This window comes from Amblyomma mixtum, chromosome 10, assembly GCF_055824585.1.
Source record: "Amblyomma mixtum isolate Tamu chromosome 10, ASM5582458v1, whole genome shotgun sequence".
Taxonomy (NCBI): Eukaryota; Metazoa; Arthropoda; class Arachnida; order Ixodida; family Ixodidae; genus Amblyomma; species Amblyomma mixtum.
The window spans coordinates 144,712,372-145,000,729 of NC_143021.1; the positions used below are offsets into that span (position 1 = coordinate 144,712,372).

The window sequence follows — 288,358 nt, forward strand, 5'->3', positions numbered from 1 at the left end:
TTGATTTTGTCAGCAATATCTATGAATTGCCCACCTTCTTCCATTGCTTTGCAAGCTCGCTTCCAGCCTAGGTTGTTTCGCTTCTTTTCTGTTGCAGTCCACTTTGCTCTCATGACGCCAAAGTGTTTAGATTGGATTGATTTTATGAGGTTTAACGTCCCAGAGCTACTCAAGCTATGAGGCTTCGTAGTAGAAGGTTCGCTATAATTTTGACCACCTGGGATTCTTTAAAGACACTGACATTTCGCCTCCGTCGAAATGCGAACGCCGTGGCCGGGATCGAACCCACGTCTTTCGGTTCAGCAGCCGAGCACCATGATCCACCCCGCCGGACCTCCACGGTGTTTAGAGGGAACGGAACGGAGCCAGCCTGGTTGAAGGTGGGGGTAGGGTGTAGGGCGGTACATTAGTGCCTTTTCAGCGCCGAGCGCTAGTAGATAATAAATACCTCGCATATCGGTTGTATTTAAGCGGTGTTCTCTTTTATACCCGTTTGCGGTCTTTGCTCTTGCGCTAAGCTATTAGGAGGGCGATGGTATGGTGGCCGTTCCTCTCGTAACTGTCCGGATTAGAGTCTGCTTGTCTTCAATTCTATGAACTCTCAGAAGCCGGGTATAGTCTCGCCAAACCGACAGCAATAGTCCTGTGGTCAACTATGTCTTTACAACTTCGCGTTTCCACACCACCGGATCATAGTTAGTCACAATATCACTGGGACACTGCTGTCCTGATTTCATTTTCTCTGTTCGGTCAGAACACGTGCGCTCAGTCAGAACTGCCGGCGTCGTGCCTATTCAGCACGTGTTTTACTCTTCTTCTGAAGATCTGCGTTGCTAATTTCTGCTAACTAACGTTGTAGTCCTTGGCCAAGTCGAGCACCTGGCTGACATTTTGCAACCCGAGGATTTCGTTGAGGGGAGTGTAATAGGCAAATTCAACTAGGAGCTCAAGCATATCGCTGGTCAGGTCCGGGACGGCCACCCGGATAGGTGGGATCCATCCCTGCAGCTCCTGCTTCTGCTCGGGGGTCAGCATCTCGTTGGCAGCGCTGTAGAGAGCGCGGCAGCCAGTGTACCTGTGGTGTTGGAATCGGCGAAAGATAAGAAGTGGCAGGGATCATGCAAGTTATCTTTCTGATGAACCGCCTATATTTCAAGGAATAAAGGCGGTTTTGCTCCGGCGTAGGGCGCGCGGCGTCCGCCAGCTGCGGCACGTGCTAGGCAAAGGCTCAAGGTCGGTCTCGGAGCCTCCTCGGAGCACCGCCACAGCGAAATCGCAAGTTCGTGGCCAATGTAGCTTTCGCTACAATACCGTACATGTTTTTTATTAAGGCGAAAGCCTTTAATGCCTCATCGTTGTAAGCAGCAGTTGTCGACAGAAAATGTCACGCTTTTCAGTTGGTCGAAACGGTCGTGACGTCACAGTGCGCGAATTTCAAACGGGGCCAATTGTACTTTGGTTACTAACCATGCAACCAATTAAAGGGATCGTATAGTGATGCTCCAAGTAAGTTTGACTGCGTTTAGTTAATTGCTTACTTAACCAATTAATCTAATTAACCTTTCTAGTCAGACCAGATAAATAAATAAAACCGAGTAAGAAATTGGTCGAGCCTGGGAATCGAACCCCGGTCTCCGGAGTGCGAGTCGAGTACGCTACCACACCGCCATGCCAGCTCGATGGTTTGGAATGAACAAAGGTGCGTCTAGTGAATACGGTGTCTTCGTTCACTCCCATCTTCCTCCCTTCCCGTTATGGCGAGGTTTAGGCGTCTACCGAGATACGAGAGACAGATACATTTCCTTTCCTCAAAAACCAATTTACCGACGAGCAAGCCGTATTTGTCCGCGTTTCAGATTGGCCCAAATTGTCATGACGTCACCACGCGCGAATTTTGACGGGTGTCTACCGAAATATGTGAGACAGTTACTGCGCAACTTCCTTTCCTCAAATACAATTTTCGACTAGTGTCTACTGAGATATGTGAGACAGCTAATGCGTAATTTCCTTACCTCAAATACAATTATCATTTCCTTCACTACGGCCCCTCTTTCTTCTTTCACTCACACTTCCTCCCTTCCTGTACCGTGCGGCTCAGGTGTCCACCGAGACGACAGAGAATTACAGCCCCATTTCCTTTCCTTAAAAAGCGTTGCGTTCAAAGGGCAACGCATCGCGCCGAACGAGTGGTGGCGTTCGGTGGACTCCCTGGCAGCGCTACAACACGCTGTCGCGTTCCACTCCTAAAGGCGAAGCTTAAGCGTCATTAATTGGCAGTTAATTAATGCACCAACAAAATGTGAAGTGAACAATCGCGTAGCAGAATGCATCACTCAGGCTTTCGCCTTTCACCACTTTAGCCGCTAAAGTTCCTCGTAATTTTTTATGTACAGGGTGCTTTCATATCTTCTTATTAAGCTTCTGTAAGCGGAGTTCCCATGAGGGCTCTTATTTTTCTGAAGACTGAAGGTCATCTTTTACGCTTTCAAAACCAACAGTGCTTCCCTGGTGTCCAGGTACACATCTACTCCTACAAGCGTCCACAGAAGCCCATGTGTACAGGCGTTTACAGCCCATATCTACAGCGCCCTAAGTTGCACGTCGGCGTGGATGCGGGAAGAAGCGAATTTACCGTTAGCTTCCCCTGCGCACGTGATTCAAAGTGTGGAGTTGAGTTACGTCTCTCCAGGAGTGGCGGCGTCCCACTAAACCCCAGGTATTGCAGCGAAGTCTATTTGTTTTTTTTTTTCTTTTTTATTGCGAAAGCAATACTGCTCACAGTTTGAGCCCTCCAGCGTAGCGCGGCGGTGGACATGTTTGACCTTTAGCGTGACCTTAGACATGACATCATAATAGCTGCGAAAAACCAGGGCCACAGCTCGGCTCGCCAGTGTAGAGCGGCGGTAGACACGGCGGGCGGTGAGCCTCTCGCTTCTCCCACTAGAGGCGCTGTGGTAGGAGTGACGTCACACCATCTGTGGTAGAGAAGGGCCCCAACTCGTGCCGTCGGCGGAGAGCGGCGGTATACACGGCGGGCGGTGAGCCTCTCGCTTCTCCCGCTAGGAGCGCTGCGGTCGGAGTGACGTCATACCAGTTGTATAAACAGAGCTCCAGCTCGTGCCGTCGGCGCGGAACTGGAGGTGGAGGAGCGATCGCGGCTTCGGCCGCGTATCTTTTATGCGAAGCATATTACTAGAGCTACACTACAGCCCGTCGAGCGCGGCGGTGGAGCTACCATTTACCTTTAGCGTGACCACGTGACACCACGTGACAACATGACGTCACAGCAGAGGAGAGATGCGCTGCCGGCTCGCGCGGTCGGCCGCGGCGGTGGAGGCTCCACATCAGAGGCGCTGCAGCTGACCACGTGACGCTACAGCAGCGGTATAAAGCTGAGCTTGCCTCGCTCTCCAGGCACTTACGAGGCGGCCAGGTGTTGGGATGCCGCCTAGAAGCCGGGCTGATTTGAACGAGAAGCGAAAGCTTCAGCGTTCCACAGAGACCGATGAAGAGCGGGATGAACGTCAACCAAGGAAAGCCACGTATTACCAAGCCTAGCCATCAATATGCTTCGCATCTGACTAGGCTTAACCTTAGCTAAGCCTTAGCCTTTTTTTTTAAGCAGCGTCTTTTGTTTTCTTTTTCTCTTCTATCTTTCCTCTTATCTTTAATTCTCTTCTGTCTGCACGCGGCAGCGGTGGTGGCTCGGCTCGAGCCAGTAGGCAGGCCCGTGCAATTTCCTTTTGATCCTTCTCCCAGTCACAACAACAACGTCGGCGCAGAGCGGCGGTAGACACGGCGGATGCGAGCTGAAGAAGCGGATGAAGTTGCTTTCGCAATTTCCGGGCTTTACCAAGCTGAGCCTCTGCCACTTTTTTGGGGGGGTAGGGAGAGAGGGTCTTAGTTTGTTTCAGGGCGTTTTCGTCCGCGCAAACACGTCTGCGGCTAAAATAAACATATATGCAGTGCAGAGACTTGCAGTTTTTGCATAGGCGCACTTCGGCACGTCAGTGGACTGGCGGACAAAAGAAAACAGCTGGGGCTGGTTTAAAGGAACCGAAGCGAGAGAATGATAGCTCTTAGAAACTAAATTCAGCACGTCACAAAAGCTTCTCAAATTGTACTCGAAAAAGGCGAATTACAACGTTACGCTGGGTTAATAAACAAGCTGAAAATTTTTATAGCCTGGCGGTACACGATGACATCACCCCGTTCTAGTGTAGGGACCGCTCTAATAAGCCATCCATCCCCTGCCTTCATAAAACGAGACGGCAGGCGGTGGCATATGCTCAGCGTGCGTGCTGAGGCATGGGTCAGTCTTTACAAAAATGGTCTCTAGACAGTCTATACACTCCTTCTAAACTCTATTGCCTTCCTATAGCTATTTTTGTGTGTTCATAGTCTGTAGACTGTCTATAGACCAAAGTCCGCTAGAAGTGTAAGGCCATAAATATATAAATTGTCTATTGATTGTCTAGAGCATTTGTATTGCCTATAGACTGTTCTCTGGGATTTCTCTATAGACAATCTGTAGACTTTATAGACACAAGTCTATGGACGCTCTGTAGACTGTATAAAAAAATTTTGTAAGGGAGACTTGCTTCAACGGAAATACTCAGACCAAAAAATGGCTGTGAATCAACCATTCTTATCTTTTAACTTTATAATTATTACAACCGAGACAAACGAGACTTGCCGAGCTGAATAGGAACTCATTCTCCTGCCAGGGTAACTAAATACACGAAATAAAAGGGAGTCTGGAGAAATTAAAGCTGGCGCGCGCATCGATAGGTTGGAGAGTTTTAATGGCAAGGAGGCCAGTGCCTTTGGTAAAGAATTTTTTAAAGCAAGAAAACACCGAAATTCGAAGTAAAGTTATCGCCCACCGACCGTTTTCTTAAGCAAACTGTAGCAACGTCAGTAACGCTTTGAACCCGGATCTCTGAATCTAGGCCACATCACCTTGATTTGCCCGCGGCGATCACGGAGTCTTGTTCACGCTTTATGTCAAGAGTTTCAACAGTAAAGCTGAAAAGCAAGATTCCACACTTAAAATTGATTTTCGCAGAAACTATTCCGCCTTTTTCTGCTCCCGGACATCCACATGATCGGTACGAATCGTACATTCGATTTTTACTTAGAAAGGAAATTGAGCAGAACTATCTCTGTTGATTTTCAACACTCATGGTAGCGTGTGCGACAGTTTCTGTTGTTGGCACTAAATGTTCCAGTTAACGAATTTGTAAGGCCCACATTGAACGGTTTCGCTTTGAATGCGATTTCACCCTACAGAAGACCCTGGAATAAACGGCGAGACTCACTTCAATGGTGTCGTTTTGAATGCGACTTCACCCTACAGAAGACCCTGGAATAAACGGCGAGACTCACTTCAATGGTGTCGTTTTGAATGCGACTTCACCCTACAGAAGCCCCGAAATCAACAGCGAGACTCACTTCGCCGAAAGAACGAATCGGTGGGCCCAGATCTCCGTGCCGTCTGCAGCCTCGAAGACGACGTCGCAGTCCTCCCGAGCTGCCTCTGTTCTCTGAGGCCAGCCGTGGCACCGGCCATGACCTCCAGAGAGAACTCCAGCTGCCCGCCTTCGTCGTTGAAAAGCAGCTTCCCCTCCGACGATATGGCGGCCATGGTTTCCATCGGATCAGCGTCCAGGGCAGAAACAGCGGCGCACATCTCGAGTGGCAGTGCCTCAGAGCTCCGGGGCGGGCCACGTCGAGCGAGAGTCCGCTAGCGGCGCCCAGCACAGCGGAGAAACCGTGGAGGCGGTTTCGAAAATCCGCCCGCTGCCCTACAGAAGCGCACTACCTGTGACTGACACGCACTGCCATGATGATGATGATGATGTCCTCAGGATTAATGGCACATACCCACGGCGGGGCATTGGCCAAGGTGCACAGCGGATACAAAGGCACTCATTTAGAAGGAATCGAGTATTAATGCGAAAGCGTTTCTTGGCTCATCAGTGGCGTTTGACCGACGAGACAGATCCGTAGCCAATCGAACACTAGCCATATAACAATCCATCCAATGGCCAAACTGGCTGACCAGTCCTTTCGTGGCAAAAAAAAAACTCGAATAGAAACAAAAATTTAATAAGATAGAGAAAAAAACAAAAACAGAATTAAAAAATTACACAAAACACAAAAATAACCGCAAATAACGAAAGAAAAACACAAATGAGCAAAAAAAGAAGAAAAAATCACAGGGAGAAAGAGAGGACAGGTAAAGCCTTTCGCATTTCCGCTCTTAAAAAGACTTAAGTGCACTCCTGTAATTTTTTGGATAATTTTGTGTCTTAGAATTGCATTTGTGCAAAAATATAAAAAAAACGAAATAGAAAAAGCAGTGAATTCTCATTCTACCACATGAATCTACCTGATGTAATTATATAGTCGTGAATAGAATCGTGCACTGGTTTCAGCGCATATCCTTTGGCCCTTGCCACGAAGGAGAGGAGAATCGGAACAGATAGAAGAAGCTCTAGTCGAACGAGGTGGATCTAGAGATGTGAAGGCCTGAAAAAAACACTGCAATTTTGGAAAAAAACTGTTTTTTTTTCGTTTTTTTTTCAGACGAGAAAAAATGGAAAGAAACATCGAAAATTTCACAACGCAATTTCAAGGTTTTATGATTGCTTGCTTTTAGTTTAGGTTTTTGTTTTTGCTTTGAAAACCATTACAGCGTGCATCGTTGAACGATTGGAGAGCAGTCGTCATCGCCGGTGCCAGGTAGTGCTCTTAAAACGTTCGTGCTGCGAGTACGCGGGTTGAAGGCCAGGTCACATATAAGATCCAGGCTTGACTTAAAAACACACTAAAACTTGAACTCACGGCTCAAGTTGAACAAAATGGCTGCAAATTCTACAGCGCTACACACATGTCATAAGTAACATAGGCTGCTGTGCACATAAGCTGTTTTAGCCAAATACAAGCCTAGCTTCTTGATTTCCAACGTAGCAGAGTACAGAACTTACGCAGGAATTTTGTTCAGGACAGTGGTCTTCCGCGAAGCACGTGGCCCCCTCCACCTGGTGTCAAGGCCTTTGCACCAATCAGCCGCTAACTCGTCTGGCTTGCCGATATGGAGTGACTTATAGATGAGTTTTCATGTTCCCTTTCTCGGTGCAATAGAACAAGAAGTTCGTTCCACAAGTATGATATCTATATCTCCATATTCGCCTGAAGTTCAAATCATTATTTATCTTCTCGGTGCAATAGAACAAGAAGCTCGTTTCACAATATGACATCTATAACTGCATATTCGACTGAACTTCGGAGCATTATTATTGATCGTTGTGCTGTTGCAAATAAATCTGTTTTTGTCACATTTTGCACATTTTGCAAATTTTCCAATTTTTCATGAAGAAAACCCTAAAAAACGGTTTTTTACATGCCATTCAAAATTTCTTGAAATTTTACATCTCTAGGTGTGTAAGGGATCGGTAGTGCGTGCGGGCTCATTACTACCACTAATTCTTTCTCAGTACCCCGCCGCTGCCGTCTTCAATGCCCCCCCCCCCCCCCCCCCTCGACGGGACGGGACGGGACGGTGGGGTGCGCTCGAAGGGAAGAATGACATTTCTTGGAAAGATGCGCGCGCGCGCGCGCAGGCGCCGGGCCGCTCGGGCGTCCATCGCCCTTTGGGGCTGCTTCGCGTCGGCTGGGCAGGGGAGCGGTGAAAGCTATGTGGCTGAAGGGCCGCCACACGTCGACCCCCCCTTGTCTTAATCCCCTCGTCTTAGCAGACACCAGATATGCGACACAAGCTCGCGACGAACGTCTCGTTCGAAAAGTCTGCAGGATTCCTGAGGGGATTAAGCACTGCCGGACGGAACGGCGTCAGGGCGCCGTGAAGAGGGGGCAAAAGAGATGAGGAATAGCCGGCGACAGCGCGTCTAGCCGCGAGCAGCGAAGGCCCGAGTTGGGTGAAGCTACGGGTACCGGAGAGGCGCCGACTAAACAGCCTTGGGAAGGCTAAATCGCCTTGGAATGCAGGTCCGAGCTCGCAGTGGCAGTTACAGCGGTAACTACCCGTTTAAGCCCGATAATCCCTTAATCCGGGACGACGCCAAAGTCGAGGGTCCTTGGGGAACGGACGGCACGTGCTCGCACGAGTGTGTTTTGTGTTTGTTTTTATTTTTTTTTTGCAATGGAGAGGGTGTTTTGCCCTACGGAGGCTAGAGGGCTGGCCATGCTCTCGATGAGCCAATCGTATGAAGAGGGTAGCATGATTGGAAGCTACCAAATGTGGGCCGGGCCTTTAGGGTTTTAAAACCGGGCCCCGGAGCTGGAAAAAGGGTTCTTAGCTAAGGTCAGGTGCTATGCATCTTCGGCTACGCCGAGTAGGGGCCTCCCCTAGTGTTAGCCAGTTCCACCTTTCTGTTGTTTTGTCGTTTTGCTGCTTAATATGTCTCCAGTGCCTTAACTTGTATGTGATGTAAATATCTGTACATAAACTTCAAGTATTCCCTTTATCCCTGCATCGTAACTCATCGCAAGACCGTCTCTGACGGGGCACCCCTGGTGCGAAGGAACGCTTCAGTCTTCCAGTTGGAACAAACCGTCTCTGGCGGGGCACCTCTGGTGCGAGGAAGGAAGATAAAGAACTTGTGAAACTTTACTAGGTGGATCCCCAAGTAAATTCTACGGAGAGCAGCGAACCGCCGGCAGGGGAGGAAAAAGTAATCTAGGGACTCAATTTCGCCACAAGACTCACAAAGGTTGGTCGTAGACGCGCTGTGTTGCAGGCTGTCCATGCCTGCTATCCTCGTTGTCGTCGCTCGTGTTTAATCTTGTAAGGAGAATTAGCCTGTTCGCCATAACCATGCAATGTGATCGCGACAGCAATGTGGCCTGATCGCCTGCGGCCGGCGCGCACTAGATCGCAGTCCTCTTTGAAAAGAATACCTTCTCGACTGTACTTTTTTTTTCGACCCTGCCATGAGGCATAAGTGTAGAAAGCGGGAGTGGATTGTAAGATATAGAAGGCAAAAGAAGGGGCGGAGACCCGTTTCGGCGAGGTAGTTGCATAGGCTGCTGATGAACTGATTGTCCACTGTCCACTTCACATAGTCTCCTTCGCGGTTCCAGCGCAAGCCCACCTCCCTGAGTAGCCGTTTTCTAATAGGGGCTGTCGCTGGGCAAGTCCTCAACAGGTGCCGCACATCTCAAATGTCCGCTGCAGCGCCGAAGTGAGGGCGCCTGTCAGTTGCTGGCAGACCTTTATCACGCCACCCATGACGGACAGATGGGGTCAGAGCCACCCCTACCCTTGAGATTGTACATCCTCGCTGTAAATGCTTTTGAAAAGAAAGAAGACGAAAGGCTTTGTTCCCCTGTCCTGGCGGAGATGAACTGTAGCCAACGGCTTCAGCACTAAAACTACCTGTGGAACGCACTGTATTGTAGTGCACTGAATTCCATTCAAAGCAAATCGAATGCAGAATGCAAAAGAATGCACGAACGCGAGGGCTATATATATATATATATTGGCTTCGAGTAAGATTTGTCGCTTCGGTTGGAAAATAATTCATAATGCAAGACTGAATTCTAGGGCTTGCAGGTCACATTTTCATTGCATCTACACAAGAGATCCGAAAGAAAACCACACTAGAGAACAATAAACGGCGCACTGCAATTTTTGCGAAAATAATCCCAGTGAGTGTACAGAGTTTACCCACTAGCGCACCGCTATGGGGGGGGGGGGGGGGGGGGTTAGCAAGAACAGTGATCCCATATCTGAGGGTGCTGCAGACTAGAGCATGCGAAATAGTTTTTTTTTATATGAAACGGAACGATAGATTTAATGTGGGAACATAACCAAGCGGCGCTCGCAAGCTTATCGCAAATATGTGATAGGTGGTTGTGCCATGACATATCATTATCGAAGAATATTCCAAGGTATTTCACCGAGTTCGTGTAGGCGACCAGCGTGCATCGACAGGGATAACAATTGTGGCTCTGTAGAAGAACTGGTGCGTTTATCAATGTTAATTTTAAATTTATAATACTAACAATAATAATAAAAATAATAATAATATAAAAATTTATTTTGGTTTATGAAACACAGGAACCGAGGGCGTACAGGCTAAAGATTTTACAAACCCCTGACGAGGACCTGTCGTCCTGGACAAAGGCGTTCAACAACAGCAACACACAGCATTCATTCCAGAATTCTGCGCAGAAGTCCTGTGCAGTGAACAAGCACACTGCCTTGAAGGCAACTCAAAACAAACATACACTCTTATGAAGCAAAGAAGATGTAGGGCACTGTAGGACAACATAGATGTAAAAAAATCACACACCTGTGCAGTTCACCTAGAAGAAGCCAGCACTGCATGAACTGCCTTTTCAAAGTTGTTTAGTGTATGGTTTTCAAGGGCTAAATCTACAATTCTGCGGTGTATGATCAATAAGTTTGGTACCTTATCGTTTAGCTTCTGAAAACCGTAACTCGTACGAGGCTAACAGGCTTGGTAACTGTGGCATCGGAAATCATAGGCTGAACTGGAAATGAGATATTGTTGGTCAATGTCATGTTTATCTGCTGTAACTAGATTTTTAATGTACATTGCCAGTTTCTTCTTGTAGCATTGCTGTACGAATTGCTGTATGGTAAGTGTCAGATGTTACCATCGAATGATCGCTTCGTAGTTTGCCGGACAAAGTGCCTTCCACTGTGAATTCTCTTCCTTTACTGGCACTGGAACAGTACCGAATGGTTATGCATTGTCTTGACTGGTCTGGGTGAAGTAATGCACGAGAATTATTCCTACTCGTGACGAAGCGGCTCTAATGTCTGAAATTTGATGCGACTTTCTTGCATGTCGCGGCATTTAGTTGGATTGAAACGTAGGCATGCTTTATCTTGCTACAAATGTTGGGAAACGCTTTGGAGAAATCCATCACGCTATATATCTCCAGAAACTGCGAAGTGAACGCTGTCTTCAGCGTTCATGCTACTTAGCTCGGAAAACTGTGACTGCCAAAATTTTTGTAGACGCCCAGTTTTCTACCTATATTTCAGACGTCATAAAGCCCCTTTCACTGCTTTATTAGCCTAGATCAGAGAAGTGTGTGTTGTACGTCACGTGTTATGGTCTTCTCCCATTGCACAATTTCGATGATGAGGCGCGATTTTTCTGCGTTAGGCACAGAGCAGTAATTGATGACATCAGGTTTCGATCAGTTCTTCCTAGGTGTTTTCTTGGAGCAAGCGTTTATTTGAAAGTACGCATTTTCTGATATCATTCATGCTATCGGCATTTCGAAATTTTATTTCAATTCAATTCAATTTATTTATTTCTATGGAAAGAGCAGCTGAGGCAAAAGGCTGACTTGCCTGACGAAGGCCTCAGCTCCCATACACCGTTGGTAATGCAGTGGCAAAAAATAAAACATTCTAAAAAATCTTACTTGCTTATCTTGCTTCTTATCTTGCTTCCTCATTATATGAACGCTTGATAATGTTCCATCTGGTCTGCCTAGCGTTTGATCACATCACTGAAAATATACGTCCTCTGCATGCTCTAAAAGGTAGGCGAAATTTCTAACAGCTCATTTGTACCATTTATTTACAGCAAGAAATCAGCTTTTCACAATGTACACGTCTGCGTCATAAAACCTGTTTTGAAGGCTAGTTCAGCAACCCTTTGTAGCGCTATTCAGAGTAAATTGTGCGTTGTGGTTTTTAGTTATCAAAATATCTCCTGCCATCTGCAGTACTGCTTTGAGCTAAATTGGAAGAACCCAATTCTGTCGTATTCATTCTTCCCGGGTGTTCGAAACAAGCGCTCAAACAAGAGTTAGTCTCATGAGTCTGTAGCTGTCGGTAATTAAGAGGAAATGGGTGCGCCTCTTTATTTGTAAGCGCACTGAAATTCATCGCTATCTAAAAATTGCTTTGGTAGTCAGCACAACCGTCGTCCTTCTTCGTATCTGTGCCGTATGTCCCGCTGAAAGTCGATGCATTCCATCATTTTATTTCGCTTACAGTTCGGTGGCATGCTCTTTCTTTTAGTTCTGACGACATTGTTTGGTTGACAACTCAAGTCGAAGATTACGCTCGCTCTGTTCCACAAACTGCCATGTTTTGAACGTATGGGCTTCGAAGCAATTCTACCATAGCAGTTTACCTTTTCTACCACTGGCGACGAGAGTGCCTCATTTTATTCGTCTGAATCGACATCAACTGCAAGGCGGATGGTGCTGCAGAAATTCCTCTCAAAGCTTTTGCTGGAGAACAAAATGATGTTTATTGTACAAAACATTTTCTCATTTGTCAGTCACTAAAGCAGCATTTAAAATTGCAGTGCCTACTCGTATACTGAAAGGACTCGAAATACATTTTCCTCAGTGCAGGAAAAGAAAAGAAAATGTACTGTTCATAAAAAAGCAAGCAGGATATAAAAAATTTGCGGGACATGATAAAAAGCAGTAAACACTGTCGCTGAGTACGCATGCAGAACATGGGAGGACGACTATCGCCGCCGAGATCAAATCATGGAAGCAGTTCAAACCTTAGCCGAAGCTGGTTACGCTTTACATATCCATCATTGACCAATTTTTTTAGGTTGAACGAAAGGCTGAGGTAGTAGCAAGGAACGTTTGACTGTGAAGGCTTCTGCATAACCGATGAATTGCTGAATTCTTTCACCACTATTGCAACTTCATTGTATCCGTTTGGATGTAAGGCAGTCATCTTAATCGTTTGCCGAAAAGGCCACTGAACAGAGTCGTCCTTTTCACCCTTGTGTAACTGAATCCCAATGTGGAGTGCTGTTACGTCATTGGTTGTTTGAATGATACAGAAACGAGGGGTGACGCAGTAGCCGCGTAGGTAGATTCGCTGATTGCCGTAGGATTCAAAGCCGGCCTTGCGCGAATTCCTTGCAAGGGATCTGATACCTTTTACAATAAACTCGTGAAACGACACATCTAAATTAGGCAGTCTCCGAGGTTGGTGTGATCCTTTCATCATTTTCTGAGCACTTTCGTTCTTAGATTCTTCATTACACGGAAACATTTGTGCGAGAACGTTGCTGTGCTGACTAGTGATATTTCTCCAGCGAGATGCAATATCTTCAAATGACCTGCTTGCACTCTCCGAGAGCTTAGATAGTTGATCAAGGTTCGAAAATAAACATTCTCTAGCTTTTTCAGTAGCCACTGCAATCTCCAGCATGCCTTTCCTCAAGCTATCATGGCTTTCTTCAAACGGCTCGGCCAACTGCTTTTTGACTTCCTTCATCATCCCCGGGATTTCCTGAGAAGGAGTTTCAGTAACGTTTACCTGATTTATAGTATTGGATGCTGCTTGAAGTGTTTCGCCCAAAACGCCTTCATTCTGGCTAAGTTTTTCTTCTACTGATTCTGCTAAGACATTTATGCTACGAGAGAGTTCGCCGAGTCGCTCACATTGAACCTTTGCATCGCTACTTAAACGTCCAGCAAACGTCCTTATTTCTTCCACAACACTCTCCAACACCCCTTGCAACGACGTCAAAGTAACTGCATCGTCCATGCAGCGCGACTGCGTATCCAGTTTCGATGCAGGAGGTATCGCCATGGCGCCACAGCCGGACTTCAGGTGCGCGCAGACGTCCTTGCAAAGTACCCTGGCCGAGCACGCGGGGCAGCAAGTTGAGTGGTGTTTGCATTCACGCTGTAAGTGCGTGTACATATGTGCAGCCATCTTCACGTCAGGGCAACCGTTTTCTTCATTCGAGCACTTCACCTGAAAGAACATACGCAAACTTATAGTTCATGAAAGCGTCATAATTTCATCTCTTAATCGCGGCTGAAATCAGTGATACGAGCTTTGGACGCAGGTGAGCTTCTTCGACTACAGCCTTTAGCAAGACGTCAGCATGGTCAAGACTGCTTCTCTCTACACAGTACAGATTACAGCAAGGAAATCTTGAGTAAAACGAAAGATTTCCTACTGGGAGCTGTGCGATATCAGTGCACGTTTAAGGGTCCCATGCAGTGTTGTAGGCGTTGCCGAAAAAAAGTAACTAAATACGTTACTCGTTACGCTAAGAAAAAAAGAACGCGATACCGCCCTGCGTTACCTAAAAAAAAGGTAACGCGTTACCGTTACCGAAAAAAAGTATCGCACGTTACTGTGCCGTTACTCCATGGCCATAAATTTTAATCAGTGCGTCTTCGCTGTAACTGTAACCTATAACTCGTCTTCTCTGCAAGGCTAGTTTTCCAACCAAAAGATCTGAAACCCTGACGACACGCTCATATTCTTCAAGCGAATGGAAACTCCGGATGGTCACACACTGCTTGCAACAGAGTCTAAGCAGGAAAAGGAGGGAGGCCGTCCTTAGTCACAGTGCTGTGGGGTGTGGGTTGTTCCTTGTTCTGGCTAGGGGAGAAAGGAAGGGGGGGGGGGGTATGATTATTACGGGAAAAAGTTGGAGCGACAGTGTTGTTCAGCAGAAAATTTTTATAAAGTTTAGTGTGAGGTAGCTCACTACTGCGGGCACATGAATTAACAAAGGCCCATTTCCTTTCTTTCCTCTACTTCGGTGCTGCAGCGGGTTGACTGCGATCCCCTTTTCTGTGCTGTACCATTGTACTCTTTCGACGGCTCTCTAGCATAGGTCGGCACACTCACTCATGAGTGCACTCATATCGCCTCACTCACACTCACGTCTGTGAGTGTGAGTGAGTGGTTGTGAGTGCGAGTGAGTGGATATGAGTGTCGGTAATCATGAGTGTGAGTGCGAGTGAGTGAATGTGAGTGTGGGTGGTCTGAGTGTGAGTGCGAGTGAGTGGTCGTGAGTGCGAGTGGACGTGAGTGTGAGTGCGAGTGAGTGGATATGAGTGTGGGTTGTCATGAGTGTGAGTGAATGGTCGTGAGTGTGAGTGGACGTGAGTGTGAGTGCGAGTGAGTGGATGTGAGTGGGGGTGGTCATAAGTGTGAGTGTGAGTGGACGTGAGTGTGAGTGTGAGTGGACATGAGTGCGAATGCGATTGAGTGGATGTGAGCGTTAGTAGAGGTGAGTGGATATGATTGATGAGTGGATGTGAGTGGGCGTGAGTGGCAATGAGTGGTTGTGAGTGGATATGAGTGGATATGAGTGACAATGAGTGGTTGTGAGTGGCAATGAGAGGATGTGAGTGGCAATGAGTGGATGTGAGTGGTGGGTGGAAGCGACAGTAAAGTCGGTCGCCCATGTTTCGTGACGCTGATACCCGCTTAGCTATTTTCATGTTGTTGACAGCTGCGAGAAGCAAATGTTCACTACTGAAGGCGCTCGAGGCAGCATAAGGCATCATGCCGGTGTCTTTGGACAACCGAAGGAAAGGATTCCGCTGGCACGGGAACGGCAATCTTTCGTTGCTTTTGTAGTTCACCGTTGGCACGGGCGCAGGCCCTTCGCGGATGCAGTGAGCCGCTACAAGTTTTTTGAGACTCTTTATCGAATTTCGCATTGCCAGTCCTGAAAATATAGATATATGTCTCTTGCCACGCTCCCCGCATGGCTCGATCTCGTATAGGCACCCTGCGCAACTAACTCCAGCGCGACGCGCGCGCCGCCGCCAGTGGCGCGCGCGTCCCTGTCAGGAAGGCGGGGGCAGCCCGACAGCTCCCGCTGTGTTGCGCGCGCTGTCGCGAAGTGGTTGTGAGCCTCCTTCCAGAGCACAAAATGACACATAACAGCAGCAGGACACATTGCTGTGTTGCAGGATGCAGTAATACATCTATAAATTCGCCTCGGACAAGGTTTTATGGATTTCCAACGCGACATTGGGAGACGGCCCACCCTTCGCGACGGGCAACACGCGCGCGCGGTTTCTGGTCAAACAATGGTCAAACCCGAGCGGAAGACGCCTACTTGACTCATGCATTACCTCCTAGACAGGTTTTTAACTCATGGCAAATTCAGCAGACTCGGAGGAATGCTAGTGGCTCCCTGGGAACCCTTCCCTCTTATTGCACCCACGATTTGCGGTCATTGACGTGGCTCTCAACAATATGTGGGCTTAAAAATCCACGCCGAAACTCGCCCGCAGTCACACCTTAGGAAGGAGCCCAAATTTTGCGCTGCACAGAATTGTTTACCTTAGTTCCAGCTATGCGCAGAATCCTTTCTCGCTTCCACTGCGCCTTGTCGTCCAGCGTCTTTTTCGACAGTAAAGGCACGTTTTCAGGGGCAACGGCAACATGCTCTTGATAAATCTTTGCCTCCACGTCTGAAGGACTGGGTGATAATTTAGTACAATAATCATATATCCTAATGTCGAAAAGTCAGGACACTTGTACTAAATGCGTAGAAATTAAGCAAACCTTGCAATGAAATTCCGCTTTCTGAGTACAAGCTTTCAGCAAAAATCCTGCATGAAATAGCCGGGATACTCCTTTTTTGCAGAACCCCAGTTTAAAAGTTTTATGTTTTCGGCAGGAGTTTCAGTGCGCACCGGCGCTTCGCCGCAGTTTGCATTCTCTTCTGCTTGCAAAAGCTCGTTCATTGGACATCTCATACCACCAAAATACTGACGCACGTGTTGTAGCGATAATGGCCTGGCAGTTGCTGAAAAAAGAGAAAATATGAGTGGTACATTACGCAACGGGCGCATCATTTCAAGGCGTAGTTTGAACAGGGTATTCCACGTCGAACACCGAAGGTGTGGCAAACGAGAATGTTATGAAGTCAGGTTTGCGCCGTTCGCTCGGAAACCGGAGTTTTATAGTTACCTTCAATGTTATGCCGCCTGGCCGTCTTTGAAAGTTCAGGGTAAGCTTTTCTAAATGCAGGAACACCCCAGGCTTGCGGGTGGCTCGTTTTGGAGAGCGTTTAACACCGCTCCAAAAACACGGCAACGGCAGCAGCGTGTTTACATTTGCCTGTCTTGCAACTGCAGCTCGCGGCTACAAGCTGTATACTGGAAGATAGCTACATAAAAAAAAATGAGCGAGATTGCAGCGATGACAGGCATTAGATAGAAATATTTTTAATTTGATCATTTTCGGTGGCGCAGTGATGCTTGTCTGCGCAATGCACCGGGCTGCTACTTCGCTCCCGTCGCACGACCCCACCTCTTTCACAATGTGTGCATGGCCTGCTTCAAAAAGCTTCGTTCCTTTCCTGACGTTCGCTCCTCGAAAGAATTTTTCAGCCTCATGAATGAATAGGTCGAAATCCCGTCTCTAAGATCAGCGGCAGCCGCTAGCAGACGCCATTCCTTCGCAGTCGCGGGGCGAGCCTTCCTGACAGGGACGAGGAACTGGCCGCGCGGGGGAGCTGAACGCAGCCTCGACGGTGGCGGTGCCTGGCGGGTGCAGGGTGCCTATACATATGAGTTACAAAGCTTACTGCTGAAACAACGACTGTCCGCTGCTCGGCAATAACTACCGTAAGTTGGGACCTTGGGTGCTGCAGTGGACTCAGGTTTTTTTTTCTTTGCCCAGGTGTGCGCATTGCAGAGCTCTCATCTGGCCGTAATTTGTTCATAGGCTCTGACCCATGCGGTAACCCGACCCCCTTTATCCCAGGTCTTGAACTGCACAAACCCGGCTCAAGCCCAGAAACGACGCGAAAACCAAGTGCGCTTTTCGGTAACGCCAGAGGATTCTTGTTTCTATCATGTACTTTAAAGAGCCCAGCGTCGGAAATCAAGCATGTGGCTTTTATAATTTATTTTTTTTTTGTATGCATAGCATCAGGCATGGTAATGTCTTTGACGCCCAAGGAGATATCCAAAACGGCAATATTTTATGTTTTAATTTGCGCCAGAAATTATTGTTTCATGCTGATGGTGGTAGTGAAGTTCGCGGTCCCATGCATTGTTTGTCGCGTCCGGGTTCGCGATAAAGGAATGTCCATTGAGTTTTTTTTTCTGCCCTCCGCACAACTGCAGGGAAGGGGATGAGTCGCGCCGTGTGTTGTCGTCCTTTCTGTGTCCTCGTCTCTTTGCGCTACGGTTTTTACGTTTCACACTGGCTGCCCAGCGGTATAAGGGGAGCGGGATGGCGACGGATTCCGAGAATAAGGGAAAGGTCAAACACCCTCCGGGAACATATACGTCAGGTCGCATACCACTGTGCACGTTCTTGCGGAAAGGCGGATCCTCGTCGTGTAGCTTTTGTCCCATGTCTATGGCAGCACGCGTTGACAACTTGAGGCGCGGTCAACAGGACATTGCCACGCTAGCTACAGGCGTGAAGACAGTCGGTACTGAACAGATGGGCCTTGAGGTGACTTTCCCCGAACCTGAGTTTACCAGAGGTTGAAACAACCTGCACCGTGGGAAATCGAGAATGTTTGCGAAGCTCGCGGGACGAAGGGAGAAACCTCCGAAATCTTGATAGTGGAAAATGTACATATTTGTGCAGTGTTTGTGGAGGTGAGTTATCTTCTTTACAAAATCTCTGATTGGCTGTGTTGTCCTTTTACAGTTGTTGATTGGCGACGTTTTCCTTTCCCCAATGATTTATTGGGTTGATGTTTGTGGAGTTACCTGATTGGTTACTGTCTCCACCGACGGCAAGGTCATAGGGTTTAAAATCAAGTGTTTGGGCGGGACCGAGGGCTGGTTTCGTCACGTAAAGCTACTAGGCAGTCAAATGTAAACAAGTTTTCTCCTTGCTTGTATCTTTCTTTGTTTTATTAATTGGTAATAAAAAGTTAACCTCTCCAGAAGTATCCTCCGGCAACGCGATCGAGCAATATCGAATCTGCAAGACGTAAAGCACCCTTCAATAATCATCATCAACGTAACTTACCTCCACAAGATTTAGAGGGAAACTCAACTGTGATGAAACGTTGCAGAGATTTTCGGCAGTGGATATGAGGTGGCAACCAAATAGCCGGACCTTTTTTGATTGGTTGGACGTCCAGTTCGAACTTAATTTTTATGTACTCAGGAAAGGGATATAAAATAGAATGTCTCTGAGTATTGTCACCGTTTCACTCGAGAAAAAAAAACTACAGAAGAAAAGCAGTACACGCGACTGAAGGTAATAAGAATCAAGCTAGGGCGACAGTTTTCGTTTCGCTTAAAAGTATCGTGCAAGCGAAGAAAAAAACATACGACGCCACAGCCAAAAATGTGACCAGAAGAGAACAGAAAACTGACGGCGGCGGGCGGAAGGGGGGCCAGGAGCTTTTCACAAACAATTCGAAGGGTGCCGACATATTCGACTCTGGACTGTGCTCGCAGCACAGGAAAGAGTTGAATATTAAGCTCCCCCACGCTCTCCCCGGAGTCCAGAAAAAAATGTTTTTTCTTTGGTCATGAATAGGCTCTCGTCAGCGTCATGTAAGCAGAACTACACCGTTGGCAATATGAGCAGGTGGGGGCTGCCTTGGCAAGTCAACAACTCAAAAGAAAACATTCGACAGAAGTCTGTCTGGTTGGGGTGCTGGCAGAAGGGGTGCTGGCAACGCACAAACCGACCAGCTCTATCGGTCGCCTTCTCCCCCGCCCAAAAAACCGGCAGCCCAGAGAAAAGGCCCAGGGCGTCGTGTACAAAATTCCGTGTTCCGTCTGCCCGGCGTCGTACATAGGGGAAACGAAGAACTTCGCGGAAAGGATGAGCCAACACAAAGCGGACGTCCGTCACATGAATCGTCAAAGCAGCGGCGTGGCCGAACACTGCGAAGGGTGTGACCATCCAATTGACTTCGACAGCACCATTGCATTGGAAACGGAAGCTAACCCACGCAGGAGGCTTCTACTCGAGTCGTGGCACATTCAGCAAACACGAGAGAATGTTAATCGTTCCCTGGGGACTCTCCCCTCATCCTACGTCCATGGGCTGCGACCATTGACCCGGAGGTCCTCCACGCAGGGGCTTAAAAAGCCAAGCTGCGCTCGCCCGTAGTCACACCCGTGAAGAAGGGGCCGAGCCGGTCCCGAAACGTCGTGTTTTTTCTGTTCTTTCTGTATTTTACTTGGTTGGCGTCACTTACCTTCTCCTAACAAGTCAACAACTGCATACAAGCTTCCGCTGCATGTATGCGAGGCTTGGTTCTCATTTGTGCTGCCTAATCTTCGGCATTTGGCGAGTGAAACCGAAATGAGCTCGTGAAATGCGATTTTGTTCATTTTTCGTGTACAGCAAGGGAATTAACTTCTGTTGGAACGCACCGATTTTAGCAATCTTACCCTAACTGATATCTGGACAGCATGAGGCATCATTTGAAGCAGATACTATGATTTCCACCAAGAACTTCTGGATAGCGCTTTTTCCCAGTAAAGTCGTATCATTTCAGATTGGCTCAAATTGGCTAACAAGTGAGCTGCATATGCATTCTTCCGAGAACGACGTTGGAGAATAATCGGGTGCAAAGTAAGCACCCCCTATTACCACGCGGATGCGCATGTGGTCTCCGCATGCACTGGCCTCAAAAACACCGCGTTGGTTTGTAAAACTTCCTTCATACAGGGATTATGGGCAATACAGAAAACGTACTGCCTGCAGACGTGTACAGTACACAGATCGGTCACACATAGTAAGCTTAGTAGGTTTTGTAAATGAATTGATAATGGCAACCTCCCCTAGCATCGTTATTACGCGGGGAAATCCTCTACTTGCGACCCATTCCAGCCATTTTCCTTTGCGTGAGGAAATCACTCGATCTTTTGAAAAACACGCTCCATTTTCCATGCCGCGAAAAGTATTCATAATCGTCACTTGACTCCAATGAGTTGATGCAGAGTCACGGACACGTCATTGTCAAGGAAGACCATATCTTGGTAATTAGACACCATCCAAGAATATTGTCAAGGCAAACTCATTATTATTACTTGCACACCGTCATAGGCACACGCACAAGGGAAGGAGGTGCGCCCCCCCCCTCCCCTTCCCCCCTAATCGCCCAGTCTGCCCCATACATTTAATCTGTCGGACCTATTCGGTCATTGTTTACAGTGCAGTGCTACCGCCAAGCAGGTTTTTTAACGGCCAAAGACCTCTGATGTTGCGTTCCAAGAACTGTTTACTTGCCAGGTCATTTTGGAGGCAATCTTTCCAGTTTCTTTTTTGCTGTGACAGTAACCAAAAAACAAATCTGTCATAGTTTCTGTGGTCAAGAGAGAACGGAAATTACTCCGGAAGCGCGATGCTACATCAATGCTTCAGCGACGCAATGACTGCCTTCCTCTGCCGGTACTCACGTGGTGAACAAGGGAGGGAAAGCCTCAGGGTGTTTGCGAACGTTTCAAAAAGAGGACTGTCTTCGTCTGGGTGGAGACAAGACCTCTTGTGGAGACGCTGGCAATACTGTGAATATTTCCCCTCACTTGTTCACATTTTGAACGTCAAAAAAACCAGCCGCTTATCTTCTCTATACCCTATATTCCTCTGCCGATGTTACAGATTAAAATAAAAAACTACACCTCTATAATATCCTGTATATTTAGCAATTCCATCACATGGAAATAAATGTTTTATAATCATTCCAAATATTTGCTCTCCGTTTTGGCGGCAGGGGCCTAGGTGAGAGGTGGTTGGGGTGGGGGGCGGGGAGGAAGGGGGGGCACTGCGCTAAAACTTGGCTCATTCTCATGGAGAACCCTGCGCACGCCTATGGACACTGTTCAAAAACTTGTCTAAGCATCTCAGCTGCTGACGCTATACAGGCAATCGTCGTCTCAGCAGCAAGCGCAGGAGCACAGGTGCGTAGCATTTGGGGCATGGAATATGCGTGATGAGTGACTACTTTCTTCGAGCATCGAAACTGCAAATTGGCCAAATAGCCCGACAAAGCCTGGGCAGCTCACCACCACATCTTTGCGACTCAGGATAATGTTAGGGGAGCTACGAGGACAGTCGCCGCGACAGTAAATCTCTCATCCCCTCCGTTGTCAGCAAACAAGGAAACAGTACACTGAACGTAAATGCGAGTGAGCACCATGAGTATGAGTGTGAGTGGAAATGAGTGTGAGTGATTGGTTGTGAGTGCGAGTGGTCATCAGTGCGAGTGAGTGGTTGTGAGTGTGAGTGAATGGTTGTGAGTTGTCATGAGTGCGAGTGTGAGTGAGTGGCTGTGAGTGTGAGTGGACATGAGTGTGAGTGCGTGTGAGTGGTTGTGAGTGCGAGTGGTCATGAGTGTGAGTGATGATGAGTGTGAGAGCGAGTGAGTGGTTGTGAGTGCGAGTGGTCATGAGTGCGAGTGTGAGTGAGTGGCTGTGAGTGTGAATGGACATGAGTGTGAGTGTGTGAGTAGTAGTGAGTGCGAGTGGTCATGAGTGTGAGTGAGCCACCGCTCATGGTGCCGAGGTATGCTCTCTAGGGGCCATCTTGAAGTAAAGTGACGACATTCCTGAGTACTCAGAAGAGGGTACTGCTTCCACAAAGAATGTGAGAGTGTCGCCTGGGAACGAGACATTTTGCTGGAAAACAAGCTTACGGAGAAACTGACTTACAGATTTCTGCAAATGGTCCATTGGTGGCTCGGCATGCGTCCACTCTTTAGAGAGTTGTGTGTGTGTGAGTGGTTTAGGGGTCAATACAAGTGTGTGAATGCGTGTTTGCGCTTTTTTTTTAGGTGAGTGCGTCCTCAAGGGCAGGTGTTTTCTGGCATGCATGCGAGCCGCAAGAAGGGTCGTCGAAAGCACCCGTAGATTTTGTTTATTTGCAACATCAGTGTCGGCGTTTTTTTTCTGAAATAGAGGTGGAGGGGGACAATTGAAATAAAAAGTAACTAGTAACATGACACCTCACGTTACCGGAAAATGTTAACGCAAGTACGTTACTCGTTACAGTTCCGAAATGGTAGAGTACGTTACTAAGTTACCGAAAAAAGTAACGCGTTACCGATAACACTGGTCCCATGTGGTCGAAATTTTCAGGAGTCCTCCACTGCAGAGTCCCTCATAACCTGAGTTCCTCTGGGACGTTAATGATGATGATAGATTGGCCCAAGGGCACCCGTGGCCAAAGAGCGCATGGCACAAGGTATTTGCTTCTACTCGAGGTGGAGGCAAAAACCCATCTCCCAAGCATTTGACCCTGGATAAGCCGAGCACCAGACCAGGGGAAAGCTTGTACCCATTGTATAACCGGTGGGTACCCGGCGACACTGGGGATCGAACCTCGCACCTCTCGCATGCGATGCTGATGCTCAAACGACTAGGCCACCGCTGCGGTCTTTGGGACGTTAAAGCCCATGAAGTAAAGTAACTTAACTATTGGGAGATTTTGCAGACATGGCAATCCGCCTTCTTATATGACCCATGTGCACATGCGCATAGATATGACTGGAAGCAATCTAGTAGATATGACGGTAAATACAAGGGGGGGTACTGCGCACAAAAAGACAAGGACAAGAAGATAACACAACAAGCGCAGAATATCAACACAACAAGCAACACAACAAGCGCAGATAACATAACAAGCGCACAACATGCGCTTGTTGTGTTATCTTCTTGTCCTTGTCTTTTTGTGCGCAGTACCCCCCCTTGTATTTACCATGATTGACGGACTAGCCCAACAACGTACGCTCTTAAGATATGACGGGAAGCAATCTGCACACAGTTAATCAGTGCCGTGCCATGCGTAGCGCACTAAAAACAACGAAAACGATCGCTGCAACGAAGTATTCGCAACCCATTGAACTGGTTCTTCAAAAGAAAAAACGAAATTCACGGTAAATGTTATCCGTCCTGCTTATCAACGTAAGTAGCTAATTATCATGAAGCTTGTCGAGACCGTCAGCAAGAAAGGACGCCACCGATCGGGCCAGTAGGACTGCTGAAGAAGACGGTTCCGGCGTCAAGGTTCTTCTAGCTGGTCGAGGTGGATCTTCCTGGCTTTTTCCCGCAATCGACCTCCGGAAACAACTGCAACATCGTGGCGATGGACTACCTGACCTTCTAGGCCGAAGCGTAAGATCTGCCGAATGGCAGAGTGGCGGAAGTCGGGAGACATTACAGCTATAGCTATACCCAGTTGAAAACTAGAGTTTCAGTCCGGTGTGCGTATGTTTAACACTGAAGTGACCTTTGGGCTTAGTGGTCTCACAGCAACAGCCTTCTGTGAGATGCGATGCATACTTTGGCCATGGCCAGTGCGATGTTGACTTCAAATTAAACCCCGGTCGTTTCCAAAATATTGCCCATCCCAACCCCCAAATTTAGCTGACCCCATCCCTGATATTTGACCTTTATCAATTTGGACCAAAATCGATGCCCAGGGTAATTTGAATGCTCTCGATACGATGCTATTCTCCAAATTTGACCCTCGCTACTCCTAAGTTTGGCCCACCCCAAAATTTAAACCTTCCTCGATTTGGACAAAAATCGATGCCCAGACAATTTGACTATGGGCTATGATGGTAATATCCAAATTTGACCAAGGTCACTTCCAAAATCTGGCCCAGCAAGCCCCCGAAATCTGACTTCCTTCAATTTCGATCAAACCGTGTCAAGCCTAATTTGACCTCAATCGTTCCGTTGGTTTGACCTTTGAGAGGACCTGACATTTGAACCGAATCCAGAGCATTTCGTATTTTTAAACGACATGCTCTGGATTCGTGATAGCGATATTCACGTGATAGACTAGCAAGAATAGCTATCGCTCGATCATTCGATGCAACATAGTTATATAGCTGTTAGCACGTTTATTACAGGGGACGGGTAGAACAAGCCTGGAAACGCATTATCGTCGGTAACAGAAACTTTTCAGATGCAGTTTTTGAAGAAAATTTAACCTTGGTTCCTGCATCAAATCCACAGTTAGCGCACACTTCGTCGCTCCATAGTCTATATTTCTTGTTTTACAACGAGAACATTACACGTCAAGTCAGGAGCAAAACCCGCCATCCGATCTCACAGAATTCTTCCCAAGTGACGCGCAATTAAGATATGAAGCAAAACGTGGTGAGGCATCAAAAGCAGGTTTGTTACCTTTCTGTTCGAAAAGCGAAAACTTAAGTCAAACCAGACGTGTAGATGCTTGGACTGGTTGGATCATAATTCGGGGAAAAAACATAGCGCAAAAAAGACGAGGACACACAGCTTTAACTTCTGTTAGCACACCGCCGCGTCTGTCATTGCATACCCCTTCTCAAAAAATGTGCGGTTTCAACATTGCGCGAAAATTGCTTTACAGGTGAAATAATTGAGGCTAAATGGATTACACTTTTGACAACTGACAGTGTAAGTAGCCCTTCTGTGACGGTGTTGATAAAGGAGCTTGCGTATGCGGGTGATATACTTTGCGAGCGCAGTGTACTGATGGTAGAACTGTGATACAATGGTACAAAAACCACCCGTCCTTTATGCAATAAATCATTGTTGGAAGTTGGCGCTGTGTGTGTGAGGCCGTCTTTTACACGCTTCATTTTTTCCCCTCAAGTTAAACGCGGTAGACATCTGCTTTTCTCCATGCATTGCTCACCATTCTTCTCAGCAGCTCTTCAGGTGGGAAGTCCTCCCAGCCAACGTCCTGGTCTTCAAAGCGGCGTCCGTCACGTGGGCAGGTGTGGACGCCGTCCTTAGCACTCCGCTCGTAGCAAGCGTCGCACAGCGCGTGCGTGCAGGGCAGCAAAGCTGTCCTGTTGCGTACCAGTCCGCACGCGCTGCATACCCTGTATTCTGGAAGAGGCTCAACGAAGGCCAGTGGCTTCCAGTCGAGTATTGGCGAGAACCCGTCAAGCGTATACCGCCTTCCACTCGGAGCCATCGTTGACCGCGTTCCGTTGCCTCAACAAGGGCTGCTCGGAAAGCTACGCAGCTGCGGAAGAATGTACATGGCCAGTGGCCGAATCCACGAAAGAGTTCGCTTCGGAACGCGTTCGCTTTCTCTCTTGCCACCTCGCTCCATTGGTCGTGTGTCGTCACCGCTGGCGGTGACGTCACTTCAGGGAGGCGGGAACACGGATTTTGTTTACGTCACGAGACATGTCAATCAAGTGAAAGAGAACGCGTTCGGTCGCTGTGTGCGGAACTCTGAAAGTGGCGTTCGCTTCAGCGCGAGGAGAGACATGCCGGTACCTCCCGCCGCCCCGCTGTTGTTCGCGGTGCTCAGCGAATGTGATCGGCGGCCTCGGCGGTCGCGCGTACATGATAATCCTTTCGACACGCCTGACGATGCTTTCCGAAGGCACTTCAGGCTGTCGAAGCTACTTGTACGCCAGCTATGCGAAGAGCTCAAACCCCACCTTGGACCAAAGAGGGAAAGTGCGCTCACAACAGAGCGCGAAGTACTCTGCGCCCTACGGTTCTTCGCTACCGGGGGCTTCCAAGCGGCAATCGGCAGCGGGGCAACTATACGGCTCCCGCAGTCGTCTGTGAGCCGGACGATTTTGGCCGTCGCTCAGGCAATCGTGCGTGTCGGCACGGAGAAAAACTGAGTGTCGTTTCCTTCGACTCCCGAGAAGAAGTCCCGCGCCAAGGCAGAGTTTTTGGAGCGTGGTCTCATCCCCGGCGTCGTCGGGTGCGTCGAACTCACACATCGGCGGTGGTATGTACCTCCATGAACTCAACGAGCACTTCACGCTGGCGCATCGAGACGTGTGGGCCCAGGCAGCCCAGGTGACAACCTTTGTGCGTTGACATGACGACTAGTGAAAATGTCAAGCTGACAAGTGCTGACACGTGAAAAGTCTCCCGCGCAAGTTCAAAATGCCTATCGCCCTCTCGGGAACGCAAAAGAAAACAAACCAATCAAGAAGCATTGAAACCGTCTCAAAATAAATTCTATGCTTATTTTATAGGCTCTGAGTAATAAATTTGCAGTATTGTGGCCAAACGCATTCATTTAGAGGTTAAAAAAGCAAATAAGTTAGCATATGGCCCCTTAAAAATACAAGCAACCGAGATGGGACCGCCCAACAGAGCCGATTGGCTGTTGCCTGCCCCGTTGTCCTCCCGCAGTGTTCCTCCCACCGTTCTCCCGCCGATGTCAACGTCAAACTGACGTCACGGCAAAGCGAACGCGTTCCAAAGCGAACTCTCGTGGATTCGGCCCCTGGTTCATGCGCCCCTAGTTCACAAATCCGCCACCACGCGCCGCATGAAGTTGAGCTCCTCCTCCTCTTACATTCCTCCTTCCTGGTTTGGGAGAGAGATGCCTTCGCCTTCCCCCATTGTCCACTTTGTGTGTATACTCCCCTCACGTGAACCCAGCTTTTCGGGGCCCCGGCTGATATTCTCTTTATTCTTTTGTCACCCAGCGTGTAGGGTGTTGGTTCAAAGCGCGCTGATTGTGTGGCTCCCCTACTCGCTCCCTTCTTTGCTGGGTTAAAGAAAAAAATGCGGACCGTGGCTAGTGCCTTTTACGCACGCCGTCTTCGTCGAAAAATTGCGGGCGGTTTAGCGCTGCCAAGTACGAAATATTTTTCGAAAGCAAGTTTTTGCATGTGTCGACACCAACGCCGCATACCTGTTTCTTGGGCACAGATGGAAGTTGTTGAAGACGAGGTGGCGCAAAGCACAGCGTGAGAGTGTGTTGCAGTTTAGCACGAGGCGGTGATCGGCTGCGGCGAGAGTCGTGTACAGGCCAGCGAGACTGATCTGTTTGCACCGCCGCGGGTTGCAAACTCAGTAGCGGCAATATTTCTTTTGTTTGTTTGTTCATTTGTTTACATAACTACGTTACAGCGCTGCTATGACGCTGCGGAAGCTATGTTGCAGTTGCTACGTTCTTGGCACAAACTTACATTTATAGCAAGATCTTGCTCGGGATTTACACACCGGAACAGTGCTTTCGTACTAATAATGCAAGTCTGTATACGAGACCAGAAATACCCAAAAGTTCCAAAAGCCGTTCAGAACTTCGAGACAAGGAGAATGCCAAAGCGGCTGATAAAGACAAGCTTGTTGCTGCGATAAACAGGCAGTGACGCCCTAAAAGCCCGGCAGTTGCTCTCATTAACACCATCGACAACTTCTATAAAGTATGAAGAACAAGGTAAATGTGCATACACATTCTGAGAGAAAGTGCATCACTAAAAATTAAGAGCCTGGACAGCCGTGAGGTGAACAGTGAATCAAACAAAAAATGGAACCTAAGAAACTGAAGAGCCATGCAAACATATTGCTGTCAGTCTGGGGAAATTGAGATAGTCTAAACGCCCAGTTTTGTCCCTAATTGCGTTCAGCACATGTTCTAGGTAGTACGAATGATTTTTGTATTTCCGAAATTATTTCCGTATCAGTTATTTGGATTTTTTTGTGAGGAAATAATTTCTGCAGACCACTGTCATATCGACTAATCAGAAACACATGTCATAAGCTTAAAGCCCAGTTACAGCGTGAACACCTCAATGTACATGCAGTAGTGCGGTTAGCAGGCACGTAGGCAGGAATTTTTTTCGAGAGTGGCCCGGGGTAAATTTCGAGCTAATGGGGGGGGGGGGGGGGGGGGGGGGGCTTCGATAGGTGTCTTGCGGGCAGTTAAAATATAATACTGCCCTGCCGCACCGCCTAAAGTACAACGAGCTTGCCTCAAGACGCAGAGGAAGGACTGATTACCTATAGGGGACCGCCGCAGGTTCGCAGGGGGGCGCTGCGGACGCCAGTGAAAAGCGCCCTCTCCGGCCGACTCCGTATTTTTTTCCGGGCAAACCGGTCACCCCTCCCATTGAGTAGCTGCGCGAGCAGCGCGCTTTCCCCTGAAAAAAAGCCAGTTCTGCACGTACTTTGCACGTGTTGGCCAGCCTGCAAATCTCTTAATGCAGTCCCGAGCTTTTTTCCCTCGTGCTTGAACGCTGACGAGCTTCAGAGGATTAGCAAAATGTACAGGGGCGCTAGAAAAAAATGCGAACAGCACGGCGCCCACGCGCTGCGAAGTCGGAATTGATCTTCAATGCGTTTTTATCTCGGTAGTAACAAAAAGACGCTAGAGTGGTACATTATTGTATCATGGATATCTCTGGCGTATTTGTGTTGCGAGCCAAGTACAAGCGTGACGAAAATAAATTCCAACAGCGGAGCGCCTAGGCACTCCGCTGTTCGCATTTCTTTCGGTCGCAGCGAATTTTTTCTTTCGCTGCGAACTTGAAAAAAGAACTGCTAGTGGATCAGGCCCACTACGTGAAGCAGATTGTTGACGAAAAAGCCGGTACCGTAACGGCGAAATGTGTATCGCAAGTAAATGACGAGATCATTTAAGACGTGGAATTCGAGGTAAATGTCATTTTTTTGTGCCGCGGCCATCTTCGCAAGATGCTTAATTTCGTTGGGTGACTGAGCACTTCAGTGCATGCAGGTTTGTTGGCCGAATAATAAGGATTTTGTTACGTGTTTCGATGAATAATGATGGAAATAATTTTTATTTTAACTTAAAATAAAGTGGCCTTAAGGCTACACGCGAGGCTGAGGAGAAAAACGAAAACACGCACGAAATGCGCCTACCAGCTGCTTGCTATATACGGCTAAGAGAAAAAATTCTCTAGTTTGTCAATCGCTACAACGGAGATAAGCGGTTGGTATATTTATTTTAATTCCGATTACAGCGCACGCGTATCCCCAAAACAATTTATTTGCAGAGCCATCGCTCATATGCAAACGCTCATTCATGTGCAAGCAAACATTTTGATTATTTTTATTTTCTGAAATTTTTTGCATGTAAAGCAACTTCGAAAATTGAGCCCGGCGTCACAAGTCGGAACATTGCCTCACACGCGTCTGCACAATGCCGCTAGCTGTGGTCAGTCTCCAAAATAAAAAACGGCAAAAAAAAATGAGTTTCGTTAGCGCGAGTTTTACTAAACACTGCATGCTTAGTGAATTACAGCAAAAACTGCCCAGAAATAATATTACGCGTGCAATATACCAAACGTGTTTAGTAACAGGAAAAAGCTTACTTCACCCTGCCCATAGCAGTTATCGAGGCCTGCCGTTTTTCGTTCTCATCCATTTCATACCCAACAATTCCGGACAAAAACATTTTTGAATAGTACAAAATGTATGACCGCATTTTTTTTTAGTATACTGGAAGATTTCACTATAGCAATCTTCCATCGATAGGCTTGCATTTTTTTTCGTATTAACGTTTTTCCTATCGTCAACTGCTCGACACGAGCGATGAAAAATATTTAAGATTTTGCTGCATAGAGAAAGGGTGGACCATTACCTTCAATATTTCCGTAACTGTACGTTACAATTTTCCAATATTAATTTTTTTCCCAAGAATGTAGGACATCACCAGGAAATCTGTAGAATTACACGGGCCGTCCTTGGCCGTCGATGTTCAGAGAACTATTGTGACAGCCCCACACACAACCAGTTTCTCCACTCTTAGAACGTCGCGGAATTCACAGCGAGCGGCAACACAACTTTTGTGCGCCCGCGAGCAGGACGGCACGTGCTCACAATGAAAGAGAGAGTGCCAGCTGCGCGAGCAACACGCGCGTACCAGTCGACAGGCTGCTGGGCTCAATGCGCTCCGCCGGCGACGTGCCCGTACAGAAACGCCAAAATGACCGGCAGGGGAGAAGTGGCGCTGGTGCAGTGGGAGAAAACTTCGTCGTCCGCAAGGGGCGCTAGCGGCCGGCGCGGCATTCGCCATGTTGGTGGTCGCGCGCGCGTCCGCCGCAGCCAGCCATAGCGTTAAATAGCCGGTGATGTGAGAAATGTGAGTGTATTTCGCGTCTCGCCATAGATAATTACTGTCCGGCCCCTAACACCGCGTTACTGAGAGGGTTTTCCGGGAACTGCGCGAAGCAGAAAAGAGCGGCCACGCTCAAAAAGTTTGTGAAAAAGTCGGCCCGTAAGAAAGCGGAGGCGCCGGCGCAGTGTGAGACGTACAGGGCTGCTGCCGCGCGTTGAATTCACCGGTATCGAGGCCCACCTTGTGCACGGCTTAAGTTTGCTGGCAGGTCAAGGAATTAAAGGATATAAACCTATGAGAGGGTGCAATTACTTGACCAGCGGGTGAGTCCAAGAGCCGTGCTGAGGGTGCCGACGTCCGCGGTGCCGACGGCCGAAGTGCCGTTTTTGAAGAGGTGAGTAATTCGAAGGGTCTGTTCACCTAGCTGTAGCTTAACTTGTCATCTCTATCTACTGAAAGTGACGTGTTACTACTGAATCTAGCGGAATGGCTGCACACTGCGTTGCTGCGAAAGCGCTAGACGTCTTGTGCATACGAAGCAGCGCTACGTAGCTACAATCAAAACTGCAAAACATTCTCGCTGTGTCTGCCGTTCGTGCTGCGAGCGCATGACAGTATTTTTGTTTGACCGTTCTGTCGTGTAAATAAGGCAGCTATGACGCTTTGCCTTTCTGCTGAAAGACCGTCTGAGAAGCGTCAGCAGTTCGCGGACTACAGGTGCTTGAATTATCAATTTCTGCGGCGGCAGTTTTGGAATTTCGGTAATTAATCGCGCTGTTTATCCACGATGTGCCCTGCATGACTAGCTGACAGTTATCAACTGATATTAAAAGCTGCAACACGTGTACATTCTTGCGCGCATGGAGTGCAGCAAGCCAGTTTTGCTTCCGAGTTGAGATATCACGGCACAGAAGAATTCTGCAAACTTCACGCACAATAAGCGTTCCACAAATATAAGTGGTTGCTGACGCATTTAACAACGTGCAGATATGTTACGGACCACTAACAGTTCAGGCCGGGTACCTCACGGCGCACCGTGACACTGCGCGAGCTGGCCTCAAAACGACCGCAAACATGGCGCGCTTGCCGCGACGACGCTCGCGCCGTCTGGTATAGCGCGGCCCCAGTGAATACCTCCTATACATGCTATACCCGCCACGCAAAGCTGTTATTGAACAAACTAGCGGCCGCATAAGCATTAGTGAAAACACGGCATTGCGGATTTGTTTTCACTTCTTTTTTTTTGCTCGAAGAGGCTGCAGTCATATGGGTCCGTAAGTGTAGGCTGATCTCGTATGGTGACCTGATACATGCAACAGGACATGCGGCTAATTTACGGTATTTCACACCTACGCATAACCTCAGTCACCATGTTCTTTTCATTTTTCCGAAACGGAGGAACACAATATCCATCGCGCCCGTTTCCTGCATCCGTGTAGTATTATGAAGATAGCTCTACTGAAACGTATATCCATTTTCATGAGATTTGCCGTCGCATATATGATATAGTTTGATGCGCTTACATAGGAATAGCGCTTGCATTCACGCAACTTTTTGTTGACACTCTCCGCGCGCGCACACACACACACGCACACACACAAACACACACACACACCTAGCATCTGATATAGGCCTAAGAGCTCGACCACCGATAGGCCTCCACCAGCGCTGGTGGAGCCTTACCAGCGGTTAGAAGGGGTTGGATCGGCACAGGACGTGATGATTTGCAGGTGCAGGCGCCTGTCTTGTGAGAGTGCAAATAAGAAATTCGAGAACGCAACACACAACCAGATCCTCCGGCTGTGTCGCTTTCGTCATGTACAAATGATCTCTAGAGAAATGGATACCTTGCTCCACACGACTGGTTTCTTCGACTGGTTCTGGTCTCGCCTGTTCACAATTGTTGTGTAATGGATTGTTTACGAAGTAAGGACTCTAAGGTAGAGCCTTTTCTTGTACCGTCTTCTTCATTAAGTCAACAGACGAGAACCACGGCCGCACGATGATGCGTTTCCATCGGGTGGCCGGAGAACACCTTGCCGTTGCCTCAGCATGGCGGTGGAACAACAGCGACCTGATGCGATCGAGTTTTTTTTTATCCGGCGTTGAGGCTTTCAATCTTAGTGTTCGCCGAGGTCCGTCTGTACGTCTGGAGTTTTCTTTACCTTAAATAAAATTAACTAAAAGAAAATACCTTACGGCCGCGAGTGGATATCCAACCCGGATGGCGCGATTAGATTAGTTTTGCTGGCCACTGCATCAGACCACTACATCATCGCCTTTTGTTCTATGTACATGAACCATGTACAAACCATGAGGAAAACAGTGGCAGATCGACATGACACGTAATACGACACACCACAGCAGCGCAGCACTCGCTCTTACATCGCCGCAGCCGAACGTCCCGTGTCCTAAACTAGCCGTCTCTCGCGCTGTCCTTTGGGTATCTTCTGCATCAACTTCCAGCCGTGCGCAGTGGATCCCAGTATCGAAACCGCAGTGCTAACGCGCCAAATTCGCATTTCCCGTAGCCTCACCAAATCGACCAAAATTTTTTTCGTGCCACTCTTTGTGCCTTGCACTGCGCTCTTCACAAAGCTGGTGGCAGTCCTGAGTAACCAGGACGTCAAAGAATGCAACTGATTCTCTCCAAAAACTCTGATGTGACTTTTCAGAAATGTTTGACCGCTTCAGGACTGACCCTTCGCCAGGAGTGACACATTAGCCGCTGTAAGTTTTTTTTTTTTTTTTACGTGAGCCGGCAAGCATGCATTCATGCATGAGACCTTTCAGGGCCGGTTTGGCAGACTCGCCAGCTTTGTCGCTCTTCAGCGTCGGAAGTAAAAAAAACAGCGCACTTTAGAAGAATTCTCGGCCTGCAGCCCACGGCTCGAGGAAAAGTAAAAGGTGAAAAAGAGAAAGGCGCACGCAAAGGTACAGCAGGAGACAGCACCCTCTCCCTACTGCCCTTTGCTCTCTCCTCCCCCTTACCCCCGCTACTGGTCACCCACGTACCTCTTGAAAATACCCTGTGCCCCCGTTCACATCCTTCTTCGCGCTTAACACCATCGCCCCTGCCTATTCGTCATCCATTTAATTCTGCGAATCTTGTGTCGCGTTGTCATAGCCTTTTTAAGAGGAACTTTGTCAAAGAATTGTGTCGGAAGGGTACGGTGAACTTCAAGCAAGTTTAGGTTGAAAGCGATTCCCAATTCTTCCTTATTTCTTTTTTAAAATCAGCGACAGCAGTGCTTTGCGCATGCGGTTCGCGGGCGGTTTGGTTGCTCGGTTCTCAGTGCCACCGGGTAGCTATCGGTTTCCAATGCATACAATTTTTCTCGTGGTTTCTCTTAGGTGAATTGATTCGATGAAAGTATTTCACCTAACCTTATGTAGAAGAAAACACTGTTCCATGGCCATCAAAACTCGTCAACAAAAGAAAACATCCTTATAGAAAAACACGGAACGAAAACAATTCTACGCGTAGGCTAGGTACACGCCAGGAAAACGCGTATGCAATCCGTACGTAAAAGGCGTCAGCAAAACCTTGGCCAGCATTCTCGGAAAGGAAGCGGTGGAAACTGGGTACCAGCCGGACACCATTATCAGGCGCCTCCTCCACTGTCCCAAGGACTCATCGTCCTACAGGAAAGATGCAAGGCGTGGTACGGAAAAACCCTGCTCGAGTGCTTGGCGTCTAGAGCGGCGTTTACTTGACGGGATTTTTAGTTGAGGAGTTGGGTTGAAAACCGGTCATGGTTTCATGTAAACATCGCACAGTCGGTTCCGGGAGTCGAGGAAGTGAGTCCAGTCGACTCCGCTTCCGAAGGGAGGGGGGGGGGGGGAGGGGTTGACTCGCTCAACCCCAACGGAAGATAGCACGTAAACCGGATCATCGAGACGACGAGTCGGGTTAGCAGGAGTGGAGAGGATAAATTGCGATCCTGTTTTTACGCTTGCGCCATCGCGCCCGCGGGACAGTGGTGCCATGCTGCAATCTTGGAGTCTGCCACTGCCCTCACCGCTGCGCTGCTCGACGCTTGGTGTCGCTGCGGTTGAACCGGTCTCGACTCGCTAAAATCTAGTTCATGCAAACACGCAATCGTCGAGTCGGGCTCACCTTACACAACTCGACTCCCCGATTCAATCTACCGCAGTCCGGTTCATGTAAACGAGGCTTAGGCTGGGGACACCAACAATATGACGGAAAGGGTGAAGCAGCACAAAGCTTATGTCAAGCAAATGAACAGCAGCGCAGTGGTCGTACTTCCCAGCCATGCCACCACAGAGGTGACTTTGACGCAGTTTTGTAGGCGTTACAGAAAAAAAGTAACTAAATACGTTACTCGTTACACTAAAAAAAAAGAACGCGTTACCGCCCTACGTTACGTACAAAAAATGTAATGCGTTACCGTTACCGAAAAAAAGTAGCGCACGTTACTTTGCCGTTACTCCATGGCCATAAATTTTAATCGGTGCGTCTTCGCTGTAAGAACTCAAGATAGCAATTTTATAAACCTCATACTTCATATAATTCCAACTTCACAAAGAAAACATAGCTGAACTCAACAAATTAACAGTAATTCTGGTGCGCTTCTGCTTACGAAATTACGCGGAAATTGTGTAGCAATAAAGAATGCTTAAATGTCATAGTTACGGAAAAAATATATTTGCGCACATAATCAATTTTTTTTTTACTTGAACCTGCATAATTATCTCAAAAATGCGAGTGTTTACGTCAAGGTGTTCAAGGTCAGCTTCGCTCGCTTAGGAACTCAATAACCAGAAACGTAGCCGCAGTTGCAGATAGGAACAGCCTGTCGACTGCAATCCCCTTTTCTGTGCTGTACCATTGTACTCTTTCGACGGCTCTCTTCGGGCCATCTTGAAGTAAAGTTGCGACATTCCTGAGTTTGCACAGAAGAGGGAACTGCTTCCACCAAGAATGCGAGAGTGTCGCCTGGGAACGAGACCTTTTGGTTGGAGAACAAGCTTACGCAGAAATTGACTTCCATACTTCTGCAAATGGTCCATTGGTGGCTCGGCATGCGTCCACTCTTTAGAGAGTTGTGTGTGTGTGAGTGGTTTGGGGGTGAAGACAAGTGTGTGACTGCTTGTTCGTGCTTTCCTTTTAAATTGAGTGCGTCGTCAAGGGCACGTGTTTTCTGGCATGCCTGCGAGCCGCAGCAAGGGTCGTCGAGAACACCGGTAGATTTTGTTTATTTGCAACATCATTTTGAGGTGTTTTTTTTTAAAGAGAGGCGGAGGGGGACAATTGAAATAAAAGTAACTAGTAACGTGACACCTCACGTTACCGTAAAATGTTAACGTAAGTACGTTACCCGTAACAGTTCCGAAATGGTAACGAGTACGTTACTAAGTTACCGAAAAAAGTAACGCGTTACCGGTAACGCCGTTACTTGTAACGCGTTACCGACAATACTGCTTTGACGGCACTATTGTGGTGGAAACAGAACCAAACTGCGCAGAAGCCTTGAGTCATGACGGAAGAGAATGTTGAATGTTCTCTGGGAACCACTCCCTTTTCCTACATCCACGGTTTAAGCTCCGTGACCCTGCGGTCGATCTTATGTGGGCGTAAAAAAGCCTCCGCAACGCGCCCGCAGTCGCACCTTCAAGAAGTAGTAGTAATGGTTTACTGGTCCGCGTTTTTAACCTGTCGTTTAATGCTCTTTCTTTCTCCGTCCTCATGACCTGCATACTTACTGGTTAGTTTTCTAGTTCTTTTCCGCCACTGTGAGTCAACGCTCTTTCTGTATAAATATTTAAATACCTTAGCTGCCCACCTGCTGTCGTCCAATTTCCTCAGGCGTTCTTCATATAGTATTTTACTCATAGCTTCCCGTGCTTCGAAAGATGCCCAGCCCATATCTCCTTGCACTGCCTCGTTTGTGGTTTTGCCGTGGACACCTAGTGCTAATCTTCCAACAGCTCTCTGATTTACATCGAATCTCGACTGAACTTCTGCCCTTAAGCACAGAACCGCATTGCCGAAAGTAAGTCCCGGCACCATTATTCCTTTCCAAATACCTCTTAGTACTTCATATTTGTTGTACCCCCATAATACCCTATGTTTCATTATCCCGGCGTCTCTTCGTCCTTTTGCCCTAAGAGCGCTTTTCCGTGTATATCTGCCCTTCGTTTAGCCATATCCCGAGGTATTTGTATTCGGCTACTTTGGGTATTTCGTGGCCTTGTATTGTAAGCACCTGGTCAGTTGTATCGTTAAAAATCATCAGACCTGATTTAGTTGCGCTAAAACTGAATCCTAGAGCGTGTCCTTCGTCTCCACAGCAATTAACCAATGTTTGTAAATCTTCCTGGCTATCTGCTAACAGTACAATATCGTCCGCATACATTAAACCCGGGAGTCGCTGCTCAACTACATTTCCGCCTAATCTGTGCGACAGATTATAACCTAGATTACTTTCTTCTAGCCTTCTTTCCATATTCATCACGTAAAGCATGAACAGCAGCGGTGATAGAGGACAACCTTGCCTTAATCCTTTGTGCACCGCCACAGTTGTGGTATTTTTTTCCCTTCCCATGTAATTTCAACTTCATTATCTCGGTAGATTTCCTGTAGAAAATCAATTACCTCATGACCGATTCCTAAATCTTTCAATATGCTCCACAGGAGTTCCCTGTTCACGTTATCGTATGCACCGCTTATGTCCAGAAAGGCTAAAAACAGAGGTCTGTTTTCCGCCTTAGCTATTTCTTTGCATTGGGTAAGCACGAACAGGCTATCATCTAAACGCCTACCCCTTCTGAACCCATTCTGGAGTTCTCCGAGTATCCGATTACCTTCTACCCATGCCTGCATTTTTAATTTCACCGCCTGCATTGCCAGCCTGTACATAACAGACGTTATCGTAATCGGACGGTAAGATTTGATGTTCATCTTATCTCCTTTCCCTTTATAAATCAAATTCATTTTACTCTGTCTCCAGCTGTGCGGAATTTGCTGATTTGTTATGACTGTCTCCATTGCTTTTATCAGCGCTTCCTTGCTTCTTGGGCCAAGTTCATTAATCAGCTTAATTGGAATTTCGTTATCCCTGCGGATGTGGTTTTAGGAATATTCGCTTCCGCCTTTTCCCAGTTAAGACTAGTCAGTTGTAAGCTGTTCTCTATTGTGCTGTCCTGTGTTGCCGCCTCACTTGAGCAGATTACCCCATTGTCGTTGCTAAAAGATGCAGCTATAAATGACGTAATGTAGTTCACAGCATCGTCTCCCTCTAAACCTTTTCCCTCAGCATCTATAATCTGTTCCTGCGTTCTTTTATTTGTTTTTCCCAACCAGCTTATATGGTTCCAGAATTTTCTTGGCCCCCCTTTATTTGCCTCGCGAACTTCAGCCAGCCATTTATCAGAGGACTGCTTCATTTTAGCCTGGACTGGGACCTGAACTTGCTGTTTCTTTTGTCGATAAGATTCCCATTTTTCGCCTATTTTCTCTTCAGATAACTGCGCCTTCTTTGCTTCTCTGTGTTCCCTTGAATCCACCCCTCGTTGTTCGATGGCCTCCTTAATTTCCACATTCTACCAGCTTTGTGGCTTCCTCTTTCCTCTCCAGCGGTTTACTCCTTTCACTTGTTTCATTTTTGTAGCCATGAGCAGTTCTAACTGATTATAATCCCACATTTCCATGGGGCGTTTCTCGATTACTTCTTCTATTTCGGCTGATATTAGCGCTATTTGTCCATCGTTTAATTTTGCGTTGTCTTTTTGACTTCGCTGCATTTCTCTTTTGACTAGGGCTCCCAACTGTAGACTGATACGTTTATGATCACTTCCTAGGCTGTACTTCCCCTCTTCGTCTATTTCCATTATTGCGAGCTTGCTATAGATGCCCTGCGACATTAGACAGTAGTCAATGGTTGTTTGCCTGTTACGGGATTCCCACGTGATTTGTCCCTCACATTTAGTTTCTCTGTTGACAATAACTAGGTTGTGCCGCTCACACAAGTCTAGCATTAACTTCCCGTTACAATCTGTGTATCCATCCAGATCCTCGATGTGGCCGTCCATATCTCCAAGCAAAATAATATTGACACTGTCTCCAATCTGCTTTATATCGTCATTGAGGCACTTAACTAGATCCTTGTTTTCTTGCCTGCATTTGTCCCCGGTCCCTAAATAAACTACCCCTAGCCATGTCCTTTTGCCAGCAATTGTACCTGATACCCAGACATGTTCTTTGCAAGTTGATTTTATTCTTTGCCAATTTGTTCCTTGATGTATCAGCATACCTACTTCTCCACACTTCTTCTCCGTTGTTGTTCTGTTGCACCCTTCCCATATATAGCCATCGATTAAAGGTGGACCTTCTAGATCCCTCAGATGTGTCTCGCATAGAGCGCCCACACCTACTGATTCGTCCTTTAACTGCTGTTCTATTTCTAGCCATTTCGCTCTCTTTCTACCCCCTTGCATGTTTATCTAACTGATCCTGGCGTTAAATTTCTTTTTCGTAGTTTTCTTTCTGGGCTTCCTAGTGGCCATTTTGTTGGGCTCAGCCGCCATTGTTACATTTACTACATCGCTTCTACCGACCCCTACGCCCTGAGCCACCGTGGACCCCCTAAAAAAGCTACCGCTCGGCCTCCCAGGCGCCAGCCTATCTCTTCTCCTACCCTTCCACTGAAATGGATGCCATCTCGTCCAAAGTCTCTGCCCGAACCTGCTCTGTGCACTTCCTTGTTTATGTCTACCACCTCAAAGCCTTTCTAGAGGCCTAACTGCCTTATCTCTCGATTAAGATTCACAATGTCTTTAGCAACCTCTACATTCCTTCCTTGTACCTCTGGCACTGTACAAACCACGATCTGCGCTTGCTGTGCTGTCGCCCTTATACCGTCAACTCCCTCAGCTAATCTTTTCCCCACTTGTGCGGCGTTACCATTCAGGACATCATTTAGCCCCGCCGCTACCACTACCAAGTTACGCCTTGGAGCCTTCTCGGAAAGTTCACTTTTAGTCGCTCTCAGAACATCGTCCATTGTCTTTCCTGGAAACACCCCGACTGCTACCCGCCTATCACCCTTCACCCGGTCAATGGTCAATGTAGTAAGTAGCGCCATCTACACATATGCACGTGTACTAAATAATCACAGTTAAAAAAAATAACGAGTGTGGCGCTGCTAAACATTTACAATCAGGAGGTGTTCACGAGAGGGAACGATATCCCTACGATGTTTGCACGTTTCCCTCGATTTCGCCCTATGTAGTGTGTGTCGAACTTCCAAGCAGATTTCCGTAATATTGCTTTGCTGGATTGTTTTGTAGCGTAAAGCTAGTAAAGCCACACTGCACGGGTCAGAGCCGAGTTTTGAGCGAGTGTGCGCCGCCTGTTATGCGCATGCGCGAGAACCGCGTGACATCACGAGAGGCGCAGGTCCGGAGATGCGTCGCCACCTCGCTGCCGGCGCCGCCGGCGTGCGCTCCTCTCCGACGCGTGACCTCGTGTTTACGACAGTTGCGCCGCGCGCTACTGCGCATGCGCGAGGAGGGTGCGCGGAGAAATGACGGTCGCGCTCAACATGTAAGCTCTGGTAAGCTAAGGAGAGTCGAGCCGCTGCCAAACGGCGCAGAAGACTGGAAAATGTAAATTCTTCCGATCCCGAGGTTGTCGCCTGGCAGTTCGCCGTCGAGCAGCCAAGGCGAAACGTGCGGCCGAAACACCGGAGCGCTTTACGCTACGTATATGCGTACGCTACGTATACTTACGCTACGTATACTTACGCTACGCTACGTATACTTGGCAGCAGCGGCAGCAAGCCGTGAACACCATTTGAAAAACTGCTCTTTTGCAGTGCCGTCTACTTCGAGGCCCCACCGAACGTGCATACGAAGCGCTGCGTCGACTTCTGGCTCTACATTTCACGGATCCGCCCCAGTGACGAGGGATTTCCTGGCAAGAAGTCATCTGCACATGCGCGCCCAGCCAGCTCGACCCAACAAAAAGCGGAGCATCTTCGGCTGCCCGTCACTTGGCAGCAGCGGCAGCAAGCCGTGAACACCATTTGAAAAACTGCTCTTTTGCAGGTTAGTAGCCCTATGTTTCCATAATATCCATTTTAATAGTATTTCTGCTGCTGCTGCTGCTGCCATTTGCTGACATTTGTTGACATTTGCTATGCTTTTTGCATTACTGAGATTCGTTTTGCGAGTACTTCTGTACACTTCAAGCAATGTCTGATTCCTGTAGCACGTGTGATGTGATCATCTCTGAGGATGAGCCATTTGTGGAATGTTCCAAATGCGAGAGCAACTATCACTTTGGAAAATGTGCTGGTCTTACTGAAAAGACCTTCAAATCGAAGTATGAGGCCACAAAGAAAGCGTGGCAGTGCCCATCATGCAGAAGTGCAGGAAGTAGCAATACATGTAGTAAAGAGAGTAGTGGCTCTGAAACAGATATCAAACTCGCGCTCTTCTCAATTAACCAAAAGTTAGAGCGGCTGATGCCCCTGGCAGAAAAAATTGAAAGCATGGAGGAGTCTCTTAGCTTCATATCTTCGAAGTTTGATGAATTTGAGCAAAAGGTCGGCCGCCAAGAGGCTGATATCATGGACCTAAAAAAGAGGATATCGGAGCTTGAGAAAAAGGATGACTTAAATCAGGCAGCACAAGCTCAGTTTGAAAAAGAGATACACGATCTTGAATTCCGAAGCAGGCAGCTGAACTTGGAACTGCATGGCATACAAGAAGTGCAGGATGAGGATCTAACAGTCATATTAAATAACGTGGCTGATAAACTTCGAGTGCCTCGCTTGATGGAATCGGAGATAGCAACTGTTCATCGACTTCCCGCTAAACGTGATAAGACGCCAGGCATCCTTGTGCGTTTTGCGAAGCAAGCTACAAGAGAAAACTGGTTGAAGAACAAGAAGAACCTAAAAGATAGCGACCCGCCCATTTTCATGCAAGAAAATTTAACACGCCGAAATAGAGAACTGCTTCAGGCAACTAAAGTCTATGCCAAAGAAAAAGGCTATAAGTTCACTTGGTATGTCAATGGAAAGGTTTTCGTTAGGCGAAGTGAGGGAATGAGTGCCATTCATGTGAAGGGAAAGAGCGATTTGGATCGGCTATAGCACTCAGCATGGTATCTTTAGAGTTTCTTCTTGAAACATAATCGACATGCAGCAGATGTATTATCTGCCGAGTGACTTGAACCGCACTGCTTCGTGTGTTGCGCCGACAACGCTTAACGCTATTCACCTGAACGCACGCTCTGTAAAAAACAAGCTATTGTGTTTAGAGGAGTTCTTTGGCGAATTTTCATTTGCTTTTTCTTTGATCATGCTCAGTGAGACTTGGAGCACAGATGATTCCGACGTTTTCAGGATGACCAATTACAAAACTTATTACTTGAACCGCTCCGGCCTCCGGGGGGGTGGAGTGGCTTTACTGGTGTCAGATGACATTGAATGCGACAAGTTGGACTCGTACAGTCTTATTACTGAAGATTTTGAAGTGCTATCAGCCTGTACTGGAAGGTTCGTGTTTTCTGTTTGCTATCGTCCACCGAAGGGAAATATGGTTAGGTTTTTGGAATTTTACGACTGTTTTCTTTCATTTATAACAGATAACAAATACACTCTAATAGCTGGAGGTGATTTTAATATCGATATGTTGAAGGATAATTCCTCTACTAGAGACTTTAACGCAGTCTTGGCCTCGAACGGATTTATTAATCTTATTAACGATCCAACAAGGGTAACACAAGAAAGTGAGTCACTTCTTGATCTGCTGATTACGAACACTTCCCAACCGATAGTTGAGTCGGGCGTAATATCATGTGCGATCAGTGACCACCTTCCAGTGTTTGCATGCATAAATAAGACTAGACTGGTAAAGTACCGACAGGAGAAAGCGAAGTACCAAAGTATAACCAATGACGTTACCAGTGACGCAAATGAGGCTTACGATGAGTTCCTCCGAGTATTTAAACAGCTCTACCATTACTCTTTCCCGCTAAAAGTACGTGCAATAAAGCGTAAAACTCGCAAACCTTGGATATCTTCTGAGTTGCGCCAAGAAATTAAAACGAAAGACAAACTGTACAAAATCTTTTTAAACACACCTTCAACAGATGACCTAAGCATTTTTAAGAAATACAGAAATAGATTAACAAAAAAGCTACGTCTCGCTCGTGCGGAATACTTCGCGACATTTCTTGAAATTAAAAATGGTCGCCACGATCTGTTGTGGTCAAGGTTGAATTTCTTACTGAGGCGTGAGCAACCACAGGGTGCCCCGCGGGCTTTAAAGCTTGATAATAAAGATGTATCCGGCAGAGAGTTGGCAGATGCCTTCAACAACTTTTTTACCACCCTTGCCCATAACACCCCGTCAAGTGATTTCAACACCTATTTTAGCTCTTACAATAGGGACACAATATTTCTGAACCCAGTTACGACAGAGGAGGTTATATCAGTCGTACAAAGCCTAAATAACAGCCATAGCTATGACATTGACGGCATTCAAGTGAGGCCTGTCAAGCATGTTATAAGAGTTATTGCCCCTGTTCTTGCAGATATATTTAACTTATGCTTTACTACGGGCACATTTCCTAAAAAAATGCAAATAGCCAAAGTAACGGTTTTGTATAAGAAAGGAGACCGCAATGATTTAGGAAATTATAGACCAGTATCGATACTCCCAATCTTCTCGAAAGCCTTTGAAAAAGTTCTGTATACACGGTTGTCTGATTTTATTGATAAACATGACCTTTTGTCACCTAATCAATTTGGGTTTTGTAAAAATAAATCTGCCGAGTTAGCCCTACTCGAACAAAAGGAATATATACTAACACAGTTTGAAAATAAGGCCTTTGTTATTGGTGTCTTCGTGGACTTCTCGAAGGCATTCGATTTAGTAAACCACAGTGTACTCCTGAAAAACTTGGAGCGTTGTGGTATTCGTGGACTGGCTCAAATGATCCTGAAATCATATCTTTCGCATAGAAAACAGGCTGTAAGCATAGACAATGTGACATCTGAACTAAAACTTGTTACTTCTGGCGTTCCCCAGGGTAGTATATTGGGACCATTACTTTTTAATATGTACCTAAATGATATCTCCAACATTAACTCCGCCGCTAAATTTATTATCTACGCTGACGACACTAGCATCTTTTTTACTGGAAATGATCTTGATCTCCTTGTTCGGGAATGCAATGACACCTTGAGTGAATTACAAAAGTGGTCCGAATCCAGATACATGCGTATAAATGAGAAGAAAACAAAAGCTGTCATATTTCGTCCTAAAAACAAAGTACTTCCTTCCCCCATCGAGATTAAACTAAACTCGCGACGTATAGACATAGTTGAACAATTTAAATGCCTTGGAGTAGTTTTTTCTTCCAGCATGTCTTGGGAACACCACACGGACCATATTGTCACGAAACTGGCTCAAATAACCGGAGTCATAAGTCGGCTCAGATACGTCATTCCAAAAACAGTAAAGTTACTCCTCTATAATTCACTTTTCTACTCCTATTTAAACTACTGCCATCTAGTGTGGCGCACAGCTACGGTTAGCTGTCTTCAGCGTATCTACATTTTTCAGAAAAAGTTTCTTCGTCATGTTTACAATGTCCCCTGGGACTCGCCAAGCAAAGATCTCTTTCTACAAAGTGGTGTGCTAAAAATACACAACTTGTATAAATATCGCTTGAGTGTCCGGTTTAAACTCGAAACACGTAGAAATGTAAACCACATACGTAAACTTGCTGAACTACATACCCGAGATGCAAGCTACACAACAAGGTATGCGGAGACATGGATAGTCCCGACCCCACGGTTAAACTCGGGTAGAGAACGCCTGCAGTTCACTCTTCCGTCCCTGCTGAACGCGTATATATATAATAATTTTGACCTTTTCAGTTCGTCAAACAGGTCTTTGCGTGCTTTGTATGCTAGCATGTAGGATTTTTTGTCTTCTGCTTTTTTTTTCTTCTTTCTCTTTTTTTTTCTTTGCTGCCATTACCTGTGTCTACCCTATGTGAATATTGTGTTAATATTGTATAATGTTCTTTCGTTTTCTCTTGTACCTGCTCATTATTGTATACTTGTTATCACGCTTTGCAACTGCCTTTTGTATTAAAAGCCTTGCTGTCAAGCTGCTGCCAAGCGAAAGGGGGCTGCGGCTTAGTCAAGCTGTCTCTCAGCTTTTTCTGCGCCTCCGCTGTCTGTATCTTTACAAGGCAGAAATAAAGAATTTGAATTTGAATTTATATCTAGGCATAGCAGAGCCACGGCCGCTCTCCATTGAGCGGCCGTGGCAGAGCTAAGCCAATGCCAATTTTTTTTCACCTGACGCTACGAAACGCATTCTTGGCGTCGTATTATTTTTCGAGGACAGCTTTGGCATTGCTAAAGCGACAGGAAAGGGAAGAGACAGGCTTTCGCTTCGTGCTGCCGGTTGTTCGTTGTTCCGGCTAGCGCTGTGGAGGGGAAGTTGGCGGTGCGGCTAGTGTGTACCGCTAGTTCCGGCACTTTGAGCGCAGTTTGGCACTGTGTACTTCCAAAACGGATGGTCGAGTGCAGGCCTGGTCGTCGCTAGCCTTTGCGATGCCAATGTATTGCAGCCAGCTGTTTACAGCCTACAACAGCGACAGCGAACATCTCGTATCTCATGAAGAAATGTGCAAACAGCACATCACAATAACATGTTGCCATGAGCCAGCCTCGATCCGTTTCTTTGGAGAACTCGAGCAGCGGTCTAGCTTGTCGACGAGTGAAAGTTACTTGAGTCTCCGCCGTTTATCACAACCCGCAAACCATCATCTGCTTCCATGGCGGCTGCAGCTGCACTATTTCAGCACTAACCATGGAGCAGGTGCAGTTTTCCTGAACTAGACTCGAACTTCTTTCAAACGAATGCCGTGGTTCAGAGGGCGCTGTTAAGATCGGCGTTAGCAAGAAGTCAGCACCCACGTTTATCCTGGATGGTTCCGAGAAACCCCTGTCTACCCAACAACGTGTTTGCCTCAAGGCGTGCCGAATGGACCTTAGAGGCAAGGGCAATGTACGTTGCTGGGTCTCAGTGCGGGACCCCACAGGAACAAGAGGACACAAGCGACAATAGCCTCGTATACACGGGGCCCGACGTTGCGGGTCGGGTCGGGGCACGCCAGATGTCGGGCTAACCAGACCGACCCCACCGCGTTTACATGAACCGGTTTTCTGTCGGGCAGAGACCGTCGCTACCCCTAGCGTCGAGCGAGCAAACCACACGGATGCTAGAGGAGGAGGAGGAACGCCCGGACGAAAAGTTCCCTTTCCCGACTGCTGCTCTTCCCGGTCGGTTGGTTCGCCCGTTCGCGTGCGCGCTCTCTTCGAAGTCGTCAACGGCTCGCTTTGATTTACAATGGCTGTCTCCGCTGCTGTGTTGAGGTTCATGTTATGTTTGAATCAGCTCTATTTCATGGCGATTTTAGTGTCATGGATGAATGTGCACAACATGGTGCTTGGCGTGCAGACGTACCGTCAAAACGTTCGCTTTCGCCGCTTCCGAAGTCTCACGTCAGAATGGTCTCGTTCAAGACTGAGCGACGACTGGTCCGATCAAGAAGTCGCCGTCATGTTCGGTTAGTATTGCATTTCCTTGTCCCTACATAGTATAAATGCCTGATACAAATCAAGGGTTAGGACACGGTGTCATGTGTCGCTCTGGAAAGCGCCATGGAACACTGCTAAAGAGTGAACTGCAGCACGAATTCATAGTTTGTACGTTGATGGTCTCGTTCTTTCCGCATCCTGATAAATATGCCACTGAAGAAACTGAAATCTCTCGCATTATTAGTGAGGAAAAATGTCTGCTCTCTTCATTCTTTTTTTCCCCATTATATGTCCGGATACGGATGTGGCAGATCGGAATTTTTACTGAACATCTTCTCGCAGTGCTTGACTGCATGGCACCGCAGGAGAAGAAGCGAAGGTTGTGGACAAAAAACCGGTCCACAGATTGGTGGGACAGCACGGTAAGCGAAAACTTTGACAAGGACTGGCTGGAGAACTTCCGAATGTCGCGGTGGAGCTTTTGTGAGCTTGTCGCATTGCTGCGGCCGTACATGTCACCTGCGGAGTGTTTTGTGAGGACTCCAATTCCAGTGGACAAAAGGATTGCAATGGCCCTCTACAAGCTTGCAAGCTGCTGCGAGTACCGGGTGGTTGGAAACCAATTTGGCGTCCACAAAAGCACCGTGAAAAAGTTTGTGTACTTTTTCTGCCTCACGGTCGCAACACACCTCAAAGAGAAGTACATAAAGCTACCATCACCACAAGAAGCTACGGAAATAGCCAGACGATTTGACGAGAAATGCCACCTGCCACAATTGTTCGGAGCTATTGATGGTACCCACATTCCTATAACTGCGCCGAAGGATGGTTACCGCGATTTCATCAACCGCAAGCAGTGGGCCTCGTACAACATGCAAGCGGTGGTGGACGACCATGGACTGTAAGTGCACTTACTTCTTTCAGCTTCCTCAATTAATTTGTCGCATTAAACATGTGTTCCGGAGTGTATGATTAAAAGGCAAAGATGTCAGCAATAGTTCTGAACAACAGGGTTGTGTCATGAGTCATGACTACCACAAATTCCTGTATGCAATCTTTTACGTGCAAGGGGCATATTTCATCTGTCCGCAATGCATTTTCTTTCTAATTATTGTATGTTTTCCAGAAAAGGTGTGCAGCATAAAACGATAAATAAGCTTAGCATATCTCTAATGTATGAAGTATCCAGCCTATTATTACTGCCTAAAATATGCAGAACCACTCTTGGGCTTCATACAAAAGAGTCTAGGTTTCTGAATTGGACCACTGTTTTCTGCTTCAGGCAAAATAACGGCGAAATCTTAACTGTTAATGAAGTTGTAACAGTTTTAAGGAAAACTGCGCAAAACAGACAGGACAAGAAAACTCGGTCAAGTGCTGGTCTGTTTTCTCTCCTACCTCCTATCTCTTTTGCGCTTTTGCGCAGTGTTCCTTAAAATGATCGCACACCAATTAGCCGAACAGTTTGCGCTTATTAAGAGTCCTTACCAGGGAAGTGTTTGACTCCGTTGCTAATACGTGCATGCATTTGCGTATGCAGGTTTCTCAACGCATCATGCCGAGCTCCTGGTTCTGCCCATGACTCGACGGCACTGAAAATGATGGAGATTTATAAGAGGAGCGAATACCTCTTGCCCCAGGTCCACCGGGAATTTGAAGGGAAAACATTCCGCTTCATGTTATTGGCAGACCCAGCGTATCCGCACTTGCCGTGGATTCTTAAAACCTACACAGGCAAACTCACAAGTGAACAAGAGTCATTCAACGCCTACCACAGCAGTGCACGAAACTGTGTCGAACAAGCATTTGGAAGGCTGAAAGGACGCTGGCGCATCTTGCTCAAGCGCACAGATATATTCTACAAGTTCGTGCCTACAGTTGCTCTTACAGCATGTGTCCTCCATAACTTCTGCGAAATGCGGTCGGAGGAGTACAGCGAACTGTGGTCCCGTATAGCCTCAGATGCGAACATTGACTTGCAGCAGCCTACAAGCAGACCATGCACAGCATTGCAGTGTGAACTGAGAGAGTGCCTGAAGGACTATTTAGCGAAAAATTTTCCACTGCGTACAAGCTCATTTCGATGAAACATGAGGCTCATTCAAATGTCAATTCCAGAAGCAGAACTTTATTAAATTGTAACAAAAATGCGTATATATCACTGATTGCACTGAGAAGGAACATCAAAGAGTGCCACAGTTTGTATGGTGTATGACTGTTGTATGCTCGCTGCTCATTGTCTTTCCTGCGGTGTCGACGCGCGCATCGTGTCTGGCCACTGTGTTTCGTGCCCATTTTCAGACACCTGACTTTGTCGCACATTTGAAAGAGCAGTGCAGCGTTGCTGTGGTGTAGTGCTCTTGGGGAGTTCTGTTCTGTTGCCCTGTGTCAAGTTATGTGGCATAGCTATGTTGCCCACCTGTGTTGCCCGCATGTGCATTTGCTCTTGGTATGTTGGCATGTGGCGTTCCTGCTGCTGAGCTCTGGGCATGTACTGTTGTTGCTAGTAGGGAGGGGGGGTATGGGGATAATGTGTAGCAGTGTGTCTATGTGACAGTGTGAACGGAACCGTTGGTGTCTGTGGCTGCAGGGCGCTAAGCAAGGCTTGTTGCTGAGAAAAAAACTGTGTCATGAGAGCTTGAGTTCCTTGCAAAAAAGAATTACTAATTCCTTCTAGGAACCCCTTCATTGTCTCTTGCTCCTGTTTCAAGAAGTATTGTTCTCTCTGGAATTGAAGTTCCTCTCGCTGCTCCCGTGAAGTCATGTTTTTTTGCATTGCTGTGAGGAGATCTTCAAATTGATTTTCTCTTGTTCGACGGCGTTTGGCTGGTGGTGCTGACGTGGATGAGCTCCCAGCTGAAAAGGCAAAGCGTCCTTTGTATGACACCACGGGTAAAGAAGGGCTGTTCTGAAAGTGTAGCTCTTCTCCTTTAATGTTTTCGCGCAAAGTTTTGAAGCAAGGCAATTCGTATTTTGTAGCTCCTTTACCACAATAAAACTTCAATGCAAATGCGTGCACTGAACAATGTGACGTTCCGTGCGTGAGCTACCAGGGCCCATATCTTCGGCGGAATCTCCTCTGTGCTCAACCGTCCTACTCCCTTGTCTCCCCTTAAACGGTCCGCGTTCGGCGGCGCCGCGTTGACGGAGCCCCCAGCGGCGGCAAGCCACTCAATGGGTACAATGGTACAAAGGCGCCGGCGGGAGGGAAAGCCAGCCCAATTAGGCTGCCTGGCCGTACAAGGACACAGGAGAGGCTGACAACCCGACAAGAGAAGAAAGCTGCCGGCGGGAGACAAACGACATTCCAACGAGGGAGGTCGGGGGTGCCGCGGCGCCGCCGTGGAAAGGAGGAAGAAAGAAACAATCCAGCCGGGGAGACAGGAGATCGGGCGTGGCCGGCGGAGCAGATATAGCTGGAAGTGCGGACGAAAGGCACGCTGAGGACGAGATCGTTCACGAAAAGGGTCCTTCAGCGCCGAAGCCGGACGGCGCGCAGCTTCTGCCAGCAACCGACGGATCGCAACTCCGGAGCCCCTCCATCGCCCCCATGACGGCGTCGCCACGTAAGCTCGGACACCCCAGCCTCTGATGAACAATGTATAATTATTGATTACATCATTTTGTTTAAACTGAGCCATACGGTGTCTTCTTGCCTCTCCGTCCCGTGTGGACCTGCGCATTATGTGGGGTCGTCACAACAAGAATGCGCACTTTTAGCAAAGTCACTCTTGGGGTTTCACCCAACATGCTTCGTGCTACATGAATTGCGCTCTGTATTTGTATAGTAGGTTATGTGCGAAAAAAAATTTCTATCGGCCTCCATGATAGTTAAACTATGCGGAATCAGTGGATTGCAGCTGGCTTGATAATCCCTGTTCTAAAAATTGGAAAACTAGTTTTTGAGGAAAGGAAATGGCGCAGTAATTGTCTCACATATCTATGTGGACACCTAAGGGAAGGGATACAGGAGGGAGTGAAAGAAGAAGGAGAGAAAGAGGTGCCGCAATGTAGTGCTCCGGAATAATTTTGACCACCTGGGGATATTTAACGTGCACTGACATCGCACAGCACACGGGCGCCTTTGCGTTTCGACTCCATGTACAGAAAATTCTGTAAACTTGCATTCAAGTTACCATGCATACAGATCCAAAAAGGCACTTTAGTTAAAGTTTCACCATGAAGCTCAATTTTAAGGCGGAAGCCTTTAATGTCTCATCGTTGTAAGCAGGAGTCGTCCACAGAAATGTCACGCTTTTAAATTGGTCGAAATGGGCGTGGCGTCAAAGTGCCCCTCTGATTTTTTTTCTTTTAATCGAAATCCACAAGTTGAAGTTCAATAAACTTACATGCATTTAGATCTGCAAAGCTTTCAGTGTCCTCTTCATCTCTCTGTGAGCCTGGTGTGTCATTGTTACAGACACCTGAAACGACACCATCCCTTTTGATCAACATCACCATCATCAGTCTGGCTACGCCCATTGCTGGGAAAAGGTCCCTGCCTCACATTCCTACATTAAACCGGTAATGTGCTTGCCGCGGCCACGTTGTCTCCGCAAAATTCTTAATCTCATCCTCCCACCTAAACTTTCTGTCAACCCCTGCTACACTTGCCTCCTCTAGTTGTCCACTCCGCGGTTATCTTGCATTCGCATTACATGCCCTGCCCAACCCCATTTCTTCCTCTTGATTGCGACTAGGATGTCATTAACCAGCGTTTGTTCCCTCACCCATTCTGCCCGCTTCCGGTCTCTTTACGTTACACCTTTCACTTTTCTTTCCGTAGCTCGCTGCATTGTTAGCCTCATTGTTAGTCTCCACGTTTCTGCCCCATAGGTGAGTACCGGTAAGATACAGCTGTTGTGTACTTTTCTCTTGAGGGATATTGGTAAACTGCCATTCATGATCTGACAGAACCTGCCATATGTGCTCTACCTCATTCTTAATCTGCCAGATATTTTTCTCTCGTTATTTGGATCAGCGGTCACTACCTGCCTTAGGTAGACATATTACTTTACCACTTCCAGCACCTCGCTACCAGTTGTGAGATGCTGTAGTAAAGTTTCGATGCTTCTTTTCTCTGCACCAGAGGTGCGCCGTCAGAGGCGGTTTGCTGACTTGAAGGCTCCTTGCACCTAAGGTGCCCCGTCGGTGATGGTGCAATGACGACTTGCAACAGCGGGAGGTAACGAGAAAAATAAGTTTTAGATTATATACAAGCGATTTACAAAATGCACACCATATTAAACAGAGTGGCAGGTAAGATGGAACTGGCTAAAAGAGAAATCTTTCCTCCTGGGCTTAGCCGAAAACGCAGAGCATCTAAAACAATAGCCCAGAACGAAGTATTGGGCAGTGGGCTCCCGGGTTCGGTTTTAAACTCTCAGGAGTCCATAGGAAGCATGCAATAGCAGCAAGCCTGAACACGAGAGGCTTCTTTCTGCGTACTACCCCCTTCAATTTCAACAGTAATAACTTCTCAAAACACAAAATCCAAAAAAGACATCAAATGATTCACAAAATGCGATGCACAGAGCGATCTCCACAAAAGCGTTTGGCTCTCGGAATCGCGCGTTCCGCCCTACAGCTTTGACAGTGCATGGAAAAACCCTTTCTCAAGGTAAAAAAAAGACTAGACGGACCCCGGAGGCTCTTTCTGCAGGGGTCAATCGGGTGCCTTCCCAGAACACCTCTGCGGTTCAGACGCTTAGAACTTAGCGGTAAGCCGGAATATCCCCAATGGGAGGGGGGTATTCGTTGCGCCCCTCTGCTGCCAGCGGCTTCCTGAAGGGACGGTGACGGGTCGAAGTTTTACAAGAGTAATGGCCCTGACGAACCGCTGACCCCTGGCCATGGCGCCTGTCTCCTCAACGGCTTCCGGCGTTGTCCGACAATCCGGCGCCCCCGTGTAGCTGCCTGTAACCAGTCACCCTTCCTACCCCCCCCCCCCCCCCTCCCCCTCAGACCGTCTAACACGCCTCATGCTGACTCATCGGCCCCTACAGGTGTTCACAAGGCTGTTGAACATTAGTTTTCTTCATATTAATTTTAAGACCCATTGGTCTCGTCCGGTGAGTTGCTTAGCAAGGCAATGTCGTCAGTGAATTGCACATTACTAGGGTATTTTGCATTAACTCTTATTCCTAACTGTTCCCATTCCAGATCTCTGTATACCTCCTGCAAACACGCGGGTATTTAGGCACCCATTTTATCCAGTAATATATCCGGACAGCTTTATTTTTGAAAGGCTGCTTTATTGGTGTATGTAAAACAGTTTTCTAAATCATGCACTGGTAATGTCAGTCGGAAGCCGCATTGAAATGAATTCAATATATTTTTTATTGTCTACCAGCACACATAAAAATGTATATTACCCATGGAGATGGCCACACTCTTCCACAGATTTTGGCCTGATTTTGTGGTTGTCTGATTTCTGCGCAGGAGCAGGACAGTGAAATAAAATACATGAACACCTTTTTATTGCAATTGATTCCCTTCGCGCACTCGCAAAAGTTTCCAAAACCTTTACAAACAGCTTTACAGTAGCTGAATTCAAACGTCCTCTGTATTTCTTTATTGTTCTTATTACATAATGCACGCGGTACTGTAATGAGCATTCCCATACGCTAACACTATCCTCTGAGGGGTCGTTTTCCCTGTTACGCACAGTGATATACATTTTCAGCAAGTATTGCTTTCCCTCTTTCAGGTACGATTTAGCGCAAGCTGTACGTAATTCAACGCGGTTGCCTCGACAAAAACATTTGTTAGTTCGTTGTAGAAAAACGTCTTTGGTTTCAGGTCTTTAAGGTGGACATGGGACTAAACTTCAACAACTTATTTTAATTACCTAATCTTACAAACTCGGAAAATAAAGTGACCACGACTTTTCGTATGTGGGTCTAGCAAGCGACCTGTCTCCGGGAGGGCGCGTGGTCAGCGGGCCTGTCCCATGTTTTTTTTTTTAGTTTCCGACAGCATTCTCCTCCTTAGCTCGCTGTGATACAACACCACAAAAAAGTATGCCACCGTCGTTTACAAAACCAGCTAACAACAAATTGATCTCAGGGGGCCGCATGACACGAGTGCTGACATGCACTGAATCTACTTACCATCTTGGACGCTGTCAACGTCGATGTCGGCCACTGCAGCGGAGTCGACACCGTACACACGTGCCTGAACGAGTGGCCTGTGACTCAACAAGTCACTCATGCAGGCGAACCACCTCCATGCTGATGGGGACGCTCCGCTCTTGTTCTGTTCCAACAGCTCCTAAAATCCACGAATAAATTTACCTGGGAGGTCACACATGGACGACTTTTTCAATACTTACAAGCGTAAACCTTTTCTTCATGTTCTTCCAGCAGGTGCGCAGCTGTTCCCATGTAAAATTATTACCCATACCGCGCATCTCCCGCTCCAATTCTTTATACACTTCTTGGTTTCGCTGGCGCTTGCTGTCGAGAGCTTCGCTCACGTTTTTGGCTTCTATAAGCGCCAAGAAACATCGAAGAGAATCTTCGCTCCATGCCGCGCGCGCGCTCGTACTCGTCATGGCACTCTGCCATTTTTGCCTCAATACGGGACCGGAAAAAATATCTCCGAGTTCTTGCGCAGCGCGAGCCAGACCAGAGAGGAGGAAAGAGAGGAGGCACGAGAGGAGGCGCTAAGCCGATGCGGCAGCGTATACATGCTCTTTCCAACCGGGTCGGGCAGAGCCAACCCACCCCCTGCAGTCGGGCTGGCCCAGCTCGACTCGACGGTCACTTTGCTCGACCCCCTAGCGTATACATGAGCCCGACAACCGGTTCTCGGCCCGACAGCCTGCTTAACCCGACTTTTGTCGGGCTCATGTAAACGCCCAGTATGGCGGATGTCAAGGGCCGTCGTCGGCTCTTCTGCGTATCGAGTATCGCGGCGGGCTGGCGGGGGACTTCCGCAAACTTCAAGAACGTCCCCAAAGGACAAAGGCCCACTTCCGCCCTTTTGACGGTCTCGCATTCCGACCCTTCGTGAATAATGTCTTCTGACGGACAGGTGTCGGCGGCCCAGGGGAACCTTCGGCGCGTCCGAGAACCTTGCTTCCCGGAATCAACCCAGCAAACCACAAACCTCCCATAGATGTCCAGATTAAGTCTGAACGTCTATGTACCAAACCAAAATCTCTCAGACGTCTTATCTACCAACCTTTTTTCATGGAAAAGCTGCAGACGTACCCATGACATCATATCTGCCTTAACCTAGACTTCTCGTAGATATTACTTGTCACGTCCTGGGTATGTAAGTGAGATGTATAATTTAAGAATTCCATATTTTTCAATCGTTCGATATTTCGTGTTGCCTTACTGCATTTAAAGTTTGAAATCGCTGTTGACTACAAATTGGAGGCATGACCAGCGCTGCCTGTGTTTTTGTGTTTTTTCGTGCTCGCTTCACGGCAACATTATCCTGCCTAGAAAGAAGAAAAATACGGGAAGTAGTAAAGACAAATCTGAATGCACACGCATCAGGTTTCTGACTCAACTGTACGCAGTTGGTTTGAAATGCCAGTCACTTTGGTCAGGATTCGCATTGTTATTTCATTACTATTCTTACATTCAATTTATACCTTGTGCTGCAGCCTGCAAGCTTACTCAACCACACTGAAAAGTGAGGACACACTAAAAAACTTGTTTGTTATTTAGCAGCCAGGACTATATAGTAACCATTTTTTCTGATTAAGCATGTTTTATTCAACTTATCCAACTATTTAAAATACAAGAATTGGTTCAGTTCAATTTTTGGGAGTTATTTTTTTTTTCAAAAATGTCTTAAATCTGCTAATCGCTCTAGCAATGATAACTATTGAAATGTTGAGCTGAGGAAAGCTTAGGCATTTGTGTTGCTGAATGTGTGACCTCATATTTCTTGAGAATAAACTTCTTGAGTCCCGCTTTTTATCATCATGTCAACACTGTAATCATGTCCAGTGCAGGCCAAAAATTTCTCCAGTTAACCCTGTGCCAGCGGCGGCCCCCTTATCCCAGCAAACTTCCGAACCTCATCTGCCCACCTGCCCTGATCCTCTCTGCTGTGCTTGCATTCTCTCTGAATCCAGCCCGTTACCCTAATGATAATTGGTCATCTTGCCTTCATGCTACATGCGCTGCCCATATGCCTGTTCTATGCTGCGGACAGGCGGCGGCGGGGAAAGTGCGGTGCATTGTCAAAGCCGCCATCGCGTTGTAGTTCGTATCGTATTTTATCAATAATAGCGCAAACTGCGCATGGCGATTGCAGCTGTGAAAAAAGTAATATGCTACAATTTAAAAATAATTAACTTATTTTTCATGCCACACCAAGCCTGCTACTAAGTACAAAAAAGAGACGATACAAAATATGTGACAGTTCGCACATCCGCACGAGGCTAGGTTCAGCCATGGCGGCAGTGGTAGAGCGCAGGGCGTGTGCGATTTCAATCGTGTTCCGTGGGAACATTGTGTTTGAAGAACCTCGTTTGTTTGTTTGTTTGTTTGTTTGTTTGTTTGTTTGTTTGTTTGTTTGTTTGTTTGTTTGTTTGTTTGTTTATGGGGTTTAACGTCCCAAAGCGACTAAGGCTATGAGAGACGCCGTAGTGGAGGGCTCCGGAAATTTCGACCACCTGGGGTTCTTTAACGTGCACTGACATCGCACAGTACACGGGCCTCTAGAATTTCTCGTGTACTGTGCGATGTCAGTGCACGTTAAAGAACCCCGACACAGAATTAATTATTCCCTTATTATTGCTGGCGAGGTTGTTCAACCGTTCTTTCCTTGATGGAGCTGAAGGAAGACAGTTTGCTTGCTTTTACTACTCGGTGAAGTGGACCCGTCAGTACGAATTAGGACTACAAGTCGTTTTCACCGGCTGGGATCGTGACCTTTCTTGGTGCGTACTCAGTCTCAGTTTACTAATTGAAGTGTATTTTATGCTATTTTTGCGTTCGTAATGAAAAAATTCTAACGCATTTATCGGCACGTTATATTTTTACGCTCACTCGTTTGGCTGTTTTGCCAAACTCGCTGTGTATTGAAACAAAGGCTGGTGATGTATGCAACTGGCCTCTACTACCGAAATGTGGGCATGCGTTCAGATGGTGTGCCGAAGTGCGTGTGCAAGCACACTCCGCTCAGCACGACTGCCTTTTAGTGCTGCAAGGGCAACCTTTCTCGCTTCATAGACTTGCGTCGGTAAAAGTGGCGTAAATTACTGGGTTTGTTTGTTGTGGTTGCTGTGCCATTCTCTTGTCACCTGTTAAAGTGAACAATTATGCTTTCTTTTGCAGCAACCCTGGCCTATTGGGCTCGGCAGAAGAGTATTGATGCCACCTCAGCTGTTAACCTGACGATTATGCTCAACGAGAAGATTCAGTGAAAGCGCCGAGCGCAATAAAATACTGACGCACTAGGAAGTCATCTGCAGTGTTTTGGGCTCCCATGATGGCCATGTACTCGCTTACTCAACTGTATTTGAGCTAGCTGGAGTGCTTGGACGTCCCGACGACTCCATAGGGAAGTCTGTGGCTGGGATGCAGTAGGTCTCCGTTCCATCTGGAATTGTAACAGGTGTCAGCTGCATCTCGTATTGCAGCTGGTTCCAGTCTGGAAATGTCTCTTAAAACAGTAGGACTGGAACCAGTTAGAAATTTTCACCTGGATATTGATCTATGTATAGTCATATTCTCTTTTATAGACGTCTAGGCTACGTAGACTGGGCGTACTTACATGTTCACAAATATCTGATAAATGTAGAGCGTGATGTCTGCAGTACGTACCTACAACGTGAACTGGACCACAATTTTCATGTTGTAGGTACGTAGATTTTTCGTAAACGGTACTAATATGGATGTCTAATGGAGGTGTCTAATGTCCAGCGTAAATATCTTGCTGATGTCTATGGTACGTTTTATGGTTTACTGGGAACTTTACCTCGAAGCATGGGCGTCCGGAGGGGGGGGCATGAATCCATGTGGTATATAAGTCGGGTACAACTCAAGAACGGAGCAGCACATGCCCATCAAAGGAGACCGCCCAGCAAAGCGCGTCGACCGAACAGTTTACTGTTCGGTCTCCACATGTGCGCCGCGACAGCACCGGTGGAGACTGAAGCCGCCACGGTCGTCTGTTGCCGAATATGACCCCACCTGTAACATTCAGCGCTTTTGCGCAAAAGACGCTCTCGTGCGGACATATGCGAAAGGTGAGCACCTCAGCCCTCCCCCCCCCCCCCCCCTCCTCCACCTTTAGTGGCCGGTGCAGCTGAGACAATAAACGGGGGCACCACACCTACTAGTACCTTCGCCTTTCTCCCTGTCTTTTCCCCTGCTCCAGCTCAGGTGCTCCTAGAGACGATGGCGGAAGCCGGGGCAGCAAAATCTTTTCCTTTCTTTTTGCGTTATTCTTTTAGCCTTATCCCGAACAAAGGACATCCACCCTCGGCGACACGGGAACAATGCGCCGACTGCTTCGCTCTCTTTCGCAGGCTTGGCTGCATGCACAGCCACACAAATCGACGTGATTGGCTGGAGAGCTCCCTCTGAGTTGCGTGTGCCGCTTCGTTCTTTAGTTGTAACCGACTATAGTGCTGAGAAGTCCCCTTTTCGGGAACTGGCACAAAGGACCGCCCCCTCCCCTTGCTGCGCGCCCCTCCTGCAGGCGGGGTAGACTAGCGCCGCAGGAAAAGGAATTCTCGGAAAATGATTACAAGCACGTTATAAGCGGTGTTTACATGACGGGTTGAGTTGAGGATTTCAGCTGAAAACCGGTTACTGGATTCATGTAAACACCTAAGAGTCGGATCCGGGAGTCCAGGGAGCGAGTCCAGTCAACTCCGCTGCAGGGGGTGGGTTGACTCACTCGACCCCAACAACAGATAGCACGTAAACCGGTCGGAGTCGGGTTAGTGGAAGGGGAGGTGATAAATGCGAACCTGTTATTCGCTTGCGCCGTAGCTCCTCCGAGGCAGCTGTGCATGCCGCAATCTTCCAGGCTGTCACTGCCCTTAACTTTCCCGCTGCGCCGCTCGACGCTTGGTGCCGCTGCTGTTGAACCGGTCGCGACTCGCTAAAATCGAGTTCATGTAAACATGCAGTCAAGTTGGGCTGACCTTCCTCAACTCGATCTCCTGGCTCGACCCGGTGAAGTCGGGTTCATGTAAACGAGGCTATAGTTGCCTGACAATAGACGGTGTGAAAATAGCAGCTGTTCCTTCAGTTTCCAGGTACGCGCGCGTGGACACGCACGCATACACACACACATACGCGGGCGCACTTTTTCAATCTTTGATCCAACCAAATCGACGCAAGGCAAGAAAGATATACATTTCAGCACGCGAAGGAAAATTCTGGAGGGAATAAGCAACCTATGATGCAAACTGGATGCAAGAAAGACGTACGTCTAAAATGAATAAGAGCACGCAGTTGAGGGTCCAAGCGAGAGAGGGGAGGGGGTCGCCCTAAGTGCCTACAGAACTATCGCTTTGTAGCCGACCCCCTTTTTTTTGGCAGCGTTCCTGCACACCTCGCCCCCCCCCCCCCCCCCCGTTCTTCGTACAAAGTCTATAAAAAAGTCTCGAGTCCGCCTCGTGAATGGTATGCATTTTTGTGAACCTTGGCGAAATTCCGTCTAAGTTGATCGGAATTGGTTGCAAGGTGCCGCCGCATGTACGACGAATATTTGCTTCTGAGGTGAACACATTCTGACACCCTGCGGTGCTAACCCTCTCAATAGCAATTTCACGTCTCTTGCGCAATGTCGATTCATCTCAAGGGTAAACAGAAATTGACAATTGCCCACTCCTCTCTGCCTTTTTATTTACCAACCATAGTTTATAAGGTTGGACAGGCATCCGCTGAGCTGCCTCTAGCTGTTATAGTTTTCGTATGATAGATGCAGTACCATTTGATAAAATATATATTTTTTTCAGCGCTAGAGTTTGAAGGTTACACTCTAGACCAGGAGTGTTCCGACTACTACTAATATTACTAGGCATCAAGAGTGACGAAGTGATTGCACGCGCAAAAGGCGAGGGCAGAAGGAAGGACACAACCATTCAAAAAAAAAACGCTAGAAATATATACATGGGACATAAACATAAATAATTGCTTTATATCACACCTTCCTTATTTTTGGCGTCCGCTTTCTCTTTTCGCTTACTTAGTAATTTGCGCTGTGCAATAGACGATATGCGAAATGCGCAGCGCCATCTCTCGGCGCTCCGAGAACTAAGTCCTCCATGTTGGCTCGGTACAGAAAACGAAACTGCTGCCCAGCGTTGGGTTAAAACGGCTGCGCTTCGTTTGAAAAGTAAAATGCCGATGCAGTGTTGCGCTGCCCTCTCCACTGTGAAAAGACACTACGATGCGTGCCAGAACTAGGTGCGTTGAAGCTTTTCGCTTTTCTATTTTTTTTACTCCGTCCCAACGTTTTAGTAACACAAAACGCCATGCGAGGTATCATGTGTCAGCACGCGGATCAGTGCGCAGCTTTCGCTTTCTGCGCTGATTTTTGACAAAGCTTTCGAAGTGATTTGCGTTTAAATTAAGATAGGGACCACAGCCTTTGTTGTCTCTGATCAAAATTAGAAGCAGATTTCGTGCATTTATCAACTCTCCGGTCGGGCGTGAATATATATAGACGCATACTTGAACAACGTAATAGAGAAGGTAATTTTTTTGAGCGGGCCAATCGCTCGTGCCGTGGCGAAATAAGTTCACTCGAAGAACCATATGCCGATTACTGCTTAGTTTGCTACGTGTTCAGTTAAGTTTTTCCCGTGTTCAATTAGTTTTAGAAGGGCGAGCAAACTCTCTGGACCATACGCATATGTTACGCGCGTTAAGGAGTCTTTGTGAAGCAATACACCGTATAAAAACTGAGATGCGAATGCTTTATTTCTTGAGGATTCCTATACCTTCGATATCTGCGGCGACGAAAATCTTTAAAAAAAAGAAGCGATTAATATAGCTACTTTATTATGAAGGAGGGACGAATTTCGAAGCTAGAAAGTACGTGCAACAATGTCCTGAAAACGCTTCAGGCCATCAGATTATATATTATCGTTGTGGCAAGCTGCAACAGCTTAATTGCTTCGCAACAAAGAAATTTGTGTAGGTTTGGAAAGAAGCGAATTAAGTGTCGGAGGCAACCGAACATGCGAATTTCACCCCCGCATACACAGCTTGACCAGCGTATCGAGTCCGTGCAGGCACCTACAGCTGTACGCTCTTTCTCTAATCAAGCCGCCGCGGTAGCTCAGTACTTATCTGAAAAAAAAAAAAAAACTGCGTCTTTGCTTCCAATATTTTGAATTATATGTGCCCACTTTCCTTTTGTTAATATCGACTGACAACATCGCAATACTCGCTTCAACTGCGTCTTAAGCAAGACACGGTTTCAACGAATTGCGGCGAAAACCAGCCGGCGCCGGGCTCTGAAACGGTGACGTTGAAAACCGCGGATGTGCATTGTACATTGCACTAAAGGAATCACATTACGCAGCTGCTTGAGGATCCTGTGTGAATATACTGCAATGCACGAAGCTCCTGGCGTCGGCGCGAACGAAAGTTCACACTGTCACAGAAGTTTGTCAAGACATCTGTGCACTCAGCGCAAAATAACCGTTCGCTACTCCACCAGATGAAGTCGCGTCCACCTGGGAATAAAGTAGCCATGATAATGCGTGATGCTTGAACCGGTGCTTTAATGCGCGAATTAAAATGAGAGTGGCGCAGAGTTCGACTTGCCAACACACTTCCCAGTGCTGATCATCAGCGCCAGACTTCAAGCGAAGCTCAGGACGCGGTAGGAGGAAGTTGACGCTTGCTGAAAGCACCTACATCTGGTAAAAGATCAGCAGTGAAAACAACGCAACAGCTGAAGCTTGCCTGTTGAAATTTCACACGCAAGATTCATGACAGCTATACCGATATCAAGAATGTACGCATAGCAAACGATGCACCAGCTCGACGAGCTCGCCCGAGCCAAGATGGAAACCGGAAGTTGTGGGCGCGGTGTTGCCAGACCACCAAGCAATTTCGCATATCGTCTATTATGTCGACAGTTATCACTAACTCTCCCAAGTTTCCACAGTATCGACGTTGTGCCTTTTGCGATGCGGGCTGGGCAGCATTATTTTTTTCTTTTTCTTTGCTCCCACTAATATATGTCACGACATTGAAAACAGTAAAGTCTGTAGTCGGGTAACACTCAAGAACGAAACGGCACATTCCCTCAAAGGAGGCCCTCCAGATACTAACATCGACGGTACAGCTTTTTGTGGCTACTCAGCCAAGGCTAAACAAGAGAGGGAAGGAAACGGTCCTCTGTTCCCGTGCTGGGCATCCTTATCCGGAACAAGGATCACCCCACCTCTGACACCGTTTGGTCAAAGACGGTACCCTCTTTGCCCCGGCTCTCCAACTTTTTTCCCTTCACCCTTCCGGAACCATAGACCGAATAAAGGAAGCCCCACTCACTTTGGCAAGGGGCAGGCAGAGAAAGAAGCATGCGGAACCACCCCAGCCAACACCTCCCCCCACGCACGACGGGGACTAGCAGCCGGGTTTGCCATGGTTCGTTTGTAATCCTCTGAAGGCAGGCGCAGCAGCAAAAGAAAAGCCTTCACGCAGCACGGGTCAAGAAAGGACCGGACCGTATCTCAACATCTCAACCAAAACCAGTCTCGGGTCGCTGGGGGCAAGACGGGTAGACACTTTTTCAGTGATGGATCAGTGTGGTAGCCTGGTGGCAGAATATGAACTACTTGCAAGATGGCGGCAGTGGAACCGCCACCTTAAAAGAACAGCAGTTGCTAACACTGGGCCGCGGTCCACGGCGTCTTGTATTACTCCGCTGGCCAACCGCAACTGTAAACGAAATCAACTTTTTAATGCTTGACTATATGAAACAATCCACGAGTCAAAATCCTCGTGTCGAAATTTTTTTATTGTGATAAGTTTCTTGTTTACATAACAAGAAAAGTTTAAGCAGTGGAACAAGAAAAGCTTAAGCAGTGGACTACTTTTTTGACGCGTAGGAATTCTGTGCGCGGAGGCTGAATGTGGGTGGAGCTTCACTGCAGACTTAAGCGCTCACCGGCCGGAGTGTCACAACTCTCAGGGTGCATCGCGGCGGCGGTGGCGTAGCGCAACTGCTTGTGAAATCGGTCTTTTGGTTTGTTCATAGAAGGTTGTGGCCAAGTACGACACGTACCAGGTGTGGAGAATTGCGCGCCACCAGGATTCAAACCCCGGCCCTCTACCACGCGAGGCGGATGCTCTACGCCATCGCTGCCCTCTGGGGGCAGTGACTTCATTCAATATGGAGCATGCCACGAGCCAGCTGCAGGCCACTGGACGCTGGTGCATAGCAAGTGACTGCTGAATAGTCTCAAAGAAGCTTTCGAGAATACAAGAGTAACAAAGGAGAGGGACCAAAGACAAAAAGCTGCTTTAATATTGCTTGCCATTGTTTATCGGGGCAATGATCGCGGATGGTCGGACAGAGGTCTTGAAGTGATCGGTTCTTACATGGGGTGCCCTTGGCATATAATATCGGGCCACTTCATCATCATCATCAGCCTGACCACGCTGAGTGCAGGGCAAAGGCCTCTCCCATGCCTCTGTAACTCTGTCCTTAGACAGCTGCGGCCACCGTATCCCCGGAAACTTCTTAATCTCATCAGTCCACCTAACTTTCTTCCACCCCCTGCTATGCTTGCCTGCTCTTGGAATCCACTCCGTTACCCCTAAGGACCATGGTTATCTTGCCTTCGCATTACATATGCCTGCTTATGCCCATTTCTTCCTCCCGATTTCGAGAATGTCATTAACCCCGTTTGTTCCCTTATCCACTGCCTGCTTCTGGTCTCTTAACGTTACACCTATCATATTTCTTTCCACAGCTACCTGCGTAGTCCTTAACTTAAGCTGAACCCTCTTTGTTAGCCACCACGTTTCTGCCCCACAGGTGAGTATCATTAAGATTCAGCTGTTGCATACTTTTCTCGTGAGGGATATTGGTAAACTGCCATTCATGAAGAGAACCTGCCAGATGTGCTCCACCCAATTCTTATTCATGCAGTTATTGCACTCTCGTGATCCTGCTCTACCTCTACCTGCACTAAGTACATATTCCTTTACCACTTCCAGCACCTCGCTAGCAAATGTGAACTGCTGTTCCCTTGCAAGACTGAACATTTGGATTTTTGCACGTCAGTTTTTTGACCCACTGTTCTGCTCTGGATCCTGCCTAGCTCAGTGACTTAGCAAGGCAATGTGATGAGCAAATCGCGGATATCTTAGGGATTCTCCATTAACTCTTGCCCCACACTGTTTCCATCCAGCCGTCTGAACACCTCCTGTAAACAGGCAGTGAATAGCATTGGCTAGATCGTGCCTTCCTGCCAGACACCCTTCCTAAAAGGAATTTTATTGCAGACTATATGGAGGACTATGGTAATTGTGCAGTTGTTACAGGTATGTCCGATTACTCCGCAGCCCTCCCCCACGGCACTTCTTTCACTGCCACCTTCGTCCCTTTCATTAGAGCATGGCTCGATGTCCCCTGAAATATTTGGTTTATGGGGGTTTAACATCCCGGAGCAACTCAGGCTATGAGGGACGTCGCAGTGAAGGGCTCTGGAAATGTCGACCACCTGGGGTTCTTTGACGTGCACCGCCATCGCACAGCACACGGGCCTCTAGAATTTCGCCTTCATCGAAATTTGGCCCCCGTGGCCGGGATCGAATATGCGTTTTTTAGGACAGTAGCCAAGCACCGTAACCACTGAGCCACCGCAGCGGGGCTCCAGTGAAATGTGAGACAATTACTGCGCCCATTTCCCATCGTCAAAAACCAATTTTCGCTTTGTTATAGCTCTGCCAGTTATGACGATGTGCAAGCCAGGAAAGTACAGTAGCCTAAAAGCTACACTCTATAACATGAAGGAAACTGACATCAGCTGTGGCACTGTGAACAACCCAAGGTAACCAACAATAATTTGATACCCCACAGTTGTAGTGCGGAAAAAGTTGTGAACTCCTAAATAAAAGCACCCCCATAAGCATAAAAATCACGGTGATCAAGCACCAAAGAAGCAACACACGATGCAGTACTTTTTACACCATTTATTCTCATCTCCAAACTTTGTGTATCCACTGTCAAATAGTATGCAGGCTGCACTCAAGCTACAAAGCTGCGCACGTATGCAGCTGTACAATTAAATTACTAACATATGCATATGTATAGCTGCATACAGCTTTCATACTACATGTGTCAAAGGGTGTCTTCACTAGCACAGTTCACATTGCACAGTCATGAATACAGTTACTCAAAATGACCTTATTTGCAGCTTCATACATTACACACTAGCAGAACCCAAAGCTCATTTCAAATTGCTAAAAAGTAATTTGTTGCATTTTTCAAATAGCTTTATATACAGCCACTACAGCAGTATTTATACATGCACTTGGCAAAAAGCAAATACTCTAAACATAAAAGTATAGGTCACTATTAACGTCAGGAATTAAGGAGGGAATGTTGACTTGCACATGCGACAACCTGTACAACTTTTCTTGCATGGTCAGAAAAGTGGGGGAAAGGACATGATGCTACATCTACGCTGACTATAGTGACAATTGCAGCAATATCATCCTAGATAGCATATTGGACCCCTCTAGAAGTTCTCATCAAAAATATGCAAGTTCCATCGAAAATGACACACAGTTTCAAAGTCAGGAGGTCGTACAGCTCTGATCCTCCCTGCACTTTTGAGTGTGTCTGTGAGTACTAAATGATAAAACAGCCATTCAATTATGTCACACAAATGCTAGAAGAGCACCATTAGGCTCAGGCTCTCACTAACTTCCACAGATGACCAGGCTATACTAACTAGATTACAACTTCTCACACATGATCGGCATTTATGATGGTTAGAGCACACCAAGGTGTCGCAAATGACTTCAAATTGAACAGAATGTACTGAGAAGCAAACTACTGCTGCACCAAATGTGAATGTCAACCAAGCAATGAAGACGCGAGATTAGTGATGTCTGGGATACACACCCACATTTACCAAAGCGAAGTTCATATCGGGTGCTGTGGTTTGTCATAACTAGTTATATCACCTGTAGGCGGTAAAACCTTGTGTGAGCACTACACTATGCCATTGTGACTGCAGCCATAAAACATTTACGCTACCTTCACGAAGTACCAGCCCTCTCCTTAACCAGTAAATTGATGCAAAGTGCTATTAATCAGTACAGTAGCTTACTCTTGCCTCTTTGAAATGAGCTGCTTGATGTTTTCATAAAATGCCTACCAAAGAAACCAGCAACCACATGCATCACTGACAAGTTAGGCACCTGAAAAAACATCATTCCTTCAAAAAGCTATAGTTAGCAAATGAGTGCATTTCACGCCAAAGTTAGGTAGGGTAGGCTCAGATTACGGCCAACAAACTTTCACCTCTGCCGAGATTTCTGAAGGCATGACAAGTGCAACATGCAAGCATGGTATCTTTAACAACAAAGGACAGCGGCAATGAAAATCGCACTACTTGCCATTCCTGAATGCAGTCTCGGTTTTCACCACCTATCCAACCAAAGCATCTGTGAATCTGATAACTGCTAGGCGCTGGTGTTAAGACGACAGCATTATTCAAGCAACGACTACAAGATAGCAGCAATGGTGAATAATAGGCAAACTTTCTGCTATGCAACGGTGATCAAAATATCATTTTTTTTTTGTGTGCAGAGTTAAAAAAGCAGTGGGCACCCATGTATAGAAGGTAAAGAAAAAGACTGGTAATCCGCAATAGCAAAAACTGGAATGATTGGATTTGGCCTTAAAGCATCCAAGTGAACAAGATGATGAGCAAAGCATGCAAGGTGAAATGCAGACGGTATGCACTTGACACTAAATAGGGGCACTCGTTACAAAGCTGTAAAGAAAAAAAAAATTTGTTCCCAACATTGATTTTTTTTAAATTGCTTTTTCATGAAAATGTGTAAAGGATAAAAAGTGCCAACTTGCTGTGCACATAAAGATAATGTCAGATTATATATTCAAAGGAATTCTTTAATATGCCTCCTTAATCACAGATTGCCCAAATCACAATATATAAGCAAGGCTCAGAAAAAAGAATGCATTGTAGTCAAGCCAACGTGTTGAAACCGTGATTTGTGAAGAATCAGTGGAAGGTTCCATAAGCTACCCATGTGCAATGCTCTTCAGCAATGCGCACAACAAAGGTCCACAATTCAAATAAAAGGATAGGGAATAAATTGTTAAAACATTCTTTAAATATTACAAAATGTACACCGGAGAAAACAATGCAAGAAAACAACAATGAATACAGGTGGAAAAAATACACCATTCAGACATTTTCACAGATAAAAGTAAAATCAGAAAGAGAATACTTCAACTAAATGGCTAAGAAAGCCTTGAGTCGCAAGCAGAGAACGCTTTATTCTTTTAAAGAAACATTATTGAACAGCAGAAATTTTAATATTTTTTTGCCTTTAATACGAAATGCCTAAATGAAATCATCAGCTCTCTATATAGATACCATCAAAAATCACCAGTATGAGCTCTATCACTAATTGATAATGGTGTACAGAGTTGAGCAACAACAATCACTACATGAGTCACGCATATGCTACATAAACACGACACTTACATTTTATATATAGGAATGAAGTCTCCAATACAGCCACCGGGTTAATTTTCAAATTGAATAAAAACGCAAGAACATAAAACGCAAGACACTCACTAGGTGCAGTGTATCAATTTCACACTAATTATTATTATTTTTCATAATACACGGGCCGCTAACTCGTGGTAAGACAGTACTCTTGTGACGCTGGTGCACAAAGTTGCTTGACATGACCGTGAATAAGTATGCTTCATAAAGTACGCGCATAAACACACAATTCTATATATATATGCGTCCGTTAAGCCTATACGTGGTGTACACGTAAACATACGCGAACAGTACACACGCGCGTGCATGCACAGATATACACAAATGTATGTACACACAAGACGAATACCCGTGCAGGCACGGGCGAATGAAGGCGGGGAGACCATGTTTCTCCGCAACTTCTTCAGGCGTCCTAAACAGCAGCGCTGCCTGCTGGTCGACACACGCACACAACTGTGGGGAGTCTGGGTGGAGGAGTCTCTAAAAACAGGTCCTATGTACACAGCGTTAAACAGAAACTGCAGCAGTGCCTTAGCAGGATGGCAGACCCAGGCGTGCCAGGGCGATGGAGCGACGCCTTCGCATCACCTCCCAGTACATCTCCTGCACTGAGGTGGGGAAAAGAGGGATCAACCTCGTGCACTGAAGTAAAATTTATAAAATTTTTCCTTTAAATTTGTTCGTTTGCACCATTAAAAAATTTTATGAACAAACCAGCTAGCCCTACAGCAACAACTTCTGCTCCACTGAAGTACTAGAGAAGAAAGGGGCATAATCCTGCTCTGGACATCATCATCATCAGCCTGACTAAGCCCACTGCAGGGCAAAGGCCTCTCCCATGTCTCTCCAGTTAACCCTGTCCTTCGCCAGCTGCGGCCACTGTATCCCCGCAAACTTCTTAATCTCATCCACCCATCTAACTTTCTGCCGTCCCCTGCTACGCTCGCCTTCTCTTGGCATCCACTCCGTTACCCTTAATGACCAGCGGTTGTCTTGCCTTCACATTGCATGCCCTGCCCAAGCCCACTTCTTCCTCGATTTCAACTACGATGTCATTAACCCGTGTTTGTTCCCTCGCCCACTCCACCCGCTTCCGATCTCTTAACGTTACACCTATCATTTTTCTTTCCATAGCTCGCTGCGCTGTCCTTAACTTACACATTACATAAGCTGTGTAATACATTTCTGATGCTACTGAATTCATATCTCTCACAAGGCATGAACATCTGTAATCTCTCACTAACCAACTTTGAGAAACTTAACTCTTGTGCTCAACATACACAATTTCATTGAATTATTATTTTTTCTTTCCTTCTTGACCAATTTCTGTGAAATGTTTCTGTATGTATGCGTTGTTTGCTATACATATTTGTGGAACGCCCTTGAAATCATATACCAATATCTTCCAATGTGTGTGCGATCAATTGCTTAATTTATCAAGTTTTTGTTAAATTTATCAGGTTGTTTAACTTGTTATTAAGCCGACTAATTTTATCTGTTAACAGGGTTATAAGAAACTGTGCATGTGTTTCCTCTGCTGCTGCCATTGTACTGGGACTGAGGGCTTCTCAAGCTGCTTTGTGCAGCTTTTTGCCTCAGTTTCCACCATTTTCTTCAAATGAAAATCAATGAAATCAATCAATCAGAGTGCGAAAGGAAAGGAAGGGGATCATGCTGCACAGAATTTCTAAACAGACAAAGGGAGATCAACGTGCACTGAAGTATTAAAGGAAAAAAAGATGGGTTATCCTGCACTGAAGTACTGTATTTACTCGCGTAATGTGCACACCTTTTTCTTTTAAACTGAGGCTACAAAAAGAGGGCGTGCAAATAACGCGGAGGTTTCATGAACACGTCCTAAAAAAACTCTGCAAAGGTCATAACACGTAATTTATTCTGCACATTGCCGCCTATAATATGTACACTCCTTGCCAAAAGGCTGCAGGGTTTGCTTCTCAGTCATATATTAAAGTTATTATGCCACCCCTCAAGCTCTAAATCTGTGTATGGTAAGGAGAACCCCTGTCCTTACTTTCAAAGAACTTTTTGATGTTTAGGAAAGCCGTAAGGGTTCTACTGTACGAATGAGGAGCAAACCATGCAGCCTGGTTACTTTCGGCAAAGACTGTACATACTCAACTTTCCCCTCTCGCCAATCAGAGAAAAACTGATATAATCACACAGCCAGCACACAAGGGCAAATAGAGATAAAAGGCAATAAAATGGCGCTCTTGTACCAATCCAGCTGACTAGCGGCAAACAGAACAGCAAATAGTTCAGTGGTTTCGGACATGTGCCAAAGGTTGCTGGCAGTTCTCTCTCGCAACCATTTGTACGGAACAGTGACTGGCAGTGCGAGCGAACGGGGTAAGCGGCGCGCAATTCAATTTTTTGGTGGGCTGGCATGGTGGCGTCCCCTCTCCACTCACACATTTCACAGCTGCATTTCCGTGCCAATCTTCCCAAACCTGCCTTGTGTGCTCCTGCATGCATGCTGGTGGTCCAGAGCAGCAGGGAGCGTAAAATGCGAGTAAAAGTTTTTTTCTACAAAAACCCGTGTAATATATTAGGGACACACAAATTATGCGAGTAAAACAGCATTAAATGAAAAAGAAGAATTACTAGAGTGGAAGCTTGGGCGAGTAGGTGACGGTTCACTTGCCACATAGCGCTAAACAGACAGGGACAAAGGGAGACGCCCATCCTGTCCTGTAGTGCCTGTCCTGTGTCTCCCTGTGTACGTGTCTGTTTAGCACTGTGTGGCAAGAGAGAATTACTAACCCTAAAGTAATAATGGGTAAAGGGGTTACCACTGTTTTATGAAAGCCTAAGTCTCGAGCAATTTGAAGCTGAACAAATTAGCTGCACCGGCCCGATTAATACAGCTGCTCGTGCGCTAGTCTCTCTCTCGCGCGCGCTAGTCTCTCTCGCGCGCGCGCTAGTCTCTCTCGCGCGCGCGCTAGTCTCTCTCGCGCGCGCGCTAGTCTCTCTCGCGCGCGCGCTAGTCTCTCTCTTGCGCGCGCTAGTCTCTCTCTCGCGCGCGCTAGTCTCTCTCTCGCGCTCGCTAGTCTCTCTCTCGCGCTCGCTAGTCTCTCTCGCGCTCGCTAGTCTCTCTCGCGCGCGCTAGTCTCTTTCATGGTTCGTTAAGCTACTGACATTGACATCAGATGATGCCATGCTGCCACGATTGAATTCAAATTAATAGACACCACCTGAAAGTCAATTACACTCATCTTAATTTCCACTTGAACCATCTGTTGCCGAGGGCATGAATGCCATCCATCGACTGTGCCTACGTCCCAAGAGAGAGATAGAGAAGCACAAAAATAAAGACTCACGGCTGCTCCGCACCAGGCCCTGTTGAATGTAGCGCAGGTAGCAGAAGAGGTCACACACCGACGTTATCTGCGAGCAAGCAAACGCTTTTGCTTTAAAGAACTGTCTACATAAAACCCACTTCCGAAAATGAGCACTTCCGGTAGTGCGAGAGGCCAGTAAGTGGAACCTCAATTATGCGTACCCCGTTCACGTGACGAACCACTTTTTACGACGAACAGAACAGACGTGGGCCCGGAAAGTCTCCCACAGAGATAATGCATAAAAGCCTCAATTATACGACGGAAAAATATGCATGCACTGGTGGAGCACTTTATCGGCAGAACCAAGTTGGCTCCAGATTGGAATGAGATTGAGACGGACGCATAACAATGCGATCAAGCACATGACTGCCTGTAAGGACAGTTCTATTGTTTATTCACTTTTTACCAGCGTGATAAAGACGACATTAACACACGCAACAACACGAGCGCTGACTTTCAACTGAAAATTTATTATCACAAACGACATTTATACATAATCCCGCCAAAAGACACATTGATAGTAAATTTTATTTGTGACAATAAATTTTCAGTTGAAAGCCAGCGCTCATGTTGCGTGTGTTAACGTCGTCGTCTTTTCCGCGCTGTTAAAAAATGAATAACAACCAACTCACCCAGCTTTCTGTTCTTTTTAAGGACAGTTCTGCCCAGTGCTTGAAGTCTGGCTCCATCAAAGGGGGGTCTCTAGGAACCATATGCAACCAGTGGCAGCCGAACCCATGACCTCTGAATTACGCGCCTTATTATCTTGAAGCGATAAAATATTTACTAATAATTTTCATTGATCAACACCACAAATTTAAATAAAATCCCCTATGCTCCTTGGTTTTTGTAGCTGTTGGCTCCTCTCATATGTATAAAGAGTCCTTCATTTCCCTTTGCTTTTCTGCTTACATATATTGTGAAGGCAAGCTATACCGAGACGGCAAGACGCTTGAGGAAGACGGCCGTGTCCGGCGTTTATTCTACCGATGAACCCGAGGCACGAGCCACCAGCGGAGCCTCGGGATGATGATGATGATCCATCCAAGTGAAAGAAGATGATGCATAGAAGATGACGATGGTATGTACATGTGAAAGAAGATGATGCATGGAGGTCAAGACGATAAAGAAGGCTCAGAATGAATATATATATATATATATATATATATATATATATATATATAGAGAGAGAGAGAGTTTCACGTGACTTTCCACAATAATTAAAAACAGGCTTTTTGAGTTAGAAGAGCATTTTTTTCGGCATAGCATTGTCAGCAGTGTAGTACATCAGAATACTGCTAAGACGTTTTTAACTATTACTGCTAGACTCCTCAATTATTGAGAGGCGACTCTTAAAGGGGGCTCCTGATTCACTGTAACGGAGTGGCGCGAACACAGTTGTTCTCTCTACCGAGACGAGTCACCATTGCCTTAATGCATATTTTGACGGTAGAACTGCACTCGTTCGCAATAAGCAAGCGTTCGTTATATCTTCGGCTGTTATACGTCTGCTCGCCTGTATATATGCGTGCAAGGCGGCGACTACTGGCGGAAAACTCCTGCTGGCGTGACGCTGGTGTTGTGCGTTGCATTTATACTGCCAACGGCACGAATCAACTGCTGTAGTTGATCACAGTTCACCTTTCACTTACGAAGATATGGAAGAAACGCCTTCCGCAACATCCACACGCGTCACACACGAAGGAAGCTTTGCGGTTAGTAATGAGTCGAATACCTCGAAACGCCAACGCGGTCTCCAAACACGAAGTGGATGAAGAGGGAGTAAGCTGTCCTCTGGCTAAGTTTTTCAGTTACTGGGGCGCGTTTACCGAGCCAGCTCGTCCGCGGCCATAGTTGTTCGGTGTGTATGAGACGAGTTGCCATTACCTTATGCATATTGTGACGGTAACACAGCACCTGTTCGTGATGTACAAAAGACCTCAAGGCAATTTAAATAGCTCTTAGCCCCGCCGCGGTGGCTCAGTGGTTACGGAGCTTGGCTGCTGACCTGAAAGACGCGGGTTCGATCCCGGCCGCGGCGGCCGAATTTCAATGAAAGCGAAATTCTAGAGGCCCGTGTACTGTGCGATGTCAGTGCACGTTAAAGAACCCCAGGTGGTCGAAGTTTCCGGAGCCCTTCTCTACGGCGTCCCTCATAGCCTGAGTTGCTTCGGGACGTTAAACCCCAATAAACCAAACCAATTATTGAGAGGCATGTAGCACACTGCAAGTAATCTCAGTATCAGTTTTTAGAATTTCGAAACCGTGGTTACCCCCGGCGCTGTGGCCCAACAAATTTTGGCTATTTCGACGAGTTACGTGCACTGGGGAGGTTGCTTTGCCTGCAAGCTTCTTGAAAGCGCATGTATTTTGGCGCGATGACGCCCGAATTTGTTGGGCTACAGTGCTGAGGGTAACAGTGCTTTTGAAATTATAAAAATTTATATGGATAATACTTAGTGGCCTACACACCACTCAGTAATCAAGGAGCCTAGCAGTAATAGTTTTAAAAGCTAACTACTCAATATTAGCTAAAGGGACTATGCAGAAAATTAACTGAGGCAGAGAAGAGATAGGCAATCCATCACTCGTCACCCCAGCGCAAGAATTTTCGAGCTAGCATCAATAACAACGAGTTATAGGCGATTAAAAATCACGCTCCTCCTCTCCCCCCTCAACTCATACGCGCGGGGCACCATAAAAAAATAAAGAAAACAGCCCCGGGACTGGGCTCCGCCCATGAATACGTCATTCCCTGACGTACGGTTTACGACTTCCGGTTGTCGCACTCCCGAGGAACAGCGTGCGTCGGCAGCCTCTCCGGTCTCTGCGCTTTCATGGGTTGCGGCGCGCGTCGGGTTTCTTTGCTAGTTAGCAGAATGGAACCGGACCTCGAGGCACGATTGCTCGCTGTTACAACCGTGATGGGCATCGAGCCCTATGCATGCACGTCGAACGAGCGCTGGGTTATAGTAGTAAGCGTCAGGTGCGAAGTGTCGACCGCAAACGCTGTCTTTGGCGGGCGTGTGACGCTGGCAGTCTGATGCGCTCCATCCAGGCTGCTCGCTCACGCACGTCGCTAGGAATAACATGCCCGAGTTCAACACCTCGCCAGTCACTGGGTTTGCAGCCGACGACACAGCAAGGCGTATTCATCTTGGGCAGTCGAAAAAGGCACTGCGAGTGGCTCCCAAACTCGCGACAGAAAGATTTGTGTTGTGTTGAATTTATTGGCGCATAAGCAGCTAAGGCTATCATGCGCCAAGAGCAAGGTATGGAAAAATTGGCCTGGGCAGAGTCTGAAAACAAAGTGGATAAAAACGGTGGTGTAAAGGGCCTAAAAGTTATTTTTACTAACTAGCTGATGAAAGACAAGAATTTTAAAAATGTCTGAGAGCAGAAACTTTTAAAGGTTGGGTCGCCTCTGCAGACATCCTTGGCTCGGCAAGGATTTCGAGGCTCCCAACAGCTCAGATAAAGACCTCAGCCTCCCTCTCATGATTGAGAAAGTGGCTGAGGTGTATAACTGTATGTAGTGAAGCACAGGGTGAGTAAATTAGAGTTTGTGAAGAATACTGGCTTCCCTTAAAAAGCTAAAAACACAGGGTATACTGACAAGTGCATCTTTGCCTAAAATCAATGCTGGATGAAAAGGAATCTGTTCTTTGTAAAAGGTAGTAAAATGTTTTTTCCTTATAGATTCAAGTTCCGTACATGAGAATAATATGTGGGTTACTGTTAGTTCATCTCCGCACTTTTCACAAACAGGTTTGTCTTCTTTTGTAAGTAGGAAGTTGTGTGTGAGATGTGTGTGTCCAATACGGAGACGGCATAAAATAACTTCGATGAATCGTTTTTGGTGTGAGCATGATTTCCATTCGCCTAGGATGGGTTTTACTAAATGTAGCTTATTATTTCTTTCAATATTCCATTGCGACTGCCATTTATTTCTTAGCTTGCACTGTACCAACTTCATACAATCATTGTAGGGGATGTTCACTTTCTTTATTTCTTTGTTCCGAGCTTTTCCAGCACATTCATCTGCTTTCTCATTGCCAGCGATTCCAATGTGGCTGGGAACCCAGCAAAATTTTATGTCTTGTCCCTGTATTATCGCGCTTGTTATGTTATGTATGATATCCCCGATTAGTGGTGTCACTGCATCGCTATGGTGAAGTGAGGTTAGTATGCTCAGAGAATCAGTGTAAATGATACTGTTCTGAATGTTCTCATTTATTATTTTTTCTACAGCCACCAAGAATGCGTAACACTCGGCGGTGAAAATGGATGTACACTCAGGTAGCCGTACTATTTTTTCCCAATTATTCTGAACTACAGCACTTCCCACGTAGTGCGCCGATTTTGATCCATCGGTATAAAATGCTTCGTATTCTCCGTATTTTTCGTTGAGTGCTAAATATTCTTGTAATATCTGTTCATGTGGAGTATGTTTTTTCTGAAATTGTGTTAATGTGAAGTCGCACACAGATGGTAGGCAGTACCAAGGCGGGAGTGGATCAGGTTTGCGGGCAATATTAGGTAATACGTTTATTATGTCTAGTTCTTGGCATTTCTCTTCAAAGCGGAGAAGAAGTGGTCTGATTGCTAGAGGTTTGTTGGTAAATAGTGTTCGGGATGGGCACTTTGTAACGAGTGGGTAACAGATGTGTTTAGGCTGGGAACGGATCTTTAAAATGTATGAGCATGTGAGCATTGTTCGTCTGTCTGCAAGTGGTGGTTCATTGGTTTCGACGTACAGGCTATTTATGGGTGACGTCCTGTATGCACCAGTTGAAAGGCGCAATCCAGAATTGTGCACAGGATCCAGTCGCTTCAAGTACGATGGCCTTGCTGATCCATACACTATGCAACCATAATCTAAAACGGAACGTACTACAGAGCAATAAATGTGTAGAAGACATACCCGATCAGAACCCCAGTGTTTGCGTGATAGGACTTTCAGTATGTTCAGTGCTAGCGACGCCTTCTTTTTCAGTGCGTTTATGTGAGGCAGGAAAGTAAGTTTTTTGTCGAAGGTGATGCCTAGAAATTTGTGTTCGTTTTTGAAAGGCAGCTCGGTTTGGTTTAGGTGTAATGTTGGATTTGTGTGCAAGCCTCGTTTGAGTGAAAAAAGTAAGGCCACTGTTTTCTGTGTTGAGAACTGGAAACCATTCTTGTCTGCCCATGTTGCCATTTTGTTGATTGTAAGCTGTACTTGTCGTTCGCATGTGGATATATTGGAAGATGTACATGCTATCTGAAGATCATCAACATACATTGAATACATAATGGACCTTGGGATTATTTTTCTAATAGAATTCATTTTTACAACGAAGAGAGTTGTGCTTAAAATGCACCCTTGAAGAACTCCATTTTCCTGAATGAAGTCCCTCGAAAGGGTCGAGCCTAGGCGGACATTAAATGAGCGGTTAGACAAAAAGTCTTTAATGCAGTTGAGCATTCTGCCACGGATGCCGAGCTCAGCTAAGTCCTGGAGAATCCCGAACCTCCAGGTTGTATCATATGCTTTTTCTAAATCAAAAAAGACGCTAAGACAGTGTTGTTTGTGTATAAAAGCTTCTCTGACAGTATTTTCAAGGCGGACTAAGTGATCTGTAGTGGAGCATCCTTTTTTAAATCCACACTGATGGATATCAAGCAGTTCACAGGATTGAAGAACAAAGGTTAGTCTTATATTTAGGACACTTTCGAAGGATTTGGCGAGGCAACTGGTTAAGGCTATGGGTCTATAACTGCTAGGAGAGGTTGGGGGTTTACTAGGTTTAAGAAACGGTACAATAATAGCTTTCTTCCAGGCTACAGGTATTTTCCCTGACATCCAAACTGTGTTGAAGAATCTCAAAAGTGCTTCTATGGCAGGCTCAGAAAGATGTGCAAGCATTTCATAATGTATATGGCCGGGTCCTGGAGCAGTTTTTTTTCCGGCAGACAGTACTCTGTTGATTTCTTGGCGGGTAATTAGACTATTGTATTTTTCATTTGCACCTCCAGTTGTTGGCAGCCGCTGTTTTTCAGCTGTATTTTTGTATTTTAAAAAGGACTGCGTGTAGTGTGATGAACTTGAAACTGCAGTGAAATGTTCCCCCAGTATGTCTGCCTGTTCCTCTATGCTTGTTTGTGTGCCAGGTGTTGTTAAAAAAGGAATTGTGAATGGTGAAAAGCTACCGTTTAATTTTCGAACCTGCTCCCACATTTTTTTAGATGGGATCTGACTGTTGATAGATGAAACATAACTCTGCCATGAAGCTTTCTCGGCACTGCGACGGACGTACCAAGCTTTAGCTTTTGCCTTTTTAAAAATTAAGAGATTTTCATGTGTCGGATACCTACGGAATTTACCCCAAGCTCTGTTTTGTTGTTTTTTAGCTTCTTTACATTCTTTTGTCCACCATACTTTATGGTTTTGTCGCGTCACTCCTGACGAGTGAGGAATAGCTGTGAGTGCGGCAGTTATGATACAATTAGTAAACTTTTCGTTTATCTGGTCGATAGTAAGATTTTCTAAAACTATATTTTCTAAAGTTGCCTTTGCTCTAAAAAGTGACCAGTCGGCGAGGTGGAGCTTCCAGCGACGTGGCCTTGTGGGGATTATTTCCGGTGGGGATGTTAAAGTGATTAGTACAGGGAGGTGATCGCTGCCATATGGATTGTTAATGACGTCCCAGTTAAAATCATTAAAAACAGAAGGTGAACTAAACGACAAATCTAAAAAGGTCATTTTCCCTGAGGTACGGGAGCAGTATGTGGCTTTTTCTGTATTTAAAAGACATACATTATTTGTGAGGATAAAATATTCAATTATTTGACCCCTAGAGTCACGGTGCTCACTTCCCCAAAAAGGGGAGTGAGCGTTAAAGTCCCCAACTACTAGATACGGTTCTGGAAGTTCATTGACAAGTTCTTGTAAATCGTGGACTGTTAATGTAAAATGTGGAGGAATATATACAGAACAGATAGAAATTGTTTTATGGCTGACAACACTGACCGCAACAGCTTCAAGCTTTGTTTTGAGTGTGATTTCTCGAGCAGGGACGCCGCTTTGCACGACAATCGCGGCGCCTCCAGAGAGTCTATTTGCCTGCTCACGATCGCGTCTAAAAGTTTTATAGTGTTTCAGGATATTTGCATGTTGTGGACCAAGATTGGTCTCCTGAACACATAAAGCTACAGGCGAGATTGACCCTAGAATATCTTTTATGTCACTGTAGTTCCTCAAAATTCCCCTACAGTTCCACTGAACCAGAAAAGCCATATTTATGTTTGGGATAGGAGTGATTGAGAGTTTACTTATTTTCTGGGGCCGTTATGACGGTCCTGTCTTTTTTTCGCTCAAGGGAGCTGTTCCGCCGCTGTAAAGCAGGCGGGCTGGGAGTTTGGTCCATTACCTCGCAAGAGGTGCTGGATGACCGCGGGGAAGCCGCGGGTGGGTGAGTGTCAGGCCTCCCCCGACGGGGGGAAGTCCTGCGGGATGTCGACCCATGGGCCGGCACTCCCTGGCTTGGAGTTGGCAGAGCAGCCTTCGCTGTCCCTGCCTGGGGCGTGGGTGGCCCTGCCACAGGCGCAGTAGAACTGGCCTCGGCAGGTGCCGGAGTGCTGTGTGGTGCTACGCCCCCGCGCACCACATCAGCGAAGTTAGGTTTCGCTGTGAAGGAAAATGTGTTGGTAAGCGCAAAACGCCTCCTTGCTCCTTTGAATGAAATGTTTTCTTTGGTCTTAATGGTGATGATTTCTTTTTCCTTTTTCCAGGACGGACACGCCCTGGAGTACGCAGCGTGGTCACCTTCGCAGTTTGCGCAGCGTAGTGCTGCGTCGCATTCCTGAGACTGGTGGTCCTTTGATGCGCATTTCGCGCAGGTTTTGCGGCCGCGGCAGCTCTGTGAGCCATGGCCAAACTTCTGGCAATTGAAACAGCGACGGGGATTGGGTATGTAATGCCTTACGGTGATTTTCAGGTATCCAACATCGATCGTTTCGGGCAAACTGCTGGTGTTAAATGTGAGGACCATGTGTTTGGTGTCTATTTCTTTGTTGTCTTTATGGATTTTGATTCTGTGCACTTCAATTACATTTTGATCGGAAAGTCCTTCAAGCATTTCGGTTTCGGTTAGATGGATGAAGTCAGCCTCTGAGATTACGCCTTTGACTGTGTTGAGGGATCGGTGGGGAGTTACGGAGACAGAGATGTCCCCTATGGAATCGATGTTTGAGAGTTTTGAGCACTGGATGCTCTCGCGTAGTTCAAGAAGTAGGTCGCCGCTGGCCATTTTTGATACCTTATAGCCAGGCCCTAAGGTATCTGTTAAACATTTGGTTACAAGGAATGGGGATATTATTCGAGCTTGCTTTTCGTCACTGTTGCTATGTATCACATGAAACTTTGTGAATGTAGGTTTCTTTTTCGAAAAAAAGTCTGCTGCCTCGTTCCGCACTCTTTTAAGAGAGCGATCAGGTTTTGAAAGGGGGGGAGCCATAAAAATTGAGGTTTTTCGGTCATGGTGCCAGCCACCCACCATGGAGTCCAACAGGGGGACGCGACAGGAACTTGAAAGCAAGTCCTGCCCACGCCAGCTGTACACCTTAACTATAACCAAATATGACTCAACTCAGGGTAGTTGGTCACACACGGTTAACCCTCGCCGCCAGGAAAAAGAGGAAAAAACGAAGAAAAGAGGAGGAGACAGGAGAGTTGTAAGAAAGATATAGGAAAGTGAAAGATAGAGGGGAGGACAGGAAAAGGCGACTGCCGATTTCCCCCGGTCGGGTCAGGCCGGAGGTGCCGTCTACAGGAAGCTGGGGCCAAAGTGGTGTGTTGCCTCCGCCGAGGGGCCTTAAGGGTCCAAACGCTCGGCATCGGCTCAACCACTAGGATCCCCTTTTCCCCGGACACGGCAATGCCACGCACGGCTAAGCGCGGATGCTCGGGTCCGTGGTGACGCATTGTTCACCATCATCCCCCTGCGGGGATGTCCCTGCGGATGCTCGGGTTAACCCCGTGGTGTCGCCACTCACCAACGTCTGCATGCTGCAGACGCCTCCCTGCGGGGAGCGACAGAAAGAGGCAGCAGAGGTAAATTAAAACCATATGCGCGAAGGCAATGCCCTGGTTTGCGCTTGCCCAAGGGGGTCGCGCGGCGGCTCGAGCAGACGATTTTCATCGCTACTGGAAATGTGCCCGTGACGTCGTAGCTGCCGCAGCTCGAACGAATGACAGTGGGTGGTGGCCTGCCGACGTCATGGGACTAGTGACGCCCCCGATTTTGGTTTCAAAATGGGTCCCTACGAAGACACCAAATGTCCCGCGAATTTTAAAAAGCACGATTTTTAAAAATTCACAATAAATTGCCGGCTCAGTTCCGAAGACTCATACTTGGTGTGAATGCTTCTAAGCATCACTTCTAACATTTACAAGCGGTATTAAATTCTTTACAAGCGGTTTTAAATTCTTTGAAACTTCACGGAAAGTACAATATTTCTTCACCACATCGGCTTTCTTTCAAGTGTATGCTTATGTATATGTATATAAAGACAAATGGCTTTTTCTGTGAATGAGTGCTATTGCACTTAAAGAACCCCGAAAGAAACATACAGATCATCCAAACTGCTGCATTGTTAAATTTTATCACCTCCATTTTCATTTCCGACAAACTGTTCTCTTTAGTCTTCTCCCCCATTCCCTTACTCAATCCTTCGCTCTACTTGAACATAAGACAACTGCATTAAGTGATGTTGCATTACCCACATGCATCACTGCAAAATGTGGTCATAATATTTTTGTATGTGTAAATAACCACAGTGCAATTTCACAGTTACAAGCGCACCTTCACCTCAGCCATACTAGACTGGCACTTTTACTCTTGTTGCGAACACTACCGCAGTCTCGCAATACCGCGCAGCACTGCAGACAGCAGAGCTTCTGTTAGCTGCAAATGAGATGCCAAGCTTAAAACGCTTTTCACACATCACGACAGCTTGCAGGCAACCCATGAACTTGAGCTATCATGCCCAGCGATGACAATGACAGGGGAAGAAGCAGGCAACGGGAGGCAGTTCTAATAGTTTCAAAAATCTCGCTGCAGATTAGCTGACGCTGTGCAATGTTCCCTAATAATAGAAGGGCGAAGCATAAATGTGCCACTTGTGCCTCAATGTGCAATGCTTCCTAATCATAGAAGGGCGAAGCAAACGTGCCACTTCTGCCTCAGTGTGCAATGCTCCCTAATCATGTGCAACTCTCCCTAATTCTGGAGGGGCAAAGCATACATGTGCCACTTCTGCATCAGTGTGCAATGCTCCCTAATCCTGTGCAACTCTCCCTAATCCTGGAGGGGCAAAGCATACATGTGCCACTTCTGCCTCAGTGTGCAATGCTCCCTAATCCTAGAAGGGTGAAGCATACATGTGCCACTCCTGCCTCAGTGTGCAATGCTCCCTAATCCTAGAGGGACAAAGCATACATGCACCACTTCTGCCTCAGTGTGCAATGCTCCCTAATCCTGTGCAACTCTCCCTAATCCTGGAGGGGCAAAGCATACATGTGCCACTCCTGCCTCAGTGTGCAATGCTCCCTAATCCTAGAGGGGCAAAGCATACATGTGCCACTCCTGCCTCAGTGTGCAATGCTCCCTAATCCTAGAAGGGTGAAGCATACATGTGCCACTTCTGCCTCAGTGTACAATGCTCCCTAATCCTGTGCAACTCTCCCTAATCCTGGAGGGGCAAAGCATACATGTGCCACTTCTGCCTCAGTGTGCAATGCTCCCTAATCCTAGAAGGGTGAAGCATACATGCGCCACTCCTGCCTCAGTGAGCAATGCTCCCTAATCCTAGAGGGGCAAAGCATACATGCACCACTTCTGCCTCAGTGTGCAATGCTCCCTAATCCTGTGCAACTCTCCCTAATCCTGGAGGGGCAAAGCATACATGTGCCACTCCTGCCTCAGTGTGCAATGCTCCCTAATCCTAGAGGGGCAAAGCATACATGTACCACTCCTGCCTCAGTGTGCAATGCTCCCTAATCCTAGAGGGGCAAAGCATACATGCACCACTTCTGCCTCAGTGCAATGCTCCCTAATCCTAGAGGGGCAAAGCATACATGAACCACTTCTGCCTCAGTGCAATGCTCCCTAATCCTAGAAGGGTGAAGCATACATGTGCCACTTCTGCCTCAGTGTGCAATGCTCCCTAATCCTAGAGGGGCAAAGCATACATGTGCCACTTCTGCCTCACTGTGCAATGCTCCCTAATCCTAGAGGGGCAAAGCATACATGCACCACTTCTGCCTCAGTGCAATGCTCCCTAATCCTAGAAGGGTGAAGCATACATGTGCCACTTCTGCCTCAGTGTGCAATGCTCCCTAATCCTGTGCAATGCTCCCTAATCCTGGAGGGGCAAAGCATACATGTGCCACTTCTGCCTCAGTGTGCAATGCTCCCCAATCCTGTGCAATGATGCTCCCTAATCCTAGAGGGGTGCAGCATACATGTGCCACTTCTACCTCAGTGTAGTGGCAGTATGCAGAGTATGCAAATGCACCCAAGTCGAAATCAATGGTCCTATCGACATGCAAATGAAAAGCCACTCACCCGGTTGCGGCAGAGCTGCGAGATGTGGTGCCAGGGGGCGCCAGAGTCGCCCAGCCGCATGCGGTACTGGCAGACACGTGATGCCTCCAACAGGGAGCAGCGCCTGGATGCACGGAAGACGGTGCGACATTGTTATTCGCAGCCTGCAAAACTGTTCAGGGAGGCGGGCTTTGAAAGAGTTTGAAACACACATCAGAAGCTCACAGTATGCAGCTCAGTGCTAAGAAAGAATGAGTCTTTGGAGCTAAACTCTTGAGAATGTTACACAGGTGGATACTATTCAAGTATCGATAGCAACCCTAATTTGGAACACTTATAAATTCAAATGCAAAAAAATATATTACCATATCAGCGCATGTAAGGGCGGCATCCATGTATGGCCGCACTCTGTTTTCCCGAAGGAAATAGTAAAAAAAAAAGTAAAAGCCGCACCCAAACTTTCCACGACCCATGTGGGAATACACTTCGAAATGCATGCACTGTAGTCTCTGTGATCAACTCCAGCTGCGAGAAATGGTGCGCTTGATCGCGGTGGCCAAGAATCTGCACAGGAGCTTCTGGGTGCAGCCCACAGAAGGGGTCCGAGGCAACGGGTCATCATCACCATCAACTTTCTCTTCCACTGCAAGCTCTCGCTATCTATATCGGCATGAGTATTGCCAGCTCCAGCTTTTTGTGGTTGTCAAAGGCACGGCAGTTGTGACTGCGTGTTCATCGCAGTTGTGGCTTTTGTGTGCGGCTGCTGAGCGTTGCAATTTTAGCACAATCGGCAAGCACCTTAGTAGCTACACGGCTGGGAGTTTGCTCTAGAGCATGGCGAGCGTGCGGTGGGCAGGAAATTTGACGTGACTAAGAAGTGCGTCCTAAGAAGGTGCAACCAAAAGGATGCTCAGTGATGATTGAGCCTAGAGTAAATGCCATTCATGCCCTAAGTGGAGTATTTCTACTTAACATTTTTTTTTTTTGCACATCACATATATGGGCCGCACCCCAATGATTGGCCCTCAAATCTGGAGTGAACAGTAAATGCGCCAGATGGGTGGTTGAAATTGCTGAAGAGAAGCAATGGCGTGTGGCAGTGCATGCCAAAGAAAATGCACTGCCACAGTGGGCAATTTGCTCACTATCCGGAGGACAGTTTGTGATGATGCCACAAGGTCATGTGACCTAGGTGGCCAACCTGCCTCCTGGGTTGATTGATTGATTTGATTGATTCAATTTTATTTCTCAACATTCATACAAGGCATGCTTGTGAAAACATCTGGATCCCTAGCTAAAAGCTAGTTGGGATCCATGCAATTCAGTTTCAAAGAAAAATTGCAGGCAGAACAAAAATTACATACATATAAAAGCTCATGAAATTAGAAAGACATAAATGAGTACATAGAGCAACAATATTCAGAGCACCAAGCCTCTTTTACAAACACATAAGAACACACAAAAATACATGAAAAGAAAAAAACGCTGGCTTCACTCATTGTTTATAATATTTCTTCAGTTGTTCTCTTGGCGTCACCTGCCAGTCATGCTTGTATTTTTTGTTCACAACGCCAACACCATATTTTCTGGACAACGAGGCCTTTAAAGCTGTCCTGTTAAAACCGCACTCCCTAGCGAGGCAGTGCCACCACCCCTCTTCCACCCACCCACCTGGGGAAGGGGTTGGCAGCGGTGACCGCCTCGATGGTGATGCTGTTCTCCTCGATGGCGCGCAGCACCTGGGCGGCCAGCTGGCTGTTGGGGAAGTGCAGGCAGGGCAGCACGTCCTCCCGGTACAGCCGCGCCACGAAAAGGTCCTCCCGGTCGTCCACTCGGGGCTTCTCCTGCCACCGCACAAACTCCCGGTGGCACACCGGGTCCACCTGCACCATTTGCCCACCAGGGGGCACACTTGCAGCTTCCCCTCCATGCCAGGACCAATATCATCATCATCAGCCTGACCACGCCCATTGCAGGGCAAAGGCCTCTCCCACGTTCTCTCTCCAATTAACCCTGTCCTTCGCCAGTTGCGGAAACCGTATTCCCGCAAATTTCTTCTGACTCTCATCCGCCCACCTAACTTCCTGCCACCCTCTGCTACGCCTGCCTTCTCTGGGAATCCACTCCATTACCTTTATTAAGGAGCAGTGGTTATCTTGCCTTCGCATTACATGCCCTGCCCAAGCCCACTTCTTCCTCTTGATTTCAACTAGGATGTCATTAACCCGCGTTTCTTTCAATAAAGGCCCAATAAAGGATACGTTTTCAATTGCACCCTGAAAGGAAGTCCGATTTGAAATGCCTTCTAAAGCACAACTCCAACACCATGGCAGCCCTGTTGGCAGCAGCTGTTTGCAAGCCTGCTTAACTGACTGGCAGGACATGCTGTGGGGGTTCAGATGTTATGAGCATGAATGGCCGGGCTGTAGTTGGTGACTACATGTGAAGACCGTCATGCCCACGAAGGAAGATACGATGCGCCGAGCCAAGAACCCAAAGACAAACTGTTTCTCATGTCAAATCAGCAGGTTGCTACACATAGAAAGAACTTTGTGCTCAGGAAACAAAAATTCAAGGACCAATCTTGTAATAAAGCATGAGCTGCACGGTCAGCTATTCAGCGGGTCATGTTACAAAAGGTGCCATGGCAGTCATGTATATGTAATGGGACCATGCTCACATGTAAGAGGTTTGTTAGGTTACATCACCTATTGACAAACTACAAGCCACACGACAACAAATGAGCTGCATGACAATAAATGGGCCTTATGATTCATTCATTTTCACCAGTGGGTTATGTGACCCCTGACCCATTTAAATGTGTATGCGACCTTACTATATCATGTCATTGCATGTGGACAATGGCCATGAAATCTTGGGGAAGGGCCAAGCCATAGAAGCTGATGCTATGCAATAAAATCTCGCTTATTCGGACATAGCGTCCTCTAGTGAGAAGGACTCTGAGCGTTCATGAGCATTCACTTACTCCCCTTTTCGCTAAAGCTAAGTTTTAAATACAGTTTTTTGTCCAGAACAGTGCAAGATTGGAATTCGTTACCGACATCTGTTTTTTCCTCGCAAAATTTTTCTGATGGGTTAAATTGTCTACTTACCTGCTAATATTGTTTATGTGTATGTTTTGTATCTGTGTGGTGCTAATATTGTATAAGTTTATTTTTTTCGTTTTATTCTTTTGGTATCCGTGTGCTGCTAATATTGTATAATTTTATTTTTTTGGTTATGTAACAATGTAAATTCACTCCTGCTTGGGCCAAGCAGTGGCCTGCAGTATTCTGAAATAAATAAATAAATAAAGAAAGAAGTCTGAATTACACGCATGTTGAATAATCGAATGGTCTCCCAAAACTATCAGAAAGCATTCATGTGAAAGCGAGATGTCTTTGGTCAAAACCTGGGCAATTTTGCTCGATAATGGCGATTTTTCCCAGTTCCATCAAATTCTTTTGTGCACACTACTGGTGAGTGTCGGAAGCGGAGCTCCATATGGTAAGGGTCACCACGGATTCTTTCAGTGTATGCCCCACTGTAGCCATTTTGCACGCGACATCGCAAGTGAGAGGCTTCACCCTAGAAATCGCGACCAGCACATGACAAGTGCGGAGTTTCGGCCCGCTGAATAATGGTAATAGCGCGTGGACTGAAGCGAGAGAAACATGCACTGTCGCCGGAGTGACAAGACGGTTTCAAAAAACAAAGATCAGCAACAAGGAATTCATCGTTCCAAATGGTGCGTAGCTAGAAACTATGCAGGCTCACTGATATGTGCGGCCAATAGCCCTATCACTGCAGGCTAGTGGTGAAGCTCTGAAAATGAAACTATGTGGCCGCACTTTCGACCTAACTGGTCAGCACGCCTGTGTTGCGCGTACTTCAGACGAGCGCAAGAAACAATGTAAGATGGAGTTCAGGCCTGAGAACGAATATCTGGACGATCCCTCGTCGAGCAGGTCATGCCTTTACACTGTGAAACTTTAGGGAGCCCGTCCGAATCCAGGGGTGTCCAAATAAACCAGCTTCCGAAACCATACACTTATATGGGCATTTGGTGGAACCCCGACAGCAGTCAGAGTTACCTAAATTGACGGGGGTCTAATTAGCATGGTTTTGCAGCAAGAAATTAGGCGTAGCTTAGCTCCGGCTAAGCTGCGATGCTTTTCGAGTCGTGCAGCGTGTTCTTCTGCTGTCTCTCGAGCGCGTTGTTTCCTTCTAGCTTGGTCCTGTCGGCGTTGCTTCTCTTTAGCGCTCTCCATAACGACAAGATTCCACCGAGGCGAAGTGCGCATATACCCCCGCCAAGAGCCGCCTCCTCACTCTCTACCTCGGCAGAGAGCACACATGCGGCGGGAGCAATCGACTACGCACACAGCAGCGGCACGGTGCCACCGACGGCGACGCCACCTGGTGGAGCTCGGCTGAAACGGTTGCTAGGCAACGGCTGTTCAAGGCCATTCATGCCTACCAGCCACCGGCTACGTGACGAGGCAAAAACCTGGCGTAGTGTTGCTAACGCAACCAAACCGGCAGCCCCAAGTAACATGAGCCAGTCTTCACCTCTGAGAGGTCAGGTCCTGCTCCGTCAGTGCCTGCCTGACCCGGCTGAGGCTGTCCTGGTTGTGGCTGCTGCTGTTGAGGTGCCTGCGGAGGAGAGGGCGGTCGGCACGTGGCGAGCTCGTAGTTGGAAGGCGAGCGCCTGTGGCGGTGTCGGCTCAGCTGTGGGTGCAGATGTGCATTGGGCCGGCTGGGTGTCGAGGTGAGCACCAGGGCCTTGAGGGCGCTGACCTCTGCCTGCAGCACCTCCACCTGCGGTTAATAGGGGGCGCACTCATTGCTGTCAGGAAGCGCACTGAAAACAGCGAAGCAGCTGGGCGACCTGAACTCATGTACAATGAGACAAAGAGCAAAAGAAAAAAACATGATAACTGGTAAGATTGGATTGGTTTGGGTTAAGGGTGTTTAACGTCTCAAAGCAACTCAGGCTATGAGAGACGCCATAGTGAAGGACTAACAAAGACGGTTCAGTTTAAGTTAAGGACAACGCAGCGAGCTATGGAAATAAAAATGATAGGTGTCACATTAAGAGATCGGAAGGGGGCGGAGTGGGTGAGGGAACAAACGCGGGTTAATGACATCCTAGTTGAAATCAAGAGGAAGAAGTGGGCTTCGGCAGGGCATGTACTGCGAAGTCAAGATAACCACTGGTCATTAAGGGTAACGGAGTGGATTCCAAGAGAAGGCAAGCGTGGCAGGGTCGGCAGAAAGTTAGGTGGGCGGATGAGATTAAGAAATTTGCGGGAATATGGTGGCCGCGGCTGGCGAAGGACAGGGTTAATTGGAGAGAGACATGGGAGAGGCCTTTGCCCTGCAGTGGGCGTAGTCAGGCTGAGGATGATGATAGTGAAGGGCTCCAGGAGTTTCGACCACTGCAGTTCTTTAACATGCATTGCCATTGCCCAGTACACGGGCCTCTAGCATTTCTCCTCCATTGCAATTCGACCACTGCAGCTGGGATTGAACCCACATCTTTTGAGTCAGCAGCTGAACACCATAACCACTGAGCCGCAGCGGCGGGCATCTGACTAGTAAGAGGAGAGTTTCTCAGCAGCTGTGAAAGAAAGATTAATACACATATTTCTGGGCATGCGAAAACAACTGAACAGTAGAACCCACATCATGAGATCTGAAGTTGAACACAGAGAAATGACATACCTTGCGGATAATCGACCGAGCCTTTTGTTTGAAACTTCAATTTTGTTTACCTGCAGGCTATAAATAATTACTTCAAGGTCTACTCCCGAGCCAAAACGCTCCACTCCTTCATTAAGTATGAATAGCTTGACGGCGTTTCTGTCCTCCACACATCACCAACATAAAATGACTTCTGGTACACATTTTTCTGTGCTGGTGCACAACCAAAACCACACTGGGCCCGTACTGAGCAGATTTATTTGTGCCTGCTGTTTTAAGCAACAGCTGTACGGTGAACTTCCTCTGGCATGGAAAGTGATGGGACTGCAGTATATGGGACTGCTCATGTGTTCACTCGCTACCAAAACACAGTGAACTCCTGTTAATTCGAACTTACCTAGTTTAAAACTCTTGTTCATCTGACGTGACACTGTGGCCCGTTGATCATCAGGCGCATTAAAAAGACTCCTGTTAATTCGCACCAATATTAGGTCCCCTCACAGTTTGAACTGTCGACAGTCGACTGCACAGAATTGCCCACGAGAGGATGTATGTCATAATGAATGCACATGCTGAGTAGCGGGCGCTCTGAAGAATGTGCTATCTGTGATCAAAAGGTCCTACTGGCCTGGGAAGTGAGCATGCTCAGTCGGTGGCAAGGCTGTCGAGGGGGCAACACAGCTATCACTATGACATCTTTGCCCCGAGGGAAAGCAAAAGTCCAGAATTTTTGCTTTTTTTTTTTTGTTTTTCTATAGACAATGTAGTCGAATCTTGATGATATGGTCCGGTTGATGCGAATTCATAAAATGCCTTGGCAAAAGTGCCTTGTGTGCAATGGGCAGGAATTCGGATGTTACGAACAACCCACCGGCCCACTGTGGATGATACAAACGTGCAAGCTGCAACCACACCTATGAGCACTAAGTACTTGCTGCCCAACATCCCTGACATCAGGATCGGCAGTTGCACGGTGCGTGACCAGCACATCACCAGTGTTGCAATTCAGTGGGCGTGCAGCCATAAGTAAACCTCGCCAGTGTAAAACAGATGTGCACAAATTCCAGGTGCGAATTTCGTTTGTTTTACATACCAATTTCGGATGATGCAAACACTTTTTGTGACCCCATGGAGATTAGTATGATAGATATCGTACTGTACATGGTTGACAGCAACTGAATAAAATGGTTGTGCAACATGACCAACTTTGTGGCACGTGTGTTAATGCAATGTTTAACGAAAAGAGATCATGCTGCTTTTTTCCGAAATGCATACAAAATGAAATCTCGAGTGATGCGACATCAGCGTGTAACAAGACAGGGCCAGGGGAAAGCCTCGCTGTCGGAGGCTCCAGACCGGGTGACAGCACATTAAAAAAAAGAAAAGAAAAAGGCCACAATGTAAGCTGCACATGATGAATTGCCCTTACCTTGAGTGTGGCCTCCTGCTGCCTTTTCTCAGCTGCCGCTTGCTTCATGTTGGCTTCCCGCACCATGTTGTTCGCTTCCTGGAAAGACGGGGATCAGAACAGTGACAGGTCATGCATTTGTGGGATGTCTCGCATGGGGAGCAAAGAACTACACTCAGTTCGTTTCAAACTTACTAAGGAACATGTGCAAGCAAAGAAATGGTCTCAGGTTATATGGCTTACACAAGCAATGGAAAGCTCCTTCTACAAAGTTGATGTAGAACATTACGAGTGCCAGCTTAAGCATTCTAAGACTGCGTTCAGTAAAAACGCATAGTTTGTTCAGTTCCCATGCCCATAAGGGCTTGGTTCAAAAATATCACCAAATTTTACTTTCCGCATTACTGGAAAAACTAAATTTCAAGACAGTTGCCAATGTGTGTTCATTTTTCCTGCACTGGCAATGCTTATGATGCATAGCCTGTAATGCAGATTTAGCCTCAAGATGTGTGACACGATCTGGTAGCTATTTCAAGACCTACACCAAACCAGCAACACTAGAGCTCGCAGCCAAAATTCAATAATGAAGACTAAACAGCTCATTTTCCATTCCTACAGACTTGTGTTTTCAAGACACCAATGCAAACAAGCGTTCCGTGAAAGAGAAGCACCACACTGAACAAAAAACAAAAGTCTCATGACACAACTGATATGTGGAACTTGAGCTTCACTTTTCTTCTAGTACAAGCATACGTGGATCCCAATATAGCAGCTAATAATTTTCTAACACTTTCTAAGTTTCTATATTTAGCACTACCTTTGAGAGCAAGCAATGCGGATACTTATGTCGCATGTCTTTGTAAGGATGTGTAGTGCAAATAATGGGAAAGTTTTGCAGTTCCCACGTGGACATGCCCTGCAGTTCTAGATGATGTGTATAGCTTTTAGAAGAAAAATAGTACCACACAGGTCTCAGGAGCACATTAAGTACCCTCTTTTACTGAAAAGACTTTACTGAAAAGACAGGGCCTGAAACACTGATTTGCGTAAGAGAGTCTCCCAAATCGCTTCCACAATAGAATGCACCAAGCTATTCCATGTTCTCGTTCAATGACATATGTTGCAACAAAAGTCATCATCAACATCAGCCAGACTACGCCCACTGCAGGGCAAAGGCCTCTTCCATGTCTCTCCAATTAATCCTATCCTGTGCCAGTTGCGGCCACCGCATCCCCGCAAAATTCTTAATCACATCCGCCCACATAACTTTCTGCCTTCTCCTGGAATCCACTCCGTTACCCTTGATGGCCAGTGGCTATCTTGCCTTCGCATTACATGCCCTGCCCAAGCCCACTTCTTCCTCTTGATTTCAACTAGGATATCGCTAACATGCGAGAACAGTATGCCAGAACCACTGCCTGAAACTAGACAAGACACCAGGTGTCAGTGTAAAATACACTTCAATAAAACATGGTGCTGGGCTAGTTGGTAATTCATACTTGGTGGGAAGACAGCGCACAAAATGACAACCACAGGGGTCTTGTCCTCCCCTGTGGTTGTCGTTTTTTGCGCTGTTTTCCCACCAAGTGTAAAACAAGCGCACGCAGCAGCAGAGTCACCCACCTCAAAGAGGCTGGCAGTGAGCTCCTCCAGCTCGGCCCCCACCTGGTCTCGGATCTGGCTGAGCCGAGCGACCTCCTCGTCACGCAGCCGCAACTCCTGCAGCGTGCAACAGGCACATGAACGCGGCCTCTCTGCAGGCCCTCACCACACTCACTGTCATCACCAGCATTTATTTTTCCCTTAAAGGGACCATCAACTCCATGACAGTTTTGCTTGTGGTAGAAATTGATTATCGGGCTCTTTTTGGTTACGCTAAAACAACATAACCTTGCCGCTATATTCTTCGAGAGACAATGGGAATAAAAATGCAGTAGCCAGGAACTGCGCGTGAAAAAAGTATACACTATTGTCTACAGTTTTTTTTTTTTCTTACTGCTACTAAGAGCACCATTGATTCTCTAGGATTTGCAAGGATTTGAGGCTCTAGCTGTCATTCACATGCACTGAATGCCTGAAACACCCTGTGATGGCTCTCTATATGCCTCAGCAACTGTTGGTGGAAGGGAGGCAGCAGTGAAAAAAGAGAGGGCGCTCGGAATGGGCGAAGTGTGGGCATGTGTGTCTGCTTCTGCACTGTCTTTAATCCACTTTAAGCCACTTTAACCCTACACAATCCTCGTTGTCCTGAAAATGAGGTCACAGTGTTGAGAGTCAAAAGTCGCGAGCATGGCCCTAGCAGGTGGTCCCCAGAGAGCAACCTAGGAGTCAGGTGGGCCACCCAGGTCATGTGACCGTGCAGTCATCCTAACCTGGCCACCAGATAGTGAGCAAACTGCCCACCATGACAGATTGCACTTAAATTAATGACTGGTCACTCAAGAAGAGCAGTCGGACACACATGCTTGCGATGGCCTCTACCTGCCATCGCAAGGTAGAGGCGCATGTATGAAGACTCCCAGGGATCTATGGATGTGAAGCAGAGCATGACCTTTTATTTATTTATTTATTTATTTATTTATTTACAAATACTGCTAATCCCAATTGGGATTGTGGCAGGAGGGCTTAGTAAGGTTAACAGAACGCGGTCAAGCATAATTGGAACATTCAACTGGTCAGCATGTTAAGAAAAACAACAAACGGTAAAACGAAAATACAACCGAGCTGTGACGAAAACAATCAAATAACGCATAAAATAAGGCTAATGTCGGTAGTATTATACAAAGAATAACAAAATGTTGAAACATTGCTAGTTGTTATAATACGCAGACAATAAGTAAACAGTAAATATTATAATCGTACACTGCAAAGGCATTAACACAGTATAGGTGTTTAGTTTAAGTAACACTGCATAGTTTGACAAAAAAAAACTTACACATAAAAAAACAAATAACCATGGGTATAATAGTAAACAGAACGCAAGCAACCAGGAATGAATAACTAATAACATGACATACTCTCAACTGCAATATTAAATTTTGTCAATGATGAACAGTTAGTAATAGATGGATCAAGGCTGTTCCATTCTCGAATTGCTAGTGGGAAAAAGGAATTTTTAAAGCAGTTAGTATGGAAATGATACTCACTTAATGTATGCGAATGTTTATGACGCGTTGATCTTGCTTCGGAAAGGGAAATATATTTAGTAGTGTCGAGTTTTAGATGTCGATTTATTAGTTGAAACATGAGTTTTAGTCGTGCGACTTTTGCACGGGTCTGCAATGATTTTATTCCTTCAATTTTCATTAATTCAGTAGGCGAATCGGTTATTTTGTATTTGTTAAATATAAATCTGACTGCTTTTCTTTGAACGGCTTCAAGTTTGGTTATATCTTGATTAGTATAAGGAAACCAAACAACGTTAGCATATTCGAGAACAGATCTAACCAAAACATTGTAGGCTAAAAGCTTAGTTTGAAAAGGGGCTAATGTGAGGCGTCGTCTAAGAAAAAAGAGTCGTTTCAAAGCTGTTGAGGTGATTTTGTCCACGTGAGCGTTCCACCTGAGGTCATGGGTTATTAGTACGCCAAGATACTTATGATTAGTCACTACAGTAAGTGGTGTGCCATTTATAGTATACCGAAAGTCGGATTTATGTTTCTTTCTAGAAACTGTCATAACAACAGATTTAGTAGCGTTGAGTGTCATCTGCCAGTCAGTGCACCATTTTGCTATAGAATGTAATGCGTTGTTAAGAGCTTCATGATCCTCTAATGTATTAATTTCGCGATAAATTACACAGTCATCGGCGAACAGTCGTATATTAACGTTGAGATTAGTCGTCAGATCATTTATAAAAATCAAGAAAAGAACAGGTGCCAAGACACAACCCTGAGGTACACCAGACACAACATTTACTACGTGGGAGGCTTGATGATTAATTTCTACAAATTGTGTTCTGCCTGATAAATAGTTGCTAATCCAATTAACTATAGAGCCATGACCTAGAGTTGATTCTAGTTTATTCATTAGTTTAATGTGTGTAACCCGATCAAATGCCTTTGAAAAATCTAATAGTATTAGATCGGTTTGATTTTGTCTGTCTATGCTGTGGGATAAGTTGTGGACTAATTCTAATAACTGTGTTACTGTCGAAAGGCCTTGGCGGAAGCCATGCTGAAATGGGGAGAGTATGGTTTCATTTTCAAGGAAGACGGTTATGTGTTTTAGTATGATGTGTTCCAGTACTTTAGACACTGAGCAGGTGATAGAGATGGGTCTGTAATTCTGCCTGATAAATAGTTGCTAATCCAATTAACTATAGAGCCATGACCTAGAGTTGATTCTAGTTTATTCATTAGTTTAATGTGTGTAACCCGATCAAATGCCTTTGAAAAATCTAATAGTATTAGATCGGTTTGATTTTGTCTGTCTATGCTGTGGGATAAGTTGTGGACTAATTCTAATAACTGTGTTACTGTCGAAAGGCCTTGGCGGAAGCCATGCTGAAATGGGGAGAGTATGGTTTCATTTTCAAGGAAGACGGTTATGTGTTTTAGTATGATGTGTTCCAGTACTTTAGACACTGAGCAGGTGATAGAGATGGGTCTGTAATTAGAAACATCTGTCCTGTTTCCTGATTTGTGTATCAGAATAATTTTGGCTATTTTCCATTCCTTTGGAAGGGTACATGTTGCGAGGGATTTATTGAAGAGTAAGCACAAATACTTAGCCATCCATTCGGCGTATCTTTTTAGAAAGGAATTTGGGATGTTGTCTGGTCCTGGTCCCTTTTTTGTGTCTAGATTTAACAACAGGTTAAGTACCCCAGTCTCAGTTACAGTTAGTGATTCAATGTGTTTCGTTGTTCGTGAGGTCTGATGAGGGACTATACCATTATCGTTAGAAAAAACTGACGCGAAGTAATCATTCAGTTCATTGGCTATCTCAAGGCTTGCATAATATATGGGAATTAACCCAATATGCGATCAACTGGGAAATTGTTCCTTAAACCAGTTTGACCAGTTACAATTACCAGTTACAGTTTGACCACTTACAGTTACATTAGCCATTGTGCATTTTGGCCAAGCTGTCCTTGCATTAAAATGAGATAATCATCATCCTCATACCTGTTAGTGCTCATGCACCTGTATACTCTTGTGCAGCTCAGCTACCTAACACAGTGAGTTGATACACCATGCTTCATTCGACCAGTGAGAACTTTCTTTAGCATAGCTCTGATGGCCTTGCCAGCTTGATAAATTTTAGCTTTGTTCCCAAGTTAACTGCAGTTGCATTAAAATCACCTTAAACCCTGCGGAATGGCACCTACAAGCCCCCTCATGATAGATATAGAAGCCCTACTCAGCAAAAAATAAATTAAGTGCCAAAAACATAACTGCGGCCAAATGAAAACCAAGCGGAACCAATCGGATCTCGAACGAAACCAATAGGATTCCAAACGGAACCAATAGGATTTCAAGCGGAACGAATCGGGGACCCTAACTGGTACCAAATGCATTTTCCACAGTTCCAAATGGTCATTTCTGAGAGGGCGATATGGCAGCAAAAAGAAAACAAGCCCCCGTGGACTCACCTGCTGAGCACGGGAGAGCTCTGCCTGCAGACGGGCGTAGGCCAGCTCCTTGACCTCGGAGACACTACGGCCCCCTCCTGTCCACCGCACCCCAGAGCTGCAGGGAGGGAGAACACACAGCACCAAGACTCGCACCTACTTGAAACACCTTTCTGTGAAATCAATTTCACAAAACCCCTTTTAAGGAGGAAGCCTTTAATGCCTTATCGTTGTAAGCAGGAGATGTGGACAGAAATGTCACGCTTTTCAATTGGTTGAAACGGTCGCGACGTCACAGTGCGCGAATTTCAAATGGGGCCAATTGTACTTTGGCTAGTAAGTAACCATGCAACCAATTAAAGGGATGATATAGTGATGCTCCAAGTAAAATAAATAAATAAAATCAAGTAGGAAATTGATGAGTTCACTTCCACCTTCCTCCCTTCACTTACAGCGAGGTTCAAATATCCACCGAGATATGCGAGACAGACACATTTCCTTTCCTCAAAAACCAATTTACCGAGGCATAAATGTGCAATGGCGTTCTGTCGACTTCCTGGCAGTGTTGCAAGACACTGTCGCGTTCCACTCTTAGAGGCGAAGCTCAACGTCTTAACCACACATCGGTGACACAAGCAGCAACACCGCGCTAAAGGCTTTCGCCTCACAGCACTTTAGGTCAACAAGGTGCCCCCCTGAATTTTTTGCTACTCTGGTTTCAGCCACCAGCATGCAATGAACAGCTTACTGACAAGAGTAAACTCACGTCATACGTTTTGCTCAGCAAGCGTCAGAAACCCATTTTTTGTATGACCGTGTAATGCCTTTATACAGCTATAAAGAAGGCCCTTTCACGTTGGTCTTTGATCGCCTGTCTCCTTTAGAAAAATATAAACCTTCTTTTCAGCAGTCCAAGGGGGAATGACTACATTTCTGACATAAAACTCAAACCTGAGATAGCTCAATGCAGACAGTAGCACATAATTATGAAGAAGTAGGAAATATTGACAAGCTAAAGACAATGCACTCATTCAGTCAACACCTAAATCATGCTAGTTCATTTCTTGTGTGCATGTACAGGAATATTTGAATCCAATACATTTTGCCCCGAGAACTGCACATTGATGTTCAGCACACACTGCATTAACCACAGGTAAACTTCCGAAATGACCAATTTGCTGGCAACCACAAAGAAGCAGAATCGTCAAGATCCAGGGCCCAAAAAGCAGAAGCTCACTCACATGAAGGCAATGAGCCATGACATTTCCAAGCACATGAGCGCACGGGGCAACAGTGAAAAGGCGAACAGGCTGCAGGGTCTGCAAGAGAGCTCCTTGCAAGCCGTGCTTTCTTTTAAGTGTCGTCTTTATCTTCCTCTTGTGATTCCAAAGGAGAAGAAGGGCTGACAACGCGTGCCGTCTTCTCTTTTGTTCTCTCCGGGTTTTTTTTGTTTCCCGGTCCTCGAAAACTGCACAGTGTGTGCATATTCCAGACTGCTGGATATCGGCTACACTGTCAGCAATAATCTGCCAAGTTATCCCTTTCCAGCCAGGTGCTTTCTAGCAAGTTTACAGATGGGCAGACAGTGGAGACTGCAAAGTATTTGGCAGCCTATCTTGCGAGTTCTCAGCAAGGAGGTAAACTTTGAGAGAGGGGGTATTCCTTCGCCTTTCTCGACAAAACTGCAAAACACTGCTCAATGCACACAGAAGCATGGATTGCAGAAAGTATTGTGCAGCAGTACTGCAGCAAAAGTAGCAACTACTCTGAGTTTAGTAGAATAAAGTACAGTTCTGCTCCTTCATCTGCAGCAGGTTGCACCTGATTTGGTGTATCATATGGCTTTGCACGGCAACAGGGAAAGGTCTACAATTTCATACTAGAAAAAAAACAACAGTATTTGCAGTTTGCTTCCTTCAAAACCGAGAGCCAAGAAAACCCTTGTCCCATACTTCAATAATAAAGAGCTGCAAAGCTCTAATCAATCTAATATACAGCTGTGCCTAATAGGAGGACAAAACAAATTTCTCCCAAGAACACAAGTGCAACACACAGCTAAACCTCATTAGTCCAACCACATGTTAATTCGGAGATTAGGATAACTCAGGTTTCCGCCCGAGTTCCACCAGACGTGCACTTAAATAAATGGTGCTGGAAGCTGGTTAATTCAGACGCCCCGGGATCTTCATTCCAAAGGGTTCCCGAGATGGTGCAGTGTCGAGGCATGACCTGCTCGAGAAGCGCTTATCCAAATATTTGCCTTCAGGCTTGAACTGCATGTTGCATTGTTCCTCGTGCTCATCTGACGTGCGCACAACAATGGAGTGTTGACAGACTGCTAGCGTGAGAGTACGGCTGCATAGTTTCGTTTTCGGAGCTTTGCTTCCAGATTGCAGCGATGGAGGTTATTGGCCGTGCGTATCAGCCAGCCAGCCAGCCAGCCAGCCAGCCAGCCAGCCAGCCAGCAGAGACTGTAGCTTACACACTGTTTTGAACAATGACTACCTTGTCACCGACTTTTTTTTTTTTTTTCAAAATCATCTTGTTGCTCCGGCGCCAACGCGTGCTTTCCCATGCTTCAATCCTCGTGCTATTACTGTTATTCAGTGGGCCAAAAATGCGCGCTTTGCCAAGTGCTGTTTGCCGTTTGTGCGGTGAAGCCTCCTCACGTGCGATGTGACATGCAAAGAGGCTACAGTGCTAGCCCGTCATATACACTGAATGATGACAGAGAGACCCTTACTATTACGAAGCAGTTCTGCTTTTTGAAACTGCAAAATAACCGCTGCCGCACAGTTTTCGTCTTAAAAGGTGATGGCTATTGTGTGGGTTTTCACCAAATCGATTCTGCCTTCAAGTGAATGGGTTCTGACAGTTTTGTGGGGTCATTCAGTAAATCAACATAACAGAAATTTCTACATTTTTTTTCCACTCCCTCGAAATACGAATTAACAAGGTTTTACTGCAAATGGCCCTTCGTTTGAGCCATTCACTTGCTGTTTGTCGTCAGCACTGTGTTCCTGCTTCTTTGTGACAAAAATTTAATGTGTTTTCGTTTCTTATTGTGCTACTTATATGTACGCGTGACTTCGTCCACTCCTGTATGAGCCTGAAGAAGGCTCACAGTATTACTAAATAAATAAATAAGTTCCCAGCTTTGTTCAGGGCTGTCTAGTGATAGTGTTTTCATAAAGATTCCAAAGTTGCAGCCATTTACCTAAGACTACATAGCCTCACAGAGTTTATAAAATGTTTCTAGTGTCAGCAAAACCAAATGGAAATAAAACAAAGTCCAACACCCGCACCACATTCATGAATGTAATTGCCTGCCGTCAACAATCAAGCGTTCACCAAGAAGCATTACAGCCAGCATTGTCGTTTCTAAACCACAGAAACATCAACTGCAGAAATCAGGGAAGTCGCGGTCACAGCCCTGTCACATTTGTCATTGGATTTAGATGCAGAAACCGCAATAGAAAAAAGCAGTATGTCGAAGTGCATGCATCAGGCAATAAGCAAGGGTTGGCAAAATGCTCTGAGTGATGGCAGCTGATATGAGTGAAGTGGGATTGCTCATCTCCTGGGAAGAACAAATGCCAGGGCTCACCCGAGCTCCTCTCCTGGTAGGGGACTGTCGGGCCCTTCAGTGGACCCACTGCTGCTGCCACTGCTGCTGAGGACAATGACCCGCCGGTCGAGGCCGTTGCACTCCGAGTGACTCGATCGACCTCTGCGCGTACAAGAGTTATACAGACACTCTCTTGATTGGCTGCGACACACTTGAACTAAAAACCTAGTAAAATGCTACAACATTACACAAGACTGGAATCCGAACGGGCATTGGAACACCCTTGGACGTCCTATGGATGTTCAAGATGTCTGCAGGATGTCCAAATGAGGTTCAGTGCCCATTGAGATGTGTGTGACGTCATTACGAGGGCCAGAAATAGACCCTGAGATCTGCCTCCATGTGTACAGTATGTTTGTCTTGTAGGATATTCAATGCCACACAGGTGGTTCCTTGCGTGTATGGCAGCGACTCTAGAAAAAATCTTCAAGAGAAAGGGTCTGACTTCTGAATGCAATACTCAACTTTGTTGGCTGCTGCCGGCTGTTAAAGTAACCCCTGAACAAGAGGCCACAGCGGTCTCAAAATATCAGGACTCTGTTTTATGGACAGTTTGGCTGGAGTCACTCTTGTCAACACAGTTTTTATGGCCAGATCTGCCAAACATGTCTAAGTTGAAAGTGATTCACTCGCTATCAGGAAGGACAGGTCAGGTGAATTTATTCCCTTTTCTCAAGCAAGAATACACGCGAGGCACTACACGGGCGGTGAGGTTTCAAAAACAAGTTTCCACCTCTACTCATCCACACAATGTTAAGTTAAACAATGCAGAAATGAGCATAGGCAGGCAGCAACTCTCATGCTCCTGGCTCCAGTGGTTCATGTTTATTTTGCTGCTGACCTAAAGGTATTATCGGGGACAAAAGTGGTATACACCACTCAGCGAGAGCCAGAGCAATGGAAAACTGTGTTGCAACGCCATCTACAGGTGGCATCTGGGATCGAGGCAGTCAGTGAATGACCTTTATTATCAGCAGGCATCCTATTTGGCTCATTTCAATGTTTCATGCTTTAGCTCACCAAACTGCTGCAGTTTTCCGTTGCTCCTGCTCCCTCCGCGTGGAGTATACCACTTTTGTCCCCGACAGTACAATAACGACAATTTGAAGTTGGCCTTATTCAATAGATTGCGGCATTATTAACGACAAAGATGCCAGTTTCATATAGAACTCAGCTTTTTATAAACTAGAAAAGGAAAAAAAAACGAAAAATAGGTACCATCACCACTGCTTGTTATCGTGAGCAAACAGCTGTGTAACAAAAAGAATTTTTTTTCTGAGGCTACGCCACACTGCTCTTCACTTTCACACGTTGATTCCAGAGTACTTTTCAGTCCTAGAAACCAGTGGCAGGAAGACTTTCAAATTAAGTTTTACTGGCCATAAATGTGTCTTTTGCTGCCCGACAAACATCGACATAGTTGGAAAGGGGCACAGAAAAGATTTCTATTAAGTGCAAAAGTTGGATAGGCACTGTCCTCTGAGCATATTTAAGTTGATTTAGAGCAGCTGGTCAGGCTCACTACATTATGTGGATGTATGCATGAAGTGCTTCGGAGTGGACAGGTACTGCCACCCAGTGGCAAGCAAAAGAACCCGGCTCCTTATCCAACATGTGGTATATACTACTATTACTGCACCTGTAATTGCATTCCTTCGTGGCAAAGTCATTTACTGCATACAATTTCAACTCCACTACTCAGAATCACGTGTAAGTCAATTTTTACAGTCGGCTACCTAATCTAAATTGGTAGATAGCAAGCTTAACAATAAATGCTGCTTCAGTTTTCATTCCATTAAATGGTTGAAACCTGCACCGCGCTGCCTCCAAGTGACTACTGCTTCACACCTTCTGTGCTAAGGCAGGTATTAGGCATCCAGCACGATAAAAATGTTCGTGTGCTGAAAATGTTTAACACTACGCACACATGCCAGTATGTGATATTCTAACTGGCTCCATTCGAAGACCAGCGCCTTCTTCGATCAAAATATCTAAAATTCAAGTAACTACAGATACTGTCGACAGAAAATAATCTTGCCCACTGATGCAATAGCGTTCTCATAAGAAGGTGCAAGAATGCCCCAAAGTGCATTTGGCAGCAAAACTGCATCTTCTATGAGTCCCAGACCTTCAACACTCTTCCATGGCTCAACTAAAGCCCCCTATGGTCGCTGATGCTTTCTTTAAGCACCAGCAAGCTTTGAAAAGTGCCGTTGCCTTTCTTCTACTTCTGCGGATGGCTTTTCCAGTTCCAATTTCGCTTCCACTGGTAGTCGTAGTCCATTTTGCACCTGCTCGTATCTATGTCTCTGTTTGCCTCGGTAAACCTCAGTTGTCTCAGGGCACCATACTTCACGTTCGACCAGACGTATCATTGAGCTTCTACGCTGTTTCTTGGCCTCTAGCAGTCTAGCCAACTTTTTTCATGCTAGGTAGGAGACAGATGAAAACCTTAGCTAAGCAATATGGCCGCAGACTCACTTGCCTCGAGAATACAAAATGGCAGTGCTTCCACTCAAGACCGGAAGCTGGAAGGCTGTATGAGGAGGAAGCACAAGAGGGGAGGTGGAACTACTTGACCTGGTTAATAGAAAATGCTATGGAGGGGCTTTAGGCTTAACTGCTCAAGGTCGTGCGGTCACAAGAGATGCTTTTACTTTGCGTAAGAGCTAGGATGCTGTATATTATCTAAAGTGCACAAAAGTACTGCCTATATAGCTCAGTGCACTACCCAACAATCAATCATTACCGAACTTTCCTTGCCCCTGTGGCAGTAATTTAAACCTCCAGTACTGCATCAATGTATGGCTGCATGAGCACCATATTGGTGCACGTTCTCTCACTTTTCAATTCATTGATAAGTCATACAGAGGACAAATGACAACTATGACATGGAATACCCAAATATGAAAAACAAAGTTAAGCAATGACGACTCAGTTTAAACTTCATGACACAATATGCAGGCAATCATGGTTGCGTAACAATACGGCAGTCAAATGTTGCACTGCATCACGTCCCAGTCATAGCAGTGGGATAAGGTTTTACGGTTTTACGGATGTTTATGAGAGATGCTGTAGTGAAGGGCTCCAAAAATTTCGACCATTTGGGGTTCTTTAACGTGTACTGACATCGCACAGTACATGGGCCTCTAGTATTTTGCCTCAATAGAAACAAAGCAGGGGAATAATCCTGTTTTCCAGAGCAATCCAATTAGCCGGTATGGTGCTCCTGTCGGCAGTGAGCTTTGGACAATGAATCAATTAATGCGGCATAAATGCGTTTATCTGAGGAATATGGCTGCAATTCTGTGAGCGCGGAAGTGTGCGATGCGCAAGTGCTTTTGAGCTACTCAAGTTATTTTTGTGAAATAGGGAGTTCCAAATATAGAAACACCAATTTTCAAATTTTTCTTGATAGTAGAACACAATGCGTGTCTGAAATGGATAATAATAATAATAATAATAATAATAATAATAATGATCCTTCTGTTGCGATTTTCTGTATAGTCAGGGCGGAGCTTGTCAAAGTTGCACAGGGACTTGCGGGCAACGTTCTGCTGTGAACACATATTAATGCTTCTAACCCTTTGAAGGTTTTTGCCGTATATGTACGGCGGCGGTTTTCTGTCCCGCAAGGTCTTTGCCGTACGGGTACGGTTTCGATCTTCCGTTTGAAATTTTGCGCCAAAAGAACAATGCGTGCTCACTGGGGAGTGCTGCCACCTCTTAGGACTTACAAGAAGTGTCTGAATTTTGTGCTGCCTTCTTACGGAGATAAGCAGAACTTATGTCTAGCTTTAGCGCGGCGGCACAGACTGCGGCAACACCCCTTTTGTAGTTTTGGTTTCGCCGCATGATCGCAACGGAGTCGCGCGAAATTTCAGTTTTCTTTTTGTCAGCACTATCTTGCAGGGGCGGCGAAAGTTGATTTCTATCTTTATTGGCGCTGCTCTTAGCTTGCTTATCACCGTTGCTCGCGAGGTATTCTCGCTCTCTGCGGCAAAGCGCCTACGCGGTTTTGATTCCGCCGCGGGATCGCAACGGAGTTGCGCGAAACGTGTTTTCTCTTTTTGGGCACCCTCTTGCAGAGGCGGCGGAAGTTGATTTCTATCTTTATTGGTGCTGCTCTTAGCTTGTTTATCACCGTCGCTCGTGAGTAATTCGTGAGTAATTCACCGAAGTACTGTTCCTAATTTTTTTTTACTATTTATTCTCGATTATATACATTTTGTAGATTCAAGATCTGCAATAAAATAATTTGACCACCTGGGAAAGTTTTCTTCAAAATAATTCGACCCTCAAAGGGTTAACGGCCAAAGGAAAAAATTTAATAATACCACATAATACATAATTTAATAAAATTGCCAGTTTTTTTGGGGTGATTACTAGCGATAATGATTTGTCAAGCTTAAAACACACGTTTCTCATAGATGACTACCGCCCTCTATAGTTGAAAATTTCAACCAAAGCAGTTGCTGATCTCCCATGACAAGTACAGTTCAGGGTTGATCGTTAAAGGGTTAAGCTTTTGAGTGACCTCTTGAGACCTGTAAAATATTCCAATATTAATAATAATATTAACTGGTTATAAGGAAAGAAAGGAGCTGCAACTATCTCACTGAGGGTGGACAAGTGAATTACAGCATGAGTGAAGGGGTGAAAGGAAGCGAAACACGGCTCCAGAATAATTTCTAACACCTGGGGTTCTTTAATGTGCATATACAATAGACTATGCACAGGCATTTATACACATAATCCCTACACATAAATTGGAAACACCACTACAGCATCCTGACCTCCGGCAGAGAGCTCCCACAAAGGTCAAGGCAGCACCCCATAGAAAAGATTTCTCTCTCATGTTATATCATGACATCCTATGATTGCTGCTCGATTCATTTTAGTTCCACTTCTGTATTTCTTGTACGTGTACTGGAGTTGTTTTATCACAGCCTTCTGACTTTGGCCTATCCTTGTGTGCCTGAAGAGCAAATAGTGTATTGGTTGATTACTGCTTTACTTTCATTAATTTGCAATTCAACCGTCTTGGCTTCGAAGAACACAACACATCGCAACTTTCCGACAAGGACAAAAAGACCAACATCACAGTGCTGCATGCTTAAAGCCAAGCTTAAAGTATGTTGCCAGCAATTTCATATACAACGACACGAAAAATTACTGCAGCACTCGGTGACATTGACAGCATAGGAATTACAAGTTTTTGCAGCACTATACATTTCACTGCCAGTGCATGAATAGAAATATACCCTATCAGGCAGAAAACCAGCTTTTAATTATGGCCAGGCTCAGCCCCAAGCTCAGTTTCTGTCGTCTTGCCAATACTCGAGCCTCGAGAGAGCCGCCGTTAATGCTGCGACGACATTCCACTTGGAAACAATGTTATCACACTCGGTGCCGAGGAATGGCGGGGCATCCCTATCTTCCATTGTCTCGCTCATGCGCATGTGCACATGTCGAGCGTCAACACTATCGGACTGGCAGGCTGCGCACACAATGTCCACAGAATGCCCAAGCATACTCTTCGTCCTTTCACGGTCGCTCATTTGCCTTGACCGAGTGAAATCAACACATGAAAATGCACTGAAATGCTACGATACCAGCATGCTCTCGAAAAGGAATATTCATCCTCTACGCTCAGCTTGTGTACGTGCATTCCATTCATTATCATTATTACTATCCCTTTCCTCGACACTCTGCTGCTGAGCTCAAGGCTGAATGGGATTGTATCTCAGCAGTGGCAGCAGCTTTTCGGTGGAGGCAAAATTCAGAAGATGCTCACATGTTGTGCAATATCAGTGCACGTTAAAGAACACAACGTGATTGAAATTAATCTGTAGCCCTACAGTATGGCATCTCTCACTGCCGATTCGAGGCTTTGAGATGTTAAACCCACTATGCATGCCATGTCATGCCATGTCATGCCATGCCATTATCACTCAAGCTGATTTCCTGTGGTGAGGGAGATGTTGCCCAAGCCAATGCCAAGCCTTATAGTACGGCATCTCTCGCTGCCGATTCAAGGCTTTGAGATGTTAAACCCACTATGCCATGCCTTGCCATGTCATGCCATGTCATGCCATGCCATGCCATCATCACTCAAGCTGATTTCCTGTGGTGAGGGAGATGTTGCCCAAGCCAATGCCAAGCCTTACAGTACGGCATCTCTCACTGCCGATTCAAGGCTTTGAGATGTTAAACCCACTATGTCATGCCATGCCATGCCATGTCATGCCATCATCACTCAAGCTGATTTCCTGTGGTGAGTGGGATGTTTCCCAAGCCAATGCCAAGCCCTACAGTATGACATCTCTCATTGCCAATTCAAGGCTTTGAGATGTTAAACCTACAATGCCACGCCATGCCATGCCATGTCATGCCCTGTCATCACCACTCAAGCTGATTTCTTGTGAGCGAGATATTGCCCAATCGCTTGTCTGCGTCGTTTCCTATCCGTCCCTTGTGTTCCTTGTGCGCTATTTTTACATCATGGATATTGCCCAATCCAATGCCTCCTGAAGAACATGCTTGCAGCGTCAGGCGCTGAGCTGCCCACTGTAGAGCACGTGCCTGCTATGTGGTGGCACTGTAAGACGACCCTCTAGCAGGCAACAAAGTTTTTGTGACTGGAGTAGCAAAAAGTAGCCCTCACTGAGTGCTTTTTCAGTTTATTTCCGTGGCTTGAGTAGTGAAAGTCGTTATCAGTGATGCATTGAGAATCGCAGCTGTTGTAACGATTAGAGGGCAAAACTACATTGCTGCTGCATTCTAATTCTTCCCTCAAATTAGCGCTAAAAGAAGCCGGGTGTTCCATTCCACGAAATTCCTTCAGACAATTACAGCTCCAGGAAAGGAGGTTAAAGGTTTTGACCGATGCCACAGCATTGAAGAGTCTTGTGTGCCCCCGAGAAGTTCGTGGATATCATGCTCCACGACTGAAAGCATCCTCAAAAGCCTCCATATGGACGACACGCTTGCTACACATGTCTGAATACCATTCTGTAAGAGCAAGGATGTAGTGACCAATAGAAATCACTCCTGCAGAATATTTGCAAAATTTCTGCACCGGCAGAAATGATGGCTGTTATGAATTCAAGATATAAAAGAAACCAGGTTCTTCATGAAAATTCTTGAAGATGCAGTGAAAAAATTTCCGCCAGCTTCATACCCAACCTGCACATGCCTTTCTTTTTGCAAATGTACACATGTCTGTGCCCTCGAGTCCGCATCCATATTCACATTTCTCGCGTGCATTTCCTTCTATGATTGGTTCCACGTCACTTCAATAAACGTGGTTCATCAATTTATTCGCTTGTTTGCTGAGCCTGTGAGGCTTTCAATCTTGTTCAGTGCGTGCATGTGTTTGTTTTTTCTCAAAGAAAGATTGGAAAACAGAGGCAAGGCTTTGTATTTTAGGTATGTGAACGTTATTCAAGGAGTCCTAGCTCGGCAAAAGCGCATCAGATAAATAATCCAATGCACCACTGCCTCCAAAGATCTGTCCTGGCAGAGTGTGTCGCCCGATTGGAACATCTCATCTACTCCTTGGCTCACAAAAGAGCAGGAAAAAAAAAAAGCAAATACACCCAATGCAAAGCACAAAGTAGATTACCAGACCAAGCATGTTTTATGTACTACGGGTGTGTATCTTAACATGCTGCCTTGTGGTAAGGGTGATTGCAGGAGCATTTCTGGACTCTTCTACTCGCCCACTTAACATCACGCATTGGGCCTTAGAAGTTGTCCCCCAGTTGTTAGTACAGCTCTGTGTTGTCCATTTCCTCCTTTCCTCTGCTCTCTTCTTGGGCTTTTCACTGTTTCAATTATATCATGCATAACCAACTCACCCATCAGTTTGTGCTTTCAAGTTTATGGTTGTGACGGATCTCAGCTGACGTGCACTACTATATCTTGCATCAAACCCTACAGTTACTACTTCAGCCTTGTGCTTCCCTACCTTAATTAGTGGTTGTCATGTTTGTTGATGCCATTTTAAATTTATAATTCCTTGTCACACTCAACACAGCTTCCTTCCCCTTGATAGCAGCTTCTCCACTGTAACAAACCAACACCATTTACCTATTCTGCAAAGTGCAGTGTGCAGAAAAAAAAAAAAAAAACTGCTGCAAGCAATGAACAGCTGGAGCAAGAAAATCATGATTTGAGGCACTATAATATCACAAAAACGCAGAAAGCAAGGCTGGCCAGGCCGTTCCCACTTTCTTGCTTGGGGGGGGGGAGGGGGGGGGCAGTGGCGAATAGCTATCTCATGCAAATATACTTCACAAGGTGTGGCCCAGTTCTCATGGCCACGGGTCACATGTCAGATGGCGCTTTACTGGCACAGGAATGCGCACGCACTCGCAGTGATACAAATACAATGACATTCTACTGCTGCCGTAGACCGACACTGTTTCGTATCGGTCTTGGCAGTTCAGCTTGTTGTAAAGCGTCACTGATAGTCAAACAGTGATTGAGAAAGCAAACACCGCTGCTCCCAACAAGCAGGCAAGGTGTTAACTTGTGTGCACAGTCACACATGGCGAACAAACAACCAGAGCAGAGCAGGGGCATTGTATGCTAGCGAGCAGCTGTTTTGTAGTGACCTCTGCTGTGCTATGGTACTAGAGGGTACGGCTCGCCAAACTTGCCACCGATTCGACTGAGTGTAAGGAGCGCTTCACGTCGTGTCGCTCTGTTCCTGTACCACCGGAACCTCGCTTGTGGCAGTTTCCTTTTGTGCGCACCGTACGTGTCCTGTCCAGGTCCCTTAACTCTTTCCTAACCAAGAAAAACGGGCAGTTCCGTAATTTTTTTCGGCCATTAATTTAAATATTTTTCTTTTATGCAACACATCGTAGTGTAGGTAACTGAATACCCCATTCGATGATACAAACAAAAACAGCAGAATACATGATGCTTACGAAATAAAAAATCTTCAGTTCGCAAAATTTCACACTCTCACAAACCACAAAAAAAATATTAATCATCATCATCATCATCAGCCTGACTACGCCCACTGCACGGCAAAGGCCTCTCCCATGTCTCTCCAATTAACCCTGTCCTTCGCCAGTTGTGGCCACTGTATTCCTGCAAATTTGTTTTATCTCATTCGCCCACCTAACTTTCTGCTGCCCCCTAATAAATAAATAAATAATCTAATCAAATAAATAAATAAATAAATAACCTAGAACACACATTTCATGCATTACTGTGCCAAAATAGAGTATCCAAGGCACGATTTCATGCCAGGAATGAAATCGTTCTATATATTCTATTTTCCAGCAGAATATGTTTAACATTATTTTGTGAATTGTGCAATTCCATGCTGCACCCGGAATCATTCAGAACATGTCCGGAATCTTCAGAGAGGCCCAGAAAGCACTGAATCTGCTCGGCAATGGAGAAAACAAAGGTTAGAGATTAGCGCCTGCTGACAGTCAGGGCTGTATAGAACAGTCATCTCCATACGAACCTAAGTAAAATGAATAGACGTCATCTTTTCGCACACAACTGTCACTCGCACCTCCAGGGTCAAGTGTCGATGCTGCGAAATCACGAGAGCACCGTCACTGCAGAGCAGCGTTAGTGAGATATGGGGACACCACATTGCGTGCCATGCTTCTTGCATGGAATTCTAAAAAATTATCCTCCTTGAGGACTCATAATATATAGGCGCAGAAGTGTTTTACCGAGGGAAACAAAAAATGGCGCCTGAAAGGGTTAAAAGACAGGAGATGCCACTCAGTTCTCTCACTCTCCCCAACACATCTGCTGTCATCACGTGAAAACCACGTTTGCATCCCAAACCTGCACAAACTAAGTTTATTCCCAGTTAGCATAGGCCAGTGTTCATTGCTCACTAATTATGGCAACACACAATAGGCACCACCTCACATCCTGAGAGAAAAAGCGACCCAGTAAGCCAAAAACAAACTAACAAACCAAAAGAAAGCAGTAAGGTTTATATATAACACTTACGGGCGAGCATCAGTCAAGGATCTCAAAAAAAAGTGGCTTACCCTCTATTCCTAACATAAATCGCATATGTCACTTAATGTTTTTCTTTCAATCAATTAATAATAATTTCAAAGTTGACACCTCTAATATCCTTACTTATTCCTCGGGGTACCAAACTAGAAATCGCCATTCTCCTTCCATAACGCCATTAAATTCGCAAGTTAATTGTTTTAAATATTCTTTTTTTTCCAAAGACCATCACTGACTGGAATAACCTCACGAATGATGTCGTCAGGTAGACATCATTGCATTTGTTTGAAGAGCACTTGAAATGATTGTTGTTGATGGCCTTGCCACAGTATTTTCTTGCTGATTTTCTATGTGCAATTCTGTTTTGTTCGTATGTGTCTGTATTTTTGTATTAACACACTGTTTCCCACCTGCTATGATCTTGTGTACAAGATCACAGTATCCATAAATAAATAAAAATAAAATAAATAAAAGCTTGCGAGAGAATTTAAAGTGGCCCATACTTATAGAAGCTTTAGCCCATAAGATACAATTAACAAAGAGTACCAACAATGCACGCACTCGAATAAAGAGCAACGTGATGACAGCCAGGAAAACATCACAGGAGCTTCTCCACATTCTGTAAGCATCTCTCAAAACTCTGCCACCAAGTGCTCTTATCTTGCTCTTTAGGGCAGCGGCTTTATGACAACCTTCAGTGAACAACACCTATGGTGAAGCCACGCCAGGGCTTATTGCTATAGCGGTGGGCTGGAAATATACCGGACAGCCTGCCGTGCACAATGTCTTCTTACAGTTATGACAAGCCGTGTACACAAAGGAAGCACATGCACCTGCAAGCACACAATCTCACAGCCGAGTAATATGCACGGGGCTAAAAAGCATTCGCTCCATTGTTGTTATTATCATACTCTTTTTTTTCACAACGGAGACCTGAGTGCTGCAGGGAACGGTTTTTATGGGCCCCTATCATCGCTGCTGTTGTGTACGCTCGGACATTATGGCGGCTCTCTTGAAACAGCGCTACCAGGCGATGGTCTGGAACCGTCAGCCATGTGCCAGCCAGGCTGCTGTTGAAGGTGAAACAGCGTGCCAAAAGATAAACGACACAGAGAGCGCAAACCGAGTTTTCTACTTAGTGTCCACCTTTCACGGTGCTATTTGCGTCATCCTCACCAACACCACCCAATAACAACCTCCGCCCGCAAGGAAAAACAAATCCCAGCTAATTTTAACCAGTGGCCCTACAACAGGGGCTTTCAAATCTGGGTTTAGCGAAGCCCTTGTGTTCGTTGGTGTGACTTGGGTTCTCAGAGCCCTTAACTCTTTCAGGCGCTATTTTTCGTTTTGACTGAAATCAATTCTTTTTTCACCTAAGTAGTATATTCAGGCCTCAAGAAAGAGAATTTGTTAGTTTTCGAGCTTGAAAGACCAGCAGGTAAGTTTTTACAATGATGTGGAGAATTGCGTACAAAGTGTCAGATTTGTTAGATTTGTCAGAAATAACAAACCTAACAAATGTCAGATTTGTTAGAAATAGTAACATCGAAATGTTCTCGTGTGTCAGGTAAACACACAAGCGATTGCGGAATCACTCTGTTTCAAAGATTCACATTACGCTCGAAATTGAGCAAAAACAATCAATGTTTTTACTCGTGGCAAAGTCTGTCTGCATAAAAACGCCGGACAAAGTGCTACCTAGCTCACTGTTATGTGTAATATTACTTACTGCATTCGCTACATGGTACAAAAAAGCATCTGATTTGCAACAAGAAGGGTGCTCAATCTGACTGAAATAATGAAATCTCTGTTAAGTGCTCAAATTTCTTAGAAAAAGCTGCAAGTTTGCTGCTTACACAATTGTGTACAAAGCGCCTGAAAGGGTTAAACCCATGTATGCCTTGATCCTCACCTTTGTTTATACCTTCTTTATTTTGGGACTAAACATGTGTCTAATTGTTTATACAGCAGACTGACTATGTAGCCAGTTTTTAACTGAATGCAGGCATCTTACGAAAGGGGCTGTGTATCTGCTTGTTCTCTTCTGTATGCATGTCATTCAGGAAGGGGGGGGGGGGGGGGGGGGGGGGGCAGAAGAAGCCAAGACACGTGGAGCTCCCTGGCACCTCTTCAAGGCCACAACGGGTTCACCAAGACAAAACAGATTTAGAACTCATGCCTTAAACAACGCACTGGTTTCGTTGAAATCGGGTGAAAGTGGTCTAGCGGGGCTCACTGCCCAGAACGAGTGAAGATGTGCAGAACTAGTTCCAACCGTTAACGATCTCCGCCAAAAACAAAAAAAAAGCAGACTGCATCAAGAAGACCATTACAGCCTGCCATCTTTTAGGCACGTCAACACTGTGCTACATTAAAGGTGCACTAAAAAGGAATCTGAAATAGTCTTTTTACCACAGGAACCCAATTTACATTCTCCGAGCATTCTTAGAAACTTCCATTTTCCTGTGCGGCCGATTTCCCCCTATCAAATCGAATTAAACGTCCCGGCTCCCGCCATTTTTTTTAACTCGCCTTTGAAACGAGGAGTCAGCCAATACACGGAGTTCCTTTCAGCCAGTCGCATGGCGGCTTCACTTTTGGTTTTATTTTGTTTTTTAGGTTTCCATGAACAAATAGTTTCAGTCAGAGGCTAGGTAGCCGCAAATTAGGCCTGCAGAAATAAAAATGCGCGTAGAATGTTTCTTTTCGCCGATCGCTGCGTATCACTCCATACCACGCAACTGGCTGAAAGGCACTCCATGCATTGGCAGACTCCTCTTTTCGAAGGTGAGTTCAAAAAAAAAAAAAATGGCGGGAGCTGCGACGTTTAATTCGATTTATAGTATGGAAATCGACCGCACAGGACAATAATTGGAAGTTTCTAAGAATGCTCAGAGCGTGCAGGTCGAGTTCCCGCGGTAAAATGACGAGCTCAGAGTTCTCTTTAGTGCAACTTTAAGGGGGGCACGGCTTTCAGCAAAATTTTTTTATTTCTTAATGTATCCACATGAAATTTTTTGAGCATAATAGACATAATTTCATGTCTCCTCTCACAAAATTTCTGTTAAATCTCTAGAAAATCGTCTTTTAATATATATCTGCTGGCGCGCTAAAAGGTCAAGACATTCTTAGAATTTTTTTGTTTTCTCATAAAGCAAAAATTTGGTTCTGAATTTTCGTGACGCAGTGTCCATTGATATATCCAGAGTAAGAAGAATATTCATACCAAGAAATGTGAAACTTCTAAATTTAAAAAACAGAGAACATCTTGAACTGCGCAATAGTCCTAGTAGTGCAACAAACCAAACTGGGCCAGAATAAATAAAACAGTCCTGAAGAAATCTGCTGTGCAAGGTTCGTATTTGGGAAGAAAACCTTAACAGAGGAAAAACACTCACTGTTTGAGAGTTTTCTTGCAATTCACATCCGCCACGTTTCATGAAAGTTTTTTTACACTGCTTCCCAGTTGATTTCAGCAACGAAATTTCCGGACACCATAAGAAAATGAGGCATACAAGCGGATATAGCAATTTTCAGCAAATCAATTTTTAGCCATTTTTAGGGGGATTTACCAGCTGCTTCCCCCCTTAATGTGAAAGTTGGGGGCGAGATGGTATTGCTCGACTATCTCTCTACCAAAAAAAAATCAACACACCGCCAGAAATAAGCTCAGTCCGCAGACAGCAACCAAAAGTTGTCTTGCATCCAAACATGCTTTTGTATAAGTGGTATGCACTGGCATGCAGCCGTGGCGCTGCGGTGCGCCGCCGCCGGCTGCCATGATTGAGGTGCATGTAGCAGACGATACTCCTGCTCGGCAAGCACGTTTTCTTCGCAGTGTCACATTCACACTGCCGTTTGGAACCCGCGTGCATCGGAAACTCGGCCGGTAATTCACCGAGCACAACAGCCGCACTAAACTACGTCGTAAACGGATGCCAATTTGATTGGGAAACTGTGCTTGTTTTGTTAGTGCTGCTCGAGCCGGCCGAGAAAACAGGCGCAGCGATGAAAGTTGGTCGCATGTTTAGCTCCCCTCGATTCTGGGATAGAAGCTCGGATAGGAGTGGATGACAGCAGCACTTCCCTGCAACCGGAAAGCCGCATGTAGCACACTCGCGGGGAAGTGATCGGTGACTCAGCGTCACTCGACAGCTGCGGCGTGTCTGCGGTGCTCCTTGCATAACTGTGGACTGTGTATCTGCACAGAGCCGTTGATTTCCGAGCTGTACTACATGTCTGACCGTGATATAACATTTAATACTTTAATCTTAGGTTGACCTGCAAAACTCTTGGACGAAGTGCATCCTGAAAAAACGCAGGACGGCCCCCAAAGTTTGCTTAGATATGTTGAATGAAAGGATGTGACCTCGTGCTTTTTTTTGGTCTTGAATTACTGGGACATGCTCCGTCATTTTAAGATCTTCAGAAACGTAGAGATATCAACTTTCGTTTGCCCTAAAATAATAGCTTTATAAAAAATTCAGAAAGTGATACAAGGTTTTCCAATTATTTGCACGCGTAACTGCACTCCGTTAAGCTGCAGCACGTGGTCATACATCAATCACTGACCTGGGACCAGTTTCGGTTTCAGTTCTGCTTCTCCATCCTTCTTGGCTTCAGTATCAGCGGCTCGATATAGCCTTGCTTACGTGAACCTATCTAGGTGGTGTTCCTTGACAGCGGTGGTTTGAGTCAGAGAATCGAGGTGAGCAAGGTCAGCCCATTTCAACGACTCTCTATTTACATGAACTCGATACGAACGAGTCAGCTATCGCGGCGCGCATCGGCTCCGCGCTTCTGTTCTTTGCTGCAGAAAAATATATTCCAGAAGCGTGACGAGGGTTAGGCATAATTTGGAGATGGGGCTTGCGAGTTGAACCACCCCTTGCGATAGAGATGACTTGAGTCCACGACCGGGTTCGGAGGTTCACGGTCGGGGCTCCCGCAGGCAGAGGTGTCGCGGTCTCTCGGCATGACTGCTACTTGCCGGGCGCGCGACGTCCCGTTGCGAACGTCGTAACAACGACCGACAGCACCTTGCCGCCTGCGCCCAACCGATGCCAATGACAGGCCGCATGCGGCGCGTCGCACTGACAAGGGGCAGTGCGACGCGCTAGCGGACGCCTGGCGTCCGCTAGCTCCGCTGCCGAGCGCACCGCAAAAATGACCATATTTTTTGTTGTAAGACGATGCTGTTGACAGTATGCCAAAAGCAGGCATTTTATTATAACCCAGGCTACTTCCGAAGCGCTTTCCACCGCGGCTTCGATGCGAAACAGGCCTAGAGACGACCAGGGCAGCCAGAGAGCAGTGCAGTTCATCGCCCGGCGCGCCCGCGCCCGCGTCCAGCACAGTTGCCGAAAGCGCGCTACATGGGCAGGCATGCTTTGTCGCCACCTGAGTACAGCCGGCAGTCTTCCTGATAACATCGCTATTTTGTCTTTTCTGGTGCGAACTTCAGTAGCCAAGCAGCGCGAAGGCGCTGGTGTGTGGTGGCAAAGTGTTACACCGGATGTGGGCCGGGCATGAGTCCAGCGGTGCAAAGATGCTTGCCGCTCCGTGTGTCCCTGCTTGCAGTAGGCGGCAGTTCGCAAGCGGCGACTGGTGCAGTGTGCCAGCCAAGTTTTCGCACATGTGTCAGCTTGACAGCTAGCAGACTCCATTCTGAGCAGACGACGGTGCCACATTCGAGTCAATATGCGTGCTGTGACCTCGGTCAACTATGGCTCAACAGGCCTCACTAAGCCGCCATGTTGTGTTGACGACAGAAGCATCTGATTGGCTTCTTAAAATGACGTTTGCTGCGAGTTGAGGGGGACGCGCGCTGGGAAACCAAAATTTAGTTTTTTTCGCTATTCAATCAACCCACGCGATGAAACGAACCAAGGTATACATAGAATGAAGGGTCAAAATTCAACATACACACATCGTTCAAAATTTTCGGAAAACATTGCACGACCCCTTTAATGACAACCTAGTTGAAATCAAGAGGAAGAAATGTCCATGGGGAGGGCATGTAATGCGAAGGCAAGATGACTGCTGGTCCTTAAAGGAGTATAGACACAACTTTTGGGTGCGTGTTTTCTTCATTGTGATGATGCGGAAGGCATTATTACTATACATGGACTACCATGTGATATTCTCCTATGTTCACTAAATAACTTATCGAATTTCTTTCTCGTGCTCTTTCAGTTTTGGTTTCAACAGCCGAATGATGATTGTGGTGTCAATGTGTGCTTACAGGTCACATGAGGCATCAAAAACTGCAATATAATCGCTGCTTCTACAATCGTCATTCTGGCTCTTGAGAAAGGCTGGCTTCAGCACTGCAGTGTATTAAAACGATGAAGCAGCGATTATACTGCAGTTTTTCCATGCCTACCGTGATATACAACCACTTTGAAGTCACAGCCATCATTTGAAACCAAAACCGAAAGAGCACGGCAGAAAAATTCAACTATAAATTATTTAGCAGCTGCAGGCGAATACCACATGGTGATTCATGCATAGTAGTCTCTCCCGCATCAATGTAGAGGAGAAAACATGCCACCAAAATTAGGCATCTATACTCTTTTAAAGGTATCAAACTGGATTCCAAGAAAAGGGAAACATAACAGGAGTCGGCAGAAAGTTAGGTGGGAAGATGAAGTTTGCGGGGATTCGGTGGCTACAGCTGACACAGGACAGGGTTATTTGGAGATACATGGTAGAGGCCTTTTTTTTCTGCAGTGGGCATAGCCAAGCATCTGATGATACTGACTTGAAATGAGTCTGAAAGAGGTTTTTTTTCTTTATTCACTTAAAATCATTTTAGTTGCACCCAGTCATGACACCAAAAAAAAAAATCACTCCACTGTTCGTCGAATTTCCGGTTATTTTTTGCTTTCGCCACAATCTGAGCTCTTTTTAGAAAGATCATTTCTGCAAAGTGTGAAACGATATACTACGCCCAGCGTTCCTAATGAGTAAATGGCAGCATCTATCAGATAAGCCACAACGTAGTTACAGCACTGATTGAGCAATTTTCCCCCAAGTACATTCTAGTCTTCTCCAGCAAGCTAAGAAGTGCTCTCTGCTGAGGGTGTTTAAGCCCATAAAGGCTACCATTTAATCTTCACTGCTCAGTACTATCTTCAACTCTGTACTCAAACACAGATTATGGTATCTTCCAACCAAACCTGCTGAGTAAATGGCAATATCTACCAGCTCAGATCATGAATGGCAGTTTACCAATATCCCTCAGAGAAAGTATACAACAGCTGTATCCTACCGGTACTCACCTATGGGGCAGAAACTTGTAGGCTAACAAAGGGGGTTCGGCTTAAGTTAAGGACAATGCAGCGAGCTATGGAAAGAAAAATGATAGGTGTGTAATGTTAAGAGATCGGAAACGGGTGGAGTGGGTGAGGGAACAAACGCAGGTTAATGACCTCCTAGTTGAAATCAAGAGGAAGAAGTGGGCTTGGGCAGGGCATGTAATGCGCAGGCAGGATGACCGCTGGTCCTTAAGGGTAACTGAGTGGATTCTAAGAGAAGGAAAACATAGCAGGGACAACTAAACGTTAGGTGGGCGGATGAGATTAAGAAGTTTGCGGGAATACGGTGGTCACAACTGGCGAAGGACAGGTTTAATTGGAGACATGGGAGGCATGGGAGAGGCCTTTGCCCTGCAGTGGGTGTAGTCAGGCTGATGATGATGATGGTTACCGGCTTAAACACACTTTAGACGATAGCACCCAGTGAACCAAGGCTTTTCTTTTTTTTTTTACTGTAGCTTTGATTTGGTGCACAGGCATTTGGAAGCAAATGACTTTCACATTACAATCAAAATTTTTTCAACATTTCCAAGGTCATTTTGGACATCCTCACACAGCCATTGAGCCATTGTGCAGTCACCCTTCTCTTCAGCACTGAGCAGAAAACCGTTAGGAGCGCGTTCGTAATGCAAATCCATCGGAGCTCTTACCTCCGCGTCCAGCCGTTCTCCTGGACTGCCCCGTCCGATGCGCTCCGCCGCCTGCCTTCCGGAAGGACCGATGGCGCCGGAACCACAGTTCTCCCACCAGAGCCAGCACTGCCGCCCCTGCTGCTGTCACGGACACATCTCACGCCGACATCCCCATTGGGCACGGCCCCGTGCTTGGCGCTTGTCGCTACCACACTGGAAGAATGGTCCGACGGCTTTGCGCCATAACTACCACCATTAGCTTCACCATTCAAGAGCATGTGCGCATCTTTTTCACCACTCGACGGTAGCACCTTGCCTCCCTCACACACCAACACCGGAGAAGTCACTGGCTGCACGTGTGTTGCGTCCCCAAGGTCTGAGTTACTGGTTGGAAGTGGTGAGGGGTCAGCTGCACCGGAACTTGGCACCACAGTTGCACCAGGACTTGTTCTGGAAATGACAGCTTCGCTCGCCTGGGGCAGCTCGCCGTTGCTATGCGAGGATGCTGACCCTTGACAACTGTCTTCCGCGAGTCTCAACGTGTGACCTGGGACACTAGTGGCGCCCTCTGCCTCAGGAGGCTCTGTCGTTCTGCACCCATCCGCAGCTTGTAGTCGGGGCTCTTCGCGAGTTGGAGACGAAGCAGGTGGGCATTGCTGGACAGGGCTGTGATCGTCCGGCTTGTGCACACTGTTCGCAGCTTTTGGGCTGGGCAGGTCACCGCCACTCAACACCAGCACAGAGTCATCGCGCGTGTCTTCCGGGCCGTGCGAGTGCCCGTTGGGGCTGGAGCCTTGAGAGGCCGGCGGAGTGCCCGGACATGCAGAGGCAGATCTGCAATACATGTGAAAAGGCAAAGACTGTCTCCTTGGCATGAAAGCAGAGCAAACAGAAAATGCTGTGACTGACAAGTGTCCCCATTGTGGTTCTGCGCCAGACCAGTGTGACGAAAAACACTTGCTGTGGACTTGCCTGGCTAGAGCCTCCGTGAGACAACGCTTCCTAAGGAAGGTTGGCCTGCAATGGGAGTTTGCAGGCAACTATCGCCAATGGATTCATGATGATCGCTTTATCGAGAACTTTTGCCACTTTTTAAGCAAGGCTTGTTTACACTCCTTCTTCTAACTTTCTCTCCCTTCCTCATTACCCTATGGCAAACGTCTCAAATAAACAAAAAATAGAAAATGCTCAAACATTTCCCAAGTAGTGAGAGGCATTTCCAACTCTGGCTTCTAAAGACATCGCTTCTAAAGACAAGTGCTTGCACAGCACACTTGTGCTCCACTAATGATGACAATAAGCTTGGGCTACAGAAATCTGTACTGTTTTCCCTTCCCATGTCCTTGAAGCCTGCACAATTGCGCAAAAAAAAGGTTTTGTTTTATCTCTGATGGAATGCATCACTAGCCTATTCCTGTGGAGCCCATTGTGTGCAAACATGTATACTATTAAGATTAGAACCGAACCAGATAGAATGCAGATTCTTATGCCACAAAGCAGTGTTCTCGGAGACATAGTTTCTCGAACTTTCCTTGAAGAAAAAGGGGCACCACCATCTATGTCAGTTTCTTGAAGAGCACTTCATCCACTGCAGGAATTCTGGGAAATGACTAGCGTTAGGCTGAAAACGTGGATTCCACCGCGAAATCATAGCTGTGCCACAATGCTCTCCAATAGGAAAGAGTTTAAATCCTTTTAGCAGAACGTTTTAGATAGTTACCTCTTATTGGCTCGTTCCTCACCTTCGCACAGTCGCCCGCAAGGCAAGAGTGAGGGCTAGTTGGTGTTCCATACTGAGGAAATCGAGCTAAATGGTACAGAAAGACACAGACGGGCGAAGCACAGGCAGCTAAATTAATGATTGGCGACTCAGGAAGAGCAACCTAGGTGGCAGCACCTGCCATCACAGGACAGTGGCACAGCAATCTGGGCAGCACAAGGCCCACCACTGGGAGCACGTGCCATCACACGGCAGTGGTACATCGCTTAGCCACTAAACCACTGCGCATGGAGGGGTGTGAGGACTCGCAGGAATATATGAATATAAAGTAGAGAATGACCTTTCTGCATACATGAAAATTAACCCTTTACGCTACAGCATTATGGAGCTTAAATGTCCCCTTCAATTTTTTTCCCTTCCTCAATAAATTTAATGCAAGTGAATGTTTTGTATTAGGCTCGCATGGAAATCAGCAAAGCCTTTCTTGAAGCTTTGCCACAACGAAAGTTTTACTATCGCAGACAAAAGTGCTTTACTTCACGCGGCGGGAGCTGGAGCAACGGAAAACTGCGTTGCAACGCCATCTACGGATGGCATCTGGGATCAGGACAGTCAATGCATGACCTTTATTATCAGCAGGTATGTCGCGTGACTCGTTTCAATGTTTCACCCTTTAGCTCGCCAAAATGCCCCATTTTTCTGTTGCCCCGGCTCCCGCCGTGTGGAGTATACCCCTTTTGTCCCTGATAGTACATTATTACAACTTTTCCAATTTCAATTTTACTCATCCCGTTCGACAGAAAACATAGATTCAATTACTATACAATTCATGCAAACACTAGCCGAGCCAAATCTGCAGTGTCCACTTCCCAGAATTCCTGCGTCTCCCCTGGTGGGTCAACGAATGCAATGCCTCTCTTCCTTTGCGGTAGTTTTGATTCACTCCACACACACAGAGTCCCACGTGCAAGGACTCACTCTGCAGGAGGAGCCATGGCGTCTTCTGCGCTGCCTTTCCTGCCCACTACTGGCAGGCCATGGAGCGGCTCTGCCCCGAGTCCGTTGGAGGTGATCACGACACTGCTGTCATCAGTCGCCATGGCGACCGGACACTGCAGCTGCTGGGGATGCACGACCAGCCAAGGTGAGGTCTCCACAAAGCGCTGCCGTTCACGTGGCACCTAGCAGCCTGCACACAAGACATACACACAGGCATCTTGATCATCAGTTCCTCAAACAGGTAACTGTCACACTGCCTCAAATCCACCAGACACATCAAGAGTTCTTCTCAGCCTAGTTACCACCATGGCTTCAACCTGCTGGGTGGTGAACTTCCTTTAGCTTTTTTTCCCCCTTCCTCTTTTTCTTAACACAAAACTAACACAAACCTTTCTTAACACAATTCCTATTCATTTGCACTTAATTTGCATTATGTTCTTGTATCATGAACTAGCCCAACTGCAGATCACCGTCGAGTACATTTTTACTGGTTTCACCAACTAAGCAACCAGTTTTCACACTCAGTTTAACAAGAGCCTTCCTCATTCACTGAGATAGATAAGTGTAAACACAACAGGCTCGTGGAGTCACTATTTCATCTGCCAAAAGATTCACCAAAAGTAAGTTTAAATATATATGTGCTCAACTGAACCATTTGTATATGCACCTGCCATACTAGGTGCACATGACATAAGCAGAGTGTGTCAGCCTAGCATCTCATCCATCAAACAGCTTGCAGAGTCAGCTTATTTCATCAACCAAGGCTTGGTGTAGGAGTGAAATGCTTGCTCTTTTATCTCATCCATTAAGACTAGGTGTTAACATGAAATGTATGCAAACATTAGCTGAGCCAGCCTCAATGACACATAAAATAACTTGGTTAACACTTTATAAGGTGCTAAATGTATGCATGTCTCGCATGCATATAGCACTCAAAATGACTTCAGAAATTGGATGACATCACTTTCAAGCTGTTTTGACCACTGGTTTTGAAGAAAAAAAAAGGGTGCATAGTTGTACCAATGACTTCGAAAAAACTTGGCTGAGCCAGGTTATACTGAGTGAAAGGCAACCGAACCAGTGGCAGATGTTGATGCGGAGACGTTGGCAGCATCCGCTGCCCTTTTCCACTTGAGGTACTCTTGTTGCCTGTGGCGCTGCTTCTTCAGACGTACCTTCTGTTCTTTATCAATTTCATCAACTCAAAGAGCCTGTTTCTGCGACTTATCTCTAGCCAAGACGGCTTTGTGATGCTCTCTGTCATAGGGATCGCTAGAGGCAGCCCGGCGCCTCCAACACTCAGTCGAAGAACTCGTCCCGGTGACCTGTTTAGGCTCCATGTCTCAGCGGCATCTAGGCAGCGAGCGCTGGCCTTTATGAAGGCCTTTAATGCCTCATTGTTGTCAACAGAAGGTTGTCAGCAGAGGTGTCACGCTTTTCTAGTCAGACCAGAAAAAAAATCTTTGTGCACGATGGGATTCAAACCACCATCCTTCCGTTCCGCAGCCGAGCGTACTCTAATGGCTACGCTACTTCCTGCCAATGCATATGTAGTTCTCCTTGTCTAGGACGCTGGAGAGTGTTTGCAGAAAGGCGTCGACTCAGACGGATGCCTCCCAAACGGCCTCCAGTGTCTCCAGCATTTAAGATGCACAAACAATTGTGTACTTAATTAACATCTTAACCACACATCAGTGACACAAGCAGCAACACCGCACTAAAGGCTCTCGCCTCACACCACTTTAGGTCAACAAAGTGCCCTCCTGACTTTTTTTCAGCAAGAGCGAATCATGTGGCTAGTCATATGACACAAATGGCAAGAGTGAGCGGTTGGAGGTGTAGTCGACGCAGCAGTGGAACGAGCGCTAACAGCTCACATGGTATGACGCTACAGCCACACCTGTGGCGAGCCTCCCAGTTAGAGGTCAAATCCAAGTGTCATTTGACCTTCAGCTTTGCATGCAAGAAGGGGAGCTCTTCGCTCCAAAAGATGTAAAATGTGGTACATATCCATACCTCAGTCTTTCTGACAAACAAGACAACTGGCATTACAGCTGACAACTGCTTCAAGAAGTCGTATGAGGCAGCTGACTGATAGAAAAGACTGGAGAGCTCAACAATATTTAAAATTTTCCTTCACCAAACTGCAGCTTGTCATACTGTACCCTCACACATGTAAAAATACACAAAACAATAAGAAGACCTATAAGCAAGACATAAACACACTCTGAATGGTTTGTTTGATAGTTCAGTAGTATTCAGCATGCAAAAGTATGTTATGTAGGTGCACTGCTTTCTATTTGCTGGCTGCTGGCACTTGAAAAAAGTGGGACACATGTGTCCCGCTGCTCTACAAAGGAATAATGATAATAGATATTGTTAGTACATGAGTGATAAAAACTACCATCCTGTTTTCGCTGAAACCTCACAGATAAATGACAGCTCCCGAATTGCATTCTATAAAAAACTGAAGGTTCCTCAGACAGTTTCAGGGATTATACAAGTATGCTAGTCACAGCATGTGGTCATCACAGATTTTTCCATGCTAATTTTTTTTTTTTTTGCCGCTACAAAACTACACGTCCCGCATGCACTCTTTTGTAGAGGCTGACAACTGTCACTTGGCTCGCTGAGGCTGACTGGTTGTTGGTGAGGTTCAGTGAGGCAGACCAGCAGTCACCCTCAATGAGCCACGCACTGGCCTTCCACTCAAAGGATGTGCATCTCACCTAACAAAGGGCAAATTGTATAGCCTTTTATTGTGAGACAGACCATGCACTATCATGCGAATGAGTGTAATGACTGCAGGAGACCACGTATCAGCATGCTTAAGCTATGTGCATTAAGAAAGCAAGGCGACAAATTTCTCGTCACTTCTTGATAGCCACGAAGTTTTAAGAGACCAAGAAGCTTGGAAACCCATCATCTAACACAAACCAGGTTCATGATTTGCCAGTTACTGGTTTGAAGCCAATCAGCCATCTCTTAATGGGGCTGCAAAGGTTCTGCATGTGGACTGGCTTTAAATTTTGTTGTAGAGCTCAATTTTCTTAAATCTGCATGGCAAATAACAAGCATTTTGATCATTCTCATGCCTAAGTGTGCATCAGGTGAAACTTTAAGCTCACACCAAAAATGAACAGGCCTGATACACAGCTACACCCAGGGAAATGAAAAGAACAACTGGCACAGAGTGAGAATAAGACACGTTTCATGGCCTCTTGACCATACTCCCTCTCCTAGTGTTAATGTTATCAGGCTAACGGCACTGACAAGTATGGCAGATTATTTTAAACTAACTGCCAGATGTAACAGCCAGTAGGAAATAATTGGCATCAACCTCAAAAGTCAATCTAAATCCCGAAGAAAACGATATATACACACTGTTCTGAAAATGTCATGCATGTCTGCCTTTGCCCAGGATTCAGTGAAAGCATTCCTAATCCTAGCATGACTGACTCATTTCCTGAGCCAAAACAAAAATTTGCAATTCTATAGTACAAGTGAAACATCACAAGCTGGCAAAGCAACTGCATCTGCATGGCTCTGCATAGTGAGTCAGATGATTCCTGACGGATAAAAACGAAGCAGATGTCCCCGGGGGGAACACTCATTAAACGGGAAGCGCATGCCAGCGGTCATGCAAGCGGAAATTAATGTTGTGCAAACCTCTAAAAAACATCGCCATTAAAAAAAAAAGGAAACAAAATGAAAAGGGGAAGGCCGCAGCCTCATCCTGGAATCCTGCTTTCATGTCATGTTACCCGCTCAGTACGAGCTAAATGGCAAAAACAAATTATGAAGGAATGCTCTTGGCATTGGCAAAATGTTGCTGAAAAACAAAGCGTACACTCATATCATAATTAGGTCACGACAAACTCCCATCACAGCAATGCCAGCCAGTTGTGGCAAAGCTGTCTAAGCCACATTCCAGTGCAACAATTTCTATATATATATAAGCCGTCGCCGTAGCTCAGAGGTAGAGCACCGGACGCGTAATTCGGAGGTCGTGGGTTCGGATCCCACCGGCGGCATGTGGTTGTTTTTTCTTCTGCTTTTCTAATCAATTAGCATTAAGCGATAACATATTCAGTAATATTCTAAATTGATCAACACCACAAATTAAATAAATAAATTTAAAAAAAAATCCCCTTTGCCCCTTGGCAAAGGGGATTCTGTGGCTTGGTTTCTGTGGCTGTTGGCTTCTGTCATATTTATAACGAGCCCCTCATTCCCCTTCCCTTCTTTGCTTAATTGCTTAGCGAGGGCCTCGGTTCTGGCAGCCTTGACGCCATAGGAAGCATAAGAGGGTTCTCACGCAGCTTCCACCCTCTTCGTTCGATGACGTTCTACGTCACACCTGCGGTAACTCAGGACGTTCCATGTCCGCCGCTTATGAACGTGGGTGGCGCTGATGAACACTCTCAAGGTTAGGTTACTTGTAAACATAAATACCCCTGAAAGCAGAAGATTTGACAGCCGTCGCCGTAGCTCAGAGGTAGAGCACCAGACGCGTAATTCGGAGGTCGTGGGTTCGGATCCCACCGGCGGCATGTGGTTGTTTTTTCTTCTGCTTTTCTAATCAATTAGCATTAAGCGATAACATATTCAGTAATATTCTAAATTGATCAACACCACAAATTAAATAAATAAATTAAAAAAAAATCCCCTTTGCCCCTTGGTTTCTGTGGCAGTTGGCTTCTGTCATATTTTTAACGAGCCCCTCATTCCCCTTCCCTTCTTTGCTTAATTGCATAGTGAGGGCCTCGGTTCTGGCAGCCTTGATGCCATAGGAAGCATAAGAGGGTTCTCACGCAGCTTCCACCCTCTTCGTTCGATGACGTTCTACGTCACACCTGCGGTAACTCAGGACGTTCCACGTCCGCCGCTTATGAACGTGGGTGGCGCTGATGAACACTCTCAAGGTTAGGTTACTTGTAAACATAAATACCCCCGAAAGCAGAAGATTTGACAGCCGTCGCCGTAGCTCAGAGGTAGAGTACCGGACACGTAATTCGGAGGTCGTGGGTTCGGATCCCACCGGCGGCATGTGGTTGTTTTTTCTTCTGCTTTTCTAATCAATTAGCATTAAGCGATAACATATTCAGTAATATTCTAAATTGATCAACACCACAAATTAAATAAATACATTTAAAAAAAATCCCCTTTGCCCCTTGGTTTCTGTGGCTGTTGGCTTCTGTCATACTTATAACGAGCCCCTCATTCCCCTTCCCTTCTTTGCTTAATTGCTTAGCGAGGGCCTCGTTTCTGGCAGCCTTGACGCCATAGGAAGCATAAGAGGGTTCTCACGCAGCTTCCACCCTCTTCGTTCGATGACGTTCTACGTCACACCTGCGGTAACTCGGGACGTTCCACGTCCGCCGCTTATGAACACTCTCAAGGTTAGGTTACTTGTAAACATAAATACCCCCGAAAGCAGAAGATTTGACAGCCGTCGCCGTAGCTCAGAGGTAGAGCACCGGACGCGTAATTCGGAGGTCGTGGGTTCGGATCCCACCGGCGGCATGTGGTTGTTTTTTCTTCTGCTTTTCTAATCAATTAGCATTAAGCGATAACATATTCAGTAATATTCTAAATTGATCAACACCACAAATTAAATAAATAAATTTAAAAAAAATCCCCTTTGCCCCTTGGTTTCTGTGGCTGTTGGCTTCTGTCATATACATATATATATATATATATATAGAAGGTCGGAGGTCGTGGGTTCGGTTCCCACTGGAGGAATGTGGTTGTTTTTTCTTCTGCTTTTCTAATCAATTATATTTAAGCGATAACATATTCAGTAATATTCTCCATTGATCAACACTACAAAATAAATATAAAAATAAAATCCCCTATGTTCCTTGGTTTCTATGGCTGTTGGCTTCTCTTAAAATATATAACGAGCCCCTCATTCCCCTTCACTTATCTGTTTAATCGCTTAAGGAGGGGGCCTCAGTTCTGGCAGCCTTGACGCCATAGGAAGCATAAGAGGGTTCTCACACAGTTTCCACCCTCATCGTTCGATGACGTTCCACGTCACACCAGCGGTAACTCAGGACGTACTACGTTTGCCGCTTATGAACGTGGGTGGCACTGATGAACACTGTCAAGGTTAGGTTACTTATAAAAATAAATACCCCCGAAAGCAGAAGATTTGACAACCATCGCTGTAGCTCAGAAATAGAGCACTGGATGCGTAATTCGAAGGTCGTGGGTTTGGTTCCCACCGGCGGCATGTGGTTGTCTTTTCATGTGCTTTTCTAAGCAATTAGCTTTAAGCGGTAACATATTCAGTAATATTCTTCATTGATCAACACCACAAAATAAATATAAAAATAAAATCCCCTGTGTTCCTTTGTGGCTGTTGGCTTCTCTTAATATTATATGTATATATATATATATATATATATATATATATATATATATACATATATGAGAGAAGCCAACAGCCACAGAAACCAAGGAGCACAGGGGATTTTTTAATGGGTTCGGATCCCACCGGCGGCATGTGGTTGTTTTTTCTTCTGCTTTTCTAATCAATTAGCTTTAAGCGACAACATATTCAGTAATATTCTTACTTGATCAACACAACAAAAGAAATAAATTAATTGGTTTGGTTTGGTTTATGGGGTTTAACGTCCCAAAGCGACTAAGGCTATGAGAGACGCCGTAGTGAAGGGCTCCGGAAATTTCGACCACCTGGGGTTCTTTAACGTGCACTGACATCGCACAGCACACGGGCCTCTAGAATTTCTCCTCCAAAGAAATTCTAGCCGCCGCGGCCGGGATCGAACCCGCGTCTTTTGGGTCAGCAGCCGAGCACCATAGCCGCTGAGCCACCGCGGCGGCGAAATAAATTAATTAAAAAATCCCCTGTGCTCCTTGGTTTCTGTGGCTGTTGGCGTCTCTCATATTTATAACGAGCCCCTCATTCGCCTTTCCTTATATGTGTGTATATATATATATATGCATACCAGACCCAAAACAGTGTCACGCTGTCCAGGGTATGCCACACCCAAGGTTTTACGCATGTCGTAACTCTCACTGTAGGCAGCAAACTGTCTCTGCTTTGAGTGTGCCACTGAAAATGAGCTAACAGGATTCGCAAAAGAATCTTGACTGACCACCACCTGTACGCAATACCTAGGCATGCCTAAGTGCCAGCGGATGGTGTGACGCTAGTGACAGGGCGGGGGTTGAAATGCAAAGATAAAAACGCAGGAGTGATCGCTGTCAGCCAGGATCCAACTGAGGTGCACTCAGGCATGCCAGGATGACAGTGAAGAGCCAGACACAAGCTGGAGCCCTGCCAGCCCTTGACAGATTGCGGAAGACGAAACGCGAGGAGTTACGCAACGACCGGTATGCAGCCAGACAGGTAGCTTGACTGAGTGCCATGGACTTCCCCCTTGCGTGCGTACTGCTCACATTGTGCCTGGTGTGAATCTACAGCTCTGTTCACAGCCAGCTTTGGCGTCTACATTCCACTATTTAAGGGGGGACACTGGTCTTAGACCTATTTTCTTATTGTTAGTCCAATCCTAATTGAACTGTACCACCCTGTTCAGTTTTTGGTACCGATTTCAACAATGAAACTACCTTTCTCATAAATTAGTCGGTTTCAAAGATTAATTTTAATTAGTCATTCATTAGTACCTCAGTGCAAAATAAACTGCTCAATAAAAAATCATTTTTAATCCATGGCTGCATGGCATGGTGAGTAAAGAGTGAAATATAATCAAAACCATTTTTCTATTTTACCATCATTAGTAATTTTACAGCACCTGGAATGTGAATGTTCAAGGCATGAACGGAATGCACCGATAAACTTTGCGAAATTATAAATTTTTAAAGTGCTATTGAACAGATCTGCCTCGATTATTGCACACACTGTGCCTTCAGCTTCCCTTAGCAAACATTATGACATCTCTATCTGTCCTCGATGTTGAGACATCGACATACTAAGACAGCCAGATGTCCAAAATTTTCATGCCATTGAATTGCCTGCTCCTGCATAAATTCAGCCCACACGATGATCTGAGTTTGATATTATGGTCAAAATGTTGATTTCTTGAAGGAAAAAACTGGCACAGTTGGAAAATAGCTGTAGATTCCACAAATCTCATTTTCTGAAAATCGATTTTTCGGCCATTTTTTGGTCTCAAAGACCAATGTCCCCCTTTAAAATGCCCTCGACAGAATTCTTCCAGCGGTTGAAGAACCTGCGTCTTACTTCAACAGCATAACAGTCACTCTTGCTTCAGCTGGAAACCCTCCAACCCCCTTTAGAGTGTACATAGTGTTCCTTTTTTTGCCTCAAAAAATCTTATGAACAAATATCTGCATGTAGCAAGGTTCTTGTTGGCAGCTCACAGCTGGCAACCTTAAAATCAAAAGGGTGGATGTAACCAAAATTTTTATACAGCTTATGCAAAAGTTTTTTGGGCAGGAGGTGCAAAAAGGATGAATCACTATGCCCTGAAAACTGGCCTTCACCACACTGCAGCTGGATGCTGCCGTGGAACAAAGGCAGGCTGTAATCAGGCTAGTAACAGCATACCACTTTCTCAAAATAAACAGAGAAATAAATCAATGCAGCAGTTCTCTTTACATTCCCAAGAATTTGTACATTTTCACCGTTATTTTCAGAAAAAACGCGCAAGGCTTTTCGTGGCTCAAGCTTAGTCTTCAGCATCTGATGGCTTCTTATACACCATGAGCCATTACCCGGGGAAAAAAAAGAAATTGGTGGAATTGGAATGTGTTCCACATTTTTGCCATGCAAATGGACAAGATGAAGAAGTGGTAACAACAAAGTTGCATTTTTTCAACTGAACGTCTACTCCAAGTGCGGAACTATAAGAAAAATGCAAAACCAAGCCCATGAACAAATGCGTCCAACCTAACCTAACCTAAACTGACCTAACCTTAACTAACCCAAAAATGCTCTGAATTTCCTTCAAGACTTGCAATCTGTTGTACTAGTGCATGTCTAGCCTGCAGTAATTATCAGTTCTGTTCTTGCCTATTCACTCGATTTTGCTCTACTTTTCTATAAAAAAATCTTTTGCACTTTGAAAAAAGCTCCAGCTCAAAGATGTCTCTGTTGTCACCCCCAAACAATTCTCATTTGTGCTGAAAAAAAAAATAAAGCTGATTTTATTCTCCAAGCAGATGATAAAGCTATCATTTATATTCCCCTATTTAAATAGCTATCACTGTTTTTGTGCACACTGTATTATACACTATGCTGAGGCAAATACATGAGTGCAAAGCTCTGTAGTTGTTACTATACACAACTCATGAAAACGCTATCTAGGGGTGTCAAAGAAACCTATACATCTTGAAATAAAAAATTTTAAACAGTATTACAGTTGGTCAGAATCAACGAGGTGGAGTATTTTCTGCTTATTATTATCACAATTCACCAGTTCTATTGCAGCGGCTTTCAAGCCCGTGGAGCTGTGTGAAAAGCTTGCATAAGAAATATGCCCACCACTGCAAGAAAAACCTAAAGAACACAATTCATAGCGAGGTACCTGCATTTCTTTTTTTTGAGCCCCGAAGAAAGTGTGCCACAGTACAGAAAAGAACTGTCACTGTGCCAAAATGGTTCCGCCATGTTGAACAATCAGTGCATAATAGCTTCCAAATGCAGAACAATCGGAGACCACAAACTCATTGTCATTATCACTATCAGAACAACCTCAGCATGTTCTCTCGCTGCAAAAATTTCCCACTTCATGTACTTTGTTCACGAAACATGAAGTAATTATATAAACAGCTGTACCACAATGAAAACTATGCCTTTGGGAGTCTCTCTGAAAAAGCACTACAGGTTTGTTAAACTTTTCATGGTCCTCTACATTTTGTTGCAAAAGACCCTTTTAAAATTTATTCAAGTCAGCTTTGCCACACTGCACATCTATTTAACAAACAGGCATCACTGGGTAACAGTCAGGTAAGGACAAAACGCTGAACACGCCAGTGCTTCACAGCGAAGCGGGTGGTATCTCCATGAAAACTACACCAAGATCTTCCGGATCATGGACTACATGAATTATGTTCATATTTCCTGCATTAATTGGCTCTTTCACCATTAGCTGGGCATGTAGCACTGATATGAAGTGAACGTAACATTTCTTGAAAAGGTGTACTAGTTAATTGCCAATTACTGGGCTGTACAAGTACAGTGCAACCATATACCGCTCCCGTAATATGAACAAGTTTTCAAACTTTTGTCTAAATCTATATGTCAAACACTTTGGATATTACTGGCAAACTACACAAAAAGTGATGTGATGTCAATCATTTTGAACTGCTACGCTTGCCTTCTCTTGGAATCCACTCCATTACCCTTAAGGAACAGCGGTTATCTTACCTTCGCATTACATGTCCTGCCCAGGCCCATTTCTTCCTTTTGATTTCGACTAGGATGTCATTAACGTGCATTTGTTTCCTCACCCACTCCGCCCGCTTCCGATCTCTTAAGGTTAGACTTATCATTTTTCTTTCCTAGCTAGCTGCAAAGTCCCTAACTTAAGCTGAACCCTCTCTGTTGGCCTCCACGTTTCTGCCCCATAGGTGAGTACCGTTAAGATACAGCTGTTGTAAACTTTTCTCTTGAGGGATATTGGTAAACTGCCATTCATGATTGTGAAAACCTGCCATATGCGCTCCACCCCATTCTTATTCTTCTGGTTGTTTCCCTCTCATGATCTGGATCAGCTGTCACTACCAGCCCTAAATAGACATTCTCTTACTACTTCCAGTACCTCGCTACCCATTGTGAACTATTGTTCCCTTGCTCTCTAAACTCTCTCTAAACTGTGCATTTCCTTTTATGCATTCTTGGACACTGAAGTGGAGAGGCAAGAACTCGTGGTACAAAACTTCACCAACGGAACTTCCATTGAGCATCCAGCAGGCGGGTCAGATATGCATGAATACACATACAGCACCAGCCGTTGAGTCATCAGGTGTGCTCTATGTTTGTTGAATTTCTGCTGGAATTCAGAACAGCTGCTCTCTCGCCGCAGTTAAGTGACAAAAGGGACAGGTGTGCTGTTGCTAGGCGCACTTGCGAACCTACCAAGCATGCATGCATGGCTGCATTTAGGAAAATAATTTCTACACACTCTCTTCTCACTAAACAAAGAGCAGTGCAGAGTCTCCCAAGTGTTCTCTTTGCAGTAATGAAGCCTTAAAGAAATGATTGCTACATGATCAAGCCCACAAAGTGTCCCTTGAAATGCAGTGAAACTTTAAAAGTAATTGAAAAAGAATGTGGTCATTAAAACACTAAAAAGCCATTTACTTTTATTATCGCAATTGATAATAAAAGACTGAGGCACTACTAAGAGGCATGTGTTAAATAAAAAATAGTGAAAAATGTACCAAAGAGCATCATAAGCAAGAGAAAAAGGAAACAAGAGTGGCCATGTTCAGCAGCTAAGCAGATATGCTTTGAGTCCTTGGGTATTTGTGTACATGTGTGACTGGAACACACAGCTACGCTGAACTTGGTACAAATAGCGTATCCCCAAAGGCATTTTTAAGTCTACCGAAGTTCTCACGTGCCTGCTAGATGATTCCCTGTTGTCTTCCTCTTATTTTTGTCTTGGGTATACCAAGACCTTATAAGTTATGTTAAAGTATAAAAGTACACCTCCTCACCCTAACTGCAAACGTCAACTTGAAAGTCACGTTTAGCCCCTGGCAAAAAGCCTGAAACTCCGACTACTTCCTTGTATTGACACCACACAAAGTTTTCTGTTCACTAAGCAATCCACTTTATTTTTTCGCAATTCCGAATAATCGACGCACGCACACGTCTATGTAGCCGAGAAATGAAACGGGAAAACCCGCCCCGACTCCCTGCTGGCTTCCCCGAAGACGTCGTCGACGCTGCTGTGTTTACAACGAAGGCCCAGCTGATAGCGCGAAAAAGAAGCACCAGCAAGTGAGAACCCATACGAATTGCGCCGGGGCGATCACTACATACACGGAGGGTCACGTGCGTCTCGCGCGGCCGCAATATATAAATATATATCGCGACAAATGATCGCGGCAGATATCGTCGTCACGGCGGCCGCGCGCTAGCTCCCGCCTCCGAGCGCATCGTACCTGGCGCGCACGGAAGCCCCCGAGGGGCGGTTTTTCAGGCGCGCGCACTATCCGGCGTTCCCGGAATCCTGTTTACGCGTTGCGCTCGCTTCGATCCTGCACGTCCGAGACTTCTCCGCATCGCTCGACGCTGCTTAGCTAAGAAGAAGAAGCCCATTCCTTTCCTCAGCGACCGAGGGATCGCGTCTCGGCAACAGCTAGCGAGAGGTTGCGAAACGGAGTACGGGCCGCATCACATCAACGCTCTGGCGAGCGGGCCGGTCTGGCTAGCATTTGCGGCGCTTGGCTCACCGCCAAATGCGACCACGGATGTATGTAGCATATATATATACTATCGGCAGGCCTGCTCGCGCGTATTTCGCTATTCTTTTTCATTTATTTTCAGCCAAACTCGATAGTAGCTTAGGGAGCACGCGTGTTGGTTTCGCTTTGTGGAAGCGCGCGACACCTCAAGGGCATACGCGGCTGTGCTTTTTTTCTCAAGCAGTGCTCATCTCAGCGAGGAATCCTTCACGCGCGCACCCCTGAGACAGCTGACGCACGCGTGCAAGGCATTCCTGAGAGGGATATAAACATATATAAACAGGCCGAGAAGGAGCGCGCTGCGATTTCTTAAATGTTGCGCAAAACTGGAAAGACCCCGCAGCTTTCGAACAATTAATGAGCTTCGCGCGTCACTATGTCGTACAATTCTGCACATATAGCAAATATATATATAATCACATATATCAACATATGTGTCTATATGGGGTCACAGATACGACAATCTGTCACAGACAAGACGCGCCCTTGTATTCCATCGAAGTTTACTGTATGTGGAGAATGCGCGAGGATACACTTCGACAGTTGAAAAGCGCGTTGCGCATATATACAACACCATTCAATCACCCGAATATGTATAAATATATATCTTGATCAATTAATAGCCAATCATGCATATATTGGAAGAGGATCTCGCGGATGTTTAATCGAAAGCAAAGAACAATCACTGCATATATTCAGTATATGTGCTGCTGTTGCTGATGCTGTTCTTCTCAATCGTTTAGTTTAATTTACATACCGCGGCAGCAGCGCTAGCCCGTACAAATAATATGCGCAGCAGCCAAAGCGAGTCATAGGAATGGTGTTCGCGCACATTCCAGCGACAGAGAGAAAAAATAAAAAAATGCAAAAAAAGAATGACGAAGAACTGGCGAACAATAGCTGAGCTAGCCTACGCACCAAAAACCCCCGTAGGAATTCGTGAACGCATGATCTAGCTTTGATCTTATTACGCCGATGACCGGGACACGGCCAAACCATTGTGGCGTGTCGGCGGCGGCCGCAGCACGGATACTGCCTGCATGGTATGCGGCGGCCTTCAAGGTCCGGCGAAGTTCAAATCAATTAAAGGGCGCGTCAAGTACTGCGCGCAGCCACACTCCGGGCGCTAACTGGTTTCGCGCTCCAACTCGAGCTTTCACCAACACGGCGCAACAATTCTGCCGCTGCTCACACGGCCGCGGGGGGAAACAGAGATGTGGGTCCAAAAGAGTCTACTTGGCACATCACCAGGCGCGCACATTATTATAGAACAAGTGCGATTCGGCTTGCGAGAAAGGAGATCGAGATCATACACAGCGAAACGTATATGTGTGCTGCTTTGCGAGGCGGTCGCCGGCGCGGTAACCGCAGTGCCAGCGACCGTTCAACCCGGCCGCAGCCGCAATCGTCCGTGTCCTGTCACTGAGTGAGGGCATTGCTCGGCCGCGGCCCCTTTTCCCGCACAGCTGATGAGGCCTGTGTGTCGCGGAGACTGTCGAGCTACGACGGCTCTGTCTCCGGCGTGTTCCATGCACTCACCGATGACGGCCTGGGCGTGCGGCGGGCTGCTCTGCAGGCGCGGGGCGAACGGTGGCAGCTGCTCGCCGAAGAATCGCAGCACCACGCTGGCTCGCCGCTCTGCACGGCGCTCTCCGTCGCGTTGCATGGCCGTCGTCCGACGGGCTACACCCCCCGGGGACGCGAAGCTGGCGGTGGCAGCAGCGGCGCGAACGTTGTGAAGCGGCAGTAGCGGTGGCGGTAGCGCGCAACCTGTACTGCGCATGCGTCAGCGGTGTGGACAATGAGGTCCTTTTGTGCGTGGAACTATTCGACTGCAACAAAACTTCAAAACCTAACGCCTCGCGAGCCAAAATTTAATAACACAACTCTTGTCGCGTCATCTATGGGGAATAAAAGCAAACGGTTTGCGTCATGTTTATTGTTTTGTGAAGGAGAAAGAAAGGCTTAAAAGCGCAGTTTTGATCCATTAGCGGTACTTCTGTCTGTTCGTATTTCAAATTTATTTGATCTATAGACCAGATTTTTGAGCCTCTCCTGGGCGCGGCCATTTTGCACCGACTGGCGCGCCGCGGTGCGGGCGTTTCTTTGGGGACTGCGGGGCTGTGGCAGTTCCGCGGCCGCGCCTGCATATAGCCGCGCTTCGGGCGCTAAAAAAACATTGTCGAGCATACTTCCGCTGCGTGGCTGTGTTGCAAGAAGTATTTACGTTATCAAAGCGATAACATTGACGCGTTTTAATGACATTTAGTTTGACATTCAGGTTAATTGTGCCGGCGCTTAGAACGCGCTCGTGCTTATATCGAATTCCGTCTTGGTGCTCCACCGCAAAGAAACTTTTTATTCAATATCAAGAATTAGGTGTGCGGCTAGTATGCAGTTCCAATTCCCATGCACTCTTATTCCTTCCTGCCGGCCATAAAGCCCCCCCCCCCCCCCCCCACTTCCACAAACGGTTTTCTTGTCGCCGCGCCAGTTTATCAACAAATTACCGCTGTGAGCTCAACTGAGTCGCAGCGCCAACAGAAAACAAATTTTGTCATGGTTTATGCAACCTTGTGCATAAAAACGTACTTTCGCTTAATTTATAAAAGCTTGAATAGATATGAGCAGCTAATCCAGCTTTCACTAATTCTGAGGTCCGAAGTTGCGTTATGTTATTCAGGAGCTCTCGCCGCGTGTGAGAGCGTTGCGTAGGCGTTTGGCTAAGTGTGGAAAATGTAATGAAATCGCGCATATTTTCCTATGAATAATGTAGATACCACACCGCTGCGGTGGCTCAGTGGTTACGGCTCTCTGCTCTGGCCCAAAAGACGCGGGTTCGATCCCGGCCGCGGCGGCCGAATTTCGAAGGAGGCGAAATTCTAGAGGCCCGTGTACTGTGCGATGTCAGTGCACGTTAAAGAACCCCAGGTGGTCGAAATTTCCGGAGCCCTTCACTACGGCGTCCCTCATAGCCTGAGTCGCTTTGGAACGTAAAACCTTAATAAACCAAACCAAGCTAAGGTAGATACCAACAGCAGAAAGATACTATAGATAAACCTTTACCCCCCAGATACCTCTGACATGTGTGCGGAAAAAGCAGCTGGATTCGGTAGCGGTCGTGCTTACAATCCTGTGCATGAAATGTGTTTAATGGGAACAAGAGCAAGCTCAGCGCAAGGATGCCGAACACGTACTAGTGATCGAAAACACGCGCTCCGTCGGGACAACCTTCAGTCTGCAGCTCGCCTATCTGCAGTTACTATTCCACTGAGTCAAATCAATAGATCTATATTCTGATGCATAAAATTATCATAGATGATATCGCACATAAAAGGCGACAACAAACGACACGACAGCGCAGAAATCTGCTTCGAAGTGCCGGTTTCCAGTCGGTACACTACCTGGTCGACTACCCTCGGATGTCACGTTAACGAGTAACTGCGCACAAGATAACCGCAGCACTGTCTGGAAGAGGGCAAATGTGAGTAGTGACGCACAGCACACACCCTCATACGTTAGCTGATGGAGCACAAAACGGCAGAAGCGAACACGTAAACATGCGTTCTATGCGCGGCGCCGGCGCGACCCGCAGTCCCTCGGGCCGCGCGCGCCGACAGATGGCGACTGGCGTAGAGAGTAGGCGCGCGTCCGCAGCCTGCGTGCGAGGGTAAAAAAATCTGGTCTATATATACTAGGAATGACAATTTAATGAGAAAACCACTGGCAGATTTTTTGACCTTTTGAGGGCGCTATGTACCCCCTTCTGCAGTACTTAGGACATCCTATTTTCTATGCGTAACTATTTTTCACGGCGCCGTTAAAAGTTCCCTTGAAACGCATGCGTGCTTCTGGGGCTAAGGTGAGCCCAAGTGATCATTAAAAATAGGCAGGCTCTGAAACTAAAAAAAAAACCATAGTTGTTCTTGTAGCTATACTCTAATCCACAGGCTATCTTTGAAAGCATAGCACACTCCATGGCGTCATTCTGCTGTAAATCACAGGTAGAGTGGCTGGAATACCGATCGTTGGAATACCTATTCCAGCCACTGTATCACAGGATTAAATTCTCTGGTATGACACTGCTTGAATCAAAGTGTTTCTAAACAAGAAACTGAACCAAGGAAATACGGCAACAGAAGAGTTTATGCTATTTACCTGTCTGAAGTCGAAATAAAATTTCCGCTATTTCGACGGTTAACAGCAACAACAACATAAGCGTGATTCCGACGGCGGTTTCGATGTCAGAGCAACTAAAGCGATGTGCGGCTAAGCCTAACTGTGTGTCCGATGCCAGTGATGAACGTTGTTGCGGTGTGTGACCTTCCAGCTCTTTGTCGTTGCTTTCACTCGGAGCCCATGGGCAGCCTTGAACGGCTACGGTAAGCGCTCTCACGCACCGATCGTTGGACTACCACTGCAGCACCTCCCGTTAGCGCGTGCGATAAGTGAACAGTACCCGATTTTCCCACGCGCATCTGCGCTGATGCGATCGCGAGCTAGCCGCACGTTGTCTATATACTGAAAGCTGGCGTGTGTTTTTGCCATTTCGGACGAAAAACTAGCGCTTGCCGGAGTCGTTGCTGCAATGAGCAAAACTGATGGTTCCACCTGTACTTTGTACCATGTCGCGTCAAATGCATCGGGCCTCCGTACAGTGCATGCGCATTGTTTAGTTCACTCTGTTTTGAAAACCGTCGAAATTAGTGATCACAATACAGCACTTATCCGGATGAACGAGGCACAACTTCGTAGTACTCTGCTAGGTGTATTACTAACGATGCGCGCGCGCAGCGAAATTGATCTTCCGACTGCCTTTCTCTGGCATGAAAGATGGAGGGGGAGTAAGGTCCGTTATATCGTACTTTTTTTTTTCTTTGTCGTTGATCGGTTCATCAAAGCATCGTCGGCGTCAGGTTAGTAGAAGCTGTCATCCGCGCTTATTCACGTGCAGTTTGATGTGTTTCGCGCATTTTTTTGTATTGATTTCCTTTCCGGCGTTTTATTTTTCGCCGTCATATGAGGCTTTTTAATCGAGCATGCGATGATTCGATGGATTCGGCGCCGATGCTGATGCGAACAATGCGCCTGTTTGGGAAAAACCCAACGTGAGTGAAGACGGTGTGCATTGTTCGCTGCCCTGTCGATCTATTCTGTGCTCGACGAAAAAAAGTCGCCGAACCACGAGACGAGGTAAGGAGCGTGGGTTGTCCGACCCAAGGGGACGATTATCTCGGTCACGGTCACCGAAGGCTGCTTCTCTGCAAGACAAGGGTGCCTTGAGGCAGAAACAACGTTAAAATTTGCAGTGCGTGAGTACCAATGTGCGCAGCGCGAGGATGGAAGGCTTGATTGTGGAAACCGTTTGCTTATATAATAGTTTTTGTGCTATTAAATAACTGTACGGTAATTTTTTAAAGTCGAATGTTTGGTAAATGTCACACATTCTTTGAATTCATTAGCTTTGGAAAATATATCACCTACGCGCTGACCTTAATTCCATGGAAAACATGCTCGTATTTTCAATGAAACGATTATATTGGAGGGACGTTTTACTCTTAAACTTTCTTTTCGTGAATATTTTAGCTAGCGGTTATACTTGTTTCGCTGGTGACTTCTTTTTTTTTACACTAAAGTTTTCTGTGAGCGACAGAAAAGTAACACTGGTGCATGATGTTAATTAAAATCTTCACTGATCTGCTTTCACGCGTTAGATTTGCGAGCTAGCTTCCATTTCACGAACGCGAAGCTTAAGCAGGTTCTTATACAATGCTAGGGAGTGTAGCAAGTCTTGGCTTATTTATTTAAACCTCTGCAGCAAAAGGGCTACTACTGGGGCTAGTTGAAACACATCCTTGAGGATACCGACTGTTGCGTAAATCAGAGAAAATCGAAAAAAAATTCTCTCGGCCTAACCGCACGTTTGTTCGGGCTCAAATTTCGCACAGAGGTTGCATTTGGCGGTCAGTTTTGTTTTATACCACATTTAGGTGGGGTACTTGCCTCATTCGGTAAGAATTATTTGGAAATCCCTATTGTCTGCGGCTACGAAAAACCAAAACCGAAAGACTTCGCAGCACTGGTACCCGTGGCGCCATCTCGTACGAACCGGAGAAACGAGCTGTTTACCGGGGAGGGCGGCGTAGGAGGACTTGGACTCGCATCCAAACCACGGCCATGGCTTTCTCTTGATTGCTGTACGACTGCATTTTAGGTGATGTCTTGCACTGCTTCTCAGCAGACAGCACCGAGAAAAGATGATTTGCTCACCAATTTAGTGCAGCTGGGTTTCTCCAGTTGGTACGAGATGGCGCTACGGGTACCACTGCTGAGAAGCCTTTCCGTTTTGGTTCTCCGTCGCCGCAGACGATGGGGATTTCCAAATAATTCTGACCGAATCAGGCAAGTACCCCACCTAAATGTGGTATAAAACAAAACTGACCGCCAAATGCAACCTCTGTGCGAAATTTGAGCCCGAACAAACGTGCGGTTAGGCCGAGAGAATTTTTTTTCGATTTTCTCTGATTTACGCAACACGCGATATTGGTGAGTGCTAGCAAAATACGGAGAGGGATGAACAGACAGGACGAAGTGCTACTCTGCAGCAAGCAGCTGGGGAAAAACTTAATCTTTAGTGCCAAGCATGCGAGATTTTCCTCTGAACTGAAGAAACTCCGGCACTTTAATTATATGATTATGCTGCCCACACACCTGATGACCCTTTGGCTGCCTGCTTGTACTGTCGATCAGCAACTATACTGAGTATCATAATGTGGCCACAGCCCACTTTTGATAGTAGTCTGTGCACCTTTTTGACAGTTTGGTCATGTATGAAGAGCGAAGCATAGTAGTGAGAAAAATGTTTAATTTTTCTGCCTTTTGTTTCGGTGACAAGCTCGAGTTATGGTTAGTGTGACCATGTCAGTAAAAGAGTACAGAAACAGTATGGATTCAGGATGTTGCATTCTGTCAACATTTGGAAGGCAGCAGGATTCTTTAGTATTAAAACAACGAGATGAACACATTGTGTTATGCACAATTAATGTTTACCAACTTGCTCAGTTATCTGCCTTGATGAACACAGAGAAAACAGGATGGATGCTTTTCCTTTTTTTTTTCTTTGTGCATTCATTCTATTGCTTGTACTGCTGAAAAAATCATGCTTTAAAATGCTTGAAACCAATCAGCCCCATTACATGCTGTTTGTAGCTGTGTCCTGTTTCTGTACTGTTTTCGCAGTATTAGAGTAGCTGTAATCTTGTTAATGCTGTGGTTTATTCATTTGTGATGAAAGTTTTTATTTCATGTGGGTTCTTTGTTTTTCTAGTGATGCCAGCCAATGAAACTTATTGGTTTGCTTTTTGATGCACGCAACAAAATGCTGTGCTCATGCTCAAATATTGTCAACAGCATTGTGTTCAGAATAACGGCCTGTGGGCCAGTTGGTGGATGATTAAAAAAACGGCGAGTTTGTTGTCCTCGTGTTGTGCTGTCGTCGTTGTGCCGGTGTTTATTACATAAGTGTGTTCTGTGACAGTCCGTTATTTCCCTGAATGATTGCATGGGTGTGGCTTATAGGTTTACTGTTTTAAAGAACTGAACGGCACCAACTACTGCATCATTTTCAAGCCCGTACAAAAATTTTCCTCGCAACTAAACTACTGGATAGTTTGGGAATGAATTTTATACAGAGGTACTGTTTTGTGATTTGTTATGCTTAATACTTTATTTTCTCATATTACTTGCCTATTTCATTCAAAATAATATTGGAGTGGGTCATTGTATGTGGAACTGGACAAGCACAAAAAGTCAGCAGTGCGACTATCACTCATTGCAAAGGGAAAACATAAACCTTGAAGACCTCTGTGGGTTTTCCTTTGCCTCCTGTTCCATATTCTGCCTTTCTAGCAAAAGGGAACAGTACTTTCCTTTTATGCTGTGAATTTCTTTGGTGCAACAAATATCTTGCAAGTTATTTTAAGCATAACAAGGTAATACAACAGAATACGGCACTAAACCACCAAATACCAAGCATGGTGAATCGAGCAGCGTGAAAGGGAAAAAGAAAAAAAAAATTCGGTGTGGCTTAGCTTGGTTAAGCCCGGTAATTGCGAAAGCAATATCCGTACCTACGTCATGGTTCAGCTGGTAGTGCAGCTGGTGGTGGTGCTTGTGGTTAGACTTGTGGTGATGCATCGGTTGTACAATCCAATCCAATGTAATCTAATCTAATATAATCTAATCTCATCTCATCTAATGTAATCTAATATAATCTAATCTAATGTAATCTAATCTAGTGTAATGTAATCTAATGTAATCTAATCCAATCTAATCTAATCCAATCGAATCTAAGGCCGCCGGTGGTGGCACTGCCACTACTCGCAGACGGCGCGAGATGGTCGCCCAGCTCTTCGGCGTGACCTCACACAGAGGTCATGCGAAAGGTCATTTCATGTGCACCGCCATCGCACGGCAAAGGCTTGAAATTGCAAGTAGTAAAGCTTTCACTTTAAAAGAAAAGAAAGAGAGACTGAAAGGAGACAAAACAGGTACTGACTCAGCTGATGTTTATTAAAGTGAACAGGGAATATGTAGACAAGCCAGGCAACACCACAAACCACACAATCACCGAAAAGCATACAGCATAACATGAGTCATTACTTGCCCCGAACACTTCCCTGATCGAGATAGCCCAACTCGCTGCATGTTAACGCAATGGATGGCACACATATTTGTCACCTAGGCGTAATCTTGATAATTTCCTGGTGGTCTATCGAATACCGCTATGTTGTGGTCGGATTTATGCGAATCAAACTGGAGGGTGTATCAATGTGTGATTGCAGGAGCATGAGAGATTTTTAGATATTGGTAGGGGTTCCAACTTGGTTGTGCATTGTAAAGGTGAAGATTGCTACCCGTTCCTTTCAGCTATGCACATTTTGGTGGTTTGTTCATTGCAGATTAATGGGGAAATTGTGTACTGTGCGATGTCAGTGCACGTTAAAGAACCCCAGGTGGTCAAAATTTCCGGAGCCCTTCACTACGGTGCCCCCCTTAGCCTGAGTTGCTTTGGGATGTTAAACACCAATAAACCAAACCATTGTAGCTAGACACATCTTACGACTAGGTGATGATTGTGTGAGTGAGCCATCCGTCATATTAACATGCAGCGATTTGGGCTATCTCGATCAGGGAAGTGTTCGGGGCAAGTGATGACTCATGTTATGCTGTATGCTTTTCGGTGATTGTGTGGTTTGTGGTGTTGCCTGGCTTGTCTACATATTCCCTGTTGACTTCAATAAACATCAGTTGAGTCAGTACCTGTTCTGTCTCCTTTCGTGTCCCTGTCTTTCGCACTGGTGGAATCACCACGACACCGTACCAACTTGCCCAAATGTCTGCCCTTCTGAAATTCCACTCGTGAGTGAAATTTTGTCTGTGACAGATTGACTGTTATAAGCAGTTATAGAAATGCCGTGTCAGTGCATGTGTCCAGAATCCCAGTTAAGAGCACATAATGCTTGCCACCATGACAAAAATGATTAATAACAGCAGAGACCTGCTCAGAGCGTTTCCTTGTAACTTCATAGCATAAAGGAGCCTTCCTTCATTTTCGAATTTTATTTTTTACATACTTTAGGGGTAAAAATCAGGCAACAGTGCTGAGCTCAACTGCGTTTATGAAATTCTAAAAACTGATATGAATATTACTTACACTGGGCTACATGCCTCTGAATAATTAAAGGGACACTGAGGAGAAATTGAAGTTGGCTTGTATCGACAGAATACCAGCTCCTGATTACAAAAACGCCACTCATACTGACAACAAAGCTCTTGTAACGTAGAAAAGAGCAAGAACCAAAATACAGGTATCGCCGCCACAGGCCAAACTCGCAAGTACAAGCGTGATGAGATCATAGAACAAAACAGTGTTGCTAGAACGAATGGTTCTAGCAACACCAGGAACCGAGAAACCATGCATCACTGAGGCGCAGCCAATGCATGCGCAAATCTCCTTGACGTCGCCAGATGGTGCCACGTGCCCGGCTGCTAGGCGCGCTCCTGAAGCATCGGGACAAATCAGCGCCTGTTTTCCGGCGGTAGGCGGGCTCCCGTTATTCCGCTAGCGGTAACAAGGTACACGGCATGCTAAAGGAGTCTATTTGCGAGAACTTCGTTGACGACTTCGAGAACGAGATCCATCGTAACGCTGGCAAAACGCCAGTGCAAACGTAATCGAAGCGACTGTAGCGACGGCCGCAATAGCCGATAGATGCCTTCAACGTGCGGCCGGCGGTAGCTTTCTTTTCGGCTGCTGCTAGGCCGCACTGCTGACAGCCAGAAATCATGGAGTCTGCGTTACGTCATGTGCACGTCATGTTTCACGTCTCTTAGTCCTCTGTCGTCATAGACGAATCCCAAGTTTGAATCAGAGCGGCGGGAAAAACTTTTTCAACTTCGAATCCAAATTTCTTAGAGATAAATGCATCTTTCGCTGCCGGCCAAGTGGCAACAAAGCCATGACATGCCGAACTATCGGATTTTACTATAAAAAAAATATTAATAGTGCTCTCCTCAGTGTCCCTTTAAGGAGCTTAACTGTAAGAGTTGAAAAGTTATCTATTCAATACTAGTTAGCCAGCCTGCTAAGTCATAGCTGCCTTCTGATGTACTACACCGATTGATACCAATGCTATGCTGAAAAGAGCGCCCTTCTAACTTAAAAAGCTTATTTGTAAAAAGTGTGTGAAGTCTTGAGTGAAACGCCCTGTACAACAACATGTACAGGGTGCCCCCAGATAACCTCTGCCAGAGGTTTAAAGCACAGTGGCTATTGCTAGAATGGAAACTGAGAGAGCCGCTGGTTGCCTAATTAGCTAAGAAAAATCAACATGTAAGGTACCCGAGTAAGTTTGGATAGAAAGTTATAGCATGTGAAAATAACGCCCAGATAATTAATTTTTCGGTAGTACATTTACTATAACTCATCTCATGCCTGCTCGTGCTGCCATACTGACTGTTGATAGGTAGCTCAAGGTCATGTCACCGCAGTAGTCATTGTGGATATGAGCGACCACAGTCTTGTGTTTCTCTAGGTTTGTGCTTATATCATAGTGCGATTGGAATTTCTGGAAACCGTTATTCATAGAAATTGGGACATTGTAGCATATTTTGCTGCTCAAACGATAAATTTTCTGCAGGCTTCTAGCAGTTTATAAGACAGGTGTCTGTGCTGTGTGTCTTTTCTTGCGCGTCGTCTCTGCACGCTGCCTTGTAGCAATGAATGTATACCAACTAGCTCAAGTAGCAGCTCTAACACTATAATACAGGTGTTAACAATGACTGGTCAGCTTTATTACTGTGGCCTAAAATAATTCCGACTTAGTCTTGGCACTAACTATACTGTTTTGGTTTCATGAGACGTTCTATAGAAGTAAAACAGGTTTTCGAGGAAAGGAAATGGTGCAGTAATTGTTTCAGATCTCGATGGACATCCAAAACCGCACTGTAAGGGAAGGGAGGAAGGTGGGAGTGAAAAAGGTGCCGTAGTGGAGTGCTGTGGAATAATCTCGACCACCTGGGATCTTTTAACGTGCACTGATATTGTGCAACACATGGGTGCCTTTGCGTTTGCCGCCATTGAAACATGGCCGCTGCGGCTGGGTTCAAACCCGGGAACTCCGAATTAGTAACCGAGCGCCGTAAGCACTGAGCCACTGCGGCAGGTCTACATTATAAACAATCACTGACATGCATTTATCTCCTGGCAGATAAAAAGGAATTCTTCATTTGCTTTCAGTTTGTGCCCAGCCTCCTGCATGGACACTTTGTCTAAGCTGAAAAATAGTTTTTGACTAGTTTCTTGTTTTTTTTCTGGGAGGCACAGACAGTTGACTCTGTATATTGTAAGCTCAAGCATAAAAATAGCCAACAAGAGCATTCTGTGTACTAGGAGTGATAGACAAAAGCTGCTTTCTGTGGTGCTTTTTCACTTATTTCTCAGCAGATGACAGCACCCTTCCCTTAAAGGGATACTGAAGCAAAATCTGAAAATTGAACAAAAAGGCTGAATATAGATTCTCGGAATGTGATTACACCGAAATCTAGTCGTCACTGCGCATATTTTTCAGCGGATGGTTTTATTTTCGATGTTTCATGAGCGCGTGCCAAGCCCTCCCGGCCGGCGCGAGGTGGAAAGCGTGACGTCACGACACCCTCCCGTGGCGACAAATATGGCGGCGCCCTTCGATGCATGAAACCTCGCTTCGGACTGGTTGCGTCGTTGTTACTGGCTTCTTCAGCGCGTTCACTGGCCATAAATGGGCCACCAGTCTTTCGCTTCATCTCCTGTTGCACATAAGAAAACTTACGAGTAATAAATTTGCTTTATTTTTTATTTAGAGTGACGATTCTGCGCCCTTTAGGCTAAGAGGGGTGTCGGTTTGTTGACAACAATGCTTCCCCTTCTAACCATCAGATGGCGCCACTAGTCTGAACATCGTCGCGCTTCTGTTTTAAAAGCGAGAATGCTAGAAATGGCACAAGGTCCGGAAAAAGTGCCAGCATTTAGCGGATGTAAGCGTGCATACGGTTAATGGTTATGTAGACAGCATCGATTAACAACTTGACATATCTGTGTACGCCGTGAGCAGACGACAGACATGGAAAAGCCGCGAGTAGCGATGGTAATCGTGCTTCTGCGGGAACGGTGGGTGCGCGGGTGTTATGACGTCTAGTCGCAGCTTCCACAGGCGGCCACCAGGTGCAACGATACAGCAATAAATCGCGAAAAAAAGCGTGTTATCCGCCTTTTTCGCTAAAATGCTTGTCATATTTATCAATTTTAGCAGTCAAGCTCTTGTTTACATGCAAAAGAGCAGCTCCAAAAGTTTGGTTCAGTATCCCTTTAAGGCGTGGTTCAGGTGTCCACGGAGATATGGGAGACAGCCTTTTCCTTTCCTCAAAAACCAGTTTTCCAAATTTTTGCCCTTTCTGTGGGGCACAGCGACAAAAACTTACACCCTTTAGGGTGTAACTCAAATGAGGGCACTATTTCCACACCCTTAATTTTTCTTTGTTTTTCAGAAAAGGGTGCAATGAGCACACTAACAAAAAGGTGCGCAGGCGCAAGGGTGTTGCAGCTGCACAGGCTGCAAGGGTGTACGGGTGTTCGACTTTACGACTTTGCAGTTATTCAGCAAGCATGCCTTTAATATGATGTGAGCTAGTCGAGATTTCCCTTAAAGAGCAGCTGCACGTTTGATGCCTGTAGATAAGACAATAATTTTCACTGCAATAATATAATGTGTAACTGAATTATTTTTGCTAAACTACTATGTGCCGCTGATTCCAAAAGGGAATTCGTTCAACTGGGGTATTGTGGAGAAAGTATGTGCGTAATAACAGCTATGGGGAGTCTCCCATAGCCCATGGAGTCTTCTGTGGTGAGCTTTGTCACCTTACTCTCTCTGTATGACTCATCTAATGAAGCTTTAACCTGTTTGTATTCCTCTGTATTATTTATGTGGCACATGCTGTCATCATGCTATTGTGTGAGCAAGTTTGCAGAAGGTCGGCCTCCTAGGAGTAGATTATTTTTTTTGTCCATTTCTGAATTCGTTCCAAAAACTTGCATGTTAAACATTATGCAGACACCAGAAATGCAACTCCACTGCAAACAGGTGCAGACAAGCCGTGAAAGACATATCAGGGTATTGTAAATATAGTTGGAGATTCCGTACTTACAGTGCGTATTGAGGCAAGTTGTTGGCAGCTTTCCACAGGCTTCCCTCTGAAAGTGCATGCACCAAAGAAATTATCAGCATATTTTAAAGCAGTTCGTACTTGTGCAGCTGTAACGGAGTCAAAATTTGTGAAGCTGCGAAGCAGTAGGGAAAAGGGTGAACTGTAACTATCACACTACACAAAATGGGTATTGCACCCATTTTGGGGCTGCAATGGTGCAAATATAAACACGCAAATGCGCCCTTAAAGGTGCAGATTTCTTTACAATGTGGTTTGCACAGCAAGTAATGAGGCAACTTTACTCATCCTAGGGGAATTTTAGCAGCAGTGCTAGTAAGATCCAGGATGGTGCCATGCAGAACCATATGTCACATAGTTGTCAAAGTGAAAATGCTTTTAGGAATATCATTGGTGTGTCACCACTACAGACCAGAAAAACTGCCACTTAGATGTGCTTTGACCATGTTCAGTTTTTAACTTGTCTGTGGAACAGGAGTGTAAGCGAAAGCAGGCTCATATGAGCAAGCTCAGGGAACTGCATGGAATGCTTGCACCAATCTCCCAGGAAAGGGCTACAATATCTCTACAAGGAATGCTGCAAGTGACGAGAAAAATTAACTGTATCGCGGCAGTATCTCTGTAATGCAGCACAGTGGTCACTGTTGCCTGTCTTGCAGGAGGGCGGCGGGTGACGAGGCGGAGGATGATGCGGAGGTGGGCGTTGCCCGCGGTTGTAGGAGCGGGTGAGAGGGGTGGATGGGTGAGCAAGTGCTGCGCCTAGCGGAGGAGGTGCTGCGGCTCGAGCGGGAGCTGGCCCAGCAGCGGCAGCTGCGTGCACACCAGGCCCAGCGCGCCCACGCCCAGGCCCAGGCCGTGCGTCTCTGGGTCGCCCAGCGCCTGCGACAGCTCGAGGAGCACAACACCCGCCTGCAGGTTTGGTCTCATCGGTGCACAGTGGGGGGAACTCGGTCTCTTTCAGCAATAGACGTTAGTGGCGTGAACCCCTCGACGTATGATGTTGGCGTGCACAGTGGGGGAGCATGGTCTTTTTCAGCGATAGCCGTTAGTGGCATGAACCCCTGGACATAGGACTTTGGCGTAGAAGTCCATCAGTGGAGGTGGGTGGGAGAGGAATAGGAGAGAAAGAGACAGTAGGGGTGCTGCATGTGAGGTGTTTCTTTCTTTTACTGATGTTATTGCTCGGTGCACACTGGGGGTGCTCGGACTTTTTCAGTGATAGCCGTTAGTAGCACGAACCCCTGGGCGTTTGACGGCGTAGAAGTCCATCAGTGGAGGTGGGTGGGAGAGGGATAGGAGAGGAGACAGTAGGGGTACTACATGTGAGGTGTTTCTTTCTTTTACTGATGTTATTGCTCGGTGCACACTGGGGGTGCTCGGGCTTTTTCAGCGATAGCTGTTAGTGGCGTGAACCCTTGGACGTATGGCGTTGGCGTAGAAGTCCATTCGATGAAGGTGGGGGGGAGAGGGATAGGAGGGAAGGAGACAGTAGGGATACTGCATGTGAGGTGTTTCTTTTACTGATGTTATTGCATGTGCGGCTTTCTTTTACTGATGTTATTGCTCGTTGGTGCACACTGGGGGTGCCCGGTCTTTTTCAGTGGTAGCCATTAGTGCATGAACCCCTGGACGCATGAGTTGGCGTAGAAGTCCATCAGTGAAGGTGGGTGGGAGAGGGATAGGAGAGAAGGAGACAGTAGGCATACTACTTGTGGGGTGTTTCTTTCTTTTACTGATGTTATTGCTCGTTGGTGCACACTGGGGGTGCCCGGTCTTTTTCAGTGATAGCCATTAGTGCATGAACCCCTGGACGCATGAGTTGGCGTAGAAGTCCATCAGTGAAGGTGGGTGGTAGAGGGATAGGAGGGAAGGAGACAGTAGGCATACTACTTGTGGGGTGTTTCTTTCTTTTACTGATGTTATTGCTCGTTGGTGCACACTGGGGGTGCCCGGTCTTTTTCAGTGATAGCCATTAGTGCATGAACCCCTGGACGCATGAGTTGGCGTAGAAGTCCATCAGTGAAGGTGGGTGGGAGAGGGATAGGAGAGAAGGAGACAGTAGGCGTACTACTTGTGGGGTGTTTCTTTCTTTTACTGATGTTATTGCTCGTTGGTGCACACTGGGGGTGCCCGGTCTTTTTCAGTGATAGCCATTAGTGCATGAACCCCTGGACGCATGAGTTGGCGTAGAAGTCCATCAGTGAAGGTGGGTGGTAGAGGGATAGGAGAGAAGGAGACAGTAGGCATACTACTTGTGGGGTGTTTCTTTCTTTTACTGATGTTATTGCTCGTTGGTGCACACTGGGGGTGCCCGGTCTTTTTCAGTGATAGCCATTAGTGCATGAACCCCTGGACGCATGAGTTGGCGTAGAAGTCCATCAGTGAAGGTGGGTGGTAGAGGGATAGGAGAGAAGGAGACAGTAGGCATACTACTTGTGGGGTGTTTCTTTCTTTTACTGATGTTATTGCTCGTTGGTGCACACTGGGGGTGCCCGGTCTTTTTCAGCGATAGCCATTAGTGGTATGAACTCCTGGATGGTCCTTGAGTGGAGGTGAGTGTGAGAGGTATAGGTTTGGTTTGGTCTATTGGGGTTTAACATACCAGAGCAACTCAGGCTATGAGAGACGCCGTAGTGAAGGGCTCCGGAAATTTGGACCACCTGTGGTTCTTTAATGTGCACTGACATCGCCCAGTACATCGGCCTCTAGAATTTCGCCTTCATCGAAATTCATCCGCCGCGGCCGGGATCGACCCCGCGTCTTTCGGGTCAGCAGCCGAGCGCCATAACCACTGAGCCACCATGGCGAGGCGGAGAGATATAGGAGAGAAGGTGTGGGTAGGGGTGCTACATGTGAGATGTTTCTTTCTTTTACTGATGTTACTGCACATGCAGCAAAGGATAGCAGCTATCGCTGGATTTTCACGTTATGCATCATGGTGCAAATATTCGTCTGGTCTTTCTAGCCTCTGGTAAACCTAACGGCCTGCTAAAGGTTCCAAGCATTCCCGATTGTTTTCAGCTCCATTTGTTGCTGCTTGACATGCATGCAGAAAAGAGCGTACAGCCCATCAAAAAAGGTCTAAATTCAATTAATAATGACTGGCAACATGGTGAAAAAGTCTCTTATAAGCAGTTACTGTACGATTAGGCCCAAAATATAGTGGGTAAAAGAAAGGTGGGAGGGTTGAGGCATGAATGGATTTGAGTGCTTGGGCAGCCCAAAAAACACTTCAAGGAGGCCAGGGTTCCTGCAGAATCCAGTTTGAGAATCACTAGGGTACTTGGTTAGAAGGAAGCACAGATTGCATTTAGTGACCTAGTCTGAGACGAAGACATTGCTTTCATTTCAGCAATGAAATGAAAGTTCAGTGGTGTATCTTGTTCCGTGACATTATTTCAACTGTCTGTCCATTCAGAAATGAGGCTGTAAATACAGGTTCATTCAATTTAAGCACGAAAGCTGCTTCTCTGCTGTCCAATGCTGGCACACATTGAAGAACCTCAGGTGGTCGAAATTAATTCTGAGTTCTCTACTACAGTGTCTATGGTAGCCCAGCCCATGCGTCGCTTTGGACATTGAACTCCACAGTATACAGTTTGTAAATATGGAAAAAAACAAATGATGGGAAAAGATGAGGGTAGTAGCTCGTGTGATATTCTCTTCTCTTATTGCCTCCGTGGTGTGACACCAACTTTGCTACTGGTGGAAATGAGACATGAGTACAGAAGATTACTGGAGATGTATCACTTCTCTGTTTGGGGCTATTATTCTCCAGGTCGCATGTCGCTCACCAACTCAAACTGAGGTTTTATCTTAGCAGGACATCTCCTCCTACTGCCATTCCTTGCATTTAAATTTACTGCTTTGTCAAGTTTTCAGAGCCTTACATTGATTTTTTTTATCTCCAATGAATGTGCACAGGTTTACAGCTTGTAGCATATATTTTAGAAGTACATCAACCGCTCCTGGCTTTGAGCACTCCTTGAACTGGACATTTAACCCTTTCAGGCGCCATTATTTATTTTATTGAAATCAATTATTTTTTCACATAAGTAGTATATTCAGGCCTCAAGAAAGGGAATTTGTTAGTTTTTGAGCGTGAAAGACCAGCAGGTAAGTTTGTACAACGATGTGCAGAATTCCGTACAAAGTGTCAGATTTATTAGAAGTAGTAACATCGAAATGTTCTCGTATGCCAGTTAAGCACCCCAGAAATCGTGGAATCACTTTGCGTTTCAAGGATGCACATTACACCTGAAACTGAACAAAAACAATCAATGTTTTCACCTGCGACAAAATCCATCTGCACAAAAACGGTGGACAAAGTGCTGCGTAGCTCACTGTTGAGTGAAATATTATTTACTGCATTTGCTACATGGTACAAAAAACCAACTTATTTGCAACAAGAAGGCTGCTCAATTCAACTGAAACAGTGCAATTACTGCAGGGTGCACCAGTCTCGCAGGAAAAGCTGTGAATTTGCTGTATATACAATTATGTACAAAGTGCCTGAAAGGGTTAAGGTCATCGGTTGTGTGCGCATTTGTCTCTGGATATTTGCCTTGTCAGACTGTGACGTGTTCAGTTGGTTGCAGGCGCCTTTGCACTGGGTGTGCTCCAAGTGTGCTCTGGGCTGTGCAGGAACAGAATGAGCGCTGCAATGAGCAGCTGGAGGAGCTCAGGCGGCGACTGGCGCAGCTGAGCGAGCAGCTGGCAGCCAGCGCAGGTCCGCCCGAGGACGACGAAGCGCCACCCGCATACACAGCTGCGGTACTGCACCCCACGGTAGGATGCCTCCCAGTGTTGCTCACTTTCTCACTACTCCACTCCTTCAAGGTGTCTTGTAAACATGTGGAGAGGTCCAGGACAAAACAGATCGAATAGCATACTTGAGTACTGTCACAAAATTCAGCGCATTTTTGGGAAAAGAAACTAAAAAATTCAGGGGGGGGGCACTTAGTTGACCTAAAGGGCGGTGAGGTGAAAGCCATAAGCGCTGCTTGCTTATAAGTGCTGCTTGCTTATAAGTGCTGCTTGCTTATGCTGCTTGCTTATGCTTAAGCAGCGTTGCTGCTTGTGTCACTGATGTGTGGTTAAGATGTTAATTAAGTACACAGCTGTTTGTGAATCTTAAATGCTGGAGACACTGGAGGCCGTTTGGGAGGCATCCATCTGATCCGACGCCTTTCTGCAAACACTCTCCAGTGTCCTAGACAAGGAGAACTGCATATGCATTGGCAGGAAGTAGCGTAGCCATTAGAGTACGCTCGGCTGCAAAATGGAAGGATGGGTGATTCGAATCCCATCGTGCACAAAGGCTTTTTTTCTGGTATGACTAGAAAAGCGTGACACCTCTGCTGACAACCTTCTGTCGACAACGATGAGGCATCAAAGGTTTTCGCCTTAAAAATTGGCAGTGGCTTAGCTCAGCTGTGCCAGGATACACGTAGCGAGGTACGGTATATCCCTGGTTACGTCTAGTTTGGCGATGCGCTCTTCTTTCTGCTCTGGTGTCTGCGCATCTCTCTTGTCCCTGCGCCGCTTGTTCTTCCTTGCCTGGACGGCTAACTGCCAGGCTACAACCTCGGGGTCCGACGACTCGAGCTTCTACCGTCTCCTACATTGCACAGCGTCGGCCTCGCTCTCCTTGGCCGCCATGGCAGTGTGCTCTCTCTTGGTTGGAGGCGAGCGGCATCGGCAGCTGTGATGTCACTCGGCAGCTCCTCTCAGTCGGAGGCGAGCGGTGCGCAGCACACCAGCTGCGCGGCTCTGACATCACTCGGCTCCTCGCGCATACGCACAAGTGGCGCCGAAGGCCCACAGCGAAACAGCGAGACTGCAGGTAATGTAGCTCTTGCTACAAAAACAGTGCCGCGCAGACATGGTCTTGCCAGCGTGTGTCGTTACAAAGAGGGGAGATGGTAACCCCGGAGAGCGACTAGCCTTGTGTGTTGCGGCCCTTTCCACCATAGCTCGCCGGCGTGATGCCAAGGAATTGCGTCAGCCCATGACGTCGAACCTTCTGAAATGTTGGAGTCGTTTCTACTCTATGTTGATGGAGAGGGCGTAGCCTTGCGTGTGGTAAGAAATGCCGTGTCCCTCTTCTGTCACGCGGCGGCGGCGGCAGCGCCAGGCCAGAAAGATCTCGAAGCAATTCGAAGCCAGTCTCAGCGCCTGACCAATGGGGACATGCGCCCAGCACAAGAAGGAGAAGGAGACTGCACAACCAATACTGTGTGTATATGTGCGCCTGCCTTGATGAGAAGAACAAACAGACGTGGAGCACTCCTATATAAGGAGGGCGTCGACCGCTGTCGACTAGTCCGAGCTGCCATTCAAGCTTCAGAGAAGCACGCCCGCTCGACTCCCGGGACCACACCACTCGCCCAGCCGCGGTTCAATGAGGCAGCGTGCGTCAATCTGTGGGACGGCATTGTCGCGGACCTCTGGTCGGACTGTCGCAGTGCCCGGTGAACAAATTGTGTTTCGTTTGTTTGCCTCTCCCTTGTGTTAGTGCACTTTAGGTGCAATAATTCATTTGTATTGTAATCTCTCTCGAGTGTAACTTTGCACGAGTTGCATTGTTTTGTTAATCACTTTGTATGTGCTTGATTGCGAAATCCCCTGTATCGTCTCTTTGCTGTATAAAGTTTGTTTTGTTTGTGAACCTTTGGCTCCGACCCATTCTCTGGCTTGCGACCAGCGAAAGCTGGGCACCGAACGCCCAAAAACCTCTTGTCACTTGGTGGCTGGTCTCCGCTGAGTTTGCCACGCTGAGCCGAGGGCACCTCCTTTGAGTCCGAGACCGCTACACCCACACGCTCTAAGGGTGTCTGGGAATGCACGCAATAAGTGCGCGAAATGGTGACAAGTACACGGGTAGGCAAAGATGATACAGGAGCTAGTACTGGTGATTAAATTTTTGTTTAGAGAAATGCATTACAGTCAATCCCACTTATATTGAATTTGACAGTTGAGTCGATTTCATTTGTTGTATTCAAAGTTCATAGCAAATCTACACTCCACATTGAAGGCTTAAAGTGAACAAAACAAACAAACAGAAAAGTGGTGTTTATTAAAAGAAATCTGCTAAGCACGTCTACTACATCAAAACACCACTTCGCAAACTCTCCAGCATGGTCATGTGCTCCTCACCTAGATTCTTGCGGCCAGCTAGCTACTCTTAACGAACTGTGGTTGAAGCATTAATGGCAACTGGGAATTGACGTCAGATTCCTTATAGTTGGGGAGGGCTCGTACACTAGCGCACTCCCGTGACACTGTCTGCAACTAGGTCTGTTGTAGTAGAAAGCTTTGCTGTAGTGACCCCCCCCCTGTGCGTTGCCTGTGCAGAGTTGCCCCGGAGTGCGGCTGGAGCGCAAGCGTTTCCGGGACGTGGCCACTCTGTCCTCGTGCAGCTCCATGGCTTCGCCCGAGGAGGACAGCTCAGCCCACAAGGGGTGAGAGCATTTCTGCACAGGGCTCGGTGATAGCTCAAAACTGGCGTCCAAAACTGAAGGTGTACAGGGTGGGATGGGATCTGTCATGTACAGTCGTGTGCACAAGTGGAGAGACCACGAGAATGGCGGTGAATGCGATTTTTCTGTGTACAAAGGCATGCTTGGCAGAAGTGTGTGGGCAGACAGGCTAACATATTTGGTCAGACACCTTATGCATATCTTGGAAACAGGCGGTGGACCGGGAGAAAGCGCTGGCGCGCAGTTCTTTCAGTTCGCATGGTCTCTGCACTTTTGCGCAGGGGTGTACATGTACAGTATTGTGCATCTTTATCGCGAAGACTTCAAAAAATTTTCTCGCCTCAACAGCTGGCTTGTTTGCGGTAAAACTGACCTCACAGCTTGGGTATTGTGGTAACTTTTGTCTCATAGCAAGTTTTGCCACGGTACTCGCTTGATTCAACCGCGAATGATGTAACTCCGTAATCATCTGCGCCGAGATCGATGAACCGAAAGCCGCCAGCACCGGATTGCTGCGAAGGGCGACAGTGGCGCCATCAAGGGACCTGTGCATCTTGTAATGCTACCTCAGTGCCCTTCTCATCGTGGCACTTTTGCTATGCAAATAACCGATGGCACCACTTACATGCCCTTCCGCAGAAAAAACTTCACGGCTTTCGGGGCAGATGATTATGGTTTTGCATCAGGCGGCTGAACTATGTTAGTAGTTTTGACAAACTTACTACGAGACAAAAGTTACAGCAATACCCAAGTTCTGGGCTCAGTTTCAGCATAAACAAGCCAGCGGTTGAGGCGAGAAAAGTTTTAAAATTCTTCACGATAAGGATGCACAAACCGTACACGTGTAGCCCTTCGGCTGAAATTTGTTTATGTGTCATAGTTTTTCTCAGGCCCACTTTGTGGCGATGTGGAGTATATATTTTTAATTTATTTTTTGCCTGTTTTGAGTTGATCGGTTTTGGGAATTGCATATTGCGCTCGGTTGCTCAGGGGCGACCGTTAATATCTGCTGAGCTTCTGGATGTACCGTGTGCATTGTAATGTGTTGAGTACTTGTAATTTGCATTAAATAAGTGCTGGATGCTTGCTGCTACCTATTTTATGCTTCAAAGCTGCTCTGGCTTGCGCATCTTTCATAGACATTATGTTGAGGTCTCGCAGCCTCTTAAAACGACGCTGGATACAAACTGATGGAAGCCTCTATTGACAGGTTACCACATTTTAACGACAGAGGTGATACTTTCTATGGAAAAGCTAGAGAAGGTCAAGAAATTAAATATACAGGTGTTGTCACCCCAGGCTCATTTCATAAGTGAATTGCCGACACTGTTCTTTTGGCATGGATCTCGGAGGCTAGGCTAAACACCACTCACTTAACCCTCTGAGGGTCAGGTTTTTTAAAAAAAAAAACTTTCCCGCATGGTCAAATTACTTTACTGCAAATTTTGAATGCCCAAAATGTACAAAATCAGAGTTGGAAGAGTCATCGCTGTCATTGTCATGAGAAGGGGCAGTGCGTTCGGCCATATCGCCGCTTTTCCGTGCATCTGAAGAACTCGAAGGAAACTCATTAAACAAGAAGAGCGAGAATACCTGCTGAGCGTTGGGGATAAACAAGCTAAGAGCAGCACCAATAAAGATGGAAGTCAACTTCCGCGGCTCATGCGATAAAGGTAAAAATCAAATTTCGCACGTCTCCGTTGCGATTGCGCGGCAAAACGGAAACCACTAAAGGGCGTTGCCAGAGACCGCGTGACACACTGAAGCTAGAAATCAGTTCTGCTTATCTCTGCAGAAGGTAGCACAATCAAATTTCAAACGTTTCTTGTAAGTCCCAGGAGGTGGCAGCACCTACCAGTGAGCATGCATCGTCATTATGGCAGGAAACTTCAAACGGAGGGTTGAAACTGTTCCCGTACAGCAAAGACTTTGCGGGGCAGAAAACCACCACCGTACACATATTGCAAAAACCCTCAAAGGGCTAAAAACAAGGATCACAGAGTCCTTTACAGTGTAGTCACAACGTAATTTTCTTAGCCATGAATGCATCTTTTGTCGTCAAGCAAACATCAACACATGCGGGAAGAGTCGCACATTCAATATTTACTACGAGCAGGTATTGGACGGAGACATCGTCACTGTCACTGGGAGGCTAATTCAAGACCAAGGCAAGGTTTGCTAGGTTGCTGATGACACACGTGTGGCTATTACTGATGTGAAGAGGCCAAGGAACACTTTGCCACATTGCATGTTTGGTGTCAACTGCAGTTGCGCAAGCGGTCTTGCTTAAAAGCATGCACGCAATGAACTCGTTTGTTTCCCTCGCCAAACTGAAGGCTTGAGCCCGTTCTTGCTAGTTCATGCCCGTTCATGCCGGATCTTGAGAGGGAAATAACCAGAAGAATAAAAATGGGGTGGAGCGCATATGGCAGGTTCTCTTGGATCATGAATGGCAGTTTACCAATATCCCTCCAGAGAAAAGTTTACAACAGCTGTATCTTACCGGTACTCACCTATGGGGCAGAAACGTGGAGGCTAACAAAGAGGCTAACAATAAGTTAAGGGCAACGCAGCGAGCTACGGAAAGAAAAATGATAGGTGTAATGTTAAGAGATCGGAAGCGGGCGGATTGGGTGAGGGAACAAACGCGGGTTAATGACAACCTAGTCGAAATCAGGAGGAAGAAATAAGTCTTGGGCAGGGCATGTATTGCGAAGGTAAGATAACCGCTGGTCCTTAAGGGTAACAGAGTGGATTCCAAGAGAAGGCAGGCGTAGCAGGGGGCAGAAGAAAGATACGGGGGGGGGGGGATGAGATTAAGAAGTTTGCGGGAATACAGTGGCTGCAACTGGCAAAGGACAGGGTTTATTGGAGATGCATGGGAGAGGCCTTTGCCCTGCAGTGGGTGTAGTCAGGCTGATGATGATGAGTGATGGTGACGATGCAGCTGGCCAAGCCCGTCCCTGTCCACCACCGAAGGGTGTCGCCGGGGTGTAGTGGCCCCTGAAGAAGAGCTGCACGACTACGCTGAGATCTACACCCCCAGTCGAGAGGAGGGACCCCCCGTGCCCGGAGGCGAGGGTGTTGACCCCAGTGGCAGACCCCCAACTCCGCCCAGGCATCGCTTTCCCTCTTGGGTGAGCCTGCATTCACCCCTCGTGTCTGTGGTGGGGCCATGGGTGCGAACTTTATACCTCAAATTTTTAGAAAGGGATGAATCACAGGAGACGGTTGAAGGTGTAACCGGGCTCACTACAGCAGTAAGCTTAACCCTTTCAGGTGCCATTTTTTGTTTTGACTGAAATGAATTGTTTTTTTCACCTAAGTAGTATATTCAGGCCTCAAGAAAGGGAATTTGTTAGTTTTAGAACGTGAAAGACCAGCAGGTTAGTTTTTACAACGATGTAGAGAATTCCGTACAAAGTGGCAGATTTGTTCAAGATAGTAACACCGAAATGTTCTCGTCTGTCAGGTAAACACACAAGCGATCATGGAATCGCTTTGGTGCTTCGAAGATCCACATTACACTCAAAATTGAGCAAAAACTACCGATGTTTTCACTCGCGGCAAAATCTGTCTGCACAAAAATTGCGGACAAAGTGCTGCCTAGCTCAGTCTTATGTGAAATAATATTTACTACATTCGCTACAGGGCACAAAAAAGCCGCTTATTTGCAACGAGAAGGGTGCTAAATTTGACTGAAATAATGAAATCACTGGTAAGTGCTCAAATTTCAAAGAAAAAGCTGCAAGTTTCCCGCTTACACAATTGTTGTACAAAGCACCTGAAAGGGTTAAAAATGTTTGCATGAAAGACCAGGAAGGAAATGCACTTGCTGACCAATTTTTCCAGATCTGTGAGACCCAAGAAATGGTCCATATACAGTCGATGACCGAAAATTCGGACACCTGATTTTTCGGACATGCTTGATTATTCGGATTTTTTCGCGGCACCGCGACATGGCCCACAGAGCCAATGTGTAAGAGCGCTTGAAATTTCGGACGCACCGCAACTGACCACTCGATTTTTCGGACCTCGTTCGTACTCGCCGCCAGCACCCAAGCCGCCATATAATGTGTACAGTGGAACCTCATTAACTCAAACTGCAGGGGAGATCGAAAACTTGATCAAACAAAATGAAATTCAAGCTTAAAGGGAGCCTCCTAACTTGTGACGCTGAAATTCTGCGCGAGTTGGCACATTGCGCTCGCGTGTTTTCGAATTCGTACTGTTCTTGAATGTCTTCCACCGCACGAACTTGAACCGCAGTCTGAGTTCACGGAACTCATCTGTGCTGAGTGTTTCGTACCGAATACGGAACGTGAATAAAATCGCGGAGCGCTTGATCGCAGAGGCTACGCACGTGCCGTGGCCTCCGCGATCGAAGTGCGCTTCTGGCGCGCCGCCAGAGATCGCGGCGGCCACGGCGCGCGCCATGGACGCTGAGATCTGCTTTGGCGCCGCGTCGTTCGCTTAGGCCGCGCGCGCGCACAGGAGCTTCTAAGTGCCGTCCTTGGATGGCGCCCGAGGCCGTCATCATCATCATCATCAACTTTTTTTTCCGCCGCGATTTTTCGCTATTCACATCGGCAGTAGTATCGCTAGCTCCAGCCTTTTGTGGCGTGTTAGTGCGTTCGCCGTAATAGTTGTGATTGTGGCTTTCGCGTGTTGCCGCCAAGCTTCGCAGGTTTAGCACGATAGGCAAGCACCTTAAGCTACACGGCTGGGAGTTAGCTCTCGAACACGGTAAGCGTGCAGGGGCGGAAACGACGTGGCCAAGAAAGTGCGTCCGATGATGGTGCAACCAAAAGAGAACACAAGCTGCAAAAAGCGCACTTTCCGAGGCAAGCCGTGCGAGTTTCCCGAACTGGAAAAAGAGCTGCTATGTGATGGAAGCGCGGAACAATGGCTACGCGTTCACAGCAGACATGCTGCGCGGCTTCTTTTGGGATGAGCGTGCGCGAGTGACGATTGAGCGTAGTATAAATGTCGCTCATTCCCTGGTTGGTGTGTTTTTACTTACAAAATTTTTTTTTCGCACATCGCGTGTATGGGCCGCACCCTGAAAATTGGCCCTCGGATCTGGGAAAAAAATTGCGGCCCTTATACGCGTTCATATGGTATGTCGCGCGGCGAAATATACTCATGACAAGCTTTAGAATGTGTGCAATACAACTGGCCGCTTTCTCCGGCATATTGGTGATAAGTTAGTGATTTTTTCGGTGAAATTTGATTTTCCGGACTGCCCGATTTTTCGGTCATTTTCGCGGTCCCTAGAGAGTCCGAAAAATCGGTCGTCGACTGTAATTGGAACAGCCTCAAAAATACTTGATAACATTCACTCTGCTAAAAAAAATTGCTTGAAAAAACGTGAATTTTGCCAGTTCCCATATTAATTTGCACTTCCAAGCAATATATATTAGCTTGTATTTGGTCCAGGTCCGTGCTTCTTGGCATCTGTTGTTTTCTGTAAAACTAAACTAAAGTCTTAAATATTGCACGGGTTTGAATTCCGGCGGTCTGAAAAATATCAGTCAGCTACTATAACACTTTGTGATAAGTAGTGTCGTATTGGAAGCGGCAATGAGTGCATTTATCTAGTGAAGCTATAGATTGTCAGGACCATGGAGGGGGTAGAAAAAATCAGGACGGAGTGGGACATCATGTGGCCAGTCTTGCAAGCAAAGCTTTTTTAAAGCAATTTCCTTCTCTCTCTTTCAGGGGTCACCTAAGGGGAGAAGCTGGTCTCAGAAAAAAATTTTTGTTAATGAAGTCAGTGATGGAATCTTCAAGAAACATGTGTTTTTGCATGTCGATTCCAGATATATAATTTAATTTTATGTAAGACAAGTCCTTGTGCACTTATATGATATGTTATTTCAGTTTTTGCCGAGAGCTTTCGATAAATTTTGCTGCACGAAACTTGCTAGGATGCATGCCATTGGCTTGTGTTGACATCAAACTATGCAATAGGGGCAAAACTATCATCCTGCCCATCGTAGAAGTTGAGTTACACAGTTTTGAATTTGCCACTTCACAGACGGCAAGAAACTGATGATTTCAATATCCTATAACTTGCCTTCCATAACAGGCAGAATGATAATTTTACCCTTTTGTCATAGCTTGATGCCAAGAGAAACCAATGGCATGCAATCTGACATGTCCCCTGCAGTAGAATTTCTTTCAAACTCTGACAGAAATCGCTGCTCGTTTCCTGAGTATCTTTCACGAATGGAATGAGCTGTTCAAGGATGAAAAGCTAGCATGACACCGTCAAGCCTTATCGAGGTCCTTGGCCGTCGGTGAGATCATTCCCTAGTGATGTAAACAAACAGTCTTACCATGCTTCCCCATGATGTTTAGTCCTCATGGGGTGACTGAGAAAGAAGCAGTGAAATTTTGCTCATTACTGGCAGCTTCTAAGCAGCTAGACAGCACAACATTCTTAAGCAGGAACTGTATGAAATACTTTAGGCTATTGTTGTGCACATCGTTCTTGAAACTTTATGTCTAGGTAAACTTTTTGCCTCAAGCATTGCATCTACACTTGCTCTAAAACCTCCTTAAAAGTGTGCCTTTTCTAGCTTGACTCAGTGTCTGTGCAATTTCACAGCAGTTGTGTTATGCTTGCAAAAACACTTGTGGGAGAGGCTGGAAGAAGCAAAATTTTTACCTGTAATGGGACAGAGGCACAACCTGTTAAATTAGAATTTTCGGAGCCTCAAATTCAATTTTGCATGGCAGTATCTTTCAGTTTAAGTTTTCTCTATAAGTTTGCATCAGATTTTTGCGTCCGCTTTTCTTGCTACCTGTTTTTCATTTTTGTTAAACATTTCTCAGAAAATTTATGGGCAGATAAGTTAAATAGACATTGAAGCAACGTGCTACAAATACCGCATAGCTAGAATTCCAGTGTTTAGTATGGAAACTGTTGCTGCCGGTGAAACTGCAGCAAAAATAATGCTCGTCTCCAATTTTTACATAACATTATAAATGGAAAAATCGCACTTCAGCGGCCTCATTGCGTAAGGCCTCCAAGTTCATGCGAGACAAGACACACACATAGCCTTTCACTTGCGCCAATATTTTCTAAAACAAAATCCCATGTGAATAGTTTTTTTTCCGTGTACTATATACACAAATGGAATTCCATACCTGTCGAGGTATCGCAGTCATAAAACTTTGCAGAAGAGCTGGAAAAACATTTTTCTTCTATAAACTAACTGAAAGAAAAGCAGTGTTCGCAATCTACTATGTTTTCCTAATTTCTTCACTCTGTGATGCCTTTTTTTCTCTCTGAAAAACAGTTCTGTTGTTTTGAGTAGAAATTGCCCGCCTGTTTGTTATTTCACATGTGCGCGGCTCCTCATGTTTTGTTAGTTATTGTGCTGGTGCCAGAATGTGCTTGACTGAGTAACACTGCTGCACCCAGCATTATTTTTCGTTAGTGTTTATTGTTGTTTTGCATTGCCACACCTTTTACTGTATTGCCCCTCCTGCTAGGGCCAGTTTATTGGCCTGCAGTATCAGTAAATAAAATAAATAAATAAATAAAGACTTGCTGCATAGGGATCGTCTTATTGGTTGGTTGGGGTGATTGAGTCACCTGTTAAAACAAATCACCCCTGCAGGAGTCCCGCATCTACGAGGTGGCAGCCAACGGCATCATCCAGTCCCTCCACTCGGGCACATCAGGTGAGCACGTTTGGTGAATAGTATATCTGGTAAATAGTGGTTTGGTGAATAGTGAAACCGGCAAAAGTGATACATAGTGAAATGGGTAAGTTTTGGTTTGGTCAGTAGTGAAAATTGAGGCTTGAAAGAATAGCAACTGGATACGAGGCTCACAGCATGCAAAAAAGTAGGGACTGCTGAGGTGAGATGAAGCAAAAGACCCGGTGCTCCATTTATGGCCAGTGAACGCACTGAAAAAGGCAGCAACAATGAGAATTCAGTCCGAAGCGAGAGGTCCGGCTTCGACGGGCGCCGCCATGCTTGGGGCCGCATAATTTTTCCGGTAGCGGAAATTGGTCCTGACCAATCAGCCTAGTCGCTTTCTGCCCTGGTTGGCGTCAAAAGCGGCCGAATCTGCTTTGCTTGCCAGATTTTTGAACAAGTATGAAGGGACCCTCAGGCTGAAATTGGTGCAGACAGCCTTGATTAGGGGATACACTTCACAGGCCTTTGGATTAGTGAGCAGTTATGATTAGCTCTGTGGAAAAGCTGTTTTAGCTGTGTCAGTTCCTTGTCGCTGAAGAAGCATGTCCTAATCTGGAGATCAAACATGAGTAGAGTGACTGCCACAGACGAGGACTGTTTCTGTAGCTATGCGTAGGTGCTTTGTGTACCTTTGTAGTTGGTGGCTGTATCTGTGAACTTATGAGGCACACTGTACTTGTGCGCTTTAACAAACAAGAGGATGAAACAAAGGTGAAATGGGTAATGTTTGGTGCCTCTTCTTGTTTCGTCCCCTTGTTTGGCCTGGCGCGCAAGTACGGTGTCCCTCATGTCTTCATGATGTAAAGTGAACTGGCCACCATTGTAGCTTGGCCATATTTGGGCTCTTGTCACATGGTTGCTACATGGGGCTGTTTCTGACTGGTAACTGCACTGGGCTGACGTGTGCTGGCAACAGCCTGTTCGTCTGCTGTTCTGATTTGAATAAATCTTATTGCACTGCTCTCTGGAGCACATAGGGAATTGATTTCACCAGATTGATCGGCACTGAAGAAAACATTGCAGTGCCTCTTTCAATGTGCTGATGGTGCTTACGGTTCTGTTTCTTCTACTTACCCTCTCCAGGTGCCTCCAGCCTAGAGGGCACCCTGCCTGGTAGCCGACTGCACAGCGCATTCTCCGAGCTCAGTGTGCCCGTGTACGCTGCCGTCAAGGGGGTGCGTCCTGTGAATGCTCTAATAATCTTTTCTTTCTGTTTTGTTTAGGACAAGTAAAATTATGCGTGTCTTTATTAATTTGCTGTTAATAAACCTGGCTATGTTTTTCAAACTGCGCGATAACAATTGTCAACATAGAACACAACATCTGCCTCAATACCTTGTCTTATGAGCCGTTTGATTTCTCCATGCCTGTTATCATGCAGTCTTCCATCTCTAGCTTGATTAGACTGAACAGAGTAAAGTAAGGTACAAAGCAGTAGGTACTTTGTTTGAAGTGAACTCCACTTAGGTCTCCCCTGTTCATGTGATGGTGTGCATTTTACAACAAATAACTGCAGGCCCAGCAAACCTTCTGTAGTGATGATGCATTAAAAGCCTCAATTATACAACACAAACTTGTACATTAGAATGTCGATGATACGACTCTCACGGGGTCACGAAAAATATTTGTGTCATCTGAAATTCGTATCAACCAAAAAGAACAAAATCTGTATGCAGAAGCATTCAGAATGTACCGTATAAACGCGTGTAAGAGCCGCACCAGTGTATGGGCCGCACCCCGTTTTTCTGAAGGAAATGTTTAAAAAAAAAAAATCCGTGTAAGGGCCGCACCCGAACTTTCCACGACCCAGGTGAGAATAGCCTTCTAAATGCACGCGCTGTGGCCTCCGCGATCAGCTTTGGCTGCGAGCAGAAGTGTGCTTGATCGCGGAGGTCACGCACACACACAGGAGCTTCAAAGTGCCGTGGTTATCATCATTATCATTGTAAACTTTTTTCTCAGCCGTGGCCTCCCGCCATCCACATCGACATCAGCATCGCCAGCTTCAGCCTTTTGTTGTTTTTGTGGCGTGTTTAGCGTGCTTGCCGTAGTTGTGGTGGTTGTGGCTTTCGCGTGCTGCCACCGAGCGTTGCAGTTTTAGCACAAGGGGCAAGCGCCTTAATAGCTACATGGCTGGGAGTTAGCTCTCGAACACGCAAGCATGCGGCGGGCAGGAAATTCCACGCGGCCCAGGAGTGCGTCCGATGATCGTGCAACCAGAAGGATGCACTGAGAAACACAAGCTGCAAAAAGCCCGCTTTCCGAGGCAAGGCATGCGAGTTTCCTCGAAATGGAAGAAGAGCTGCTGATGGGATGGAAGCGCGGAACAACAGCTACGCATTGACAGCGGACGTGCTGCGCGGCTTCTTTTGGGATGAGCGTGCACCAGAGCACAGCATCAGCTCAGAGTCGAAATACTCGGCGAGTGACGACTGGATGCAGAATAAATGCCATTCATTCCCTGATTGGCGTGTTTTTAGTTAAAAAAAAAATTTTTTTCCCAAATCGTGTGCATGGGCTGTACCCCGAAAATTGGCCTCCGAATCTGGAAAAAAAGTGTGGCCCTTACACGCATTTACAGTTGAACCTCGATATAACGAAGTCCTACTTGCAGCCGAAAATTTCGTTACATCGCGAATTTCGTTACGTCGAGGTTCCCATGTTTCAGCTGTCAAAATAAAGTATAACTGGTTCAGGAACACTGCTTGTTGATGGGAACTTGTAAATCACTTATTGAGGAAATACGCAAGAAAATCGAGTAATAGTATCGCTAACAAGGGCACCGGATGTTTTTTTCTACATCAGGAGCATAATGAGTGATAGCAAACACCGCGACGGCATCATTTTTCTCCGTGTGCGCATAGCAAAAGAACGAGCGCAGCGGCTAGTACTGAAAGCCGCCACAAGATGTCGCTACTGGTATCATCATCATCAGCATTGAACATTTGCAGCCGGGGACGCATCAGAGAAAAATAAAGAAAAATGTTCGCATCGCTCACGCCGGCGCGGTTCTACTCCAACGTAGCGCGAGCGCGCGTGCGCGCGCGGCACGGCGACGTCACGTCCGCGAAACAGCGGCGCCCGATCGCCAGTGTGTTCGGCGGCTACCGGCGCGCTCTGATGGCACCCGGCGCGGAATGCAGCCGGCTGCATTTCGCGCGAGCCGCGCCGAGAGCGCGCCGAAGCCGCCCACCCAGAATGCACCGCGCGCGCCTCCCACGCCACGCCTCCCCTCTACCCCCTTCGCCACTCGCCTCCTCTGCCAGGGCACGTTTTTTTTTTTTTTTCGCCGCTCACCCGTTTTAAAGGTACGACCACACTAGCTCCACGAGTTTGTCAACACTGAAGACTTTTTTTTGTTGTTCTCTACGAGGACATCGCACGCAAAAAAAAAAAAAAAAACGAACGGACGCTGCAAGAAAATTCCGGTTTGCGCTTTCACGTTCAGAGTCTACAGCTCGCCAGTGGCGTCATGGCGCGGCGCGTCTTGAAACTTCCATGCCGCGGGCTTTGTATGCGCACGACAGATGGCGCGGCGGTACGTTCTCGCAGATTCCCACACTGCCGGCAAAATTGGCGCGTAAAAGGGCAAATACAAACTGCGTTTCGTCTCGGCTAAACTTTTAGCTCTCATTCGATTGTCAAGGTAGCTCCTGGCACATGCATGCGATGCGCACGGACTTCGTTAAATCGAAAGTGCGGAGCAAAATTACTTCGTTAAATCGCGAAAAAAAATACATGGTTTTCAATGGGGAAGTGATTGGGAAATGAAAAAAATGCGTTACATCGCGAATTTCGTTACATTGAGGTTCGTTACATCGAGGTTCGACTGTATACGGTATTTACGCAGATCAGCGCTATAGTGCTGGAAGGTGTGGTCGTGGTCCGCTCATTCATATCATTCATGGTGGCACAGAAGAGTGTTTGGAACATGTGGAATTTTGCTCATAATACACAGTTCATGTCATCTCAAAATTCATGTCAACCATGATCATATCATTGAGATTCCAATATTACACCTATTGGCGTTCCCTGTCTGTAATGAAAGGTGCTGGTGGAGCACCGTATTGGCAGGCGTCAAGGTATCCCAAATCAGAATTAAGGGGGAGACATGTGCAGATAATGATGCGCTTTTGATGCACGACTTTCTCTAGTGATAGTTTTGCGGACATCTTGAACTGTGTGCTTGTGAGCCACAGCCACCTGACCAGCTTTTTCGCTCGCTCGGCTGATGAAAGTGATACGAATATGAACTGCCCGTTCATTTCAAAGTGCAGTTATAGTGCTGGTGGTAACCAATAACAAGATGAGGCCTTTTCTGGCAAGCAGTGGCTAGTTCCAGCACATTTTCCACTGAGGATTCTGTGCAGGGTACGTCAGGCTTAGCAACACCGAACAAGCTGCATCCTACACACTTGCTGTTTCCCAGTGTGCTGACAGGCAGCACATTCGCTGCAGGAACCATGCCACCTGCGCGGATGCACTGTAATTGCAGATTATTAAGGCGAAAGCCTTTAATGCCTCATCATTGTCGACAGAAGGTTGTCAGCAGAGGTGCCACGCTTTTCAGTTGGTCGAAATGGTTATGTCGTCAGAGTGCGCGAATTCGCTGTAATGAGGTCATGCATGGATGCCTGACGCCCCCTTTTTTAGTTGTCGTCCGCTCCGACAGGGGTCGTAAGGCGTCCGTGGGAGACCTCATTACACACCTCACTACTGCGAACAGAGCCATGGATACAGCCGTACTCATCGAAGCAGAGAGAGAGTCGTGCTAAGGAAGCAGTCAAAGTCGGCAGTCAGAGTGTGTGTAGTTGTAATGTGTAGTGAAAGTGCGTAGTGAAATAAAGCACTAGTACAGCACAGACAGTCTCGCAGTCAAAGCCAAAACAGTGTGCTAGGACACTTTAGAGAGCCTAAGTGCCCCCTGAATTTTGTCGGAGTAGCCGTACTTCTGGCATATACTCTAAAGCATCGATTAGCGACACGTCACCTCTGCTTAGAGCGCAGTGACTGGAGTACACATGCACTTTGTCAACGCCAAAATGGCTCCCTCCTGGCAGCATGGCTTCAGCAGGATTTCTCACAGAACAAAAGTAGGGACGCTTTCATGATGTGCAGAGGAAAAAAGTATTGCGCATTTTAACAGCCACAATAGCAAGTGCATTTATCATGCAAATGTGTCCATCATGCTAGATTTCTAATTATAAATTATAACAGTGTATGGATTATAACAATGGTTTCATGCAGTCTTTTGAAAGTCATGCTATGTATTAGGGTTCTACTGAACTTGCTGTCACACGAAAACAGCGCAAACTTCACAAAGGACACAGAAAGGGGAGACGAGACACAGGCGCTTACTAACAACTGAAATTTTATTGCTCTGGCACATCGGTAAATATATACACAAGGCATCAAAAGGTTCATGTGTGCTCATGGGCTCATGTGTTCTTCATGAACTTGCTGCTTTACATCAGTTTCCAGTTAGTACACTAAACTTGCATTGCTTTTGTTCTTATACGTTTTATTTTTTAATAAATTTTTGAATGGGGCTTTTCTTACCATGTCAGTCAGGTTTAACTCCCATGGTACAGTCCATCCTCTTGTCTGAAATTCAGCACATACATTATTCAAGTGACCAGCCAGTGTACGACACTTTCCCCATACTGTTCCACTGTGGGAGTAATAACAGATAGGCGACTGGGTGCGCTTTAGCATGCTTGCACGTTCATAGCTGCTCATGTTAATTACACGCTTCAATGTGAAAAATACTGCACTGAAGCCATGGCACATTACGGCAACAGGTGTCTTGCCAGTCACCAGATTTTTGTGACATGGGAGTGTGTTGACTTCGGAACAGAGAGCACAAAGAATACACTGCAAGACACAGCTACAGGCAAGCACAGAACGACCAACTGGGTGCTTATAAAACATTTGTGACTGTATTTTATTTGTGTCCCATTGGCTCAATTTGCTCCTCTCACAGCGTCTGTGATAGGAATGGAGCTCATTAAAAAGCAATGTGTGGCTATGAGTGTATCGTCACTCCACTATGACTTTCTTGAACACTTTCACTTGCTTTTACGTGCATACTTGGTGTCATGACGGAACCAAAATCATCATTGCACTGTCCTCTCCGTCTTCTCTTGGCACCCTCGCAGCGTGCCTCCCAGATCCGCTCCATGCCTTTCACGGGGGAGTCGTCGGACTCGTCGGACAATGAGGATACCAGCCGCACACCCCTGAGCGGGTCCAGCGACCGGTCCCCCAAGGCCGTCGGAGTGCGCAGGGGTACGTCGGGGTCTCATTGGAGGGGTCAATGTACACTGCTTAAGGGGGGAAGCTGGTCTTAGAAAAAAAAATTTTGTTGATGAAGTAACACTAATAGCATCTTTAAGAAACATCTGTTTCTGCGTGCTGATTGCCAATATGTAATTTAATTTTATGTAAAACAAGTCCTTGTGCACTTATATAATATGCTATGCAACTTTTCATCGAGAGCTTTCAATAAATTTTGCTGCAGGAAACTTGCTAGGACACATGCCATTGGCTTGTCTTTGATTATGCAATCAGGGCAAAATTATTACCCTGCCTATCACAGAGGTTGAGTTAGAGGGTTTTGAATTTTCCACTTCAGAGATGGGAAGAAACTGATGATTTCAAAATCCTATAACTCACTTTCTATAACAGGCAGGATGATAATTCTACCCTTATTGCATAGCTTTATGTTAAAGGTGCACTGAAGAGGAATCTGAACTTGTCTTTTTGCCGCGGGAACTCGATCTACACGTTCCTAGCATTCTTAGAAACTGCGACTTATTGCCCTGTATGGCCGATTTCCCAAATTAAATCGAATTAACGTCCGGCTCCCGCCCTTTTTTTTTAATTCTGCTTCGTACGGTGGGCGGAGTCGACCAACGCGTGGAGTGCCTTTCACCCAGTCCCGTGGCAGCTTGTCGCTCTGCCACCGGTGGAGTAATACGTAGTAGTCCGTAGTAGCAAATAGTCCGCGCGTATTTTTATTTCTGCGGGCTTATTTTGCGGCTCCATTATCTGCGAATGAAACTATTTATTCATGGAAACCTAAAAAACAAAATAAAGCGAAAGCAAAGCCTCCACGGAGCTGGCTGAAAGGAACTTCACGCGTTGGTCGACTCCGCCCATCGTACGAGGCAGAATTAAAAAAAAAAGGGCGGGAGCCGGACGTTAATTCAATTTAATTAGGGAAATCGGCCATACAGGGCAATAAATCGAAGTTTCTAAGAATGCTCGGAACGTGTAGACTGAGTTCCCGCGGCAAAAAGAAAAGTTCAGAATCCTCTTCAGTGCACCTTTAAGGGAAGCCAATAGCATGCAATCTAACAAGTTCCCTGCAGTAGGATTTATTTCAAATTCTTGGCAAAAGTTACCTAACATATTGCATAAGTGCACAAGGACTTGTACATAAAATTAATTCACATACTTGAAATGAGCACGGGAAACTGCATGTTCCCTGAAGATTTCGTACTTGTGGCTTCATTAGTAAAAAATTTATTTCTAAGACCCTCTTCCCCCCTTAAGATGGATTCACAAAAGGCTTTGTCTTGCGGACCAGGCAACACATGACGTCTCAGTTCTGCTCCGTGAGGCCTGCACATGGCTGACATACGAAGAAAGTCCGCGCACATGTCTAATCCATTTGTCGCTGCTTGCTCCAACATTCACCTTTGTGGGTGGCAATAAGCGAATTAGGCAGGCATGCTGTCTTTTACTGTGCTACGTTCACCAACGTCGCAGGCAAGGCACAAACCCGGCGGAGTGGGAAGTGGGATGTCACGTGATGTCCAGTCTGCGGGCAAGTGGTCCATCATGTGAATCCACCTTCAACGGTTTTTCTTTGAGTACCTTCTTTTTTCGTGACAGTGAAGGCTCGCTTATGATAGTGAATGCAGGTCAGATTCAGCCAGTCTAGCTGATTTCTTCTTTGATGATGATGTGTGATGTGCAGTTCTTACGTCACCCTGCGTTTATGATGTGTGATGTGTCTAGTGTCGTTTGTGCTTCGGCTCATAGAGGATTTCTGCTCTGTGGCTCAGTGAACAGCGCATTCAGCGCCACGTATACCGTTTTTCTCAAGTAATAGACCCACCCCCCCACCTTTTCGAGTTTTTTTTATAAGCATTAGCTCTTCTTGGCATATTGCTCAGTTTTGTGCCATTCATAGCTCATACCTTGGCAGCACACTAAGATGCTGTGCGCCAATAACACCACGGTGTGTTATCTTGCTGGCGACTGCTTGAGCATTGGAGAGGCGCATAGCAGTTTAAACCAGAACGCTATAAAACATCCACCGCACTGAAATGCCATGGAGAACGCAGTACAGTAAAAGCTCGTTAATTCGACACTGACGGGACCACGAAAAATTGTCTAATTATCCAAATGTCGAAATATTGAATGAACAACAAGAAACAATGTTTGCCGCAACAGCATGTACCTTTATTTGGCAAAGAAATCTGTTATCACCGTCTGCTTTTTCGAGCGAATTTGAGCAACTACGATAGCTCTAACAGCTGCCAGGTGCTCCGCGGCACACGCACAGTCAGGGATTTGTTCACAGAAGTCCTCCCACACGGACAAGGCTTCTGCGGCTTCTTTCACCGTGCACTTCGGCATTTGGGACAACTGCTCACAATCGTCACCTTCCGACAAATCGTCATTGTCAGCGCCTGTCACTTCAATTATTTCATCCTCGGTCAGCTGACAAGACACAAAGGTGAGGCACGCAGGCACTGCACGCTACCCACTCGAAATCAGCGCAGTAAACACGCTGACAAAGCATGCAATTACCAAAAAAGGCACTGCCTTATGGTTAAATAACCGTGATCGTAGCAGCAAGAACATGTGGAAACGACGACACACGCCAAAACGAGTCTTGATGTCGACAGGGTTCAGCGGACGACACCAACACGAGAGCTGCGACACAACAAAGCACAATGAAGGACACCAGCTGCTTCGGCCGCAGCTAACCTCGCTTCCCTTGCCCTTTCTCTCACGCTGCTGATGATGATGACCATACGGATGGCCTATCAGCCGTACAGTAGCGCCGCTCGTAGAGTGTTTTTTTTTCTTTTTGCTCTCGGCGCACCAGCTTGGCAGGCTGCGGAGTGAAGTCGAATTAACCAACGCACGGCAAAATTTGTACGAATTAACGAGAGTTTCGCCCCATAGACTCATGGACCTCGCGTGCGCGTCGAATTATCCAATTTTCCGAATTAACAGGGGTCGAATTAACGAGCTTTCACTGTACCTTCAGACCCCCAAGCAATTTGGTGAACTGGAGATCGGGAGCAAAAATGTGTAACCCCTCTCACACAACAGCTAATGCTTAAACATTCGTATTACACACGTACACACTCATAACCGTCCTGCGAGTTTTTTTTTAGGTTGCATAAAAAATGCACTCGACTTTCAGGGCCATTGTTGAGCATGCTTGATTAATCTCGCCTCGGTCACCGCTCTTGGCTATTACAAAGTCGTTTCATTGCACTCTGATACAGCGAAACACTTTTCGATGTGAACAATGCTGAACACCAGTGATGTGGACGTGGCTGACCACGTGCTTTTCTTGAGTGATGGACGGACAGACAGATAAGCAGGCCAGTGGGCATGTGATGTGAGATTTCTACTTTCACAAAAAAAATCTGTCAAAACTTTTTTTCTCTCGTGTAATGAACCCTGCCCGCAAATTGATGTCAGCTTTTCTGGAAAAAAATCTGCTCATTATGCATGTAGTAAATGTGGTAGCTGGCAGCGAATCTTGCATTACACAAGCGTAGTAACAGGTGTGTTCAGTTTTCCGGGTATTCCAGCACACACGATCCACTTCTTTGATCACTGGCGAAAGATGCCCCGAACACATGCCAATGTTGATCACCCCGTGGCTAAATCATTGCACGCAATCTGCTAAAATACAGAGTTCGACAGTTCACTTACTGTACTGCTCAGCGGTGTTTGTAGCGGCCTTCGTTTTTTTTTATCTGATAAAAAGGTTCAGCAGTGCCGAGAAGAACTTGTGACATTCTGAGGGGGCTGGATTGGAACCTGATTGATTTGCACTGACTGTTGGCAATTCATGCTTGTTATGGTGTGGCACCCTTGTTAAGAGTAGCAGAAAGACTCACTCCAAACAGGGAGGTGTTGAAAAGGGACAAAGCTGTCCACTAGCGCACTCTCTTTTATAAAAGTGAGTGCACTAGAGGACAGCTTTATCCCTTTTCACTCCCAAATAGGCGACATATTTGTGTTCAGAGTGCTGACGGGAAGCGGGCCCATAGCAAGGATCGCAAACTGGTTGTTCCTGTTCTTATTTTATTTCCTTGTGCATCTGGCAAAAATCATGGAACAGTGGACAAGGGCACAGAAAGGTACAGTCTTGGTCAAAACTCTTAAGGCCACAGCGTTCATCATCATCATCAGCCTGACTACGCCCACTGCAGGGCCAAGACCTCTCCCATGTCCCTCCAACTAACTCTGTCTTTCGCCAGCTGCTTACTTCCTACTCTCACCCACCCACCTGACTTTCTGTCGCCCCCTGCTACGCTTGCCTTCTCTCGGAATCCACTCCGTTACCCTTAAGGACCAGCGGATATCTTGCCTTTGCACTACATGCCCTGCCCAAGCCCACTTCTTCCTCTTGATTTCGACTAGGATGTTCCTTGAATGAACCACGTAGCGGATCATTCAAAGCACAAGTCAAGCAGGCAGCTTCTCTACCGCAAAAAGAAACCTTCCGCGAGCATTTCAAGGTCATTCGATCTTTAATAGTGCCGTAATGGCGCTGTTATGTTGCCGAAGCTAAAAGCCTTTGACCATAAGACTTTCGACTGGGACTGTACATAAAATCACAGGGCCCTGCTGCACCCTCTTTTCTTCAAGTATGTGTGTTTTCTTCAAATCGTGCGCTCTCTGTGCAGAGACCTCGGCTGAGTCGCTGCTGTCGGACGACTATGCCGTTCCTCCGGATGCCGTGTCCACCTCTGCGGACACCCTGAGCTTGGACTCCTTGGAGCCCCATCCACCTCCCATCAGCAGGGGCACACAGGTGGGCTCCTCCGGCTTCACTTCAGCACTGGATGGATTAGTAGTGGTGGCCTTGTTTCTTTTTTCTTTTGTCTCCAAGCTATGTTAGGTATGCACATGTAAAGACGTAAGGAGAAGAAGCATGCTTTCCCATTTGTATTCTTTATTCTTGAGAGTATCATATCTAATTTTTTTTGCTGACCAGACGTAAAGTGATAAATGGAAAAATAATAGTCGATGATGCACTACATGTGCACTGAGTTTTGGTTTTGTTGAGAGACAGGAAGAGAGCTGTGTGCGTCAGGAAGCAGCACAAGTTAATGATATCCTAGCTGAAATAAAGGACTGGACATAAATGGGTCACGTAATGGTGGAGAGCTGGTAACCAGTGGTCGCACAGGGTAGTTGACAAAAAGATCCAGTGGATATCTGCGGAGAGTCCGGCGGGGAGGTGAGATCGGAAAATCTGTTCGAATAAAGTAGCTGGTGCAAGATGGGGGTTACTGGAGATCAGGGACATTGCTCTACACCAGATGTAACCCGGCTTGTGGTGGTGGTGATGATGATGTCTGATGGATGGTGTATAAGAAGGAGAATTGTGCATATGTGCATGAGGTACCTGACTCTGCAGCTGTCAGTATGTGCAGCTGCTGTTTTGTAGGGGAGATTGAGGACTGTTATGTCTGTCGCTGTCTTCCCAGGAGCCCCTGTACCCGGTCATTCCTGAGCCAGCCGAGAAGAGCGGCTACCTCACCAAGCTGGGAGGCAAGCTGAAGACATGGAAACGCCGCTGGTTTGTGCTGGCCAATGGCACGCTCCGTTACTACAAGGCACAGGTTGGTCTCCACCCAGGGTGCAGCCTTTGCCGAAAGTTTGCTGAATGCGGGGCCAGAATTGACCCTAATTGCACACGTGGCCTTTGCCCTGCAATTCACACAAATATAACACTTTTGAATACTCATTTTTTTTTTCAAGAACTGTTAGGGATTGGAATGCATGGTCCCTATAACTCGCAATTAAGGGGGGACACCCCTCTTAGAACTATTTTTTTTATTTATGGACAGATTTACACCAAATTTTCACTGTTTGTACATTTTAATGTGCTGACTCTAAAACTGCAAACAGTTTCCCCCTGCAGCAGTAAGTTTTGTATTTATCATGAAAAATATGTCTTTTGTTTGGAGGAAGTTTGGTTTATTAACATAAGACCTTGTGGAGAAGATTACTATTTATAAATGATCTAGAATCACCAAGGAGTGCAATAAGGCATAAATGAGCATTCTAGGACGACTTGGACGAAAGTTACAGCTGGTCAAACATTACAGAGAAAAAGCTCATTTTGACTACTGAGACAAACGATTTATTTCCAAAATTTTCCTGAGGAAGCAGTAGTTTAAATTTAGCCTTATTGCACAACCTGTGCATTTATCTTTCTAGCACAAAAAGAATTGTAGTAATAGCTAATATAGAATTGGAGATATCGCTCCTCCAATATTCTGTGCATGCCAAAATTTCAGTTTTGAGAAATCGAAAAAAACGTTTTTGGCATATTTTTGTGGCACTAAGGGTAACTAGAAATCACTGAAGTGAGTTCTGGCTGGTTTCTGATATAAAAGCACCATTTCCCGTCGACATAACTGCGGTTGCAACAAGCAAATTGCCGGCGAAAGATGGCATTGTTTGGAGGAGTGCCTTTGCACTGTGACCTCCCCCAAGCTGCAGCGCGCGATTCTACCTCACAACGGCGCTGTGATTGCAGTCAGCCCCTAACAAACGATACGTGCTCTTTGCTCATCTTGCCCCCCAAAACATTGAGAAACAAATTTATTTCGTCAAGGTTTTCCATTCCGCGCTTTGAGGGACGCCGTTTCGCGGTCACCGCTGGCGCCGCGTCATCAGGTTTATCGGACATCTCGATCTATCGCGCGCGCCGTTGCTGGCTGTCAACAGAAGCTGCTTAGGTATCGCTTTTTCATCTGCACAGTCACGATTACGCTGTCTGTACGCGGCAGGAATCGCCCTGATCACTTCTCGCAGTCGGGCTATAAGCAGCGTCATCACGAAGCGTCGGCGCTTCGCTGATTGTAGATAACGGGTCGGCGCCGCATGGCTGATTATAGATAACGGGATGCGACGATGCAGGGTTGTGATGCAGGGTACACAACGCGCTTCATATCTATACCTTTCGCTCCCTCAGGATGAGTGTTCAATCCTCGCTGTCAGGCTAAGCATCGCCGGTTACGGCGTTATCGGACCGTGACCGTCCTGGAGCGTGGCTGCTGAATGTAGACACAAGGATGCAACGATACAGCGTTCCCAGCGCGCTTCGGATCAATATCTTTTAGTGCTTTTAGACTAAGACTTGCGTAAATTGAAATATTTCGCACTTAGCGCCCCACAAACCTCACTTCGCCGTGACAGTGGGACTGCCCGACCCACACAAAATGGCGCCGGGCTGCAAACGGTCGACGCCGTCAACCAACCAAAAGTCGCCATTTTGGTCACGTGATTTTGAGAACCAATAGCAGAGCGCGTTTTGCTCAATTTTGTTTCTTTGTATGCCGCTGCTTGGGCTTGCTCATAGTTGCCAACCGGAGTATGGAAATAGCCTGAATCGAGACCTTTCAAACGAAACCAAAATGGCGCCGGCGGAGCGCGTATTTTTCGAACTGCGGGCAGTCAAAGTTCGGTGCGATTAGACCTCAATTTAAAGGGCCGCGCGCGCGGTTTCACGTCTTTGGAACGCTATAACTCATGAATTAGGCGGTATTTTTCAACGAAAATTTGTAGATAGCTGCGCAATCACCTCAGGATCGCGAAAATGAAAAGATTGAAAATGCGATTTTTTGACCAATTTTCGGCCGCAAAGAGCCGTGTCCCCCCTTAATTTTCAAAAATTGCTGCTCGGAGTTGCTCGCAACTGATTAGGGAGACACCTCGCCATGCATTCTCAGCCACCCGTTCGCTGATGACATCAGTGGGCAGTCTGGGCAAGGCTTCTAATTGGGTGTGCCTGGGTAGCGTGGATAGGATGGAGCTAGATGGGGCACAAAGGAGTGCTGTCCTGACCTGTTGTCTTTGTTCTTCTGGCACATTGTCTTGTATGAGTTGAAGGGGGGCAAGCATCATTTTTAATCGCCGATATCTTGGATTTTATTGAAGCTAGCTCAAAACTTTTTGCGGTTACAAGTGATATGGAATACGGATAGCTCAGTAAATATAATTTCATGGTCCTTTTGAGTTCAAAGGCTTGAGACAGGAAAGATTTTGTTCTGTTTTGAGCACAACAGTGCTGTACCTTGAGGTTACGCTGAGGTTACCTTGAGGTTACCTTGGTTACACTGAGGTTACCTTGGTTACGCTGAGGTTACCTTGAGGTTAAGCTGAGGTTACCTTGAGGTTATGCTGAGGTTACCTTGAGGTTAAGCTGATGTTACCTTGAGGTTACGCTGAGGTTACCTTGAGGTTAAGCTGAGGTTACCTTCAGGTTAAGCTGATGTTACCTAGAGGTTAGGCTGAGGTTTTCTTGAGGTTAAGCTGAGGTTACCTTGAGATTATGCTGAGGTTACCTTGAGGTTCAGCTGAGGTTACCTTGAGGTTAGGCTGAGGTTACCTTGGTTACCTTGAGGTTAGGCTGAGGTTTTCTTGAGGTTAAGCTGAGGTTACCTTGAGGTTACGCTGAGTTTACATTGAGGTTACGCTGAGTTTACCTTGAGGTTATGCTGAGGTTACCTTGAGGTTAAGCTGATGTTACCTAGAGGTTAAGCTGAGGTTACCTTGAGGTTAGGCTGAGGTTACCTTGGTTACCTTGAGGTTACGCTGAATTTACCTTGAGGTTATGCTGAGTTTATCTTGAGGTTATGCCGAGGTTACCTTGAGGTTAAGTTGATGTTACCTTGAGGTTGCACTGATGGTTACCTTGAGGTTGAGGTTATGTTGTTGCGTTGCAGAGTGACGTCGGCCGCAAGCCACGTGGCCAGATTGCCCTGGACGAAGTGTGCCGAGTGACTCGCGCTCACGGGGCGACCACTTTCGAGGTGAGAGCCACTCGTCAGCTGCTGCCTCAAGCGAAGCAACGTGCAAGGGAATTTGGAACGCGGGAATAGTGAACATTAAAGGTGCACTGAAGAGGAATCTGAACTCGCCTTTTTGCCACGGGAACTCAATCTACATACGAGCATTCTTAGAAATCTCGATTTATTGCCCTGTGTGGCCTATTTCCCTAATTAAATTGAATTAACGTCCGGCTCCCTCCTTTTTTTCTTTAATTCTCCCCGTACGGTGGCCGGAGTCGACCAACGCGTGGAGTGCCTTTCAGCCAGCTCCGTGGAGGCTTTTCTTTCCCTTTATTTTGTTCTTAGGTTTCCGTGAATAAATACTTTCATTCACAGATAATATAGCCACAAAATAAGCCAGCAGAAATAAAAATATGCGCGGACTATTTGCTACTACGGATTGCTACGTATTACTCCGCCGATGGCAGAGCGGCAAGCCACCACGGGACTGGGTGAAAGGCACTCCACGCGTTGGTTGACTCCGCCCACCGTACGGGGGAGAATTAAAAAAAAAAGGCGGGAGCCCGACGTTAATTCGATTTAATTAGAGAAATCGGCCACACAGGGCAATAAATCGAGATTTCTAAGAATGCTCGGAACGTGTAGATCGAGTTCCCGCGGTAAAAAGGCGAGTTCAGATCCCTCTTCAGTGCACCTTTAAGGGATTTGCTATTGAGTCAAAGTTGCAAAGGTTTGGGGAATCATAGATTCTAATCCCATGCTATGCCTTCGTGCATTCTTATGAAGTTCTGCACAATTTCAAGACTCAAGGAAATCTCCTGTGTTGATGAAAGTTTTTTTTGTTTGAGAAATATCGGAGGATACTGTTGATTGGGCCAAGTGCAGAGCAGAGTTTGATGCCTTTTCTGTACTGTAGATAGCAACGGAGAAGCGATCCTTCTACCTGACTGCCGACTGCACATCCACCATGGAGGAGTGGGTTCGAGGTAAGCACCTGTTGTACCGACTTGCAACACTAGAGGTCACCAGACAGCGGTGGGCTTACAAACAGGTTTCAGCTTAAGTTAAGGACAACACAGCGAGGTATAGAAAGGAAAATGATAGGTGTAACCTTAAGAGATCGGAAGCGGGCGCAGTGGGTGAGAGAACAAACGCGGGTTAATGACATCCTAGTCAGAATCAAGAGGAAGAATAGGGCCTGGGCAGGGCATGTAATGCAAAGGCAAGATAACCGCTGGTCGCTAAGGATAACGGAGTGGATTCCAAGAGAAGGCAAACGTAGCAGGGGACGGCAGAAAGTTAGGTGGGCGGATGAGATTAAGAAGTTTTGTGGGGATACGGTGGCTGCAACTGGCAAAGGACAGGGTTAATTGGGGAGACATGGGAGAGGCCTTTTCTCAGCAGTGGGTGTAGTCAGGCTGATGATGATGATGATATCTGGTGGCGCAAAGCTCCACATCCAGACTTCTTTATTGTCATTCTCGCGAGAGCAGACATTTGCTGCATTTGATCCGGAACGTCAGTGTCCTGGCCGCTTTGTGACCCTGTTCCAAGGACCTTACAATTGTAGCAACATGTTTCTGCTGGAATTCTAAAGACTGCAAATTCCATCTTCGATGGGAATGTGAAATCTTTGATGGCATATTTTTGCTGCAAATCAAATAGAATATGTTCATTTACAAATGGGATTAACTTACATTAACAAAATACGGGGTGTTTTTTTATTTTTTCACACAATGACTGAGCAGAGACGGGCTGACTGCACAATTGATGTCATTTCACGTCATAACTAATGCTCACTTAAAAAGTCTGATAAGTGGTACCCTGACTGTGGAGGGCAGTTTGATGCAACTTGCACTGAAAGGGGCTCTTAGGAAAAAAAAATTTTGTTAATGAAGTCATAATAACGAAATCTTCAAGATACTGTATTTTCGCCTGCTGATTCCAATTATGTAATTTAGTTTTATGTAAAGCAAGCCCTTGTACACCTATATAATATGTTATGCAACTTTTTGCCAAGAGCTTTCAATAAACTGTGCTGCAGAAAACTTGCTAGAATGCATGCCATTGGTTTGTCTTACATCAAGCTATTCAGTACGGGTAGAATTATCCTGCCTGTTATAAAAGGTGAGTTATAGGATTTTACATCGTTACTTCAGAAACAGGAATAAAAGTTTTTCTTCCTATTTGTGGAGTGGCGGATTCAAAACCTTTTAACTCAACTTCTAGGATAGGCAGGATGACAGTTTTACCCTTATTGCATAGCTTAATGTCAAGAGAAACCAATGGCATGCGTTCTAGCAAATTTTCTGAAGCAGAATTTCTTTCAAACTCTCGGCAAAACGTAACCCAACATATTGCATACGTGCACAAGGACTTGTTGTACATGAAATTAAATTACATATTTGGAATCGGCTCGCAGAAATACATGCTGCCTGAAGATTTCGTGGTTGTGATTTCGTTAATAGAAATTTATTTCCAAGACCCTCTTCCCCCGTGAAAGCAGCGAATGCGGTTCTGCTTGCCTCAGTTGTGGCAGGATCCGCAGAATCGCTGTGAAGTGAACAATAATGTTTTGAACCTGGTCTTGGGATCAGTGCTGCAGCACGTGCTGCGCACGAGGCAGCAGCTGGGTGCCTGCAGCAGCCATGGTGGCCTGGGCGAAGGCCGGCCCACGGTGGACGGCTGGGTGACCAAGGTGAAGCACGGGCATGCCCGGCGCTGCTGGGGGGCCCTGGTGGGACGCATCTTCTTCTACTACCGGGCACCCGACGACACGGTGGGTGTCCCACGGCTTCCTTACGCTCGTATTAAGGCGAAAGCCTTCGTGGCCATCACTCTTGTTACATCTGAAGTGAAAGTCGTAGCCAGTCATTACTAGCCACAAGTCATGGCTAACTAGTCATTAACCATTCATCAACTCATGGCTAGTTAGCCAATAATAAATCATGGCTTTTTGTCAATAACCAATCATGACTAGTTAGTCATGACTGACTAGTCATTAACATTCATCAACTCATGAGTAGTTAGCCAATAATAAATCATGGCTAGTTTGTCATTAACCAATCATGACTAGTTTGGCATGACTGACTAGTCATTAAGCATTCAACTCATGAGTGGTTAGCCAATAATAAATCATGGCTAGTTGGTCACAACTAGTCATGATGGGTAATGACTAACTAGCCATGACTAGTTATTCATGACTGACTAATCATTAACTATTCATCGACTCATGAATAGTCATGACTAGTTAGCCAATAATAAATCATGGCTAGTTTATCATTAACCAATCACGACTAGTCAATCACGACTGACTAGTCATTAACTATTCATCAACTCATGAGTAGTTAGCCAATAACAAATCAGGGCTAGTTAGTCATTAACCAATCATGACTAGTTAGTCGTGAGTAATTAACATTCATCGACTCATGATGACTAGTTAGCCAATAACAAATCATGGCTAGTTAGTCATTGACCAATCATGACTAGTTAGTCACGACTAACTAGTAATTAACATTCATCGACTCATGATGACTAGTTAGCCAATAACAAATCAGGGCTAGTTATTAACCAATCATGACTAGTTAGTCACGACTAACTAGTAATTAACATTCATCAACTCATGATGACTAGTTAGCCAATAACAAATCATGGCTAGTTAGTCATTGACCAATCATGACTAGCTAGTCATAAACTAATTAGTCATGGTTTGCGACTAATTAGTCGTGACTAGCCAATCCAAGTCACAGTAGCAGCCCTAGTTGCGTGGAAAGGCTTTCGCCTCTTGCACTTTAGATTTTCAAAGTGCCCCGTGAATTTTTCTCTTTCTACAATGAGCAGGAGGACAGCGTTGCTCAGTTTCGATTTCGTTATGATCTTCTGATGGCTTTGCATTGGCAAGAGCAAAGTTGATTTCGATGGGAGTTGAGTAAAAAAAAATAAATAAAGCAGCTAACTGCACCCATGACACTGCTATTGAATACTTGAAGAGAAACGATAGCCATCCGCCACATCGCTGCACTGAGTGAGTTTGAGCATTGCTGTTGGAACAGAAAGGCAATTTGTGCTGTATTGGAGTAGTTGAGCTGAGAAAAGCGGGTAAGAATGTGTCTGGAGGAACACAAAAACATCCGAAAACAAATAAAACTTGGGGCAAATCCTGCGCACAGGGTAACCACTCCACGCAACGCTGGCCACGACACATAGCCTGAAGGGTGACCTTAAGGACTCATCGGTAGCCAAGGGTATTGAGACAAAAAACAGCTAAGGAGGGAGCAGAGCAAGCTAGGCAGTCATTGAGTAGGGCAAAGTTGACAACCAGTGCAATTAGAAGCAAAGAGAAGTGGACGGTGAGAAAAGGGAGGAGCGGGGGTGGGAATGAAGTTAGCTGGAATGAAACGGTTTGGGGGGGGGGGGGGTGCGGTTGCAAAACCACTGGTGACGTGTACGGAAGTGGCAGTGGAGCTGATGAGGAAGGGTCTGGAAGAAGAGGAAAAGAACGAATAGAGAAGGGAAGAAGGAGTAGTGAAAGGAAGGGCGAAAAAAACATTTCAGCGAAAGCAAGTGGCCATTTTGAGCAAGGAAGCCAATGAAGAAAACAAATGAAATTACAGGAAGCGACAGAAAGCTTGAAGACTTCAGTGTGGTCAGGCATCAGATGCCTGTCCACATTGACACAAGTCTCTGGCAGGAGTAATCTGAAACGCTTCAGTTATTTCTCTGGTAAGGTGGTTGTCGCTTCTCGTGATAATCGATGAGTTTTCGCACACACTACTACTTTTTCTGCATCGCTCTTTTCTCGAACAGCTTCAGACTGGAACGGCCTTCCCTATGACATCGTCGTCATCGCTTCGCCATCTGTTTTTCGAGCGCGTGTAACAGGTCATCTTCAGTGTTAATCATTGCTGTCTTTCACATTTTCAAGTGTATTCCCACCCCTTATGTAACACCCCCTGAAAAAGGGGCCTTTAAGGAATAAAACTGAACTGAACTGAAAGGACGGTACATGGCAGTAGTCCCTGCTGTGAACACCAAGATGCCTATTGATCACTGTCTCCTCATTAAGCACCAGTACAATGTGGAGGCTGGGGGTATGTGAACGTATGAGCTGTTACTTTATTACTGGTTAGGTTTGGTTTCACGATGTTTAACGTCCCAAAGCAACTCAGGCTATGAGGGATGCTGTAGTGGAAGGCTCCGGGTAATATAGGCCACCTGGGGTTCAACTTGCACCAGACAATGCTCATCTATGTGTACCTCCTGACCCCTTTGTGCAGAACCCCCTGGGCCAGATTCCTCTGCGGGACGCCCGGGTGGAAGAGGTGCTCCACCTGTCCGACAGCGACGAGGATGAGACAACGGGGGCGGACAAGAGCGAGCGCTCGACCACCGGTCAGCAACAGCAGCAGTTCACGGTGGCTCTGCTGCCCCGAAACCAGAGCCCCACCTACCTGCTCTTCCCCACCCGACAGGAGATGGTGAGTCGCCACACACTGCCGCCACTGTAAACCATAGAAGATTACATGGATGTCAGCGAGATATTTACGCTGGACATTAGACACCTCTACCAGACATCCCTTTTAGTACTGTTTACCAAAAATCTACGTACCTATAACACGAAAATAAGCGTCCAGTCCGAGGTATAGTACGTAGTGCAGACATCCAGCTCGACATTTACCAGATGTTTGTGGATGGATCTAAGTATGCCCAGTCTACTTAGTCTAGACATCTATTTAGAAAGAATATGACTTTACATACCAAAATAATTTGTCTTAAATACTGCAGTTGTAATAACTGAAAAATGCTGACCCGAAAGACGCGGATTCGAACCCAGCCGCAGGGGTCAAATTTCGATGGAGGCGAAATTCTGGAGGCCCGTGTACTGTGCGATGTCAGTGCACGTTGAAGAACCCCAGGTGGTCAAAATTTCCGGAGCCCTCCACTATGGCGTCCCTCGTAGCCTGAGTCGCTTTGGGATGTTAAACCCCCATAAGCCAAATTAAACCAACCAAACCAAAAATTCTGCATTACAAAAATTATTGACGTCCACAACCTACTGTTCCTTGGGTCATCTCTCGAAGGAGCGCGCCCTACGTCATTATGACGCTGCCGCTCTCCGCGCTCGCATTGGCTCCCACTTCCCGTCGTTGCGTTTGCCGCGAGCGGCCCGCCGTTGACATCTAGCAGCCTGCCTGTTGGATGCAGGCGGCGAGCTGCGATCGGACGCTGCGGCGCCGTTCGCAACTTCGCGCCGCGGTGAATCGCGCTCACTTTTCTTTCCATGCATTTAGACCATTTGTCTAGTCGAATGGCGCGAATCGAGCATGACCGGCCACTTTTCCGCATCCAAGACACTGCGGTTTTCTGGCATCGCAAAGCGCGAGGAAAACTCTATTTTAGTGTGGATTCTGTCGCGGGGAACACCAGGAATGCGCTTCCGACCGATATTAACGGTTCGGGCGCGGTGCATCATGGAATTTGGTCCCGCTGAGCAGGGGCCACTCGGCACTCCCTTGGTGCCCATTACTAGGCAGGTCATTGATCGTGGGTTTGGTACTTTTGTGGCCTGTTCTATGCCTGCATGAGTCTAATTCGTCGGCGGTATTAATTTGGCACTGCATGCGCAAAGGGTCGCCGCCACGGCGGCAATGCCTACGCTCGGCGGCGGCGATGCCTCCGCTCGCCACTTCGCTCTAAGCGGGTCAAGCTCTTCGTGCGCTTCGAGTAATGCGGCTTAAAATGCATGCGTTTGGGTCGGGACCGGAAGAAATTTCAAATAAAGCGATATTTCGAGTAAAGTGATTTCGTTATAACGAGGGATTACTATACATACATACATACATACATGCATGCATGCATGCATGCATACATACATACATACATACATACATACATACATACATACATACACGCATACATACTTACATACATGCATGCATGCATACATACACACATACATGCATGCATACATACTTACATACATACATGCATGCATGCATATATACTTACATACATACATACATACATATTTGCCGCCGCGGTGGCTCAGTGGCTATGGTGCTCGGCTGCTGACTAGAAAGACGCGGGTTCGATCCCGGCCGCGGCGGCTGAATTTCTTTGGAGGAGAAATTCGAGGCCCGTGTCCTGTGCGATGTCAGTGCACGCTTAAGAACCCCGGGTGGTCGAAATTTCCGGAGCCCTCCACTACGGCGTCTCTCATAGCCTTTGTCGCTTTGGGACGTTAAACCCCATAAACCAACCAACCCTACATACATATTTTGTCATATTTACACATGGAAGTATGTGTGCCCGTGGAAGCGCAAGACAGGGCGCTTGTGGGCGGGCCACGGCAATCATACGAAGTGCAGACTCAGTACTGACAGAATAACATGGTTTGCAATATAAAAGAGTGAAAAAACATATTTTCATAGGAACAACAATCACACTTGCACACACTGCAAAAGTAAGTAAATTACACAGATTCAGAGGGCACAACTAATAACAACTGTGCTTCATAACACACGTCAACAAGACCTTCAGAGTGTTTCGAGCAATTATGTCAGTGTACCATTTGCAAGGTTATAGACGTAGTTAGCCAGGACTTTTCTTGTGATTTGACCTCTTTGAGATTCTGTAATGATAGTATTTTAGTTGGAAGCTGGTTAAAAAGGAAGGGGATGTAGAACATTCGGCACCTTTTTCCGTAGTGTGTACGAGGGGGTACCCAAAAGAAACCGGACTTAATTTTGTTTGAACTTATTTGTTCACATTTTAAGCACAGACCTTCAATCTCCTTCAAAGTATTCCCTACTTGCAATGACACGCTTGTCGAATCTTTCATTCCATTTTTCAAAACATTGTTTAAATTCATCTTTTGTGATGCTTGACAGTGCCTCCGTCGTTTTTTACTTCACCTCAGCAACATCAGCGAAACGCTTTCCATTCACCTATTTTTTCATTCTAGGCAACAAAGAAAGTAGCACGGAGCAAGGTCGGGAGAGTATGAGGGTTGAGGAATAGGGGTCATGCCATTTTTGGTCCAAAATTGTCGTAGAGACAGGGCTGTGTGAGCAGGGGCATTGCCATGATGGAAAAACCAGTCACCCGACCGCCACAAATCTGGCCGCTTCAACCTCACACTGTTGCCAAATCTTTTCAAAACATCCAAGTAGAAAGCCTGGCTAACTGTCTGACCCTGCGGAACAAATTCTCAGTGGACGACTCCTCTCACATCGAAAAAACAAATCAGCATTGTTTTGAGGTTTGGTTTCACCTGACGAGCTTTCTTGAGGCGAGGTGAATTTGAAGTTTTCCATTGGCATGATTGTTGCTTTGATTCAGATTCGATTCAGGAACACTTGAGTTGTCCTCGTAGCATCGTCCTCGTACGTCTTTCTTAATATTTCAAGAGTTTCCATTCAACTTTTTCCGAGCAAAAATCTGAATTTCACCGGCGCACGCTGTTCACGAAAATCAGCCATTGCAAAAACGACATTCACACAAAACAGCCGTCACGCTAAAACTCTGCCTAAACTAGTCTGACCTCCTTCAACGACGGCACTCGGCTTACTGACTCTGGAATGTTCGTTCTATGCGCTCCTAGTGGCAAAAAGCGGTACCACAGAAGCTTTGCCGACCAAAAAATTTAGTCCGATTTCTTTTGGGTACCCCCTCGTATATATGGTATATCTTGGGAAGTTTAAATGGCTCTACTTTTCTTAGTATTTTAGGTTTGTTTACAGAAAGCTTAAAGTTATTAGAAAAGTAGTTTCTACTAATCACTACATACGTAATTAAATCTTGAATGAAGTACTGTATTTACTCGCATATAGGTCGACCTTTTTTTTTTCTGAAATGTTGGCCATAATTAGTTATCCACCTATATTCATGACCAAAGAACCTCGGACCTATATTCGTGACGCAGATCTTCATCATCATGCGGGTGCACACAGTGAATTGCTGTGTGTATCTGCATTGCTCTTTTGCTCATTTCTGTGGTCTTATCATGGTAGACAGCTTAGGAAGCAGTATACTTTGGCGTTCTGGGCAGGAGCGGTGATAGTAAAGCACAGGAGGTTTTGGAGGCGTACCACATAAGAAAAAGAGGAAAAAGTTGAGTCAGCGATACATCTGTGAATCTTTTCAAAAATGAGATTTCATATCTTGAATGGTTCTGTTGATTGCACATCAGGTTTCTATCTGCGCATGCTTACGTTTCTGTATATTTGCTCGCTTTTCAGAGATTGAAGTCAGATGAAGTGTACGCTTGTCCTACCTCATATGTGCATGTTTTTCAAAAGATATAGATCGACTTATATTCGAATAATTTTTTTAAATTTCTCGGCGAGCCCAATGTACGTATAGGGGTTGACCTATATTCGTGGTCGACCTATATGCGAGTAACTACAGTACATATCAGCTGCGAGCGTTCTTTCAGCACTATCTAAGGCCTCCTTAGACATGCCATGCAGAATGTTTGCGGCAATTCTGTGTAGTAATCTGTCGACTGTTCTGACGGAATCTGCACCCCTGCAGGATGCGTGGCTCTACCACCTGACGGTGGTGTCCTCGGGGGAGAGTGCATCGGGCAGCCAGTACGAGCAGCTGGTCAGCCGGCTGCTGGAGGTGGACGGGGACCCAGGTGAGGCTTCCTCCATTTCATTTCATTTCATTTATTGAAGCCTCAAGGGCCCGGGGGCATTACATGAGGCGGGGGCAAGAGCAGTGTGTAACGACATATTGATACCAGTTCAACAAAAACAAAAAAAAAGCAAAGGAACGAAACAAAGCAAGAAAAAATCATGAAAAGAGACAGTAGCACAGGATCAAGTTATTTGGTAAAACCGAATACATCACGCAAGACACAGATGACTCGCTAGTTTAGTACGAAAAATTGCTTGATCTGTGCAAGAAGCAATACTATCAGGCAGGGCATTCCATCGGGCTATTGCATCTGGAAAGAATGAATCATTCATAGCTGACGTGCGGTCTTTCATGGGAGCTATCCCTGTGGTTTAGGCGAGGGGATATTCGTGATGGCGGCTGTAGCAAAGGATGCCTGTTAATAGGGTGGCAGAAAAAGGAATGAAGCAGGGATAGGCGTGATACGATGCAACGTGACTGGAGACTTGGGAGGGAAAGGGCTCGTTTTAGTGCAGTGACACTACTATGACGCGAGTAGTGTGGCATGATAAACCGCGCAGCTCGATTCTGAACGGCTTCTAATTGATTTGCAAGGTATGCTTGCGAAGGGTGCCTGATGGATGAGGCCTCTTCGAGCTCTGGGCGTATGTATGTCTGATAAGCTAGTTGTCTGATCCTGGCAGTTGTTGTTGTCGAGCATCAGAGGGCCCTTGAGTGTGGCAGGTTCATGCATTCAGTGGAGAGAGTGTACTGCTAAGAGCATTCAAACCAAGGCATGTGTGGTCTCACATGGTGTGAAGCACTGTCAAACAGAGACTTAAGTGACTGCTTTCCACCATTGTGCCATCGTAAACCAGCCCCTTGGGGCTATCTATTTATTTATTTATTTATACATACTGCAGCACAATTATATGCACTATGGCAGGAGTCGGAAGAACACAAAATGCAAAATACGCAACAAAAGTAGCAAAATACAACAAAATGTACAAAGTGAGCACTAAAATGGAGTTCAAATCACACACAAAAAAAAGTATCAGACAAAAAAGGAACTGTTAATGACACAGTAGGAATATTCAGCTATTATGCGTCTCCGATGGCAGTTATAAAACTGAAATGGACAAGAACGAATGGACCCAGGTAGAGAATTCCAGGCTTCTATTGAACGGGGAAAAAAAAACTGAATTTGATCAAATTAGTACGTGTAAAATACGGTACGGTATCAAATTTAGCTCGTAATGACTTCTTGTAGATGATAATGATGCAGAGTTAATGTAGTGTAGTAATATATGCTTCTTCTGTGGGCCACTTGTCAAGATAATTGTGGCAACGAGATTTCCGTGGACAATGGCAGCCATACATGGTCCTGGTAAAGGAGGCAATGCTCCTGCAGTCACAGGTCAGCAGAAAACTACAAAGATAGAGTATGAGCACACTATTGCCTCTTTGATTTTTTTCATTCCATTGTGCTTCTGGGAAAGGTTTTTTTCACGACACCATTCATAAGGTGGCCTAAGGACTCCGTGGGTTTCTTGTCACTGGAAGAGAGGCATTTTTGGGGCCCCTTTTCAAGCACTGAAGGGCAGTCCTTGTTTTTTGTGTAGGAAGCTTGGGTGATAGGTTAAATTTTTTTTTTCACACACCTTTGGTTCATTGATAGACATGTCTCCCTATGTAGCAGCCTTTTGTGATCTGTCATGTTTGATGACACATTTGGCGCCACCTTTTGCCTGGTTTGTTCAGAACTAACGGAACTGCAAAGACTGCCGCAAAAACCGGACTACAAAAACTGAGCTTATCCAGACAATTGGCCGCCTCTAACTTTAAAGTAGGGAAAAAAAGGATTAAGTGCCAAAATTAGCTAGCAGCAAGGTTGTTTGTTTCTCCATGACTGATGTCATAATCATCATATGTAGCTTAATACACTAACTTGTTAGATCGAAAAGAGCTCTACTCCTCCCAAGCTGACCCTGAAGGTCATCTGGCTCTTAGATTTGACCTCTAACAGGAGGCGCGCCACATGTGGCTATGACGTCATGACATTTGACTCGCCAATGTCCACCGCTCCGCTGGCTGCTGCTCAGCCGCTCGTTGTCACCACACATAAATATAATTATATTCCGAGAAATTCGTATCCTCAAAAAACAAACGAAATCCGTATGCTGAAGCACGAGAAATGCATTCATGAAAATGGGCTCATGTCTGACGGCATTTATTAATGGCGGTGTGTTACCACTTAATGCTCACGGTCCATATTGCGTGACTGGCAATTGCGGCATCAGCAGTGTTGCGCACTGCACGGAACTGGCAAGGGCAGCGCTTAGTGCAGGTCGGTGTGGGCACGTTTCTGTCCCATGCAGTGGTGCTATAGAGCGTATGGAATGCCCATGTTTCCAAACATTACGCGCAGTGCACTTCAGTCGGGGGATTTTATGAATTTATATCGAACCGAAATTCATATCATCCACTATCAAAGAGGGTTCAGCTTAAGTTAATGACAACGTGGTGAGGTATGGAAAGGAAAATGATAGGTGTAACATTAAGAGATCGGAAGCGGGCGGAGTGGGTGAGGGAACGAACGCGGGCTAATGACATCCTATACAGTAGAACCTCGTTAATTTGAAGTCCACTGGACTGCAAAAAATCATCGAATTAACCGGGCTTTTAAATTATCAAAAATCGACGAAAAATGAGAAATAAACGTACGAAACATGGCTGCATCGACACTGCACCTTTATTTTGCCTGAAAAACGGTCACTTGAAGTAGTCATCGATGCACAACTGCTTGGCGCGGTAGTTAGAGGCGCGTATATACTCCGACGTTCTCGGCGCGTGGGCGAGAGCCGGTTGTGGTCGGATACATCAGATCGGCGACGCTACGCCAGGCGCTCGGACGCGACTACTACTTGTGGCCACGGGAGGGGGGGGGCGGAGGGGTGGAGGGGGAGGGAGGGGGGTATGCTCACTCTTCTGCCACCCTTTGATTGGAGGCACTGCTTAGAGCGGAGCTCCGACGCAAGCGCAGAACGTTCTTCGTTCGACACGCCGCCTGGATGAGGAGGCGAGTGGCGAAAGGGGTAGAGGGGAGGAGCGGCGCAGGAGGCATGCGTAGTGCATTCTGGGTGGGCGGCTGCGGTCAGAGTGCACCGAAGCTGCCGGACACGTCCGCGGTCATCGCCGTGCCGCGTGCACACTACGTCCGAGTATAAACACGCCTGAACACAGAACACGTTTCATCACGGCACCGAACAATCAAAACACTACGAGCAGCGCTTGCCACGAGCTAGACAAACAACGGAAACGGAGCCAGAAAAATTGTGACCTAGTGGCACCTGGTTGTTGCTTTGTCAACTAAAGCTACCCTCCGAGACTAGTAGTCGACTGCGCAGATTGCTGAGGCACAACAAACCACCGGAAACCGAAAATTGATTTACAGTGCCGCCTGGCTGCCACTCCGGCAACTCAACTATACTGGCCCCAGAGACTGGCAACGCATTTTTCTTACCGTTAATTACGGAGGCCACGGTTTAAACCTACGTATTATCCGGATAGGGGCGCGCTGGCTGTTCAAATTATCCGGCAAATTGTCCATGGGAACTATTGGGACCGCCGAAAAGCTTCGAATTACGCGGGATTTCGAATAAACCGAGTTCGAATTTACGAGGTTTTACTGTAGCTGAAATAAAGAGGAAGAAATGGGCTTGGGCAGGGCATGTAATGCGAAGACAAGATAACCGCTGGTCCTGAAGGGTAACGGAGTGGATTTCAAGAAAGTTAGGTGGGCGGATGAGTTTAAGCAGTTTGCTTCGATACGGGGGCCGCAACTGGTGAAGGACAGGGTTAATTGGAGAGACGTGGGAGAAGCCTTTGCCCTGCTGTGGGCGTAGTCAGGCTGATGATGATGATGACTGTACATAATAGCTAGGTGCTACAAAGTGCTCTGAACTGGAAATCTTTGTGCTCCAAGAATTGCTCCAAACTGCAGTTTACCATTTTCACCGCCGACTGTAGTATACCCTGTTTCCCCCTGGTTGTGTGCAGGGAGCGTGGTGTGGCGTCACCCTCTGCTGCTGCACAGCAAAGAGCCCCTGAGTCAGCCCCTGACCAGCCTCGCCTCCGAGGAGCTCCAGTCACAGGCCCTGAGGCTGTTCAAGGTGGGGGATGGGAGCACTTCATCTGTGCACGTGGCACTTAGTGACTCTGCCCACTTTTGCTGTTTGAAAGTCAAGGACTGTCTTTTAGTTATGCACTGAAACCTCGCTATAACAGGCACAGATATTATGAATTATTGGCTACATCAAACTCTTGGTAAATATGTTTGACAAACGCATGTAACTTCTACCTTGTATATCGAACACGGTTGGCCATGAAACAGATATATCATACCCCCCAATGCTAGACAGTGCCCATTTGGATGGCAAGCGGCAGGCTTCACCGCACTTCACATGTGACTGGTGATGATGCAGCATGCGTTCGAGCTGAGGTTTGCACTTTTATCTCTTACTCACCAGCAGTGGCGCGTAGGGTTTTCCACGCGCGTTCATGCCTCTGGCATCTGTCTACAGCACCCTGGAAGCAGCAGCCCTGGTGGTCGTATGTTTGCAGTAACAATCCTGCACTCATGTCAGCTATCGCAGAGGTGGTGAAAACGGCAATAGCTTTCGCTCTGGCATACCGCTTTCCCTGCGACATGGCTGTGATGCGGGAAAGCCACCGCAGCCGGCACTTGTTGTGCGGAGAAGAGAACTTAACTGGTGCTCAGTTTTTCAAGGTCTCCTGATCAACCGCGAGTGCCTTCGAAACGCCGCTAAAACCTGGGAAAACGTCTCTCCGCTTCTGTATTAAGGATCACCTGAATTGCCGTCCCTCCACTCAATAAACTGCACGGCTATTGCGTGCGCTTCTGACGAAATTTTATATTACAAATTTCGGCTATATTGAACTAATTTATGATTTTTTACCAGTTCGGCACAACAAGGTTTCACTGTGTCTGGTCAGTGTCAGCCTGGAGCACTTTCTTTGCCCTACTGATGGCCTTGCTATCAATGTGGCCACATTGATGGATTATTTCTTGCTTTGATGTTTGTTATTAATTTGTCCATCCACTTTCTGGGAGATTCCTGACACACCACAGTTGAAATGTCTGATTAGAAGTAAGGTGTGGAAAGAACAGTTGTAAATAAATGTATTGCTGTCGAGTTCATTGTTGCACTAAACAGGCTACCAAGGCATGTTTATTTATGGCAGAGTAGCCTGTTCACTTTAGTGCAACAACAGACGTGTTCAAACACACTCACACTTATTAGACAGCCAGTGTGTCAGACTGAATCAAGCAAACATTCAGATTGAGAGGGCTTCAGTAGTTAAATGTCAGTGGTTCAATACCGGTTCATCCCTTGCCACCAAAGACTGTGATGACTCAACGTCATTTCTTAAATCCTTGTTCTCCCCCCCCCCTCCCAGTCTGTGCAGCTCTTCATGGGTGTCCCCCTGGAAGCCTCGGGCATTGACTACCATGTGGCCCTGGCCCAGAATGCCCTGGCCCAGTGTCTGTCCTGTCCCGCACTGCAGAACGAGCTCTTCTGCCAGCTCATCAAGCAGACCTCCCCCCACCCGTGCGGACACCGGCTGGCTGGCGTCCAGGTCTACTACTTATTCAGTCTCATCACCCACTGATCACTCCTGTAGCTGTGCGCTGTGTACTCTGGATTACTCCCTTTTCATTCCCAGAAGAGCGTCATGCCAACACCTGATGAACCTGGCTTATGTGCTGTATGCTCAGGGCCCAAATGCGGGCTGCATTGTCATTTTTACTGCCAAAAAATAGAAAGGGTAAAGTGTTCACATAACGAATGCCATTATGGCCACATAGTGAATTACTGTGAAGTAAAACTATGACTACCGGGTAAACACATGTAAGGGCCGCACCCGTGTATGGGCCGCAGCCTGTTGTCCTGAAGGAAATATTAAAAAATAAAAATCCTTGTAAGAGCTGCACCCGAACTTTCCACTTCGTGGCCTAGACGTGGCCTTCCTTTGGGAGCCCATCAAATTTGAATTAACTGGTGTGAGACCTGCAGCATCCGAATTAACAAGCTTATGATGCCACTGACTTACATGGGCATTGGCCAGCACCGAGCTGCCAGTTCGAATAATGCGAATTTCCGAATTAGCGGGGGTTGAATTAATAAGCTTTTAGTGTTGTTGAAAGCAGTATGTGTTAGGTGGGGTACGAAAATAGTGCCAAAGGCAGGACCTATGTTTTGATTGGTTTTAGTGTGAAAGTAGAAAAACCATTATTGGCCTCCTAACCTGGAAAATGCCGGCATATGGTGAAGCCTCTGAAGTCGGAAATGGCGAGAAATAAACGAGACTTTGAATGATGGTGACCTTGGTAAACCTGGGTTTCGAACCCGGTTCCCCCCTTAATGCAGGCTTAAGAGCAGGCTCCCCCCTTAATGTGACAGTAAAACACTGCCAGAAAGTGCGGTGCGGTCATTAACATACAACATACTCATGAACTAAACTTGGCATGTAATGCGAAGCCATAATAACCGCTGGTCCACAAGGGTAACGGAGTGGATTCCAAGAGAAGGCAAGCGTAGCAGGGGACAGCAGAAAGTTGGTTGGGCGGATGAGATTAAGAAGTTTGCGGGGATACGGTGGCTGCAACTGGCAAAGAAGGACAGGGTTAATTGGAGAGACGTGGGAGAGGCCTTTGCCCTTCAGTGGGCCTAGTCAGGCTGATGATGATAATGATGGTACTATTCTTGTATGGAAATTAGCAAAGCATTTCTTGGACTTGAGGAAAGTTGTATATGTTTTGTGCTGAACAGTAGCTGAGCCAGACGCAAATTGTCTACTTCCCAGAATTGCTGTGCCTGCCCATTGTGAATGAGTTACAGCGGTCCCTCTGTGCCCTCTGGGTTATTTTGAGAAGCTCTGTGACCACCCCTTCTTCCTGTTGTACAGTACGGTCCAGTGTTAAAGGGAACATGCATAGGTTTTAGAAATCAACGAGCTTGGGAGGGTCGAATGTGTGAAACTTGCAGGCAAAGCATGCGAAGTCTTTTTGGGCTAGCGCTTGAAATAGTGAAGTAATCGTCAATTCAAATCCGGATGCCCTTCAAGCTTCTCCGCAGCGCACACCGCCAAGTGGGGGACGCATGATGACGTCATCGAAGGTATCGGTACATTGCCAACGCACAAACGCCTTCTTTGAAAGAAAAAAACCAATGCCACTGAAGGCAAACCGTGCCGGGAGTTGTTTGGCAGCGTCCATTGAGTCAGGGCAGGGTGCGGCTGACGACAGCGCTAATGTGAAATCATACCTTCCGTGACGTCATGCTAAATTTCTCTGCACTCCTCCTGTGCATTGAGGAGAAGTGTAAAATTCAATCCTCGATTACGTCACTGTTCTAAATGCTAGTGCAAAAACACTCGGCATGCTTTACCTACAGCCTACATAGATTTGAACCCTTGAATATCGCAAAATTCTCAAAAAAGTGCTGCAGTTGCCCTTTAAAAGGAACATACAATCGCATCGCTTTCGCATTTCATGAAGCCGTGCTGCCCAGATGCGGCAAGAATGGGTGGCATCAGGAGCATACGCGGGAAGACCAGCCACCATGTTTACTGTACATGCACGTTGTGCCAACAATTCCCACAAGTTCTCGGCGGCAGTGTTCCACCAAGTGCAGAGGCCACGCGATCGCATGTTCCCTTTAACACTGGACCGTACTGTACCTGCTGTATGCTTACCTGGTCTGATCCGTTCTCTCTTGAGTGATGCTCAGAGCTTTCCGTCTTCCGTCCTCCTTCCCCTGGGCCCTGCAGCAGCTGCTGCTGTGTGCCACCCAGTCTCTGTTCCTGTGCGACTCCTCCTCGGAGAAGACCACCGACAAGGGCAGCCCCCCAGCACCGGTGCCCCAGCAGCCTACCCCTCCCCCTCCGCCCTCCCAGCAGCCGGCCGACTGGGTGCTGGTGCAGGGATGGCAGCTGCTCTCCCTGGCCGTCGCCCTCTTCCCACCACGAAACCGCACCCGGTGGCTCCTGCGAAAACACCTTCTCCGCCACTCCGACTCCAGGTGTGCCCTCTTGCCCAGCTGGGCTCACCCCCCCACTGTCGGGCTCCAGCTTGATCGGACGAAAATACCTACATTTTTTCATTCTCTCTACGACATATCTTTTACTCACAATGGATACTAAAGCTAACAAAGAGGGTTCAGCTTAAGTTACAACACAGCGATCTATGCAAAGAAAAAAATAATACAGTAAAACCTTGTTAATTCGAACTCGGTTTATTTGAAATTCCGCGTCATTCGAAGGTTTCCGGCGGTCCCTACAGTTTCCATGCAAAATTTGCCGGATAATTTGAACAGCCAGCGCGCCCCTATCCGGATAATACGTAGGTTTAAACCGTGGCCTTTGTGATTTGCGTAGAGAAAAATGAGTTGCCAGTCTCTGAGGCCAGTATAGTTGAGTTCGCGGAGTGGCAGCCAGGCGGCACTGTAAATCAGTTTTCGGTTTCTGGTGCTTTGCTGTGCCTCAGCGATCTGCACAGTCGACTACTAGTCTCGGAGGCTAGCTTTAGTTGACAAAGCAGCAACGAGGTGCCACTAGGTCACATTTTTTCTGGCTCCGTTTCCGTTGTTTGTCTAGCTCGTGGCAGGCGCTGCTCGTAGTGTTTTGATTGTTTGGTGCCGCGACCAAACGTGTTCTATGTTCTGCTAGTTAAGGCGTGTTTATACTCTGACATAGCGCGCGCGGCACGGCGATGACCGCAGACATGTTCGGCGGCTTCGGCGCACTCTGACCGCACTGGCGGAGACTTGGAGCATGTCTCTATTAGCCGGCGTGTCGAACGAAGAACGTTCTGCGCATGCGCTACGGCAGTCGCACGGCGCTGCCTTGCGTCAGGAGCGGCTGAACTGCGCCTGGCGTAGCGTCGCCGATCTGACGTATCCGACCACAACTGTCTCTCGCCCGCGTGCCGAGAACGCGCCAATGCCGAAGTACAGAACTCTGATATTGTGTGAGCGCACGACTGATCTCGACGAAGAAAACGGTGGCGGGAGCAAGGGATTGACCTTTGCGGACTATTTGAGCACCGAACTTGATGTGCAAAAGTCTTATGCCTACTTAGAAGGAGAAATATGTGACAGTGGGCCTTCCAACGAAGGCGAAGGCGATGTTGAGCCCACCCGAGCACCAGCTTTAGCTGCAGTCGTTGAGTGACTTAACGTTGTGCGCAGTTTTGTACAGTGTAGCGGCGGTAACAGCGAATTGCTGCGCACTGTAATTAGACTGGAGGACGCGGCCTATGGTGCGGCTAACTACCGCGCCAAGCAGTTGTGCATCGATGAATACATCAAGTGACCGTTTTTCAGGCAAAATAAAGGTGCAGTGTTGATGCAGCCATGTTTCGTACGTTTATTTCTCGTTTTTTGTCGATTTTTGATAATTCGAAAACCTGGTTAATTTGATGATTTTTCGCGGTCCAACATACTTCGAATTAACGAGGTTCTACTGTAGGTCAAGAGATCTGAAGAGGGCGGAGTGGGTGAGGGAAAAAACGCGGGTTAATGACACCCTAGTCGAAATCAAGAGGAAGAAGTGGGCTTGGGCAGGGCATGTAATGCGAAGGCAAGATAACCGCTGGTCCTTAAGGGTAACGGAGTGGACTCCAAGAGAAGGCACGCGTAGCAGGGGGCGGAAGAAAGTTAGGTGGGCGGATGAGATTAAGAAGTTTGTGGGGACACGGTGGCCGCAACTGGCAAAGAAGGACAGGGTTGATTGGAGAGACATGGGAGAGGCCTTTGCCCTGCAGTGGGCGTAGTGAGGCTTATGATGATGAACGGTGAAACCCCCCCCTGCAGGAGTGAGCCGGGCCAGTACGCGTCCTTCTGCGGCCGGGCCCTGGAGCGGGCCCTGAAGGCGGGCAGCCCCCGGGAGTGCCGCCCTTCGCGCATGGAGGTGCTGAGCATCCTGCAGCGGAACCCCTTCCACCACTCCCTGCCCCACTCCATACCCGTGCACTTCCTCAACGGTTCCTACCTGGTGAGTGGTCACACCACTGTGCAAAGGCCTTATACTAGGGTGTCTAGAAGGGGAGGTGTGAAGAACGCGGCGCGCTGACCATGGCGAGGGGTGGCCCCCTGCGCGTTACTGCCGCCAGGGCCAAACCGAGCGCTGCGGTCGGGGGGCGCCGTCAGCATTCCGGAGGAGGCGGCAGGGTGAAGGTTATCACCGCGTGGTTTGACCCGTCGTCATAGTGTGTTTCTGTGCGATCTCCTGCATGTGCTGTTGATGAATACCCTTGCTGCGTGCTGGCAGAAATGCCGCCTACGTCAAAGAAAAAAAACTGAGAGGTGTGTTCTGTTCCTGAGCGCGATCATGTTCGGAAGAAGTCTCTCCTTTCCGTACGCCGTCTTGCCCGGATAAGTTCTCGAAGTGGGCGCGCTCCATGCCAAGAGCCGACAAGCCCCGCTGCAAGAGAATTGAGCTGATGTCTGTAAAGAGTGGGAGTTGGGTGGGCTTCTGAACCCATCCACCTCACTACACGATTTGATTCATACTCTTGAAAGCAGGCTAATCCACCAATTCTGCAGAACCAATCTGCATTCTAATTTTTGCTTTCAGCATATTTCACAAGGTGAGCACAAACGTGCCGCAAATTGGTTGTGTGGAGCACTGTTCTGAGCTCACAAAATACGTAGTCAGGTTTTTCTGCCTCACCAGATTCACTTTCTTTTGAAGGGCCTCAAACAAGAAATTAATGAAAAAAAAAGGAAAAATAACAAAGCCTTGTCTTATGTGACCCAAGCAACAAACCTGATCTCCTGGCTGCCAATAAAGCTTGCTTGTCCAGGAACATACTGAATGTGTTTACTGGATTCTGTTATATTCAAAATGCGCGAATCGTAGTTGCAACACACGATCTTGTAGCTGTACGGGTAATGCGCTTAATTTCGTTTACGTAGGCTGCATGACGCCCCCCAGAACACAGTCAGCGAATTTTCGAGCAAAAAGTAGTTGAAATTGCTCTGAAACCTCTAAACACCGTGTTTGTGATGTTTTAGTGCTGCTTTAGAAGATAGAAACGGAATCCGCCGCTTTCAAATGTGATAACACCATCGCCAAAGGTAATGTCCGAAAAAAATCCGGTAATCCTGGCGTTAACTATCACGTTCATTCAGGAGAAAAAAAAATATTGTTTATAGAGTTGTGCAGAACACATTGCGCCCTAGATAACCACCGCGAAAATTCACTGCCTTTAGCAGAGATTCATAAAATACGTGCCTTCGGCTCGCAGAAAACTCGCGCAAAGTTCGCACCGATGCCCAAAGATACTGCTGTGTTTCTCCGCGCTTTTATGTCAACAGCAGCGTCGCTTCAGCTTTATAATGTGTGAACTGTGGCGCTTGCCAAAACTTCGAAAATTCAATGAAGTGCGTTTCCGCTACAGCCTTCTCCCTGCGCACGCTGACGGCGCCGCTGACAACAGCGCCGCCGCGCGGCAGTCACGCGGAAGGGGCCAGCTTTTCCTGACCGGTTTTCACACCTCCCCTTCTAGACACCCTACTTATACCTCACTGCGATGGCTCAGGACACTGGTGCAAACTGGCGTGTATGATTCACTGAAGGAACTAGCAAATAGCGAGTTTAGGAATTGCCTTGCCTTGAAAAATTCAAGGGGGGCACTTTGTCGACCTAAAGTGCGCTGAGGCGAAAGCCTTTAGCGCGGTGTTGCTGCTTGTGTCAACTGATGTGTGGTTAAGGCATTAATTACCGTATTTACTCGCATAATAGGCGCACCCCCGGATTGGTCATGAAAAATCAGATTTTTTTATTTCCGCGCATAATAGGCGTACCCCGGACTTGGCACTGTGATCAATACTGTATTTACACGATTGCAAGCTGACGTCTACCCCCGCAGCCCCCAATCTTTATTTTAAAAAGTTTTTGCTGAACTGACTACTAGTCCTTATAGTACTGCTGCCGTGGCAGCTGCTGCGGACCCGCAGCATGTACAACAACATCACTTGGGACAACCACACACAGTTTTCAGGGACGCTCTCTTTAAACGTCTGTTTGGAAAGCTTCATCTCCAGCCAGAAACCTTTCCGACTTTGGCCCACGAAAACCTCGGCAATATGAATCACATACGAAAATTTAGGCACGCTGCAGTCGCAACTGCCATAATTCTCGGCCACGTCAGATTTCCGGCCTGCCGCACTCTTGCCGTGTTGTAGAGAGAACTGCCAAACTCCCTGCCATATAGCTATTAAAGTGCTTGCCCGACATGCTAAAGAGGAACGCTCGGTGGCAGCGCATGAAAACAACTACGATGAATTAACACGCTACCACAGATCCTAGGCCTTTGAGAGCCACAAAAAACAAAACAAGCTGGTGATGTTGATGCCAATACGGATAGCGAAAGCTCACGGCAGAGAAAAAAGTAGATGGTGAGCTTGGCCTCGGGCACCATCTGTAGGCGGCACCTGGAAGCTCCTAAGCATGTCTGGCCTCTGCGATCAAGCACCTGTTGAGCGCAGCCGAAGCTGATCGTGGAGGCCACAACGCGTGCATTTCGAAGGCTATTCGTGCGTGGGTTGCGGAAAATTTGGGTGCGGCCCTTACACGGATCATTTTTAAAAAAATATTTCCTTCGGGAAACAGGATGTGGCCTGTACACACATGCTTTTATGCGGTGTGTTCAATTCTGCGAGTCAAAAAATTTCCGGAAATTTTACCCCGCATAATAGGCACACCCCGAACTTTGACCCGGATTTTTTGGTAAAAAAGTACGCCTATTATGCGAGTAAATACAGTAAGTGCACAATTGTTTGTGAATCTTAAATGCTGGAGACACTGGAGGGTGTTTGGGAGGCATCCGTCTGATTCGACGCCTTTCTGCAAACACTCTGCCAGCATCATAGACAAGGAGAACTACATATGCGTTGGCAGGAAGTAGCGTAGACATTAGCATGCTCGGCTGCGGAACGGAAGGATGGTAGTTCGAATCCCATCGTGCACAAAGATTTTTTTCCTGGTCTGACTAGAAAAAGCGTGACACCTCTGCTGACAACCTTCTGTCGACAACGATGAGGCATTGAAGGCTTTTGCCTTAAAAAAAAAACAGTAAACGAATCGCGGCACTGCATGGATTCAACTTACACTTTACGGGCACAATTTATGTACCATATGATGGATGCATAAAGATGGTCAATTTGTTTTTGAACATTATTCACGCATGGTAGCAATGCAATCTGGAAGACCATTCCAACACTTGTTAGCTTGGGGCAAAGCGGAAGAATTAAAGTGAATTAAAATGAATTAGTGAAACTAAAGTGAAGTGAATTGATTGCTCAGAATACGGCTTTCCTCCTAACCTTAGGTGTTCAGCACTGCTGCAGTATGATCTGCTTGATGCTGCAATTGTCTGCCACCTGATTGTCTGCCCCCAGGTGGTGGGCTTTGATGGCTCCACGACAGTGGACGAGTTCATTGGGACGCTGACCCAGGAGGCTGGGATGCGTGACCCCGGCCAGTCGGGCTTTGCCCTCTACAGCGACGACCCCATCGACAAGGGCGTCCAGCACTGTCTCAGCCTGTCCACACAGGTGACCCCCCCACCTTCCCCTTTGAGTTCACTGGGAACAGCAGTAAACATTGTCACTTGGTGGTGACAAACTAGAGACGAGATGACTATTCTCCATTTCATACATAGCAGGCAATGCTTCGGAGGTTGCTGAAGTAGTGTGTCCGCGAAACCATATTTTTCCGCCATGTGTCATTCGTTCTTCTCCCAATTCCGTTCACTGTTTGGACGAATACAAAGTGCGGTATAAAACGATAAGGTAGCATTGAAAATCATGGTCGAAGCTGTGAGGCGCTCAGTGTTCGGGCTCTCTGGCCGTAATTTTCGCAGAGTGTAAACTACTTCTTGGGCGCGGATTTAGTAGGAGCGATTCGCCCTACCAGTCGCGTATCATACCACCACACGTACTTTTTGCTTCTCGAAATCTCGACAAGTCGCAGGACGAAAGTGCAGCAAGAGGTCAAACGAAGTCCAGGAGGTGCCAGTAATGGCACTTAAGATTTGTCGCTACGAAATATGTTTGTGTTCGCTTTGGCTGTATGGCGAACTACTTGTTGTGTGCGGACTTAGCCTGCGCGAACAGGTGCACTAGCTTTTGGCAGCGTTGCCAGCTATGTATGAAATGAAGTATAGTGTGGCACTGAAATCAACTCTTGGTTGGGCTGAATTGCACCCACATATAACTGAACAACTCGGTGGCAGCAATAGCACACGCTTGCTTGGCAGTTCAAGAAGTGAATTGCTATCAACTGCACTCATTTAAAGCTGGCAACAAACTTTCAAGATAAGGCAGTATAATAGCATCCGTAATAATCTCGAACAACATAGAAGCAGTTGTGTGTGGTTGCAATCATTCGAGATAAATCTGTTCTAATAGAGTGTTGCAAACAAAATGATAAGGTCTTGTGCTGGCGGCTGTGAGCTTAAACAAAGTAATAAACTTTAGAAAGCTTTGTGCCAATATTCATATTCATCATCAGCAGTTATGTCTCACCTGCCCCTTGGAATCCGTTCCTCAGTAGAGTGCCTTTTTAACCCTTTCAGGCGCTTTGTACACAATTGTGTAAGCGGCAAACTTGCAGTTTTTTCCGAGAAACTGGAGCACTGTGGGTTTCTAAGTGGACACAGGCCACCACCCACCGCGGGTTCGAGCTTCGCGCGAGCCAAGGGCCCCGATCAGCCGTCACCACACACACACTGGGACACCGATGCAGTGCACTCAACCTCCGCTGGGAGGAGAGCGATTCGCCGCAAAGAAATATGCCTCCAAGTTCACAAAGGAGACGTTTATTCACGTCGTCCTTCAGCAGGTACACACGCACTCAATAGTCACCCCGTCCCGGGGGCGCGCGAGGAGCAAGGCTCCGCTGCGCGCACGAAGCGACTCGAGCAATGCGCGCCGCTAGCACGCCGCTGCAGGAGAATGTCCCCGCGGCAGTGCTGTAATCTCTCTCTCGTGTCGACCGTTGGGCCGGTTGCGAGAGAGAGTGGGCAATCAACGCAAGGTACGCCTGTCGGAGGTCGCTGGACCCCGCTGGACAGGCTCGAGGCGCTGCAGGTCAGAGGACACGTGCGGGCGAGCTCGAGTAAGCACTGGTCCGAACGGCAAAGGCCGGCACGGACAAACAGTAACGTACACACCTTACGCTGTCTCGGAGGGATCTCTCTCTCTCGGCCCCGCTCGGATGGTCGCGCCGTGCCCGGCCGCCCGTAGCGGGTCCAGAATTCCCGCCAAAAGGCGCCAATGGCAAAGGCCGTTGGGGAGCCGGGGCGGAGCTGTGGCCAAATGACAGTGATTAGTCACCCAGCCGCCTCTCCACCGCCTGAGGCGGGAGCAAGGGAAAGAGGAGAAACACAACGCAGGAAGCCGGCACAGCCGCGCAAAGGCAACGGCGGAAAGCCAGGATTCCCACATCCCCCTCTCCTTAAATGCCCTCCTACCCATCGGCAAAGCACGCGGCCAAAATAAAGAAATCAATAAACAAAAAGAAAGCTACACTTCAGTTCCAAAATAAAGAAATGAATACACAAAAAAAACTAGCTACACTTCAGTTCCAGCCACAACAACGTAAAAAAAACAACAACACACAAACAAAGGAAAACAAGGCAAACAACACTTGCATACGCTTCAGTAAATCAAAACAGCTTGCAGATTATATACACGGTACACAAGGCGATGTGAATTCAACTGTACAACTATGTGACAGGTGGATGTCAGCCTCAAAGTTCGATGGTGCGGCCCAGTAGGCCGGTCGGCGACTCACCGCTCGCAGACTTCAAGTTGAACGGGTTGGGAGGGCCGACGACTGATGGCGGTCTTCTTTCCGTTGATGTAGGGTGCGTTGATGACGACGGGGCCGCGGCAGAGCACTGACCTCGCGCCCTTGGACACGACATCACGTTCGGGCACAAGACAGTTAGTACACCCCCCTTCACGCCGGCTGAAACGGGCGAGGACGTTCGGCGGCGTCCTGATGTGTAACCTTGGCCACAGCGAGGGGTCCTTCTCATCCTCGCGCTCACGCAGAAGCACACAACGGCACAACTCACAGGCGTCGCCTTGGCTCATGGTTACGCGCGCACACAGTCACAGCCACAACCACGCATACACCGGCAAGTGCGCGGACGCTGGTCGGCGACAACGATCCCCTCATCAGAAGCGTCCAGAGGCGCCGCGGCGAGGGTCAAAGGGTGCACTTTCCGCCCCCCATCGCTCCAAACGCCCCGCCAACTTCCCCTCCATACGGGCCGCGCAAAACTCGCAACGCGACACATGGCTCCTTAACGAGCCAACCACCCACAGTCGGGCCGGAAATGAGAAAAGGCGCGCTGTACAAACGACACCTAATCGAATCTATTCCTTCTAGAAGATAAGAGCGAGCACGAGCGGGCTGAAGTTTGTCTATGTACATCTGGGTACGTTAGAACGAAAACAGACGTACACGCGGGGAAACGAAAGTGGCTAGAAACTGACTAAAACAAAACAAATAAATAAATAGATAAACACACAAGGCTGGAACTGAGCATGCTGCAAAAACAACAACAACAAAAAAAAATAACACACCGTGCTTCGCCTGGGTAGGGCCTGACGAGAAAGCTCGCCAGCTAGCTGAGGCTGCGTGCCTTCGGTTGCGGAAAAGTCCGCCGTCCGGCATCAATCACACCGGTGACCGTCGCCTCAGATTGTACCGGTGCTCCATACGTTTGCGTTCCGCAGCACCAGTTGGGCCTTTGTGCTTGCCTTTGATACCAAGGGGTACCGGCGCAAGCTCGTCAGACCGTGATGCATAGGCCTTCAGGTCTATGAACCCCTGCTTGCTCCTGGGGAAAGGCCCCATCAAATCGCAGGTGGCCATCTGCCACGGACGCACACTGTCAATCGGTTTCATCATTCCAGGCGGCTTGCCGCCCCGTGACTTCACTGCTTGACAGACATGGCAGGAACGGCAATAGCGGAAAATGTCACGCTTCATGCCGGGCCACGTCACCGAATGGCTCAGTTTTGCAAAAACTTTGGAGCCACTCAAATGACCGGCCAGTGGTTCGTCATGAGAGAATCTCAAAAGTGCGCCTCTTAGACTTTTGGGGATAACCACCTAGAACGGGTCGATGGACTCGTCATCGGTGGCTATGTACTTCAGCACGAGCCCGTCATGGTCCAGCAAATATGACTCCCCGGGGTTCGCCGCGACACACGCTGGCTTCTGCCCCCCTGCGCCCACTACAATACCAGTAGCGTCACGGCGCTCCGTCTCCCTGAGACCGTCGCTCACCTCGCGACAAAAGGGGTCATTTTGCTGGGCTTTCAGTAGCTCTTTAGGGCTGAAAACGATTCCAGTCATCCCAGAGGGGAGCCTGTTCTCGTCCCCACTCAGGTTTGCAGCCAAAATTTCCGTTCGCGTTGGCACTTCCGAGGCGCTCACGAAGAGCTTTGCCTCTCGTCCGCTTTGCGAAGCGCTGCTTGCCTGGTTAGCGGAATGGGTTAACCCGTTTGCGGGCTCCCCCTCCTTGCCGCCCGGCGGCTCGTCTGCTGTTTCGCCCCATCCGCCTACAGGCGTCAAGGCGCCGCTGGCGAGTGGGGCACGGGATAGCGCGTCAGCTACCACGTTCGTGCTCCCCTTTCGATACTGCACGGAAAAGTCGTAATGCTGTATCAGGAGAGCCCAGCGCGCCAGCCGACCCGCAGGCTCGCGGAGCCGCATCAGCCAACTGTGCGCACTGTGGTCTGTCTGCACCACGAATTGCGTTCTATCAAGGTAGACGTCGAATTTGCGCAGTGCAAACACGATGGCGAGGCACTCCTTCTCGGTCACGGAATAATTCCTCTCCGAGGGCAGAAAGGAGCGGCTGGCAAAGGCCAGCGGTTGCAGCACGCCATCGAATTCCTGTAGGAGAACTGCTCCTAAACCCAGATCGCTCGCGTCAGTCTGGACTACGAACTGTCTGGTCAGGTCGGGTAGCCTGAGCTGCGCTGTCTCGGCAATGGCACTAGACAGGAGGCGAAAGGATCGCTCTTGCTCGGGCTCCCATCGCCACGCGGCGGTCTTTCCCAAGTGCTCGGTCAAGGGTGCCTGCACGCGGGCACAGGACGATAATAGTTGGCCATTCCCACACCACGGCGCAGGCCGCGTACGTCCTTGGGCGCGGGAAATTCGAGTATGGCTCGAAGTTTCTCCGCATGTGGCTCAATGGAGCCCCGGCCTCAGCGACTGCGCCCCTGCCTCAGTGGAGGCTTGGGCGGGCTGCATGAACGAGGGAGGCAAGGCTCCTAGTTCGATGAGCGGCGTGGTTTCCACAGGGAACCGGGCCAGCGCCTCGCCGTTCCCAGAGCAGAATTGACTGCTCGCGAGGCACGGCTGCTGCTGTTCGAAACTGCCGGTTGCGGCAGCGTGACAGGAACTGCTTTCGCACTGGACGGAAAGCGTGCACAGCTGAGGCATGTGACCAGCGGATGCACCGCAGGGTGCTCCCGGTACAGCTCCGATGGGAGCCGCGTGGTCGACATTTTGGGTTGTGTCGCCGTAAACCCCAATGGGGGCCGCGGCCAACCACGGTGTCTAGCTATTCGAAGGAACAGCAGCCAGCGGATAAAACGACGCTACAACTCCGTAGGGAGCCGACATGTAGCTGCCGAGTGCCCCGCTGGGGGTGTTAGACATGGTGCGCAAGCGTGATCGTCAAGGCGACCTGCTCGGCTAATGTGCCATCAAAGGCGTAAGCGCCAATGACTTAGCACGTTGGGCGCCAGTTGTGGCTTTCTAAGTGGACACAGGCCACCACCCACCGCGGGTTCGAGCTTCGCGCGAGCCAAGGGCCCTGATCAGCCGTCACCACACACACACTGGGACACCGATGCAGTGCACTCAACCTCCGCTGGGAGGAGAGCGATTCGCCGCAAAGAAATATGCCTCCAAGTTCACAAAGGAGACGTTTATTCAAGTCGTCCTTCAGCAGGTACACACGCACTCAATAGTCACCCCGTCCCGGGGGCGCGCGAGGAGCAAGGCTCCGCTGCGCGCATGAAGCGACTCGAGCAATGCGCGCCGCTAGCACGCCGCTGCAGGAGAATGTCCCCGCGGCAGTGCTGTGATCTCTCCTCGTGTCGACCGTTGGGCCGGTTGCGAGAGAGAGTGGGCAATCAACGCAAGGTACGCCTTTCGGAGGTCGCTGGACCCCGCTGGACAGGCTCGAGCCGCTGCAGGTCAGAGGACACGTGCGGGCGAGCTCGAGTAAGCACTGGTCCGAACGGCAAAGGCCGGCACGGACAAACAGTAACGTACGCACCTTACGCTGTCTCGTAGGGATCTCTCTCTCTCGGCCCCGCTCGGACGGTCGCGCCGTGCCCGGCCGCCCGTAGCGGGTCCAGAATTCCCGCCAAAAGGCGCCAATGGCAAAGGCCGTTGGGGAGCCGGGGCGGAGCTGTGGCCAAATGACAGTGATTAGTCACCCAGCCGCCTCTCCACCGCCTGAGGCGGGAGCAAGGGAAAGAGGAGAAACAACGCAGGAAGCCGGCACAGCCGCGCAAAGGCAACGGCGGAAAGCCAGGATTCCCACAGCACTTAACAGTGATTTCATTATGTCAGTCAAATTGAGCACCCTTCTTGTTGCAAATAAGTTGCTTTTCTGTACCATGTAGGGAATGCAGTGAAAGATATTTCACATAAGAGTGAGCTAGGTAGCACTTTGTCCGCCGTTTTTGTGCAACTGATTTTGCCGCGAGTAAAAATATCGATTGTTTTTCCTTAATTTCTAGCGTAATGTGAATCTCAGAAACACAAAGCGATTCCACGATCCCTTGGGTGTTTACCTGACACACGAGAAAATTTCAATGTTATTACTTCTAACAAATCTGGCACTTTGTACGGAATTCTCCACATCGTTGTAAGAACTGACCTGCTGGTCTTTCACGTTCGAAAACTAACCAATTCCCTATCTTGAGGCCTGAATATTCTACTTAGGTGAAAAAATAATTGATTTCAGTGAAAACAAGAAATGGCGCCTGAAAGGGTTAAGGGTCCCAATACAGTCGAACCCGGATATATCGAACCCGCATATTTCGAATTATTGGCTATATCGAACACACAGATTACCCCCTGGAAAATACTATGTAAAAGTATAGGACAGTTGCGTTGTATATCGAATTCCATTTTCGCCGGACATTGGATATATCGAACGCCGCGCCGCGCCCCTGGAAGGTGCGCTTAACCCAAAGACATTCCTGTCCGGTCCTCAGCCGCCTCAGCGGAGAACATTTCCGCAGTCAGTCAGCAGGTGCAGGGCCCTTTTTTTTTTGTTCCCCGTTTTTGCGCCCCACCGGCGCGAGCTTTCCTGCTCCTCCTGTACCGCCCGCGTGTGCTCCGTCAAGGTCATTGGAGCTCAGCGAAGAGAGAGCGCGGCATGGAGACGCGCGGCGACGGTTCTAAGCCACGCTTCTTGGGGAAAGAGAGAGAGAGAAAACGGTCGCTCGTGGGCACATCGTGGGTCTGGAGAAAAGAGAGCTCAGAAAAAAAAAAAAAAAAAACGAAGCCCAGAGCGCCGATCTTTCTCCCTGCTCTTTCTTTTCCCTCTGTCGTTCCTCCGCAGCCACGTTGACTGCCGCTCGCATAGGCTTCGCTCTTATCGCTTCATCTGCGCCTCGCGTGTTTCTTTTTTTGTGTGTGCCTGTGTTTCAACGTGCGACGTGAAGCAGGCCCCAGTAGCCAACTGTTTTGGCAAGGCAGGCCTTGAAGTGGCCGGAGATGAATGTCCGGAAGATTTAGATGATGATGAGTGCTTGGACGACGCATTTCGCGACTTGTCCAATTTTCTCGGCGCCGTTCCGTTCGAAGTGACTGTTGAGGACTTTAACGCTGACAGCGAAGTTCAAGCGGTAGCTGGCGCTCAAGACGCCGACTCCAGCGACGAGGAGGGCAACTGTGTTGTCGAAGAAACGCGTCCGTGCGCAGCCACTGAACTGGCGTCAGTGTTAGCCTGATTCGGCGCTGTTGCGGCGAAATGGAAGGCACTGTGCTCTCGCACCTGGACAGTCTCGAGAAGATCGAGGCCAGTGTTTTGAACTTCCTTTCCCAGGGGAAAAAGCAGCCCAAAATTAGTGATATTTTTTCCGCGAAATAAAGCGCTTTCACATTGCGTGCCCATGCTATGTGATTCGCGGCTGTTCCAAACGGTAAGCCACAATTTGTTATGATCGGGAGTGCAGTTTTAGCCTATATCTGTATATCGAATTTTCGCTATATCGAACTATTTTCCGATCCCCTTCGAATTCGATATATCCGGGTTCGACTGTAGATTAATGAATATTCTTGTCTTCGCTCGTAAGAAGTCTGCGAAACATCTCCAGGGGGGATTCCTTATGTATGCCTGCTTACAGCCACGGCATTAATAATCAGAATTTAGTGAATTGGCATTGTTAGAGTCTCATTGTACAAGGATTTTGTTTAACAGCTTTATTCATTGAAGGGAGCAGTTTTAAGGGCACAACGAGAATCGGTGACCAGTATATGGTAGATAAGTACTTATGAGCAGCACCTTGTTGCTTGTCTGCCGAACATGAAATAATCAGTGGGAGGCGTACTAAAGTTCGGTTCCTGTCTCCCTCGCATCCTGTGGGCAGTGTGCTCTGGATCATGCTGCATAGTTCAGAAACTGCCTTAATACATTCTTTAAGCTGCCTCATTGCAAGCTGTCTTTTATAAGTGGCCATTCCCCACATTTACCTGTTGTGTGTTTGTTTGTCTGAAACCTGCTTCTGGCAGATGGCAACCTCCCTATATTTATATAGGTATAGATATATACACCTGGCACTTTGGAATGACATCACAAAGTCACGTGACCGAAGTAATAAATTAGCTAGCTCGCCTTTTAGAAAGGAGACACACCTTGATAACCATCTTAGTGCGGCAATGTTTGATGATGCAAAAATTGCGAAACACTATTTGCTATAATAAGACACAACTTAAAAAAAACAACAGTTGCTAACACTGGGCCGCGGTCCCCGGCGTCCTGTATTACTCCGCTAGCCAATCACGATAGCCAACAAAATCAGCTTTTCAATGTCTGACAACCTTAAACAAACCAGGCATCAAAACTCTAGAGCTTGTAATTTTTTTCCTGTGATTGGCTTCTCGTTTGAGTAACAAGAAAAGTTTTAACAATGGGCTACTTTTTCGTCGTGGAGGAATTCTGTGTGCGGAGGTTGAATGTGGGCGGAGCTTCACTGCAGACCTGACTTGTATCCAGGTATCCACAGAGTATTTAAATTTGACCTAACTACACGAATTGGCTGCCATTTTTTTTTTTGTGCGACTTTTAAGTGAGCACTCAGAGCGTTGCGTAATGAGTGGATGCTGTTTTCGCAGAGGGGGGATTCCCTGCTGGCGGATGAGGTGTACCACTGCAGCACCCTCAAGGTTGGTGGTCACTTTTAGTGGACATCTACAGAAGGGGATCTAATTAAGTTTGATGGTGAACTCCCAAGACTGAAACCACTAGACTCCCGCAGTCTGGTGAAATATTGCAGATTTGGCATGTTAGCACCCGCAGTCTCTCTCTTTTTCTGTTGTTTTGTTGGGGAGATCAGTAGGAATGACAGGACGGTGGGAATTTTGTTAATCTAACCATCAGCTTGGTGTTTACTTTCACGAAAATATGGTGTGGGATGACCATGTCAGTCATGTCATGTTGAAGACATCCAAAGTTCTAGGTTTTCTATCACACCACAGACATATTTTACCACAGACAGTAAAACTTGTCTTATATAATTCCCTATTCTGTTCACACCTAAACTACTGCACACTAGTGTGGGCAACAACAACACATACTAACTTATACAAGGTATTCGTGCTTCAGAAAAAAATGCTTCGTATAGTTTATGACTTGCCCGTTAGACACACAACTCAGCATTTGATAATTAACCTCAACGTTATTACCATATTAAACCTCTATGCTTACAGACTGCTGCACGTGTATACAGTTGAGCAGAAGTGCCATATTGACACCATTTCGTCTATGGCTCCTTTTCATCAGTCCGATTCACCATATCCACATCGCCACATACCACAATGGGTTTTACCATTCACAAGAACTAGCTACGGTCATCAAAGAATTAATTACCAACTACCGTATTTACAAAACGAGTTAATTGAAGCAGGCGTAAACCTCCTCTCTCTTCATAGTATGATTGTTCATTTGGTTAAATGCTAATACATCAACTCCTGTTTCATGAATTGCTCTCCACCCTTTTTGTTATTTGATGACTGGCCGTCTACTGTGCTGATACCCCTTTTTTGTTGCTGATACGTCTTGTTGATTTCTGCGTATTCTTTTCGGTTATAGACATTGCTTATATTGATGTTTTTATTCATGTATGACTTTATGTTCAATTTAGTTCCTCGTTTTCTGTCACTGCCGTCTGAACAGGAGAGGAGAACTCCGTCAAGCGGATAGCTGCTTTTTTTCTCCCCTCCTCCATGAAATTGTATTTGATTTGGTGGAAATAAAGTATTATTATTATTATTATTATTATAACCATAACTCATTCAGACAGTGTAATTCCTTATTGCTAAGCCATTTTTCACCTCCGTTTCCCTTTTATTGCACCTTCTTCTGTCATTCATCATATCCCCACTAACTGTCTCTGCACACCGTCTCTGTCGGTTACCAGCCAACAGAGACAGCAGTGTTCAAAAACTGAGGACAGGGTAGAAACGAAATCCATGTTTTTTTTCTTTTTTTCATGACAAAGCAGTTAATTTCCTAGTTCCAATCAGCTTGATCAGTTGCTAAGTCTAAAATCAAAAATGTTCACTTCAGATCTACCTTCATTAAATTGAATGTGGCTATTGCAGACTCTTACTCTGGATTAACTCTTTTGAAAGCTAGAATCTGGTAACAAAGGGAACTTGGCTGGTGCCTTGACTGCTTCTTCCCCGATGTGCTTGAGCAAAGCCAGCACATCAAGTGTGGAGGCTCTGCTGACAACACAGTCACACTCTTTTATGGGAAGTGTCTTTTGAAACAGAAAGGAATGGTAGTGGCAGAGAAATGTTTCTGGTTTTCTGTAGCGCTGAGCATGCGTTCTCGGGGTTTCCTCTTCTAGCAGTGCCAAGATGTCCAGAAATGAAAGGGGATGCCAGATGGGGGTTGCCATTGTTTTGTAGGGCTGCATCCCACTGGCAGGCATCATCACCACAGAGGGTGGGGCATCGTGCATCAGTTCATGATCAGAGCGATAATGTCAAACAAGTGCCATCTTAAAGTGAAGGGAATAGCAAATGCTGCCTGATTATAATCATCATCATCAGCCTGACTCAGCGTAGCAGATCTCAGCATAGTCGTGCAGCTCCTCTTCTGGGGCCACTACACCCCGGCGACACCCTTCGGTGGCGGACAGGGACGGGCTTGGCCAGCTGCACATCATCACCATCACTTATCATCATCATCAGCCTGACTACGCCCACTGCAGGGCAGAGGCCTCACCCATGTCTCTCCAACTAACCCCGTCCTTTGCCAGCTGCTTCCACCGTATCCCGACAAACTTCTTAATCTATGTCATCCGCCCACCTAACTTTCTGCCGTCCCCTGCTACGTTTGTTTTCTCTTGGAATCCACTCCGTTACCCTTAAGGACCAGCGGTTACCTTCCCTTCGCATTACATATGCCCTGCCCAAGCCCACTTCTGCCTCTTGATTTCGACTAAGATGTCATTAAACCCACGTTTGTTCCCTCATCCAATCCGTCTGCTTCCGATCTCTTAACGTTACACCTGTGATTTTTCTGCAACAGCCACGTTCAGTTTTAATGAAGGTAGATCTGAAGCGAACATTGTTGATTTTAGACTTGGCAAGCGATTAAGCTGAGTACAACTCGGAAATTATCCGTTTTTCATTTAAAAAGAAACATGGATTTCTTCTTGTTTCTTTGTTTCTACTCTGTCCTCAGTTTTTTTCTCACTGCTGTCTCTGTTGGCTGATACTGACAGAGACAGCGTACAGAGACACTCAGTGGTGACATAGTGAATGACAAAGAAGATGCAAAAAACAGGGAAACGGAGGTGAAAAATTGCTTAGCAATAAGGAATTACGCTGTCTACACCATTAGCGATTGCGACTGACAGCACTGCTAGGGCTTTCTTTTTTTAAAGACTGGGTCCGGCTTGGTACTACTCGCTGCATGCAGTCCCACTTTAGTCGATACATGAGAGTTGGCAGGTGCACTGATTTCCGGAGAGTCCCAAGGAGCAGAGTCCCTGCGGACATGGCTCTGCATGCACCGGCATCTATGCTAGACGTATGCCTGAAAGAAGCCATTTTGGTGTGTTTTTGGTTAGTGTGAAAAATTTTTGCTATGCCTTAGCCTCGCTTACCAAGGTTCTGTAGAGTTGCAAACTGCTTTATTGAATTGATTGTTGTCATAAGCAGCAAATGCATGGGAGCTTTTAAACTATACTGTAAAACAAGGAAATACTTTTGACATAACTGATGTTTTGAGATATGCATGTTCAAATAAACCAGGGATTAGTGTATGTTGCTTTTGTGGCAGTTGGTTTGGTTTACGGGGACTCAACGTCCCAAAGCGACTCAGGCTATGAGGGACGCCGTAGTGAAGGGCTCCGGAAATTTCGACCACCAAACATTCTTTAACGTGACAGTGCGTATGTCTTTGGTATTACTATTGGTCGTGCTGCCTCTTAATGAGCACCGTCCCTTTAATTTCAGCTGTGTGACGTCATCTCCCGGTGGGAGCAGGCCCTGCGGGAGCGCCACCTGGGGAAAGTGGAGAACACCCGAGTCATCTGCCTCACCTTCAAGAACAGGTGGGTCATGGCTTCTCTCCCATTGAGCCAGTTGAAACTGCCCTCCTGCAAGTCACTCAGAAAAGAACTGAGGGACGTTGGGACGGAGCTGAGAAAGGACAAGTTTCCCAGACTTGCAGTATCCTTTTTTCTGGCCTCTTAGCTGCCACTTTATGTATGAATAAAGTGGGTGTGTGCAGAATCCGTGCAGACTTTGAGCGAAGCAAGATTTTATCTCTAAGCTGTGCTAGCTGATTGTTGTGTTCCACTGGTGAGACCCCAAGTGAACATGTCCCCAGTTCAACTTTGCAAAATAAAACACATATTTCTTTGTTTTGCACAAACTATTTTCTGACGTTTAACTGTTGGTTATCTACAAGCAAGGTTTCTTCTCCTGTACAGAGTTTTTGTATACCCTTCGAGATATTTGATGTGATAAACCTTAATAAACCTCAGACTTCAAGCCTGAAAGTGATTTACCTGACTGCATGAGACAGCAGTAGCTAAGCAGAAAAGTTGCTTGGGGAGCATAACAGCTCCTAGCAGGGTCTAGAAGGACCACCTGTACCAAGTGCAGGTTCTTGCTTGCAATGTTTCCAGTTGGGGAATTGGTTAATTCTTTTCTCGCATGCCTAAACAGCACTGTGGGCTCTAAGGCATCCCGTAGTGGAGAGCTTGGCATTAATTTCAGCCACCTGGAGTTCCTAAACATGCGCCTGAATTCCAGTATGTGGGCATTTTCACAATTTAACTTCATTGAAATACGGCTGCTGTGGCTTGGAAGGAACCTGAGAGCTGGTGCGCAGCAGCTGAATGTTGTGGCCATTGAGCTCTTTCCATCCGTAACTCTTTCCTTTGATTTTGTGCGTTACAGTAGAACCCCGTTCATACGTTTTTCACCGGACCGGGAAAAAAAACGTAACAGCCGGGAAAACGCAACAGTGAGGAAAGCACCGAAAATTAATGAAAACAGTGCAGCTTTGACTAGAAACAATTTATTTCCGCAAATTGACCCTAGGACTTTAAAAAATCGAGAATGGTGGATTGCAGTTTCTTTCGCTCGCTGGAAAGAACAATGCGTTTCTCAATAGCAAAGGCCGCATTGCTGTCAGCGTCGCTTTGCGATGCGGCCACACCGCACGCACGCAGCAGTGCTGTGCAGTCCACGCTGAAGCGACGTTGTGCACAGCGTCAAGCACTGAAATGTTCGTAGGCTGCTCGCCGCGCTGCTCCGCGTAAGCCGCCTTGGCTGCCTGTCGACTGCGTTTAGTACGTCCAGCTTTTCCTCAAGGGAAAGCCCCTTCGGCTTACTCAACGCTATCACGCCATCAAAGCACAATAAAGATGTTGTTGCGACTGAGAAGGATGAAAAGGAAATTGCACGGGCCCTGCCGACTGGCTCCAGCCGAGCCACCACCGCTGTCACTTGCAGATAGAGGAAAGTTAAAAGATAAAAAGAAAGAGTGAAAGAAAAGACGCGCTGATAAGCGACCGCAGCCGCGCCCCTCCTCCTCACCACCTCCCACGATAAAGATCGCGGCGTTCGGCGTGCGAGGCAGATAGCCATCTAGTGGCGGCTTCTTGCAGCCAGTTCCGTAGCCAAGCCTGGCCAAGACTCGTCAAAAATCAAAATGCTGGTTGGCGCGCATTGCCCGGTTGGGTTCGGGGAGCCCGGTTGCGACGTATCATGCGGGATCGTTTCCTCGGCTACGACGTAACAGCGGGGTTCCCAATACATTGGATCTTATGGAAGCTATGCCGGGACCTGAAGAAAACGACGTAACAGCCGGGAAAACGCAGCAGTGAGGAACGTAACAGCGGGGTTCTACTGTAATTGGCATATGCCTTTCCCTCCTTCCGGTCTGGTTCACTTCGGCACCATGATATTATTGAAATATTAAAAAATGGAGGGCTGTACATATTCTTTCCACCCGTATAGGTACAACTGAGACAGTGTTTTCTGGAGGAAAAAAGTTACTGTAAGAGTCCACTGTGGAAGTCTCAGCTGTTGCTGGATCTGCTGTATTCATTGCATTCGTTTGCACGAGATTGCTACCCTAGCAGTCAGACCTTGTCACGACGAACACGGATACTACGAATCATTGGCTATACTATGTCGAACTGGTACTGAATAGTTTCAACAAACACAGGCATTTCTTACTCTATGTATTGAACCACCAATCTGTGCCCTGTCGGATGGCAGGCGGCAGGCTTTTCCTCACTACACGGGTGACTGGTGGTGGAGCAGCAAGTGGTGGAGCGTTCAGCAGTCGGTATTTTGCGGCCTCTGCAATCGCCATGAGCGGCCTCAAAAGGATGCAGAAAGTACAGGAAAAGTCTCTCCCAGTTGCTATTCTTTCACTGACTAAATTTAGCTTCTCCACCGCAAGTTTTTTGCCGACAGTTTATGTTGTGAATTTTGGCTATATTGAACTATATTAAGATTTTTTGCCAGTTCACTGTAACCAGGTTGCACTTTATTAAGATGCCTTAAAGTTTGGTTTGAGCTAACTTTCCCAAGCACTTGTTTTGGTTGAGAATTTTTCATAAAGCTGTGAATTGACGCATGTGCCACCAATGCTTGCTTAATAGTTCAAAGAAAATAAACGCCTTGTGAGAACCATGGCCTGGTCATGCAAAATCAAGGCAGCTGATTTTGTCATAGTCGCCATTGCTAGGAAAATGGCTCAATGACTGTGGTAAATATTTAGCTCCCAGAGACTACCTTTTTGTGCTCATCTTCTCACGGAAGTATCACAGTTGATTTTTCTTCATTTATTTCATGTAGATCAGAAAAGCACACCTGTGTCAAAGTCATTAGCATGCTAAACAGAGCACAAATGTCCGTTTCTGTTTCATATTTGGATTTTGGAACAGTCTTTGAGTATAGGCAAATTTTCTAGAATCTGTTGCCCCAGACATTGAAGTTTGTTCTTATTTAGTGATTTATTCAGGTACCTACACCGCACGTTGCGGGCATTTTTGTAGGGGGGATAACAGCTGCAAAGCATACATTGTTATGCAGATGACACTGTGTAACAAACAAACTAACGATAAAAATAGAACACATTGCAATACTGAGCACACTGATAACAAAAGAATCATGAAAGCAAGAAAGACGCAGAGAAGGTTAATTCAACAAAATTCGTGCCAGAGCATTTTCAAAAGAAGATTGTGGGGCTAAGACAACTTCTTCTGGCAATATATTCCAATCATGCACTGTTCTGGAAAAAATAAGTTTTTAAAGACACTTATATGGCACTGGTATTCTTGAACCTTTAAACAATGATCTAAACGGGAGGATATATATAGGAGGATATATGTGACCCCCCTTTTTTCTTCGCAGTGTTTTCTTTGTTGTAGTGACGGCAGTCCACCGGTCAGGAAGACACCAGAAAGACATGCAAACGGAGCTCTTTATTTGGGCTGACTTGCGCCCGCAAAAGAACTGAATCACTCGGCGGCGGCGTAAGCAAGAAACGTGCTCGTCGGTCGTCGAACTACGAATGCCCGCTGCTCGCGGCATCGCTCAATTTAAAGCCGGCAAGGAAACTTCGAGATAACAGGTCGAGATCATCTACAGTAATCTGGAAACATGTAGGCGCAGCTCTTCATGGCTGCGGTCAATCGAGATTAGTCCGATCGCTTCTCCCGTCATGAACACAAATGATAACACTCCTTTCCTGCGGCCCTGAGCGCGAACGAACGGACACTGCAATGATACGTGGCAATACTATGTGGTTGATCATTCCTCTCCGTTTCTGCATGCAGGCTGTTCCTGCGGCAGCACCAGAAAGCAGAGACGGAGCGGGAACGCCTGCTCACCTGCTACTTCCTGCACGGGGAGCTCCTGCAGGGGCGCTTCCCCCTCACGCACGAGATGGCCCTCGAGATGGCCGCGCTCATGGCACAGGTAGGGCAGTCATCTATCCATCCTCCCTTCTACAATAAAACTTCGTTTGGGCCTAGTTGGTACATGTTGCTGTGAAGGGGAAGGCTGCGCAAACACAGGACGAACCACACTCGTCAAATCACAGTCTCTTCAAATTGTGGTAAGACCTACATCAGGCAGACAGGGCGGTGCATAAACGAGCAACTCAGGGAGCACGCGAATAAAGTTAGGAACAACACAGACAAAGGGGCACACCTTGTGTCCCATCTTAGTTTTTGCTGCAATTGCGCACCGCGATTTGACGAGACCGTGATACTCGGCAAAAGCAAAAACGAGCACGCGTGGCTGGCTTTGGAAGCCTTCCACATAAAGGAAAAAGCAGTGGACTGTATTAGTGGTACGTCTGTAGCTCTGTACGCAGCTGGAATCAATTTTTTTGCGTTCGCGTCTGCTTTAACAGCCTTTGGTATGACTATTGTGGTTAAAGATAGCATTTGAGCATGCGTGGTCAGGTGTATAAGTATGCGTTCTCAACAAGAAAAAACCAGTTGTTAGTAGCGCCTGTGTGTGTCTCTGTGTCTCTTCACTGTGGTTCGTCCCGTGTTTGCGCAACCTTCACAGCATCCCTTCTACATCCTGCCCCGACGTCACAGCAGCATGTCGTCATGCCATCTAGCTTTGGCACTTGAAATAATTTAGAAGACCCCGAGGGCAACTCTATCGAGTTTTGGTTCTGAGTAAAAAATGATGGTTTGGCCTTTTGTGAGCATCTTCGCATTTGTTCGGTAGTAAAAGACGAATTTATCACTCTAGTTATGCCACCCTTGCGCCATATGCGCCAAACTGCCCCATATTGACTATGACAGCTCTGTTTTGAGCGAAAGTATAGCCATGCTACGTGGAGGCTAACAAAGAGGGTTCAGCTTAAGTTAAGAACAACGCAGCGAGCTATGGAAAGGAAAATGATAGGTGCAACGTTAAGAGATTGGAGGAGGGCGGAGTGAGTGAGGGAACAAACGCGGGTTAATGACACCCTAGTCGAAATCAGGAGGCAGAAATGGGCTTGGGCAGGGCATGTAATGCGAAGGCAGGGTAACCGCGGGCCCTCAAGGGTAACGGAGTGGATTCCAAGAGAAGGCAAGCATAGCAGGGGGCAGCAGAAAGTTAGGTGGGCGTACGAGATTAAGAAGTTTGCGGGGATACGGTGGGCCCAACTGACGAAGGACAGGGTTAATCGGAGAGACATGGGAGAGGCCTTTGCCCTGCAGTGGGCGTAGTCAGGCTGATGATGATGTTGGTGATGAACCTACCGATTGGTAATCTACCGCATTTGCTATTCATACTTATCATGGAATAATCACTTCTGAGGCAACTGCGTTTATTTTGTATAAAGAATGCTCCTCTTTCTCTTATATCTTTGTTTTTTGTCATCAGCCCTCTCCCACTCTTCTATTTTTTTTGTCATTGGCCCTTCTGTATTTGAGTAATTTGAACCAACTTGCTTGTACCTTTTGCATTTTTTCCACCATTCATATGCGTATTATTTTGACGTCCAGTAGAAAGCATTTGTCCTCAATAATCTCTTCGCTTTTTTTGCATGGATCCATAACTAGCCTTTGGCTAAGGATCCAGACAGTGTGGTTATGTATTGTGTTGATGAAATGATAATAATAATAAAGAAAAGAAAGAAAAGAATTTTATTGACTAGGCTGACTTCAGTTTGTTCTCAGTTGAAGGCAGTTCCCCCGCAGCACTCAAGGGTGCTTAGGGTTCAAGCTGCTGGCATTGCTCTGATAAGTGCAGATATGTGCGTGTGTCTGTGCGTTTCTGCTACCAAAACCGGTGTTGCTCCTGAAACAAATTGAGTTTTTCAGCTTCGCCCAAAAGGCAGCCACAGTGGTGGTCACAGGAACCAATGGTGGATCACTTCAGTCTTGATTCTGGTCACGCGCATCATCCACTGCATGTGACATGGTGGTACAGAGCAGCCTATGCATGTGTGTGCTTTATTATGTGTGTTGCCTCTCTCCTTTGGAATTAGGTGGTCAGCTGATCACTACCCACTCAACCTTTTTAATCCAAACACGGTATGGTCAAACGTACTAAAGACCTGCCACAGTTTGTTCGTTTGTGCGCATATTATATAATATTAAGCAGCTTTCGTACTTCATTTGGCTGCCACAACTGTCTCTGTCTGTTTCAATAAAGAAGGCAATGACATTTTAATCACACAAGCTTTGATGAAGTAGCAGAGCTTTGTTTTTACCAAGGGAATAGTTGCAATTTCCATCCACACTGGCTGCACAATCAGATGTCTGTAGTTCGGTGAAAATTTTCTTTCGCTGGTGGTTAGGGTGGAGACTACTGCCCGCCGAAATCAGTCGGTCTACTAACTCTTCTAACTAGTGTGGCTTGCAGTTCGTAAGATGAGGTTTACTTCACCAACAACACAAAGCATTGGGCAAGAATGATCTAACACAAGGGGTAGTGGGCTTCAGAAAGGGAATAGTACCCCTGTCACACGGCCAGTTTCAATGGCCATCGAGTCGAGGGCCATCGAGATTTTCGATCGCCATCGAACTCGAGGGAGTTGTGGAGCTGCTACACGGCAAATCTCAATGGCCATTGAAATGGTTCTCGCGTCTTAGACCAAGCTCGTGTGGCGCCACATTCGCTACGTTCGGTTTCGCGCAAATAACAAAAATATATTGACGAAACTTAACTAAATGTTGAAATACACTTTTTTGCAGTCATAAGGCGCGTTCACACTTGTTCAAAAATCCAGCAAGCGAAGCGGATTCGCTCGCCGCAAAAACTAGGACCTGTTCTCTCTGTTGACGCCCGAGCGAGTTGGAACGGCCGTGCCGCTGCTGCTTCTCGCTGTGCGCACCACGTCGCCGCTCGCAGCGTACACAGATACAGTGAGAAAAGAGCATAAATTTATGCTGTCTATGTACCACGAGCGTATGCACGCCTACGTATGCTAAACGCAGGCGCATTCCCACATTTAGTTCAGCGTATGCAAGCAGAGACGCAAAAATAAACTCAGCCTCTAGTGGCGCCATCTGGTTGTCAAAACGGGAACCATTACTGTCAACAAACCGACTCTCATAGGCCTAGCAGCGACAGAATCGTCGCTCTAATTATTAAAATAAAGCAAATTTATCACTTATACGTTTCCTTATAGGCAAGATGAGACGAAGCGAAAGACCGGTGGCCCATTTATGACCAATGAACGGACAGAAAAAGGCAGCAACAACGAGAATTCAGTCCGAAGCGAGGGGTCCGGCTTTGAAGGGCGCCGCCATGTTTGTTGTCTTTTGAAGCTGTGCTAGCAACCTTGGGCAACGCTCGAAGGCCCTCGAAATCTCGATAGAGTTCCGGGCTGCTCCGTCGACTCGATAGACTATTGACTCGATGGCCATTCAAACTGGCCGTGTAGCAGCGCTCGATTGCCTTCGAGTCGATAGACTATCGATTCGAAGGCCTTCGAAATGCCCGTGTGACAGGGGTATAATATAGGTTTGGATAGGTGGATGACGATTCCAGCAACATTATTCTTATTACAAAACGTCACCTGCCTGTGACTTTAGCAGCGAAGTGATCAGCAAAACAGGGCTCGAATTAAGATTTCGCACAAGAATGAAAAGGCTAACGATGCGCAATGCACTGCATATTGGTGGTCACTATGAGCCAGCTTGATTGAGAAGAGAACTCTTTATTATCGACCTGCTTTGACAGAGAGTGTGTGTTTACGCAGATTGAGTTTGGTGACCAGACCGGGGAGCGGGCCAAGGCCAGGCCCCAACAGCAGCTGCTGCAGCAAGCCCTGGAGCGCTTCCTGCCCCCTCAGTTCCTGCTGCCAGACAACAAGTGGGTGTGGTGTGCCCTGTTTGGTCTCACACATCTCCTCGAGCGAAAGCACTGGAATCACAGACAGCATGAAACTATCGTATTTACTCACATTATGGTCCCACTTTTTTTTTTTAATTTACGCAAATTTAGGGGTGCGATCATTACGCAAGGTAAATTTTCTACAAAAAAATTTTTCACCACCGAAAACAAAAACAAGTTGCAGGTCAGACTACCCTTGTGACACGGGCACGCTACCCACGGTTACGCCGCTAAATGCGGTTATCACGAACCGAGCTTGGCAGTCTCGTCTTACGTCGTTAACCGAGAAGGTAGAGTGCGAAAAGCACGTACTTTCTTCGCACTAAGTCACGTTCCAAGCATCAAAATAGGCAGTGTGTATTCATTAGTGACCTTATATGAGTGCAATCATTGTGCGAGTAAATATGGTATACGACCGCTCTGCTTTTTCTGAGTTCTGGAAAGGCTCGGTTGAGCAGTTTCATCTCGTTTGCAGATGGTCTAGAGTGAAAAGTGGAACAGTGCAAGCACATGCAAGAAACGGGCAAATGAATCACGGCGTTGTCTGTCCATCTTTGTCTGCTCTGACTGCTTTTGTGCAACTGGCAAAGGAAGACAGGGTTAATTGGACAGACATGGGGGAGAGGCCTTTGCCCTGCAGTGGGCATAGTCAGGCTGATGATGATGAAGCCTTCTTTCATGATAGTGGAATTGTTGTGGTATGCGCGGTCTGGCGTTCCAAAAGTGAAAGCAATGGAGATGCGCTGACAGTGCTGGAGCATGACACGTTGTTTCAACTGTGGTCGCTTGTTGCAATCGTTCCTCTCGTGTCAGTTCATGCTTTATCATCGTGAAACTTCTCTACCACGTTTCATAACTCAGCACAAGCTAACAAGTAGTCAGCCTAGCGAGTTCCTTATGTCAAAGCCAACTGCCGGTACGCGTTTGTTGCATGGAGGTCTCAAATACATGCGCTTCAATGGGGGTGACGTTGGTGAATTGGGAAACTTTGCTATATGGGGGTCCGGTACATCCAGGTATTAACTGTAAGCTTTCAAACTCTCAAAACCTGTTGGAACCAGTTGAATTATAACTGCTGAAAACCAAATAGTTTTCACTGAGTTATGAGGGCTCTGTCTTTAAAACCTTGATTTTTTTTTTCTTATCCCCTGGCTGGGAATGCACAAGTGCTGGCTCGCAACAGTTTGGCGGAGGCATACGGCACATAAACAACTCAATGCACTCTGCCTCGAGCTATTAGCATGCACATCGAAGCCACCCAGCTGCTCCACATTCCCTGCACGATGCCTGAGCATCATCCTCCCACCGTGCAGGACCCAGCAGGAGAGCCTGGGCGAGCGGTGGGCTGCCCTGCGGGGCAGGGCTGCCCAGGACTGTGTGCGCATCTACCTCAACTGTGTCCGCAAGTGGCCCCTGTGCGGAGGACGGCTGTTTGCCGCCAAGGTCGGTCTCTCTCTGACTTCGCACGCTGAGGAGGAAATTTTGCATGGTGGTGGTAACAGAAACCCTGAACGTTAGGCCTAAGAAAAGTAGGAGGGTATCCTCACCTGTTCCCCTCTCTCTCTTGCCTGTCCCAGATGAAGAGCAAGGAGCAGCAGAGCCTCTGGCTGGCCGTGTCCGAGGACGGCATCAGCCTGCTGGACTGCACCACCCTGGTGAGACGGCTCCTCCTGCCCATCCTTAAGGCATAGTGGAAGTGGTATTCTGAGCCATACAAGAGGTGTCGAACCCGCAGGCACCTTTCTTTCGTTTTACCTCGGGGATTCTTTCTAGCCTCGGGAAATGGTACAGCTTTCAAAAGGTCCTTGAAGGCCTGCGTGTCCTGGCTTCTTCCATTTCTTTCCCGCCTGCCATGCATACAGAAAAGAGCACACAGATGCATGGCCCCCCACAGTGTGTGCCCAAAATTGGGTTAACCCTTTCAGGCGCCATTTTTTGTTTTGACTGAAATCAATTATTTTTTCACCTAAGTAGTATAGGTATTCTGACCTCAAGAAAGGGAATTTGTTGGTTTTCGAGCGTGAAAGACCAGCAGGCAAGTTTTTACAATGATGTGGAGAATTGCGTACAAAGTGTCAGATTCCTTAGAAATAGTAACATCGAAATGTTCTCGTGTGTCAGGTAAACACCCTAGGGATCGTGGAATCACTTTGTGCTTCGAAGATGCACATTACGCTCGAAAATGAGTGAAAACAATCGATGTTTTCATTCACGGCAAAATCTTTCCGCACAAAAACAGCGCACAAAGTGCTACCTAGCTCACTTTTGTACGAAATATTACTTACTGCGTTCACTACATGGTATCAAAAAACAACTTATTTGCGACAAGAAGGGTGCTCAATTTCATTGAAACAATAAAATCACTGTTAAGTGCTCCAGTTTCTCAGAAAAAGCTGTAAGTTTGCAGCTTACGCAATTGTGTACAAAGCGCCTGAAAGGGTTAATTTGGGTGGCTGTTGAGTGGGAACAGTCTGCTGTGAGCAGTTACTGGATGGTTAGTCCCAAAATAAATTGGTTAAATGAAGCAGAGGTTGGGATTGAGGGATGTGTATAGATTTAGGCGCTTGGGGAAACCAAAAAGGTACTCTGAGGTACCCAAGGAAGCCGCTGTGGGGGCTTAGTGGTTATGGTGTTCGGCTGCTGACCCCAAATGCGCGGGTTTGATCCCCGCCGCGGCGGTTGCATTTCCATGGAGGTGAAATTCCAGATGCCCGTGTACTGTGCGATGTAAGTGTACGTCAAAGAATCCCAGGTGGTCGAAATTATCCGGAGCCCTCCACTACGGCGTCCCTCATAGCCCGAGTTGCTTTGGGACGTTAAACCCCATGAAACGAAACAAGGAACCCAAGGGTTTTGCAAAACCCAATCTGAGAGCCCCTGTTTTATCTAAAACTGCTGCTAATTTCCTTCACATCCCTTTTCAGCTTGATTGTGCCTGCACCTTGGTCATGGATGACAGCTTGTGTGTGGTGGTTTTAGCCATATTTGATGCTGTTGTCGGTGCTTCGATTCATCAGGGAAGGCGTACGCAGGCGTCCTCTGTGAGCTTGACCACAGGGCACTTATCGGTCTTGAACCTTTTCCGTGCCCGCCAAAATACTAGGTAGCTCTTGGCCTTCTCAAGTAGGCTCGAACAGTTGTGTGACTGGCTTTATATGCTTGCCTTTTGTACCCAGGCTTGCATGCTACAGTCACGTGGCGTTTCTGACAAGTGACTTGTGTGGGTGTTGGTACCAATGGCAAGACTTAAGGGGGGACATGGGTCTTGGAGCATTTTTTTTTATTTACAGGCCAAATACAATGAAACTGCACAGACTTCATCAGTTTTTTCTGCTGATTTCAAATATGCAATTCGTTTATTTCTAGGCCAATCAGTTCCTGAGATATTAATATATATCATGCCATTGTCTGCTCAAACAATAGAAAAAAAATGGGCCACCAGAAATTTAATTTTAATACGTGGGTAGATACTACAATGTGTGAGGAATGCAATGCTGGAAGCAGTTTGTAGCTTTTTGTCCGTGTGGACAAATGGGCTTAATAGTTAGTTTTCAAGTGAGTTAACCAGACATTCAGTGCCAGAAAACACATGAAACACATGAAACTAACTATTAAGCCCATTTGTCCACACGGACAAAAAACTGAAAACTGCTTCCAGCGTTGCATTCCTCACACATTGTAGTATCTACCCACGTATTAAAATTAAATTTCTGGTGGCCCATATTTTTTCTATTGTTTGAGCAGACAATGGCATGATATGTATTAATATCTCAGGAACTAATTGGCCTAGAAATAAACAGATTGCATATTTGAAATCATCAGAAAAAACTGGTGAAGTCTGTGTAGTTTTATTGCATTTGGTCTGTAAATAAAAAAAGTGCTCTACAGACCCATGTCCCCCCTTAATGGAATAGGTAACATTACATCAATCCCTCTTACCGGTCTGCTAGGCCTTGGTTCTTTCATTACTTTCGAAACCTCTCGTGCATTTTATATGTAGTGTCAGCTCGTCGTGGTCACCCTCATTCCAGAGCATGCCTTCTGATTTGCGAACCTGATAGTGAAACATTCGGAAAAAACAAAATGAAAATTCCCGCTAGAATGAAACAAACCATCAGAAACAATATCAGGTTTCTGGCAGTTTTCCGATGCTTCCTAAACTTTGCCATGTTTCTTTAAGGCCGAGTCAAATACAGTAGAACCCCGCTGTTACGTTCCTCACTGCTGTGTTTTCCCGGCTGTTACGTCGTTTTCTTCAGGTCCCGGCATAGCTTCCATAGGATCCAATGTATTGGAAACCCCGCTGTTACGTCGTAGCCGAGGAAACGATCCCGCATGATACGTCGCAACCGGGCTCCCCGAACCCGCCCGGGCAATGCGCGCCAACCGGCATTTTGATTTTTGACGAGTCTTGGCCAGGCTTGGCTACGGAACTGGCTGCAAGAAGCCGCACGCGAGTTGGAGAGGCCGCCACTAGATGGCTATCTGCCTCGCACGCCGAACGCCGCGATCTTTATCGTGGGAGGTGGTGAGGAGGAGGCGCACCGCTGTGGTCGCTTATCAGCGCGTCTTTTCTTTCACTCTTTCTTTTTATCTTTTAACTCTCCTCTATCTGCAAGTGACAGCGGTGGTGGCTCGGCTGGAGCCAGTCGGCAGGGCCCCTGCAATTTCCTTTTCATCCTTCTCAGTCGCAACAACATCTTTATTGTGCTTTGATGGTGTGATAGCGTTGAGTAAGCGGAAGGCGCTTTCCCTTGAGGAAAAGCTGGACGTACTAAACGCAGTCGACAGGCAGCCAGGGCGGCTTACGCGGAGCAGCGCGGCGAGCAGCCTACGAACATTTCAGTGCTTGACGCTGTGCACAACGTCGCTTCAGCGTGGACTGCAGTGAGCGCGTGAACTGCACAGCACTGCTGCGTGCGGTGTGGCCGCACCGCAAAGCGACGCTGACAGCAATGTGGCCTTTGCTATTGAGAAACGCGTTGTTCTTTGCAGTGAGCTAAAGAAACTGCAATCCACCGTTCTCGATTTTTTAAAGTCCTAGGCTCACAATAGATTGCCTCGTGCCAGAGTTTGGCAACTGCGTAAATTTTGCTGCTTATTGCAATTATTTTTTTTTTTTGCTACAAGAGCTTTAGCATCTGTTGTAAAGTGCCATATTTCCTCCTTCAAAATCTGAAATTGCTACTATAAATATAGCAGTTTCTGCTGTTACAAAAGTTGCTACAAGGAGCGTATTTTCATTTAAACCACTGTCACTTGCTTTATGGTTTTTAAATGTTATCTGCATTCGCATGGATCTCATTTAACTCCTCACGTCTTTAAAATCCCTGTTGGGCCTGCCATAAAGCGGAAATTATCATAAATGCACAATTAGAGTGTTGGAGTGTTCTAGACAGATGTATGGACGACTGTACATTTTCTCTGACAGTAACAATCAGCCAATGAACAAGATCTTTTGACGCACCCAGAAATAACTGTGGATTCTATGTACTGCAGCCCACATGATTGCAAAAGAATATATATTGTTCATAATGAAGCTCGGACAGGGCACGGCATCTCTAAACCTATGAACAGTGAGAGCGGAGTATCAGAGGACTCATATTTATGTATTTATTTGTACAAATACCTCACAGGTTCCACACTTGGAACATTGTGTGAGGGGAGGGGTTACAATATTTAGCAGACAAAAGATGATACAAAGTGGCAAAGCATAAAAGTAAAGAATATTAAATACACTGGACTTAAAGCAATTATTGAAAAGTACTTGAAAAAAAAAGGTATTACAGTCGACAACCGAAAGTTCGGATGCCTGATTTTTCAGACATGCTTGATTATTCGCACTTTTTCGCGGCACCGCAGCATGGCCCATAGAGCCAGCGTGTAAGAGCGGTTGAAATTTCGGATGCACCGCAACTGACCACTCAATTTTTCGGACCTCGTTCGCACTTGCCGCCAGTACCCAAGCTGCCATATAATGTGTACAGTGGAACCTCATTAACTCAAACTGCAGGGGAGATCGAAAACTTGATCAAACAAAATGAAATTCAAGCTTAAAGGGAGCCTCCTAACTTGTGACGCTGAAATTCTGCGCGAGTCGGCACATTGCACTCGCGTGTTTTCGAATTCGTACTGTTCTTGAATGTCTTCCGCCGCACGAACTTGAACCGTAGTCTGAGTTCACGGAACTCGACTGTGCCTAGTCTTTCGTCCCGAATATGGAACGATACGATTGCGATCGAAGCGCGCTTTGGGCGCGCCGCCGGAGCAGATCGCGGCGGCCATGGCACGCGCAATGGCCTCTGCGATCTGCTCCGGCGCTGCGCCGTTTGCGGAGGCCACGCGCGCGCACAGGAGCTTCTAAGTGCCGTCTATGGATGGCGCCCGAGGCTGTGATCATCACCATCAACGTTTTTATTCGCCGCGATTTTCTGCTATTCACATCGGCATCGGTGTCGCCAGCTCCAGCCTTTTGTGGCGTGTTAGCGCATTCGCCGTAATAGTTGTGATTGTGGCTTTCGCGTGCTGCCGCCAAGCTTCGCAGTTTTAGCGCGATGGGCAAGCACCTTAGGCTACACGGCTGGGAGTTAGCTCTCGAACACGGTAAGCGTACGGCGGGCAGGAAATTCGACGTGGCCGAGAAGTGCGTCCGATGATGGTGTAACCAAAAGAGGAACACAAGCTGTGAAAAGCGCGCTTTCCATGGCAAGCCGTGCGAGTTTCCCGAACTGGAAGAACAGCTGCTCATCTATGTGATGGAATTTTGGAACAATGGCTACGTGTTGACAGCGGACGTGCTGCGCGGCTTCTTTTGGGATGAGCGTGCACCAGAGCACAGCACCAGCTCAAGAGTCGAAATACTCCGCGAGTGGCAATTGAACGTAGAATAAATGTCACTCATAACACCAGTAGGATCTAATATGTAACTTCTTGCATGCGTTTTTTGGTCAAATCATGTCATAACTAGAAGAATAAGAATGGGGTGGAGCGCATTTGGCAGGTTCTCTCAGATCATGAATGGCACTTTACGAATATCCCTCAAAAGAAAAGTATACAACAGCTGTATCTGACCGGTACTCACCTATGGGGCAGAAACATGGAGGCTAACAAAGAGGGTTCAGCTTAAGTTAAGAACAATGCAGCGAGCTATGGAAAAAAAAATGTCAGGTGTAACGTTAAGAGATCGGAAGAGGGCGTAGTGGCTGAGGGAACAAGTGCGGGTTGATTACATCCTAGTCCAAAACAGGAGGAAGAAATGGCCTTGGGCAGGGCATGTAATGCGAAGGAAAGATAACCGCTGCTCCTTAAGGGTAACGGAGTGGATTCCAAGAGAAGGCAAGCGTAGCAGGGGGGCGGCAGAAAGTTAGGTGGGTGGATGAGATCAAGAAGTTTGCGGGGAGAGGGTGGCCACCACTGGCGAAGGACAGGGTTAGTTGGAGAGGCATGGGAGAGGCCTTTGCCCTGCAGTGGGCGTAGTCAGGCTGATGATGATGATGTCATTTCTTGTGAGGTCCAGCAAACAGCAACCAGCACGTGGTGGGCAAACGCGCTCATCTCGACCTGCTCTCTGCCTGCCTCTTTCAGCAACCGTGGGTGCAGCATCCCTACTCGAGTGTGATGACGTTTGGCGGCTGTCGGGAGGACTTCATGCTGGTCGTGTGCCCGGAGGCCGGGGAGCCCTGCACAGAGCGGCTGCTCTTTGCCATGCCCAAGCCACAGGTGAGGAGGAGACGATGGTCGCCTCGACCATGAGCCCAGGGAGGAGAGCACTGCACAGGTTCTGAAGAACGAAGTCCTTTTTTTCAGTGCTGCAGCAAACTCAGTGGCATCCCAAGGCTGTCGGAATTGCACTGAACAAGGCTGCGAGTGGCAGCATGAAGCATGCCACCTCTGGAGCCTAAATTGAAGACGTTATGCGGCTTGCGCCATTTCACTTCACTTCTTATAGCGAAGTGAAGGAATGCAGCCAGTTAGTGGAGCTCTGTTGGCTGTGGTGCCTAATATAATGCACCTGAGTTCCTGTGTTTCATGTACCGAAGTGTCTTTTTCCACTGCCAGGTAACATTAGGCTTCCAAGCACTAAGGAAGTGTTTACTCATTCTAAAACAGTGCAAAAAAGACATGGACAACAGGAAGAGATGTACTGACAGGCACTGTTTGTACGTCTCTTCCTGTTGTATGTGTCTTTTTTTGCGCTGTTTTAGAATGAACAACCACTAACTCGCCCAAGATTTTGCCTTAGCGAAGTGTTTACTCTCAGTGTGCCACAGGAGAAGCGTGATTTTTTTTTAATACAGTAAAAGCTCGTTAATTCAAACATCACGGGACCGGGAAAAAAGTTCGAATTATCCGATGTTCAAATTATCGAATGGCCACTAAAAAACTGACAAGGACCATTTGCATTATGGTATATGTACAGTATTTACTCGCCTAACGAACCCACTCGCATAATGAACTCGCCCACCCCCGATTTTTGCCTAAGAATTTGAAAAAAAAAAAGCGTCAGTCGTTAACGCTCCCTCCCCTCCCTTCCCTGTTTCGCACCGTCACGGTCCACAATGCATTTCTTGGCGGCGCGCCAAGATGCTGCGCAGTGATAACATCACGGTGTGTTTACTTTTGACGTTACCTCTAGCAAGGGGGAAGCGAACTTTGGCAGAGTGCCAGCGCTTGTTCGGTTGTGCAAGCCTCGTTGTCAGTGTCAGTACCTTATCGTGCCATGGGCGATTGGAGCGGACGCCGTCTACTGCCACTCAAAAGCCGGTGTCATGATCGCGGCTGAGCGCGTGCTTCCGTTGGCAACCGATGGGTGGAAGCATGGACGACACTCCCAAAGGAAAAAAAAGTTTTTCGCATGTAATTTGTAGCGCCCGTCCTAAGTCATAGCCTTCATGGGCGTTGGCTGGGAGCGCGCTGACAGTACTTATCCATATTTTCGAATTAACAGAGCTCAAATTAACGAGTATTTAGTTGCGAGTTCCGGAGGTTGCGCGGAAAATAGGGTAGGCAGCCGCCACCGCGGCTGCCAACCCCTTCTACCCTCTGGCGCCGCCAGCCACCGCGCCGGTGATGGCGCCATTTAGGCTTTACCCACTCTTCCAAGGTTTTATCTAGTTCCATCGTCTGTCCTCGTTTAGGACGTACACAGCCTCTAACTATGCGGAGGAGGTGCTTTTTTTTTTTTTTGGCCACGTGCTGTGCGCCAAGCACCCAGACGCGGCGGTGCGTAGTTCGAATTATCCGTAGCGGAACCGACTCGCTTCCGAATTAACGGGCTTTTTTATACACAGATCTCTATGGAGCTTGGCTGGACCAAGTAGCGTACAGTGGAACCTCGATTATACGTCCCCCGGTCATGCGACGACCCGCATTTTACGACGAATTTGTGCGGTCCCGGCAAAACCCCCATAGAGACAATGCATTAAAAACCTTGGTTACACGACGCAAATTTTAGAAGGACCCCGCTTCCTACAACGTCTGGCTCGTACCGTCCGTCAAAAAAGGTCGTCAGCAAACGCAGGCCGGGATGTACCGTATTTTCGCGATTCTAAGCACCCCCCTATTTTCGGAAAAAAATTTCTGAAAAAAAAAAACTTTGCATGCGAATCTAAGCACCCCCGTTTTTGCGCGGAAGAGAGCGTTGCTGAGGCCGCCAAGTGCACTTGCTCTCTTTTTCGTGGAGCCTGTGCAGTCGGAGTCCTGAGGAGGCGCGGCCTGCGCGTTGTTGTTGCTGTTGCGACTGAGAGAAGGATGAAAAGGAAAGTGCACGGGCCCGCCTACTGGCTTGAGCCAAGCCACCACCGCAGCCAAGTGCAGATAGAGGAGTTAAAAGATCAGAGGAAAGATAAAGAGAAAAGATAAGACAGGCAGCGTGGCAGCCGCTCTCCTGGGGACGCTGATGAAAAAACAGATAAGCGGGGAGGCTGCGCTGGCCCAAGCGAGGACAGCGAGGACAGCGGCGTCCACGGCGCTTTTTGTAATGGAAGTAATGGATGCCATGTGCCCCGATGATAAAACTTCCTACGAAGAGGAAGTGGACAACGATGCAGAGGTTTGCGCTCCCATTCCTAGTTACGCGGTCGGTCGTGTTGCAGACCGGCGCTTTGCTTGCGCGCGCGACGGTGTTGGCGGCCTACTGCCGGACGTGGCAGCCCTTGAAAGAAAGTTGATGCGCCGAGGTTGGGCAAAGGTGCAAAAAAAAAAAATTATCGATTTTTTTTTAAACGGTAATAAAGATTTTTTTGCAAATCTGTTTCAAACAAATGCTGGGTTTTGTCTTTTTTAATCTGATTGGCGTACTTGCCGCGGGCTTGAAGCTGGTCAACAGTTTTCAGCGCAAGGCCGAGCGCCACTGGCCGCATTCTTTGATTTTCGATTATACGACACCCGGATTATACGACGGTTTCGCGCGGTCCCCTGAACGTCGTATAATCGAGGTTCCACTGTAGTTCGAATTATCCGAAAATTCGAATTATCGAGTTTTGAATTAACGAGCTTTCACTGTACAAATATAAAAAGTTAATATTGCTTATATCATTGTCTGTGCTGCACATTTGCTGCATGTCATGCATGTGCCTTCTTGCCCATTCATGACTGCGCAAGACAGCAGGGTAAGGAAGATGCAAAGGTGGATAATGTAGTATTGTGCAACCAAGCGTAGTGTGAGTGTGGCAGCACTCGAATAAAAGTTTTCAGAAGCACTGGTTTGAGCAGGCAAGAGTGGCTGGGGGGATCAACAAGGGAAGCTGGTCCTCGCCTGTTGCACTGGCACCAAACAGCACCGTGACACACCTCTTGCTCTGTTTTCCTCCGGATGAGAATATGGCAGCTGTAGTGAACGTGTGATTTGGTAGCATCTTGTAGAAAAATACTGCCTCCTCTGGATTGTAGACATCTTTGTCTGCATACTTTTCAAGCAGAGCTTGAAGCTGATGTTGGCGTCATACGTCTACAATGTCACGGTTCGCGGCTGCGCTTTCATCAACAGCCGACTTCGAGGTCCCACCTTGTCATTTCTTGAACCGTTCCAGCCAGCCATTGCTGCACTTGAAATCTGTATGGCCCATTTGGAGGGCGAGAGCTTCGGCTTTTGCAGTAAGTGCAGGTCCACGTATGGGGAGATTTGCACTCCTGGCATTCTTCAGCCACTGTTGAAGTGGACCTTCCACTTCCGGATATTTCGAGGCGCGATTCCTCTTTCTCTTCACCGAGAAGCTCTTTTCAAAGCACAGGTTTCTTGTTTTCCAATACAGTTGATAAAGTAGACAGTGGCATGCCAAATTCCTTCGTGATGTCGGTTTCCTGCCGGCCACCTTTTTCCACTTGTTTTATAAGCAGAACTTTCTGCGGCAAAGTCAGACACTTTCGCCCGGAGACTGATGGAGCCAGTTATCACTGTAGATCGCAAAAGCTCACGCGAGGCGTGCGTAACGAACCACTCCGATTAACACGCAATCACTTGGCCTGCAGCATGGATCCAAACGCACGTGCCATTGGCGGCAAAATGACTAAGTGCGGCGTGCGACGCAAAAGACAGAAGCTTGAAAATGTCATCAGGGCATCTTGCTTTCCTCCTCAGTGTGCATTGGTGATGGCGACAGTAGCAGTGGTGGGCTTGGCAGCGGATTCATGTGTAGCGGAAGAAAGGCGATCGGAGTTGTGGAGACCAAGAAACAGAAACTGCGGAAGGGCACCGATTGGTGGAAGATTGTGGTCGGGAGGGCAGGCTGGAAGAGGGCAACTTTGTAGAATCAGTGGCGTCGAAACTGGCAGGGAGGAGGCGAGGCGAGGAGTTTACATACAGTCATTTACTAACTGAAGGCTGCTTGCAACACTGTCGTGTAGTACTTTTGTATTGTTTTTTTTTTACTTGTGGCCTGGCACAGTTCGCTAAACTCAGGAAGTGAACTTGTGGCCATCTAGCAACAGCTGTCAATTCATGGTCAGTGTGAGAAGTAACCCGGCTCTCAAGTTTGGAAGGCTTTTCTGATAGAAGTGTTCCACAGTGACCCATAGACTTATGCTTTTGGGAAACACCAGCTAAAAACTATATACATGGTGTCATTTGCACTTGTAGTCATGAAGGTGCCTTGGTTTTCTTATTGCTCTCATGCTACTGCCATATGGTTTCATACCTGCCACTTGGCACTAGGCTGAGTGAAATGTAGCATTCTATCTTGAGCGTGTTTCATATAGCAGTGTTAGATTAGAACTGAGTGTGTATCCTGCTAGCAGGGCGGAGGGGAAATGCTCAGTACACGATTAATTTTCCAGCTCAGAGAGATTCTATTGTGTTGTATTCCGTACTTTCCGTATCTTCTGCAGAGTGCACAGATGTCGGAGAGAACAATGATACAGTCCTTAAAATGTGCTTGGAGGTATTGGTGAGCACTATCAAAATACAGAAAAGGGACGAACACACAGGACGAAGCACTTTCTAACAACTGTATAAACAATTGTTAGAAAACACTTTGTCCTGTGTGTTTGTCCCTTTCCGTATTGTGATAGCGCTCACCAATACCTTCAAGAATGTATTTCCAACTAGCCCCTAAAATGGGCTAAAATGGCCTAAAATGTGGTCATAGTGACAAGACAGACAGTCTCTGGTCTTGCGTGTTGATTTGCACCTATTATGTTACTGTGTGTGAAAGGATGCTTCTGCAATCAACAATACTGAGGAGGCCTAATGCAGCTTCGAACAAAAAGTATGGCTCGGAAATTTGGGTTTGGGGTGGTGTGGTGTGCGCAGACCGTGCCAGCTAAGATGGCGTTATTCCACTGAACGCACCATATTGGGCTGTTGCTACAAAATTTTTTTTTGCGCACTGCTGTGAACCGTCACCCACTGTGTTGTCGCAGGTGCTCGAGGTAACCCTCTTGGTGGCCGACTACATGAATGCACTGGGTGCCACCGGTGCAAGCGTGGCGCCCTCTCCCGGCGGCAGCCTGGTGGTGGGCAGCGCGCGGAGCCGGCTCAACGTGAACCCTTGCTCCGCAACTTCGTCGCCCGCCTTGTCAACGGCCTCGTCGCGGAGGCCTCTGCTGCCGACGCCCGACTCCTGACGGTCGCCCTCCACCACGCCCCGACACCGACCCGACTCTTCCGCGACCAGCGCGGGTGGTGGCACGGTCACCGCGTCACCCCGCAGTGGCCGGGCCACCTGGAAGTGAACCGGTGCCACCAGAGGGCGTGGTGGTGATGAGACAAGAGGGTGGTGACGTTCACCAGTGGTGATGGTCACCAGTGATGATGGTCACCTGTGGTGATGGTTACCAGTGGTGACGTTCACCAGTGGTGACGTTCACCAGTGGTGACGTTCACCAGTGGTGAGCGTCACCAGCGATGAACGTCACCAGCGATGAACGTCACCAGTGATGAGCGTCAGCAGTGGTGACACTGCCCTCCGCGATGACTGAAGAAACGTGACCACAGTGGCACTTCAGCAAAAGATCTGCATCCGTACGATCGCAAACAGACTCTACGGCACTCATCGTGCTCCAACTCCACAAAAGCAGCTTTCAAGAAAATGTGATCCGTGTGCCATGGAGTTTGCGACAAATCTTGGAGTGTGAAGCGCAGTCGTTGCGCACGTTAGGTTTTGTGCGCGACTTTAATTCTCAAGTGAGACGGTGTTTTTTGGACAAGGGCTTCTGACACTGCGTTCTCGGCCTCTGGATTCGGTCAAAAGCGGCCGACACTTCGTCGTTCGAGTGTGTGCCAATGCATCTGTTCGACAACTTCTCCCTATTCCTCTGCCAAAACCAAAGATTGTGCCAAGATGTCACCAGACTCTCGACCAAGTGCTCAACAGTCTCTAATACTCGAGTGGCTGGCTGGTGACACTGGTGTGGACGAAATTTTCGCCTGTGAAAACTGAAAGGCCACAGTGGGTGTGACAGTTTAAACCGGTTACATCAAACTGGAGCGCAAACCCTGGTGTTTGTGGTTTTCTAGATTGTGTTCGACACCCTGTGTAGGTACCGACAGAGGAGACCTTTATAGCAGTCATCGAGAAACATGAACGGGGTGTGGTGTGAAGAAAGCGAGCCAGAATGCTGCTCCGTTTTTTGAGAACCAGGCCATGCATCTGCAATCGGGGAATTTATAAGACGACATCCACCAGATCAAAGATGAGCGCTTGTGTCACCTTATGGAAATGCAGAGAGTTTGTAAGTTAGGCAGCTAGTAGTCAGCACACACCTTGTGGTTTGGCAGTGGCCTGGTTCAGTCTTCTGGTCCCCCGGTGTGATCCATGCTTTGTCAGTGATGCAGTCAAATGCTACAGGCATTGTCGCCACAGCTGTTGAATCAGTGAGAGAGCCCTTTGTTCCGCACTGGACGTAGTTGCGACGATTAGAAGCAGCTCACGCCGGCGAAGCTCCTTGCAGAATCACCAGGTGAATTGTCGAGTACATCTGTGAATGCTCTCCTCCGTGAATGACCCCAGGTTCCAGGAGCTCAACCTTGTTTGCAGCGTTCAGATGCAGAGACATCAATGCCGAGATCGTGTCAAGTTTTTTTTTAAAGAGTGCAAGGGATTGTTGTCAGCTTGAAAAGAGTCTTAGCAAGTTCAGCTCTCGTATCTGTTTGTAATGTAATATCTCCAACTTTGGCGGGAACTAGGGCAGAGATGTGTGACTGTCCTTTAGCGGGCTGTTAACTACACAAAAGATGCAGCAGGTTCTATTACCACCGTAATATATTGGAAATTTTAACCATCTGTGTGCATGTGTGCAAAGGTTCTTTTTTTTTAATGTCATGCTTTTTCTATGAAGGCGCTGCTGTAATTCTGAATCTCACCTACTTGCGATTATGGTCAAGATCTCAGTGTTTACCTTTTTTTTTTTTTTAAATTGATGTGTCTGCTGGTGTGCATGTGTGGTTTTTAATGAGCTTGCTTCTAGAACTAATACCATACCGCACAACCTATTTTTATACCTCCGCATTTCGTATTTATTCTCCTTACCAGCCGCCACCATAGGCTGAATTGCTTGCGTACCAGCATAGGTGGTATGGCGCGCATGTTGCCAGACCTAGGGTAGTCTGGCGAATCTCGATAATCACCCGCTTGTGGCACTCTATTTTCAACCCTGCCGGGAAATCTTGTAACGAACAAACTTCAGGAGCCTGCAGGAGGCTACGTGTATAGATTTTGGTCGCATTGAGAGGATTGAATTACGTATGAAATGTAGTCTAAATATAAGCTTTGTTCTAACAGATTAGCAATGTTGGGTTGTTTTGCCGATCTGTGCAAGCCATTCAGATTCACTAACCCTTCCTCTGCAATCAGCTGGAACTAGAGTCAATGTTTTATACGTGCTTTTTGATAGTAGCACAGTATTCAGCTATCTGTATCGATGAGTCATAAACTTTGAAGCTAATATGTACCTTGTCACATCGGCACTTTGTGCGCTCACTAAAGCTGATCCTTGTGGTAATTCGCTTTAAAATCAGTGTTCGATGCTGCTGCAATGTCTGAGTAAGTGCTCGTCGAGAGTTCCCCCACTGTGGGCTATGTGGCATCCAAATCAGTCAGTCATAGCTTATGAAAGAATCTTCTCCAACATTACAATCTTAACAAACAGCAGTTTGCAACAAAAAAGTGTCCTCCTGTTGTGAAATACAGTGTACCACGCATTTCTGTTATGGCAGTATGTTCATTAGGGACGACAAACACAGGCCGATAACGTCTAGAAGCACAGGCTGCTAGTCAGTACACTCAATTGCTTTTCAGATAGCTTCTGCAGTTTGTTGTCTTTCTGTTGTTTATTTTCGTTAAAGATTTAGTTGCCATATTTGCTCAAATATTATGCGAGTTCTTCCCTAAATATTTTATATCAGATGTAGCTGGCATTATATGTTGGGAAACAAAATGTAAATGTGACGCTTTTTTTTTACTGCTGTTCAGAGTAGATGGAAGCATTTCATTCTCTCAAAGGCACAGTACATAATCAATAGATGGATGTATTTTAGGAGCATCCCCTTTCAAGCAAAGTGGTGGGTGCTGCCGTGCTTAGTATTCGTATTTATTTCTCTAATCAACCTGTCACACTTACGGGTACTGTCTGGACATTTTCACGTTTTTAAATACTTCCAACATATACGAACTTTAAATACCAAAACCTAACTTCCAGTGAACGGCACCACCTAAGGGAAATTGGCGAAATTTTATTAGAGCGGATAGCGCAAACAGCACTTGGTTCCATTGTATGATTGAAACAGCGCAAGGCCGAGGGCCAAAGAAGAGAGCACAGAAAAGAAGGGAATGGGCTCTCTGCTCTCTTCTTTGGCCTTCGGCCTTGCGCTGTTTCAATCATACCATGCAAAACCAACTCGCCCATCAGCTCGTGCTTTCTTGCTTCCATTGGTTTTCTCACAGTGGAACAGCACTGTGCTTTATAAGTGATAACACAGCAGTTTAAACCCCCTCGCTAATAAGGAAAGTTGTTTTGCTTTTAATTTTGCACGCAGAATCAGCAACACAGAAACATTTACAATCTGCTGTGGATGTGTGTTATCATTTAGGTTAGATTCTGATGCTCTTCTGAGCCTTGGCCACTGTTTAAAATGCTGTGAGACCAGCTAGAAGTCGAAAGTGGAAGTTTGGCTACTGCACCCATGAGAGAATGGAATTGCACAGCTTAAGAATTTATGTGCATCCTCTCCAGCTTTTTGAGCCCTTCAGTATGGTTGTCCTCGACATTGATGGTTAATGAGCGCAAAAAAAACCAAGACGAAGAGAAGAAGACGACAACACGACAGAAGCGCTTGTGTCGTGTTGTCGTCTTCTTCTCTTCGTCTTCGTTTTTTTGCACTCGTTAGCCATGAATGCACACCAACTAGCTCAACTTGCGTTAACGCAATTTATGTCTTCAACAGTCTATGCTCACATTATAATCGAATCTTCTTTTTTAAGTTCTCCTGTACGTTCAAAGTCTCCCTGGTTATTGTTTTGGTGCAAATATGCTTCAACGCTTCTAGGCCGTATTGACTGTGATTCTCGAAATTTGATTAGGTTATACAGGATAAACTTTGCCTGCAGTTTAAAGCGACAATTTTTGTACCACCTTATCAGCGCTGCAGTCAGTACTTGTTTTTATCAGCATTGAAAGTGCCCATGTGAGAGGTGTATAGAGCTTCTTGAAGCTGCATTTGCTTCAGTAAATTAGTTCATTTTTAGCAGCAATTTCAGGCAGCTGTTTTAGCTTAACTTTACTGGTATAATTTATTTTCGCATAGATAGATAGATTTATTTATATTTATATATGAATAATATAAGTGTCTCATTTTAGTTAAACAGGTAGCTAATAGAGAGTCAAGCTTGCAGAGGCCTTGCTAATGCACGGCTTTGCAAAAATAAAGGAAAACACGGTTTGCAGGTGTGGAAAATGAGCAGTATAGTTGCCAACAAAGGCAGAAATAGCTCTGCACTTTCCATTCTTAAAAATGTTAATAACACAGTCCAGACCTATAGTACATTCCTGAATGATAGCTGGAAGTAGTTACCAAGATTTACTTATTCGTTAGCTAACTAAAGGCTGTGGAATTGATTGCATAAACAGTCTTTCTATGCTGTAAATAAAAGTGATGTGTTTACAGTATGAAATTTAGGGTCTCGGTAATCCTGCAATTGTGTTCTGATCAACTGTGCCGACACAAGCTGGCAATGGCAGAGGTGCCATTGTTTTAGCGGGGAAAAATAGAATTGAAAGTGAATATGTGAATCCTGCGCACCTTTTCTGAGTCACTTCAGGAGGGGGGGGGGGGGAATGACTTCTAGTTCCATACAGATCTCTTCTGTATGGTGCACTAAATTTAATTGTTAAGTCTGAGCATTGGAACAATTGCTATAAATCATCCTTTTCATGGTTCAAGTTATAGACGGATTCTTTGTGTGCTAGAGTTCTGATGGGATGAGGCTTTGAGGTACAGCTATGCTAGGATTTCGAGTGGCTTTAGTCAGGGCATTGTTATTGGGAGTATTGAATCCAGTTTCCAGGAAATGAGTGAAGGCGTTGCTTTCTAGCCATTACCATGTGCCATAGTAGATTGTAATTGTTCTGTAGCAGAGACTCTCTATTTGTCAGATTTCACGCGTAAACCATTTTCCTAGGAACAAATGTTGTGAGGAGGCATCTTGGGTGTTCTTCAGCTATGTGTGCCGCAGATAATTCGAGGAGAAAGCGGAAGGATTGACTGCATGGAAAAAGCGAGACTGTGAGGACGACAGCAGTAGAGCTGGTAAGGCTTCAACTTTATACAGCACAAATTTTCTAACCAAGAAGATTCTTACGAAGGAATCTCACTAAGAAAAATCAGTTTTATACGCCACATTTTATATTATCTGTTCATCATGAAGACACGGATAGTGCTGTCCAATTGCTTCCTATTTTAAAAGAAGTTCTTCCCTTGAAGAACTCTCAGGCTTAGTTTAGGATTCAAATTCAGTCAAGTAAATTCTGATTATTTGTTAGAGGAACATTACCCGTGCCATGCCTGAGGTGCATAAATTAACCCTTTCAGGCGCTTTGTACACAATTGCGTAAGCGGCAAACTTACAGCTTTTTCTGAGAAACTGGAGCACCTAGCAGTGATTTCATTATTTCAGTCAAATTGAGCACCCTTCTTGTTGCAAATAAGTTGCCTTTTTTGTACCATGTAGCGAATTCAGTAAATAATATTTCACTCAACAGTGAGCTAGGTAGCTCTTTGTCCGCCGTTTTTGTGAACACAGATTTTGCCGCGAGTGAAAACATCGATGGTTTTTGCTCAATCTCGAGCGTAATATGCATCTTCAAAACACGAAGCGATTCCACGATCCCTAGGGTGTTTGCGTGACACACGAGAACATTTCGATTTTACTATTTCTAACAAATCTGACACTTTGTATGGAATTCTCATCATTGTAAAAATTTACCTGCTGGTCTTTCACGCTCGAAAACTAACAAATTCCCTTTCTTGAGGCCTGAATATACTATTTAGGTGAAAAATAATTTATTTCAGTCAAAACAAGAAATGGCACCTGAAAGGGTTAATCTGAAAAAGCTTGGAAGGCTTGTACAGTCTGCCTTCCTTCGTCGCAGCTTGACTCCTTCACTGTGCTGGCATCGATTTGCAAGTTTTACATTTAGTATAGGATGCTGACTGACACAGGCCGAGTGTACTGTTGACTGCTTTCATCCAATCATATTAGAGTTTTAGCATAGCGTTTTATACCTTCGCTTAGCGCCAGTGCACATACTCATGCGCAGGTGATGCCGACAGAGACCACAGTGGTGCCATCTGTGAATGCACTTGGCAGCTGGTGAGGAGAGTAGATGCTATGCTAAAACTCCCTAATCTTGGAAGTTGCCTTGCAGTGCGACCTCATACCAAGGCATCGGTATAGCAACCGAGTCTTAAGGGGGGAGCCTGGTCTTGAAATGAAAATTTTATTAGTCTAGTCATAGTTTTGAAATTTTCAGGGCACATGTATTTTTGTGTGCTCATTCTAAGTACGTCATCTGATCTCATGTAAAACAATTGCTTGAGCATTTATGCAATTTTCATGCATGTATTTTGAGAAGAGTTTTGAAGAAAATTTGCTGCGGGAAACTTGCTGAAATGTATTCCATTGGGTTCTCTAGATACCAGGGAATGCAGTAAGGGCAAAAATTATCATCCTGGCTATCATACAACATGAGTTATAGTGTACTGAAGCTGCCACTTCGGAAACAGGAATACACACTTTTCTTCTCATTTCCGAAGCAACAACTTCAGTACCCTATAAATTAAGTTTTATGATAGGCAGCAAGACAGTTTTACCCTTACTGCATTCCTTGGTGTCAGGAGAACCCAATGGCACACATTTCAGCAAGTTTCCCAAAAGAAATTTTTTTCAACGCTCTTCAGAAAATACATGCATAAAAATTACATAAGTGCTGAAGGAACTGTTTTACATGAAATTAAATGACATATTTGGAATCGGCGCACAAAAATGCATATTCCCTGAAGATTTCTTAACTGTGACTTCATTCATAATTTTTTTTTTTTCAAGACCAGGCTCCCCCCTTAAATGAGATAAATGCACTGCCACTTGCTCCTCTTGAATGGCTACAAGTTGGGGTAACCTAGGCAAGCTGGCTAGAACAAACTAGGTAGTTGAAAGCGAAAGCTTGTGAAAATACTCATCAGTCCCAGGCCATTTTATCCTTCAAAATGCTTGTACAATGAATCCTGAGCCTGTGCTTTCCTAGACCCCACTATGTTCTCTCCGAGTCCGGAGTTTAGACTGGTTTGTTCAGGCAGGCTGGCCTTGGTGTTCAGGCACGCAGTGCACTTGTGATAACTCATTCTCCGCTTTCACCGCGAGCGCATCGCTTGTAATGCGTTTCTTGTGCAGGATGGAATAAAGTTTTGCTGCCTGCAAAAAGTGTTGCCGATTCAGTGCTTGAAGGATGGGAATTTAAGGGTGCACTGAAGAGGAATTTGAACTCGTCTTTTTGCCACGGGAACTCGGATCTACACGTTCCGAGCATTCTTAGAAACTTCGAATTATTGCCCTGTGTGGCCGATTTCCCTAACTTAAATCAGATTAACGCCCGGCTCCCACCTTATTTTTAGAGCGCAGCTCTTTGGCGTTCGTTCCTGGGTTTCGCGTCGTCGTCGGCGTTGTCGTCGGTCTCGTAACCAGCTCCGCCCCCCTTGCATCCCCCCAGCGCTAGCAGCGACCGACTGATACCGCTGGATGCCGCTGACGCCGCTAGAGAGTCAAGATAACGTGACTGCATAGAACACCGTCGCCGCCATGCAGAAAGAGGAGGAAAGGGTCCCCCCCCCCCCCCTGTTCTTGTGTGGCGGATAGGGTGCTCTTCAGTTGCCGACGCGCCGGTTATTTCACGTAGGCCCCGGCACGTCGACGAATACGTGACCACCTTCCCACGGCTAGACCTGGTTCTTAGCGCTGCGGAAGCGAGGGTATCATATTGTTTGTGTCGGCATCGGCGGCGCTGTCCCTGAAACCAACTCCGCAGCTGGGGTTGACTCACTATCGAAAAGGTGAAACAGCTTATTTGCTGCGCTCAAATTTCGCATTAGGAAGTAACGTAATCGTCGGTAATTTTTTTTTTATTCTTGCATACGGTGGGAGGAGTCGATCAAAGCCTTTCAGGCAGTCGCATGGTGACATTGCTTTCACTTCGATTTTGTTTACTTTAGGTTTCCGTGAATAAATTGGTCTGCTTAGAGACTACATAGCTGCAAATTAGGCCCACGGAAACAAAAATACATATGGACTCTGCTTTTGCCGATCACTATGTATCACTCCACCGATGGCAGAGCGGCAAGCCGCCACGGGACTGGGTGAAAGGTTGGTCGACTCCTCCCACCGTTTGCGGGGAATTCAAAAAAAAATTGCGGGAGCCCAATGTTAATCTCATATAAATTAGGGAAATCGGCCGCACAGGGCAATAATTCGAAGTTTCTAAGAACGCTCGGAACGTGTAGGTTGAGTTCCAGCGGTAAAAATACGAGTTCAGATTCCTCTTCAGTGCACCTTTAAGGGTTAAGGGACATAATGCTGATTCAGAAATTGCAGTCGATTTTCATTGCACTCTGCATTCTTAATAGATTTTTATTGTACTTCAATTAAGAGGCTCTAGAATGGCGTCCCCCATTTGCTTTGACATTTCTATCTGTCTTGACAGCTGGTGACATGGTTTTTGCATATCACTGACAAAACTCGCCATCTTAAGGTTTTGACATACAGAATGAAAGAGCAAGCAGCTTATCTTATCAGTGTGTATACCCTGGTGAAAAGAAACCATTTATTCCAATTGGGCTTTTCATTTAGGTTGACCAGTTGGTTCCTGTTATGTATGTGGAACCGAATGGTTTCAATTGAACATTCAAATTGGAACGACTCAACTGGAGCTTTTAGCTGGTTCCAATACACAATTGAAACCAATTGGACATTCCAACTGAATCCATTTGGAAACCCCAGTTGGACCCATTAGTTTTTTTGGCCTGGGTAAGCTTCAAAAGCTCTTATGATTTTCTCCCTTGGCTTGATGACGGTGATAGTTGGACACACATGATCCTGGAAGGACTTTAGTATCTCATACAGCTATTGGGGTAAAAATAGTATTATTCGGCGTACAGGCACAGTCTGAAATAATTGGAGCATGCGAGATGCCGCCATCGGGCTGCACTTCAGCTCGTCTCAGGAGGGGCGGCTGCGCTTGCATGTAACTTCGAAAGTGGCAGACCCTCAGAGCTTCCTCAAGAATCTCATATTTATGACCTGTGCACTGAGTAACGTTGGTGCAAGTTTAAGATCCTCAGTTCGCAGAAGTTATTCCGGAGACCTCCACTACGGCGTCCCTCATAGCCTGGGTCACTTTGGGAAGTTTTAACCCCTTAAACCAAACCAAACTTCTGAAATTGTGCACCAGACGGATAGTTCTTTTAAAATGACTGGTTGTGTTGGCACTGGAAAGAATATTCTATCCTGGACCTGTATAGCAGTTTTTTTTTATTCTTTTTCTGTGTAAACAATATCAGTACCACTAGGGGAAGATGCTGGCATGTGTGCATGGTTGCCGAATGAAGCCTCCAGTGCCTGCAGCGAGCCAAGCATGAGAACCGCCCCCTAGATGAGAGGACAGAGGGAAATAGGCTAGTGCATGGTTTGTTGTTGCTAAGCATGAAATATTGTGCAAAAGCACGGTTTTTTGCAGATAGACACCACCAGCAGGCACTTACCTGGAAGCACGACTGAGCTGTCCACTGACACAGGGAGCGAGTCATATATGCACCTTTCCTCAGAATCAATGGAGTCTTCAAGGTTGTCAACGCCAATGAACGCCAGCGGCCTATTGGTTTAATTAGTTTTTAGAGCGAGAGCTCCACTCCTCAGGGTACAACTTCCGATTTCGATGCGGTTGAGACAGTGACCTTCAATGCTTCACAAGGTCAAGCCGAACTTAACTGCTTGGTGGTGTGACCCAAGCTATGATAGTATGACCACGTGATCATACGACTATGACCACTGGGTACCTGTCCTAGACCTTGACATTTGATTTGAGACAGTGGAGACCACACTTAACATAGCTTTTGCTCTTATAGCTAGGTTCAAGCCATGTGGAACCCCAGTCATTTTTTAAATTTATTTGAAGAATGGAAATGGTGCAGTAATTGCCTCGCATCTCGATGAACACTTAGCTGAACCATGCCGTAAAGGACAGGATAAAGGAGGGAGTGTGAGAAGAAAGAGGTGCCGTAGTGGAGGTCTGTCTGTCTGTGAAAAACTATTACTTGTATATGTCGGGGAGGAAGTTTGAAGGAGGGAGGAAGTTCCTGGCCACCTCTCACAATCACTAGGAGCGCTCCTCAGTACAGGAGCCCATTGGCGACCGTCACGGCTTGGTCGACCAGGGCCTTCTGGCTCGCCAGGTCGGAGCAGCCGACCAAGCCAGCTTCCCAGTCCTCCCGGGTGGCGTTGGGATTGGGGGCGAGGTTCGAGGTTGATTGGCATACCCACACCACTTGGAAGATGTCCGAAGACCTCTCCACAGAGTGCGGGCACTTTCCTGTATATGCAAGATCAAATTGTTTTAAAACTGCCAGGCACAGCAGTATTTTCATGTAAAGACGGAGGATTGTGCATTCCTCCATCTTTGTAAGGCCCTTACAGGGCTTAGGATAAATTGCGTGGCCAGATTGGCATAATTGAGTAACTTGTCAAAAAGTGAGGGCTTGATTGGGTGCAGGATCTATTTCGGAAGGGTCTGAACGTGTTGCCTGGGGAGAGAGCACCCGGGCGGTGACATCTGCCGTTTCACTGCCTTCGAGGTCTATGTGAGCAGGAGCCCATACGATAGTCGCTATTTTGAAGGATGCAATATGCGCAAAGAGAGGAATGTACCGCTGTTCAGTATTTCTGCAGGTCCCTCTCGAGTCTGTGATGATTCTCACGAGACCTGGTCTGTGGCGGCTAGAGCAATGGTGCCCTCTTCCGCATGTGTTATGTCTTGAGCTCAACATTTTGACCACAACGTTTTGGTAGACGACTGCGGCCATGTACCAACCCCATGGTGAGGGTTGGAGGCATCCACGCAGAAGATTCCGTGTTTGTTCCCATAGTGGCGGGTCAGTGCCTCTGTGGGCATTATCCGTCCGTGCAAGGCGCCTGTCACTGTGAAACGTTGGTCACTGTGGTCATCACACGTCATGGTGGCCGGAAGAGGGCGCTTGTGTAGGGCGTATCTCCAGACTTCGGGGATGCGTATACACGCTCTTCCGTCAGTGTTGGGTGGAGATGTGTAATCGGGCTAATAGGCAGGGTTCCCGACGGTGTCTGAAAGTCTTGTGTATTGATAGGTCAAGTGTACACCCCGGAGTGTTTGCCATCCCCAGGCCCATGAGGTGCTGGTTGGATGTGTTTATCGGGAGATCGAGGGCACGCTTGTACATCTTTCCTCGAGGGCGTTCTCATCAAGCTTGCGCAGGTAAAGGTAAGATGCTGAATTGAGGACTTGACTGGTCACGAAAGCATGCGCAAGCCAGGTGTCTTTGCACTGTAACCCCCTGCGTTTTTTTGGAAACTTGGCAGACCATCTGGCCCACCTGGTCCCCACATTGTGCAGTTTGGCTAGTGTTGCATCAACTCGGTGATATTTGTGGATAAAAAGACCACGCTCTCCAGTCTCAACATGTTCGGGTATCAGGCCGCTGGCCAGAGATAGTTCCATTTTGGTGGTGCACTTAGGCGACGGCGAATGTGCACAAATTTGGATTTGGACGGGGAGCATTGAAGGCCGCAGCGGCGGGTGTAGGCGTCCAAGATCTCCATCGCTTGCTGCAGGTTAGCCTCACTGTCTCCAGCCGATCCGTGTTTGGCCCAGATGGTTATGTCGTCAGCGTACAGCGCATGCTGGACGCTTTCGGCCTGCGCCAAGTGAGCCAAGAGTTTCATCATGGCCAGATTTAAAAGTAACCGCAAGAGGGCCTCGCCCTGTGTGGTTCCTGGCGTTCCCAGTTGATAGGGGCCGTGTTCTTCGTCTTGTATTTGGGTGTGAGATTGTCGATTCGAAAGAAATTGCTTGATATGTACTGGCTGAAAGGTGTTATTTCCACAGTTGGTCTGGGAGAGATGTTGCAGGATAATTTCGTGTGTGACGCCGTCGAAAGCCCTCTTCAAGTCCAGTGTGAGTACAGCCTTTTCGTTGAGGTGGTATTCGACAGGGCTCAGTATTTCTCGGTCGAATTGAAGCAAAACATCCTGCTCGGACCGGTGCGGGTGGAAACCAAACATGGTGTCTGCGAATTAAGGCATTTTGGTTTTCCAGTAACCCAGACAGCCTGTCCTGCACCATGGTCTTCATCTGCTTTCCTGCACATTGACATGAGGGAGATGGGGCGGAGGTTGTCTGTGTTTATGGCTTTGTCAGCTTTCGGAATGAAAGTTACCCGGGCGGTTTTCCATTCGATTGTGAGGGGTGCCTCGAGTTGATGAAAGCGAGGAGGTTTTCGTAGGCGGTCTCCGGAATAATTTCGACCACCTGAGAATCCTTAACGTGCGCGCTGACATCACACAGCACAAGGGCGCCTTTTGCGTTCCGCTTCGATCGAAACGCGGTCGGGTTCGAACCCAGCATTATGAAATGCCAAGGCATGGAGCGCACATCTTTCTCTCACTACCGCCGCGTAGCTCAAGTGCGTCTGATGAGGTGTCTACTGACCCAGGGAGCTAGTCATCTTGGAGGCTTTACATCCAGTCGGATTTTGCTGGGTAAGAGGCGAATGAATAACGTTTTCGCACTAGAAAAATTCAGGGGTCACTTTGTATCTAAAGTGCGTAGAGGCGAAAGCGTTTTCCGCACCACTTTGACTGCCTCTGTGGCACTGGTAATGTCACCACTGGATGACGTCACACATAATGACTAATTACTGAGTAATGACAAATCACTAATTAATGGCGAATTACTGATCAAGGACTCAATACTAATTAACTGCTAATGAATGACGCTTAAGCTTCGCCTTTAGGAGTGTAACGCGACAGCGTGTTGTAGCGCTGCCAGGGTCACTTTCCCCACGGAACGCCACCACCTGTTCGGCGCCATGCCTTGCCCTTTGAACGCAAGGCTTTTTGAGGAAAGGAAACGGCGCAGTAATTCTCTGTCATCTCGGTGGACACCTGAACCGCACCATACAGGAAGGGAGGAATTGTGGGAGTGAAAGAAGAAAGAGAAAGAGGGGCTGTAATGCAGAAAATGAAATTTGAATTTGAGGAAAGGAAATTACGCAGTAACTGTCTCGCATGTCTCGGTGGACACCTGTCATCCGTTTGATGACGCCAGTTGCGCCCGTCGACGAGTGACCCCAGGCGCTGGATGTAACGCCGGACGGACGGGAGAATGATTAATGGCTTTGGCCTTAATATGCATTGGCGGAGAGGCGGGTGCAGCTTGGATTGCTCGCCCCTAAACAAGCGCCGAGTGGTGGAGAAGCCACGCAGAAAGCGAGCGCGCGCGTAATCGGCTGATCCAACGCGGCGCGCCAAGGTTAAATGTGTTTATATAATGGAACAAATTATGTGGAAAAACAAAAAAATCAGAGAAACAATAAATCGAGCGTCTGGAATGCAGCAAAAGAGAAATGCATATCAAATAGGAAAGCGTCATCCTAAAAGCGCATTCTGCTTACATGCGCATTAATTGCATCAGACCATGCATGCATGTGAGCGTATGCCAATTTTTCTATCACCTACCGTGCCTCTGGCAGAATGAGCTAGTGGCGCACCACGTGAGCAATTTTGAAGAGGGAAAGAAAAAGTGACAGAATACTTGTACAATAGCGACCCCTGCAGTATTGCTCGATATGTGGTGTGCGGTATGCGCTTGGTGTTGTCGGAAAGAGGGAAACTTTTAATTAGCATAGATTAATTAGCAGGAGCCGGTTACTCTGCTGGCGGCAGCTCACATGCGGACTAGCTGGATGGTCCAGGCTTGCTGGCCGTAGGGTGCCTCGATGTACGCGCGCTCCGCTAAGGGTGAAGACAACTGCGTCGTCTGCTACGGCGGCCGCCATTGCCACGCCCACTTCAAAGGCGCGGGGCGTGCGCCAAGAGGCTTTGTGCGCTTGCCGCTGCAAAAGCGCGCTTGTCTTCGTGACCAAAACAAAACACAACTACGTTTCACACCTTTTCTAATGAAGTGTCAGCAGAATATGCTTGTAAGGGACACCTGTCCAAATATTTTAAGATTTGGACCGTCGTTTCTCCTAGCACACGGCGACTCGGGTGCTAGATTGGAAAGAGTTCATAGTGCGCACTAGGAACCTAACTGCAGGATTAAAATAAATAATAACAGTAATATCATAAGCAGATAGATTGCATTCAATCACTCAAATGTGTGACGAATTAAGAACGCTCCAATTGCCTTATTCACATTTATTGTCAACCTCTGTACTTGAATGACAATTTTTTGTAAAAGAAAAAAGATTAATGTGCTTTACGTACTTTGTCCTAAGAAATAAAAGCCAGCGCATTCGCCACACGTACACGAACCAAATATCGCAGTACCTGGGCCGCGCATGCGTGCATTGTGCTCTGAAAACCCCAGATATCTGCAGGTATTTTTATATGCGTGTAGTCGGCCATTCGAACTTGACGGGATCCCTGTATATCGGTCAAATGATGAGGAAAGTTATTAGTCGCAGGGAAAATACATCCGTTTATATTCGAATGGAATCGAAATTTTGGTGTCATTGATAGGCCAAACTAATGAGAGTCGACTGCATTAGCATAATTCAACGCACACTGAAGACAGTGTTTTAAAGACGAAGTAACAATCTATTGCCGCGATCAGAAGTTAATTGAAACCAAACAATCAATAATAGTTTTTTATAACCATGAAAGTTGTTTATTTGCCCTGAAAAAAATATTTCAGGGTACTTTGAAGGCATGTTTGCACAGATCATCCTTGTCTTCAAAACCTGTAGTCAATGCAAAACAATGCAATTTAGGACACTTATTAGGTGTACTAATAGGAACTCTGCTAATGCTAGCAGCATGGGTGTACTTCAGTGTAGATAGAAGCTTAGGTTAAATTAACTCCTGCACACGTCTTGCTTGCGTGACCGTTGAGACAAGCTTTCTGAAGGTGTCGAAGGAATATGCGCAGTCTCAATCTTGCGTACCTGTCGGTTAGCGTTTTTCGGATTTCTTTATCATGGCCTGCGCAGAGCTTCAAGCGCGGTCGGTATGCTTGCATGCAGCAGACCTTTCCTAGGTATGCTGTAAGTGAGCGGAGAGGTGACTTCATTGTCACTAGTTTGCCTGTGCACCATGAGTTTATTCGAACAAAGTGCTCCTCGTAGATTTTGAGCATGTGCATGACGTCATTACTGGGATAAATTAGGTTGTCACCTTCTGACACATTCCTTCAGAGCAGTCAGAGAGGCATGTTCATCACTTGCACATCCCAGCAGGGCATCCTTGCATTGCTGGCAGGTGACAGACGGCAAGATTCTTTTCAAAATGAAGCCTCCTATGTAGTGTAGAATGCTGCTCTCTGTTGTGAACAGTTCTTCAATGAACAGAATTTCTCAGTCATTTATCTCATCAGCTTCCTTTCTTCTTTGCCTGGGAGAGAAGGTCTACCAGATATTCGCGGTCATCGAGATCGTAGCTCGTCGTCCGCGGGGTAAATAAAAACTGGCTCACGCTCACAAGCATCAGAACGCATTTCATGTCATACGCACTGGACATAGGTTTTCTCAGTCGAACCACCGAAAAGAGGTTCTCGAGACAATCCTGCTGGTAAGAAAAAACTCGTACCCCTCATTTCCTATCAACACTTTTTGGAGGCGGATGACAACGGTTGTTGCAGTGAGAAGGCCAGCTTAGCATGGTTTCCATAGTGATGTGGACCCTATTTTCATACTTCTAATAGTCTCCATTGCCGTGTGCAACATGTCTAGGGCGGCATAATACTTGGCCATACTCCTGCGACCTGGCTGGTGCTGGTGGTCGGTGCAGTGCGGCACACAACAACCCGGAATTGTTCGATGTGCGCCCGGTCAGCACCAAGATGGTTGGTTTGGTTTATGGGGTTTAACGTCCCAAAGCGACTAAGGATATATGAGAGACGCCGTAGTGGAGGGCTCCGGAAATTTCGACCACCTGGGGTTCTTTAACGTGCACTGACGTCGCCTTTTCTCTTGGTCAGCACCAAGAGAAAAGGCGACAAAGCGAACGCACGTGTTACGGCCGCCGCGCCGCCGCGAGAAAGGGCATGAAAATGGCCCCCGATGGACTGTCACGGCCGACGAGGCGGCACTCGCCCTCCCAAAGGGTGACTCCACCCTAGAGAGGGCGCGCGCGCATCGAGGCACCCTAGCTGGCCGCTGGTCAGGGCCCCCTCTTCTCGTGTGTCGGGTATGGCCCTATTAATGTTTCAGAGCGCCGCTCTTAGGCTCCAGTTTCTGCGTTCCGCGGCGTCGCCGTCGCCCTTGTCCATTGTCACCAGCAGTGGACACCCTTTAAGCTGCGAAAGCAATGGAGCGGGAGCTTGGAAAGAAGGAAGTAAAAGCGTGGTAAAAGCGCAACCTCGTCCCCTGCTTAGCAACCGGCGCGCCGGTGGGGGGCGCACCTGTGCATAGCAAGTTAGCAACCGTGACGTCCCACAGTAGCGGTAGAACGTAGTAGAACTACAGTGTACTAGAATACTTTGGGTAGTGGAAAGAGCGGCGGTCAGCGCGTGAGGCACTTCATGTTATCTCTACTAGGTGGCCCTAGCGGCGCCTAACCGAGCACCATCCAGAGACCGACAGCAGCCAGGCAGCAGCAAGAACGGAAGTTTTCTTTTATAATTGCAGCATGTATGCGTAGTACTCCCGATGCAAATGTTATTTGCTTATGAGCGAATTAATCGAAGTAATATGACTTCAGCAAGGCCATGTTTTCGTCAGATTATATCAGATGAGCAGACAGCGCAAGGCGCGAAATACGTGAACCTTCGCGTTTAGTTCAGTAACCAGTCAGATTTTGCTCTGAACGGTGACATCTGCGTCATTTTACTGGCGGGTTAGTACGAGCAGCTCCTGCGAGAGGCAAACCGCACGCTCTGGGCACTTCGCACTCCAGTTCCCTTATCACAGTCGCTCGCCTCTGCGACACTAGCAGACAGCATCGCCAGTAGTGCAGTGAAAACATCAGAATTGCTCCAAATTTCACTGCAGCTATTATATGTTACTGATCGAAGGTCAATGCCAGGTGTTCTGCGTGTTTTTCGCTTTACAGTATCCGGTCCCTGGGGTCGCCGACCTCTGCTCTGTTGTGATTTTGTCTTATTCTTCAAACACGCAGGACGAAGCTATAATTTTATATGGTAGTGGAGAAGATAGTCAGAACTGAAGAAAGAACACCAAACGTTTATTTCAAACCATTGGTTCAAGACAAGTGCAATATGATCACAATATAATTTGTTGAAAGCTGCTGTTTGAAAACTGTTCACAAGAAAGTGCAAAGTAATGAAATAAGGTTCTCTGAAAAAAAAGCAAACGCGCTCATGTGCAGCGGCTAAGCTTTAGGTAGTTAGCGGTTTCCCGTTTCTGGCACCTGGCGCGATTAAGAGCCCTTACAAAAAAGTGTAGACGTGTGGTCACATAGAAGGCAACCATTTGCACTGTCAGCGACTCGGAATGATTAGCACATCCAACGCTCTCTTGCTCCTTTCTCTTTATCAAATTAACAATGTCCATGACACTGTCATGATGAAGCTCATGTAAGCTGAAGCAACTAGTGAAGAGGTCTTCCAGTTTACAGATGAACCGGAACAGGCGACCATGAGGGTATAGGAGACCACCTTTGTCCTTCAGCCTTGTGTAGTCAGCAGCACCCAGCAACACTACACTCTCCTTGCTTGTTAGGACCAATGTGCGACACTCTTCACAGTTTGTTTTGAGGACAAACTTCCTTGCTACATATCCACATATGTAAAAAACTAGTCTTGCATCACTCTTTGCAACAACGCATGGGCCATGATCTGGAACAACATTACTAAGGTCTTTGATGTGTTGCTCTGCACCAGTTAGATTGCCATCTTCCAGCAACCTTTCAATGAGGTCCTGCTTACTCTGCTTAGTAGGGCCTACTCCGTCTGGTTTTAGGAGGGACGTCAGTACACCTGGCTCCGCATTCCCATTTGACACAGATTTGGCTAGCCCGTAGAAGCTTAGGCAGCCAACAGTTATTAGGAACTGTTGCGGTGTGGGATGACTGTTGCACCCCGATGATTGTCTTACAATCCCAAAGAGGTTTTCGACAGGGTCTTGACTCAGCTTCGACGTCATTATATACTTGTAGCTAACATGTTTTGACAAATAATCAAGAATGGATAGAACACTAGACACAGTAACTCGAAGTCCCACTGCTGTAGATGCGGACACGAAGCCCCCTTGTCCCCCAGCATGAAGTTCCCACTATGTGAGGTAGGCCAGGAAAGACAGCAACTGGTCCTCAGCAACCGATCCAGGCCGCAGGGCTTTGGCAGGGAACCGGGACGTCATAATTTCTATCAAGTCTCGAATCATTCTGCAGTACAAATGTATGATAAAAACATATTCGAAATACTGAAGATAATAATTTGTTTTTACTCTAAACAGCACTGTATTCTTTTTCATTGCAGTCGAACAAAAATGGCCTTCATGCTTAGACAACAAGTTCATTGAGAAAAGAACTTACCCAAAAAATGTGAGCACTGGGTCTAGGCTTCCCCAGCTTGCTTCAAGCTCGGTCTTATAAAGGCGGAGGCCATTGAGGACAGTGTCGCCAAACAGCTGAAAAGCATAATTGACCCTCATTTTTTCGAAATTATTTGGGTTGACGTGGCAGCTTCTGATCCCGGGCATAGCTTGAAGGGTAACATTACATCCATCGAGTTTCAGGGCTTCTCGCACAGGCCGAAGTGACACCTGTAATATATAAAAATATATTTTTCATGAGAAATAGTTTGCACATGACTACACATATGGCTCAATGCTTCTTGCTCCGAGTCCTTAGGAAAAGAACAAAATGGAAAGCTGCTATTACCTCGCCTGCTGGGGTGTTGAAGCTCGACTTCAGGAGTCCATTCCTAAGGCATTTTATCAGGTAAGGGAAGTCAGATACAAAATGGAGTGAGCGGCTTGGATCCACTGGATGCTGCACCTTGTTCCTAGTGAAAGTTGGAGTTGCCCGAATACCCATGAGTGCCCACATCCTCCTGTTCCATGCAGCGCCATCGCTGGTAATAAAATCAACAAATAGGCCTGCTTGCTCAGCAAGAATTACAGCCTCTGTCATGAGTTTTGCTAGCAGGTTTCCTTTCACATTGCTGTGTGTAGCAAACACGGCAATAATTTGTGTCCAACTGCCAACAAAAGGCACAAAGACAATTACCATCCCATGGTCACACACTGCATGCTTGTCAGTGTCTGGGGTAAAAGTGCCCAAATCAACGAACCCATCAATGTGGCCACCAGGTATCACAGAAAGGTTCTCTGAAAGTTTCATTTCGTCCACCAAGAGTCCTCCGTGTTTCTTGAAGACGTCCATTGAGCTCGTCTTCTCCTTTAGCACACGGAAGACCTTTGTGCTGAATCCAAATCCTGACCTGTATTCCCTAGTGTAATTCCGTAGGGTAACTTTTGATGGCTGGACAAGGATCTGCTGCTTGCGCATATGTTCATACAGCTTTGGTCCTTTCATTTTCATAATGATGCATTCAAGCATCCACTCCTTTGAGTAAACCATACCCTTCGTGCTCTTACGCTTGGCTGCTGCAAAAATGTGATGGGCTGCTTGCTTTTGCTTAGGTGGCAGGCTTTCTATTTTTGTTTCGAAAACTTCTTCAGTAATGCGACTGTTCTGGTCCTGCATTCTGAGAATATGCTGCCGCAGCGTGCAAACACGTGAGAGAAGGCGCTTTGTATTTTGCCGGGAAAACTTCAGCAAATTTCGAAGGTTTCTTTTCACAGTTTTCTGCGTTTTTACTCGGAATCTTCTAGCTTGGAGCCCTTTCCTGAGGTAGCGACATGCCAGACAGGCAGTACCTGTAATTTAAAAGCACAGGGTGTAAAAGATGCTACATACAAAATCTTAGCTCTATGTGCTCTTTTTGCTAAAATGTAGTTTCTGTAAATGAGTGGTAATACAGGCCTTTGGTGGTGTAATTAACAGGTGCATTAGCAAAAAAGAAACCTAAAACCAAAAATATGATCATTATTACTCAAACAGCAAAAATGTATAATTTCGGGGTGATAAGCTTCGATTATGTACAATATTTTTACAATGATCTTCCTTGCTGATTAAAAGTACTTTCATTGCAACCTATCTTATCTCGGCAACGAAATCTAGCAGCTTACCTTTGTGAGTAACAGTCCCTGTGCAGGACTTGCTGAACACACTATCCTGTACGAGGAGCACAGAAGCCTTCAGCCGGTCTGTAAGGTGTTCAGCGTAGTCGCTGGTGTACTGTTGTCGGTCCATCGCTCCTTTGCAAACGATGGCAATGGCTGTTTGGTGAAGAAGTTCTCGAGCTTCTACCATGGATTTGATCTCAACTTCTTTCGCTTCTTTGTCATGAAAATAAGGGCGAGCGAAGACCCGTTTCCTGTCGTCTGCAGTAAGCACCAGCAGCTTCTCGTGCGCGACAAGAAATGGATCTCTGGTCACGGTAGTTGTAGCGCACACAACTCCATCAAAATCGGGCACATTAAGTCTTGTCCACGTGCTCGGAAGACTGAGTTTCTCAGCGATTATCTGCAATGAAGCAGGCTCACTAGGCTCGTTCAAATTCGGGCTCACGCTCTCCTTTTGGGCATTTGTGTCTTGTTGACAGGAATCGTGAAAGTCACGCCGCGACAAGCGCACTTTCTTGGCCGATGCCACAGCACAGGCAGCTGGACGCTTTCTCTCTCGTCGTTTTTGTTGAACTTGCTTGGAAAGGTAGGCCGGCAAGTCAGGCAGCAAGGTTGGGACCGCATCAGCGGTCAGCGCAGGTTTGCCACGAGGGATCCTCACCTCTTTACCGTCGATTTTGTGCACATAATGCCGCACGATGAACGGCTCTTCGAAATGCCTTTCGCACACCGCCGACGTTTCCGAGAGTGGCTTGTCGCTGCAGTGCAAATTCCTCTCCCACTGCTTTCGTTGGGCATCGTCTTTTGGGGCTTTAAACAACGACAACGTCCGTCCGTTCAACACACGAAATCCAGGGTACCCGGTCTTACAACCTGGCGCGTAGCAGTGCGTGTCCGCTCTTTTGGTTTTCTTTTCCATGACTGCATGCGAACGACTGTTTGAGCGCACGACGCAATGCTAGAGACTATAAGATGTCAGAAACGCTGTAAAGAAAGCAGGAACAGCGCACGTGCACAACCTAACTGACAGCAATCAACACGCGCTCCTGCGGCGCCGATCTCCTCGGTTTCTAGACGCCAGCGCCACGCGCGGCGGTTAACAGAAATGGCAACAGCTCTCTCGCAGGCCGCGCCGCGCGCTCTTTCCACTACCCAAAGGCTTTCTAGTACACTGTAGTAGAACGAGCGCGCGCGCGTCGGTGGTGGCAGCTGCACCGCCGCTCTTTCGCCAGACGTCGTTGCAGTCTCCGAAGCGGCCCAGTGATTCCGCGCAAAGCGGTTCCGGGAAGCGGCAGTGGGTTGACCACAAGGCTTTCGTCAACAACACTTCAAAATTTCCAAAGTGTCTGCGGTATTTTTTTTTTTGAGGAAAGCAAATGCGCAATATCTGTCTCCCACAGCTGCGAAAACAGTAGAGCGGGGGCTTGGAAAGCAGAGGGCAAAATTTGTAAATTGGTTTTTGAGGAAAAGAAATGCGCAGTATCTGTCTGACACATCTCGGTGGACACCTGAACCAGAGGGAAGGCGCATAACTGCCATCTTGGAACAGTGGCTACGTGGCAGTGACAAATGTGCGCTGCATGCTTTGGCATTGACAACGTTGTGCCAGAAATGCTGCCACCTGCCAGGGTGGCAGGGTGGGTGGGTACTTTAATGTAGATATAAAGACAAGCGGGAATTTCTTACCAGTTATGCGGGAGAACAACCCGTTCCTCTAGCTCGTAACGGCACCCACAGCTGTGAAAACCTCGCGAAATAATTGTGCAGACCTCGTCTTTGAGAACCAAGCATTGGTGCAGCAAGTCGAGCATATATCCAGCTATTTCTCCGTCCACAAAGCTTCTTTCATGACAATCGAGAACTGTTAGTTGAGTGTTTCTTGATGAAGGGATATGTGTGAAAAATAACAAGTCTGTCATTGTACTTACATGTCTTGCTCGAATTTTTTGCCTCAATCTATCGAAAAGCTGAAACAGCTGATGAGCTGCGCTCAAATTTTGCATTAGGAAGCAACGTAATAGTCGGCAATTTTTTTTCTTTGGGGATATTGGTATACTGCCATTCATGATCAGAGAGAACCTGCCATAAGGCTCCGCCTAATTCCTAAGCTTTAGTTATTTCCCTGCCATAATCCCGATCAGCGGCCACTACCTGCACTAAACACACAAAGTAAAATCACAGTACACTCTTCTGATGACCGACTTCAATGAGAAGGTAGACAAGAAGCAGGCCAGAGACCAGGTGGCAGGCGACTATAGCATAGGCTCCAGTTATAGCAGGGGTAGCTATTATTAGACTTCGCACAGGGAAGTAATTTACGGATCATGAACACCTTCTCCTGGAAACAAAAAACAGGTAGTGGACATGGAAGAGCCTCAATGGTGAAACTAAAAATGAAATACAGTAGACTTGACACTACACTCACCGTGGTGTCGCACAGGATGTGGAGGTCCTCGGGAAGGTGCGTTAATTGTAGCAACGACAGAACGGTGAGCTCTCAATTACCTCAAAGGGTCAGTGAGGAGAGCTCTACTGATACTTTTTAAAAGCAAAATCGAATAGTTCGGCATTTCATGGCTTTGTTTCCACTTGGCCGGCAGTGAAAGATGCATTTATTTCTAAGAAATTTGGATTCGAAGTTGAAAAAGTTTTTCCCGCCGCTCTGATTCAAACATGGGATTCTCTTATGACGACACAGGACTAAGTGACGTGAAACATGACATAACGCAGACTCCGTGATTTCTGGCAGCCAGCAGTGCGGCCTAGCAGCAGCCGAAAAGAAAGCTACCGCCGGCCGCACGTTGGAGGCATCTATCGGCTTTTGCGGCCGTCGCTACCGTTACTATACTACCGTCGCTTCGTTTACGTTTGCACCGGCGTTTTGCCAGCGTTACGATGGATCCCGTTCTCGAAGTCGTCAATGAAGTTCTCGCGCATACGTGTACCTTGTTACCGTCAGCGGAATACCGGGAGCCCGCCTACCGGCCGTGAGCAGGCGCTGATTGGTCCCGATGCTGCAGGCGCGCGCGTAGCTGTCGGGGACGTGGCGCCATCTGGCGACGTCTAGGAGATTTGCGCATGCACTGGCTGCGCCTCAGTGATTTGTGACTTCTCGTGTCCTAGTGTTGCTAGAACCATTGGTTCTAGCAACACTGTTTTGTCCTATGACGTCATTACGCTTGAACTTGCGAGTTTGGCCTGTGGCGGCGATACCTGTATTTTGGTTCTTGCTCTTTTCTACGTTGTAAGAGCTTTGTTGTCAGTATGAGTGGCGTTTTTGTAATCAGGAGCTGGTATTCTGTCGATACAAGCCAACTTCAATTTCTCCTCAGTGTCCCTTTAAACCTGAAGAGGGAACTGAAGAACTTAATGAAGCGCAAGCCCTTTAAGGAGTAAGCGTTAAGAGGGAAAGTAGAGGAATTCAGGGTATCGCTGCGGAACAGATATTCAGCTCTGACTAAGGAAGATGATCTTAATGTTTAAAAAATCAAAAATAATCTCACAGCGAAAGTTACGGAGTGCGCAGTAGAAGTTGGCGGTAGGATGATTCAACACGATACCGCAAGTTATAAGAGACGAGAAATCTTATTAAGTGGCGACAAAGCATGAACGCATTTAAGCATACACGGACACAATAGAACTGATAGCAGAACTGTAAAGTTTAATAAATAAGCGCAAAGTAGCCAACATAAGGAAGCTTAATGTGGAGAAAGCTGAACATGTTGTAAACAGCGGAGGTAGCATAAAGGCCGTGAAGAGGAAACTAGGCATAGGTAAAAACCAGATGTATGTGCTAAGAGACAGAGGCCAATATCATTAGCATATGGATAAGATAGTTAAAGTATCCGAAGATTTATTTGTTTTAACTATCTTATCCATGTTGCTAATGATACTGCCCTCTGTCTCCTAGCACATACATCTGATTTTTACATATTCCTAGTTTCCTCTTCACTGCTGTTATGCTACCTAAGTTATACACAAATCTATACAGTAGCCAATGTATTCCGAACGTTGATGAGACAGACAGTAGCGCACAACGGGACATCCCGCCAGCAACAAAAAAGAAAGCTTTAGGAGCAATCCAAAGGGGGAGAGCGTCTGGTGAGGATAAGGTAATAGCAGATCTCTTGAAGGATGGAGGAGAGATTGTGCTAGAAAAACAACTGGTCACCATCTGTACGTAATGCATTATGACCTCGAGCGTACAAGAAGCTTGGAAGAATGAACGCTAACATTACCTAACATACCTAAGTTCGCAAGGAAGGAGACGTCAAGAACTTCAAAAATTACATACCGATCAGCTTACTGTTCGTGCGTTACGAGGTATTTACTAAGGTAATCGAGAATAGAACGGAGACAGCCTTAGACTTCATTCATGTTATGGGACATATTCACAATATCAATCATGTGACAGAGGATTGCGGAGATTATAACCAACCCCTGTATATATTTCAACGACTACGAGAAAGCATTAGACCAAGTGGAAACCTCAGCAGTCATGCAGCAATTGCGGAGTCAGGGTGTAGAAGAGTATGATGTGAAAATACTGTAAGATATCTTTAACGACTGCACAGCTATCATAGTCCTTTATAAAGGCAGCAAAAAAGTTCTTAGACGGAAGGGTGTCATTCAAGGATACACGATCTCGCCAATGCTATTCACCGCATGTTTACCGGAGGTGTTGCGAGGCCTGGTATGGGAACTGCTGGTGAAAAGAGTTAATACAAAACACCTAAGTAATTTGCCATTTGCTGATCACATCGCCTTGCTGAGTCACTCGAGAAGGTGAACTGCAATGCATGATCAATGAGTTAGACAGCAGAGCAGGACGGTAGGTCTTAAAATTAACATGCAGAAAACCAAAGTAATGTTCAGTAGTCAACAGCAGTTCACAGTTGGTAGCGAGGTGCTGGTGCTATCAAGGAAGTACGTGAACCCTGTCCAGGCGTACAGTTTGTGCGCTTTAGTATGCCCAGGCGTGCACCTAACCGCGGCAGGTCCACCGCGACGGCTGCTTTGCCGTTACCAAGGCCCGGGCTTGAGCTGAAAAATAAAAGTTATCTCTCTCTCTCTCTCTCTCTCGCTACTTTGCCGTTCGCCTTACAAGTATTACCCTCCGTGGTGGCTCAGTGGTTAGGGCCCTCGCCTACTCGGTCGGAGTTCTCGGATTCAAACCCAGCCGCGGCGCCGCGTTTCGATGGAGGCCTTTCCCTTTCGGCTCCATCTAAACGCGGCGCAGCGGCTGGGTTTTAATCCATGAACTCCGACTCAGTAGACGAGGGCCCTAACCACTGAGCCACTGCGGCGGGTAATACTTGTGAGACGAAAGGCAACGACCCGCCTTGGAGGCTCAATGGTTAAGGCGCTCGTCTACGGAGCCGGAGTGCCCGGGTTAGAATCCGACCGCTGCGGCCGAGTTTCGATGAAGGCGAAACGCAAAAGCGCCCGTGTTCTATGCGATTGCAGTGCACGTTAAAGGTCCACAGGTGGGCGAAATTATTCCGGAGACGACCTCTACGGCACGTCTTTTTTCCTCTCTCACTCCCTCACTCTCGCCTTCCTCCCAACCCTAACAGCGCGGTTCAGGAGTCCACCGAGATATGTGAGACAGTTACAGCGTCATTTCTTTTCCTCTGTGCTGTGCCATGTCATTGCACGTTAAAGAACCCCAGGTGGTCGAAATTTCCGGAGCCCTTCACTACGGCGTCCCTCATAGCCTGAGTTGCTTCGGGACGTTAACCCCAATAAACCAACCAACCAATTCTCATTTTCATTTTACAACGCAAAGGCGCCCATGTGCTGCGCGGCGTGGTAAAGATCACCAGGTGCGAAACAACCAGACGGGGTTTGAAAAATTTTCGGCCTGTAATTATCGCCAGGCGACGGCCTCTTTACTGTTTAAGCTTGGATCAGATGGGGACATCAGACGCCTTCCTAGTATACAGTTGTCGGCGATTTCCGCGTATGTTTGGAAATGTGCGCCCATTCCCTGGCGCAGTCGGGCGGCTATGCGGTTACCCTGAAGTCGAGATCACGGGCTAACACGTGGGCCGCCTCATTACGGGGGACGGATGTGTGTGCTCGTTCGATAGGAAAGAGGATAAATGTAAGACTTGCGAAGCGATTCCACGGTGGTGGTTACAATATTGAAAGTAGAGAAGCCTGGGAGGCCCTGCTGCGGAGCGAAGCCCCCGCCGATAAACGACTGTACAGTCACGAGCAAAAAAATATTAGCACAGATCGCTCATGATCACTGGCGATCAGAATTGTGATATCTCACCACGCGGTGCTGCGGTTCGCAGACCTGCCTAACGGGCCGTTTCCATGTTTGCAGCCTTGGGGGGGAAGGCAGGAAGTAAGCTTTATCAAGCGTGCACCACCCGAGCGTTGAAGTGCCGACCCTACGTGGCTGTGCATGCGGCATTTATTTTGGCTCGGTTATCATGAGCAAAGATGACTTTTTTTATTACTGTTTTTTTATGTCCACGATGGTCTGTCAAAAGGAACTCGAGGGAACAACAGATGATAGCGCTGCTTTTAGCCAGTAATTTTGCTGGTCCGTGGCAGTCCGCTGAACCCCCCTAATACTGTAGAATGGGAACGGCCCGGCACTCTCGTTATCAGCCTCTTCGCCACCCGCATCGCCTCGCGTTGTCATTCCGGCGCTCTGGTGTTCCGTCATGTGTGCTAATCTTTTTTGCCCGCGACTGTACGCCTGGCAGCTGAAGCCGCGATGAACCAATGTATCTTCGCCAGTCTTTAGTGGCGGAAGTCCCAGTCCCTATCCCCTAGGCCTTCGTGCCGGAGCTGCGAGTAAGGGGCATCCTACATGGTGGAAATAAAGTTTTAATCATCATCATCATAAAGATCCCTAGGTGATCGAAATTATTCCGGATTCCTCAACTACTACACTTCTTTCTCTCTTTCTTCTTTCGCTTCAACCTTTCTTCCTTCCCTCACTGCGCAGTTCGAGTGTCCACCGATATGTGAGACAATTACTGCGCCATTTTCTTTCCTAAAAACAATTTGCAATTTCACCCACATACATGCGCGTGTGAAACCATGCGGAACGCTGTACAACAAACGAACTAGTGGATTTTGAGGAAAGGAAATGGCGAAGTAACTGTCTCACTTTTCGCGGAAACTCTGACCGGGCCATTGCGTAAAAATTTGATACGAACCTCTGGGCCTCTGGGAAGACCTAAAATTAAAGGTGCATACGTCTTCTATTCGAATCCCTGTCGCAAGCGTGTCTCCAAGTTATAAAACCCAAATAAGCTATATGCAATGACAAATCATATGACACTACCCGGAGCGCTGAAAGACAAACGGTTGCCTCACAATTTTGGTTCGAATGTCACCACATTAATGGCGTCATGTGGAGGTCGGTGAGGGACGGACATTTGCGGACAAACGTCATGTACAGGATTGTGCGAACTGGCGATGCTGGGCTTGCGGTGTGCGTCCTGCAGCTTCATTGCGTCAACGTGTTGTTGGCCATTGCTGGGGTCATCTGTGCTATCTGTGGTGCACGCACACACGCCGCCGGCGTTTATCATTACGGGACGAGTTATCCTATCGCATTCAAAACCAGTCTGCATTTCGGAACTGATGAAGACAGACATATGAGGTTGGGGCAACCTAAAAAGATTGAAAAATAATTTCGGGGGGAAATGTGTTGACCTAAAGTGCGGTGAGGCGTTAAGGGCGGATTTGCTGCATGTGTCACTGAGAGAGAGAGAGAAAACTATTTCAAAGGGAATTCGGAGCACGCCCCAGGGTCCCCGCACGACCCCACTGCACTCAAGTGTTTATGTTCCTGAGGTACATAACACTGGCAGCACGGCCGGTGGCGATGGTCTGCACGGCCGGGTCCTCCGAGCGCAGCAGGGTCTCCCAGTCCTCCCAGGTCTTGAGGTTCTCTAGGTCCCGCGGGGGAAGGTCTGCCGGGCAGAGGGAAAGGATGTGGAGGGAAGAAGCGAAGGGTTCTGGGCATAGGGCACATGCGGGAGTGGGAAAGGATGGATGATAGTGGGCTAGGTTAAGGGGTGAGGGGAGAGTGTGTCTGTAGTCTGCGCCAGAGTGTTGCGTGTTTGTTATCTAGGGAGGGGCGGGGCGGGGGGTAGAGCTGGCGTGAGGCTCTGTATGCCTGGGTCAGCTCACTGAATGTGTGCATGCGCTCCTTCGTGAATCCCCGATCCGACGCCACCTGAGCCCGGGTTAAAGAACCTCGGGCTAAAAGGTTGGCAGCCTCGTTTCCGGGATTCCCGGAGTGCGCAGGCACCCATATCAGCTCCACATGGCGCGGCGGGGGTGCATCGGGCGAGTCCAGTATGCCAAAAGCAGGGACATGAACTCGGCCTCGAGCAAAATTTAAAATCGCAGTTTTAGAGTCAATTAAAAATACCGGGCTTCCGTGCAAGTGATAGCAAGTACAAGGGCGGCTTCCTCTAGTGAAGCGAAAAGCTTCACTAGGCTAGTCAACAACGAGGCTTGCGTCGTCAGAAAAAGCCACAGGCGCGCATGCGCAAACTGCGTGACGTCACGGTGGACACCGGAACCGCGCCGTAAGGGAAGGAAAATGAAAAGAATATTGGTTTTAAGGAAAAGAAACGACGCCTGTCTCTCTCATATCTCGGTGCATGCCTTGAACCGAGCCGTAAGGGCCTTAAAATGAAATTAAATGAAAATTAGTTTTAAGGAAAGGAATGCCTGTCTCTCATATCTTGGTGTACACCCGAGAGGAAATCACGCCCCAGTACATGTCTCTAAAGCAACCTTCTAAGACAGCAGCGTATTCACTACACGCGCGGCTCCTCCTCCGCCTTGCAGCAGCTCTTCGCTTCGAGATATCCAGGATTAACCTTAGCTAAGACCCAGCCAATTTTTGGGCTTCCTTTGAGGAGATGCTGCCTGAGCTTCTTTCTCTCGCCCTGCTCGGTTTAACTGCGTTAAAACCCCGCCATTTGCGACATGAAAACAGCATCGTAAGCAAACATTACAAAGCCAACAATAAAGTAACAGGACAAGCCAATGTTCACGCAATTTTACTTTGACACGTTCATGAAATATAGGCAAAAATTGCTTGTCATTTTATTAGCTGAGTGGGAGGGGCCGAGCCCGTCATAACGCAGCTTGTGAACCACGCTGGATGGCCAACAGCCTACGCGCCTCGGCGACCCAGTGAAGGCCTGCGCAGCACTGCCTCGACAGCGGCAGAAGAAACCGCCATCGCGCTGGCCATCGCTGACCCACGTACGCGCACAGTCCTCAGCGACTCCAAAAGAGCAATACAAAATTACTCGGCAGGTTTTATCTGCCACCCCGCTGCACGCATCCTTCGCGGCTGCACTCCCGACCATAAGATCAACCTGGTCTGGGTACCCGCCCACGCGGGAAACTCTGGAAACGAAGGGGTCGACCGACTAGCCCGAGGACTAACCAACCGGGCGGCCGGCCCCACGGACCCAGACGCTCTTGCCGAGGCTCCCCAGACCTGTGCCGAAATTACCAACCTCTACAGAGAGATGAGACGCCAGTTCCCGCCTCCACACCCCGACTTGAATCGAGCGCAAGCCACCTTGCTCCGCAGGTTGCAGACACACTCTATCCTTAGCCATTCTAGACTTTCACTCATCACAGACGGGGAATACGACCCCGTCTGCCAAAATTGTTACCAGGGAGAAATCGCCACCCAGGCTCACATCCTCTGGGGTTGCGCGGGAAATCCGCCCCCTCGAACCTTACTGCCAGCTCCCTCCGAAGACGGATGGAACGAACTCCTCAAAAGGTCAGACAAGAGCATCCAACTGGCACTCATTTCGTGGGCGCAGGAAGTCGCCCCCAGCCACACCAAGCCCACCTGCCCTAAATCCCGCCAATCTATAGCAATAAAGTTGTTTCTCTCTCTCTCGCAGTGCTCCTCGGTAGTGATTAAGCGTAAGGGGGTGATAGGGCAAGCCCACATGATGTGATATAGGACAGCATGTCCGCCGGAGTGTCTGCGTTTGAAAGCGTAGAAGTTGGGCTAGATATGGCAGAACTGAGAGTTTTGGGAAGAGGTGCGTTTGAAGCTGGCGCCAAATTTCGTGCGTGCTGGAGAGGGGCCTGTCAGCCGGCGGTTAAAGGCGGCGGTCGAATCGGCAATTTAGTGTGATGTCCTGGTCCCTCGCTGGCCTCGCTCCGTGGCGGCGACAGGGGTTGAGCCGCGTCCGGATATTAATGCCTCGGGCGCGTGAGTGGTCCGTCTCCCTCCCTACTAGGGAGGAGTGTGCGGGGCTACAAATGAGCTGGATGGTGTGGCTATGGGGTTCATATTGTAGGAGGCGGTAGGCTTTAACTTTTGCCGCGCCCGCTTGGTGGTCTCGCAGCGCCAATTCCCGCCTTCGGACTATCACAGGGGCTTTTCGCACAACGCGCACTGCTGCGCTTCAGGTACTCCTCCAGGTACCCCCTCTTCCCTTGGAATTGGATCGCCTCTGTGCGGAGTACAACCTTTTAAACGGTGTAGATCCCGTCACCTTTGGAAGTCACACTTACCTACCATCTGATATCTTGCCCCGCTTTGATCCCTGGTGCGACCATCCCTCTCTGGCTTCCTCATTCTCCTTCACCCGTCTTCTCCCTTCTCACTTTCCCTCTCAGTCCTTCCTTCCCGGCCTTAATATATTCACGGATGGATCTTATACGTCCCACTCTGCGGGTGCTGCTTACGTCGCATTCTCATCTTCTGGCGCGCTGCGGAACGTGGCCCGGTTTCGTCTAGAGACAGCCTCTAGTGCCTTTTGCGCAGAGGCTCTTGCGTTTCATGAGGCCTGTTGTTACGCCCGGCGCGCCCCCTCGCCTTTACCCTTGCATGTCTACTCTGATTGCCTTTCTCTCCTTCAGGCTCTTCACTCTCTTTCTACGAACGACTTACGTGTCCGAGACATCAAGCGCATTCTTGCTGCAATTTCTCTTCAGCGTCCTGTCTTCCTCTATCATGTCCCCGCCCATTGTGGTGTCTGGGGCAACGAGCTCGCTGACTTGGCCGCCTCACTGGCGTCGGCGCGTGGCCTCCTGCGGCCGTCGTGGCTGTCACCCTTGTCAGTGCGTACCCGCATGCGTACCACCGTACTCAGGCTTTGGTCGGACACCTGGACCACGGAACATTCGGACACCCTCCTGGCTGTTTTTGTTCCCTCTATTAACCGTCTCCCGCTCTCTTTCCCTCGACCCCGATCTCTTGTCCCTCTCCTAACTGGCCACGGTCGTTTTCCCTCGTACTTCCATCGTTTTGCCCTCCTTCCTTCGCCTTCTTGCCCATGCGGGGCAGCTGTGGGGGATGTTCTCCATTACCTGCGTGCCTGCCCTCTCACCGCAGACATAGCAGCACGGCTTCCCGGCTATCCGCACTTTCTTTCCCCTCATGACTTCCCCTCTTTACTAGGTTCCCCTCGGTCTCGTGCGTTGCTTATTCGCGTTGCTGTTCGCGTTTCTTCCCTTCTTTCACCTGTCTTTCGTCTTTATTCCCGCCCGGATGGCTCGTAGACCTCCCTGCCATTTCTGCGCCTCCCCATGTCTCATGTGGTCGGGGGCACCATATGGCCAATATTAGTGGGCCGTGGCCCTGCCCCTGCCTCACGGGCATGTGGATGGTATGTGGACCTTGATATCTGCTGGCTTTGCGTGCACACGCAGTCTTTGTTTTGTTTGCTTTTCGTTTTTTCACGTTTATTTTTAATTTTTTTTGTTGCCATTCCTTTTCTTTCCTCTAGCTGTTATATTTTTCATGTTTTAATTGTTTTTATGAGTTTCGCTCGTTCTCTTTCTTTGTTTTTTTACCTGCCTTTTGTCATTTACTTGATTCTCTTTTCTATTTCCCCTTTTTTATGTACCCCTTCTGCTTTATTAAGCCCAGTATCTCCTGTTTGTTCGTTTTTTTTCTCCTCGCTTTCTTTTCCTCTCCGTTCTTCCTTCTTACAGATCCCCGCACCTTCCCTCCTCCTGGCCGCCTGCGAGCCTGTCAGAAGAAACTGGGCACGCTGGACCCATCCCTGTTTCATGTTCATTTCGTCCTTCGTAATCCTTCAGGGGCGTGTTGTCTTAAAAATCACTTTTCCCCGACCATCATTTCTGCCTTTTTTTTTCCTCTCTTGTAATTGGTTTTTCTTAGATTCTCTCTTGGGCGTTGCCCCCTTTTCTTTTGTTTAATTGGATCGCCTGCGATAACCTCTGGTTGGGTGCGGGCTTCCTCTCCAATTTCTTTGTCTATTTTATTTCATTTCTTGAGAGTTTACAATAAAAGGGGAAATCCGGCCTTTAGAGAAATTATTGATTCCAGTTTTGGAGTTACCGGCAATCATTTGGGGGGCTGAGTTGGAGGAGATGATGGCTGGCGCGATAGCTGGCTCCTCGGCGATATCTGGGGATGCAGTCATGGGCATCTCCAAGTGGGGAGGCCGTTGTGGCTGATTCGCGCGAATGATTGTAGGCACACGGTGTAGGCAGTACCCCATGCCGCTGAGGAACCAATTCGCGTATTTGCGTCGTACCATTTCAGACCTTTGAACGCTATCATGAACTTCCGATGGAGCCGGTGAGGTAATATGCGGCATCCACATGCCATCCCGACGAGCACGCACTCTTTCAGTTATCAAAAACTTAAATCTCCGCATTATGTTATCCTCAGCACCAGAAAAGAAATAACCTCCAAAGTTCAATACAGTTCGCTACTGTGCCTGCGAAAGATTTTTAATTTATTGCGTGTTTTCAAAAATCATCAGAAGGTTCCGAAAATTCCACAGAGGTAGATTTTCATCGCAACGATGTGTTGCAGCTCAGTAACTTTTAAAGTGAATGCTTTACTGGCCTAGTCACGCCAAATTCATCGGCATCGCAATTTGACCTGCAAGTGGAGGAGCGGTGGCAGCCATGTGACTTATCTTCTCTCATTCGCTTCCTTCTTCCTTCCCTTAAGAGAGAGAGGGAGAAAAACTTTATTGTAACAGGAATTCGGGGCACGCCCCAGGGTCCCCGCACGACCCCACTGCACTCAAGTGTTTATGTTCCTAAGGTCCATAACACTGGCAGCCCGGCCGGTGGCGATGGTCTGCACGGCCGGGTCCTCCGAGCGCAGCAGGGTCTCCCAGTCCTCCCAGGTCTTGACGTTCTCTAGGTCCCGCGGGGAAGGGTCCGCCGGGCAGAGGGAAAGGATGTGGAGGGAAGAGGCGAAGGGTTCTGGGCATAGGGCGCATGCCGGTATGGGGAAGGAGGGATGATAGTGGGCTAGGGTAAGGGGTGAGGGGAGAGGTGTGTCTGTAGTCAGTTCCCTTAAGGCGCAGTGCAGGTCTCCACCGAGATATGACAAAGATACTGCGCCATTTCCTTTCTTCAAAGACCGATTTTCAAATTTAGGTTTCGGCTTTCTTTCTTCTTTCACTGCTCCTTTTATCCCTTCTCTTACGGCTCTGATCGGGTGTCCACCAAGATGTGACAGTTACTGCGCCATTTCTTTGCCTCAAATACCAAACGAAACAAAACAGATGGCCCGCCGGCGTTTATCGGGTTCATTGGTGTTCACAACATTGTAGAGTCCGTTGATTCTGAGGAGAAGGAAAGGCGCACAACTGGCTCCCCGGGTCAGTGTACAATAGAAGCTTCACTTATTATTGTGAGGGGAAAGGGCCAATAGGGCCCTACCCCTATCACCGGTCTGTAAAAATTAAATAGACGATAAATGTTTTCCACCACCACCACAATAAATTGGTAAATTGGTTTTTGAGGAAAGAAAATCAGTATGTGTCTGACACATCTCGGTGGACACCTCAACCGCGCAGTAAGGGGCGGGAGGAAGGTGGGAGTGAAAGAAAAAAAGTGGACACCTCAATCTTGTTTCCATGTAGGTGGCATTTGTGTCAACTTGCAAAAACCTGATATGCGGTCTGCGATTTTCCGGCGATTTCACCAGTTTCCGGCTATTTACAGCCACCAATTTTTCACAGGACGGCCCGCCACCGATCCGGCGTCACCTGTGAGACTTTTAACCACTTTCAGGCGAGTGCCTTCAATTTTACGGCCGATTTGCGGCCACGCCCGACCGCGGGAGCTAGGCCTAACGGCTCAGCACGCCTAGTGCGTGCTCTGTCTAACGGCTCAGCACGCCTAGTGCGTGCTCTGTTCCCACCTGCGGCGGCAACGCCCGCTTCGCCTCGACGGCGCTTCCCTGCATTTAAAGATGCAGTACACAGTCACCGGCACGGATGTTACCGCCGCGGAGCTGGCCGATGGCACTTGGACGGCACTCTAAATGCAACGCCGCTACAGACGCCCGCCACCACCGGCAACGCCGCCGGCCACCACCCAAACGCCCGCAGCCACCACTGGCCTGTCAGACCAACGACCCCGCGGCCGTCCACCACCACCAACTAAAAGACGACCACTTCCTCGCCTGCCTACAGAGGACTACAAAATCGTCTTCCGACCGCAAGGCACCGTCGACCTCAACGCAGTCGGCCCGGCAAAATTGGCGATGGCCATCTACAACGCCGCCAAGATCGACGGCCGCCTTGCAATCACCGCCGACCAAGTCCGCGTCCACCCCACAAACAACACTGTCACCATCAGCACACCGGAGAAAGAACGGGCGTTCCTGTATGCTAAAATACGAACTTTAACCATTGACTCCAACGCCATCCTGGTAGCCACGTACGCCCCAGCCCCCGATGACTCCGTGCGAGGAATCATATATAGAGCCTACAGTCACGAGACCGACGCTGAGATCCTCGCTGAGCTCCAAGCTCGAAACCCCGATCTCCCCGTAGTCGCCGCACGCCGCATGGGCCGCACACGACATTTCGTGGTGACTATCGCTAATGTCAAGCTACCCCGCTACGTGAGGTACCTCGGCTTCACTTTTGAGGTGTTCCCCTACAAAAGCCGTCCGGAGGCATGCTTCAACTGCCGGAAGCTAGGCCACAGGGCGGATGTGTGCCCCCACCCGCGACAACCAACCTGCCGACGCTGTGGCGCAGCCCATGACCCTCCTCCAGCTGGCCAACCGCCCACGTGCCAAGCCTCATGCATCGTCTGCAAAGGTGCCCACCCTACAGGCAGCAGAAGCTGCAAATACCGGTTCACGTCCTCCACTCGGCTCAAGTCTTCCCCATCGGTCACTGACACCGATACCGGCTCCAACTCGGCAAACCCCGGACGCCAGTCCCGGTCCCGAGACCGCAAACGCGGCGACCACAACCTACTGCGGGACGACTCCTTCCCCCCGCTTGGCAGCGACAGCCCTTCCAGCAGCACTCGCAGCCGTTCCACATCCGCCTCACGCAGCTCTCGGGCCAGCTCTCAAGGCCGGCCGGAGATCAAAGCAGCCAAACAAGTTGGATGGAAGACTCCTGCACAAGTCACCGCTTCTCCACCAGATTCACAGGTAAGGGAGCTGGCAGACATGGTCAAGGAACTAGAGCTACAATTGGCCAAAGCAAACGCTAAAATTCATAGCCTAGAATCAGCACAGGCAAACCCCAAATTGCAACCGCAGCAGGTGGCTCACGCTCCCACATCCGACCCCGTAGGTGATCCACGCATGGACACTGAGCAGTCTAAGCGCACGAAGCGTAAAGCACCTCCCCCCTCCTCACAAGCAGACATAGATGCCAAATTCGAGGCAGCTGATGCGCGAATGGCCCAATTCGAGGGTGCCCTCCTTCGACTCGCCCCCACCATTGACCGTCTAGTAGAAAGCTGCGCCACAATGGCAGCCAACATCCAAACCCTTCATGCCAGGCTCGATACCCTCACGAATTCCCCGACATCCGCAACCCCCTTAAAGTCGACAACCCCTCCTAACTACCCAGCACCCATTATTGTCGCTACGTCGGAGAGTGCAACCGCGCGCTCACGTGCAGGCGGCATTCTTAAATCACCCGTCGTGCTATCACAGCGCCCCGAACCCTACGGGAAACGCGATGGCTAGCTCCCCCTTCACAGTTTGGCAATGGAACTGCAGGGGCTTCAAGGCGAAGCGGCGAGCCTTGGAGCACACCCTGCAGGCCCAGCCGCACACCCCCCACATCATCGCACTTCAGGAAACCTACATGGACACGAAACTTACCAGCTACGCCGCATATAACCAACAAACGACAACAGACCACCGGCCCAACACCGCCATCCTGGTCCACCGAAATTTAGCAGCTAATCATATAGACCTTAGTTACCCCGAGGTTCCGCACACTTTCGTACAGGTCCTACCGAACAGCCGCTCACAAGCCCCGCTCCACATCCTCAACGTCTACAGCCCCCCTAGCGACAAAAGCACACGAGTGGCAACCCTCGTTCGTAAGGCCTGCGCGACTGCACAAACAGGGATGCTACTCATCTTAGGTGACTTCAACGCGCCGCATACCGAGTGGGGCTACCCCCGCAAAGCGTGCGGTCGTAAAGGAGCCAAATTGTGGGAGACAGCCCAAACACTGGGCCTGACACTACTCCTAGACCCCGACAGGCCTACTCGGATTGGAAACAGTGTCTCACAGGACAGCTGCCCCGATCTCACTTTCGCCCGCAACATCCCAGACGCACGCTGGGAAAACCTCGGCATGAACATAGGTAGCGACCACTATGTTCTCAGCACTACCTTCACGGCTACACACAGCAAAGCCCCCAACCGAACAATCAGGCACACTAACTGGGACGCCTTCCGATACGTGCGCGCCAAACGCACTTCGGCCCCCATAGACGACCTGGACACATGGACAAACTCGCTGCTCGAAGACACCGCCAATGCCACCTCCACGACTACCCAGGACGAGGATGGCCCCTCTCCCGACGCCAAACTCACACACATGTGGGAGGCCCAGCGCAGTCTTAGGGCTCGCTGGCTCCGCCAAAAACACAATCGACCCCTCAAGCTCCGTCTCGTTCGTCTCGAGCGAGAGATCGAAGCTTACTCCATCAAACTGAGTCAGGAGCAATGGCATCAAACCTGCGACCGTCTTAACGGCCAGTTAGGATGCAAAAATTCGTGGTTCTTGCTCAGACATCTACTGGACCCAACTCACACCAAATCCACATCCCACAAGAACCTCACCCGTGTCATACACGCTTTTCAGGGAACAAATGAGGAACTCCTCGCTACCCTGAAAGACAAATACATCAATACTTCCACTGAAATTCCCATTCCTTCAGGATACACGGGTGCTCAGAACACCAACATGGACGCCGACATCACGGCAGGAGAAGTCCGCGCCGCCCTCAACCAGATTAAAACCACCGCGGCCGCTGGCGACGACCACATCACAAACAAGATGCTTCGTAACCTCGAAGATCAGTCCGTCGAGGCACTCACGGACCTCTTCAACCAACACTGGCATGAGGGTCGCCTTCCAGACACTTGGAAGCATGCCAAAGTGATTTTCATACCTAAGCCAGGCAAACGACTCGAGCTGGGCAACCTTCGGCCCATCTCGCTCACGTCCTGCCTGGGAAAGGTCATGGAACACGTCATACTCAATAGACTCCACACTCACGTAGACCAAGAGGACCTTTTCCCCCCCACTATGATCGGTTTCAGGACCGGCCTCTCCACTCAAGACATTATGTGGCAAATCCAACACGACATCCTCGATCCGAGACCCATCCGAGCTACACGAACCATCCTAAGCCTAGATGTCAGCAAGGCTTTCGACAACGTGTCACATGCTTCCATCCTGGCAAACCTCTCACAAATGAATGTAGGCACTCGCACTTACAACTACATCGCCGACTTTCTTCATAACCGCACAGCAGAACTTCACATTGCAGACCTCTACAGCGAGAAGATCACACTAGGCACCCGAGGAACACCACAAGGAGCAGTCCTATCTCCGTTCCTTTTCAAGACTACAATGAGAGGCCTCCCTCCGCTCCTGGAAGAGATACCTCACATTAAACACTCAATATATGCCGATGACATTACCCTGTGGACCAACTCTGGCTCTGACGGGGAAATCCAAAACTCCCTCCAAACAGCAATCAATAAAGTACACTCCTTTGTACAGGCGAACGGGCTCACATGCTCCTCCACGAAGTCCGAATTACTAGTCATCAGGGACAGACGAGCTCGCCTGCCCGTACCCGACCAGCAAGAACCTATTGTGCTTCAAGTCGACACCCATCCCATACCTCCGGTCCGCACCATCCGCGTTCTGGGTATGTTAATACAGAACAACACGCAAAACTCGGAGGCCATTCAGTGCCTCCGCACCACAGCCAATCAGATCAACGGCCTTATCCGCCGCATCAGCACCCGCCGGAGAGGTATGAAGGAGGATGACCTCTGTCGGCTCACGCAAGCTTTCCTCATTAGCAGGATAGTCTACTCCTACCCCTACTATCACCTCCGCCGGAAGGACGAGGAAGCTGTGAACAGCATTATACGTTCAGCGTACAAAGCGGCACTGGGGCTACCTCAGTACGCCAGCACACAGCACCTCCTCCAACTCGGCATCTACAACACGCTCACAGAATTCATAGAGGCACAAAAGACCGCCCAAATCCACCGCCTCTCACGCACTAAACACGGGCGGCTCATACTTGACCGTCTCAACATCAACCCCATAGGCGACGTCCACCCCACGACGCCCATTCCGATAGGGGTCTATAGCCGCCTAGTTGTAAAACCAATCCCCCAAAACATGCTACCTGGCCGCCATGATACGCGCCGTCAGCTGAAAGCCCAAGCACTAGACGCCACATACCTTGCCGACGAACACGCAATATACGTAGATGCTGCACGGCAAAGTGCAAACACATACGTGGCTTGTGCAACCACGCCACAATCTACTATCGTCACCGCCGCCACAGTAGTAGCTCACTCTCCGACAGCGGCAGAAGAAACCGCCATCGCGCTGGCCATCGCTGACCCACGTACGCGCACAGTCCTCAGCGACTCCAAAAGAGCGATACAAAATTACTCGGCAGGTTTTATCTGCCGCCCCGCTGCACGCATCCTTCGCGGCTGCACTCCCGACCATAAGATCAATCTGGTCTGGGTACCCGCCCACGCGGGAAACTCTGGAAACGAAGGGGTCGACCGACTAGCCCGAGGACTAACCAACCGGGCGGCCGGCCCCACGGACCCAGACGCTCTTGCCGAGGCTCCCCAGACCTTTGCCGAAATTACCAAGCTCTACAGAGAGATGAGACGCCAGTTCCCGCCTCCACACCCCGACTTGAATCGAGCGCAAGCCACCTTGCTCCGCAGGTTGCAGACACACTCCATCCTTAGCCATTCTAGACTTTCACTCATCACAGACGGGGAATACGACCCCGTCTGCCAAAATTGTTACCAGGGAGAAATCGCCACCCAGGCTCACATCCTCTGGGGTTGCGCGGGAAATCCGCCCCCTCGAACCTTACTGCCAGCTCCCTCCGAAGACGGATGGAACCAACTCCTCAGAAGGCGAGACAAGAGCATCCAACTGGCACTCATTTCGTGGGCCCAGGAAGTCGCCCCCACCTGGGGGCCACAACAAGCCCACCTGCCCTAAATCCTGCCAATCTATGGCAATAAAGTTGTTTCTCTGCAAAAACCTGCTTGATGTTTCAATTCAAAACCTGTTTCAATTCATTTCTGCAGTCTGCCTGCTATTCCTCTATTCCCGCAGCCCCAACTCAGGTGTTTCCATTAGCGATGGCAGATGCCGAGGCTAGCGACCTTCTTTTGAAGCGAAAAGCTTCACTAGGCTAGTCAACACCGCGCTTCGCGTGAGCCGGCCAGATTTGCCGCTTCAGCGCATGCGCGAAACAGAGCGACGTCACCCATGGCGCAGGTGGCCGCCGTCGCTGCCGCTGGCTCCGTCGCGTGACCTTTCGCCGCCGCCGCGCGCTATTGCGCATGTGCGCCGCCGCTTCTCCTCCTCGCCACCATTTGACCTTTCGCCGCAGCCGTGCGCAGTGCACATTTGAAAGGAGGGGTATATAAGGCGCGCTTGCCGATAGAACAGGCGCAGACACTCGCCATGGAAGGAGAAGAAGCAACAGTCGGACTGCCCAGAAACACCGATCCAGAAGTGGTAGCTTGGGAGTTGGCTGAAAAGCAGCGAGAGCTTTCGCTTCGAGATGTCCAGGCTTAACCTTAGCTAAGCCACAGCCAATTTTAAGGCGGAATCCTTTAATGCCTCATCATTGCCAGCCAAGCACTCAGCTAGATCTACAACCTGAGGGCGCACCACATGATGAGACCCACGTATCTAGTATTCAGCATGGCTCCACAACCCAGACATAAATTTACCATCCTACAGTGGAACTGCAGAGGTCTAAAACGGAAGAGGGAAACATTACAAGAATACATAGACTCTCATCCCCATGCGCCGCAAATAATATCGCTGCAAGAAGTGAACATGGAGGCTAAGATCAGAGGATACTCAACACATCAAACAAACCCCTCTACACGCATCTTGGTCCATAAATCATGCACGGCAACCACTGTAGACCTTAATCTAAACAGCAACATTGAATATACCTTCCTAAAACTACTGCCACAGCACAGAAACAGCAAGGGCACCTATAGTAGTACAAGACCTTTATTCGGCCATAATTTACAGGCCGAGCATGTCGACCGCCTGGGCGACCAGAAGTCGCTGTTCAACTTCTTCCTCCCCTTTAGCGCCAAGCCAGTCGAGCCAGGTGGTGATGGATAAAGTAGGTGGGGGGTAGGAACCTGACTGCTGAGCAGCCGGGCAATAGAAGAGGAAATGGGCCAGGTCCGCATAGATACAGGGGCAGTTGGGACAGGAAGGGTCCGATCGATAGCGATAGAGAAAGAGGCGAGACGGGGCGATGACTGGTTTCATTTGGATGTGCCGAAGAAGGCGAGCCTCCGGCACCGTGAGCGATGGATGAGGGGGAGGGTAAAGGCGTTTGTCTAGGCGAAGCTCGAGGTAGACCTCTTTTATGGTGCAGCGAAGGGTGAGTCTCCCACCGTCCTCCGAGGGCTTGGGCCAGGGGATAAACGGTGCCCGGAAAAGTGTGTCGCGGGTGAGCTGATGGGCCAGCTCAGTGCCGTCAGTCCATGAATTCCCAGGGACCCAGCGGAGGAAAACGATGGAAGGCTGCAGTGCGGAGACCGCTCGTTCGACCTCCTGTTGGAGAGAAGGGGTTAGGGTGCGTTTCTGTATGTGGTGTATAGCGGCTTGTGAGTCTGAATAGACTGTGCACTCTTGAAGAGATGGAAAGAGAGCAAATGACTGAAGGGCATGTGCAATGGCGAGGACCTCGAGGGACAGTGCATCCGGAGGGTGTAGATACGGCTCGCTGGTGTGGGTTTCAGGAGCGGGGAGGTGGGGATGGTACAGTGCATAGCCGCAGGAACCTTGAGGAGCCACGAAGGAGGCATCCGTGTAGGCTACACCCTGGATATCAAAGAGAGGGGAATGGTGCTGCGCGGCCGCATGACGACGGCCGGCGTGCAGGACGGGGGACATGTTGGTCGGGAGGGGGAGGATACGAAGATTGGGAGCCGGGGTTGGAATAAGAGAGGTAAAAGGGGCGATGGGAATGGGCGAGATACCCGCTTGAGTCGGTAACCGCTGACGGGTAAGGGAAAGGCGGGCAAGCTGCGAGTCACGATGGAGGGAGAGAAGAGAACGGAGAGGATGAAAGAGGCCTGTGGCAAAGATCTTAGCGGTAGAGGTAGTGATAGGGAGGCCCACAAGGGCAGTCTCGAGAGTGTTAAGTTGAGTCTGATTGAAGGAAATGTAGGGTGCAAAGTACAAGACCTTGTTGAGATCCAGCGCGTGGGCAACTCGGCACGCGTGAGCCTCGTGGAGACTTGAGCGCCGAGTGATCACGCGCCGCAGTAGGTGAGTTACGGAGTGGCAGGTGGTGACAGGGCACCTATATACTCAATATATATAGTCGCCCCAAACAGCACCGCGTAGCCTTCGACGTGATCTTTCTTAAAGCCCTAAGAGAAGCCCAAAAAGCTCCCCTAGCTGTAGTTGGCGACTTTAATGCTTCTAGCCCCCTATGGGGATACCCCAGGGAAGACGCGAAAGGCAGAAAACTAGCATCCGCCATCGCTACTCACGGACCCGCAGCACCCGACGCGAGTCGGCACCAGCATAACGCGGGATACTTCCCCCGACCTCACGCTCGTACGCAATGCCCGCAACTATGAGTGGCTCAATACGGGAGAGACCCTAAGCAGCGATCACTACGTGCTGCAGACCACCTTCGAAGGCAACAAGCACAGCAAACCACGAGGGCAAGCCAAAATCACAGACTGGGAGACATTCAGGAAGGACACCAAACTAACTACATCCGAACAAATAACCAGCTACGAAGCTTGGTCTCGTATTAGCTTAGATTTGAAGAGGGAACGGAGGAAACTGGTGAAGCGAAAGGCTATTAAAGAGGGAAGGTAGAGTAATTCAGAATGTCGCTGCAGAACAGATTTTCCGCTTTAACTGAAAAAGACGACCGTAGTGTTGAAACAATGAATAATAATCTCACAGCTATCGTTACAGAGTGCGCCGCAGAAGTAGGTGGCAGGATGGTTCGACAGGGTACCAGCAAGCTATCTCAGGAGACTAAAGATCTGATTAGGAAACGCCAAAGCATGAGGACGTCTAGCTCCACAGACAGGATAGAACTAGCAGAGCTATCGAAGTTAATAAATAAGCTCAAGGTAGCCGACATAAGAAAGTTTAACATGGAGAAAATCGAGCATGCTTTAAGGAACGGAGGTAGCCTAAAATCAGTCAGGAGAAAGCTGGGCATAGGTAAAAACCAGATGTATGTGCTAAAAGACAAACAGGGCAATGCCATCAGCAATATGGATAAGATATTTGAATGAGCCGAACAGTTCTGCACAAATCTATACAGTAGCGAATGTAATCATCAAGTTACTGAGGGAGGCAGTCGAGCACAGCAATGGGACATCCTGCCAGTAAGGAAAGAGGAAGTAAAGAAAGCCTTATGAGCAATGCAAAGAGGGAAAGCAGCTGGTGAGGATCAGGTAAAAGCAGATTTGTTGAAGGACGGAGGAAAGATTGTGCTACAAAAACTAGCCAGCCTGTATACGCAATGCCTTGTGACCTCGAGAGTACCAGAAGCTTGGAAGAACGCTAACATTATCTTAATTCATAAGAAAGGAGACGTCAAGGACTTGAAGAATTACAGACCGATCAGCGTATTGTCCGTTGCCTACAAGGTATTTACTAAAATAATCGCTAATAGAGTCAGGACAACCTTGGACTTTAGTCAACCAAATGATCAGGCAGGCTTTCATAAAGGATACTCGACAATAGACCACATTCACACTATCAATCAGGTGATAGAGAAATGCGCAGAATATAACCAACCCCTATATATAGCCTTCATTGATTACGAGAAAGCATTTGACTCAGTGGAAACCTCAGCTGTCATGCAGACATTGCGGAATCAGGGTGTGGAAGAGTGTTATGTGAAAATATTGGAAGATATTTATAACGATTGCAGAGCTACTATAGTTCTCCATAAAGTCAGCAATAAAATTCCAATACGGAAAGGTGTCAGGCAGGTAGACACGATCTCGCCAATGCTCTCCACTGCCTGCTTACAGGAGGTATTCCGGGGACTGGAATGGGAACAGTTGTTGATAAGAGTTAATGGAGAATACCCGAGTAATTTGCGATTCGCTGATGACATTTCCTTGCTAAGCCACTCAGGTCAAGAACTGCAAAGCATGATTAATCAGTTAGGCAGAGCAGAACGGTGGGGCTAAGAATTAACATGCAGAAGACGAAAATAATGTTCAACAGTCTGGCAAGGGAACAGCAGTTCGCAATTGGCAGTGAGGTGCTGGAAATAGTAAGAGAATATGTCTACTTAGGGCAGGTAGTGACCGCAGATCCGGATCATGAAAGGGAAATAACTAGAAGAATAAGAATGGGGTGGAGCGCATATGGCAGGTTCTCTCAGATCATGAATGGTAGGTTACCAATATCCTTGAAGAGAAAAGTATACAACAGCTGTATCCTACCTGTACTCACCTATGGGGCTGAAACGTGGAGGCTAACAAAGAGGGTTCAGCTTAAGTTAAGAACAACGCAGCGAGCTATGGAAAGGGAAATGATAGGTGTAATGTTAAGAGATCGGAAGAGGGCGGAGTGGGTGAGGGAACAAACGCGGGTTAATGACATCTTAGTTGAAATCAAGAGGAAGAAGTGGGCTTGGGCAGGGCATATAATGCGAAGGCAAGATAACCGCTGGTCCTTAAGGGTAACGGAGTGGATTCCAAGAGAAAGAAAACGTAGCAGGGGACGGCAGAAAGTTAGGTGGGCGGATGAGATTAAGAAGTTTGCGGGGATACAGTGGCGGCAACTGACAAAGGACAGGGTTAACTGGAGAGACATGGGAGAGGCCTTTGCCCTGCAGTGGGTGTAGTCAGGCTGATGATGATGAAGCTTGGGCGTCTTCCATTCTAGACCTTAGAGAAAAGCTCACGAAGTCCATCGCCACCACGGAGGACCACCCAGCTGTTGACAACCACCTCCTACACCTTTGGGAAGCAAGACGTAGTCTTATAAAACGGTGGAAAAAATAAATACACTATCGGAAACTAAGACTTCGAATAGCCAAGCTTACTATTCAAGCAGACCAATACTCATGGGACCTCGCTCGCACCAATTGGCTAATGAAGTGCGAATCCCTAAAAGGACGCCTAGACACCAAGGCTACATGGAGCCTCCTGCGATGCCTAATCGACCCTCCAAAATCGAAGAGTGAACAACACAGAAATTTGCATCGAGCCCTACACAGCTTTCAAGGCACGGATCACGAACTCGTGGATGAACTCACGCGTCGCTATATCTGCACCCCGAGAGACCCACAACCCTACAATAAGGAGTACCGTGGGGAACCGAACGAAGACCTAGAAAGAGACTTCACATTAGAGGAAATCATTGCAGCACTAGCAGGTATGCGCCGAGGCACAGCCCCGGGATAAGACAAAATTACGGTCGGACTTCTGGCCAACCTCGGCACGGAGGCTCTGCAGCAACTCACAGATTACATAAACGAATGTTGGCGTACTGGCACCATTCCACAAGCAAGAAAAACAGCCAATATACATTTTATCCCCAAACCCGGAGAGAAAATCAGCATCGAAAACCTGCGCCCCATATCCCTCACGTCGTGCGCAGGCAAACTCATGGAAAAGGCAGTCCACGCGCGTCTCTCCAATTATCTTGAGGACAGTGAGCTACTGCCACGCGCGATGTTTGGATTCAGGGCACACTTGTCTACCCATGATGTGCTTCTGCAACTCAAACGCGAAGTCATTGATCCCGCACGCAGAAACAGTGACCGAGCGCTTCTAACTCTCGACCTCAAAGGAGCGTTTGACATCTGCGATTTCCTTATGGACAGAACCGTAAACATCAGCACCGGCACAAAACAAACAACGTATGTGAAGATGGGCACGAGAGGCACTCCGCAAGGGGCAGTACTATCCCCACTTCTCTTCAACATTGCACTCCTAAATCTCCCACCCCTTCTCAATCAGGTACAGGGCATACGCCACGCCCTGTACGCTGATGATATAACCATCTGGACAACCACGGGAAGTATGGGAATGATTGAAGAACAACTACAAACAGCGGCAACAATAGTTCAAAATTATGCACGGGCGTGTGGACTAACCTGCTCTCCCGAAAAGTCTGAACTAATAGTCTTCCGTCAACGCAATTATCAGGACACCATCAACATCCGCATTGACAACTCGTCTATCAAGGAAGTTCAGACCCTCAAGATACTAGGTCTCTACATAAATAACAACGGCAACAACCTCCTCACCCTCCAGAAACTACGGCTCGTGAGCGAGCAAGTCGCCAGGATGATCGCCAGGATAACAACGCGGAAATCAGGGATGCGAGAAGAAGATACCCTGCTACTGGTGCAGGCTTTCGTCGTAAGCCGCGTCGTATACGCAGCACCCTACCTCCGCCTCAAGAAGCGTGACATCAGGAACCTAGACGTCATAATCAGAACAGCCTACAAGGCGGCACTGGGCCTCCCTCTTGCGACATCGACGGACCGGCTCTTACGACTGGGAGTGCACAACACGATAGACGAGCTGATAGAGGCACACCTCACTGCGCAGGTAGTACGGCTTTCCTCTAGTCGGACTGGTCGACAAGTCCTCACTGATTTAAACATCAATGGCGCCCGACATCTAGACACCAAAAACGACATTCCAGCCTCATGGAGAGGACAACTCAAGGCAGCTCCACTACCCAGGAATATGCACCCCGACTTTCACCAGTCAAGACGACAAGCACGAGCCGAAGCTATGAAAGGGCACTACGGCGAGCGCGATGGCTTGTTCTATGTTGATGCTGCGGGTCCCCAGCAGGGAATGACGGCCGTCGCGGTAGCGCACCAAAACAAAACAATGGACGCACTAATACTGGCTAGCCAGGACATACTTGCTGCGGAAGAAGTGGTGATTGCTTTAGCTGCAACACACACTAGCTCGGAATATATTCTTACAGATCCACAAACAGCGTATCGCAATTACCTCAGGGGTAGGATCGCACTACTAGCAGCTAAAATCCTGCAAGACAGCTACACCCATGGCTACCAACCCACCAAGAAACACTTAATATGGGTACCAGGTACCAGGGAATCCCAGGGAACGAGAGCGCACATGCCTCAGCTCGAGCATTTCTCCCCCGGGCACCCATTGCGGATGCCGTGGAACATCCTACCCCACTACTAACTTACAACGACATACTTGAACACTTAAGATTATCCCGTTGGGTATACCCTCCGCCGGCTAAGACACAGGATAAAGGGGAGGGACTACACCTCCGAAAGCTACAGACCAACACTTACAACAACCCACGAAGACTACATGCCATAGTCCCGGAGTCATGTGACTCAAAAGGCAAATTCTGCGGGCAGAAGGCGGGCCTGTGCCATATGGTATGGGCCTGCCAATGAAATCAGGCGGTCACTGTCAATAACCAGCCAACGCAGGAGGGGTGGGAGGCAGCTCTGACCAGCTCGGACGAAACGAGTCAAAAAGAACTCATGGAAAGAGCGCGGAGAGCAGCCTACGCCAATGGGGTTCCGGACTGAGAGCTCCACCCGCCGCTACAACCTCCTAAACAGTTTCATTAAAATATTTTCACCAACACCATCATCTATTTCTCCGACCACAAAGCTTCCTTCATGACAATTAAGAACTGTTAGCGGAGTGCTTCTTGAGGAAGGAAAATGTGGGAAAAATAACAAGTTGTCTCTAATAGTACACACGTCTTGCCCGAATTCTTTGCATCTATCGAAAAGCTGGAACAGCTGATGAGCTGCGCTCAAATTTCGCATTAGGAAGTAACGTAATCATCGGCATTTTTTAACGACCCAAAATCAACCCGTTTGTTCTGAATGGACCATCAATTCTGCGTAAAAACGCGCAGCCTTTGCTCTCGAAAAATGTTGAAAATTTTGTTGAAAGGACAAGCTGTGTTTTTTTCTTTATAAGTATTGGGACGCTGCGCTGAAACAGCAGTTACCACGGTAATTAAGCAATAGACTGAGCCACCAAGGCGGGCTAGTCCTAAAACTGTCAGCTGCAGCAGGGAAATGTGCATGGTAAGGCCGCAATAAGTATATAATGTTTGCGTTACTTTCGCTTTAAAAATCTTTGTCAGCGGCCTAGAGAATAAGCATTATTTGCCCAATCGTAGCCACACTCAACTCCTCGCACTGCTTGCGAAGGAGTGCAAAAAGGGGGCGGGGGGGGGGGGGGGGCAAGAAAACGAGCTGCCTGCGACTACTGAATCCACCGCGGTGGCTAAGTGGATATGCTGCTCGGCTACTGTCACGGAGTACCCGAATTCGAATCCGACTGTGGCGGCCGCGCGTTTCGATGGAGGCGAAATGCAAAGCGCCTGTGGGCTGTGCGATGTCAGTGCACGCTAAAGATCCCCAGGGGATCGAAATTACTCTGCAGCCCTCCACTACGACACCTTTCTTCCTTTCTACTCTCACTCCCGCCTTCCGTTAAGGGGCGGTTAGGTTAGTTGTCCACCTAACCTAACCTTACCTACCGCGCAATTTCCTTCATCATCAGCCTCGACCACTGCAGGGCAAGGGCCTCTCCCATGTCTCCCCAATTAACCCTGTCCTGTGCCAAGAAATTGCTAATATACTACTGGAGTGTGGTGGTAGTAGTAGCAAACTTTATTGGTAGCGTTGTTTAAGCTGTCATGCAGGGTTGTTACTCCCATTTGGGAGTGACTTCCTCTGCCCTACCTTCGAGAAGGTCTTGAGTCTTAACGTGCGACGATCATGCAGCTATCAGGTTGCTCGCACTTCCCGCACAGCGCTCCTCTGCGTGGTAGCTGTGGACAAGTGTGAGGGCTGGAGTACGCGAAGGAAACTAGCGGCTAAAGGCCGAAGAACAAGCACATACCTCCGCATCAAGATATTATAATAAACTCACGATGCATCGCTTTAGTCGAGAATTTCAAATGTCGGGTGTCACCTTTTCCGCAAATATGTCCTGGGATAATCACATCAAGCATGTTGTAAGCAAGATAAGTCAAATAACTGGTGTAATAGGTCGTTTAAGGTATATCCTTCCCACACGCATCAAACGTTTGCTTTATCATTCACTCTTTCAGTCACACTTGAACTATTGTCAACTAGTATGGGGAAACACAACATCCACGAATATAGAACACATCCACCTGTTACAGAAAAAGTATCTCCGACACACATATAATGCTTCCTATACTGCTTCCACCTCAACTTTCTTTAGCAACTCTGATGTAATTCCAGCTCATCATCTATATAGATATCACTTAAGCCATGTATAGCAACAGGAAATCCACAGGAATATCAACAATATACGTAACCTACCCCAATTACAGGACAGAACTCCAGGTTACCTTACAAGACACTTCGAGGATTTGTCAGTACCAATGCCACGTTCAAGTTACGGAAACAGTGCCTTAAGTACACATTACCAACGCTTTTGAATTATTATAATTCTGTCCGTTTTGACCTTTTCACGGCAACCTACAAGGACCTCCGGCAGATGTATTTGGTTTCTATGTAATGTTATCTAGCCTTGCTGTTGTTTTCGTTTGGATTTGTAGAAATGAGTTCCGATGTTGTTTTCTGTTCTTTTTGTTGTTTTCTGTTGCTTTCGTTTACGAGTACTAAGCCTATCATATTAAATATGTATGTATATGTTTGCATATCAAGAATATGTTAGGTGATGCCGCCACTCTGCCAAAATAAGGGATTGTGGACCCGTCAAGCTGTCCAAGGACAACTTTTTTTTTCTACAATCCCCCATCTGTATTTGATGGCAAATAAAGATTTTCGTTTCATTTCAAAGCCGATCATCGATTACATGACACGCACAATAGGCATGCGCTGAGGGAAGGGGGGGGGGGGGGGGAGGGTGAGAACAACCCATCGCCGAGTAGACACGAGGAAGGGGGCGCAAATTTTGTTGCCTATCTTTCTTTACTACCCGAAAGACAGTAACGGGCGCTGCCATGAACTTTGCCCTTCCCCGTTATGAAGACCCTGTGCACAACACTCCTCCTCATAGCAAGTGAGGAGTATGAGTTGTGAGAAAGGCGAAGGAAATCCACTGGGTACCCAGCCTGCCTATGGAGATTTTCATGCATTTTGCGAATGGCGTTTCATGACCTAATCCCCCTCCCCTTTGAACAATTATATGGGCTGCAGTTCCACGTGCTATTATGTCGCACTGAACTCCGAGGAGACTAGTACGAAGACCGCGGGAGCAAAATCCGCACGGCACGGCATCGACGAGGCGAGGCGCTCTCTGTCATGCCCAGCCTCGACTGAGTGGCGCCCCCTGGGGCAATGAAGAAGCCTCCCGCAATCAAGAGTCATTTAAATACGCACACACTCTCGCACACACAAAATACGCGGGCACAGGCCAAGCGCACACGTCGTGTTCGGCCCGTGCAGCGCCGGAGAGCGTTGTGCCTGTCCCCGGGGAAAAGTTTTCGCGGGGCGTTCGAGTCGGAGCCCACTTCAAAGCCGGCCGCCGTCTCGTCTTCGCCAGATAGTCGATGGTGGATGATCCGAGTGCGAGAACGCGGCGCAAGAAAGGGTGATCGTCGATGCTCGACAGCGGATGGGGTGATGCCTCGCGATGATGGGTGTCCGGCACACCTGCACACGATGTCAAATGGTGCGGCAGGTTACCTCAAGAGGCTTTGGCTCTTGTTCAGGCCGCTCATTGTGGCCAGAGTTACGGACGCGTGGTCGGGTACCGAAGGAAAAAAAATTCAGAGGGCACTTTGACGATCTTATGTGCGCGAGGCGAAAGCCTTGCCACGCAACTTGCCCTAGGCACACTCGAAGCGGCTATGGGGCGACTTCGATTGGCTAGTCATGACTAATTAGGCATGACCCGTGACTAACTAGCCATTATAATGACTGACTAGTCATGGTTTTAATGACTAACTAGTCATGACTAATTAGTTGCTGACTAACTTTTCATGACTGATTTGTGACTAGTTAGTAATGAATAATTAGTTAATTACTGGTTAATGACTAGTTAGCCATGACTTGTGGCTAGTTACCACTTCCACTTCAGATGTAACGGACAGACGGACAGGGTCATGTCCGCGAGTATGAGCCATTAAAGGCTTTCGCCTTAATATTAGATGTGCAAGGGATGACCACATCGTGGTAATGACATCTATTAGATGCTCACCATGCTCTTCCAGAGATGCTGAATAGACGTGAGTAAGTCCTAAAAATCATTTGGTACTTTCAGGCGCTCAATCGATATTTATGGCTCGCTGAGAAGCAATGTTTGAAATGAAGCGGAAGCCTCGTATGCTGTTTTTTTCTTGCTCTCCACGTCAAACCTTGCTGAAAAGCAAGGTTGTATGAAGGAAAGACTAAGTGAATATCTCACTGAACCCATCAAATCTGCCTACACACACCGATGAGAAAGAACCACAGTTTTACCGAATGCCTGTCTTTGCCAACAAGCGGCGAGTGCCAACAAGCGGCGTGCTTCAAAACAAAGTGGAAAGGAATCTGCTGTTCCACCAGACAGTCGCATCTCCCGCGTCGTCTGCTCTACGCTATCTGAGATCAGTTGAGACACGCGCCTTTCATTGTCGCACAAACGTCACAGGGCTAGCGTTAGCGATGCGATAACGCTATGCTTCTTTCAAGAGCAGACGACACTGGGAAAAAGGGTCACTGCTGGGACAGAAAAAAATTCAGGGTGTGCTTTATTGACCTAAAGTGCGGTGAGGCGAAAGCCTTAAGCGCGGTGTTGCTGCTTGTGTCACTAACGTATGGTTAAGATATTAAGTTTCGCCTCTAAAAGTGGAACGCGACAGCGTCTTGCAACGCTGCCAGGGAGTCCACCGAACGCCATCGCCCGCCCGGCTCTACGCCTTGCTCGTCGGTAAATTGGTTTTTGAGGAAAGGAAATTGTCTCTCATATCTCGGTGGACACCTGAACCTCGCTGTGAGGGAAGGAAGGAAGATGAGAGTGAACGAAGACGCCGTATTCACTAGACGCGCCTTTGTTCATTCCGAACCACCGAGCTGGCATGGCACAGTGATTAGCGTGGCTCGTCTCGCACTCCGGAGGCCCTGGTTCGATTCCCCAACTCGACCAATTTACTACTCGGTTTTATTTACTTATTTCACTTGGAGCATGACTATACCATCCCTTTAATTCATTGCATGGTTACTGTAGCCAAAGTACAATTGGCCCCATTTGAAATTCGGGCACTGTGACGTCACGACCATTTCGACCAATTGAAAAGAGTGACATTTCTGTCGACAACACCTACTTACAACGATGAGGCATAAAGGCTTCCGCCTTAAGATCCCTTCCCTTTCGTTTTCAAGCGCGCCGCTTGCCGGCCCCACCATGCTTCCGGTAAGCGCTGCGGCCACGCCGCCGGGCGCTGCAAGTCATATCGAGCGCGATAGTACTTTGCGTTCTTTTGAACTTCGTTGTGGCCTAAGAATTACCCGCCAGTGTGAACCCATCCCAGCCCGGCTTGCTGTTCCTGAGAGGCCGCATTTCAAGTGAACTTGGCGGGCCACACCGGGCTTCTACATCGGCGGCTCCATCGAGACTTCGAGACAACGATGTTGTTGTTGTTGTGACCAACGTTAAAAACGTTGGTTGTGACTGAGAGAAGGATGAAAAGGAAATTGCACGGGCTTGCCTACTGGCTCGAGCCAAGCCACCACCGCTGCCACGTGCAGATAGAGGAGAGGTAAAAGATCAGGGGAAAGAGAAAAAGGAAAGAAAAGACGCGCGTCGCAGCAACTGCGTCCGCCGGAGAGTACGCTGCTGAAAAAACAGATAAGGGGCCGAAGCCGCGCTCGCCGAAGCTGTGCCGGTAAGGACAGCTTTATACCTGGCGCTCAGGGCACGTGGACCCTCTGGATGCTGGCGAGCAGCACGAGCACGTCGCCCTTGCGCACGCACATCACGAACGGCTTGTTGACGAGGAACTCGACCACGTCGGGGGCCGACGCGGTGGGCGCCTCCTGCAGCGGCACCGTGGGCGTGACGCCCTCGTGCACGCCCAGCTGCACCTTGTGCAGCACCCACGTCAGGCTCACCGGCGTCGCCGTCGTCACCGTCCTGCGTATGCGGTAGGGGAGGGGGGGGGGGGGTCTAAATTCTCACGCGCGGTGTCCCGGAAGACGCGGTGCCATATTTCATGAGAGGGCGCGTGCTTGACTCTGGGAAAACAGAAGTGGTAAAAACTCGGACCAAGCAGCACGACGAAGCGTTTCTTTTTTTTTTTTCACAGAGAGAGGTATTGAAGGCGCGTTTCCAGTTTCTGCGGTGCTGGCGACAGCATGACGCCAGGCATAACGTCGCTGCGACGCGCTGTGCTGGTGACACAGTGACATCGTCACCCACGCTTTCTGTAATGGCAAAAAGCAAAATAAACATTCATTCATTCATTCATTCATTCATTCATTCATTCATTCATTCATTCATTCATTCATCACACACACAGTGACGTCACGCGCACTCTACCAGAGAAGGAAGTAAATAACAATGATTAAACTCTGTTTAATTCATTACCCCTAACAACTGTCGCTGAATTTTGCAAAGAGGCAAACGCCCTGTGAATTCTTCTGCACAAACAGAAGGCGGCAGGTCGAAGAGCTTATTTTTAATCCGATAGCATTAAAGACCCCGTTCAACAGAAAATCTGGTGTTGGCGTTGTGAGCGAGGAGGGGGAGGAAAGAACTTTTATGTCCAACAGAAGTGGCATCCCCCCCCCCCCCCCCCTCTCGGCACTAGGCCGGTGAGGCAGGTAGTACCGCGTTAGAGGCTGGCCGGGAGGTATTGTGTCCCGGCGGCCTCTTCAGCCAGTCGGACGAGGCGGAGCTGGAGCAAAAAATCATGAGCATGGATCTGGCAAGTGGTGCCTAGAGAGCTACCTAGGAGGCAGGTGGGCCACGTGTCCTTGCGGCATTATTACAACCTGCCCACCGGATAGTGAGCAAACTGCCCACCGTGGCAGGTGACAGTTAAGTTAATGATTGGTCGCTCGGGAAGAGCAACCTGGGTCGCACAATCCCCACTGGTGGGAGCACCTGCCACCGCTTGGAAGCAGCGCATATCTTAACCGCTGCACCACTGCGTGCGCCAAAAGGGGTATGAGGACTCCCGGGGATCTATGAATGTAAGGTAGAGAATGACCTTGTGCGTATATGGGAATTAACCCACTACGCTATCGAGTCATGCCCTTAAGGGGTAGCTTATACTACGGGGGGGGGGGGGGGGGGCGGGGGAGGGGCGGTGTTTAGCCCAGCAGCAGACGGGACAGGCCGCAGTCAGAAGACTCACCCGAGTGCGGAACAGTGGGAGAGGATGCTATCCAGCGACATCCTGAAAGTCCAACAAGGACTAGTAAGGCGTGCACGCAGGGCAGCTACCCTCAGCGGAGCCCTGGACTAGGGGAACCGACCCTGATGATAAGATGGAAGACTCCATCTGAAGCCGCAAAAAATATTGTAAAATAGAGCAAATAAACGTTTACCAGCACCACCACCGAACCAAATCACTCCAGCAGGAACTGCCACGTCCTCGTCGTCGTCAACTTCCGAGCGTCCAAACAACGTCGTCTTCCCCTTGCGACTATGCACCGTAACAATATCACCTTCCATTTTTTTTCACTCAGAGAAGGCAGCAGGACGATGCGCTCCGGGTCCGTGTATACAGCTAGTTTCGCGTATATACCTGAAGTTGGCCTCGTCGGTGAATGCCTCGCGGATGCCGAGCTTCTGCAGGACGTCGCTGAGCTCGGCCTCGAAGGTGGCCGAGAAGCGGGGCAGCTCGACGCGCACCTTCTGGCGCTCCTTGACCGCCTCGAAGACGCGCTCGAGCACCTCGGGCGTCAGGTTGACGCAGAGGTCCTCGAGCTTGCCCGTCGGCAGCATGATGGTGGCCGAGTAGGCGTCGCACGAGAAGGGCAGGTCGAGCGCCCGCACGCCCAGCTCCTCGATGCTGGCGTAGCCGAACGTCGCCGTCTGGCTCATGGTGGGCACGGCCATCCAGCTGCCGAACGGACGCCGCATCGGGATCTAGAAGATCATGAAGCAAGGAGTCAAACAAGAGGAAGAAGAGGAGCCGTATTGGAGGGCTCCGAATTTCGACCACTTGATCCCCTGTAACGTGCACCGACATCGCACAGCAAATGGACGTCTTGCATTTCGTCTTCGTTGAAAGCAGGCCGCCGCTACCGGAATTTGATATTGTGTCCGTGGTCTCAGCAGCCGAACGCTCTAACCACTGAGCCACTGATATTGTGTTGATATTGTCACGTTGTAGTGACGGCAGTCCAGCGGTCAGGAACACAGCAACAAGACTTGCAAACGAAGCTCTTTATTTGGTCTGACTTGCACCCGCAAAAGTACTAAGCAGCACGGCGGCGGCGTAACCAACAGACGTGCTCGTCAGTCGTCGAACACGAATGCCCGCCGCTCACGGCATCGCTCAATTTAAAGCCGGCATGGAAACTTTGAGATGGCATGTCAAGATCCTCAACAGTAATCGGAAAAACGTAGATGCAGCTCTTCATGGCTGCGATCAATCGAGATTAGTCCGGTCGTTTCTCGCGTCACGAACAAAAATGATAGCACCCCTTTCCTGCGGCCTTGAGCGCGAACGAACGGACACTACAATAGTACGTGGAAATATTATGTTCGTATTTTAAGTTAGTATTGGACGTTCGTCTGCCGACTTTGCCGGGCCAATTAAGTCCCTCAAGCCACTAGAGGCCTCGACAGGCCCGTTTCATTGTACTGCACTTATTATGTGCAATAAAAGATTTATTATTATTACTACACTCGGTGGACAACTGAACCGTGCACGTAGGGAGAGGGATGAAGAAAGGAGGAATAGAGTGGCCCACCTTGGGAAAGGGGAACCTCCAGAGCGTGTCCAGCGTGGCGGCGCTGAGCAGCACGACGCGGCTGTCGGCGTCCAGCGGGCAGTCGGCCGGGATGGCCTGCCGGATGCCGGTGACCGACTCGGCCCACGTGTTCACCAGCCGGCGCTCCTCCACGCTGCGCCTCGCCAGGTTCGCTGACGTCACCGTGGTGCGGTACACGCGCTGGCCGATCTTGCGGAACGAGTCGCACAGCGGCAGGTTGCTGTTGACCAGGATCCTGCGCACCAACGAGGGATTCTGATGAGCCTGTAGACTGTATTCCGGTATTCTCCGAAAAGAAACAGCGCCCAGACAAAGGTAGGAGCAAGCAGACACGATATATGTCATGTCCTTTGTCTCGGGGGTGTTTCTTTTCGAAGAATAATGTACCACTTTCCGTTCTAAAGTCGGGTACAACTTAAGCCTGCAGTGAAGCTCCGCCAACATTCAGCCTCCGCGCACAGAATTTCTCCAGGACGAAAAAAGTAGTCCGCTGCTTAAACGTTTCTCGTTACCGAAACAAGAAGCTAATCACAAGAGAAAAATTATGAGCTCTAGAATTTGATGCGCTGATTGTTTGGTATAGTGAAACATTAAAAAGCTGATTTCGTTTACTGTTGCGACTGGCCAGCGAAATAATACAAGACACCATGGACCGCAGCCCAGTGCTAGCAACTGCTGTTTTTTTTTTAAGTTGTATCCTACTACAGTACATTCGTAATGTCGAGGCGAATGAGAAGGAATCGAAAATAAAATTGGCGCCCCATGCACTGGCTGAAACCAATTGTAATTTTAGTGAGAAAGGCTAAAGAAAGGAAATGGCAGTTTAGTACAACTAAGAGAGAGAGAGAGAGAGAGAGAAATGGACGGAAAGGCAGGGAGGTTAACCATGCGATGCCCAGTTTGCTACCCTACACTTGGGGAGGGGAACAAAGGGGAAAAAAGGAAGAAGAGC

General features: G+C 47.4%; 3 protein-coding genes, 1 long non-coding RNA gene and 1 pseudogene across 8 annotated transcripts in view; 2 read left to right on the plus strand and 3 right to left on the minus strand.

Moving 5' to 3' along the window:
- The first annotated feature begins 40,345 nt into the window (after window positions 1-40,345).
- On the plus strand, window positions 40,346-56,557 carry LOC149327190 (uncharacterized). 2 transcript variants are annotated; one of them, XR_016285943.1, is made up of 2 exons: window positions 40,346-40,606; window positions 56,436-56,557. It is a non-coding gene; the product is annotated as an uncharacterized LOC149327190 (long non-coding RNA). The 2 variants fall into 2 exon arrangements; XR_016285942.1 differs by lacking the exon at window positions 40,346-40,606 and adding an exon at window positions 55,901-56,038.
- On the minus strand, window positions 48,240-53,573 carry LOC149327191 (uncharacterized; annotated as a pseudogene). Its single transcript, XR_016286400.1, has 4 exons — window positions 53,465-53,573; window positions 53,244-53,403; window positions 50,481-50,555; window positions 48,240-48,987 (listed from the first exon to the last, which is right to left on the minus strand). The product of XR_016286400.1 is annotated as an uncharacterized LOC149327191 (transcript).
- Window positions 56,558-64,262: 7,705 nt separating the features above from the next.
- On the minus strand, window positions 64,263-132,969 carry LOC149327192 (uncharacterized). The gene is made up of 12 exons (XM_089562550.1): window positions 132,758-132,969; window positions 118,766-118,976; window positions 116,086-116,901; window positions 98,091-98,213; window positions 94,505-94,601; window positions 90,532-90,627; window positions 88,930-89,007; window positions 86,367-86,615; window positions 83,466-83,677; window positions 81,816-81,918; window positions 70,192-70,258; window positions 64,263-67,461 (listed from the first exon to the last, which is right to left on the minus strand). The coding sequence occupies exons 2-12, from the start codon at window positions 118,885-118,887 to the stop codon at window positions 67,385-67,387; spliced, it is 2,040 nt and encodes a 679-aa protein (XP_089418676.1). The 5' UTR covers window positions 118,888-118,976; window positions 132,758-132,969; the 3' UTR covers window positions 64,263-67,384.
- A 2,473-nt stretch (window positions 132,970-135,442) lies between these two features.
- Window positions 135,443-231,776, plus strand: LOC149327193 (uncharacterized protein CG43867). 3 transcript variants are annotated; one of them, XM_089562807.1, is made up of 28 exons: window positions 135,443-135,600; window positions 145,642-145,897; window positions 149,627-149,770; window positions 152,339-152,445; window positions 155,411-155,600; window positions 160,095-160,158; window positions 161,266-161,357; window positions 166,341-166,470; window positions 171,132-171,259; window positions 171,939-172,073; window positions 175,188-175,274; window positions 176,170-176,239; window positions 177,851-178,032; window positions 180,530-180,730; window positions 184,788-184,893; window positions 188,934-189,046; window positions 190,356-190,535; window positions 192,729-192,979; window positions 194,771-194,951; window positions 198,362-198,517; window positions 207,354-207,404; window positions 210,711-210,808; window positions 214,559-214,700; window positions 218,440-218,552; window positions 219,887-220,016; window positions 220,151-220,228; window positions 226,158-226,292; window positions 231,432-231,776. In XM_089562807.1, exons 2-28 carry the CDS (start codon window positions 145,721-145,723, stop codon window positions 231,633-231,635), a joined length of 3,645 nt encoding a protein of 1,214 aa, XP_089418933.1. In that variant the 5' UTR covers window positions 135,443-135,600; window positions 145,642-145,720; the 3' UTR covers window positions 231,636-231,776. The 3 variants fall into 3 exon arrangements, with proteins under 3 accessions (XP_089418933.1, XP_089418934.1, XP_089418935.1); XM_089562808.1 differs by lacking the exon at window positions 145,642-145,897; XM_089562809.1 differs by lacking the exons at window positions 135,443-135,600; window positions 145,642-145,897; window positions 149,627-149,770 and adding an exon at window positions 150,102-150,827.
- A 52,594-nt stretch (window positions 231,777-284,370) lies between these two features.
- Window positions 284,371-288,358, minus strand: part of LOC149327194 (serpin A3-7-like) — a 4,569-nt gene continuing 581 nt past the window's right edge. The window contains exons 2-4 of the mRNA XM_089562557.1: window positions 287,386-287,641; window positions 286,212-286,555; window positions 284,371-284,593 (exon numbers count right to left, since the gene is read on the minus strand). Coding sequence (XP_089418683.1) covers window positions 284,371-284,593; window positions 286,212-286,555; window positions 287,386-287,641 — 823 coding nt within the window. The remainder of the gene's footprint in view (window positions 284,594-286,211; window positions 286,556-287,385; window positions 287,642-288,358) is intronic.

Bases quoted from the DNA above. Each gene is read 5' to 3' on its own strand.
- LOC149327192 (XM_089562550.1), bottom strand. From the start codon at position 118,887: ATGGCGACTGATGACAGCAGTGTCGTGATCACCTCCAACGGACTCGGG. The intron at 116,902-118,765 runs GTGAGTCCTTGC...CATGTATTGCAG, and splicing joins GCCATGGCTCCTCCTGCAGA to ATCTGCCTCTGCATGTCCGG. The intron at 67,462-70,191 runs GTGAGTCTTTAT...TCCCCACCTCAG, and splicing joins GGGCCTGGTGCGGAGCAGCC to TGCAGGAGATGTACTGGGAG.
- LOC149327193 (XM_089562807.1), top strand. From the start codon at position 145,721: ATGGGTGAGCAAGTGCTGCGCCTAGCGGAGGAGGTGCTGCGGCTCGAG. The intron at 166,471-171,131 runs GTACGTCGGGGT...CTCTCTGTGCAG, and splicing joins GGCCGTCGGAGTGCGCAGGG to AGACCTCGGCTGAGTCGCTG. The intron at 220,229-226,157 runs GTGAGACGGCTC...TGCCTCTTTCAG, and splicing joins TGCTGGACTGCACCACCCTG to CAACCGTGGGTGCAGCATCC.